A 288358-nucleotide genomic window follows, 5' to 3' on the forward strand; every position below is an offset into this window, starting at 1 on the left:
GTCAGAGACATGTTAACTGATCATAAGGCAGCATTGAGTGCCTGGTATTGATGTAGTGCCTGGTATTGGTTCAAAAAGGAGGAATCTGTTTCCAAGGCAAGGTAGCACGGGACACCAGGTCAAAGTGAATTTCTCAATGTGATTTTATCACAGAACGTTTTTTTTTTTTTTTTTTCTTGGAACAGTAAAAAAATTCCAAATTAAAAGAGTGATAATACATAAGGTTCAGACATTGGGTGATGAAATCTAAGAAACGAGTGTTAAGATAAAAGGTCATATGAAAAGCACATGGAAATGTTACCAGTGTTCACCTCTAGGTGGTAAGAGTATTTCTTCTTTATAAATGTATTTTTCCAGTCATAAGAGGAAGCAATAAATGATTGGAAGGGAAGGGAGTGGGAAGGAGCACGGTAGCGCAGACCCCTCCACGAAGATGTCTGCTCCAGCCCCAGCACAGGAATGCCGGCAGGCAGAGCCAAGGCAAGCCTTTCCCTTGGGAGTCAGTGAATTCCCTCAACATTCGTCAGCGTCAAAGATATGAGTCAAATTCTTAGGATCCCAATGAACCACTCTGGAAAACAAAACCTGTTTGTCTATGTAATGTAAAAATATCTTTTATATTCATTGTCGGAAGCTTTCTCCTTTTAGAGCTTCTCAACCTTCCTATGACTACGGGAGATACTAGCTCACATTCAGCATTTTTTTTTTAAAATGAAAGAATGCTGTGAATTTCTATTGCCAGGATATGCAAATAACACACACACACACACCACTCAGTGGTTGAGAGGAGAGTGGACAGCTTGGAAGATCAGAACAGCTTGTATGGGGGTGGCCTTATATTTCAAGTCAAGGCTGCTCAAGTGGTGAAGATGACAAATGGAGAAAACAGATTGGGAAATGTAAGCTCAAGGGGGAAGAATTTTTCACAAAGGGAATATAATCGGCTACCTAGCTTACAGTTTCCAGCTTGGAAAGAACATTAAAGACGAACTGTTCCAATATTTCCATTTTAAAAATTAGAATAAAAGATTAGATTAAATGACCAAGATCTCACGGAAGAGAAAAGGAGAAAGCTCAGATCTAGCACTGAGGATCTTTTCTCTACCAAGTCATTACATCCTACCAAGTTTAAATATAAAGCAAACACTAGCTCTGTTGGAAAGTGATATTTATTCAGTTTAGTGGGTGGGGTTAGGAGGAAGAAGGATTTTTCCATTTAGCAGTAAAAGACCCAATGTTTAAATGCCCAGATTATTGCCAGAAATGATACAATTTGAAACAATGATATCTGTTTTTATTTGTACTTTGCCTATCCTAATGCCAACCAAGCATGGTGTACTATTGCTTTCTTATAAAGTAAGCATTTTAATATCAAGTATATGTTGTCTTAGAGGCATCATAGAGATTTTGGAACAGAACTTAGGAATCTTCTGGGTGAGCAAAGATAAAATCACTCTCAGTGGCATAGCTACTCTAGTGCTCTGCCTTACCAGCTACTGTGGCTTCTAGTTGATACCTCACTGGGAATTGCTCACTGTTGCACGGAATTACCTCTCAGGGCTGGCTGATATGGGGATATAAAGGCCCAACCATAAGATCTTGAAAGACCACCCAGCTCCATAAGTTGCTCCAGGATCAACTGAGACTTAATTTGCCACTGCATTGCAAAGCAGCTTCTTTCCTTGCCCATTTTGATTTTCCCTATTTCCTGACATGTATATCTCTTGAGAGCACTGCCCAATAAAATATCTGAATTCAACAACCTTCTCAGCGTCTGTTTCCTGTGAAGCCCTTCTAAGGCAGTAGATACTAGAAATGTTTCTGAGCAGCAGACCATAAATCTGGATTTGGTTGCTGGAACAGTCACTACTTAACCAGCAATGAGTAAACCATCTCTAATAATAGATGGACTCTAAATGTTGTTCCGATGCAATTGCTAAGTAGTTAAAACTTTCACCAGTAGAGATGGGATGCTGGTGGAGTGAGGGGAATACATTAGCTGGTATGAAATCTCTGGTCCTGGAGAGCTGGGAGGAAAAAGAATATGAAATAAGGTAGATGTTGCTGCATGTCTTTGATTCCTTGACAAGAGATGTGATATGCAGGATTTTATCTCTAGTCCTAATTCTGAGAACCCATGAATATAAAGGGATATCACCCCCTGGTTAAGTTGCTATATGGCACTGCTGTCATATAGGGTGATTATCTGGATGGTCCTGACCTAATCAGGTGAGCCCTTAAAAGCCCTTAAAAGCAGCTGATGACAGAAAAAGAAGTCAGGGAGATTTAAAATTTGGGAAGAACTTGTTATTCCCTTGCTGGATTTGAAGGTAGAGAGGGCCATGTGAGAAGCAACGCAGATGGCCTTATGAAGCTAAAATATGCCAGTAAGGAAAGAAGGACCCCAGTCCTACCATAGCGCAGAGCTGAATTTGAATGAGCTTGGAAGAGATTTATTCCCCTGGAGCCTCCAGATAAGAGCCAAGTTGACACAGCAGTTCTAGCATCGTGAGACCCTATGCAGAGAACCCAGTTGAGCCCACCCAGACATATGTCCTGCAGAGCTGTGATAAATAGATATGGTTAGATATGGTTTTAAGATGCTAAATTTGTGATAGTTTGTTACAGCAGTGATAAAACACTAATAGATAACAACAGGCTTGGGGGTTTAATCACCAGTTTAGGCTAATGTTTCAGCTTTTTCTATAGTTTTGATAATCAGTAATTCAGACACACAAACTCACAGAATGTTTTGTGTCTATTACTCACACACGATTTTTTTCTGATGAAATTATCAAAATTATTTTTAAAGGAAATTTCCATGCATTTTAAATCTTCTGTTGCTCTTCTTCCCCGTACGCTTTTTCCAGCTAGAGCAGACCAATAAAGATACTATAAATTGGACCTAGATCAAATCCGCTCGTCTTGAATCAATATTTTAGATGTTTAGATCAACCCCCTTTCGTCCATCTCTCTTTTTTTTCTGGAATGTGCTATGTGCTTCTTGGTAGCTATGACGATGCAAAATTGAAACGTTGCTTCCTAGAGATGCCGGATGTATGTTCAACTGCTTCCATAAACTTGACACAACTGAGCTCATTCCTACAATAATACAATTCCACTTTTAAATTATTATTCAGGCAAATGGTGAGCATCAGGAATGTATTCTAATGAGAGGTATCCAAGGTCTGTTTGGAGCAGCTAGCTCCTTAAGTGTTCCAGAGACAGATGTCTGAAGATCATTTCCAAACCCTGTAACATAGCCTGCATCTTAATGACACATTTGAATGAAGAAACATGTAAATTCTGCATCAGTTAAAGGAATATGACTCAAAATGAAAGTGAATAAATGGCTTAACGCAGCAAAAAGGATTCAGCTCTCATGATGAACTCTGCTAAACATTATATATGGGAGAAAGTCTGTTTTGCTTTTTGTGGAAGATGTTTTTGGTACTCAAGAACTCAGACTATTTTTAAGTACTTTTACATTAATTTTACCAATAAAAAATTTCTAGTACTTCTGTGATTTTTTCTTTTGCTGATTTGTTCCATACATTTTAAAAAATGTTTTGTGAACTGTGTTTTAGGATTTTTAATTCCTCCTCTTCAGGTCAGTTGATTTCCTTTACTGTGATAGCATTGTTCCTGCTCCTAAGTAGTGTGCAAGGCCCAGCTTTGTAAGAGCAGTGTTTGACAAGTTAAAAGTAAGTGTTCAGAATGAAATGCAAAAATGTTGCTTCTAATCAAATGCAAATTGCTATTGGAATTCCAGAGGTGACTTTCTAGCAGTATCAGGGAATTCCACCTAAGGTTATTAAAAGAAAATCTACCATGATATTTTTTAACTGTTTGATTTATAATAAAGAAAAAAACTACATAGATTAATTGGCACATTTTCAACTCTTAGGATGTAAATACTGCTTTTTGAGTAAATGTAAAGTTTTATTTCCCTTACCAAATTCTTGTGGGCATAAAACTTAACTGTTCTGCCTCAATAGAACATATGTTTTTTAATCAGTATCTTTGTAACATATGTTATTATAAACAGTTGGTCAATAAACATTTTGTTTTTTTGAACTTCTACATTTATTTCAACAGTGAGTTTTCAAAAATAAAATTTAACAAGGTTCAGTTTGTAATGAAAGAGTTAAGTTTAAAAATATCTATCTTTTTAATATTTTAATATTTTCCGCCACGTGGATTAACTCTGAACTTATTTCTGATAAAAGAAAATATCATATTTAATCATTGTAGGTTTTTTTCACATCGAAATTTATGCCACTGTGACAATTTTACTTTAAGCACAAATACTGTTACTAATTATTATTTAAAATGTTTAATCAACAATAGAAATGCCAGTTATACAGAAAGCATCAAGTAAAAATCAACTAACTTTTATTTTACTTTCTCTACATAAGCTTATACAAAAATAAATGTATCATTTTGAAAAATTTTACTCAGATAATTTTCTTATTTTTCTATCGTTTAAAAATGATGAAGTATAATTGCCCAATATGTCGTTCCTGCCCACTGCACAGACCAAATCAATTCACTGAGACCGTGGCATTGTAGTAAAGAAAGAATTTAATTGACATGAGACTGACCATGTGGAAGATGAAGTTACTACTCAAATCAGTCTCCCTGAAGGCTCAGAGGTTAGGATTTTTCAAGCATAATTTGGTTGGCGGGAGACTGGGGAATAGATGCTGCTGATTGGTCAGGGATGCCGTCACAGGTCTTTGGAAAACAGTCCTTCTTCACTGAGTCGGCCTCTGGGTAGGCGCCATTGGACATATTGAGACCTGTGTCAAGAGACCAGGTGAAGTCAGCTGGTCATCAGAAACGTGAAAGTGTGAAAAGACCTCTGAAAAGGCCAGTCTTAGGTTCTATAATAATGATGTTATCTACAGGAGTAATTGGGGAAGTTACAACTCTTGTGACCTCTTAAACAATGGCTGGTTATCATTTAACTTTGCTCACATTTCAGCAGAATTTAGGACACTCTGATAGTCCTAACCTTGTGGATTTTCATTACTCTTATAAAGGCAGTTTAGTTTTGGAAAGGGCTATTATCATCCTTGCTTTAAAGTTAAACTATAAACTAAATTTCTCCCAAAGTTAGCTTGGCCTATGCCCGGGAATGATGAGACATTTTGGAAGTTAGAAGCAAAATGGAATCAACTCTGTCAGACTTCTTTTAATATCATAATTTTGCAAAGGTGGTTCTAAAAAGGCAATAGATTACTATATAAATACATTTTCTCATTTTTTTGGTAACCTCAACTTAAATCAATGAATGTACAGAATCAATCATTTTCATTCATATTTACTCTAGTGATCTGTTAATTTTCACAGAAGACCCTCTGTGATAGGTAGGATTATAAGAGGCTCCCGCAGGTTCCCACTCCTTGGAATACCTACATGGCCTGCATGAAACCCTCCTCTCTAGTTGAGTGGAACAGGTAGTATAAAGATGATGGAAATCATTATCATTTGGATAACATAATATGGTAAAGGTGAAGGCATTTTTGAAGATGTAATTAAGGTCACTAATCTGATTTTGAGTGAATCAGAGAGAAGGTTATTCTGGGTCTAGGTATCTGAGATGCCCATCTTCTGCTGGCCTTGAAGGAGCCATTCACCATGAGTGCCATAACTGCAAGGGAGTGAATTCTGCTAATAATCACATGAGCTTGGGAGAGAATCCTGGGCTTCAGATGAGATCACAGCCTCAGACTACATCTTGATTGCAGTCATGTGAGACTCTGTACAGGGGACACAGCTAAACTGCACCTGAACACCTGACACAAAAATAGTGAAATAATAAGTTGGTATTGTTTTAACCTGGTAAAACTCTTGGTAAGTTTTTATGCAGCACAGAAAATGAATACATTCTGTACTCATCATCTTCTTTTGGGTAACAGTATCCCACTTTCCAATATGGAAAGCATTTTAAATAATTCAGTTGGAGCTGACCTTAAGTTGACCCTTATTCATATACCCCATTATTCTGAATACAGTGATAAGTTCAGAGATAGACAAATGAAGCAAGATTGATCAGTAACCTTTTAGACTTTTTCTATCTGTGCTGGTAAGGAAGAGTTTCTCTTCCCATCTAATCTGGTATGATGTGATTGTTGGCTGTCAATGAAAAACTTGTCTACGTATTTGTAGAGCCTTTGCTATATACTGTTAGTTGTCTAATTGCACACCCATTTCCAAGCCCCCTCTTTCCTTAAAGAGGCTGAAGAGTCAAACACTTGCTTGCATGTTTCTTATCATTATGTAAAGCTATCTGACATGCTTCTAGACAACTACATGTTAATATAATTGCTAGGGGGTTCTGAGAAAGCTTTTGCATTCTTGTTGAACAGAACTCATGTCACTGAGCATTTCTGTCCTCGCATTCTGTTTTCCTCATACATAGGTGTAACAACTGGAGCTTGGCTCCCACCTTGATGTTATGTGGGAAGGACCAAAAGCATAAAAATACTAGTGGCCCTGACATTTTTTGGCTCTTGAATTAATGTCATTGGCCTCTTACTTTTAACCATCATGTTGTCACATGAGATGTAATTTGTTGTCTTTAGTGTGTCTTTAAACTACCATACAGTAAATACATTTATACTTGCAGCTGAAAGTCTTTATCCATGATTGAAGGACTATGTGAAATATATAGAGAGAAAGAGTTCTATTGATATCACCAAAGTTCTGGTATCCAACTACACATAAAGTCAGTTTTACCTCTGCCCTTTTCAGTTTCATGAGTCTCCCTCCCCCAGTTTCTATTTTGCTTAACTTATTCTGAATTAGGCTGTATCCATTCAATTGTGAGTAAAATCTCCCAGTGAACATAGAAGTTGACAGGTTGACAGTATTTTTTTTATATAGGATGGGAGGTAGTTGGACAATGGAAGGGGCATGCATTAACAATGACAACTAAAATGTATGGAATATTTCTGAGTTAAGAATTAATGTAGAGCATGAATAAATATCCAATTCCCCCCTATGAAACTGATTTAAATAAATCACAATTCAGACCATATTAAGGTTAGACCTTTAAAATACAACATTTTTAAAAAGTTAAGATTTTGTAATTTTTACCTACCTCCTTCTGTTAATTAGTTCCTGCATTAGAAGAACATGCTTCAATTTAGGGAGCTAACTCCTGAAATAAATGGACATAATTCAAGGAGGTCACCAAAGTAAACCATTCAAACATGGCTATTTGATGCTTAAGATTCAGGAACACTAAGAGTTTTTTTGTTTGTTTTTTTACAATTATTTCAGTTTTAGAACGACAAGCAAGTAAACTGGTGATATTAACACCATTAAAAAAATACGTACGTCTCAGAATTTGGGAAACAATGTAAATATAAGGATACCTTTGTACCCTAATAGCCCAATGTTTTATATAAGTTGATATTAACCTAAAATAATAATTGATTTATATATTGATGCTTGCTTATAACGTATTGATAAAATGTTTTCAAAAGCACATTTAATAACTATGAAAAGGAGCTTTAATAAATATAAAAAGTAGAAATGATTAAACTCATTAGGATAGAGAAATTTTATCAGCTTTTGTTTGAGTGCCAAAAAATCAAAAAACAATGATTTCAGTACAAATGAAGCAAAGGAAACAAACAAAGAAATGTGTTCACTTCTCTAATAGCTGAACAGACAGACCAACACCATATTGCCTGGATTTCACCGGCCCCCCATTCTTAAAAAGCCAAACTCATCATTCAGGAGTCATGTTTTCCTAGGTCTGACAGCCTCATAACAAGCCCATATGAAAGCCAAGACGACCGTTTTGCCTCCCACCCACATTCCAGGAAACCTGAGATGGAGAGAGTGGTGCACTCAGCAGGATGGGAGAAGTCATATTCTCTACCCTTTACTAAAGACTGAGAATGGGGCTAAATCCAACTGGCCACCTATTTTTGGAGTAAAGTTATATTGTTTTAGTGGAACACATCCACACCCATTCTTTACACATTGTCTGTGGCTGCTTTGGTGCTTTCATGCTAGAACTGAGTTGTGAAAGAGACCATATGGCCCTCAGAGCCTAAAATATTTACTCTCCAGGCCAGGTGCGGTGGCTCACGCCTGTAATCCCAGCACTTTGGGAGGCTGAGGTGGGTGGATCACGAGGTCAGGAGATCAAGACCATCCTGGCTAACACGGTGAAACCCCGTCTCTACTAAAATACAAAAAAATGATCCAGGCATGGTGGCGGGCGCCTCTAGTCCCAGCTACTCCGGAGGCTGAGGCAGGAGAATGGCGTGAACTCGGGAGGCAGAGCTTGCAGTGAGCTGAGATCGTGCCACTGCACTCCAGCCTGGGCGACAGAGCGAGACTCCGTCTCCAAACAAACAAACAAAAATATTTACTCTCTGGCCCTTTAAAAATCATCTGCCAACAACTAAATTGCACTCCTTTCCAAAACAGAGCAAAGTGCCCACCTTGTTAGGGATCAAGAGCCTGAAATCAGGAGCAGAGTACTCTGCCCCATTACCAGGGCTCCTCAGAAACAGAATCCAAGAAGTAAGCAGATATGCTCAGCATTAGGAGGAAGGATGCAGTGAAGAGAAAAAAACTTAAGGCTGGAGTCCAAATTCAGGAAGTATGAATTGTAAATTATCTTTTAATCTTCCTTAGTAAAACATGAAGTCTGAAGTATGTAAAGTGATTCTCAACCCATTCAGACTTTTATTGCCAAAGGAGGAAAAACCCACAAATATGAAAAAAAAAAAAAAGTAGCTAGTGATAGTTCAACCCCCAGTGCAATTCTTACTCCTTCAAGTGACCTCAAAGTTAGTGGGTTGTTTTATTGGAACATAGCCCAAGAAGAAAATCCTTCCCCAAGTCATGTTAAAATGTGAAAATGGAGGTCAATAAAAAAATGGAATTTCTCCCTCAAGTTTTTCACCTTCCTCCCCCAAATCTTGCCTGTGGCAGTGAGGTGGGCTCTTATTCCACTGATAAAAATGTACAGACCAGTGGACACCAAGAAAATTTTCCCTTTCTGGTTTTGTATAAATGCGTTTTCAAGTTATTCTATTTGTTATTACTATTTAATTTCAAAAAATTAGGAGTGTTCCTGATTTGGGAACATAAGCAGCCATGCTTTACTACATTTTTCAAACCTATTTAAAAGCTATTTGTCTATAACTAGGGAGGATGTCTGTTAACTAGATTTTTGTTTAGGAGATATGCTTACATAAACTATTGTGATCTGTTATGCATCTTTTCAGCTAATATTTACTGTGTACCTGTTGTGTGCCAGGCTTTGTCCTAGGTGCTTGAGGTATCAGTGAACAAAATAAAAATCTTTCTGAACAGAGCTAACTTATATTCTATTTGTATAGACCATAGACAACAAACATAATAAATAAGTAAAACATATGCTATGTTAGAAATTGAAAACTATTGAAAAGAAATTGGAAAGATCAAAAACATAATAAGGGAGATTAGAACGTCCAATGTGGAGTGCACTTTTGCGTTGCATGGTTGTTATAGAACCCATTGCGCCGTTATCTACTTGAGCAAATACTTGAAGGACTTAGCTATGAAAGCAGGAATGTGTAACTCATTGCCACTGCTGTAGCCACTTCTTAGTGAAAATCCTACTGATGGTATTGCAGCATTTCAGTTTTTAATCTGAGGAGCTTCATAGTACCCTTTCTCTTTAGGTTGTCTGAAGTGTTGCTATTGTATTTCTAATGGCGTTTTAAAGTAACAGACTGAGAATAAAGTGAAACACAAAAAGGGAAGAAGTCAAAATTAGTGCCTCCACAGTTTTTTGGAGGGAAGATTGCATAAGATGTTATGTTGAAAATTAGAGAAACAGTTTTACACTGTTGATATAAAGTATATTAGAAGGTTTTCCATTATTGGTAAAAATATATATTTTGTTACTCCAAAGTGTAACCATAATGTAGAAAACTGATCTTAAGAACTGCCCCACACTATCCTCATTAATACAGAGAGATTAGAATCCACGAGTCCAGTTTTTCTTCCACTTTTAAAAGTTAATGCTATATAAGTATGTACTTATATACCAAACTTGAATAAATTCAACAACTCACTACAGTTGATTTTAAGCTTTTAATTATGTAATGGGGTTATCATGACTAGGACCCTTATCCTAATATTCTGGCCCTAAGGGAGTGATACTTCTTATCTGATAATTGATGTATTTAACAAAAAATATCTGTTTGACGCTATGGTTACTCAATGTTGATATGCAATTTTTTTCATAATTCTGAAGCCATATTTTAGTTGTTGACTGATCACATCACACGCTGAGGTCATTGACATGGTATTCCTCCTATAACATTCTGTAAGACCATGTTGATAAGAGCACTGCCCCGGGCATCCAATATCCAGGAAAAGAGAGAACAGTGTGAATCATATTTTCCAGCTCTTAAGATAAAGTTACACATATTCATCCTTTAGATCTATTTATTGCCACCGTCTATGCTAGGAATCTTTAAGTAAAATAATTAGACTTTGGTTTTTAGTAATTAAATCTTAATCAAGGAATAGAATCGTTCCCTTTAAATTTATTTTTAATGACTCAAATCACCTGCTTTTAATGAAAAAGTTGAAAGCTGCTATTTCGGAAAAAAAGGTTATGTTGAGTTTTATAGTTATTATTTGATATGAAATTTATTAAATTTATAAATTCAAAGACAATTTTTTCTTAAAAATTGAATATTAAGTTTACACATTTTATTCTGTTTATAGACAGGTGATATTCTAAGTCACTGTGATAATAAGTGTTATGGTATGCAGCAATGTATGTGTAGTGCAACACAATACACAGAATCGTAAGCCGATATACCTAACAAAAGTTTGGATATTTCATCCCATTGAAATGTTTCATGCTTTTAGATAATAAGTTTAATCATTTCTTTGATATTTATTTAAATACCACCTGCTCATTAAGCCAGACATATTGAACCTACATGGTTCCATCCCTTTATTAAAACAATATTTATTGGGTGCCTACTATATTCCATGCACTCTACGTGTTGAAGATATCGTTAAAAGGAATTGCCTGCCCAGAGTTTTTACCACCTGGTAACTGATCTAATACAATTAGTGTATTTTTGATAATATTAATAATTATTCAATCATTATAGGTAGGCTTATAGCCCTAATCTATGGCTAAAATAATGAGACCCAGGAAACATGTTTTTCTCATCATTAAATTGATAAAAATCCTATTTACAGAAAACAAAAATAAAAGGATAGATGTAATAATAGTAAGTTTGTTGAATAAAAAAATGGCCATTATTTTGGGGAACAAAAATATGACTGCTATTGTTCAGATTTGCCAGACAGAAAATTCTGGAAAATTTTGTAAAATTTTGTTTCTTTTACTTCCCAGCTGCTGTGCAAGCCAGCTAATTCTGTCCATTTGCATACCTCCTCCCACATTAGTACTTCTATCTATGGGAAGAAACACATAGTGCTGTTCCTACAACTAATTCCTTCCCTTAGGAATTATTTTACATATTTAGAATACATTTTTCTGGTAACTTGGATCCTAAGGATATCAATAAAGTCAGTCCACCCAAAATCTTTTTTATTGTCTATAATTACACTGCCATGAATTTCCTCTGCCATATGGTTTCAGGAGTGCTAGATAGGGCCCCAAGCCTAAGAACACATTTTCTCACCTGCTAGATCACACATAAAATTATTGAAATAGAAATCCAAAGAGTCTGTTTTGCAAGTAGAAATTAAGCTGAAAGTGCAGAGACAGTTGTTGATATTTTCAAACAAACAACTTTTTGGTTTTGTTTATTTTCTCTGTTGTTTATAATTTTCTGTTTCATTTATTTCCTCTCTGGTCTATATTAATTATTTTCTTTGGCTTCCTTTGAGTTAAATTTCCTCTCTTTTTCTAATTTCATGGGGTCAAAAATTGGGTTTGGATTAGAGATCTTTTTATTTAATGTAGGCATTTACAGCTATACATTTTTCTTTAAGCACTACTTTAAGCACTATAAATTTTGTCATGTTGTATTACATTTTCATTCATCTCAAGTATTTTTAAATTTCTCTGGGAGTTTATATTTTGACTTATTAGTTATTTAGAGTGTGTTGATTAATTTCTCCATAATTTTTATTTTCCTAAATTTCTTTTGTTATTAATTTCAAATATAATTTTATTGTGATTGAACAAGATACTTTGTATTATTTCAATGTTTTAAAATTCATTGAGTATTGCATTATGGTATGACATATGTTCTTTTTAAAAAAAATTTACTGTAAATTCTGGGATACAAGTGCAGAGTGTGTGGGTTTTTTACATAGGTAAATGTGTGCTACGGTGGTTTGCTACACCAATCAACCCATCACCGAGGTATTAACTTTCACATGTGTTAGCTATTTTTCCTGATGCTCTCCTTTCCCTTGACCCCCGGACAGGCCCTGGTGTATGTTGTTCCCCTCTCTGTGTCCATATGTTCTCAGTATTCAGCTCCAACATATGTGTGAGAACATGTGGTGTTTGGTTTTTGGTTCCTGTATTAGTTTGCTGAGGATAATGGCTTCCAGTTTCATCCACATCTTTGCAAAGGACATGATCTCAATCCTTTTTAGGGCTGCATAGTACTCCATAGTATATGTGTACTACATTTTCTTTATCCCATCTATCATTGATGGGCATTTGGGTTGGTTCCATGTCTTTGCTATTGTGAATAGTGCTGCAATAAACAATCATGTGCATGTGTCTTTACAGTAGAATGATTTATAATCCTTTGGGTATATACCCAGTAATGAGATTGCTGGGTCAAATGGTATTTCTGGTTCTAGCTCACAAGTGGAATCTTCCAATTCATGAGTTGCACGGTTCTGAGAAAGAAACATGGTTTTCCAGGCTGGGTGGCATGCTCACTCATTGCTTCCTTTGGCTCAGGGTCAAGGCGTCCCTGCCCCATGTGGCTCTCAGCTGGATCACTGCACCACCTTGCTCTTCCATCCTCTCCATAAATCATGCCAGCTGCCTAGTCAGTCCTGATGACAGGACCTGGACACCTCGGTTGCCTATTCAAGATTTGCACACTTGTTTGGTTCTTTTCTGTGGTAGCCTCCAATCACCACTGCTTCTAGTCAGCCATTTTGGTCCCACTCTACATATGTTCTATTCTGGAGTATGTTTCAGAATGGGTGTCATCTTGAGTTCTTCATTTATTTTGACTGTGGATGCACAGAGTGGATGCATTGTTTTTAAGAAAAACATGTCATGTAGGTTGTCTAAAAATAAAATGCATTTAAACTCAAAAAAAAAAAAAAAAAGAATGTGGGCTGGGCATGGTGGCTCATGCCTACAATCCCAGCATTTTGAGAGGCTGAGGTGGGCATATCACTTGAGGTCAGGAGTTTGAGACCAGCCTGGCCATGTCTCTACTAAAAATACACAATATTGCTCAGGCATGGTGGTGCATGCCTTTAGTCCCAGCTACTTGGGAGGCTGAGGCATGAGAACCTCTAAAACCCAGGAGGCAGGGTTTGAGGTTGCAGTTAGCCAAGATGATGCCACTGCACTCCAGTCAGGGCAATAGAGTGAGACTCTGTCTCAGAAAAAAAAAAAAAAAAGAATGTATATGTATTAGTGCATTTTCACATTGCTGATAAAGACATACCCAAGACTGGGAAGAAAAAGAAGTTTAATTGAACTTACAGTTCCACATGGCTGGTGAAGTCTCAGAATCATGGCAGGGGGTGAAAAGTACCTCTTACATGGCAGCGGAAAGAGAAAAATGAGGAAGAAGCAAAGGCAGAAACCCCTGATAAACCCAGTAGATCTCATGAGACTTAATGAACTGTCATGAGAATAGCACAGAAAAGACTGGACCCCATGATTTAATTATCTCCCCCAGGTCCCTCCCACAACACGTGGGAATTCTGTGAGATACAATTCAAGAGCTTTGGGTGGGGACACAGCCAAACCATAACAGTATATTCTATTGTTGGCTGAAATGTTCCATAGGTGTCTATTAGGTCTCTATATTACAGGTTATAGTGTTGTTCAAGTCTTTTATTCCCTTTTGCATTTTCTGCCTCATTTATCTATTTATTATTGAAAGTGGAGTATTTAAATTTCCAAATATCATTGTTGAATTACCCATTTGTTTCTTCAGTTTCTCAGATTTTGCTTTATATATTATGTGGATCAGTTTGTAGGTTCATACATATTATAATTGTTATGCCTTTCTGATGGATTGACTCTTTTATCATTTTAAAATGTTCTTCTTTGTCTCTAGTAATAATTTCTGTATGAAAGTTTATTTTGTCTATTATTAGTATGGCTATTCTTTTGATTATAATTTACATGGAATATCATTTTTTATTCATTCACTTCAACCTATTTGTATCTTTCGATCTAAAGTGTATCTCCAAGAGATAGCATATAGTTGAATTGTTTTTTTTTTTTTGTTTTTTTTTTTTTTTTGAGACAGAGTCTCGCTCTGTCACCCAAGCTGGAGTGCAATGGTGTCATCTCGGCTCACTGCCACCTCCACCTCCTGGGTTCAAGCAATTCTCCTGCCTTAGCCTCCCGAGTAGCTGGGATTCCAAGCACCTGCCACCATGCCCAGCTGACTTTTGTATTTTTAGTAGAGACAGGGTTTCACCATGTTGGTCAGGCTGGTCTCGAATCCCTGACCTTAGGTGATCCACCCACCTTGGTCTCCAAAAATGCTGAGATTACAGGCATGAGCCACCGTGCCTGGCCAAAAGTGTTTTTTTTTTTTTTTTTAATCCATTCTGTTGATTCCTGCATTTTGATTTAAATGTTAAGTCTATTTACAATTAATGTAATTATTGATAAGTTAGGATAATGTATTAGTCTGTTTTCATACTGCTAATAAAGACATACCAGAGACTGAGTAATTTATAAAGAAAAGAGGTTTAATGGACTCACAGTTCAACCTGGTTGGGAGGCCTCACAATCAACCTGGTTGGGAGGCAAAGGAGAAGCAAAGTCACATCTTACATGGTGGCAGGCAGGAGAGCTTGTGCAAGGGAACTCCCATTTATAAAATGATTAGATCTCATGAGACTTACTCACTATCATGAGAACAGTATGGGGAAAACTGCCCCCATGATTCAATTATGTCTACCTGGCCCTGCCCTTTACATATGAGGATTATTAAAATTCAAGGTTAGATTTGGGTGGGATCACAGAGCCAAACACTATTATTCTGCCTTTGCTACCTCACAAATCTTATGTCCTCACATTTAAAAACACAATCATGCCCTTCCGACAGTCCCCCAAAGTCTTAATTCATTCCAGCATTAACCCAAAAGTCCAAGTCCAAAGTCTCATCTGAGACAAGACAAGTTTCTTTTGCCTATGAGCCTGTAAAATCACAAGCAAGTTAGTTACTTCCAAGTACAGTATTGGATAAATACACCTATTCCAAATTGGAGAAATTTGCCAAATAAAAGGGACTACAGGTCCCACGCAAGTCTGAAATCCAATGGGGCAGTCATTAAAACCTTAAAATTATTTGACTTCATGTCTCACATCCAGGTCATCCTGATGTAAGAGATGGGCTCCCATGGACTTCAGCAGCTCTGCCCTTGTGGCTTTTCAGGGTACAGCTCCCCTCCTGGCTTTTTTCACAGGCTGGTGATGAGTGTCTGTGGCTTTTCCAGTGCATAGTGCAGACTATCAGTAGATCTACCATTCTGAGGTCTGGAGGACAGTGGCCTTCCTCTCACAGCTCCAGTAGGCAATGCCCCTTTGGGGACTCTCTATGGGGGCTTCAACCCTACATTTACTTTCTACACTGCCCTAGCAGAGATCTTCCATGAGGGCTCGGACTTGCAGCAAACCTCTGCCTGGATATACGGGCATTTCCACACATTCTGTGTACTCTAGATGGAAGTTGTCAAACCTTAATTATTGACTTCTCTTCACCCACAGATCCAACACCACATGTAAGCCACCAAGGCTCGGGGTTTACACCCTCTGAAGCAATGGTCTGAGCTGTACATTGGCTCCTTTTAGTCACAACTGAAGCTGAAGCAGCTGGGATGTGGGGCACCATATCCTGAGGCTGCATAGAGCAGGGAAGCCATGGACCCAGCCCATGAAACCATGTTTCCTTCCTAGGCCTCCAGGCCTGTGATGAGAAGGGGTGCAGTGAAGGTCTTTGACATGTCCTGGAGACATGTTCCCCATTGTCGTGGTGATTAACATTTGGCTCCTTGTTACTTATGCAAGTTTTTGCAGCCAGCTTGAATTTCTCCCCGCAAAATGGATTTTTCTTTTCTATCACATCATGAGGCTGCAAAATGTTCACAATTTTATGCTCTGCTTCCTCTTGAATGACTTGCCATTTAAAAATTTCTTCTCCAGATACCCTAAATCATTTCTCTGAAGTTCAAAGTTCCAAAAATCTCTAGGGCAGGGGCAAAATGCCACCAGTCTCTTTACATAGTAAGAATGACCTTTACTCCTGTTCCTAGCAAGTTCCTCATCTCCATCTGAGAGCACCTCAGCCTGGACTTTATTGTCCATATCACTAACACCATTTTGGCCAAAGCCGTTCAACAAGTCTCTGAGAAGTGCCAAACTTTCCCATATTTTCCTACCTCCTTCTGAGTCCTCCAAACTCTTCCAGCCTCTTCCTGTTATGCAGTTCCAAAGTTGCTTCCACATTTTTGGATATCTTTATAGCAGCACCTCACTCCCAGTACCAATTTGCTGTATTATTCTGTTTTTATGCTGCTAATAAAAATGTGCCTGAGACTGGGTAATTTATAAAGGAAAGAGATTTTGTTGACTCACAGCTCCACATGGCTGGGGAGGCCTCACAACCATGGCGGAAGACAAAGGAAGAGGAAAGGGACATCTTACAAGGCAGGCAAGGGAGCGTGTGCAAGGGAACTACTCTTTATAAAACCATCACATCTCATGAGACTTATTCACTGTCACAAGAACAGCATGAGAAAGACCCACCCCATGTTTCAATTACCTCCTACTGGGTCCCTCCCATACTATGTTAGAATTATGAGAGCTACAATTCAAGATGAAATTTGAGTGGGGACACAGTCAAACCATATCAGACACACGTCTTCTATTTTGTTATTCATTTTCCATATGTCTTGCTTTGTTTTTGTTCTCCTATTTCTCCACTAATGCCGTATTTGTGTTAAATATTATTTTCTAGTATGCTATTTTAATTCCCTTGTTGTTTTTATAATAATTTTTGAGGTATTTTCTTAGTGGGTGTCCCGAGGATTATAATTAACGTCTTAGCTGAAAACTTCAAATCTATTTCAGATTAATGCAAACTGGTTTGCAATAATATACAATTTTTCTGCCCTAAAATAACTTAGATCACTCCCCTCTCCTTAGTGCTAAAATTGCCACACAACTCATGTCTTTATATATTATAGGTCCATCAATACAGTTTAATAATTACTACCTTATTGGATTATCTTTTAAATTAGATAGAAAAAGAGTTACAAATTTAGAAAACTTTTATACTGGCTTGTATATTCACCTGTATAGGTAACTTTACCAATGTTCTTTGTGTGGAATCAAGTTACTTTCAGATGTCTTTTTTTCAGTTGAATGCATCCTTTATTCATTTTTGTAGAATAGGTCTATGAGAAATAAATTATTTATGCTTTTGTTTTCCTTGGAATGTCCTAATTACCTTTTAATTTATCAAGATAGATTTGCAGTTTTTAGATTCTTGTTTAACAAACTTTTTCTTTTAGCTCTTCAGATGTGTTGTCTCACTGTCTTCTGGATTCCATAGTTGCTGATAAAAATCAACTGTTAGTGTTAATGAGGACTCTGAGTGAATGATAAGTTTCTTTTCTCTTGCTGCTTTGAGCCTTTGTCTTTGGTTTCCAACAGTTTGACTATGATGTGTTTAGGTTTGAATTTCTGAGTTTCTTCTACCTGATGCTCATTAAGCTTCTAAGATGCTGAGATTAATGTAGTTCATCGAGTTGGAGAAGTTTTCACCATTAGTGTTTCAAGTATTCTTTTTGTCAACTTTATTTTGTTTTATCCATATTGAGAATCCCATTATGCATACATTCATATGCATAATGTTTTTCATAGGTCTCTGAGGTTCTATCCGTTTTTCTTCATTCGATTTTTCTGTTTCTTATATTGAATAATCTCACTTGATCTATCTCTAAGTTTGCTAATTCTACTGCCACTTTGAATGAGTTGTTAAACACACTTCGGTTTTTGTTATTTTCAGATTTTTTATTTGAGCTTTTGTATGTTTTAGCCCCAGAATATTTATTTATTGGTTGTTTGTTTGTTTTCTTTTGTTTTTGTATTTTTTTCTTTTTTTATTATACTTTACATTCTAGGGTACATGTATGCAACGTGCAGGTTTGTTACATATGTATACATGTGCCATGTTGGTGTGCTGAACCCATTAACTCGTCGTTTACATTAGGTGTATCTCCTAATGCTATCCCTCCCCCCGCCCCCGCCCACAACAGGCCCTGGTGTGTGATGTTCCTCTTCCTGTGTCCAAGTGATCTCATTGTTCAATTCCCACCTATGAGTGAGATCATGCAGTGTTTGGTTTTCTGTTCTTGTGATAGTTTGCTGAGAATGATGGTTTCCAGCTGCATCCATGTCCCTACGAAGGACACGAACTCATCCTTTTTTGTGACTGCATAGTATTCTGTGGTGTATATGTGCCACATTTTCTTAATCCAGTCTGTCATTGATGGACATTTGGGTTGATTCCAAGTCTTTGCTATTGTGAATAGTGCCATAATAAACATACATGTGCATGTGTCTTTATAGCAGCATGATTTATAATCCTTTGGATATATACCCAGTAATGAGATGGCTGGGTCAAATGGTATTTCTTCTAGATCCTTGAGGAATCGCCACACTGTTTTCCACAATGGTTGAACTAGTTTACAGTCCCACCAATAGTGTAAAAGTGTTCCTATTTCTCCACATCCTCTCCAGCACCTGTTGTTTCCTGACTTTTTAATGATTGCCATTCTAACTGGTGTGAGATGATATCTCATTGTGGTTTTGATTTGCGTTTCTCTGATGGCGAGTGATGATGAGCATTTTTTCTTGTATCTGTTGGCTGCATAAATGTCTTCTTTTGAGAAGTGTCTGTTCATATCCTTTGCCCACTTTTTGATGGGGTTGTTTGTTTTTTTCTTGTAGATTTGTTTGAGTTCTTTGTAGGTTCTGGAAATTAGCCCTTTGTCAGATTAGTAGATTGCAAAAATTTTCTCCCATTCTGTAGGTTGCCTGTTCACTGTGATGGTAGTTTCTTTTGCTGTGCAGAAGCTCTTTAGTTTAATTAGATCCCATTTGTCAATTTCGCCTTTTGTTGCCATTGCTTTTGGTGTTTTAGACATGAAATCCTTGCCCATGCCTATGTCCTGAATGGTATTGCCTAGGTTTTCTTCTAGGGTTTTTATGGTTTTAGGTCTAACATTTAAGTCTCTAATCCATCTTGAATTAATTTTTGTATAAGGAGTAAGGAAGGGATCCAGTTTCAGCTTTCTACTTATGGTTAACCCTTTGCCTGAGACAAGGGAGAGCTTCTTCCAGTAAACAACAATCAGGTATGTACTCACATTGACTGCAGGCAACTTTTACCCATAAGCACTACCTACCGGCTTGTAGGTTGAACTGCACAGCCCAATATAAAACATGTTATCAGAATTGCATACAGCTATAGAAGCAAAGCCAAAAGACCCTACCCAATATTCTCTACAGTCACACTTCCTAGGGAGTAGGGACAAAGAAAAGGGAAACTTAAATAAAACCAATAATATTATAGGGAAGGAAAGAAAAAGGAGATTATCCTACCAACATGAAGATAATTATGAAAGTTAGAAGTGCCAGTGTCTCCAGTTAAGAAGAAACTAGTGCAAAAATTCTGGCACCATGAAAAATCTGAATGTAGTGACACTAGTCAGGATAGCAACAGCTCTCTGTCAATGGTCCCTAACCAAAATGGAAACTCAGAAATGACATTTAAAAAATTCAAAGCATGGGTTGCAAGGAAGATCAACAAGGCCCCGAACAAGCTTGAAATCAACACTAAGAAACTTCTAAAACAATCCAGGAAATTAATAAAGAGACAAGGATCTTAAGAAATCAATCAGAGTTTCTGGAATTGAAAAATTCAAGAAATTTCAAAATACAATTGAAAGCTTTATCAAGGGGGCGGAGCAAGATGGCCGAATAGGAACAGGTCCAGTCTCCAACTCCCAGCGCGAGCGACACAGAAGACCGGTGATTTCTGCATTTTCAACTGAGGTACTGGGTTCATCTCACTGGGGAGTGCCAGACAATCGGTGCTGGTCAGCTGCTGCAGCCCGACCAGCGAGAGCTGAAGCAGGGCGAGGCATTGCCTCACCTGGGAAGCGCAAGGGGGAAGGGAATCCCTTTTCGTAGCCAGGGGAACTGAGACATACAACACCTGGAAAATCGGGTAACTCCTACCCCAATACTGCGCTTTAAGCAAACAGGCACACCAGGAGATCATATCCCACACCTGGCCGGGAGGGTCCCACACCCACGGAGCCTCCCTCATTGCTAGCACAGCAGTCTGTGATCTACCGGCAAGGCAGCAGCGAGGCTGGGGGAGGGGCGCCCGCCATTGCTGAGGCTTAAGTAGGTAAACAAAGCTGCTGGGAAGCTCGAACTGGGTGGAGCTCACAGCAGCTCAAGGAAACCTGCCTGTCTCTGTAGACTCCACCTCTGGGGACAGGGCAATAACAAACGCAGCTGAAACCTCTGCAGACGCAAACGACTCTGTCTGACAGCTTTGAAGAGAGCAGTGGATCTCCCAACACGGAGGTTGAGATCTGAGAAGGGACAGACTCCCTGCTCAAGTGGGTCCCTGACCCCTGAGTAGCCTAACTGGGAGACATCCCCCACTAGGGGCAGTCTGACACCCCACACCTCACAGGGTGGAGTACACCCCTGAGAGGAAGCTTCCAAAGCAAGAATCAGACAGGTACACTCGCTGTTCAGAAATATTCTATCTTCTGCAGCCTCTGCTGCTGATACCCAGGCAAACAGGGTCTGGAGTGGACCTCAAGCAATGTCCAACAGACCTACAGCTGAGGGTCCTGACTGCTAGATGGAAAACTATCAAACAGGAAGGACACCTACACCAAAACCCCATCAGTACATCACCATCATCAAAGACCAGAGGCAGATAAAACCACAAAGGTGGGAAAAAGCAGGGCAGAAAAGCTGGAAATTCCAAAAATAAGAGTGCATCTCCCCCGGCAAAGGAGCGCAGCTCATCGCCAGCAACAGATCAAAGCTGGACGGATAATGACTTTGACGAGATGAGAGAAGAAGGCTTCAGTCCATCAAATTTCTCAGAGCTAAAGGAGTAATTACGTACCCAGCGCAAAGAAACTAAAAATCTTGAAAAAAAAGTGGAAGAATTGATGGCTAGAGTAATTAATGCAGAGAAGGTCATAAACGAAATGAAAGAGATGAAAACCATGACACGAGAAATACGTGACAAATGCACAAGCTTCAGGAATCGACTTGATCAACTGGAAGAAAGAGTATCTGCGATTGAGGATCAAATGAATGAAATGAAGCAAGAAGAGAAACCAAAAGAAAAAAGAAGAAAAAGAAATGAACAAAGCCTGCAAGAAGTATGAGATTATGTAAAAAGACCAAATCTACGTCTGATTGGGGTGCCTGAAAGTGAGGGGGAAAATGGAACCAAGTTGGAAAACACTCTTCAGGATATCATCCAGGAGAACTTCCCCAACCTAGTAGGGCAGGCCAACATTCAAATCCAGGAAATACAGAGAACGCCACAAAGATACTCCTCGAGAAGAGCAACTCCAAGACACATAATTGCCAGATTCACCAAAGTTGAAATGAAGGAAAAAATCTTAAGGGCAGCCAGAGAGAAAGGTCGGGTTACCCACAAAGGGAAGCCCATCAGACTAACAGCAGATCTCTCGGCAGAAACTCTCCAAGCCAGAAGAGAATGGGGGCCAATATTCAACATTCTTAAAGAAAAGAATTTTAAACCCAGAATTTCATATCCAGCCAAACTAAGTTTCATAAGTGAAGGAGAAATAAAATCCTTTACAGATAAGCAAATACTTAGAGATTTTGTCACCACTAGGCCTGCCTTACAAGAGACCCTGAAGGAAGCACTAAACATGGAAAGGAACAACCGGTACCAGCCATTGCAAAAACATGCCAAAATGTAAAGACCATCGAGGCTAGGAAGAAACTGCATCAACTAACGAGCAAAATAACCAGTTAATATCATAATGGCAGGATCAAGTTCACACATAACAATCTTAACCTTAAATGTAAATGGACTAAATGCTCCAATTAAAAGACACAGACTGGCAATCTGGATAAAGAGTCAAGACCCATCAGTCTGCTGTATTCAGGAGACCCATCTCACACGCAGAGACATACATAGGCTCAAAATAAAGGGATGGAGGAAGATTTACCAAGCAAATGGAGAACAAAAAAAAGCGGGGGTTGCAATACTAGTCTCTGATAAAACAGACTTTAAACCATCAAAGATCAAAAGAGACAAAGAAGGCCATTACATAATGGTAAAGGGATCAATTCAACAGGAAGAGCTAACTATCCTAAATATATATGCACCCAATACAGGAGCACCCAGATTCATAAAGCAAGTCCTTAGAGACTTACAAAGAGACTTAGACTCCCATACAATAATAATGGGAGACTTCAACACTCCACTGTCAACATTAGACAGATCAACGAGACAGAAAGTTAACAAGGATATCCAGGAATTGAACTCATCTCTGCAGCAAGCAGACCTAATTGACATCTATAGAACTTTCCACCCCAAATCAACAGAATATACATTCTTCTCAGCACCACATCGTACTTACTCCAAAATCGACCACGTAATTGGAAGTAAAGCACGCCTCAGCAAATGTACAAGAACAGAAATTATAACAAACTGTCTCTCAGACCACAGTGCAATCAAACTAGAACTCAGGGCCAAGAAACTCAATCAAAACAGCTCAACTACATGGAAACTGAACAACCTGCTCCTGAATGACTACTGGGTACATAACGAAATGAAGGCAGAAATAAAGATGTTCTTTGAAACCAATGAGAACAAAGATACAACATACCAGAATCTCTGGGACACATTTAAAGCAGTGTGTAGAGGGAAATTTATAGCACTAAATGCCCACAAGAGAAAGCAGGAAAGATCTAAAATTGACACTCTAACATCGCAATTAAAAGAACTAGAGAAGCAAGAGCAAACACATTCGAAAGCTAGCAGAAGGCAAGAAATAACTAAGATCAGAGCAGAACTGAAGGAGATAGAGACACAAAAAACTCTCCAAAAAATCAATGAATCCAGGAGTTGGTTTTTTGAAAAGATCAACAAAATTGACAGACCACTAGCAAGACTACTAAAGAAGAAAAGAGAGAAGAATCAAATCGATGCAATTAAAAATGATAAAGGGGATATCACCACCGACCCCACAGAAATACAAACTACCATCAGAGAATACTATAAACACCTCTACGCAAATAAACTGGAAAATCTAGAAGAAATGGATAATTTCCTGGGCACTTACACTCTTCCAAGACTAAACCAGGAAGAAGTTGAATCCCTGAATAGACCAATAGCAGGCTCTGAAATTGAGGCAATAATTAATAGCCTACCAACCAAAAAAAGTCCAGGACCAGATGGATTCACAGCTGAATTCTACCAGAGGTACAAGGAGGAGTTGGTACCATTCCTTCTGAAACTATTCCAATCAATAGAAAAAGAGGGAATCCTCCCTAACTCATTTTATGAGGCCAACATCATCCTGATACCAAAGCCTGGCAGAGACACAACAAAAAAAGAGAATTTTAGAACAATATCCCTGATGAACATCGATGCAAAAATCCTCAATAAAATACTGGCAAACCGGATTCAGCAACACATCAAAAAGCTTATCCACCATGATCAAGTGGGCTTCATCCCTGGGATGCAAGGCTGGTTCAACATTCGCAAATCAATAAACATAATCCAGCATATAAACAGAACCAAAGACAAGAACCACATGATTATCTCAATAGATGCAGAAAAGGCTTTTGACATTCAACAGCCCTTCATGCTAAAAACGCTCAATAAATTCGGTATTGATGGAACGTACCTCAAAATAATAAGAGCTATTTATGACAAACCCACAGCCAATATCATACTGAATGGGCAAAAACTGGAAAAATTCCCTTTGAAAACTGGCACAAGACAGGGATGCCCTCTCTCACCACTCCTATTCAACATAGTGTTGGAAGTTCTGGCTAGGGCAATTAGGCAAGAGAAAGAAATCAAGGGTATTCAGTTAGGAAAAGAAGAAGTCAAATTGTCCCTGTTTGCAGATGACATGATTGTATATTTAGAAAACCCCATTGTCTCAGCCCAAAATCTCCTTAAGCTGATAAGCAACTTCAGCAAAGTCTCAGGATACAAAATTAATGTGCAAAAATCACAAGCATTCTTATACACCAGTAACAGACAAACAGAGAGCCAAATCAGGAATGAACTTCCATTCACAATTGCTTCAAAGAGAATAAAATACCTAGGAATCCAACTAACAAGGGATGTAAAGGACCTCTTCAAGGAGAACTACAAACCACTGCTCAGTGAAATCAAAGAGGACACAAACAAATGGAAGAACAAACCATGCTCATGGATAGGAAGAATCAATATCGTGAAAATGGCCATACTGCCCAAGGTTATTTATAGATTCAATGCCATCCCCATCAAGCTACCAATGACTTTCTTCACAGAATTGGACAAAACTGCTTTAAAGTTCATATGGAACCAAAAAAGAGCCCGCATCTCCAAGACAATCCTAAGTCAAAAGAACAAAGCTGGAGGCATCACGCTACCTGACTTCAAACTATACTACAAGGCTACAGTAACCAAAACAGCATGGTACTGGTACAAAAACAGAGATATAGACCAATGGAACAGAACAGAGTCCTCAGAAATAATACCACACATCTACAGCCATCTGATCTTTGACCAACCTGAGAGAAACAAGAAATGGGGAAAGGATTCCCTATTTAATAAATGGTGCTGGGAAAATTGGCTAGCCATAAGTAGAAAGCTGAAACTGGATCCTTTCCTTACTCCTTATACGAAAATTAATTCAAGATGGATTAGAGACTTATATGTTAGACCTAATACCATAAAAATCCTAGAGGAAAACCTAGGTAGTCCCATTCAGGACATAGGCATGGGCAAAGACTTCATGTCTAAAACACCAAAAGCAACGGCAGCAAAAGCCAAAATTGACAAATGGGATCTCATTAAACTAAAGAGCTTCTGCACAGCAAAAGAAACTACCATCACAGTGAACAGGCAACCTACAGAATGGGAGAAAATTTTTGCAATCTACTCATCTGACAAAGGGCTAATATCCAGAACCTACAAAGAACTCAAACAAATTTACAAGAAAAAAACAAACAACCCCATCAAAAAGTGGGCAAAGGATATGAACAGACATTTCTCAAAAGAAGACATTCATACAGCCAACAGACACATGAAAAAATGCTCATCATCACTGGCCATCAGAGAAATGCAAATCAAAACCACAATGAGATACCATCTCACACCAGTTAGAATGGCGATCATTAAAAAGTCAGGAAACAACAGGTGCTGGAGAGGATGTGGAGAAATAGGAACACTTTTACACTGTTGGTGGGATTGTAAACTAGTTCAACCATTATGGAAAACAGTATGGCGATTCCTCAAGGATCTAGAACTAGATGTACCATATGACCCAGCCATCCCATTACTGGGTATATACCCAAAGGATTATAAATTATGCTGCTATAAAGACACATGCACACGTATGTTTATTGCAGCACTATTCACAATAGCAAAGACTTGGAATCAACCCAAATGTCCATCAGTGACAGATTGGATTAAGAAAATGTGGCACATATACACCATGGAATACTATGCAGCCATCAAAAAGGATGAGTTTGTGTCCTTTGTAGGGACATGGATGCAGCTGGAAACCATCATTCTTAGCAAACTATCCCAAGAACAGAAAACCAAACACCACTTGTTTTCACTCATAGGTGGGAACTGAACAATGGGATCACTTGGACTCAGGAAGCGGAATATCACACACCGGGGCCTATCATGGGGAGGGGGGAGAGGGGAGGGATTGCATTGGGAGTTATACCTGATGTAAATGACGAGTTGATGGGTGCAGCACAGCAACATGGCACAAGTATACATATGTAACAAACCTGCACGTTATGCACATGTACCCTACAACTTAAAGTATAATAATAATAATAAATAAATAAATAAATAAATAAAAAGAAAGCTTTATCAATAGACTAGAACAAGCAGAAAACCTGTCTTTGAACTAACTTAGTCAGATAAAAATTTTAAAAAAGAATTTAAAAATTGAAAAATGTCTTTAAGAAATGTGGGATTATGTAATTCAAAATGATGAATTATTGGGATTCCTGAGAGAGAAGGAGAAAGTAAATAACTACAACCACAAACATTATTTTTGACAAAAACCCTGGCAAACAACGTATTACTAAGTCAAATACAATTTCAAGAAAAACAAAAATGGACAATTGAGATCTAATTAAACTAAAGAAATTCTATGTTGCAAACAAACAAACAAACAGAAAACCTATTAAGAGAGTCAAGAGAGTAAACAAAAATCCTACGGAATGGTAGAAAATATTCACAAACTCTACATCTGATAAAGGTCTAATATACAGAATCTATGAGGAACTTAGAGAAATAAGCAGAAAGCAAGTAACCCCATTAAAAAGTGGGGAAAAGACATGAACAGACACTTCTCAAAATAAGACACACAAGCAGCCACAAACATAAAAAAATCTCCACATAGCTTATCACAAAAGAGATACATCAAAACCACAATGAGATACCATCTCACACCAGTCAAAATGACTATAATTAATAAATCAAAGAACAACAGATGTTGGTGAGACTATAGAGAAAAGGAAATGTTTATACATTGTTGGTGGGAATGTAAATTAGTTCAGATATTGTGGAAAGCAGTTTGGAGATTTCTCAAAGAACTCAGAACTACCATTCAACCCAACAATCCTATTACTGCATACTTATCAAAAGAAAAAAGTACACAGGAGACATTTTAAAATAATGTGATTTTATAGGTTAAAATTAAAATGATTGGCAGATACATACTAGGTAAATAGAAACAAACATTAGATCTCAAAATCTGAATATTCAACTCAGTGTAATTCAAGCCTTTGAAACATTAAATGAGACAAAGAAGAAAAAAATAATAAAGTTATTTTGATATTGTTGGATGAATAGTTAAAAAAAAAAAGAAAACAAAATTTTCTGCCAAAAAGACACAAGAACTTGTATTTTCATTGTAGCACTATGCGTAACAGCAAAGAAATGAAATCAACCTAGGTTCCCATCAATGGTGGATTGGATAAAGAAAATGTGGCACATAGACACTATGGAATACTACACAGCCATAAAGGAGAATGAAATTATGTCCTTTGCAGCAACATGGATGCAGCTGAAGGTCATTACTCCAAGTGAACTAATGCATAAACATAAACACTGAATACATCATGTTGTTACTTATAAGTGAGAGCTATACATTGGGTACTCATGGACATAAAGATGGAAACAGTATACCCTGGGAACCACTAGAGGGGAAGGAAGGGAGAGGGGCAAGGTCTAAAAATCTAAATAGGCTCTGGAGTCTACTAGCTGGGGAAGGCAGGGATGAGGTCAAGGGTTGAAAATCTAAATGTTGGGTACTGTGCTCAGTACTTGAGTGATGGAATTATTTGTATCCCAAACTTCAGCATTACGCAGTATACCCAGGTAACAAATATTCATGTGTATTTCCAGAATCTAAGATAGAAGTTGAGGAGGCAAAAAAAAAAAAACAAAAAAACAAAAAATGAGTTTCTGTAACTCATTGAGCAGTTGAACCTTCATTCTTTCATTCTTAAGACTCCTTTGTATACATGTTAAATAAATGTCTATGTCTTTTCTCCAAAAAAGAGAAAATAACTTTACAAATAGGATATTACTGGTACGTTTCTGCATTATATCCTCTATAATTCATTGTTAGATATGAATTACATATATGTGTATTGATATAAAATATTTAAACCGTAATAGTGTTTTAGGAATATGCTAAATACTTGCAATTTTTTTTCATAGGTTATTGGGGTACAGGTAGTGTTTGGTTACATAAGTAAGTTCTTTAGTGGTGATTTGTGAGATTTTGGTGCACCCATCACCAGAGCAGTATACAATTTGTATACTATTGGTAGCCTTTTATCCCTCATCCCCTCCCATTCTTACCCCCATGTCCCCAAAGTCCATTGTATCATTCTTTTGCCTTTGTGTCCTCACAACTTAGCTCCCACATATCAGTGAGAATATAAAATGTTTGGTTATTCATTCCTGAGTTACTTCACTTAGAATAATAGTCTCTAATCTTATCCAGGTCACTGCAAATGGCTTTAATTCATTCCTTTTTAGAGCTAAGTAGTATTCCATCGTATATCTATACACCACAGTTTCTTTATCTTCTCATTGACTGATGGGCATTTAGGTTGGTTACATGATTTTATTCTTGTAAATATTTGAGTGCTTTTTCCCTCCTCCAAATGCTTCTTGGGTAGAAAAACCATTTTCCTCCCATAGGTGTGAATCAAAATTTATTTTCTCTCTATGTATTTATTTAGATGTGTAGATTGTCTGAGTTTACATTACTCAATTGATAAAAGTATCAATTTGCATAACAATAAAAGAAAGGTTATTAATATGAAAACAAAGAGAAATGGTATTTGTAATTGTCATTGTCTGAAGCTCAAGTGTCTGAAATTTCCATAGACTTTTATACCTTTTATCTTTCATTGCTATAGATACAGTTGACATCCATAACATATAAATGTCAAGACTGCCATGTTACACAACTCGATGGTGGTGGGAGACACCATTTAAACTACAGGAAATGTGAATGCCATCATAGAATTGTGCAGTGAGCAACCTATGGAATGATATGGTGTGGTATGATATGATGCATTTCCAACTTATTACATTTGTATCCATAATGTCCTTAAGTTGGTTCAAATTTTGCTTTTAATTTTAGTTGTCCTGGGTTATGAGTTGAATAAAAATTATGGAATAATTTCCATTTTGATTTCTGGCTGTAGTTGAGTCATTTTCTTTTATTATGAAAAAGACTTTGAGCTTGTTATAATTTATATGCCTTCTACTTCTTTTAAAAAGTGTTGGTAAGAATTTGAAACATGACTTAGAAGAAAATTAGAATGCCTTGGTTGCAAATAATAAAAACGCATAGCTTTGCTGTTTTATTATTTGCTTCCTATCTGCAAGGACCCAAATTTGAAAGTAAATGAATGATAAGTGAATTCAAAAGGAAAAAAAAAGTTAAAACAATTATATATGTGTGTGAATGTTGTTTTGAAGGAAAACGTAACAGCATATATTACTTCAAATTTAAATTGGTCCTTAGCAACACATGGAAAAATTTATGGTACTCTCATATCAGAAGTACTTAAAATAATAATTTGTGCCTTAGAGACAGAAATGGTTTTTTACCATTCTCCACCCCCTGCTACATAGAACATCCATTTGTGCACATCCTGAAAAGACATGTGACAGATGGGGAGGTAAAAATTGATTAATGGTGGTAATAAAATAAATGGAAAGCAATACTCCCTTGGGTTACCCTGTCATCCTTTATGACCCCAGGATGTGAAAGTCATACTCACTGTCTCTGTTGGCGTTCATAATCTCCTAGATATAATATTGTAAGTCTCCCTTGCTATGGTGTCAATTTGTGTAATAAGTGTGTGTGTGTTTGTGGTACAGAGAGAAGTAGATAGAGAAACTGAGAGGCAGAAATAGGATAATATTCTATAATATATAAATAAATAGCACTCTATTATAGATAATATATTTTTATACAATTATTTTTCTTGTGAGAAAAGTCTTTTACCTAAATCTTTTAGTTTGCCTTGAGATTTCACTCATAAAATCTAATTATTACTTTTTGAATAATTCTTTCCAAGTATATAAAGCACATTGACCATACTATCACATTTATACAGCCAGATGGCTCATAAATAAATCATTGTAGGATTCCAGATCCTGGGTTCTTAAGTATTAGGTTATTTCATTCATCCTGCATTTTAACTGCTTGGATTAGAATGAGACAATGGGCCATGTTATCAATGACTCTGACAAGATAAACTCATGTAATATTAATAAGCATTTAAAATTAAAAATATTCTTTAAAAGTAACATGATTTACTGGATACATTATTATGCACATTTCTCTTTAAAAGATATGCATTATATAAAAGCAAAGACATTAAAATAACTTCAATATATTTCAGGAAATATGTGGATAATTTTCTTATATGAATCTATTTATAATCTTTCTCTCCATTTCATTTTTATTACCTCCTATCTCTATGACCTTCATAACTGAAGACTCTTATACAAGGTGAAATGTAGAAAGACCCTTTAAATAATCGATTTTTTTTCATCATTTTCCCATTATAATGTATATTTTTCCAAGCAATACAATATAGTCAATTTCTATGGACCCCATTAGAAAACAATTTGCTTACACAAAGTGTCTTGTATACAGCAGATAGAATAATGTATGTTCAATAAAAATTGTATGTTCTGCCAAACTTGTTTATAACTGCTTAAATTCACATGGTGATTTTTTTCTGAACTTGGAGAGACTTTTCTGAACTTGGAGGGACATTGGTGGAGCAGATATAAACTTTAAGAATAAACAAGTTTGGGTTCAAATTCTGTCTCTACTATTATTTTTGGTCTGTGACTTTCAGCAAATTAATATTCTTTTTAACTTGTTCTTTTTTATATGTAAAATGGCATAATATAATCTACATTCTTGTATTGAGTGTTAAAAAACATATATAAAGCTAACGTTGTACCTGTTGCATAGTAATAAATATTAAAACACTCCCTACTTTATCTACAAAGTAGTAGGTTAGAACTTCACTTACAGACTTGTGTCTAATAAATATGATTATGTGTTTAAAGCAATTAAAACTCTGACTGTGCTAAATAAATGACACTTTATTCTGCTCTTCCCTTTCTATTTTCTAGGTAAATCCTTGTCATCCTTAAAAACTCAGTTGTTTCCTTTTTAAAACTCTTCCTGGGCTAACACCCAGGGTTAAAGTAGAATTACATACTTCTTTTGCACTCTTACGGGAGTTCACATCATTTTCCACTAGAATATTAAGTATATTACATTTATCCATTCAGATACATATGTAGATTTCCATAATAAGATTTTACATAATATTTAATTTTACCTTTATTAAATTTTATCAGGGGTAGTATTAATTCTTGAATAGTTTAAAGCCCACTCTTCTTTTCTCTTTCAAAGATGGATATTATAACAGATTTTTTTTCTCCTAAGAAAGTACTATGAACTGGACATGGTGGCTCACACCTGTATTCCCAACACTTTGGGAAGCTGAGGCAGGTGGATCACCTGAGGTCAGGAATTCGAGACCAGTCTGGTCAACATGGTAAAACCCCGTCTCTACTAAAAATACAAAAATTAGCCTGGCATGGTGGCAGGCGCCTGTAATCCTAGCTACTTGGGAGGCTGAGGCAGGAGAATCGCTTGAACCTGGGGGCGGAGGTTACAGTGAACCGAGATCACGCCACTGCACTCCAGTCTGGGTGACAAGAGCAAGATTTTGTCCCACCCCCCACAAAAAAAAAAAGCAAGAAAAAGAAAAAGAAGTACTATAAAATCTGTAACTTTTTCGTATACAATAGCATCTTTTTTCTATACAATATATCAAATTATACAACAATGTAAACTCTCTTCATTAGAATTATAGGGAGACTTCCAGATTCTGAAATGTAGACATGATGGAACTTGTATTCTAGTATGTAAGAATGTATATTAATCAAACACACACATGTGTGAAAGGTAAGTACCACAGAGTAAAGGTATTTGTTATGATAGCTTTCTAAGTGGGTCACAGCGTTTCACAGCTTTTGGAAGAAGTGAGGAATGAACTAAGTTTGAGACATGCGTAGTACTTTATGAGAAGAAATAGAAGAAATGTGATTTTCCAGGAAGACATAATGGTACGAAAGTCTGCAGTGGGGAAACATAACTAATACAGGTTGTTACTAATATCTGCTACTCCAGTGAGTGGGATGTTACTGACTTTATTTACTCTCTTTCTCAGCGTGTGGGGCTTTAATTTAGCTTTTTTTCTAATAAGCAACTCTGACCCTACTGGCCATGAACCAGTATCGGAATTCTGCCAACTCCCCAGTAAATCCATTCCAACAATCCATTAGCAGTGAGAGAAGTGACCACTGACTTTACCCCTCAGCCCAGTAAACCACACTGAGCTGGATTTGCATTAAGACTTTATTAAGTGCTTGTTCACTCTAACGGGGAGTTCACGGTGACACTTTAGATCCAAGAGAATCTATAGCAACTCAAGATCATATCCAATAGTCCTTAAAGTATCTGAATATATTCTTTCCCTTTCTGTACTATTATCCAACTACATGACCATAGGTACCTCTGGGAAAAGACTGAGGCATTATTAGCATATGTTCTTCTTCTGGTGTTGCAGGATCTTTCTGCCTGGGCACACAGCGTCTCCCCTCACAATAATGGATTTTAGGTTTAAAAATTGCTTCAGATTCAAAAATTGGGCAAGTGTTTGTAACTTTTTTTTTTTTTTTTTTTTTTTTTTTTTTTTTTTTTTACAGAAACAACTGCCATTAGCTTCCTAGTTATCTTTTATCTTCCTGGTTGCTATGGTTGGAGTACTTATTTGTCTACGTTCTCTCTCCTGGTCACACCTGTCCTCTAGGTGACATCCATCACTAAGTTTCCCAGTGGTACTGGTGCCAATTCACTAGTGAATTCCTTATTGCTTTGGTAAATAAAATAACCTGTGGCCCATCCCAGTGACTATAGTCACCTGATAGATTTCCTGGGCTTATATAGAATAAAGTCTCTATAATTTTCACTTCCCTAGATCTTTTGATCCCCATCTTCTACTGTCTACCATAACAACTCAGACACTTCTTCTTCATTTGTGTGTCTCATCATTTTTCCAAGCTTCTTTGATCTATTCTAATAGCATATTTACTTCATTTCTCAAAGTGCTTGTCAGGAGATTTTATATCCCTGGATAAACTCTCCCTTGAACAATTTTCAGCACCTTCCTGATTAGCAACCTCTTGATCCAACCCCCCATACATTGCCATTCTCCTGCTAGCACATATTGTTTTGATCCTGCAGCTCCTTCTGAGTAAAGTTGCTTTTCTCTACAGGTAGGTCCAGTGCTTCCCAATCCTTGGTATGTCATGACCACAAGGAGAAATGTGTGAGCAGATACTGAGGAGACTCTTGTTTTATTGCAAGACGAGGTCCTCTGCATTATCCTCAGAGAAGAGGGGCACCCATAATCTTTCAACAGGGTGAAATTATGGGATGAGAGATTTTCAAGTACATTAATCCATATGTCATCGTCCTTTGTTTCAGGATACAATCTTTTCTGTCACAGCTTTCTAACCTCAGCATAGTTGACTTGCCTAATTTGAGAATGTCTGCTTATTGCAGCTCTTAGATTAAGCGCTGTATTTTATATTTAGTTTTCTTTATCTTCCAGCTTCAGAGGATAAAAGTCTCTTTACAGGCTAAAAAGGAGGCCCTCTGTCTCACACTTTTTTTTTTTTTTTTTTGAGACGGAGTCTCGCTCTGTCACCCAGGCTGGAGTGCAGTGGCCGGATCTCGGCTCACTGCAAGCTCTGCCTCCCGGGTTTACGCCATTCTCCTGCCTCAGCCTCCCGAGTAGCTGGGACCACAGGCGCCCGCCACCTCGCCCGGCTAGTTTTTTTTTTTTTTTTGTATTTTTTAGTAGAGACGGGGTTTCACCGTGTTAGCCAGGATGGTCTCGATCTCCTGACCTCGTGATTCGCCCGTCTCGGCCTCCCAAAGTGCTGGGATTACAGGCTTGAGCCACCGCGCCCGGCCATCACACTTATTTTTGTGAAGTCATAATTAACCACCCTAAATAAGAACCACCCAATTCCAATGTATTTTCATTGCTCTTTCCATTGTATCCCTCATTACATTCACTGGTACCTTTCATTCCACAGGTACACTAGCCCAGTTCATGTATTAATCAAAGTTTAACAATTGCAGTTCAGTGTGCCAGAGACTTCCATGCTTTACATACCACTAGTGACGATGTCCTCATCACTCACTGAGCAGTGGGTAATCCAGCTCCAGTGTCTCATTGTAACATCTGCTTTCTTGCCCCCATCCTGATGTAAATCCTGGTAGCTCAGGTCCCCTTGAGATGTACCTTAGTGTGCAGAAGACTTACTAAGCAGTATTCTCAGTGCCAACACTGCTTGAGGGAAGGGAAGAAAGTAGAGTGTGGCAGAAGGGGAATCTGGACTTCAATGTCATCACAAAAAAGCTCTAGATCACCCACGGGGAGCTCTGAAAGTAGAATCCATCCCTCTTCAGAGTTCTCTGGAGTGTGGGTGAGGATAGCAGGGTCCTATACCCTCACATTAGCCAGTCATTATATGTGGGTTGCCTCCTGGAGGGGCACATGAACTCGGACATGAGAGCCTTCTTCAATAGAGGACAGGTCCCAGAGAAGATGACAGCTGAGGACGATCTGCTGCAGCATTCCCTGGATGTGGGGAATAAGTCATTTAGTCCTGGTGGAGGGCTGGGGATCTGCATGATGTAGCCAAGAGTCTGAGACAATCTATCAGCTGAGGACACACCATAAGAGAATAATGGAACCAAAAGATGAATTTAAGCTGTACCCATGCAGAATCAATTACGTTAATTATATTTGGATCATTGTTTTCTGATAGGTAAAAATGTAAAGAGTAGCTGGATATACCCGTTTCTCTCATATATAGATCTCATAGCAGCATTCTCAAAAGACCGTTTTATTGATTTCACAGTGAACCAAATTATAATGTGCTCAAAGTATTATATATGTAATATACATAATGTATGTAATTTATACAATATGATACAAAACATTACATAATACAAAACAGTGTGTGCATGTGTGTTTGTGTAAGTGATTATACCTAGTACATTATTGATTTTGCTCCTAAAATTAGGCAGAATGGATAAGCAATAAATTGAGGAGTTTGTGTCTTATTATTATTTCATAATACTCCATATTAAAGGAAAGACAAAATGAAATAATTACAGGTAAAGGGAAGCAAACTCTTTCAAAATAGCTTGTCAAAATCAAAGGGAAGCTGAGCAACACTATTTAAAATTTTGCCTTTCAATAGGGGTAAACAAAGCCTTTTGCACTCTATCAGATATTGCTGTCTCATAATCTATTTAAAGTATTCTGGTACATAAAGACAAAAAAATTTTAGTTAAGATGTTAAACTGAATTTATTGCTTTGGATCACAAGAGACTGGAAGAAGAACTTAAACCTTAATACTCTATCATATTTTTATCTGACCTTCATGAAGGAAATGAAGGTGAAATGCAGTTCATATTTTTTCATCAAAATTGAAAAGGAAAATATCCTTTGCTCTCCAGCCTAGCATGAAAATCTATAAAATAGATACAAGAAGTCAAGCAGAACTGGAACCTAGTATTTCATTACACTAACCAACGCAAAGTCAAATTTTACTTAAGGATCAAAGGTAGAAGAAGACATGCATGGTTGCTGTCTGTGGATGATTAGTTGCTGAGGGCATTGAGGGTTTATTTAAGTTTGCTATGTGCACATGGCCATGAAATGTTAGGAAAGTACATTTTAACCGTGATAGGATATACAATGGCTATTTTTTTCCCAGAAATATAAAAAGCATTCTTTGTATTTTTATCTTTATATAATACTTCATATATATATAATGAATTATATATATACAAACGTACACAATATATACATATGTATATGACCACACACATACAAATATTTTTTATATATATATATAACTTATATATATATATATATAATTCATTACATTTTACAATGCTGAAGCTTCAGGTTATTCTATGAAAGAAAATATATATCACTAAAATAGATTCTGCTAACTAAACTACTGAATACATAGGCAGCCTTGGTAGAAACAGACATGACAAAGAGCTGGAGTGGGAGAATGGTGACCATTTGAAGCCTGAGTGTAGAAATAAGCTCAAATGGAATTTCCTGTTGAATTTAGCAGTGGTTCATTGCTTCTGCTTGTGTATTGTTTATGTGAAACTGGAGCTAAATAAACCAATCCATGACCTGCGTTATCTGCCAAATGGATTGAACATTTACTCTCTTTGCCTCAAAGGTTTGTCATTTCAGTTTAGCCTTGCAGATGGCACATCCATTTCCCTGAAACAGAGCCACGATGTACGGGCTTGCCAACATTTCCTGCTAGTTAAAGTTCACCCTCAAAGTACACATAACCATGTTTCACTTTCTCAGCCAATATTCCACAGCATCAATTTGACATCTCTCTGTTTGTTTGGTCACTCTGGAAAAATCTTTGTTATCAACCATTTCTCTTAATTGTACTACTGAGGAAATTATAGTGTCAAGAAACCTACCTCTATCTCTGAGAAATTGACTTTATCCAAAAACCTAAAGAATCATTGTGAATTTGTTTGGCAGTAAGTATGAGAGGAGAGTCTATTAGCATTTTTCTGAAATAGTTTATATGTTCAAATGCCACATGACAAAAGCAGCTTCTGCTCCATTTAAATGCTTTTAGCTGGAATACTTCTATTATCTAACATAATTATATGACTTAAGACAGGCAAGTAAGTCATATTTCCATTAATGTCTTGAAACACTTGAAAGAACATTTGGGTCTTGGTGATATTTTATTTGTCATATGAGAAGATACTTGTAAAAGAGAGAACAAGATTGCTTTTGTAAGTAGAGGAATACATGTATGTGATATAAGGTAACAAATTCATTACATCTATGTGGTTCTTATTTTCAAAACTTCCAATTGCTAATATTTTAAAAGTGAATTTATTTGTATATTAAATTAGTATAGTACAATTTCATGCTTACAGCTTAATAATCAAATACTTATTACTACAATTAAGAAATGAAGTATCTTTTTCAACCTGTTTTATTGAGAGTCACTTGATATTAATAAAGACTATGAAAGGTATTTAAATGTGAAATGGTTTAACATCGGGGTGCTAGATTGGGCCAGGGATGAGAGGTGATAGAGGGGAGGAAATCAAGTATTAAAAGGAGAGTTTGAGGCAACACAATGAAACCTTATAATTCAGCCTAGATCATCTCTATTCTTAGGCGTAAGACCTACAAAGTGCCTATTTTTGCTACCTCACCACCTCTGTTTACTCTGACAAAGATTGGTTCTAAAGTCTATGAACCCGGATTTGTTTCAAATTTTGGTTATAAGGAAGATATAAGCAATGTCTGTGGATGTCATTTAAGGGAAAAAAGAAAAAGCAATTAAAATAGAAGAGGAAGTGAGAAAAATCTTGCAAAGACACGTAGCTGATGACAGTATTAGAGTGCTGCCTTCAATTTGCTCAAGTGTAAGATGCAGTGCAGTATTTTGTATATCCCAATAAGCTCATTGACCCAGTATTCAAATGCCTTATGTTTGCCCTAGGTTATAGCTCAGATTTTGTTGGTGCTTTGCTTGTTTAACTTATATAACAAAAGATAAAATTTTAACATTCTCTGGTAATTTATTTTATCCCCCAGTAATAAAATTAATTTGTGCCTTTACATAACTTTTCCTGAAATGAATTTCATTTTTGGAATATTTAAATGTTTTTAATAGTGAAAAAAGTGTGCTTTTTGATGCTCCCAAGTGACTATTAATATTCAAGTCCTCATTTTCATTAAAAAATTATTAAATTTGATTACTTTTTTTGGAGGCAACCAGTACATATTAACTTTAAATAATTATTTTTGTATTTCCATTTCTCACTGTCTTAATCTAATTTTTAAGTTGATATTGGAAAATAGGAGATAGACTAAAACTTATTTTGAGAGAAAATTAATGCCCCTGCAGGCAGTCTGTGATACATCTGCTGATTTTTTTACACAAATATATCAATACATCCGAAGATGACATACAGATACAAGTTACACTGTTAGCCACAAGGTTAAGGTGATTCTAAACAGTTAGGCAGAGAATCATAATCTATTTATTTACTTGCTTGACTTCAGCATTGTTCTTAACATCTATAAATAATGGCAAAGGTATTTTTGTGAAATGTCTAATTATTTCACGTCTTTTCTGTTACTGTGAAGAAGTGAAATCCATATTGAGTATTCTTCTGTAGGACTCATTGCCAGAGGCTCTTCTGTGAGTCCAGTGCTTTCATGACGCTAAAGGCTATTGAAGTCACTGGCTGTGTGGCTCCTGAGAGCTCAGCTCTCCAGCCTACACACCCTGGAGGCTGCTCACACAGCCCAGAGATCACTTGGTTTTGTCAGTTACAGAAAAGGAATATTAGGAATTCAGTCTCAGTGGTAGAAATGTTACCTACTAGCTTGTATTGTTTAATTTATTTCATATTTAGTTTTATCTTTGATAAAAAATTCCAACTTAATGAGAGGCAGTGCAATAGAATACAAAGTAATAAATTCACTGTTTGCAGTTCATAAGTGAAGGACACTTCCATATTAAAGGCAGCCACTTGATCACAGCCATCATTCAGGGTTTCTTCTGAGAGCACACGTCATCTACTTTCTTTCCTCCCAAGTTTGGTGTACTTGGATTTACAGTGTAGAAGGCATAATAAAATATTCTAATTTTTTATTCATTTCCATTCAAACCCACAATCTATCATGGCTATTCTCTTTGGCTGAAGAGTATTTCAGAGATTATTCATGGAGGTATCATTAAAAAATACATCGCAATACATCCTACGAGCAATGCCTCTTTTAAATGAAGAACACTTTCATTCAAACAAAGAGAAAATTGCAGATAAACTGCTAAAATCATAATTTGCCTTTGATCCATCAAATAATTTATGTTAAAAATCAACCAAGTAAACAGAATTTCGAATAGTGGCAAGCCTCTCTTAGGTGAAACGGGATACATTTAGCAGAGTACAAGAAAAAGAGGTGGCCTCCACTGAAGCATGTGAAAAGAAATCAGCTTAAATAATTGTGAATTCCTAAAGGCCAAGTGTGGGCAAGTGTACGAGTTTCCTAAGGCTGTTGTAATAATGTACTACACAATGAGTGGCTTAAAACTTAAAACATTTTTCTTTTAGAGTTCTGGAGATCTGAGGTGTGAAATCAAGGCGTCAGCAGGGTTGGTTTCATGAGGCTCTGAGGAGGAATGTTCTATGTCTCTCTTCTAACTTCTGGTAGGTTCCAGGCATTTCTTGTATGTAACTGCACTATTCCAAGCTTTGTCTCTGTCTTCAGTTGCTTTCTCTGTGTGTTCATGTCTTCTTTTCTTTTGTCCATCCTAAATTCTTTCGGCATTTCTCTTACAAGGACACCTGTCTTAAAGACCCATTCAGAAAATCTAAGATGATCTTCATCTAAATACTCCTAACTTATTTATATCTGCAAAACCCCTTTTTCTAAATCTTGTAACATTCACAGGTCCTGGAAATTAGGATTTGGATGTTTTCAGCCACCACCATTCAACCCACTACAGCAAATATTAATATATCTGTTTAGAGTAACTGAACGCCCAGATACAAGAAGATATTGCAATTGCTTGAAAGTTTTTTTAAAACAAATCTCAGTGGGATGCTCGTAAGAGAGACTGGGAGCAAGGTGAGTAACTGTAGGCAGATCTCTTCATCCGTAGGTGAATGAGGCCAACGGATGGTCATTGGCTGCCACTGCAGAAGAGTCAGGAAACTCTGATTCCCCTGGCCGAGATCTTTCACATGAAACAAAACCCTTAAGCCACTGGGAAAGGAGCATCAAACATTTTCATACACACACTGGTAAGAGATCCATTAACTTGGAAAAATAAGTTGAAGCAAAATTTATCTCATACTTGAGCTCATGATTCTGCATCAATATAAAAAACTAGGTAGTGGCAGTTTACAGTAGAAGAGTTTGAAACTTACAGTTTACTGAAAGTAATGAGAGCAAAAACAAAACCAAATCTAGCTCCACTATTGAATAGATTGAATCAATCTCCCAATGATATCAGCCTGGCAGAAGGGTAGTATCCCTTTCTAAATGTAAGCAGAGAGAAATGACACATTGTATTAAAAATATGAAATATATTCTACATCAGCTTTCTCATCAGAAACTGTACCAGCCAAGGAAATGAACTGTGATTTCTTCAAAGTAGTGAAAAAAAATTGTCAACCTAGAATACTGTGATTTTTTTTTTCAAATATAGGTCCAAATACAGACTTGTTAAAAAAGAAAAAGAAATACTGAAATAATTTATTTACGGCTGCCTGCCCAAAAAGAAATTTTAAGAGAAGTGCTGCAAGTAAGTTTACTTTTTTTTTTTTTTTTTTTTTTTTTTTTTTTTTGAGACGGAGTCTCACTCTGTCGCCCAGGCTGGAGTGCAGTGGCCGGATCTCAGCTCACTGCAAGCTCCGCCTCCCGGGTTCTCGCCATTCTCCTGCCTTAGCCTCCCGAGTAACTGGGACTACAGGCGCCCGCCACCTCGCCCGGCTCGTTTTTTGTTTTTTGTTTTTTTTTTTGTATTTTTTTTAGTAGAGATGCAGTTTCACAGTGTTAGCCAGGATGGTCTCGATCTCCTGACCTCGTGATTCGCCCGTCTTGGCCTCCCAAAGTGCTGGGATTATAGGCTTGAGCCACCATGCCCGGCCAAGATTGTCTTTTTTTATTTCTTCTACAAAAAAAATGGGATACATGTGCAGAACATGCAGGTTTGTTACATAGGTATACACGTGCCATGGTGGTTTACTGCACTTATTGACCCATCCTCTAAATTCCCTCTTCTCACCCCCCATCCCGCAACAGGCCCTGGTGTGTGTTGTTTCCCTCTGTGTGTCCATGTGTTCTCATTGTTCACCTTGCACTTGCAACTGAGAACATGTGGTATTTGGTTTTCTGTTCCCGTGTTGGTTTGCTGAGGATGATGGCTTCCAGCTTTATCTGTGTCCCTGCAAAGGATATGATCTCATTCCTTTTTATGGCTGCCTAGCATTCCATGGTGTATATATACCACATTTTCTTTATCCAGTCTATGATTGATGGACATTTGGGTTGGTTTCATGTCTTTGCTATTGTAAGTAGTGCTGCAATAAATATATGTGAGCATGTGTCTTTGCAGTAGAATAATTTATATTCCTTTGGGTATATACCCAGTAATGGGATTTCTGGGTCAAATGGTATTTCTGGTTCCAGATCGTTAAGGAATCGCCATACTGTCTTCCACAATAGTTGAACTAATTTACATTCCCACCAACATAGTGAAAGTGTTCCTATTTCTCCACAGCCTTACTAGTATCTTTTGTTTCTTGACTTTTCAATAATCACCATTCTAACTGGCATGACATGGTATCTCATTGTGGTTTGGATTTGCATTTCTCTGATAATCATTCATGTTGAGTTTTTTCTCATATGTTTGTTGGCCGCAGAAATGACTTCTTTTGTATGTTATAGGTATATGTTAGTTTATAGGAAATGTACCAAAGTATTTACTTGAGAGTTCTAGAATTAGAATAAGCTTGCATGATTGGAGGGGACAATTGGAAAATTTTAAAAAATAAAGTTTATTCCTATAGGTTAACAATCAATGATAGCAAATTGATATTTTAAAAGAATGCCATCAATAATGACATCAATAAATATGTAATACTTAGAGAAAAATCTAACATATCGTATGCAGAATGTGTATGTTGAAAATGAGAAAATACTGATGAGACAAAGTGAAGCAGACCTATATATGTAGAGGTAGATACTGCGTTTATGGATTAGAAGACTCAATTTCATTTAAGAGGCCAACTTCCTATATTTATATAGAGATTCAATACCTTCCAAACCCCAAATCAGCAGACTCTTTTTGTTTGTGTAGAAATTCAGAAATTAATTTTAAATGTATATGAAAAGCAAAGGATCTGTATGGACAAAAAAGTTTGAAAATGAACATATTTGGAAGATTCATACTTTTTTAAATTCAGAGTTTGAAAAGCCTCAATAATCAAAAGGTGTGGTATTGACTAATGATAGATTTAGATTCATGCAGTAGCATCTAGATTCCAGAAATATACCCACAGATATTTGTCAATTGTTTTTTGACAAGTTGCCAATGTAGTTCAAGAAGGAAGTATAATATTTTCAATAAATAATGTGTGAAAACTAGATATATATTTGCAAAAAAAGAACATTGATTCATAGTCATGTGTTATATAAAAAATTAACTGAAAATATATTAGAGATCTAAGCAAAGTATATTATGGAATCTAAAGCTATAAAACTTATGTAAAGAAATAAATAAGAAAATCTTTGTAACCCTTGATTAGCCAAAGATTTCTCAGATAGGTCACTAAAATGAAACATAAAGGAAATCATAATGCCAGTTTGTACTTCAACAAAATTCTGACATTCCATGCTTTCAAAAGGAATGTTAAGAAAATGAATATAGCAGTAAAATACTCAGGGAAATATTTTAAAACAAGTATTTAATATCAGAGACTTGTATTCATAATATAAATAAAATGATCACAACTAAGTAATAATTAGAGAAATACCCCATTTTTAAAAATGAGCAGAGGACTTGAACACACACATTTTGTAAGATGAGAGACAGATGGAAAACTAACATTTAAAAAAAGTATTCTACATCATTTGTTACTAGAAAAATGTAAACAAAATTATATGCCATGCACATATACTAGAATGACTTAAATTAAGAGTTCAGACAAAAAGGGCTGGTGAGAATTCAAAGCAATGGAAACTTTTGTCCACTGCTTTTGAAAATGAAAAATATTTTGGAAGATAGTTTGTGTATTTTTAATCAATCTAAACATATCTAGTGATTTTGTTTATTTTTTATTAATATTATTTTTGATGGACAAATTATAATTATTTACATTTATGTGATAAAATGTGATGTTTTGATATATGTATACAAGGAGGAATGATTAGATCAAGGTAATTAAAATATTCATTTGCCTATCCTTTTATGGTAAACCATTTAAAATTTACTCTTTTAGTATTTTGAAATATAAAATCCATTGTTACTGACAATAGTCACCTCACTGTGCAATAGATCTCAAATTGTATTCCTTCTATCTATCTGAAACTTTGTACCTTTTGATCAACAACTCCCCATTTCCTCCTTCTCCACTCTCCAGCTTCTAGTAGCCATAATCCTACTTTCTACTTCCATGAGTGTAACTTTTTTAGATTCCATTCAAAATGAGATCATGTGGTATTTGCCTTTCTGTGCCTGGCATATTTCACTAGTTCTTATTTACATAATGTCTTCTAGTTCCATCTATATTGTTGCAAATGATAGGATTTCTTATTTTTTGAGATTGAATAGTATTCCTTTACGCATATATATATATACCAGTTTTTAAATCTATTCAGTCGTTGATAGATACAGGTTGAATCCAACCTGACTTCTGTGCTCCCAAAAAATGGGAGCACAAATAGCACTTTGATGTATTGATTTCAATTCCTTTGGATATATATACAAAAGTGGGATTCCTAGATCACACTGTAGTTCTTTTTTTTAGCTTTCTGAGGGTCCTCCATATAATTTTCTATATGGCAGTACTCCCATTTACATCCCCACCAATGACGTACAAGTGTTCCCCTTTTCCTCAACAACACTTGCTCTTTTATTTTATGGTAAAAGACATTGCAACAGGTATAAAATAATATCTCATTGTGGATTTAATTTGCATTTCCCTGATAATTAGTGATACTGAGCTTTTTTTTTTTTTTTTTTTTTTTTTAATGTATCTGTTGGTCATTTGTGTATCTTCTTTTGAAAAATGTCTGTTCAGGTACTTTGCCCTTGTCTTCATCTGACAAATTTGTTTGTTTTGCTCAAAATAGAGTTGATTATTGACTTTTTGTGTGTCTGTGTGTGGTTTTATAATAAATTTAAGGATTTTTTTTTGTTTCTCTGATAAATAACATTAGAATTTTGATAGAGGTTGCATTGAATCTGTAGATCACTTTGAGTGGTAGAGAAATTTTCACAATATTAATTCTTCTAAACCATGAGCATAAAATATCTTTCAACTTATTTGCATGTTTTTTCCTAATTTTTTTCATTAACATTTTATGGTTTTAAATATATAAATTATTTACCTCCTTGGTTAAATTTATTTCCACATATTACATTGTTGATGTTGCTTTGGTAAATGGGATTTAATTTCTTTTTTAGATAATTTGTTATTAATATATAGAACTACTGATTTATGTATGTTGATTTTATATCCTACAACTTAACTGAATTTATCAGTTCTGTTTTTTGTTAAAGTGTTTATAGGTTTCTATATGTAAAATCATGTTAGTAGCAAATAGAGATGAATTCATTCCTCCTTTTCCTAATAGAATGGCTTTCATTTCTTTTTCTTGCCTAATTGCTCTGTCTAGGACTTCCAGTACTATGTTAAAAAGACATGGTGAGAATAGGTGTCCTCACCTTGTCCTTTATTTTAGGAGAAAAGCTTTCAACTTTTTATTGTTGAGAATGATGTTAATTATGTGTTTGTCATTGGGAGATTCTGTTGTATTAAGGCACATTTCCTCTATACCTAATCTGTTTAGAGTAGTTGTATTTATTATGTGGTCTATCACATTTATTGATTTGCATATGTTGAATCATCCGTATGTCCCAAGGACAAATCCACTTGATCGTGATGAATGATTTTTTACTGCATTGTTGAATTTGGTTACTAATATTTTGTTGAGGATTTTGGTATCTGTGTTCATCAGCGATGTTGCCTTGTGATTTTCTTGTGTTCTTGTCTAGCTCTGATATGAGGGTAATGCTGGCCTCATAAAACGTGTTTGGAAGTGTTCTCTTCACTTTAACTTTTTGGAACTATTGAGAAAAAATGGTATTAGTACTTCTTTAAATGTTTGGTAGAATTCAGCAGTGAAGTCTTCAGCTACTGGGCTTTTTTTTTTTTTTTTTTCCCGAAGGAGACTTCTTATTACTGATTCAATTTCCTTAATCATACTCAGTTCAGATTTTCTGTTTTTTTCATGATTCAGTCTTGGTAGGTTGTATATGCCTAGAAATTTATTCATATATTCTACATTATCCAATTTGTTGACATATAATTGTTCAAAGTAGTTTCTCATAATTCTTTGTATTTCTGTGATATCAATAGTAACATCTTCTTTTTCCTTTCTAATTACGTTATTTTGAGCTTTCTCTCTTTTTTTCCCCTAGTCTGGCTAAAAGTTTGTCAATTTTGCTTGTCTTTAAAAAACAAACAAACAAACAAACAGCTCTTAATTTTATTGATTGTTGTTTCTTTTTCTAGTCTCTATTTCATTTGCTTATGCTCTGATCTTCATTATTTTCTTTCTTCGGCTAACTTTGGGCTTAGCTTGTTATTGTTTGTCTAGTTCCTTGAGCTATAACATCAGATTGAGATTTTTCTCTTTTTAAAGAAAATATAGCATTTATCACTATACATTTTCCTCTTAGGACTGCCTCTATTGCATCTCACAAGTTTTGGTAGATGTGTTTCCATTTTCCTTTGTCTCAAGGCATTTTAATTTTTTAAAAAATTTCTTCAGAGCCCATTTTCTAGAACTGTGTTGTTTAATTTCTATATATTTGTGTATTTTCCAAGATTTCTCTAGTTATTGATTTTTAGTTTCATGCCATTGTGAGTCAAAATCTTACTTGATGTAACTTCACTCCTTTTAAATTTGTTAAGGTTTGTTGTGTAGCCTAACATATGATCTATTCTGGATAATGTTCTGTTCACACTTGAGAAGAATGTGCTGCTGTTGGATGGAATGTTTTGTAAATGTCTGTTGGGTTAATTTGGCCTAGAATGTAATTCAGGTCCAATGTTTCTCTATTAATTTTCTATCTAGATGGTCTGTCTATTGTTCAAAATGAAGTGCTGAGGTCCTTTACTATTGGAGTGTTACAGTCTATACATCTTCTCAGATTAATAATTGCTTTATATATATAGGTATTTTAATTGTGTTGTACATATATATTTATAATTATGTCCTCTTGAGAACTAATCCCTTTATCAGTATGTAATAAACTTCTTTACCTCTTTTATATAATTTTTGACTTAAAATCCATTTTGTCTGCTATAAGTATAGCTACTCCTGCTCTATTTTTGTGTCCATTTGTGTGAAATACCTTTTCAGACCTTTCACATTCAGTCTTCAGGAAGCATATCGTTGAATCATATTCTTTTGTTGTAGTTACTGTTATTGTTTGGCATCCATTCAGCCAGTCTATGTCTTTTTATTGAGTCATTTAATCCATTTACAGTAAAGTATTATTAATAAAGATTTGCTACTGCCATTTTGTGATCTGTGTTCTGATTGCTTTGTAAGTCTTGTTTTTTTTCTTCCTCTCTTGCTGTCTTCCTTTTTTTTTTTTTTTTTTGTCGGAGTTTCACTCTTGTTGCCCAGGCTGGAGTGCAATGGCACCATCTTGGCTCACTGCAACCTCTGTCCTCAGGGTTCAAGCGATTCTCCTGCCTCAGTCTCTCAAGTAGCTGGGATTACAGGCACCTGTCAAAATGACCGGCTAATTTTTTTGTATTTTTAGTAGAGATGGGATTTCACCATGTTGGCCAGGTTGGTCTCGAACTCCAGACCTCAGGTGATCCACCCTCTTCGGCCTCCCAAAGTGCTGGGATTACATGCGTGAGCCACTGCACCTGGCCTTCTCTTGCTGTCTTCCTTTATGATGTGATGGTTTTCTGGGGTGATAAGCTTTTAATCCTTTCTTTTTACACTTTGCGGTAACTACTATTGGTTTTTAATATTTGGTTATCATGAGGCTTCCATAAAACATCTTATTCTTATAACAGGCTATTTAAGTTGATAACAACTTAATTTTCATCACATATAAAACCTACACTTTCACTTTCTCCCATCTTTTAAAATTTTGGTGTCAACGTTTACATTTTTATAACTTATGTCCCTTAACAGTTTATTGTAGATACAGTTGTTTTGGCTTTAATAGTTTTGATTTTTAGCCCTCTGTCTTAGTCCATTTTGTGTTGCTATAAAGGAATACCTGAGACTAGGAAATTTCTAAAGAAAAAGGATTTATTTGTACCATGGGTTTGCAGGCTGTACAAGAGCATAACACCAGAATCTGCTTTTGAGGAGGGCTTCACAAAGCCTCCGCTTGTGGCAGAAGGCAAGAGGGAGTAAGCAATATATGGAGAGAAGAAGGAGGAAACAAAGAGAGGGGAGGAAGGTGCCAGGCTCTTTTCAAAAATCAGATCTCTTGGGAACTAATAGAGTGAGATCTCATTTATTACCACAAGGACAGCACCAACCCTTTAATGAGAAATCCACTTCCCATGACCCAAATACCTCTGACCCAGCCCAACCTCCAACACTGGGGATCAAATTTCAACATGAAATCTGGAGAGAACGAATACCCAAATAATATAACCCTTATAGTGGGGATAATATTGCTTTACACACTACATTTACAGTCTGAGAGAATTCTGAAGATGACTGAACATTACTTATACCATTGAGTTTTTTCCTTCTTTTCAGAATTAGTTACAGGCTTTTGTTTCAGCTTAAATAATTTCCGTTAGCAATTTCTATAAAGTAACTCTAGGGATAATTATCCTTAGTTTTTGTTTTTTTTTTTGTTGGGGGGGAAGTATGTATTTATACCTCATTTCTGAATCATAGCTTTGCTGGTAAAATAGTCTTCGTTGAGTCTTTCCTTCAGCATTTTGAGTATATCATCCCATGTCTCCTGGACTGCAGAGTTTCTGCTAAGAAATTCACTGAATGTCATACTGGGTCTTCTTTGAATGGAATATATTTATTTTCTGTTGCTGCTTTTGTATTCTTTCTTTGTCTTTGATTTTTCATAATATGATTGTGTGTCTTGGTGAACTCCTTTTTGGGTTGAATTTATCTGACATCCTTTGAACTTCCTTGACCTGAATGTTGTATTATCTCCAATCTGCAAAATTTTCAGTCATTATTTTATTAAATGTATTTTCTGGGCCTTTTAATTTATCTTTTCTTTTGAAACTCCTATTATGGCAAGGTTGTTTTGTTTGATGGTGTCCCATAATTTGCATAGGCCTTTATTTTTTTCCTTATTGTTTTTGGTTCCTCTAATAGAATAATTTCTCATGTAATATGTTTGAATTTATTTATTTTCTTTTGCTTGATCAACTCTGCCTTTGAAGTTTGCTATTGAATTTTCTAGTTCAGTTACTGTATTCTTTATCTCTAGGATCTCTAATTGTGTTTTTTAATTGTTTTTATTTCTTTGCAAAACTTATTTTAGTCCTAAATTGTAATCAAAATTTTACTTAATTTTTGTATCTGTATTTTTATTTGAGTTCTCTGAACTTCTTTGAGTATTATTCTGAATTATTTGTCCATCATTTCATAGAACTCCATTTCTTCTGTGTCTATTGTTAGAGCTTTATTAGTATCTTTTGGTGTGTCATATTTTCATAATTCTTCTTAAGCCTGGTGTCTTTGCATGGATGCCTTCACATTTGAGGAAATGGCCATTACTTCTGGTCTTTGCAGGTATTCTTTGGTGGTGATATATCTGTACTCTTCAGTCTATCCTGATGTTATGAATGAGCCTACTGGAAGCAACTGTACACAGGTAGACCTTGGTGTCAGGTTGTCTAGTTGGGACTGGTTGCTTCCTGTCTGATGCTAAGTGATACTACATCCTGTATTCCTTTGTTCCATGAGACCACTCACTGGACTCCGTCATCAGATGATGCTGTTGGCTGCACTGTGTAACTTATTTTAATTGGACAGGATTGTAGGTTATCTTTTCTGGCAGGACAGTACTGTTGCTTGGCATCTGTAGCTGGGCAGGGCCATTTGCTGGGCTCCCAGGCTTGGTGAGGTTTCTGGAATTGCTATGTGACATCATGGAGTGAGCAGGACCAGAGGCTTTACTCCAGATATGTGTGGACTTGGGCTTGAGTCCCAGCCTAGGGTAGGCTTAAGCAGAGCACCAAGACTTGGTGAACTTGCCACTGGGGGTGGGCGGAACCATATGCTCCCTCTGAAGGGAATCATTGACCTGCAGTTGCCACTAAGATGGGGGAAGACCTTCAAGCATGGCTTTTCTCATTTATATGGTCGAAAAGGGGGTCTCAGCCTCACTCTCAAGTTCTGGGATATTCACAAAGGTATTCTTGCTTATAGATAATTTCTAGATGGGTTTTGGTGGGAAGGAGTAGAGCTAGAAAACTTCTATTTTGACATTCTTGCTGACATCACCCCTCGACCTATTTATGTAAATATGTTGTGCTTTGCCATCTTCTATTCTAAATAATGTGTGTGCGCTGTAAATGTATAGCTTATATTTGTGAAATTATAATAAAGCATAAAGTTTAAAACAACCTAAAGGCACACCATATAAAGAAGTGGTTCTAATTCCCAAAGACCAATTATCAATTTTTTTATAAATAGGGAACTATCACTCAAATTTTTATCAAAGTTTTTAAGAAAATTACACTATTAGTGTATTTATGTCATTTAATATTGCAACAGTCATGCAGAACTATTGGACCAAAGTCATCAACAACTACAGGCTATCCATTATGCTCTCTCTGAGACATGGCTCTAAATCATGCCTTCAATAACTCTTGGTAATGAAGCATGCATCTTCTAATAGCTAAATATAAGGCTTTAGTCATTTTTGTGTTATTTTTCTCACCTCACCTAATTGCATGAGCAAACACATTTATCCTTTTCTGCTTTGATTTTGCTTTCTTTGTTTTGCTCAATATTATTTTCTTCTTTCTATCTGTACATTTAATGCTACATTTGTAGGATTCCTCATATAAGCTAGGATTACTGAAATAATGTCCAACTGTTGACTTCATATCTGTCAATACTTCAGCTACTTTTCTTTCATGTATTACAGTGTTGCCAGATCAATAAGCACAATGCTAATCATTTTCATTGCCTAATCCATTAGTTATATATTTCACAATCTTAATTTTTCAAAATTTTAAATGAACCGGCACAATACACCTTTCCCACATAGCTGGCTACATGTTTTTAAATTTTTTATTTTAAAAAAAATTTCCTACTTTTAAGTTCAAGGGTACGTGTGCAAAATGTGCAGGTTTGTTACATAGGTAGATTTGTGCCATGGTGGTTTGCTGCACAAATCATCCCATCACCTAGGTTTCAAGCCCAACATCCATTAACTATTCTTCCTGATGCTCTTCCTCCTTTCATCCCCCACCCTCCGACAGGCCCAGGTGTGTGTTTTTCCCCCATGTGTGTTGTTACCCCCATGTGGCCATGTGTTCTCATTATTCAGCTCTTTCAAAACATTTATGTAATATACAAATTGAAGTCAATGTATTTCACTAATGGTTTTGTTTGTTCGTTTTTTTTTTTTTTTGCTTGTTTCTTTTTGTTGAGATGGAGTCTCACTCTGTTGCTCAGGCTGGAGTGCAGTGGCATGATCTCAGCTCACAGCAACTCTGCCTCCCGGGTTCAAGAGATTCTCCTGCTTCAGCCTCCCAAGTAGCTGGGACTACAGGCACGCACCACCACACCCAGCTAATTTTTGTGTTTTTAATAGAGACAGGGTTTCACCATGTTGGTCAGGCTAGTCTTGAACACCTGACCTCATGATCTGCCTGCCTTGGCCTCCCAAAATGCTGGAATTACAGACCTGAGCCACTGCTCCTGGCCATATTCCCCTTAAGCTTTTAATAGCAAGTTGGTTATGCTTATGTTTATCTTTCAGAGGAACTAGCACACAGCTAAGGACCTTAAACTTTCCAAACAATAATTTGTTTGAATGTAATTTACATAACATATAATTTTAAACTCAAAACTTGTCATGCTTTCAAAGAAAAGGCTTTGAAAAATAGAAAATGTGCATTACATTTATTTTGTAACACTATCTTTTGCCTATTTGAGCACAGAAATACATTACTAGAAGCATAACAAAATACAACATGAAATTAATTATGGAATAGTCTTAACTTCTAAAAGTAGCTGCTAGGGAAAAAAAAACCAAAACCTTCTGCAGGAAATGGTCATAATTTGGAACCCTAAAATTCTATCCACTGAATGGAAGAAACATTATCTTATATCATTCTGAACATATTATTGCCAATTTCCTTGCATGTTTTTAAATGTAACCATTAGAAGAGTTAGAATACACCTGTAATTTATGATAGGATAATGTTTATGCTAGCCTCTGTTTCCATAGTAGTATTGCTATATTCTTAAGATAAAGAGAAACCTTATGTTTATAAGGTTACAGACATTTAGTCTGTTATCTTAAATTATTATACATATTTTCCTCATTTATGTGTATATATATGTTTCAATTGCATTAAAATGTTTAGATATTATATTATTTATACACATACATGGCCCTAATAAATGCTGGGATGTCTCTAATTAAGATTAGACCATAAAAAATGTAGACTATTGTTGGTAACAAAGTCATGGAGTGAAGGAACTATGGCTAGCAACAAATATCTGAGTGTGATAGGTGGTAGTTTATTATATTTTCATTGTTGTTTTAGTCATGTGAACACATTTGGAAAACAGCACATCTCCGTTATCTATAAATATTCCTTTCCAACATTCATATGTTCTATTTTGTCTATTTGAATATTTTTTGCTACATACGAATATTGAGAGCATTCTTCATTCTATACAATATTTTTCTGCCTTCCATTAACTTAATTTATATATACTCAACATATATTTATTTATATATATACACACACATATTTTTTCTTCAGAACTTCCCACACAATCTTACTATTGGCCAAGAAACTCACTTTCAAACAAAATAATAAGCAAACGTCTGATACCCATGCAACTCTTAATTGATCTTATAATGTAATTCATTAAATGAAAGTAGTTCATGATGTATAGAAAAGTGGGATGGCCCAAGAAGATTCAGGTGCAGAGCTATGTGGACAATTCAACTATATGAAACTGGGAGGGTATTCTATGTAGTGCTGTGTATGCTTAAAGTCAATGAACAATATTTATCTTTTATTATATATACTTTCCCACTTTAAAAAGATGTCTTAATCTCCTGGAATCTTAATTAGAGATTCCATGTCCATAGGAAAAAATATTTCTACCTGATGAAAAATAGTGCTTTTATTTAAGTAAGAGTTAATATTGCAACCAGAACAATTTAAGCTTCTGATTCACCTAAATAACATATTTTTAAAGTGGCCTATGATGAATATTTGGGTAAACAATTCTGCTTATCAGAGGAAAATAGGGTTGCTACTGCAAAATGGAGTTTGTGCAAACATGCTGGCAAGTCTTATGAATAATTAGAATCCTCAGAAATAAGTGGGAATCAAAACAAATTTCACAAACCACAGAAAGCAGCAAAAGGCAAGAGCTCTGTTTTTTTACAAGAGGCAAAAGACTCATGGGATGAATCATGTAGGAACAAAGGCTTAGATACTGTTGATAGTCTGGGACTAGTTGAACATTTCATGTACATGTAAATAATCTTATGATTTAGTTCAGAGATAATATAGCATAGAGATGGAATTTGATGAGTTCTAGGGAAAAAATGAGTAAATCAAGATTTTAGATTTGGAAGTATAAAGAGTAATCGATGATAATTGAGTTGTATTTTTCAAGTGAAGCTGTGTGCTTTTGGTTACATAATGGATAGTCATGCTATGATAGAAAAAATATTTCTTTGAGATGGAGAAATATGAAAAGGGGTATATGCATGAAGGAGAGTCAAAAGCTATCCTTCAACTTGATCTTTGAGGAAATTTTAATCAGAATATATCCTGTGCCCAATTTCTGTACTTGAATATCATAGCATTGTTTGAATTTTCAACAGCATAGGGCATTGTTTCTTCTACAAGTGGTCAATTACTTTTTATAGAAAAACAAAAATTTACAATTTATGTCATAGGCAGAATATCATGAATTTAACAAGTTAGTAATACAGACTTTCAAATACCTTTATAAATTAGTCCAAAGTAGAAAATTATTTTTTGTCTGCTCTTGGACTCAGACACATTCAGAAAAAATATACATTTATAAAAATAAAATGGCAAGGCTAATCCCACCAATTAATTGATAGTGTTATTATCTCATACCGGTTTATTTGAACACTTAATGCATAAGAATAGCTGGATGAATTTTTTCCTGTCCTACCTCCGTGTTTATGTGAAGCAATTATAAAACTATCTGTTACTTTTTGCAAAACCAAAATAAAAAAGGCCCCAAAGCAAAACACAAAAAAATCACTAACAAAATCCACAAAACAAAAACAATACAGCTAATTTAACTACTCATATAGGCCCTTCCTTCAATTCCTTGACATTTGGCATGTTAATACTATTTCTAAACCAGATACCAGGAAGCAACTATGTATGAGGAAGAAAATGAATATTCTAGGTATAATACATATTAAACTTGTTTCAGATAATAGTAGCTAGAAAATTGATATTGAAAAGTGGGGCATTGCTATAAAGATATCTGAAAATGTGGAAGCAGCTATGGAAATGGGTAGAGGTCGGAAGAGTTTAGCGGGCTCTGAAGAAGAAGACAGATGAGGAAAAGTTTGGAAGTTCTTAGAGACGGTTAAATGATTGTGGTCAAAATGCTGAAAGAAATATGGGCAGTGAACTCCAGTGTGATGAAGTCTCAGATGGAAATGAAAAAGTAACTGAGAACTAGATTAAAGGTCAGCCTTTTTACACCTTAGCAAAAACCTGGCTGCACTGTGTTCATGCCCTAGTGATTTGCAGACGGTTGAACTTAAGAGTAATACCCTCAGGCATCTGGCAGAATAAATTTCTAAGCAGCAAAGCATTCAAGATGTGGTGTTGCTGTTTCTAACAACCTATGATCGAATGTGGGAGCAAAGGAATGACTTACAGTTGGAACTTACAATTAAAGGGAAGCAAAGCACAAAAATTTGGAACATTTACCACTTAGCCATGTGGTATAGAAGTAAAAAGCATTTTCAGGAGATGAATTCAAGCAGGCTGTAGAGCAAACACTTGCTAGGGAAATTAGCATGAATAAAAGGAATCCAAGAAATAATAGCCAAGACAATCAGAAAAAGGTCTCAAAGGCATTTTGGAGTCTTTGAGGCAGCCCCTTCCATCACAGGCCCAGAGGCTCAGGAGGAAATAATGTTTTTCAGGGACCAGGCCCAGGGCCCTGTTGTCTTTACAGCATTGAGACACTGCTCCCCATATCTCTGCATCTCTGGCTCCAGCCATGGCTCAAAGCTACCCAACTGTAGTTTGGGATGATGCTACAGAGGGCACAAACCATAAACTTTTGTGGCTTCTACAAGGTGTAGTGTTAAGTCTGCAGGTATGCAAAATGCAAGAGTGATGGAGGCTCCGCCACCTACTCCTTGATTTCAGATGTATGGGAAAGTCTAGATGCCCAGGCAAAAGCCTGTCACAGGTGCAGAGCCCCTACAGAGAGACTCTATGAGGGCAGTGCCAATGAGAAAGAGGGGATCGGAGCACCCACAAAGAGTTTCCACCAGGGCACTAAGTAGTGGAGTTGTAGGAATCATGCTGCCACCCTCCTCCAGACCTAAGAATGGTAGAGCCACCAGCTGCTTGCACCCTGAACCTAGAAAAGCCACAGGCACTCAACTCTAAGCTGTGACAGCAGCCACAGAGGCTACACCCTGCAAAGCCACAGGGACAGTGGTGCAGAAGGCCTTGGGAGCCCACACCTTGCACCAATGTGCCCTGCATGTTGGACATGGAATGAAGGATTATTTTGGAGCTTGAAGGTTTAATGTCTGTTATGCAGTGTTCTGGACTTATGTAAGACCTATTCCCCCTTTTAATTGGCTGATTTCTCCCTTTTGAAATGGGAATGTTGATCCAATGTCTGTACCACCATTGTATCTTAAGAAATAAATAACTAAAAAAAAAAACCTTACAGGTTCAGAGGTGGCAGGAACTTGTCCTGAGTCTCAGATGAGACTTTGAAATTTGGTCTTTTGAGTTAATGCTGGGAATAGGTAAGACTTTGGGGAACCATGGATAAGTAATTATTGTATTCTGAAAGGAAAACGAATCTTAATGTCCCCAGATGACTAAAAGGGAAAAGTCAAGCTGGGAACTGCTTAGGCCCAAACTGCCTCCCCTTCTATTCAGTCACCCCTCTGCTCACTGAGATCAATGCATATCTGATTGTCTCCCTTGGATAGGCTAATCAGAAACTTAAAAGAATGCAACCATTTGTCTCTTTTCTACCTGTGACCTGGAAGCCCCCTCCCCACTTTGAGTCTTCCCACCTTTGCTTTGAGTGTCCTGCTTTTCCAGACCAAACCAAAATTCATCTTGCATGTGGCAATTGATGTCTCATGTCTCCCTAGAATGTCTAAAATCAAACTCTGCTCTGACCACCTTGAGCATGTGTCATCACAATCTCCTGAGGCTGTGTCATGGGCATGAGTTCTCAACCTTGGCAAAATAAACTTTGTAAGTTAACTGAGACCTGTCTCCGATTTTTGGGGTTCACATTTTGGTAACTATGAAGGGATTCTGAGTGGAGAAGCCCCTGACCTTTGACAAATCTCCTATCAGTGCTTGGTACCAGCATGAGCTAACCATATTGCTCAAACCCGTAGGACAATTTGCTAAGGTCTGAGAGCACCCACTCCAGAGAATCCAAGAAATCCCAAAATTTGGTCAAGACCTAATGTTTACTTTGCTGTGCAACTCCTCTTTTTTGGAGTTGTACTTGTTTCCAAAAGGAAGGCAAGATTTCCTGATTCCATGAAGAAAGAAGTCAGGTAACTCCATTATGGAGTTTGAGCTCACTTCCAACAGGGAAGAAGAGCTGGTTTCTTTCCCCCCTGCTTCGAGGATGGTGGAGAGCTGTCTACAGCCTGAGTCCCATCCCTAGGTAAGAAACTGAATTAGGCTTTGTCTTGGCTAAAGTTAAGATTAACAACCAGCTGATCCTAATTTCCTCTTACCGTTGGAGTGTTCAGTGATCATGTAAATTGTGCCATTATTTGTTTTGCTTAACTGCTTTTTCTGTTGTTGTTTGTTTTTGTTTTGTTTCTGTTTTTGTTGTTGTTTTAGTCTCTTTCCCATTGGGTTTGATTAACTCTATTCAGCTTGATCAAATCCAAATAAAGGAAAAGAAAGTTTCAAATTATGAGGAACAAGGCCTCTGAAGTAGCTAAATTGTCCTCTCTCTCTCTCTCACACACACACACACACACACACACAAACACACACACAATAAAGGATGGTAGATGGTGTGCTGGGCGAAAAAGAAAAGAGGACTTTTTAAAATTTTGGCTCCTAAAGGGGTTTTATTTACATAACAAGGCCACGTTTTTGCTAGCCAGACCAAACTGAAAGCAAGGGCTGTCACCCCACCCTGCAGTTCCATAGCTAAGGTTCTGCCTTCCCTTTGTTCCACCAAAACAGCCTGGCTTTGATTCCTAAATCAAGCCTTTTCGGTTTGATACTTGGTACTTCTGAAATAGCAGCAATTTGTCCTAGCAGAAATATAGTAATGAGATTTTAAAAGACTTTTTTTAAAACCGGAGCTCAATGGTTAAAAGTCAGCTTAATTAAAAGCTAACATCCAAGAGATATGTGTATGTGTCTGTGTATGTGTGTATCTGTGTGTGTTTGTATTTAAAAGACCTTCATGTTTCTTTGTTTTTTTTCTCTCCTAGGACCTTGTCTTTCTTTTGAGCAAAAGTTTATTTTCTTCTCCGTTGACTGAATTCTGTTTTATTCATTAATAACTATTGCAACAGAGGCTACTTTAGGGTTTTTAAAGAAGAGTGTAGTTTAGACACTTAGAAATGCCTTTGTCAGAAAAAAAACCAAAATTAAGTGCACTGTAAAAGCATCATGTGGTCTAACCTCAAAATAATTCTCCGTTTTTGGAGACCCAGAATTCAGTCTGGGTTCTGCCCAGAGCTCAGAGATCCAGAAAAAAGATAGGCAGTCCTTATGTAAATAAAATTGATCTCCTTACACACTCCTATGATAAATTTCTATAATTTTATGTTTGATTTTGTATCCATCTTTAATCTCCCTCTAGTACCACCGGACTTCTTTTTTTCTCTGTACGTTATGACGTAAATTTTGCTATTTGATTTTCACCTGAGTTGTTTATTTCAATATGCAAATTTAAGACTATTTAGCTGACAACTGCCTAGGGTTGTGAAACAGGTTTTCAAGAATCTGAAACTCTAAGATGCAAAAAGAAAAGGTCGTTATGAATCTATAAGATGTACTTCTATCAGCATACCTAAAACATCTACATATTTATGTGTTATATACAAACTGTTTCACTACTAAAAATATATATGAGCATTAATTAATTGGCTTAAAGAAAAATAAAAGTGCTTAAATCAAATATTTATCAGAAAAAAGGAAAGACTAGTTAAATACTTTTTCAAGTTTATGTTACTTAAGTAAAATCTTTAATACATAAGCAAGCTTTAAAATTATTGGTAAAATAATATTAGAATTATCAGCATACATTTTTGCTCATATTTATTAATCAAGTAATTTAATACTTATCCCTGCCAAATACTATAAATTGTCAAAATCTGGCACAGGGGTTACAAAACTATAAACCCAGCCCAAGACAGAATGATCTTTGCTTGTGTAATCTTTAATAAATAAGACGTTGATATTGGTTTAATGAAAATAGTTACACACTGAATAATTTAGTAAAATTAGCATAACTTTTAATCTTGTGGGTTTAGGCAGTCTAGTCTTCAGGCAGTAAAGAGGTTTGTTTTGGGAAAGAACTGTTATCATATTTGTTTCAAAGCTAAACTATAAACTAAGTTCCTTCCAAAGTACAGGAATGAACAAGGACAGTTTGGAGGTTAGAAGCAAGATGGAGTCATTTAGGTCGTATCTTTTTTACTGTCTCAGAATTTTGCAATGGCGAGTTTCATAACTTTAAATTAGCTATAAATCTCTAACAGATGCTCTTGAATGCAGGCTTCTGATATCGTTGGAAATTGAGATGAGAGAGCTGGTTGGTTACAAGAGCCTGGGACCTCCTTCCTTTCTCTCTTACTCCCTCTCTCACCATGTGACATATCCCTTCACCTTCCACCATGATTGGAAGCTTCCTGAAGTCTCATCAGAAGCCAGTGCTGGTGCTATGCTTCTTGTATAGCCTGCAGAGCTATGAGCCAAATAAACCTCCTTTTAAATAAAGTACCCACCTTCAAGTATTCCTTTATAGCACTGTAAGACATACTAATGTACTGCTTGAAAGAACTAAGACACTATTGCAACAGCATCCTGTACTTCCAGCAGCAGTTCCAGCAATGATGAGTGCCACTACAATTAGGCCAGTCTTTTGACTACAGTTCCAGACATTGATGTACTGTGGATACCTGTCCTGTTATCAATCTGTCTCTTCTGGCGCCCACACAGCAATTTTCAAAGACACTCCTTTTACACTTTATTATGCTTTCAGATACATATATACATACATATACATATACATACACACAAGTATGCACTGAAATGTATGTACATACAAGTATATTATATATAGAAACCCACTCTTCCAGAATCTAAACTTACGTTTTAAAAATGTAATAGAAAATGTCAAAAACTGTTAAATTAGCACAAGTTACACCAGGTAATTTGAAACACATTCACTCATCACACTATTAAAATTGGGCAATTAACTCCTCTGTGTTTTTGTCTGAAAACATGATATGTTCTACTATGAGGTCTTTGGAACTCCTCTTCTATTCACTGCACTGTTTAATAAAAAGAAATTTGAGTTTAAAGTAGTTTTCCACTAATTTTGATCCTTAAGTGAAATGGTATATGTAATTAGAAACTCTTGATAAAAGATCGTATTAGATTTACAATTATTACAAATTTCTGATTTAAGTGATTACTTTCTATCTGAGTAGTTTATTTTTTATTAACTGAGTATTGGATTGATGGCAGTTAATCACATTCATTTAAGGGGAAGGACTCTTTACTGGCAATGTTGAGAAACTAACTTTATTAACATACATTTTGAAAATTTTCCACACTTTAGAATGCATTATTCATCTAAGACTCTAAAAGATGTGTTTTATTCATGCTGCTATTGCTGTGAAGTCAAAACCCAATTAATATGCATCATCTGCTGTATTACAAAAGGCAAGCAACATATATATCATTTAAATTCATGTGTAACTTAAGTCAAGATGTTAAAGAGTACTATGTTCTATCGCGGAGAAACAGTGGCATGAAATGAGGAAAATATATGTGGGTGCTATCCATTTATGTTGTTTAAAGATAAACTATACTTTGGTAGATAGGTCTGAAAGAGTGTGTTTTCTAAGTAGAGTGACTAGATAAGGAATTAGGTTTATAATTTCCATTTCAAAAGCAGGCTGCCTTGAACTAGGCTGAATGATTGATTTGAAAGCAAAATAGAAAAGCCAAATATGACTTGTCTTTTGGCATCAGAAAAGACCAACATATCAGGGATAAGTATTTGTTTAAATAAACTTTCTTGAGTTGTCTTTATATTCACTAAAATACTAGAGGCTGAGGCCTTCACTTTGGTGTGCCTAGAGGTGTAATTAAATTTTGCAGCTGGGTCATAGGTTGTTTTAAATACTGTAAGAGTCTGTAGGTTGAGTAATTATTAATAATTTAAGCACTTTGATCCTCAGTTTCTTCCTCTGTAAAAGAAGAAAATTTAGAAAACATTGTTTACATTATTTTTGGTTTTGATATGAGGCAATGGATCAAGACTGCACACATTTGTAAAAGACTTATTTTTATCTAAATTTCTTTCTTTAATGCCGTGATACCTTTGCTTTGTCCTATTTTTTCATTTATTTATTTAATTTGCTTTTTTATTATACTTTACATTCTGGGATACATGTGCAGAATGTGCAGGTTTGTTACATAGGTATACACGTGTCATGGTGGTTTGCTGCACCCATCAATCCATCACCTCATTAGGGATTTCTCCTAATGCTATCCCTCCCCCAGCCCCACCAACCCCCAAGAGGCACAGTGTGTGATGTTCCCCTCCCTGTGTCCATGTGTCTTCATTGTTCAACTCCCACTTATGAGTGAGAACATGCAGTGTTTGGTGTTTCTGTTCTTATGTTAGTTTACTGATAATGGTGGTTTCCAGGTTCGTCTGTGTCCCTGCAAAGGACATTAACTCATCCTTTCTTATGACTGCATAGTATTCCATGGTGTACATGTGCCACATTTTCTTTATCCAGTCTATCATTGATGGGCATTTGGGTGGGTTCCAAGTCTTTCCTATTTTGAACAGTGCTGCAATATACATATGTGCATGTGTCTTTATAGTAGAAAGATTTATAATCTTTTGGGTATATACCCAGTAATGGGATTGCTGGGTCAAATGGTATTTCTGGTTCTCAATCCTTGCAGAATTGCTGTACTGTCTTCCACAATGGTTGAACTAATTTATACTCCCACCAACAGTGTAAAAGCATTCCTATTTCTCCGTATCCTCTCCAGCATCTGCTGTTTCCTGACTTTTTAATGATCAACATTCTAACTGGTGTGAGATGGTTTCTCATTGTGATTTTGATTTGCACTTCTCTAATAAACACTGATGATGAGCTTTTTCTCATATATATATTTGTTGGCCACATAAATGTCCTCTTTTGAGAATTGTCTGTTCACATCCTTCATCCTCTTTTTGATGGGGTTGTTTGTTTTTTTTCTTGTAAATTTAAGTTCTTTGTGGATTCTGGATATTAGCCCTTTGTCAGATGGATAGATTGCAAAAATTTTCTCCCATTCTGTAGGTTGTATTTTCACTCTGATGATAGTTTCTTTTGCTGTGCAGAAGCTCTTTAGTTTAAATAGATCCCATTTGTCAATTTTGGCTTTTGTTACCATTGCTTTTGGTGTTTTAATGATGAAGTCTTTTCCCTTGCCTATGTCCTAAATGGAATATTGCCTAGGTTTTCTTCTAGGGTTTTTATGGTGTTAGATCTTACATTTAAGTCTTTAATCCATCTTGAGTTAATTTTTGTATAAGCTATACAAAATAATAAGGGGTCCAGTTTCAGTTTTTTGCATATAGCAAGCCAGTTTTCCCAACACCATTTATTAAATATGGAATCCTTTCCCCATTGCTTGTTATTGTTGGGTTTGTCAAAGATCAGATGGTTGTAGATGTATAGTATTATTTCTGAGGGCTCTGTTCTGTTTCATTGGTCTATATATCTGTTTTAGTACTAATACCATGCTGTTTTGGTTACTGTAGCCTTGTAATATAGTTCAAAGTCAGGTAGCTTTGAATAATCCAGCATTGTTCTTTTTGCTTAGGATTATCTTGTCTTTTTTGGTTCCCTATGAAATTCAAAGTGTTTTTTTTTTCTAATTCTGTGAAGAAAATCCGTGGTAGCTTGATGGGGATAACATTGAATCTATAAATTACTTTGGGCAGTATTGCCATTTTTAGGATATTTTCATCTAAATTTCAATACTTAGATTATTTTATTCAACTGCAAATTCAAAATACAAAGATATTAAGATACAGAAGCACTCAGGAAGTACATTATCCAGGCATCAACTTTTCTAAAAATCTAATTAAGGAAATGATTTCATACACATTATGAAAATGCAAAAGTGAACCACAAACACAAAGAAATTTGATAAACTGAGATGTCTTTAAATGATGGTGAGTCTAAGTCAAGCTCCATAATTTGTGGAGATTTATAAATTTTATATGCAGTTATTTAAAAACAGGAAACATGATGTATTTTAAGGAAAGTAACATTATGGAATTAAAATCCAATATAATTTTATCAGAACTTTGGAGAATTTAAGATTAGGAAATAATTATCTTAATCTATGTTTTCATGTTCCTTTGTCTTGTTTTCTTCAGAAACTTTTACTATCAATTTTTATTCCCAACACCTACATAGCCATATTTTATACTATATTTAGAGCTTTCATTGGCCCTTGGTTATCCTAAAATTTATGTTAAAAACAAAAATAAAGCCGAATGAAAAAAATATTTATTTCAATTACACATACTTTTTAGCTACTTTTTAAAAATTTCATTCTTTTTCACAAACTTTCTAGAGAGATAACTCTATTCAGTCTCTCTAAGATACTGTAGAAAACTGGAAATTATGTTAACAGATAATCTACAAGAGAAAAGAACAAATATAAATAGCTAATATAAATACAAAATATTTCAAATCTCATTAGATCTCAGGAAAAGTACATCAAGAATATATACATATCTTTTTTATAAGTAATATTTTACATCAATTTTTGTTTTTTATTTTTATTTACTTTTTATTTTTGAGATGGAGTTTCACTCTTGTCGCCCAGGCTGGAGTGCAATGGTATGATCTCGGCTCACTGCAACCTCTGTCTCCCAGGTTCAAGCCATTATCCTGCCTCTGCTACCTGAGTAACTGGGATTACAGGTACCTGTCACCACACTCATCTAATTTTTGTATTTTTAGTAGAAACAAGGCCTCGCCATGTTGGCCAGACTGGTCTCGAACTCCTGACCTCGTGATTTGCCCACCTCGTCCTCCCAAAGTGCTGGGATTACAGGTGTGAGCACTGCACCTGGCTGTAAATCAATTTTTTTGAATTATGGTCTTGATCAGGCTGGATGAGAGACCATCTAGCTGCTCTTTTCTATCTGGTCAGCTGTTTCTAATCTTTTTGGGATGGACAAGTTCTGGCTTATATGTGTTTCACTTTAATAGCGCCTTACCTAAGAAGCAGTCAGTACATAGTTGACATATTTTTAATGGGCTACCTAAAACAATATATTTTTTTTGTGCGAATCTGTATCTAGGGTACTAAGGACTAATATGTTATAATTTAAGTAATTTCATTGCTTTTGCCTAGCCAAAATAGCTGTTTACTAACTAAGAATATATGGATCCTCATAATGTAACTAACATTATTGCTTTTTCCTACCCAAAATAGTTCTTTACCAACCCAGAATGCGTTGATCCTTGGAGACTTATTGTCTTATCTCTATTGTCATGTTCTAGAGTATATCATCTACAGTATGTCAAGTTCTATCGATAGTTTCTGAATCAGTCAGAGCTCTTGATTTTTACATATATACAACTCAATCAAGTTCTATCGATAGTTTCTGAATCAGTCAGAGCTCTTGATTTTTACATATATACAACTCAAACCGAGCACAAAAGAAAATTAACTTGGAAGATTGTAGTGCTATTTGCTGAAAGTAATAACTACAGCACTCAACTGTAATAAAGATGAGGAAAAACAGCAGCTCTAGAAACAACTGCAGACACTGTAAACAATCCTTGGCCAGGACCCTCCATCACTCAGCTTTGCCTCTGTTTGATATTGGTCTTATTTTCTGTAATAGAAAGTTGTTTTGCAAGCGATGTTATCAGTGCCACGTAAATATTAGAACAGGCAATTCATGGTTTCCCTAGCCTCAAAGACATAGGTACAGATTAGAAGATTTATACAGTGCTCTTGGTACTTTTGAACCCTGCAGAAACACTGACTACATGACTTGGGTGACATTGAAGGAGGTTTGATTAAGCTGGTAAGGTCACTGAACTCAAAAAACTCTGGTCAGTCCAGAAAATCTGAGAAGTAACTTAACAGCTTCCTTTTCTATAACTGGTCCTTGTTCATACTCAGTTTTACAGGGTGCATTCTATTAATACATGACAAAATTAACATTCACAAATATTAATACATACAATGTGTGCTGTCCTGGGAGGGTCAGAATCAAGTTATCCTATTTACGGGATATCTTCCTATACCGACTACTACAGTATCAAATCTACTTTCTGCAATGTACCAGAACAGTAGCTGACAGGAGATAGGAGTTTGCTTATTTCCAACTTTGCCTTCTGGCAAGCAGTCTTCTCTCATGTGAAAAATTCCAGAAAAAGATGCTGAAGGACTGACTTGGTTTGCATCCCTACTCCTAGACAAATCACTCTTTCCAGATTTCTCCTCTTTCCTGTGGGAAACAGTCATGTATGACGATATAATAACAACTCCCTATAAGACCATAGGTAAAATGGGTAATGGGGAAGGGATAATTTTCTGAAGTAAAAGAACAGATTTTCCAAGAGAAAGAATGGAGTCTAGGCAGAAAAAAGAAAACACACACACACACACACACCCAAAGAAACACAGCTACTGGAGATAGACTGAAAATACACAAAAAAGCTCAAAACGCATAGAAAAGCATAACAACATAATTGCTATGGATAGAAATTTCACTTGCACTGGATAAAAAAGAATTCGAGTTATAGAATTACAACATATTTATTTAGGGTCACTTAAATTCATATACATTTTTCTATGGCTATCTTTTGTAACGAACTGATTTCATTATTTCTTCTCCTTAAGTAATTGTATTCAAACACACCATTCAGAAAGCTATTATTTATTAACTAAGGAGAATTTAACATATCCTATTGCTTTAGTCCACCTTCATAGGTGAGTATTCATGAAGTGCGCTTATATTCATTTCTCTGTGCATCACAGGTAAAAAGAGTTTTTTGACTGATCAGTTAAGCCTCAGTTTGTTCTCTCAATGCTTTTTGTATATATACATGAATATTTGCATTTAAGAGAAAAAATGACCTCTAAAACTTTGATTATACTATTTGCATTGAATGTTACACTCACTTAAAAATCAAGAATCATGATAATTTTATTTAGAAAACATTCTTGGACACTTTCACAAAAACTTACATTATACCCTTTAATCTTCATAATCATCAGGCATTATTTTAGAAAAAAACACATATGAACTAACAGAACCAAATTACTAGAAATGAAAGAAAACATTTTTAAAGATGTTTGAAGCAGTTTTGAAATACAAATGGCATATAGAGAGCTGCTATCTTTGAAATTTGTAGCTACTTAATTTTTTTTTTTTCTCAAACAAGTTGTAAAGGCCTCTTGCATAAGCTGAAGCTAGCAGAGATAATAAAATTCATTAAAGTACCATTTTCTCTTTTTGGAAACCGTTAGTTTCTGAAGCACTAATGACAAGTTGGCATTGCTTGTAGATTTGAAGTTTACAGTCACTCAATTCCTACTAAGCTGATAAAGGTTAGGAGAAAATACATAAAAATAAATGCATGTAAGTATGAATAATTTTATTTTGGTTATTTAAAAATGTTCATGTTAAATATGCTTATCTGTTGACCTAAATTTTTAACCTATTTCTTTTGGTATCTGTGAACGAATAAGTGGGAAACCATTTAGAGGCAACTAAAGTCATTTGAACCTATAGTCTTCACTTGATATATCAGGAGCGGACAAGGCCAGTGCTTTTCATCTCTATTTTATTTTCCCTCCCTCTCTTCAGAAGAAGGGTTGAAGGGAGATGATAAGAATGGCCAAAAATAGGCTGGGCACAGTGGCTCATGCCTGTAATCCCAGCACTTTGGGAGGCCGAGGTGGGTGGATCACCTGAGGTCGGAAGTTCAAAACCACCCTGACCAACATAGAGAAATGTTATCTCTACTAAAAATACAGAATTAACCGGGCATGGTGGCGCATGCCTGTAATCCCAGCTACTTAGGAGGCTGAGGCAGGAGAATTGCTTGAACCCAAGAGGCAGAGGTTGTGGTGAGCCGAGATCGTACCATTGCACTCCAGCCTAGGCAACAAGAGCGAAACTCCATCAAAAAAAGAAAAGAAAAGAAAAGGAAAGAAAGAAAGAAAGAAGGAAAGAAAGAGAAAGAAAGAAAGAAAGAAAGAAAGAAAGAAAGAAAGAAAGAAAGAAAGAAAGAAAGAAAGAAAGAAAGAGGTCAATAATAAAAGCTGGTTCTTGATTTTCTGGAGGCAGAGCTATAAACCAAAATTAATTGGAATTTATCAGGAAATCCTTTCAAGACAAATATGTGATGAATCCATTTTGATTTATAGTTTGGCCAAATATCCTAAGTCATGATTTCAAGTAATGAAAAAGTTCCTGCCAGTGTTGATTACATAAAAATGGACAAGGAATAAAGAAACCTTTGTGTTTGTGTGGGTGAGGAAACAAACAGTTCAGGAATAAAAATCAGAGATGGATGTAAATGTTTCTGAAAAGGAAGTAAACTTATAGGGTGTTCAGATGCTATAATATTGCTAGAACTTGGGTCAACTGTAGGAACAGTTTAGCAGGTTTCCAGCAAGTTGGGTTTGATCTTCTTTAGCGTGATGTGTTGGTTCTGGAAGCAACTTTCCTTCTTGTCTTGGGTAGTGAGACAATATCTGGAATAGTTCTGAATCATAATATTTATTCCTCTAAATTGAAATCATAAATTTATTTATTTTTCTTTTCACTATACTGTGAGCTGCTTAAATCCAGAAAGTATATAATATCTTTTAATTTCTTTCTTTCAAAGGTATGGTAGATACCCCTGTACCTCTTTTGTTTCTTTGGTCCAGGGGAAGAGTAAGGCTGGTGGATCGTTGTGAGAATTAATAAGTTGAGGCCTATAAAGAGTATAGGAGAGAGCCTATCTCATTGACTCAGTAAATGTGAGCAATTATTACCACCTAGCAAATAATTGCTCATTCCACAGCATATACTTTTTGCCTTTGTAATAGACAAATGATCACAAAAATAGATTTTTTTTTTTGCTCCAAAATTAGTTGTGGGCAGTGATAGTTCACTTATGAAACTGTGAAACTGTGTTATTTATGTCAAATAAACAGAATTAGAAAATTGTTTGTTGCCCACTTTTAATTAATACCAACTTTTTATTTTATGCCTGTGAGAAAATGATACTTACACAGACATTTAAAAGTCTCATAAATATTTACCTATACAATCATATACTGTACATAATTGGTTAATCATGTTTCAAATGTTACAATAACTTTCTTGTGATTTGAAATCTCTTTTTTTTTTTTTTTTTTTTTTTTTTGAGACAGAATCTTGCTCTGTTGCCCAGGCTGGAGTGCAGTGGCGCCATCTCGGCTCACTACAAGTTCCACCTCCCGGGTTCATGCCATTTTCCCGCCTCAGCCTCCCGAGTAGCTGGGACTATAGGCGCCCGCCACCACACCTGACTAATTTTTTGTGTTTTTAGTAGAGACAGGGTTTCACCATGTTAGCCAGGATGGTCTCGATCTCCTGACCTTGTGATCTGCCCTCCTCAGCTTCCCAAAATGCTGGGATTACAGGCATAAGTCACCACGCCCAGCCGTGATTAGAAATCTTACTTGCAAGATTAGCATATCTTCTCTTGCTTATGTACTCAGTAATCTTCTAATATTATCTCCTGACTGTTTAGGGACCACAGAATCATTTCTGTTTTTCAAAGTTATTAATCTGCCTTATCACAATGATTTCTGTATATGTAATGTAATCCATACTCAGATAGAAAAAAGTATGTAATTACAACATTTTCTGTTATCTCCATGTATTTGGTGTTAATAATACCAATGCCCAATACACCGGTAAAAGAAATTGTTTCCCTAAATCATTTCAAGAAATTCATGAATACTTTAACTTATTCATTTTTCCACATTTTTTTATTGTTAAGCATCAATTATTTACTAAATAATCTAAATGAATTCCTATGATGTGAAATCCACCTAGTTTAGTAACTTCATATAAATGTACATATAATGCACAATCATGAACTAATTAATTATAAGGACTTTACACTAAAGGAGGGAGGAAATGAGAGTGCAGGCAAATGAAGCACGAATGTATAAAATGTTAACATGAAAAGTCACCAAGCCAAAAATTAAATAAGTAAATAATTCAATAATGAAATGACACAGGACAAAAACGGAGTGTTGTAGGCTCAATGTAACATCAATTCCTAAAGACTGGGCTTTCTGAGTCTGTTATACTGGGAGAGAAAGGAGTTCGAGTAATGTAAGTTCATAAGGAATTACAAAAATTACCATTTGGAAGGTATCCTAGGCATTTTTTACCTGATAATTTGCCAAAAACTTTTTACGGTAACTTATTTAATAGCTATGGATTTGTTGCAAGAACTTTCTCCACGTAAGTGAAGTTCAAGATATGTGACTTATTGAAGATCACATGTCTTTAAAGGTTGTAGAGGTGACATACAAATAGAGGCTCCTAAAATTCCAGAATCTTTGTCCAGCTTTTACTACCCTACTGAATGTGTGAAGAAATACCAAAATTTGCCAAGGTAGATTAAAGAAAACAGAATAGTCCAAGAAAACCAAATTAAGAGCTTGAACAAAGTACAGAATCAGAAAACACACACACACACACACACACACACACACACACACACACAAATAAGCACACACAATACACATTATACTACGACCTGGATTTCAAAGAGTGAGCCCAAAATTCAGGGCATCATTGAGGAGAATTACTTAACTAAAATTGTAAAAGTCAAGTCATACAAGTCAAAAGACCTAGAGACCACATTTAGAAACCACAGTCACATGTGGAGAAGAAGATTCTATGAGTCTACATGATCAATCAATAAAAAAGTAAAATCTGAATTAGACCAGGGTGACCTGAATCACCAGGGAGAGGCTAGGAATCTTAAAGTCAGGTTAATTACATGGCGGCAATAGAAGATTGGAAGGCAAGTCTAGTTCTGGCCAAGAGTTCAGGATTAGGACAAGTGACTGAGTAATAGTTTTAAAGCACTGGTATCAAGAATATAGCTACTTATCTAGTCATTTTATGGATAACGTCCATTCCTCTAGTCTCCTGGCATATGAAGGACATCTACGGTAAAAGCACCCCTGGTGCCTCCCCACACCACTCACTCTTCCATTGGGAATGAGGAAAACTTTTTTTTTTTTTTAATGAGATGGAGTCTCGCTCTGTTGCCCAGGCTGGAGTGCAGTGGCATGATCTCGGCTCACTGCTAGCTCCGCCCCCCAGGTTCACGCCATTCTTCTGTCTCAGCCTCCCGAGTAGCTGGGAATACAGGTGCCTGCCACCAGGCCTGGTTAATTTTTTTTTTTTTTCGTATTTTTAGTAGACATGGGGTTTCACTGTGTTAACCAGGATGGTCTTGATCTCCTGACCTCGTGATCCACCTGCCTCAGCCTCCCAAAGTGCTGGGATTACAGTGTGAGCCACCGCGCCCTACTGGAAAACTCTTACCTTCTCAGTGACTTAATTTAATTGGGAAGAAATACCTGAGCATGTTCTGCCCCATTCTTACTATTTAAGATAAGTGAAAATTCCAGAAGAAATACTTATTTTCTGCACCTAATGACCTACTATTCATTGGCCCTCAGAGGTGAAGTCTTAGTGAGCCCGTTCCTCTTATAGGTCTACATTTTCCTAAGTTTTGTGTGATTAACAGGGCTGTCATTTTGATCTACATCAAACTGACTTCTCTCTCTCAAAGATTTTAAACTTTGAGGAAGAGGGGTGCAATTTATCGACTCTACATATAATTCCAGTCAACCAAAGAATTCATATGGCAAAGAGTGTGTGCCGGAGCCAATACACTGATATGCAGTGTTAGAACTGACAATTGGCTGGATAATGCTGATATTTTACATGGATTTGTCCTTTACAAAAATCTACACCTAAATCTTTATCTCACATAGTTTACATTGATTTCAAAACCATCATAAAAGGCAGGCTGTGTAGGGGCAGAACATCTCTGAGTAAGATAACATTTTTGCCAACTATTTAAAAAACATATTTTAAAAACTATATTTGCTGTTTAGGCAATGTATTAAATGCATGATTATTTCTACTCTACTGTGGTGCTAGGTGAGAAACAAAAGAGCAGAGGCATATGGAGATAGCAAAGAGAACAAGATTCTGGATCTATATGCATGAAATAGGGGTTGCTAGTGATTTGCTTCTGAATTAAACAGACGTATCTACCCAATTATTAGCAAACTGGTGACCTTGGGGTTATTTTTGGGAGATGGAGTCTCACCACATCTAAGAGGATGCATATTCGCTGCAGGTAGATCAATTTGGAAAGGTAGAATCCAGAAGAAACATGCATCCAGAGAAAACATGGGTTTTCTCCCCAAACTTTATCTCCATATGGAAGAGAGAATTTGTGGCTGAGCAAAGCTGGGACAGTTCTTTCCATAGATTTTTGTTGTTGTTGTTGTTCCTGTAAACCAGAGTGGACATTCTCTATGATCTACAGACCCATAAAGGAAAGTAACATGCTTCTTCCAACAGTCAATAAATCAACAGGACACTCCAAGTGAGCACATTTTATCCACCTAATTTTTGTTAAATTCTGTACCTTTCACACATAAGAAATGTAACGTTTCCATTATCAATTAGATTTAACAAGTTCTTTACCCTGTAGTCATACTTAGGTTCTTGTCTAGTAATTTTACTATTTTTGACCTGGTCGTGTTTACAACTCCACAGTCATTTAAAAACATTCCTTAGTAGCATGTGGTTTAGACTGCAGGCCAATTCTTAAGTCTAACAGTTTAGTTGAGAAGAAAAAGAGTAGATACATTTTTAACATTTGAAGGTGACCAAAGCCTCCATCCTATTGTGGATGAACTCAATTTGCAACTTAAACCGTTAAGTTTTCTTTTTTGAATTATAGGAGTAGATGAAAGAGGAGAAGAGCTTGTTGCCTTTAAAATCACAGTGATAATGATGTATTGTATTGCATCTATGTGCTGAAAATGGGTGCAAATCATGGATTCAGAATTAACTTTTAAATAATTTTTGGCTTCATGTTTCAAATTCTACAGGGTGGTTTGAAAATGTGACAAGTAAATATATTGAGCTCAAAACAAAAGTTACGGCTAGTAACGTGTTGAAAAAGATTATGGTTAGTAACAGGTGTGACAACTTTCCAATTTACAATGTCAAGATATTTTATGCCATTTCTGTCCCTGACATGAGAGGCTTAGATGCATTCTTCAGTAAAAAGAAAAGCTGAAATAGTTGTAACTATGCAGTTTGCTACATCTTTAATGTTGAAGGAAATACCTTATTTGACGATGTTACACCAGATGGAATGCATATTTTTTGAAAAAAAATTAAAATGCAAATCCATGAAGCTTTGAAACACAGACTTATATTTTGGCTTGGAAGTAATGTATAAAGAGATTGCCAAAAGAAATAATTGAGCCTTTATCATTCTGCACATCCATGGTTTCCTATACATCCATTTTCAACTCATATTTCAATTTTGCCAATCAAATAATCGACTAGATTGAGGAAACTCTACATTAATTTAACATTATTAAATACAATATCAGATTTTAAACCACAGTTTCTGATTTCAATTCCATTTGTTCTTTCCAGAATTCTGATCAGTAATTAAAAGCAGATACTGATTCTGCAAACATAATACATTAACTATGGATGAAATAGAAATGTGTACTTTAGAAAATATGCCAATGTCAGAATATTTTTAGGTCATCTTCCTGGGGCAAAAAAAAAAAATCTGCTTCATGGATAGAAGTGGGTTGTAATTCTTCAAGGAACTGGTCAGATGTGTTTTTAGTCCTCCTGGGAAAGCTTCATTCTGGAGTAAGAAATGGAAAATAATAAGGTAGATATGCATGGGGATGGAAAAATAATTATTCATTTCCCTAAGATACCCCTGTATATTAGTTCATTCTCATGCTGCTATCAAGAACTGTCCAAGACTGGGTAATTTATAAAGAAAAGAGATTTAATTGATTCACAGTTCCACAGGGCTGGGTAGGCCTCAGGAAACTCACAGTCATGGCGAAAGGGGAAGCAAACATGTTCTTCTTCACATGATGTCAGGAAGGAGAAATGCCAGGTAAAGAGGGACAGGCTCCTTATAAAACCATCAGATCTCATGACAGCTCAGTCACTATCATGAGAACAGAGGCATGGGAGTAACTGTCCCCATGATTCAATTACCTCCACTGGGTCTCCCACAACCTGTAGGGATAATGGGAACTACAATTCAAGATGAGATTTGGGTGGGGACACAGCCAAAACATATAACCCTGTGAGTCTCCCTTCCCAACCTATAGTGTCTTGTTGACTAGGAGGAAAGAAAATGTGATGCAAAACTCACAAACCCTGGACTACCTCTGCTGTACGTAATGGTGCCAGCAGAAAATATGATAGGCAGAGAACATGAACCTGATTCACAGAGCACACAGGATCTGTAAACACTATGAATTGATTACGCAAATTCTTTTAAATAAGATCTCCTACAGTATTCTGCTTAAACAACTCCAAGACACTTACCTGGGTCTTCCATCATGACTGATCAATAAAGGAATATATATATATACACACACACACACATATATACACACACACATACTTGTATATACACTTGTGTGTAAATATATATAAATACATATACTTGTATCCACATTTATAAATATATACATAAATTAAAAATTGAAATACATCGAATGATAAAGAAAATTGGGTGAAATATTAACAATATGTCATTCTGTGTTGTTCTTAATGCTATAAATGTAATGTCCTTGCAATTTTTCTCTGTATGAAAACATTTCTAAATAAAATATTTTTAAAAATAAGAAAAGAGATAAATCTATTCAGATTCAGCCTGTTAAAAATAATTATTTGCTTCATTTCTGTATTTTTTCTGTGCATGAGGCCTTGTTGAAGTTTTATTTTATAATTGAAACAACTAGATTTAGTGACTACCATTTCGGTTAGATCCTCTAACCTCCAACTGTGTACTCACTTTAATTTTGCTTTTGGAAAAACAACTAAAAATTTTAAAGTTATTTTCTCTTTCAATGTCTGACTGAATGGCATATGGTACATGTTCCTCTGAATTCACTGACTTTATATATCTTAATTCTTTCTTTAAACATAAAATACACAACTATGTTTCTCTTATACAAGAGTTTATTTCTCTTTTATTATTAAAATCTTCTCCCTTCCAAATATCCCCTTTTCTGGATCCCAGAATATTTAAAGTGGACTATATCTAAAGTATGAAGAAACTTAAATCAATTTTAGTCAAGATGAGGAAACTTAGTCACTGCTACTCAGGAGTTTGAGGTGTGTGTTAGTCTGTCCTCATGCTGCTAATAAAGACATACCCAAGACTGGGTAATTTATTAAAAAAAAAAAAAAAAAAAGAGGTTTAATGGACTCACAGCTCCACATGACTGGGGAGGTGTCACAATCATGGTGGAAGGTGGAGGAGGAGGAAAGTCATGTCTTACATGGCAGTAGGCAAGACAGCATATGCATGGGAATTCCCCATTATAAAACCATCGCATCTCATAAGATTTATTCACTATCAGGAGAGCAGCACAGGAAAGATCAACCACCATGATTCAATTACCTCCCACTGGGCACCTCCCATGACACATGGAAATTATGGGAGCTACAGTTCAAGATGAGATTTGGGTGGGAACACAGCGAAACCAAATCAAGGTGGAAGGATTGCTTGAGGCCAAGAGTTTGAGGCTTCAGTGAGCTATGGTGCTGTGATCACAACTGTGAATAGCCACTGCACTCCAGCCTTGACAACATAGTGAGATATTTTCTCCAAAAAAAAAAAGAAAAGAAAAGGATGAGGAAGTTGTCCATGGATATGAGCCTACAGACAAAATTGAGGCACAGAGTTAGCCTCATAAATAATTCTTAGTGCAGAGTTAGCTAGAGAAGCAGTATGTAAACTATCCATGATATTTTGGTGAAACATTATTAAAGATATTACTTGGTTTCAGTTATATTATGGACAGTTTTTAAAAGGAAGGACAACTGCTTGGAGATAACTGATGATAGAGAAAACCATACATTTTCCCCTATGTCATGTACCTTTATGGGACAAGAGGTGACACTAGAAGTTGAAAGCTGAGAAAAGCTGTGTCCAGCAAAACAGGTGTCTTGGGAATAGTAGCAGCACCATGGATATTTTGGCAAGGTATATATAAGAAAGCTAGAACAGAATAAACTGTTATAATTGTGTCAACATACTTGTGAAACAGCCTCCTAAGAAATGCTTAAGAATTTCTGGGGAATAATTTTATAAAGGAGACTGCTAATTTATAGAAACTGGAGTGATAGGTCCTCACAATCATTTTGACACAAAGAGGAAGTGAGAATATATTTTTTGTCAGAAGCTGATGAGATCTAGTACTTGGAGTTGGCATCTGTTTTGATTTGGGGAACAATGTACTTAGCATTAACTTGTGGGGGAGAATAGTCAGGAAAGGCATAGAAGTATCGGGGGCTGGAATTTGAAGAACTTTGAAAGTCAGAAAGTGAGATTGTCTGACATCATGAAGGTTACATGGAAAATGAAAAGTTTTTGACAGAGGAGTGAAGTTCTAGGATCTATCTAAGCACTTATGTAGAAACTGGAGAGATAAATGGAAATGACAAGTAGAAAGATAGAGCAAACACTGGCACCTCCAAGATGCTGACATTATAGTTTGATCTATAAAATATGTGCTACATGTCCATTAGCTCTTTACTTAATCTTAAATACTAATTATGAATTATCTGAATGCCAGATGATCAGGAAAAATGCAAAATAAACAATCACTTACTTAACACAATGAATAACTGATTTTAGAAGGCAGTCATGTGGCTAGGTGCCACTGTTTTGATGTAAGCATTTATTCTTTCACTATTTATTCAAGAAATATTTACTAAATGTCTACTACTAGCCAGGCATTGTGTTAGCTAATGGTGATAGATGGGAAATGGGACAAATGACTTAAATAATAAATTTATACAAATAGAGGCAAAATGTATCCAAATATTTCCTGAAATTTCATTGTGATGTTTTCAGTAACATACCAGACTGAAGAATTATTTGCAAATTCTCATATTAAAATACAATGATATGCTGAACAAAGCATACTAATTTAAAATACATAGACAATTCAACCCTGTAAAGATGTATAATGTCACCTGATACTTCTGTTTCAGAATGAGAGCTAAAGATTTCTATATCTGAGAAAACAGAGTAGACATACTTTTCCCTATTCCTCCCACTAGGTACAACTAAAAGCTATATATATATGACTAAAAACCACATGGAGATTTTAGTTGTATATATATGGTTTTTAGTTGTACCTAGTGGGAGGAATAGGGGAAAGTATATATATTTGATACACCCACACACACACACTGAAGAAGATTCTAAAAGATAGAGGGAAGAAAGCAGGCTAACTTGGGACCTCAATTATGAGGAACAACATGGTGGTGAATTGCACAGCACTTCGTTTATCTCATATATCCTAAAGAAGCCAGCAATCCAAAAACATCAATAGTCACAGGCAAGAAAATCCTCAGCAAAATCCTACTCTCCTCCTTAGCAATGGATCATGAAAGGGGATATGGTTTGACTCTGTGTCCCCACCCAAATCTCACTTTGAATTGTAATAATCTCCACATGTCATGGGAGGGATTTGGTGGGAGGTAATTGAATCATAGGGGTAAGTTTTTCCTATGCTGTTTCATGGTAGTGAATAAGTCTCATGAGATCTGATAGTTTTAAGGGAAGTTCCCCTGCACATGTCCTCTGGCCTGCTGACATGTAAGATGTCCCTTTGCTCTTCCTTCATCTTCTGTCATGATTGTGAGGCCTCTCCAGCCATGTGGAACTGTGAGTCCATTAAACCTCTTTCCTATAAATTACTCAGTCTCAGGTATGTCTTTATTAGCAGCGTGAGAATGGACTACTACAAAAGCATAGCCTAAAAAGAGAACTTTTAGGCACTAACAAATCTAGCCAGGCCAATCACCACAGAAATAAACCCTGTTTCACTCCCATCGCAACCAGCCAGATAAAGCCAAGTAGAGAGCGAGATTTCCAACCTTGCCAGACTGTAATGAGAAATCCCTTTCATTCCCAAGGCACACATCCCCCCTGTTTTTTCTTACCATTATTTTTTCTTACAGGTGGTGAATTACTTTATTTTAGAAAAGCAAAAGTTTACAATTTGTGCCATAGGCAGAATATCACGAATTCAACAAGTTATTAATACAGACTTTCAAAAACTTACAAACTAGTGCAAAGTAGAAAATTATTTTTTCCCACTCTTGGACTCGAGCACATTCAGAAAAAATGCACATTTATAAAAATAAAATGGCAAGCCTAATCCCACCAATTAATTGATAGTGTTAACATCCCACACTTGTCCATTTGAACAGTTGATGCATAATAAGAAGAGCTGAATTACTTTTTCAAGTCGTACCTCCATGTTATATGAAACATTGATGAAACTATTTGTTACTTTTTATAAAACCAAAGTAAAAAATGCCTCCAAACAAAACATGAAATAATCACTAACAAAATCTACTAAACAAAAGCATTACAGCTAATGTAACTACTTATACAGAACCTTTCTTCACCCGCTTGTGGTTTGGAATCTTAATGTTATTTCTAAACCAGATATCAGAAAACAACTATGTGTGAAAAAGAAAATGAGAACTCCGTGTAATTCACATTAAACAAGTTTCAGATAATAGTAGCTAGGAAAAATATTTAAGCACACAATGAAACAAACAAAAAGAATTGCCAGCTGTAATGGGGTGCATATGGTAATTGATAAAACATATAATTTGTCTCATTAAAATATCTTTAAATACTGTCTGATCATCCAATTCAGCAAAAGTAAGGATCTAGAATTTTGAATTTTAGATAAGTAGAAATCCGGGACTTTTTTTTTTTTTTTTTTTTGTTTTGGCACCGTGATAGACACATAGAACAATAGAATAGAATCAAATCCAGAAATAGACCCACAGAATTATGCCCAATTAAATAGACCCACAGAATTATGCCCAATTCATATTTTACAAAGATGCAAAAGCAATTAAATAGAGGGAAGATAGCATTTCCAACAAATGATACTGAAGAATTGAACACCCACATGCAAAAAAATGAACATTTACCTAAGTCTCCAACTTTAATAAATGAACTCAAAACAAATCGCATCCAAAACTGTAAAATTTCAACCCTAGAATATGTGGAAAAATACAGGAGATTACCTTCAGGATCTGGGGCTAAGAAAAGTGTTTTTAGACTTTCTACAAAAAGAATAATCCATCAAAGAGAACAACTGACAAATTGACTGTTAGAAAAAAATACACCAAAAAAAAATAAATAAATAAAAAGGAAAAAGAAAGAAATATCTATGACAGGCTATCATGTATGTGTACAGAAATAAATTTTTCACCTAAAGGAATGCCAAGCTGAGATGTTGACAAACAAATAAAAAATACAACAGGTTGAAGTTGTATTAAATTACTGGAGCACAAGAAATTTACCAGATTAAACAAGAAGCAGCAATACAGCACCATAGCTAGGAGAAAATACGTAATAGAAACAGATGCAGAAATGACAAAGATGGCAGTAGTAGACAAAATGTAAATTTGGCTTTATAAACATGTTCAAGAGTTAAAATAAAATCATGAAAACATAAAAAGAAATGAAAACTCAAAATAAAAATTTTAAATTTAAAATCTCAAAATTAAATTATTTAAGATCAAATGTTCACTGGTCTTAAAAGCAGATTAGACACTGTCAGAGAAAAGATCAGTGAACTAGGTGACATCATAAACTTCACAAACTGAATCGCTCAGGAATCTGTGGGCAAAAATCAAGCCATTTGATGTACATTAAAATGAAGTAACAAGTTAGATACACATATGTATAGATGGATGAGATGTGATGCACCCATAATGGATATGTGTGCATAATGGAATATTATTCAGCACTAAACACGAACTATCAAGTCATAAAAGAATATGGAGGAAACTTAAATGCATATTGCTAAGTGAGCAAAGCCAATCTGAAAGGGCTACATACTGTGTTATTCTCACTCTATGATATTCTGAAAACAAAAAAGTAGAAAGAGTAAAAATTTCAGTAATTGCCATGGGTTCAGTAGAGGGAGTGACAGATGAATAGTTGGAGCCCAGGGGATTTTTAGGGCCTTGACACTATTTTATATGATGCTCTAATGGATGATACATGTCATTATGCATTTGTCAAAACACATAGAATGTACAATACAGAGTAAGCTATAATGTAAACTATGGACTTTAGTTAAGAGTGATGACTCAATATTGACTCATCAATTATATTAAATGTTCCAAATTAAAGCAAGTTACGTAATAGGGGAAACTTGTGTGTAAGAAGGTTGAGGGGTATATGAAAACTCTGTGTACTTCTTCTCAATTTTCTGTAGATTGAAAACAGCTAAAAAATCTATTAATTTAAAAAATCATTAACATCAACAAAGGATAGTTCTTCAAATTCTGATTATCATTTTATTTAGTTTATAGTTTTCCTAGTTATTTTACACCCTCAAACTATTAACATACAGTAATTAGATTAAACGTCACTTTCAAAAAATATGATAAAGGATTTTTTAAGGAATACTGTTTTAATAATTTATACTGAATTACTTAAAATTATACAACTTCACTTAAAAAGTTGTCAAATATCATGTTTTTTACTACTACAAATTGACCTCCATCGTTCACATGAGTGAGAGCAAATGTCTGTTGTGAGACAGAGGCAACTGAGTGAATTTAAATTATGTGATGTATTTGTAAAAGAATTTTAATATAAAGTTTTTCAACACTCCAAAATTGTAAAACATTGTATATTTTGAAGACTTGTTAGTAAACAGAAGTTCAAATTCCCCTATACATATATATCATATAAATGTCTATTTTCCAATATGATAAAGTTTTGTTAAAAAAAGCACATCCTCTGATAGATGCCAAAGATACTTTCCTTTCATTCATTTCTAAACATACATATTTATATATTTTGTATCTAACTCATTTATAATTATGCAACTGATACAAATATTTATCCAATCAAACCAAAAAAGAAGTGATAAAAAAGGACAGACAAACAAATAAAAATTATAGTTGAAGACTAAAAGAAACCTCTTTTTTAGTTGGAGATAAAGATTTTCTTACTTTGATATTCAATGTTTTCATAAGCAATTCAAGGTGATGCATAATACAATTCTTGCAGGAGTATAGACAAGCAAATGGATCTGAACCATAGATAATAGCTGATGAAAGTTGATAACTAAGAATATATACCTATTGGGACAGGGGCTTCCATTTGTCTGAAATAAGGGAAGATACTCCAGAATTTGGAAAATAAGACAGGAGAAAAGTAAACAGTTGCAGGAGTCCCTAATTAAACAGATTCATACTCAAATAGGATTCTTCATTCTTTACCTAGTCCCTACAGGAGCATAAAGTAGCCCCCTCTTATCCACAGTTATGCTTTTCATAATTTCTACTACTCACTATACAGTAGAATAAGATGTTTTAAGAGAGAGAGAGAGGAGAGAGAGAGATCACATTCACATAACTTTTATTACAGTATATTGTTATAATTGTTCCTTATTTGATATGATTTGGCTGTGTCTCCACCCAAATTTCACCTTGAATTATAGCTCCCATAATCCCCGTGTGTCATGGGAGGGACCTATTGGGAGGTGATTGAATCATGGGGATCGGTTTGCCATGCTGTTCTCATTTTAGTAAGTGAGTTGTCATGAGATCTGATGGTTTAATAAAGGGCAGTTCCTCTGTACACACTCTTTTACCTGCTGCCATGTGAAGAGGGACATTACCCCAGTCTTGGGTAATCTATTAGCAGTGTGAGAATGGACTAATACAGTAAATTGTTACCAGGTAGAGGGAAGTTGCTAAAGCATACCCAAAAATGTGGAAGCAACTTTGTAACTGGGTAATGGGCAGAGGTTGGAACAGTTTAGAGGACTCAGAAGAAGAAAGAAAAATGTGGAAAAGTTTGGAACTTCATAGAGACTTGTTGAATGGTATTGACCAAAATGCTGATAGTGATATGGGACCAGGCCCAGGAAACTATTTTCCCCTTTTAGGCCTTGGATTTTGAGTTAAGCAGAAATGAGTCAAGACTTTGGGGGACTCTTGGGAAGGCATGACTGGTTTTGAAATGTGAGAATATAAGATTTGGGAGGAGCCAGGGGCAGAATGATACGGTTTGGCTATGTCCCCAACCAAATCTTGCCTTGAATTATAGCTCCCATAGTCACCACGTATTGTGGGACAGACCCTGTGAGAGGTAACAAACACGTGCCTGTGTCTTTATGATAAAATGATTTATTTTCTTTTAGGTATATACCCAATAATGGAATTATTAGGTCAAATAGTACTTGTGTTTTAAATTATTTGAAAAATCACCAGACTTCTTTCCACAGTGGTTGAACTAATTTGCATTCCCCCCAGCAGTGTATAAGTGTTCCCTTTTCTCCACAACGTCATCAGCATCCGTTGTTTTTTGATGTTTTAATAATAGTCATTCTGACTGTTGTGAGATTGTATGTCATGTGGCTTTGATTTCCATTTCTATAATGATTAGTGATGTTGAGCATTTTTTATAGGCTTGTTTGGCCATGTGTACGTCTTCTTTTGCAAAGACCCTGTTCATATCTTTGCCTACTTTTTAGTGGGATTGTTTGCTTTTTGCTTGTTAATTTAAGTTCCTTATAGATTTTGAGTATTAGACCTTCTTCAGATGTATAGTTTGCAAATATTTTCTTCTAATCTATATGTTATCTATCCTATTGATAGTTTCTTTTGCTATGCAGAAACACTTTAATTAGGTTCCTTTTGTCTATTTTTGTCTTTGTTGCAATTCCTTTTGATATCTTTGTCATGAAGTCAGGTTCAATGTTCCAAATGATATTTCCTAGGTTATCTTACAGTGTTTTTATAGTTTTAGGCTTTACTTTTAAGTCTTTAAACCATCATGAGTTGACTTCTGTATGTGGTGTAAGTATTTTTTATACCCATTCTCCATGACATACTTATTTCACATTGCATGCCTGTATCAAAACTTCTCATGTACCTCATAAACATATATGCCTACTATGTTCCCACAAAAAATGAAAATTTAAAGAAAAATTAAATAAGATATATTGTGTAAGGAAGGGGTCCAGCTTCAATAAACTCCGTGATTTAAAAAGAAAACTTAAAAATTTTAGAATAGTTTTAGGTTTATAGAGAAAATGAAAAAAAAGTACAGAGTTCCCATATATTACATATGTTTCATCTATTATTAACATTGTACTGTAGTGTGCTACATTTGTCAAAATTAATGAACCAATATGGATAGATTATTATTGACTAATCACCATTGATTATTCTGTTTGTCTTAGTTTCTGTCTAATGTCCTTTATCTGTCGTGGGATCATATCCAGGGTATCATATCAAGTTTATCATGTTTTCTTAGGTTCTACTTGACTATGACAGAATTTTTCAGATATTTCTGCTTTTTGATGACCTTGATTGCATTTACGAATACTGGCTACATAGTTTGTAGAATACCTCTCAATTAAGATTTGTATGATGTTTTTCTCATGATTAGACTAAGGTTATGTGTTTTTGGGAACAAGACCACAAAAATAAAGTGTCATTATTATCAAAATGCTTCAAGAACAAGTACTTTCAATAATAGTTATCACTGTTGATGTTAACCTTGATCACAGGCTGAAGTAGTGTGTTTAAGATTTATCCATTGTAAACCTATGCTTCTTACCCATGTTTTTATAGTATAATCTTTAGAAGAAAGTAACCATGTTCAGCCCACACCTTATGAGTAGGGCATATTCTCCACCTCCCTGAGGTAGGAATACCCACAATAATTTTTCAGAACTTTTCTGCATGGGATATTTGTCTGTCTAGACTATGTATTCATGCATTTTATCTTTACTTACATTGGTATGGATTCATGGATATGTATTTTATACACTGGGTGATAACGCAATACTACTTTATTTTGTTGTTCGAATTGTTTCAACTTCGGTTATTGGGAAATATTACAATCAGTGTCTGTGTCCTTTGACATAACCCCTATCATAGTTTTTCAATTTATTTGTTAGTTTAGAGTATACAAGGTGTAGGTTTTCTGGTAATACAAGGTGCCCCAGGTTCATCTTGTATAGTTTCTTTCTTAGTCATAGAATCAGCCATGTCTCAAGGAGACCTGGTCTCTTTTAATGGAAATTGCTATTAGGAACCATGATCTGTGTACCAGGTGTGCTCATTGGGAATATCATTCTTGATATGAGTCAGCTGACAGAGCAAGGCAATATATGTGTGTATACCAACCAGTGTGTATACATATCTCCATAAATACTTCTATATGTAACCATCTGTATTTATATGAACATGAGTTCATACTGATGTACCCAATTTAAATCTGTCATTCTAGTATTTAGCCATTGTTTATCTGTAACCTCCAACTCCAACAGTAAGAAATCTGTTTTCCATTCTCTGACATTGTTTAACTTAACTATTCAATTCTGGTATACATATATAGCGGTTTCAGAATTTTTAGCCCATACTCTTTGCTTTTTTTAAAATTAATTGGCTGATTATCAAGGGACATATCTGAGAAAAATCTGCAGATTTTCAATCCACACATCACTGAATTGAAAGTTTTTTATGTGGACCCCAAATGTTGGAGTTATTTATATGCATTGGTGCATCAATAAATATTTTTTTTCTTTAAATAAAAATAAGGGTAAAAATATCCTAAGTGAATCCTTCTAAAAATGAAAAAATATAAAACATTAAAACATCTAATATCCTTGGTTCAATAAAGTATAGTTTTTAAAATTATATTCTACAGAGTTCTTTTGTTAAAAGGAAAAATGGCCAATTCAAATTTGCTTGGTTACAAAATAAATCTTCTTCTCTTAAGCAACTGCAGGGAAGAAATATGTCAAATCTATTTTCATAACAGAAGCTATAGCTGCCTGTAAGCTAAGGTTCACATGCTTGGAAATTTTCACCAGAAAAGAGAAAAAAGTAACACTTATTGTAATTCAGATTGAAATATTATTGGGAAGGTCTTCGGTGTTTCTGATTTAGGGTTTGTGTTAACCCTTTTAATCTAACATTGTAGCCATGAATGAAAAGTATTATGACTGAGAAAACAAGAGTAGAAAAGCATCGCACTGCATTAATTCCAATACAGAAGAGCAAAATTTTGTATAACTTCAATAGGAAAAACTATTATTTTCTTTGCAAAATGTATAACTCAGCATTTTTTTTTGCTAAAATAGCATTAATCAAGAGCTAATATATCTAAAATATTGAACTGAATGTATTCTTTTTTTTTTTTTTTTTTTGAGGAGGAGTCTTGCTCTATTGCCCAGGCTGGAGTGCAGTGGCACGATCTCAGCTCACTGCAAGCTCTGCCTCCCAGGTTCACACCATTCTCCTGCTCAGCCTCCTGAGTAGCTGGGACTATAGGCACCTGCCACCATGCCCGGCTAATTTTTTTGTATGTTTAGTAGAGACGGGGTTTCACCATGTTAGCCAGGATCGTCTCAATCTCCTGACCTCATGATCTGCCCACCTCGGCCTTCCGAAGTGCTGGGATTACAGGCGTGAGCCACCGTGCCCAGCCAAAAGTATTCTTTAATATGCAAATAGTAATTAGAAATTTTAAAGACTAAAAATTATGGAAATTTATAAATGTGAAAAGAAATAGATTTATCAGAAGGAACATGACTATTATAAAAGGAAGACAAAATAGATTGAACTTAAAAATGATCTCCTTAATCCATCCCTTGAGTATGTTGATGATGCTCTTGCTCAGCTTGAAAAATAATTTAGGACCTAGAAAATAGAGTTGAAAAGTGCATAACATTATGTGAAAATAATTACATCTGTTAGAATCTGTAAAGATCATGCCCATGTGCTTTAAAGTTTCAACAGGAAGTGATTCTCATGTCTGTCACAGACTTTAGAGATGCTTCTCATAATCATGTAATACATAGAGCAAAAGAAAAACCCCAAAACCATACCTGATACACACAGTATATATACACACAGCCCTTCTGTTACGATTATTCCTATGTGGTAATAATTAATCCTTACTCTCAACATCCTGTGAAATAATCATAAAATACAAACCAGAGTCAAAGGTATCATCAGTGAAAAATAGCAAGGAAAGGAAAGGGACAGGCAGTAGGAGGTTGCCTCCTTGATAATTATAAGACTAGGAAGGAATAAAAAGCAAGAAGCAATGAACAGCATGAGTTATATTATTTTATGATCTTCACTGGAGACTTCTGGCAAGGGATAGAGTAACTGGCCTCAGCTAATCATGCAAAAAGTACTATGATCACCAGGCAGCAAGTAAGAACATAGGAAAATCTTTCCTCTGTGCAAGAGTGCCATATGAAGGAGACGGGGGCTCGAAATTGAGCTTATTTACCCTATTTATTCAAAAATAAATAGGATTGGAAAGGTTCTAGACTCTACTGTCATTTAATACTGCATTTAACATGCCAAGACAAAGAATGCACTCAAATTGCAGCAATGAAGAATGAATTTCAGAGGGAAAACGATTATCAAAATCAGAGGAAAATTTTGGAAAGTACTGCATTCAATTTTCAATTAAATGCAAAAGAGAGTGTGTGATAAACCAGGTATAAGATAAAATAATTAAATAACAGATTTTATATAAAGAAATCAGCAGAGAGGCGGGCGGATCACAAGGTCAGGAGATCGAGACCACGGTGAAACCCCGTCTCTACTAAAAATACAAAAAATTAGCCGGGCGCGGTTGTGGGCGCCTGTAGTCCCAGCTACTCGGGAGGCTGAGGCAGGAGAATGGCGTGGACCCGGGAGGCGGAGCTTGCAGTGAGCCGAGATCGCGCCACTGCACTCCAGCCTGGGCGACAGAGCCAGACTCCGTCTCAAAAAAAAAAAAAAAAAAAAAAAAAAAAAAAAAAAGAAATCAGCAGAAATTTAAACATATAAGGAAATAAGACAAACGTGGAAATATTTTAAGGAGAATAAATTTCAATTACTAAACTAAATAATATTCATACACAGAGAGTTTAGAATTTATTCCATAGACAGCAAAATCAGTGACATGGTAAACAAATTGGGAAATGACGCTGTTTAAAAGGAGAAGAAATGATTAGAAGAAAATGAAAGAAATAAAGGAGAGAGGAAGTAAGGAGGAGAGGAAAGAAGGAAGGAGAGAATTCTGGAAATAAGAAGAAATAAAGGAAGAGAGAGAGGGGGATGGTTATAAACAGCTGTATTCTCAACTATGTATAATTGAGATTTTGAAGATAATGTCAAAAGAAATATAGTGGACATCTTATGCCTTCTTCTTTCTTGGCTGTAGAATTATCAGGGTTATTATTATAGTTGATACTTACTGAACACTCTTCACATGCCAAGAACCATACTAAGCACTTTAAAGATCTGAACTTTCAGTAGCATTCAACACATATAACTACTCCCCTTCTTCTAACACCATATCTCTTTTTTTTTTCCATCTTTTCTGTTGTTTCACGGTCTCAAGTGATCTGAAATTTATATCTCCAACACGGAATGCCAACCATATTTCCAGAATGATATATCTTAATGTCTGCTTGAAATTTCCCTGTGAATATTTCACAGACACATTAAACATTTTCAAAACTAAACTCATTTTCTCTCCCTAAACATGCTCATTCTTCACCATTTACTATCCCAGAAACTGATCACTACAGTGATGTATGTGGGCTACTAATAGAAATAAATGATAAGAAAAAATACAGGAAACACACAAAAAATGCCTATGCCATTGAATATAAGCAGAAATATATTTTATGCCTCACAGGAAATAGTATACCAACTATCTGCTTTCCTTTGTTTCTCTTACTTTCAACAGAAAAAAATATGCAAAAATATAGCCAGATTGCTTACGGCATTAGTGTTTACTGTACCTAGAGAGGCATAAATATGACAGTTGGCCAGACGCGGTGACTCATGCCTGTAATCCCAGCACTTTGGGAGGCCGAGTAACCGGATCACGAGGTCAGGAGATCAAGACCATCCTGGCTAACATGGTGAAACCCCGTCTCTACTAAAAATACAAAAAATTAGCTGGGCGTGGTGGTGGGCACCTGTAGTCCCAGCTACTTCGGAGGCTGAGGCAGGAGAATGGCATGAATCCGGGAGGCGGAGCTTGCAGTGAGCGGAGATGGCGCCCCTGCACTCCAGCCTGGGCGAGAGAGCAAGACTCCGTCTCAAAAATAAATAAATAAGTAAGTAAATATGACAACTATGAGATAAGTAAACTCACAGCCTAGTGTACTGACCAAACCCCGAGAAGGTTTGAAATTAATTCCAATCAAGATCTTCCAATATGATCAGGTTTAGATAATAATTTTAAAGTTTTGGGGATTTAAGTAATTAGAAAAATATCACATTTTATCATGAAATAATATTTATTTAGAAGTGCCTTTTAACCAATCATGTATAAAATAGTGTTCCTATGATGTTAGTCTGTTTTAGTTTTATGTTATTGATTTTAATACATAACATTTTTATAGTGAAATGTGTTTGAAACAAAGTGAGGTAATTTAGTTCTTTTAAACAGTTCAGCTTTAAAAGCATTCATTGAGCAATGATTTTTACTTAAATATTACATCTCATGTGAAGTAGCAGAGATAAGAAAAAATCAAGTACTAAATGGTCCTGAGGGGCAGAGCTACTGAGGATCTCCTCCTAAATTAAAGAAACATAGTACAACACTGTGAAGCTCACACAGTTCAGCTCTCTTTTATTTTACATCCTATCCTGGGTATAATTCTTATCTCAGCTTTTTAAAAATTAATCATCTTTTAAATTATATCCTACATTTAAAAGTATCTTGATTTTAGGAATCCCACAATTTCCATTTTAACTGCATGCTTATAATGCTACAACATGCTTTGTAATAAAGTAATATGCTCATAAAAAGAAATATCTATTGGGCACCTACCATGTTCCATACCCCATATTAAGCATAGCACTAGACAACAAAATGGTCATCACTTCTCTATTGTTCAAATAGTCTAGAAGAAGATTTAAATATTGCCTGACTTGATGTCATTTAACAGATAATTATTGAGCATCTACTGTTTTCCAGGAACTGTTTCTTAATCTAGTACTAAAGTATGGAGAAAAAATTCCCATTGTCTTAGTCCATTCTGTGTTGCTATAAAATAATACTTGAGTCTGGATAATTTATAAGGAAAAAATGGTTTACTGGACTCACAATTCTGATAGGTAGAAAAGTTCAAGATTAGGCATTAGCCTCCCGTGTAGCTGGGATTACAGGAGCACACCACCATGGCTGGCTATTTTTTTGTATTTTTAGTAGAGGCATGGTTTTACCATGCTGGCCAGGCTGGTCTCAAATTCCTGACCTTGTGATCTGCCCGCCTCAGCCTTCTAATGTTTGTTCTTTTAAGTTATCTGCCCTATTTCAAGTGAGACACATGAATGTGTGAGATGTGAATAAGAGTAACACATTGTATTATTTGCTTCTTATCAGTTAATAAATGCATAGAATATGGAGGAAGATTCAAATGACTTCTAGACTTTAGGGTAAAACGATATTATTTAATCCAATCTCACCTTGGGAATCCTATTTACTCAGCTTCTGATCTTTTTTCTTACCAAAAAGACATATACAAAATGGTAATAGTGTCTATAAAGACAACAGATATGTTACATGAAAGTGATGATAAGATAGAAATAAATAAATACATATTTTAGGATATAAACATGATATGATCAAAGATATAAAAGCCCTGAATTTTTAAATAACCTAAATAAATTGATATGAGAATTTTTAAATAACCTAAATAAATAAATAAAAGATAAAACCTCATTAACAACATGTATTACTAAGCAATTGCCTGTTCTTTGCATTGCAAACACTAATATTTTGAGGGACAACTAAATTTTTCCCCTAAAAAGTTCCCTCTTTTCATATATGTAGCTTTAGTCAAAAGGAAGATTTGATGAAAGTTTGGATAATTCTAATAAAAGGGACAAACAGATTAGTATTTGAGATGTGAACAAAAAATAATCTTGCAAGACATCAAAGAGGCTAATAGCTCTATAAGATTCTCCTACAATTATCAAACTTTAGTCTTCATAGAAATCAGAATAAATAAAAACTGCATTCTTTGCTAGAAAATACATCTTTAAGAACTTACTCATTGGAAAATGGAAAGAAAATATAGGAGAGACAGGGGAAAAATGCCTCGGACTTGAGAACAGAACTCTCTAGCATTTCTTGACTAAAGATGTCATTCTAGGGAACCCTGTGCTTTTCTGAATATGAAACTCACCAGAGGAGAGCTTCTTCACTTGTATCTCAATTAATTTGCTTGCTCAGTGTGGAAAAATTTCCTCCTTCAAAATTCAAGACATCCTTTTTCTTCTTATTTATTTAAGCTCTGCCCATTGTATCTATATTATTTGTTAAAAGCTTCTTGTCCTGTAGTCCTTGCTTATGAGCTAAAATTTGCTACTGTTCACTTCTCCCCATGGTGATGAGAAAAATATGTTCTAGAATGCCAGCATCTCTTGGTAAAATTAATCTGCAAACCATTGCAACTGAAATGGTTTCACTCATAATAATTTCCTTATCATAACATTTTAACAAGGGTTAATAAAATAACATGTTCAGGCAAATGTTTCCTGTCAGAGTCATCAGGAACTATTTTGAAAATAAGTTTTAGTTTTTGAACAATGAAAGACAGACATTTAATTCCAGGTTTTAGGAGATATGATTACCTTAAGATTTTGATAAAATTTATGCAGTGGGTCCACATTTGCTTCAAAAGAACACCTTTTCAATTTTTGGCTTTGAGTGTTTCAAATTCTCACAAAATATGTTTATAAACAAAAGTTGATCAGATGTAATCAGGATTAAGTGAAAAAAAATTCCTGTCTTTAACATTCCATATGACGGATGCATATGTTAAAATACTGTAGGAATTCACAGGAGATAATAATTCTGACTAATGTGTATGACCTATCTGAAAATATTAAAGAAGTACATTTTCTACTGTCCCTTAGAGGTGCAATATGTATTTCTCTATACTGACACAAACATTTTCAAGATTACCAAAACTGCTTTTATAAAATATTCTTCCTTTGTCTGTATATCTTAATCAAACACTCAAGGAAATTCCCAGAGTTTCAGCAAGGATTTGCAGATGGTTATGCAGAACTCTGTATCCCACTCATGGAGTCATAAAAGCAAGTTATAAAGGAATGGATCATAGATCTAGATAAGAAGTGATGATTATCCAAGCAGTCCACATTTTATACATGAGGACACTGAAAGTAAATGGCTTTCCAAAATCAGAGTCAGCCTGAGGTTATAAAGCCTCTCTAGGGTGGCCTAATTCTCAGGGTTCATTTACTGGAACACAGAACGATATAAAGTCAAATATCCTCTAGCTATGAGATTATAATTCTTAAATTTCCTTAACCACTATCTGAGTTGTGTTGAAATCAATCACATGAGTAGAACTGTGCAGCTTTTGCCAGACAGTTCCCAATCTCTTGAATAAAACAAAAAATATTTGTATTATGCTCATTTTCCCATGACAGCAAATTCGGAAGAACAACAACAAAATATTGCCAGGAACACTGAAAATATCTAATAATGTATAAAGATCAGATATAGCAACCTTTCTCATGTTTTACATTTTGTAAACCTGCTATCCTATGTACTTTGGAATAAATGAACATAATCTTTGGCAGAAAATAATTTTATCAAAGAATGTTTGTACTATTGATGCAGACAGTCTGTATCCTTCAGTTACTGCAATTGTTAATCATCATAACAACAGTGATTAAAGATCATCCTTCAATAGTATTTTAAATGTCAATGAGAAGAGTCAAACTCTATAAAATATTTGAAGAGATGTATTTGGAGCCAAATATATATAAGTGACCATGGCCCGTGACACAGCCTTCAGGAGGTTCTGAGAACATGTGCCCAAGGTGGTTGGGGCACAGCGTGGTTGTACACATTTTAGGGAGGCATGAGACATCAATCAAATACATCTAAGAAGTACATTGGCTTGGTTCAGAAAGGTGGGACAACTCAAAGCTGGGAGGGGGGAATGCTTCCAGGCTATAGGTCAATTTAAATATTTTCTGGTTGACAATTGGTTGAGTTGTCTAAAGACCAAGGATGGATAGTAAGGAAACATTCAGGTTAAGATAAAAGATTGTGGGGACCAAGGTTCTTTTGAAGTCTTATAGTGGCCGCCCTTAGAGACAGTAGATGACAAATGTTTTGTATTCAGATCTTTAAGGTGCTAGACTTTTAGTTGATCTCTTTAGGATTGAGAGGGCCCGAAGGAAAAAGATCTAGCTATGCAAATTTTCCCCTACAAAGTACAGCTTTGCAGGGCCATTTCAAGATATGGCAAAGATACATGTTTTGGGGTAAAATATTTTTATTTTTATTTTCTTCCGTGTCTTGCAATGTTATGTCAGAGTCACGTTGGAAAGTAAGTCACGGTACATAGGGTTACATAAAACCAACCTAATGAGAATTTATGATTTGTAGGACATGACTCTCCAGACCCCTTAGGTAGGAATTCGGGCAAGATACAAATCAGAGCTTAGTCCTCATAAACTATACTACCCAAAATATTTTTCAATATAATTTCCTAATGAAGACCCACTGCAATTTAAAACCTTTACTAACCTACAGCAATATAAAAAAATATGTTGAAAACAATGATATATGCAATCAGAAGACCTAAAAAGGATACATTTAGAAAGAAATCAAGAAAGCAGTCCAAAGGAAGCATTAAAATAAATTGTTTTCACCAATCAGATTCTTCAAAAAGGAAAATCACTGAAATTGTAGAAAAGCAATAAGAAATAAAAATTTCAATTACATGTTTAGTGATAACAAAGCACTAAAAACTGCGCTGGACATCGAATCATATTTAAACACCTTCAAAATGACCATAGGAAGCCGTTCTCATTATCCTGATTTTATGAATGAGCAAAATTAGGACCCCAGCTGTGTATTACTCATATATTCATTTATTCAAAAATAGCTTTTGGATATATGATAATCTCACTCCAACTTTAACTCTCTCACTGATTATTTGATAATAATAACAGGTCAGATATCCTGTAAAAAAACATGTAACTATTGGATGTCTGCTCTGCTATGTTGACTATTTTGTTTGGTGAACGAAGACATGGATAAGCCCCAAGGTCATGGAGTTTATAATCTACCAGAGGATATAAGTAGTTAAAATAAATACATTTTCTTGGTCTTGGTAAAGATTAACAGGTAAATTTAGATAGAGTAAGGAATAGTGGGTAATAATATAAAATTTGGTGTTGCTATTTTAAACATGTGATCAGGCTGACAGTTCTAACAAGCTAATATTTTAGTAGCAAACTATATCAAGTGAGGTAGAGAACCATGGCGATGACTGAGTGAGTGAATTTCAGAAAGAGGAAATACTGAGGGCTAAGATCTGATAGGCAGATTACCCAAAGTGACTCAGCTGGAAAATGGTTTGAGTCCTCTTCATGATGACTTCAGAGCCCGTCTTCTTACCCATTGCAGAATGCCAGAACGTGTCCGGTTTCCCATGACCTCACCAATATTGCACTATTTAAGATATTTTCAGTTTTAGCAATTAACTAGCAAAAATAATGGTTTATGTTATTTTCTATTTGCAACTTATTACTAGTAAAGTTAAACATGTTTTATGAATATTTCTGTTATTCGCATTTATTTTTCTGTGAATTACCTATTCAGAGTTACATTAGTCTGCTTTCATACTGCTATAAAGCACTGCCCAAGACTGGGCAATCTATAAAGGAAAGAGGTTAAATTGATTCACAGTTCAGCTTGACTGGGGAGGCCTCAGAAAACTTAGGATCATGGCAGAAGAACATGGGGAAGCAAGGCACCTTCTCCAAAAGGTGAGAGGAAGGAGAATGAATACAGGAGGAACTACCGAGCACTTACAGAATCATCCGATCTCGTGAGAACTTATTCACTATCACGAGAACAGCGTGCGGGAAACTGCCCCCATGATTCAGTTACCTCCACACAGTTTCTAAATGTGGGGATTTGGGGGATTACAATTTAAGATTAGATTTTTATGTGTGGACACAGTCAAACCATATCAAGAATCTTTGTTGATTTTCCTACTGGATTGTTCACTTTAAACTTTCCACATATTAGCTTTGCGTAAAAGCAATAGTGGTTTTTGCTATCACTGCCAATCGCAAAACCCACAACTTTTATGTTTTGCATCAACATAATACATGTGCACACATACTTAAATATACACACATGTCTATCTATATAAGATATCAACACTTCAGCTAATTACTTGTATTAAAGTATTTTATCAAAATTTTATTTATCACTTAGCTTTTTAATTGCTATAACATAGTTGTAAATACTTTAGGATACATGTGATATTTTTATACATGTATACAATGTGTAGTGATCAAATCAGGATAATGGGGACATCCATAACCTCAAACATTTATTTTTTCTTTGTGTTGAGAACATTACCATTCTTCTCGTCTATTTAAAAATATACAATAAATTGTGGTTAACTACAATTTTCCTACTACATTATCAAATACTAAAAACTCTTCCTTCTATCTAGCTGTATTTTTGTACCCATTAAACAAATTTTCTTCATCCCCCTCCTCCTCTCTTTTATTCCCAGCCTGTGGTAACCACCATTCTACTCTCTACCGATTGAACTACACTTTTTAGCTCCCACAAATGAGTGAGAAGATGAAATACTTATTTTTCTATGCCTGGCTTATTTCACTTATTATAATGAACTCCAGTTCCATCCATGTTGCTGCAAATGAGAGAATTCCATTCTTTTTTATGGATGAATAACACTTAGCTTTTTTATGGGGTCTTATATAGATGTTCTAAATTTATAAGTGAATACATATTTCAATTTTTTTCAAGGTTTAATTTGAACAACTAAAAATTCTGACATAAAATATGGATTCCCCACACCATTTCAAAATGAAATTTTCCCTTGTCGTCTGTTATCTTCTGTTCCTTCCAGCCATGATAATGACGTTTAAGATCTTCATTCTCAATTGGACTGTTGTGGAAGACCCCAACTATAATTGCAATGTCATCTCTTCTAAACTCATCAGCATAATGATAAAGGTGCTCTGCATTTGATGTCAAAATACCTCTTCACTGAAACTACCCTCTGTGTTGCCAGTGTATTAATATACTAATCACAAAACACCTGCCATTCACTGCTTTGCATACTTATTTATATTGTACTGCTTTACCTCCTACTCCCTGTTTCTTCATTACTCCTTGTTGGATAGACCTGATCTTCATTAGAGGTCCAACCTAAACAACAATCCCTATACAAATATTTTCTGATGCCTTTCTTGAAAGGAATGCATCAACATGTGTGGCATTTTAGAATACCTGGGCATTTTATCATATGTTGTGACTAAGTTGTTAGTAAAAGAAATTCACCTACTAGCTAATTTTAGGAAGCATCTACATGATGGTACCTATCCCAGCATGTGGGAGATGTTCAAGTGGAGTTTTGAACTAACACACTGCAGTGTAAGAAAGGTAGATGATCAAACTGACTGGACTTCTTTCTCTGTGTATTGACACTTTCTCTCAGTTATTTACTCTTGTTCTAATTAAATCTTTGGATGTGAGAAGTACTTATTAGTCCTGGTTATTGAGTGACAGACAGGAGATAGATAAGAATATTTCTGCCCAGAGGAGAAAGGTAGTCAATAAATTAATCAATTTAAGTCATGATAAAATGAGCCACAAACTATCCATTCATTTATGTGTTCTAAAAATCGATGATTTTAACGGCACCAGTGAAATGAATCAGATGGTCTTTACTAAGATAAATTTGTTACTACATTTTGGATACCATCATGGGTTAAACAGAGTATCTTCGGAGACCTCTTTTAATATAAAATCATAGATTTAACAATAAATTTCTTAGGTAAAAATGCACTTATTTCTAATACTAGATCATTCTTACATGTTGTCCCTTCTACTCACTTTCCCTCTCTCTTTAGCCCACTAACATATATATTTTTTTCCATTCTGGCAGAAAAACCTAAGCACAGGATGACAATAAAATGTTATGAAACCTGTACAATTTCTTAAAAATTGTATTACTTAAAGAAAATATAAATCAATAAAAGTTATGTTTACATTGAAAAAAAATAAAGGATGGGAAAAGGTAGTATCTAAGTTTCCTACTTATTGGCAATTCTATAAGTTATACTTTTCAAAATATTTAAAAGAAAGCAATATAATTGGCAGCAATTCATGTAACAATTAAGAACATAGAAAATAAAATTAGACATCAAATGTTAAATTACAACTTTACCTCATATGCTGAGTGGTAATGAATATGTGCATTTTTTATTGTCAAAAGTTGCTCATTGTAAACAATAATTCATTTAATGTCTTTAGTCATATCCCCTCTATTATTTCTGAATCAGTTATTTATATTCTCTTTTATTCTTTATTGATATACAAAGATGTATCAATTTTCTTATTCAATTCAAAGCATCAATTTTTATTTTATTGACATTTCTATATTTTTCTTTTTCATCGACTTTAATTTTATTATTATATTTTCTTTTCATCTAGTTACATTAGACATACTTTGGTCTTGTATTTCGGGTTTCTGAGAAGAGCAACTTAAATTATAATATTAGACCTTTATTTTTTCCAGTATAAGAATTCAAAGCTAAAATTTTATTGCAAACCACGATGCTCCAGAATTATTAATAAGTTGCCTTTTAATTTTATTTACTTCAAAATATTTTAAAATTTCCCATGCTATTTATTTTATTTTCTATTTTATTTGGAAGTATGTTAACATCCCAATACTAGGGATTTTCCAAATATCTTTATGAAATGAATTTCATTATTATAAGAGAACACGCTGTATGCAATATCAAACTTTTATATTGAAACTCATCTGATTACGAATTATTATCTCTCTTGGTGAATGTACAATGTGCACTTGAAAATAATATTCTGCAGTTGTTGAGTGTTCTATAAATGTCAATTAAAGCAAGTTAACTGATTATGTTAAGTTTCCTATATCATTATTGTCTATAGACTATGAATGACTGAGGGGTGTTTAAAATCCCCACCTAAAATTGTCAATTTGTCTGTTGTATTTTCAATTCTGTCATTTTTTAACTTATATATTTAGAAACTCCGTTATAAATGTTATAAACATTTAGGATTATTATATCTTCTTGATTAATACTTAACCTATTATTATGAAATTTCCTTCACAATCTGTGATATTATGTTTAGAGTCTCTTTTTCCAGATATTAATATAGCTATCCAGTTTATTATGAATAATTTTGTACTATTATATCATCTTTCTTTTTATTTTAGCCTATCTTACTCTCTAAATTAAAATGAGATTCTTTTAGGCAGCACAAAGTTAAATTTTCTTTTTAAAATCCACTTCTAAAAGCTCTTCTAATTAGAGTATTTGTTTCATTTACACTTAATGTACCATGATTGGATTTTAAAGAATCATCTGGTTGTTTTCTGTCTGCTGATTTTCCTTTTCTCCCTATTTTTTGTCTTCTTTAGACAAAAATATTGAGTATATTGTTTTATCTCCAATTGCCTGTTAACCTCCTACTACGTTTTAAATTTTAGTGGCTACTCTTGGGTTAATAATGTCCATCTTATCTCATTATAATCTGACTTCAAATAGTAACATAGCTCTTCACATACAATATAAGAACTTATACTTTCATTTATCCTCTTTTATTCTTATATAAATTGTATTTTATATTTTAGTTCTACATGTTATAATCCAACAATACATTATTATTTTTCCTTCAGTTTTTCCTTTAAATAAAATTTTTAAAAATGTCCTTCATTCTTACCTTCAAATATCCCATATTTGGAGCTATTTTTTTCCAAGATTCCATCTGGCATTATTTTTCTTCTGCTGGAAGAACTTCCTTTAACATTTGCATAGTGCAGATTTATTGGCACTAAGTTTTCTTATAGTTTCACCAGTCATATTTGAATTCACTAAGGTTTTTCTTCAGTAGTTTTCCCCAAAGAAGTTTGCACGCTCCAAACTATCCAACTAAAACATTTGTTTCTGAGGACTGTTAGGTTTGTGCTTGGCTTACACTTCCTTTTTTTAAGGATCATGTAACTATCACTCCATTGTTATCTGTTCTTGAATATTATAGAGTTGCCAGAGCCTGATGCAATTTTCCCTTTAAAAGTGACCATAGGGTTTTTTTTTGTTTTTTTTGGTTTTTTTAAGTCCTGCAACTTAAGTAATGTATATTCCAGTGTTGACAAGTGTGGGCAAATATTTCCTGGTATAGTGGATGCTCTTTGGAGGAGTTTTGTGGCATCTTTAATTTTAGAAAATGTTCCTAAATTATAATTAATTATTATAATAGTTGAATTTCACTTCAGAAACTCCAGCTATACATATATTGAATCAAATTTGTGCTTTATGTTTTTTCTAATTTTTTTAAAAAAGTATTTATTTCTAACACATTTCGTTTACTTGTCTCATTTCTAGCTTCTGAATCACTTATTGTCATTTCTTAATATTTTTTCAATGATTTTTCTTCAATTTTACTTTCTGTGTCAATTATATATTTTCTTCTTTTTTTTTTTTTTTGAGAATGGAGTTCTGTGAGCTCAATTTCAGCTATCTGCTGTCTTCAAACTCATATAAGTTCTTAGATTTCTGCTTTGGGTTCTTACTTTTTATAATTAATTGCTTTATATTTCACTAAAAAAACCCAAAACCTGTGATTTCAATTGTCCTTTCCTAAACGACAACATTTATGTGGTGAGCAGTTTCTTGTCTGTTACTAATCATGTTCTTCTGCTTTCTTTATTCACACGACACTCTTATATTGATATTTAATTGACTGCTCTCAGTTATTCATTATTGAAAGGACTGGATTTCCTAGAGCAGCTATTTCTGGCAGGGTCTTGTGATAGAGTAAGAGGCAAGGAAGTATTTTAGGCAAATTGGTGTTCATAAGCAAAGGACCTCTTCTTTCCAGCTGCTGAACAGATAGGTTGCAGTCTAAAAATATGGCTTGCTTATGTCATTCTTTGTATAGTGTGAGCCTCTATGCATTTGTGGATTATAACAGCTCTAGGGATCCATTTTCTATATCCGTTTTGTAGACACAACACATAGCTTTTACACTGCACTGCTTCACCTTCAGAGAATATAGTCTTGTTAATTCATAAGAGACCTGTTAGCACTGATCTTTCTCCTCAGCTGCTCTCCGCTTCCTGCCATACATCTCCTGTAGAAACTCGACTTGGAATCTATCTCTCGTTTTGCCAACCTTTGAGTTTGCATATTTTTTTTCTAAATTACTAGGAGAATAAGGAGGAAAGGCTGATTTTAATCAGTCATATATAGATTAGAATTATCCCTTTTAAAATTTTTGTTACCCTGGGATCTTATTATATTACAAAATAAATAATTAATAACAATTTAAAATCTGAAAAAGTGCTGAAATGCCGCAGTGTATTTTTGTTGATTCTTTCATCTTTTGACCTTTCATCATATGCTTGTTTAAAAAAATATCTGAATTATGTCACCAAATGTAGTGGTATTAAAGCACCAGCAGCTCACAGAACTGAGTGAATTACGAAATCTTAAGACTGAAGTCAAAAGTTCTATACTATCATCAACATTGCAGGTTGTGTTCTTGTATTGGACTTTTTTTCAGGCACATTTCAGGATGGGATATTACTGCAAAGTTGTTAGTGAGCTTTTCCTTTTGGTTTTCAAAATCCCCATACCACATTTATATCCACTGAGTATTACAGAACGACTGCTGAATGCCAAATATTTCAGAAGCCTTATTTTTTAGTTTAGAAGTATTTGAAGATGGAGCTATGGGAGACTGATTTGGTTTGGTAGTGAGGGCTTTCTCCCAGGCTTGCAAAGAGAAGACCACCTTATTGCTGTGTCCTCATAGGACAAAGACAGAAGAAGAAAGCAAGCTGTGTGGTGTCTCTTCTTATAATGGCACTAATCCCAGCATGGGGACTCCAGCCTTATTGCCTCACCTAAACTTAATTACTTCCCAATGGCCCCAGCTCCAAATACAATCACAGTAGGAGTAAGGGCTTCAATATATAAATTTAGGGTGAAACACAATTCAGTCCATAGCACATAATGAGGTAGAGTCTGTGGACATCACTTCATAAAACAGGTTGGCTAAAAGAAATACATTTGAGAGTTGCTGGTTCAAAGCTCCTATGTGGGAATAATTTGTTAACTAATGTAAATTCTAATTGTTGTGAACAAAATCTGCATAATTTGAAGATATTTGAAAAAATATCTATATTAACATGCTTTAAGTCTTATAATAATCCTCTATCTTTTCTCCTCCTTTCCACATATGCATATTCATATATCCCCTCTGAAAACATATTTCCCATTGAAGGCATATTTCAAATTTAAGTGTATCTTTGTGCATTGGATTTAAAAGATACATCAGTGACTGGGTCATAGATTTTGAATGGCGATTGCATGCATCTCATTTCCACGGTGATTAAAGGTCCAGTTGCCAGCCCATTAAATATAACTTACATTCAGCTGCTGAATCCAGAGCTACTTTTCAGTTAACTGTAGTTCTGCCAGAAAGAACATAAATGTGGCAGTCCCTAGTAAGACTTGACTAGTTAAAACACTTGATAATACTACTTTTTCTTACTTTTCTCATATCTACCCTTCCATCTTCTCACTGTGCACATCAGCCTCTTCAGTTAAGATGCTATGCAGTGAGTCTCAAAGGTTGATAACCAAGATAAAACATGGCCATGGCCTTCATTTCCCTGCAAGTTCACTTAGTGTAGATTCTTCGTCCACCAGCTTTTCCCTGTTTAATTACTAAGTGACAAAACATTTAGGTGGTTTTGTTTCCCATTTGAAACTTATCGTGATTCGTAAGAAATGATGAAATACTCATTTGGGCCAGGATAAGGGGAACTCATAAGTTTTACATGGTCCATCCAAGTTTACCACAATGATAAGGAAATTATTTCTGGTTGCAATTGGTGATGCCAGAGGGGTAAATTTGAATTAGAAACCTAGTTTCCTTTGGAGAAAAAAAAAGATTGATTTTGAGTGGGAGAGGAAAAGGAGAATGCAGGAAGGTAATTAGAGGTTCTTAGCTGAGTGAAATGATACAGTACTGGAGAGGTTTGTTTATCTAACTAGATTCCAAAGGCTGAAACTCCACATACTTCTAAACTTTAAAGCTTCAACTTCAATATATTTTCAAAGCAGCCCAGAAGCATTAAAAAATATTTCAAATCTATCCAGTTTAACGATCTCAGTATATATTTAATGTTTTACAGGGAAATGTCATGTAACTTATTGTACAACAACAATAACTCTGTGAAGTTACTTGTTCCCATTTTATAACTAAGCTCAAAGATGTAAAGAGGGCAATTACAGATTTCTGTACATTAAACCCGGATCATGTGATCAACTCCAATTCCTGATAACTGTATCTTTCTCACTTACCTGATTTTCTGTTCACTCATTCTTGTTTTTACCATGATTCCCACTCAATTACTCCTGCTTAGCTCACATAGAGATGTTAGAAATCAAGTATTCCAAACCTCACTTATGTTATAAATGATGAAACTAAACTCCAATGTAATACTTAATGGCCTAAGGGTACACAGCCAGTTAGGCACAGATTTGAGAACAAAACACAGGAGTGATCTGATGTCTGATTCAGTAGTGTCTTCCACTGCGTGTTTGTCTCTCTTTCTCTCTGTGTGTGTGTGTGTGTGTGTGTGTGTGTGTGTGTGTGTTCTTCTTGGGCAATTGAGAAACAGTCCTGGGAAGATAACAAAGAATGAGCCACTTCATTATGCAGTTGCTCTGTAGAATAAGGAAAAATATTTCTTGAAATCTATAAACAAGAAATAATTTCTTCCCACTTCAATTATCTACTTTCTTCAGGTAAAATCTTGTTCGTGTGTTTTGGATTTTGAATACGAATCTTACTTGTTCTTATCAGGAGTGGTTCAATTTATGAGAAGTTTCTGTCTTTATGCAGGTTTCATTCTACTGAAAAGACAACAGGTCCTGATGGGGACAGTTTTGCAATATAAAGGGTACATTCTTCAGCCTCCGTATTTAAAAGATTCATCATTGATATGGTTTGAACCTGTGTTCCCACCCAAATCTCATGTTGAATTGTAATTCCAAGTGTTGGAGGTGGGGACTGGTGGGAGGTGATTGGATCATGGGACTGGTTTCTCATGAGTGGGGTAGCACCATCCCCTTGGTGTTGCTCTCATGAAAGTGAGTTCTCATGAGATCTGCTTGTTTAAAAGTGTGCAGCACTTCCCCGCTCTCTCTTGTTCCTTCTGCTATGAGAAGTATTGCTTTGCCTTCACTTTCTTCCATGATTGGAAACTTCCTGAGGACTCCCCAGAAACAGAAGCTGCCATATTTCCTGTAAAGCCTGCAGAACTGTGAGCCAATTAAACCTTTTTTTCTTATAAATTACCCAGTCTAAGGTATTTCTTTACAGTAGTGTAAGAACTGACAAATACACTCATGAACTACTCAAAATAGGAAACTGAATTTTTTAGAGCAGTGCTCAAAAGATAAGGGAAGATTTCTCCTTAGGATGTGTGTATTTTATATTTCTCTTAAGAATTCTTCCTGTTTCATTTTTGACTCAACAAAAGACTGCCTAATTTATATGGTGTGTCAGCATGGGCTGGTGGTGATGATCTTCCCTGTGTATAGATAAGAAGGCAATGCATTGTTTGTGGAGAATATAAACAATAATAAAATTGACTATAGTCAGTATGATTTGTATTAACACCACGAACTGGCAATTTGGAACAATTACAGTTTTAAAATACACCCCTGCACTAGACTGAGCAATTTCTGCTATTTGTGCTACCCTCAATACACCACTGCCTAAGAAATAATTCATCAGTTTTTATGTCTATGCACCTCGACCATTTTGATTACATGAAGCTTGTTTTTGTCTAGCAAATTCATCAGGAAGTCTCCTGGAAATAGTATTCTCTGAGTTCTTCCACTTTCAAACATGTTCGTTTTCATGGCCTTTGAATTAAAAGTAAATTTGGCTAGGTATAAAAATCTTTTGCTCATATTTTTTTCTCATATTTTTACTTTATGGAATAGAGTGTTTCTGTTAGAACCTTATGATAACCTGAACATCTTAGACATTTGTGCTTGGATACACAATGATTTTTATTTTTTCAATGTGGGTAATTTTTATTTTTATGTTTTTCAAGTAATACATTAGTTTTTGAGCACTTTTAGTCTCCCAGAAAAATTGAGAGGAAAGTACGGAGAACTCTCATCTACCCTTGCACAGACTCCTTCCCTATTTTCTCTTTTATTAACATCTTGCAGTGTTACAGTTATAATTGAACAAATATTGATAAATTATTTTCATTCTATCATACTAAAGACTGTAGCTCACATTTGACTTCACTCTTGATGTTATACATTCTATGGGTATGGACAAATGTATAAACGCATACATCAACCACTATAGCATCAAACAGAAGAGTGTCTCTGTCCTAGAAACCGTCTGTGCTCTATGTATTCATCCCTCTCTCTCCTCTAACTCCTGGAAAAATAGATTATGACAACCACTGATCTTTTTGCTGTGTCGTAGTTTTGCTTTTTTCAGAATGTCCTATAGTTGGAATCATTCAGTATGTAGCCTTTTCAGATTGACTTCTTTCATTTAGCATTACGCATTTAAGGTTTCTCTATGTCTTTCATGCTGTGGAGACTAAAGTAACCACATCTTGAATGCTAATCAGCTATGTTAACCTCCGATTAGCCCCAGTCCCATGAATGCCTCCTGATTCCTACTTTATTTACTGTGCCAGTGTAACAACAAAGTAACCTTGAATTTATTGCAAAATTATAGGCCATGACAAACATAGTGTTCTTGTCTGTTCTGGAGCGTGCCTTTAATTGTTGTGCTAGAGTACATATATCCTTTGCTTATGATATATAAGCCCTGGGTCTGGGAAGTAACAGTGCAGAGATCTACTTGTCTTGCAGCTGCTCAATACCATGCTTATGCCTGAAATTGCACTTAATAAATCAACCAATACCAAAAAACTGGATTCATCCGCCTTCCTCTTTGGTGTCTTGGCACCTTTGGCACTGAGGGGTCACTTTGCATATATGGTCCTTTCCTGTTACACATACCTTCATCTTTCATTTCTTTCTGTGATTGATATATTCCATTGTCTGGTTGTATTACAGATTATGTATCCATTCACTGACTGAAAGATATCTTGATTTTATCTAGGTTCAGGCAAATATGAATAAAGCTGCTGTAAACATTTGTGTGAAGGCTTTTGTGTGGACATAAGTTTTTAACTGATTTGCATAAATACAAAAAAGCCCACTTGCTAGATCAAATGATAAAATGTTTAGTTTTGTAAGAAATTGCCAAATTTCTTCTAAATTGGCTATACCATTTTGCATTCCCACCAGCAATGAAACAGAACTCCTCTCTTTCCACATCATTGTCAGCAGTTCGGGTTGTCGGTGTTTTGGATTCTGACCATTCCAATAGGTTCACTGTGGTATCTCATTGTTGCTTTGGTTTGCCATTCCCTAATGACACATGGCCTTGAGCATCTTCTCATATGCTTGCTAGAGATTTATATAATTTCTTTGACAAGGTTTTTGTTCAGATTTTTTTTTTTTTTTGACAGAGTCTCACTCTGTCACCAGGCTGGAGTGCAGTTGGCGAGATCTCGGCTCACTGCAATCTCTGCATCCCAGCCCTCAGTCTCCCAGGTAGCTGGGATTACAGGTGCGTGCCACCACACCCAGCTAATTTTTGAATTTTTAGTAGAGATGTGGTTTCACCATGTTGGCCAGGATGGTCTGAATCTCCTGACCTCATGATCTGCAACCCTCGACCTCCCAAAGTGCTGAGATTACAGAAGTGAGCCACCGCCCCCAGCCCAGATCTTTTGTCTATTTAAATTTTTTTTTCCTTATTGTTGAATTTTAAGATTTCTTTGCATATTTTGTATAACTGTCCTTTATCAGATATGTGTTTTGCAAAGATCTTCTCTGAGTCTGTGGCCTGTCTTTTTATTCTGTTAAGGTCATCTTTTTTGGAACAGAAGTTTTAATTTTAATGAAGTCCAACTGTCAATTTTTCATTCATGGTTTGAGCTTTTTACATTGTATCTGAAAATGCAGTAGCAAACCCAAGGTCACAGATTTTTTTCAACATTATCATCCAGAAGTTTTTTAGCTCTGCATTTTACATTTGAGTATATGATGAATTTTGACTTACTTTTTGTGAAAGGTATAACATCTGTGTTTGTATATTTTATTTTGCACATGGATATTCTGTTTTTCTAGCATCATTTGTTGAAAAAATCCTCTTCTTTCTTTTCTTCGTCAAATTGCCTGTGCTCTGTTGTCTACAATTAGTTGACTATATTTGTGTGATTTCATTTCTGGGTTCTTTGGTCTGTTCTATTGATCTGTTTGCCCGTTCTTTCACTAATATCATAATGTCTTGATTTTTGCAGCTTTATAGTAGGTATTAAAATTGAGTAATGTCCATACTTCCTTTTTGTTTTTCTTCAATATGGGGTAAGCTACTCTAGGTCTTTTATTTCCACATAAACTTTATTTATTTACTGAGACAGAGTCTCACTTTTTTGCCCAGGCTGGAGTGTGATGACTTGATCTTAGCTCACTGCAACCTCGACCTTCTGGGTTGAAGCAATTCTCCTGCCTCAACCTCCCAAGTGGCTGGGACTACAGGCATGTGCCATCATGCCCGGATAATTTTTGTATTTTTAGTAGAGATGGGATTTCTCCATGTTGGCCAGGCTAGTCTTGAACTCCTGACCTCAGGTGATTCCCCACCGCTTGGACCTCCCAAAGTGCTTAGATTACAAGCATGAACCACCGCGCTGTACTTCATATAAACTTTAGAATTAGCTTTTCTATAGTCACAAAATACCTTGCTTAAATTTTTATTGGGATTTCTTTGAGTCTGTAGATGAAATTGGGAAGAACTGATATTATGACAAAATTGAGTCTTCCTAGCCACGTACAGAAATATATCTCCCTATTTATTTTTATCTTCAATTAATTTTAAAAAAATGTCTAATTATTTTACTTTTAAAAGTTTCAGAATATTTTAGTTATACAGTCGGTACTTTAAATATTTAGATTAGTGCTTACTTTTGTTGTTTTAAGAATATTTCACTGAGAAATGGTTTTAGTATGAGTCTGTTCCAATGTTTTGGCTTAATCTTTTGGGGACTTTTGTTAAATATATATTAGATTATTTTGTCAATATTCCATAGTATCACTTTATCTTGAATACATTTTTATACCTCTCATTTATTTTTATTTATTCATTTGTTTTATTTATTTATTTATTTATTTAGAGACAGGGTTTCTTGCCTGTCACCCAGGTTGGAGTGCAGTGATGTGATCTCGGCTCACTGCAACCTCTGCCTCCTGGGTTTAAGTGATTCTCCCGCCTCAGCCTCCCCAGTAGCTAGAATTACTGGAGTGTGCCATTATGCCCAGCTAATTTTTGTGTTTGTAGTAGAGATGGGATTTCGCCGTGTTAGCCAGGCTGGTCTTGAACTCCTAGGTTAAAGCTATCCACGTACCTCAGCCTCCCAAAGTGCAGCGTGAGCCAACACACCTAGCCTCCTCTCATTTATTTTTAAACTTTAAAAATTATTCTTTCTATCTCAGGTAACTATTGAAACAGTATCCACTATGTTTATTTGCTCCTGTGTTATGTTTTTTCTAGCTTTATCTTGACTTCTTAAAATTTTGTTCTTTCCTGTTTTTCTTTATTTGCGTACCCCCTCTTTTCAAGTCATCATTTGAACCAATCATCTCATTTTTTTTTTTTTTTTTTTTTTTTTTTTTTTTTTTGAGACGGAGTCTCGCTCTGTGGCCCAGGCTGGAGTGCAGCGGGGCAACCTCGGCTCACTGCAAGCTCCACCTCTCGGGTTCATACCATTCTCCTGCCTCAGCCTCCCGAGTAGGTGGGGCTACAGGTGCTCACTGCCACACCTGGCTAATTTTTTATATTTTTGGTAGCGATGGGGTTGCACCATTCACACGATGGTCTCGATCTCCTGACCTTGTGATCTGCCCACCTCAGCCTCCCTAATTGCTGGGATTACAGGCATGAGCCACGACGCCTGGCCTCATCTCATTTTTAATTTGTAAAAATAATTCTGATGTATGTGATTTTCTCAAAGCTCTCATTATCTTCTTAATATCAATTGCTCATTTAAAATTTTAGGTTACCATTTTTAATTGTTATGTGAGTTTGTTTTGTAAAAGTGTTTTCATTTTGATGTGTTACACTTAGTGTTTGTATATAGATTCTGATTGTAATACCTGATTGTAATACTTTTCTTAAAAATTTTAAGTGAAATAAATTTTTCTGTACCTTTAGAAGCATGGGAAGGGACAAGACAATTTTTTCATCTCCATTGCCCTAAAACCCTCTTCTATAGTTTCCATTAAGTGATCAAAAAAAGAAAAAAAAATGCTCCCTGCTTCCTGAGATTTGCCTTCTCAGCATCCTTTCTCACTTTTGTCTTCTTCTTGTGTTTCTTTTATTCTAGATATTTCACATCATTCCCCCTTCAGCGTTGAGCACTATTCTGGAAGAATGCTTCAGACTGTGAGTTTCAAAAGTGCCCAGAGCACAGAGTGATTTCTAAATTTACTAGGATCCCCTTCTATTCCATTTGCCACCTGGATTCTCATGACCCCCAGCCACTATTGTGAGCCAGTTTTCAGAGATGTCTGTGCACACTTAGCAAAGAGGGCTTCTCTTCTCACACCTATCAGACACCTCAGATGTTCACAGAATGTAGGGCTTGTAACTGCCCTGCTCTGCCCCTGCCTACTCACATATTGTCATCAAGTTTTGTCATAGATACTGCCTTTTGAGTTTTTGGTTTTGCTATATTCCTTGCAATGCCTATTTTAATTTTAAGAAGTTTCAGAAACTATGTCACCCTTGCCACCATCTTCCCAGGATTTATCTATAGATTACAATATTTTCCAAATGCTAATGGCTTAAACTGGATTGCCCCTCTCACTAATTCGCACACTTTTCTCAGGATACAGCATTTGTTCCTTCACTAATTCAATGAATATTTCTTGAGTGCCAGGCCTTTTTAACCACAATAGATGTAGGAGAAAGCAAGATTTGTAAAGCTTACATTCTCATTGTCAGAGAAAGCTTACATTCTCATTGTCAAGAAAATAATTAAGCACTCACATAATATGTCAGATAGTGGTCAAAACTATGAAGAACACTATAAAACTGGGAATTCAGAATTAAGAATACAGGGAGAAAGGAAGCTTCTTATTTCAAATCAAATAGGCAAGATAGATGTCTTTAAAGTTTTACAGGTAAACAGGGACTTGAAAAAAATAACAGAATGAGTCCTGTAGCAACTTGGGTGCATAGTGAATATAAATTCCAGAATGAAAAAAAAAATCAATCCAAAAGTCCCCAAGGCTGTTGCATTCTTGAGGAGCAGTGAAACAGCAAAAACTCCAGTATGGATGAAGAGGAGCACATAAGAATCAGAAAAGTAGGAGAAAAGCCCATAGATGCCATCTGTAAACTAGGCACGGTCTCATGAGCCACTGCAAGGATTTGGGATCCTTTTCTGAAGAAGGTGGGAAGCTACTGTACAAATTTCATGGATTCCAAACAGGATTTGGTTTATGTATTAAAAAAGAATTGTCAGTTTTTGAAGAATACATTTTAAAAAGCAAGGGCAGAAGCCGACGTGGAACAGGGAGGCCACTTACAAATCTACAGCAATAATCTAGAGATGATAAAGCTTAGAGGAAGGTAGAAGGTGAATACAGAGGAGACAGCAAGTGGCAAGACAGAATATGTTTTTAAAGTAGCTAGTTAAGGTTTAAGATGATGATCTTTGATATTGTTTGGCTGTTTCCACACCTAAATCTCATCTTGCATTGTAGCTTCTACAATTTCCATGTGTCATGGGTGAAACGCAGTGGGAGATAATTGAATCATGGGGCAGGTCTTTCCCATGGTATTCTCATGAGAGTGAATAAGTCTGTTGAGATCTGATGGTTTATAAAGGGAAGTTTCCCTGCACAAGTTCTCTTGTGTGCCACCATAGGAGACATGGCTTTCACCTTCTGCCATGACTATGAGACCTCCCCAACCATGCGGAACTGTAAACCTATTAAACCTCTTTCTTTCATAAATTGCCCAGTCTTGGGTATGTCTTTACCAGCAGTGTGAAAAAAACTAATACAATAAATTGGTACCAGGGGTGGGGTGCTGCTGAAAAGATACCCAAAAATGTAGAAGCAACTTTGGAACTAGGTAACAGGCAGAGGTTGGAACAGTTTGGGTGACTCAGAAGAAGACAGGAAAATGTGGGAAAGTTTGGAACTTCCTAGAAACCTGTTGAATGCCTTTGCGCAAAGTGCTGATAGTGATATTGACTTAAAGTCCAGGCTGAAATGGTCTCAGATGGAAATGAGGAACTTGTTAAGAACTGGAGCAAAGATGACTCTTGTTATGTTTCAGCAAAGAGACTGGCAGCAGTTTACCCCACCCTGGAGATTTGTGGAACTTTGAACTTGAGAGAGATAATGTAGGGTATCTGGTAGAAGAAATTTTGAAGCAGCAAAGCATTCAAGATGTGACCTGGGTGCTGTTAAAGGCATTCAGATTTATAAGGGAAGCAAAGCATAAAAGTTCAAAAAATTTGAAGCCCTACAATCCAGTATAAAATAAAATCAATTTTTTTTTAAGAGAGATTCAAGCCTGCTGCAGAAATTTGCATAAGTAATGAGGAGCTGAATGTTAATCCCCAAGACAATGAGGAAAATATCTCCAGGGCATATCAGAGGTCTTCATGGCAGCCCCTCCCATCACAAGCCCAGAGGCCTAGGAGGAAAAAATGGTTTGATGGGCCTGGGCTCAGGGTCCCTTTGCTGTGTGTAGCTTAGAGACGTGGTGCCCTTCATCCCAGCCATCCCAGTCATGGCTGAAAGGAGCTAAAGTACAGCTGGGACCATGGCTTCAGAGAGTGCAAGCCCCAAGCCTTGGCGGCTTCCATGTGTGGACTTCTGCAGGTGGACAGAAGTCAAGAATTAAGGTTTGGAAACCTCTGCCTAGATTTCAGAGGATGTTTGGAAACACCTGGATATCCAGGCAGAAGTTTGCTGCAGGTTAGGGCACTCCTTGGGAACTTCTGCTAAGGCAGTGCAAAATGAAAATGAAGCCCCCACAGAGTCCTGACGGGGGAGCTGTCTAGTGGAACTGTGAGAAGAGGGCCAACATCCACCAGACATCAGAACAGTAGATGCACTTACAGCTTGCACTGTGTGCCTGGAAAAGCTGCTTACACTGAATGCCAGCCCATGAAAGCAGCCAGGAGGGAGATTGTACCCTGCCAAGTCACAGGGGTAAAGCTGCCCAAGACCATGGGAACCTGCCTCTTCCACCAGCGTGACTTGGATGTGACACATGGAGTCAAATGAGATCATTTTGGAGCTTTAAGATTTGACTGCCCCACTGGATTTTGGACTTGTATGAGGCCTTTAACCCCTTTGTTTTTGTTGATTTCCCTCATTTCAAATGGGCATATCTATCCAATGCCTGTACCTGCATTGTATCTAGGAAGTAGATAACTTACTTTTGATTTTACAGGCTCATAGGCAAAAGGGACTTGCCTTGTCTCAGATGACACTTTGGACAGTTGACTTTTGAGTTAATGCAGAAAGAGTTAAGACTTTGGGGAACTGTTAGGAAGACATCATTGGTTTTGAAATGTGAGGACATGAGATTTGGGAGGGGATAGATGATATGATTTGACTGTGTCCCCACCAAATCTCATCTTGCATTGTAGCTCCCACAATTCCCATGCAGCATGGGAGGGACCCAGTGGGAGATAATTGAATTATTGGGGCAGATCTTTCCTGTGCTATTCTCATGATACTGAATAAATCTGAGATCTGATGGTTTTATAAAGGGGAGTTTAACTGAGCAAGTTCTCTGATTTTGTCTGCCGCCATGAGAGATGTGCCTTTCACCTTCTGCCATGATTATGAGGCCTCCCCAGCCATGCGGAACTGTGAGTCTATTAAACCTCTTTTTCTGCAAATTGCCCAGTCTTGGGTATGTCTTTATCAGCAGCATGAAAACAGACTAATACAATCTTCATCTGAGAAAGTAGAGCTGACTGTTGCATATTCATACCCAAATTCCAAATAGAAGTCCTCCACGGTCCATGTAAGTGTCAGGCACATAATTTTCAGTCTCTGTTTTGATTCCCTTTGAAGAATTATCACTCAATTCCCCCAAAATAATAAAAAGTTCTGTTTAACTTGGATCATTGAATATAAATGTGGAAGATAAATGAATAAGTAGCCTAACAATTCTTACCATCTTACTTTGCTCAAATGTTTTCATATCAGTGATGTTCAGGAGCCTCTCATATTCTAACTCTCAAGAGTCTCTTTCTCCATTCCCTGATCAAGCACAGGTTCTCCTTTGACTTTTTCCTTCCACCTCTGTTTTTGTTATAAAATGGGGAAGAAGGGGACGGTTGTACACAGGAAAGTGGTGGAAGAAAGTGAACAGAATAGCTTTTCTTTATCCAGTGGCAAGGTGTAGAGTGGGTACATTTATTCCTCTCTTTTCTTTCTTCTCTCCCTTCCTCTTTCTCTCTGTCTCTCTGTCTCTCTCTTTCTCCTTCCTTCCTTCCTTCTCTCCTTCCTTCCTTCCTTCCCTCCCTCCCTCCTTTCTTTTTCTTTCTTTGTTTCTCTTTCTTTCTTTCTTTCTTTCTTTCTTTCTTTCTTTCTTTCTTTCTTTCTTTCTTTCTTTTCTTTTCTTTTCTTTTCTTTTCTTTCTTTCTTTTCTTTCTTTCCTTTCTTTCTTTTCTTTCTTTCTCTTTCTTTCTTTCCTTTCTTTCTTTCTTTTTCTCATTCTTTCTTCTTTTTTTCATGTCACGTTGTTTCTCAGTGGCATAATGAAATAATCTGTGGAAGTCTAACAACTTGAGAAATTAAAAAACATTTTTACTCCCTCAAAATCACTCCATATATGGACTTCTGGGAGAAAAAAAAAAGTGGGACTCTGAAATGCTAGGTCAATGACACTTCATGAAATGTGAATTTTTAAAAATGAGGGAACATATGTAACTCTAACGAACTGATGTCTCCGTCCTCCTTCTGTTCTCTTTCCACCAGCCATACAAATGTGTTATTATCAAGCTCCAAGGTGAGAGAACAGATAGTTTTAGAAGCATGAGTGGGAGCAGGGTAGCATCTTTGTCCTTCAGACCATCAAATCATAGAGAGGACAAAACATTAAGAAACAGAAAGGGGTCATTTCTGAAAGCGAAGGTCTCCACATAGAGAATATTACTTTTCTCCTGTGCAATTTTGAAAGCAGGAAACACCTTCAAGTATGATATGTCACAGCATGGAAAAAAATGGGGACGAGATTGCTCTATAAATTGTCTGCAGAATGGAATGAAGAATCAACTTCTCAGACCAGAGGCCTAGTAGAGGAGAAAAGTGAAATCATTATGGATGAAATGAAGCTGATACTGCTGGTTGATATCAATATGGGACCTTATCTGAAAGTAGTTGGACCAGGAATCACACAATTTACTTCTGTTCCTTTAGCCCAAATTTATTCAAACCCTTAGCTACATTTACAAACTCTCAGCTACAAAAACGTTTTGAAATGTAGTCTTTATAGTTGACAGGCCAAGGCTTACCTCCTGAGTCAAATTTCTTAAGTGATCAAAAGACAGTATATAATATCAGGACTTTCAGTCATGACCATCAAGTCACGGTCAAGGGGTCAAGTCTTGAGAATATGCACATAAAACTCATTCCTGTAGGTTAGTGGCAGAACAGTTCCTGGGGACAACTGGAAATCTCTTTCTCAAATGTAAATATCCACCAGTAGAAAATTTAAAAGACCAAAATGAATAACTGACTGCTCAGTAGAATAAGATAGTCTGTATCCATTTATAAAGGAATAATATCATGGGAAATGTTTCACATTTTCTTCTAAACGGGATAAAGGAAAGATATAAAACATTCTGCAAAATAAGAACACAATAGATATAGAGAGGTGTACATGTAATTGTAGGTTAAGTCAGAATAGTGAGGTTTCATATATAGACATAAATTCTTTCCATTTTGTAAGAATAAAAATGTGTCTCTTTTATACTGAGGATAGTCCATGAGTGTGTCTTTAATATTTCCACCTCTGCTTTTCCCCAAAATATCTGTTCAACAGATAATATTTTTACCATGAAAATGTAAGCTTATTTTAACATGTTTTCATCATCCTCTTTTTTTCATAAACAGTTCTAGGCAGAGAAAACCTGCTTTAGATGGAATACTCTTATTTATGTTACTTAACTCAGATCAAGTTATGGATTTAGAATCTTAAGTTATGTTTAGTTTAGAAATAAATGAAGTTACGTTAGTTATGTTCATACCCTGGCAATATGTGTGAGGTACAGTGTTAAACATAGGGATATCTTTACACTGATCCAAAGGTGTGACTTGTTTAAACAGCTGTGTCTCTCAAATTTCTCTTTTTGAGGGAGATGGGGAAGTAAAATTCTTGAATCCTTATAGAATACTAAGGTAGCCTAAGCAGATACCCAGGTATAATTCTTATTTATACTGAAGTCACAAAACACCAGTGGAAAGAACTTGAATGTGTCCAAAAATAGAGTGTAAAAATATAATGTTATCAATGGACTGGGGATGTGAACAGGTAAAATCAAGTGAAAAGTAGGGTCTTTTGTAGACAGTCTCCAGAAATACTCTGGTAGCTCAGTTAGACAAAGCTATACTTCCTGAATATTGAGAGGGATTGTTGCTTTGAATATAGAGGGAATCTGTATGCGAACTTGTTTGAAATCAAGTCTTTGAACAACTCATAAAAGATCTCTACCATCCATCATCTCAGGACACTTTGCTGAATTTTCACTGACCCTTCCCAGAAGTTGAGTGAAAAACTGTGTTGTACCGACAGCCTCTGCTGAGAAGGCTGGGTACCTACAGAGGAAGACCTATCCTTTCTCATCAGAAACAGAAGTGACTATAAGATGTGAAGAGGCACATGACATGAGGATCTCCTATGAGTGACAGAAGGAGGCAAGGGTGACTCATTGTTTTCATAGTAGAATTCCTGAAAGCAAGAAAAACTAACAGGAGCAGAGCTGCCTGTGGAAACAGAGATAGAGAGGAAGCTGTGCTCTCCTAACGGCCATCCACGTTGGATTGGATGGATACCTTGTAACTTGGTAGATGGAGTTCCTGTTAAAATTTGAGCTGGGACATTCTTAAGTTACATTTAGTTGTGAAATAAATGAAGTTCTGATATAATGACCCTGCCCCACACTTTTTCTAGGATTTCAAGCTCTGTTCAGACTCCCCCTTCAACCTCTCTAGGAGGTTGTGCTCACGTGCATGGTCAACTCCACACAACATCACAGGACTCAGGAAGGGGCCACGTCATGGGGATATGCAAATAAAACTCTAATTCCTATACGATAATTGGGGAACAGTTCCTGGGGACAACTAGAAATCTCTTTCTCAGATGTAAATATCCACCAGTAGAAAATTTAAAAGACCAAAATGAATAACTGCTCAGTAGAATAAAATAGTCTGTATCCATTCACAAAGGAATGATGTCATGGGAAATGTTTCACATTTTCTTCTAAATGGGATAAAGGAAAGATATAAAACATTCTGCAAAATAAAAACTCAATATATAAAGAGAAGTGTAAATGTAATTTTAAGTTAATTCAGAATAGTGAGGTTTCATATATAGACATAAATTCTTTCCATTTTGTAAGAATAAAATGTGTCTCTCTTATAGCAAGGATAGTCCATGAGTGTGTCTTTAATATTTCCACCTCGCTTTTCCCCCAAATTTCTGTTCAACAGACAATATTTTTACCATGAAAATGTAAGCTTATTTTAACACATTTTTATTCTATTTTTTTCATTCCTTGGCTTAGAGGAGGTAAAATGTGAATATTTCATGTTAATTTATTTGATAATTTTTGCATAAAGAATAGTTTCTTTGCCTGATTATTTGACATCTATAATTTTAGGCATTATAAACATTATAGAATACTTTTTTTCTTCTTAATCTCAATAGCATATACTATCCTTTGTGCCAGCCAAAAAAAAAAAAAAGAATAAAATGGAAAAAGAAGAGAAATATGGATATCTAAGTGAAATAAATATGCCTCAATTAAAAAGATCTTCATTCAATTTTCACTGCTTTAACTACACTGGCAGAAGCTAAAAGATTTCAGGATACATTGATATATTTGTAGAATTCAAAATGCTATTTGTTTTGAACTCACATGCATAGCGACTTTAAGTCATTTTTTTTTTCTATGATTGGGAAGGCCATGCTATCTCACTAATAGAAATGCGGTATGTGAGAGTCCCCTAAGTAATAGATAATTCCCATTCTGTTCAGATGCTTAAGTGAATTTGAGGTCTGTGTTCAGCTTGAAAGCCACTTGGATAGAGCACCCAACCACACACAATTGCCAGCACATTACACAAGGGAAAATGCAGAAAATGAAATTGCTGGTAAAGATAATTGCTGTGAATGCAGACTCTGATAGCAGGAGTCTATGGAATACCATACCATCTATTGTTAGCCAGTAAATAAAAGATGCTGTGCTTTGGCTTCAATTTGGGAAAAAGTGGCGGTAGGTTAAGATACCTTAGTGAGTTGGGTAATGAAAGTGTAAAGGTTGGTCCTATTAAGATCACCAATAAATTATAACCCAACAGAACTGGCTCAGTGGGCAGAATAGTTATATGTGGCCAGGGTGCTCATCCTGTTGTTTAGAATGACATCTTTTGGAGAAGTACAATTGCGCTTCCTCTAAAGACTCCTTTCTTTCATCTGAGAAAAAAAGCAGTGGGGAAGAAAGAATAGCAACATTAAAAATATCTAATACAGACAAAAAAGTGCAAAGAAGAATACACATTTGAAAAATGATACCATAATTGTCAACATGGTGGAAAATAAAGAGATAAAGCATTAAATTCAAGAAATAGAGGTAGTCATGGGTATTATATTCAGAGTATATTCACTCTGAGAATCCCAGCCAAAATGAGTTGGTGTGGAGGTAAAAATAATCTGGCAGACACATCTGAAAATAAGGTACAGAAACTTGACAAAAATCTATTGTAAATCTTGATTGATAAAAACAATTTAGATTTTCCCAAAAAGTAAATTAGAAATCTACGTTCAGTTCATATCAACTTTCTGAAGTAAATACTAGTAATTTGGTCAATAGTGAAATACAGAAGCCAACATCACAGCATCCAAAAAAGAGAGGATGGTTATGAATATAAATGTGTGTAATTGTTACAACCCCTAACTGGAGAAGCAGGTATCTTTTAAGGTATTAGATAGCCTGGTAGTTTAAGAAGTGTTTGGTAATTTTTATCCAAGAAAGTTTTCTCAAGTGGTGGTTTATATGTGGTCTCAAATATTATTAAGGCAGCTTTTGGGGGCAGTCTCAGGTTTGATGCCTGTTTCCCCTAGAGAAGCAACATTTTTCTCATTGATACAATGAGGCTCTTGGGAGTTTTTCTTTTCAAAAAAAGATGCATGTATCAAAGGTGAGAATTCAACATACTTTGGCATAACAAAGAATTCTACTTACTAGAAAGAAACTTGGACCGTTCCTTGGAATTCACTGGATCACAGTTTAGTCTATCTTGATTATAGGAGATAACAGTATTTATCAATCCATTGTTATATTGGATCTTATCTCCTGAAATACAACTGTATTGTAATTGAAGTCACAACCTAAAATTGGATGGTTTAAGAAATCAAGTAAAAGGGAAGCTCACACATCAGTTTTCATTTTTGTTTTGAAGTAAGAGTACATGCTATAATATTTGCTAGTGGCAATTGCTGTAAAATGTGAGGAGTTATTTTGTTAAGAAGATCGAGTTCTAGAGCAGAGCAGAATTCTTCAATCATTCATGGCAGAATGAAAAAGGTTGGTGTGGTTCTTGTCTAAATTACTCAGTTCTTAAAAATTTAAAATCATCATGAACCATTATCCTTTATGGAGTTATTTGAAGAAATTAAAGTTTAGAATTTTGTGTACAGGTAGAGTTTCCCCCCATTAATAGTGCCTTCTTAATATAAGTTGGTGTTCACTATTACAAAATACCAGTGGGGCCAAAGAATCCCAAGATCTTTGTAAAAAGGAAATCTTTTAGTGTCAGATTGTCCCTTCTAATACCTTTGGAGATGATGTATCTTTGATTTCTTCATAAAATATTTTAACTGTCAAGACTCTTGAAGATCATGGGTAAGCAAATGATTTTCTTTTTTAACATGGTTGGTTTAAGTAATATTTTGAAATTCACTTATTTTAAGATTACAGAGAATTATAGTCATGAAAACTTAATGTTTGTACCTTCCTGACTACATTCTCTTAAGAAAATATTTCATAGGCAGATAATGAAGACCATGCAGAAGTCTGAGCTGTAGGCATGCTTCTTATTTGTACTTATTCTGCCTTCATTTATGCTGTGGAAAATGAAATTCCAGCAACATTCTTCAATTCTGTTATTTCGATACTTCTAAAAATATATTTGTTTTTACTATATTGTGCTTTTCAAAGTCATAACTAAAGAACTTTGTTTTTACATATTGTTTGTTAATGCTTTATTTTAATAAACTTCAAAGTCTGCTTTAAAAAAAAAGGAGAGAGAGGAGCATTAAAGGGGAGCGTAGGAGTTACCACAATTCATAAAGAAATAAACTTAAAAATAAATACATTTAAAAAGATATAAGATATTAACTCACTCTATTTTGAAATGCTATAATTCACAATGAACAGTAAAATGAGGGTCTTTTTGGTCTCATAAGAGGTTTTCTTTGTAGAGAAAGTGGCAAATCTCATTATTCGACTTTTTTGGGTGATTGGAGATGCTGTGATGCAATATTATTATTTTTATTTTCCTTAAGGTCCTGTAATTTTGATCTGTGATGGTGTGCCCTAATATTTTTTATCCAAAAAAGACTATTTTTAAATATCTTGTTGATCTACCTCCTGTTTACTACAGTAAACTCTCATTACGACCATCTCCATTCAACATATGACCTAATTATATAGTCAAAAACCAAGAGCACATCATCATAATTCTCATATTCAATAATAGAATATTTTTTTTTCTATAACTACTATTTTGTTTGATTCCCATTAGAGTAGAGACAGTTGAGTATAAATTTTAGAGAAATACTTTGGATTTCAGGTTTAGAAAAGCTGATGAGTGCTTTTCTTCACTGCCAAAATCCAATTAAAATGAATGAAGTATAAAAGCAGGAGATAAGCTAGGCATGTCGGCCCAGGCCTGTAATCCCAGCACTTTGGGAGGCCAAGGTGGGTGGATCACTTGAGGTCAGGAGTTGAGACCAGTCTGGACAACATGGCAAAATCCCATCTCTATTAAAAAAAAATAATAAGTAAAATAAAAATACAAAAATTATCTCGGTGTGGCAGTGCGTGCCTGTAGTACCAGCTACTCAGAAGACTGGGTCAGGAGAATCTCTTGAACCTGGGAGATGGAAGGCTGCAGTGAGCCAAGAGCACACCTCTGCACTGAATCCCGGGCAAAAGAGTGAGACTCCATCTCAAGGGAAAAACAAAACAAAACAAGAGATCATCCATAGCCCCTAGGAAACCTTTATGGGTACCACTGGTGTACCTGAAACAGGAAGCTGTCCAAAAGATAGAAAGGAAACAGAATTAAGTTGCTGAAACTGCAACCTGCAGACAGATACGAGATATGTACATACATACAGGAGGACCCCCAAATCAGAGACAGCATGACCTAGGGGAAAGCATCCCATAGGCCAGAAAGAGATTTTGACAGAAGATTTCAGAATCGCTCTTTCAGTATTCAGTCTCAGCCAAGCATCAGTGTTTACCCTCAAGGTAAAGCTGCAACTACAGGTCTATAAAGGAAGTGGAGTAGCTTCTTTTTCCAACAAAAGAAATTGATCCTAGAAAGAGAAAAAGAGTAAGGTTCTCATTATTCTTCTGCCACAATAAACAAGGAGCACCTCCTCACCAAAAGCCAACCCTCAGACCAGAAACATGCCAGGCTACTCACTACAGCAGGCTCTGAAACCAGCAGCTGGGTTGACCATCAGGTAACACTGAGCGTTGCAGCAGCTGAGGAAACCTGTGCCATCTGCCAACACTGATTTGGACTTTCACATATGCTTATTAACAGGTCCTCAAAGGCCAAACACTATTTGAAGAAGAATAACTAAAACATAAAGGCAAAAAAAGACCTACTGGAAGAAGCAGTAACAAACTTAAAAAAAGTTCCTTAAGCCAGAAGAAGTTATAGGAGATATCATAGTTCTAAAATGAGAAAAGTTGCTAAAAATAACAAATAATTATAGAAATCAAATATTCTTTATACTTTAAGAACAACAACCATAATAACTAAGTGAAATGCTGAATATCAAAATTGATGTGGTAAAAGGATTAATTATTGATATGGTTTGCCTGTGTCCCCACTCAAATCCCATCTTGAATTGTAGTTCCCATAATCCCCGTGTGTCATAGAAGGGACCCAGTGGGAGGTAATTGAATCCTGGGGGCAGTTAGCCCCATGCAGTTTCATGATCTGAGTTCTCACAAGCTCTGATGGTTTTATAAGGGGCTTTTCCCCCTTCACTTGGCACTTCTCTCTCCTGCTGCATGTGAAGAAGGACGTGTTTGCTCACCTTCCACCATGATTGTAAGTTTCCTGAGGCCTCCATAGCCATGTGGAACTGTGAGTCAATGAGACCTCTTTCCTTTACAAATTACACAGTTTTGGGCAGTTCTTTATAGCAGTGTGAGAATGAATTAATACAATCATCATGAAGATGGATTGAGTAATTTGCCTAAAAGTCAGTAAAAAAGTAATTAAAACAAATAAACCCCAAAAGAAAAACACACATATAAAAAAGAAAGAGAAAAGCTAGATGAGGCATACAGAAGCTGCAATATTTGTTTAATATTAATTCTAGAAAGGAAGAACAAAGAGAGAGCAGAGAAAGCAAAAATCAACTAACTAAATGAAAATTCTCTGTGGTAAAAATGAGTCATTTTTCCCGATTACAAATGCTCACATAATCTCTTCCAAGAGGCTTTGCCTTTCCCAGACAGATTTTTGGTACCTGGAGAATTTGGGATACGTTATCTGGTTTTACCCTGAGGAATCTCCTCTTCCACATGTGTTGAAACAGACCAGAATGGGAGCAGAGGCTACAGAAACAACATTGTTACTCCCTGTATTAGTCCATTCTCACACTACTATAAAGAACTGCCTGAACTGGCTTATTTTTAAAGGAAAGAGGTTTAATTGACTCACAGTTCAGCGTGGCTGGGGAGTCCTCAGGAAACTTACAATCATGGCAGAAGGCTAAGGGAAAGCAAGGCACCTTCTTCACAAGGCAGCAAGAAGAAAAAGTTTCAATCAAAGGGGGAAAGTACCCTTATAAAACCATGAGATCTCATAAGAACTCACTCACTATCACGAGAATAGCCTGGAAAAACCAACCCCATGATTCAATTACCTCCACTTGATCTCTCCCTTGACACATGGGGATTTTGAGAATTACAATTCAGCATGAGACTTGGGTGGGGACACAAAACCTAATCATTCACTCCTGTATGCTGCTCACTTTCAGGCTGGAGGTACCTTGAGGCTTTTCCATCTCTGAGGAAAAGCTTTTCCTTCCTCTGCAGTCTTCTCTTGTATCTGCGCTCATCTGAACAGTGGTTGGTCACTCAGTGCTACCCTAACCATTTTCCCCTGCCTGCTGCTGTCTTCTCCCATTCTGAGTATGCTTATGCATTTATTCCTTCCTATCCTTCTACTATATTTATTCAGCTGCCTTTCTAGAAAGAGGAAAATGCCGAAGCGTGAAGCATCATCCTTATATGACTTGGTAATGCTTGATTGTGACTTTGTGACACAGCACAATTCAATTTTAGGAATGGAAGGCAAAGAATCAGGGGCCACTGTATCTGCTTTTTAATAATTCAGCAGTTATAAGATACATAATTTTGGAAAATAGAAATTTTGAGAAAAATTTCCTCAACCATATCTGAGAAAAATCGTGAAATAAAACATGAAAAATGGTAACTCTGACAATTGTTTTTTAAACAGTCCAATTACAGAAATGGAGAGAAATTATGCAGAAATTAAGGAGAAGTTTTACAGCATATTATGTTATAATGTACTATAGTCACAGGAAACATATTAAACGCTATGAATTTTGTTACTATTTGATTTTTGAGGATTTAACACAGTTTTATCTCTTTTTTCCAAAAGCATAAAATTAATTTAACATCAAAAATGCATATGTGATAACATATTAAATATGTTTGAACATTTACCTTGGTTTTATAAGACCTTGAATGCCCTAATGTAATTAATAAAATATTGAGCTATTGATAAAATAGTTGAATAAAACAGATGAAAAATTCTGCAAAAACTGAGTTATAATACTTGTAAACTGCCCACATCTAATTGTATAATTATCTAACTAGCATTTTAATCTTTTCCCAGTTAAATAATAAAATTTCTTTCTTTTTTTTTTTTTTTTGAGATGGAGTCTTGCTCTGCTGCTAGGCTGGAGTGCAGTGGTGTGATCTCAGCTCACTGCAACCTCTGCCTCCCAGGTTTGAGTGATTCTCCTGCTTCAGCCTCCGGAGTAGCTGGGATTACAGGCACATGCCACCACACCCAGCTAATTTTTGTATTTTTAGTAGAGATGGAGTTTCATCATGTTGGCCAGGATGGTCTTGATCTGTTGACCTCGTGATCCATCCGCCTCGGCCAAATGCTTCAATGAGCTTAATAAAGGAACCACAGTAAGGTGAAATGTGCATGAGATACAAAATTAGAGAAATTTGTGCTGAAATTCCATTACAGTATATACCGTCAATGCAACCTTCAGTGTAATATTTATCTTTTCCCAAACCTTACTTTTCCGGTCTATAAATGGGAATTGATTCTGAGCTGGGCCAATGACTTTCTTTAACCAATAGAAATAAGTAGAAAGGATGCCACACCAATTCAGGTTAAGTGTTCAGAGGTCCTAGCAGTTCCTATACACAATCATAGTGTCTGGTTTTCCACTTGTAACATTGTTTGTTTTTCTCTAGCCCGCAAGTCTCAGGTCTAAGACCTTTGATAAGATCAATAAACCTTCTTTTTATCAGTTATGTCCTGGTCTTTATGGGAAGCACTCTATGTCTTGTCAAGGAATTATCTCTCTGATGTCATAGTCTGGAATATAAAATCCTATTTCTTGATACATACAAATCATTATGTCTGAATCCCCCATATTTTGTTTCAGTTATCAGAAAACAAACAAAAAAAACTTTCAAGCCCTACCTGTGTCTCTGTCTTCCACTTTATGAGAATATTAATGCTAAAGAACATATATTCCTCCTTCCTCCCACAACCCCCTACTTAGGGTATTCAAACCACATATTAATTTGTATCTTTTCTGACTCATGTCACTATGATTCAGGGTGTCCCCAGCTGTGCTACCGAAAGCCTACTGTCTGCTCATGTAAGTCCATGCTCCTCAGATGGATACCATTAAACCCTACTCTCAAAAGCATAGGAATAGAAAGGTGACAAAAAGAGGAGGAATTGCTCTAGCTAAACACATTTTTCCAAAAGAGGTGGCTTTTCAAAACATTGAAAGTATTTTTTGAATGAAATTGTTGTTGAATGTGACAAAACATTTAAGGAAGCCCTTTGGCAGAAATGCCTCTACTTTAAGTGAATGAAACATTTCTAGTCAAACCCTGAGATGCATGGAAAAGGCAAATAAAGGTGACATGTTTTTCATTTGCATACTTCCCTACTGATGCATTTATGATGTGCAATGATGGAGCCTGCCTTTCCTTCTGCACAATTATATCTTACAAGAGTGCTCTCTCTCAATTATGTTTTCCCCTTTAAACTGTATCCCTAACTATGACTTACCCCTCTACAGAGGACACACTCTCTGGGAAAAATCTTGGTACAATTTGTACAGTTTCTCATATGTACAGATTCTGTTCTTTTGACTTTATTTCCATATTCTGTTTCCATCTCAAAACAACATCATTTTTACATGAATTTTGATTACCTCTACCTCCAAAGTATTTCTTCTTTTTTTTTTCCTCTCCCTTAATTAAGAACTGTACAGTTAGGGTGGAATCTAGAAACCATCCAAGCTTTCTTACTTTGAAAATATTGAAGGGTAGAAAGATTAAATGACTTCCCCAAAGTAACCCAGCTAATTAGTAGAAATTAGACTGGAGCCCAGTTCTGGTGTTGACAGCATCCTTTAACTATTAAGTAGTGCTTTATGAATTGTTTCTAATTCACTGAGGGTAAAGACGTGATCACAAACTTGTTTATCCTAAAGCAGCTTAAATTTGTGGCTAGTTTAGAAAGAAGATAAACATAAAAATATGCTGATATGGTTGGCTCTGTGTCCCCACCCAAATCTCATCTTGAATTGCACTCCCATAATTCCCATGTGTTGTGGGGGGGACCCAGTGGGAGATAATTTGAATCATGAGGGCGGTTTCCCCCATACTGCTCTTGTGGTAGTGAATAAGTCTCACAAGATCTGATGGTTTTATCAGGGGTTTCCACTTTTGCATCTTCCTCATTTTCTTTTGGTGGCGCCATGTAAGAAGTGCCTTTTGCCTCCCACCCATGATTCTGAGGCCTCCCCAGCCACATGGAACTATAAATCCAAATAAACCTCTTTTTCTTCCCAGTCTCGGTTATGTCTTTTTCAGCAGTGTGAAAATGGACTAATACGTATGGTAAGAACACAAGAACAATTTTCTCACACAACATACTTATTCAATCTAGTTAGCTGGGCATGGTGGAAGGTAACTGTAGTACCAGCAGCTTAGGAGGCTGGTTGAGGAGGGTCACTTGAGCCCAGGAATTCAAAGCAATAGTGAACTATGATGGTGCCACTGCACTCCACCTTAGGCAACAGAGTGAGACCTTGTCCCAAAAACAAACAAACAAACAGCTACACTAATTGTAGTCTTCTTGCTGAACTACCAAGTTAAAATACTACGTGTAACTGTACCTGCTAAACAGATCTCCTTGAGAACCGGGCAGAGACGATTCTTGGGATAGTAATTCTTTGTAAACCTCTTGCATTTATTGTCTCCTACTCTCTGGCAATCTCTACTTACTTTCTACGAGTGTCAGTAATTGACAACTATTAGTACATAGCTGGTAGCAAATCTAATCTCTATCAACAAACATCACAACTATCGAGTATAAAATGTCCAGGTACATTTTTTTTTAAAGATAGACTCTCACTTTGTCACCAGGCTGGAGTACGGTGGTGCAATCTTGGCTCACTGCAAACTCCACCTTCCAGGTTCAAGCGATTCTCCTGACTCAGCCTCCCGAGTAACTGGAATTGCAGGCACGTGCCACCACACCCAGCTAATTTTTGTATTTTTAGTAGAGACAGGGTTTCACCATGTTGGACAGGATGGTCTCGATCTCCTGACCTCGTGATCTGCCCGCCTCGGCCTTCCACAGATACACCACCCTTAATTCACTCTTCCCTCTTACAGTGGAAACTTGCGACTGGTCCTCTGGGAGAATTCCATTGTTTCTCAGTGGGGTGTCAGAACCCTTGCCTTCAAGACTCTTCTACTTGGCATGGATTAATTCCACTTTGGGAAATTGGCATGGTTTATCTGTAAGATAGAATCAATCATGAGGCAGTAGTTTTTAGAGATTTTCTTATTCTCAACATGAACATATTCATTCATTCAACATATAGTCATTGAGTACATATTGTTATAGCCCAGGAAAAATGCTGGGGGAAAATATTGAGCAAGAATGACAATGTTCCTGATTTCATGGAGCTTTTAATATCTCACAGAGATAAATGTTTTTAAGAGTGTAGTATGTACTATAATAGGGAAAGTGAAAAATATTAATAGAGAATAGAATAGTGGCAACTAAGCTAGTTTTAGAAAAGTCTACCTAGAAGGCGTAGCATCTATGCCAAGACTTGAGATGAGGAAGCTGGCCAGCAGGACTGGCTATATAATTTGTGGGGCCTGATGAAAAGTGAAAATGTGGAGTCCGTTGTTAAAAAATTCTTGTGGATTTGAAGAAAGTTGGAGCAGAACATTAAATCAAGTTTTGGGGTCCTTCTGTGCACGGGGCTACATGAGATTCACAGGTCTCAACTCATGAAACCGGTCCTGTTACCCAGAGATGAGAAGGACTAAGAACACAGTCACGACAGGTGGGAATAGTGTATGCGAAGCCCTGGTGGTCACAGTGGATACTGGATGTGCAGAGCTTCAAAAAGCCCTGTAGGATTGGTGACAAGAGTGCAATAGATAAGACAGTGTAAGTACCTTGATGTTTTCCCTCCATAAACCTCAGTAAAATTACAGATCATGTTCCAGGTACTTTTTCAGTGTTTTCCGTGAACATAATTATGTGATTCTCACTATGACCCTATAAGACATACTCTATCATTGCTCTCATTTTACAGATGAAAATCTTGAAGCAGGCAAGTTGAATCATGTTGCCAAATTCACATTAGAGACCATGTATTAGCGCTGGGCTTTGAGCCAAAGCAGTCTAGTTTCTGAGTCTAGATGTACTCAGTAAACTCTACTGCCTCTCTGCTATCATAATCCATATAAACTCTAGAAACCAATTTTAGTTCATACATCTACTGACTTTTCCTTATCTACATACACACTTCACAGATTCTTTGAATGCTCTTTTTTCTCCTATAGGCTCAAATTCTCTACTGAATTCTGAAACCTGTCTTGTAGGACTTCTCTTTCTTTTTACAATGAAACTCTGCCCTCCCCTGCCCTTTCTGAGGGTGGGTGCTCCACATGAAGACTCCCGCTGCACTGCTTAGGGATGCTCTATCTCTACCCTTTTTTGTAGCCCTTGGGTTTGGCCTACTTCTGCCAGGCCTCAGGGAAAACCTACGGGAAAGAGTTGGGGGGTAGGCACCTCACTTTGTGGCTGGGCTGCCTCAGAATTCTGATCTGTCACATCAGGCACTCATTGTTCTATAAACATTTGGCGAGATTCTCCTTATCCCTTTCTGGAACAGATTGCCCTTTTTCTGGAAGTTCTGCATCGGACAAGAGAACTGGCGTCAAGTGTCTCCTTAAAGTGTCCTTCATTTTTTGGAGTCTACTTCATGTAGGTTTCTTCGTATTTTCAGGTCTCTGTTGAGTTTAAGAAATGTTGTACAGCTTATCTGGATTGTTTCTGATGTTAGAGTAAAATTAATGGCCTCCAACTTTCTACATAGGAAGCACTAGAGGAAAGCTACATATTTATATCCTGAAGAAATGTTTATGCACACTCTATGTTAAAAAAAAAGTTTAATGAGCACACTTCCTTGTGCTCAGTAAAGTTCATAGAGGCAGCACACATCGAGAAAAAGAATCATTGAATTTGGAGTTTTAACCTAGATTCACATCTTACCTATGTTGTTTGCAAGCTACACAATCAATCTTGATAAATTTTATTTCCTTTATATGCAAAAAGTCTGTATGGACATTTATGTCATAGAGATGTTATAACAACGAACATAAAGAAAATTGGCTTAGCCCATATCAGCTGCTATGATGAAATAGCATAAACTGGGTAGTTTATAAACAATATAATTTATTTCTCACAATTGTGGAGGCTGGGAAGCCCATGATCAAGGCACCGGCAGATTTGTTGTCTCCTGAGGGCCCGCTGTGTGGTTTATAGATTGTGGCTTCTCACTGAATCCCCATGTGGTGGAAGGAGCTACTAGCTTTCTATGTTGTCTTTTATAAAAACACTAATGCCAATCATAAGAGCTCTACTCTTATGATCTAATCTCCTACCAAAGTTTCCACTTTCTAATAACATAACTTTGAGGTTAATATTTCAATATTTGGACTTTGTGGGGAGCTAAATCTTCAGTTCATTGCTGAAGTTATTTCACATGCAGCAGCCTTCAATTAACTTAAGTTCCCTTCTCTGGTCTCCTTTTCCTAACTGCTTTACTCATAGGAATTCTAGGCATTAAGGAAGCAAGTGAAGAGAGAACTTTCAATGAGTAGTTACGGCTGGAAGGTAGAGATGGTTTTAAGAACTCCATAGATATATTCGATAAGCATCTACTTTCTGGTTGATGGTAGAGCTTCCCAATCAATGTGCTCCGAATGGGTTATACCACTGGGTACATTGGCAATATTTGATACATTCTAGCTTTTAGATGGTTAGATGAGAGCAGGAGGAGCTTGAGTCCACAGGATTGGTCACCTTCAGCTATGGGGGCCCCATTCAGGGATTCTCAAAGGAGCATCTAAGTAGAAACCAACCTAATGGTACTTCCCGTACATGATACCAAAAACCTGCTGCTGTTTAGCCATACACAGAGCCTTGCCAAGTGGTGCACTGCCAGCTGGTCATCTCTACAGCCAGCCGCAGAATGTATGGTTGCCAATTAGGGGTAAGGAACTCATGGAGCTATTGGAAGATATTGTATTCCAGGTGTCCAGGGATCAAGGTACACACCTCAAAGTAGAGCTAGTCAGAGGGAAACTTGGGAAAATCTACTGGCCATTCTGGGATGTCTTAGTTTGTGTAGGGTGATATAACAGTGTGCCATAGACTAGGTGGATCATCAAAAACAGAATTTTATTTCTCACAGTTTTGGAGGCTGGAAAGTCCAAATCAATGCACTGGCAGATTCAGTGTCTGGTGAGGAGGACCTGTTTTCTGATTCATGGATGACCATCTTCACCCTGCGTCTTCACATAGTGAGAGCACGAGGCAACTCTCTGGGGTCTCTTTTATATAGACACTAATTGTTATAATGAAGGGTTCACTCTCATGACCTAATGACCTCCTAAAAACCCCACCTCCTAATATCATCACATTGGGGATTTGAGTTTTAGCATATGAATTTGGAGGGAATACAAACATCCAGTCTACAGCATGGAGGTACAGCTCCAAACAAAATCCTGGAATTGATGACAGACACTTCTCTCCCTTGAAGGCAGATGGGGCCTTTCAGTGAAATCTAGCAGACTGCAAGGTAGCTGTACTAATAGTGCTCACATAGCCCTATTAATGAGAGCTCAGTCATTATTTTAAGATAACCATGTCAATTTTTAAATTTAAAATTAATGAGTATTATAAAAATTTTCAATACTCTATGTGCCAATAAGAGAAAATGGGGAGATGCTGAGTTCATTAAATGTAATTTCAGCTATTGTTAATTTTGAAAGAGTAAAAGATAGATTTTTAAAATGTTATTACCTATTTATGCAGAATAATTTCATATTGATGCCATCCAGAAATTGAAGAAATCATTATTTCTAGTCAGTCTTGCCTAGGAATTGTACATACCTGCTGCAAATGTAAAGCTTTGAACAAAAGTTATGTTCATAGATTCAGGTTCCCATTTCTGTCAATATTTTGATGAGGCTTTATTTGGATGTTTTATACTAATAAAACATTAATATTTTTTCTAATCTTTTACATTTGATTTTTCCTTATAAAGAAAAAATAATTTTTAAACTAAGCTTCACATATATCCTTGTTTTACCTGAAGGATCATAGAAAATGTTTATTTTCTATGTGCATGATTTATTGAAAGACTTTGAAAACCACTAATCTCAGTATAAGATTTTACCTGTAGGCTTAAGTCTAAATGCCATATTACCCAAGAGAAAATAAAAATATTTAGATTTGGATTTATATGCAAATAGTGAGTTTGATATTATGTTTTAAAAGGGCACTTCTGTAAAACACAAGATTATGGAAACCTTTTTTAAGCCTTAGAAAATATCCAGCAATAAACATATGCCTACACCTTAAGGGTTCTCAATGCCAATTCAGGAAACTTTGATCATAATTACATTTTCTGTATCTTCTAATAAGATCAGTCTTGCTACCAAATCTATTCATCTTATCCATCTTGTACAAAACATCCATGAATCCTCTCCATATGACAGAACTTCAACTAGTTGATATCTATCAAGGTCTCCTGGTTCTTGTTTCCTCATAAGCAAGCAACCCTAGTTTCCTCAGTCATGCCTAATCTATTATTTCAAGTTCCTTCACCATTATTCATGAGCCCATTGGGCAATGACAGGAGTCACTGGGGACAGAGGCTGAATGGTGTCCATAAAATGAGTCATCCTATCCATTTGATTATTATTTGATTATTAAAATCCTCCTCTGCTTAGGTCATCCTTTGGTGAGCATTCATGTGAAACACAAATATCTTCACAGTTTTTGACCACTCATAGAGGTCCATCCACATACCTCTTCTCCAAATTTTCTTGTCACCAATTTTCCAGTCATGTTCCTACCAAGTCCTTGACCATTGTAAGGACTACCAAGATCCTACCAAGTCCTTTACCATACCAAACCATTGTACCATCCATGAAACAGTATATAATCGCACATCTGGCCATTTCTTTTTCCAAGCAAAATGCATAACCAGGTGCACTGCTCGAAGTTCTGCCCACTGGGAAGACTTCCCTTTGCCACTGTACTTCAGGGATGTCCTAGAAAGGGGGTATAGGGCTGCAACTGTGCCCTTTTGGGTGGTGCTTTCATATCATGCAGAACCATCTGTAAAACAGGCCCCAGTCTTCTCTTCCTCCATCAATGGATCACAAGGAACTATGTATGAGGTCACACGTGCAGGCTGGGAGAGAGAAGGCAGGGTGACAGGAGTGGGGACCATAGGCATTTGAGCCACTCTTCATGTAACTTATTTGTGCCTTCAGGACCTGCTTGATCCAATAATTTATGTACCACTTCCATTTGATGATAGAATGTTGTTGTATACACCCAACTTTATGGGTACATGAGTCAGAAAGCACCTAGCTCATGGTAGGTGTTTCAGGTCACTTGGTAACTTGGTGACTCATAGTTAAATGCTTAGTTTCTACCAAGACCCCGTAATGGGCCAAGAGCTGTCTCTCAGAAGGAGAGTAGTTATCTGCAGAAGATGATAGAGCCTTAGTCCAAAATCCTAGGAGTCTCCTCCATGATTCACCTAAAGAAGTGCGGTAGTGGGCTCATACTCATGGAATTCACTGGTCTTACCATGTTCCCCAACATCTTGTAACAGCTGGATTGATAGAATAGTGAAATGGCCTTTTGAAGTCACAATTACAATGCCAACAAGGAGACAATACTTTGCAAGGCTAGGGCAAAATTCTCTAGAAGGCTGTGTATGCTCTGAATTAGAGTTCACTATATGATACTGTTTCTTCCATAGCCAGGGTACACGGGTCCAATAATCAAGGGGTGGAAGTGGAAGTGGCACCAATCACCATCACCCCTAGTGCCCCCCTAGCAACATTTTTGCTTCCTGTTCCCACAACCTTATGTTCTGCTGGCCTAGAAGTCTTAGTGCCAGAGGGAGGAATGCTGCACCAGGAGACACAGCAATGATTTCATCAAACTGAAAGTTAAGATTGTCACCTGACCACTCTGAGCTCCTTCTGCCTCCGAGTCAACAGGCTAAGAAGGGAGTGACAGTGTTAGATGGGGTGATTGACTCGAACTATCAAGAATGAAATCAGACTACTACTCCATAATGAAGTAGTATGTATGGAATACACGCTAAGGAGGAGTATGTGTGGAATACAGGAGACCCCTTAGGCCTTAGGACATCTCTTAGTATGACCATGCCCTGTGACTAAGGCCAATGGAAACTACAACAACCCAAATCAGGCAGGACTACAAATGACCCAGACTCTTCAGGAGTGAAGGTTCAGGTCACTCCACCAGGTAAAAAAAATAAAATGTGCTGACGTGCTTGCTGAAGGCAATGGAAATACAGAATGGGTAGTAAAAGAAGGTAATCATCAATATCAGCTACAACCACATGACCAATTGCAGAAATGAGGACTGTAATTGTCATAAATATTTCCTCCTTATTTTGTTAAGAATACGTCTGTGCATGTATATACTTGTACTAAGAAAATATCTTCGTTTTATTTCTTTTCTTCTTCCTTTATCATGTGATATAAGATTTATTTTCATATTAGCATTTCAGTACTGTTAACTTTATGTAATAGCATTTAGGTTAAGAATTAGTGTGCCTCTGGTTGTACAAAGGATAGCTGTATTATGTTAGGCAAAATTATGACCTTATTATTGTCTTTATTTGGAGATTAAGTATAGTTTCAAGGGATGTGTGTGGGTTCAAATAGATGAGGAGTGGATTTGTGATGGCTAATATTAAGTGTCAACTTGATTGGATTGAAGGATGCCCAGATAGCTTGTATTGTTTCTGGTTGTGTCTGTGAGGGTATTGCCAGAGGAGACTAACATTTGAGTCAGTGGGCTGATGGAGGAAAACCCTCCCTCACTGTGGGTGAGCACCACCCAATCACCTGCCAGCTGGGCTACAACAAAGCTGGCAGAAGAAGGTGGGATAAACAGGCTTGCTGAATTTTCTGGCTTTCATCTTTCTCCCATGATGGATGCTTCCATCCATTACTCCTGCCTTCTGACATTAGACTCCAGATTCTTTGGCCTTTGGACTATTAGACTTATACCAGTGGTTTGTCAGGGCCCACAACCTGAAGGCTGCACTGTCAGCTTCCCTGCTTTTGAGGCTTTTGGACCCAGACTGAGGCACTACTAGCTTTCTTCCTCAGCTTGCAGACAGCCTATCATGGCACTTCGCCTTGCAATGGTGTGAGCCAATTCTTTTCAATAAACTCGCTTTCATATATACATACATCTTATTAGTTCTGTCCCTCTGGAGAACTCTAATACAATAATTTGATCATTGTTGATATTTACTTATTCATTCAGCATTAATTATATACATTATATCTTTTAAATTCAGTACCAGACAAACAGGATACAAATATGACTATAAAATTATTACTCCACTCAAGAAGTTCACTATCTAATGACAGACAAAAACTTCTCTTCTGTTCCAGTTAGTATCTAATGATGTATAACAAACCAGCTGCAATGTAGTACCTTAAAGTAAAAATAATAATTTTAATCTGTATTAGTTGTTAATGCTGCTGTAACAAATAACCACAAACCTAGAGGCTTAAATAATACAAATTTACAATCTGACTTACAGTTTTGTAGAAGTCTTCCATTTGTCTCATTGAGCTAATATTAAGACATTAGCAAGGCTGCATTCCTTTCTAGAGGCTCTGGACAGAATCCATTTCCTTGTCCTTTCCAGCTCCTAGAGGTCACTACATTCCTTGGTTAGTGGCCCCTTCTCCCATTTTCTAAGTAAGCAACACTGTATCTTTCTTGGGTGGTCACATCTTTATTTCCCTGCTTCCCTCTTCCACTTGTAAGGGCCTTTTTGACTACATTGGACTTACTCAGGTAATTCATATAATCTTCCTATATTAAGGGGAACTGGAATCTTAATTCTTTCTGCAGCCTTAATTTCCATTTGCTCTGTAACCTAACATAGCCATAGCTTCCAGGAATGAGGATGTAGATATCTTTGCAGGGGCCGTTATTCTGCTTACTCTATTAGCTCTCACAGTTTGCTTCTCTTCTATGAGTCGTGAATTTGGTAGTGGCTTGGCTGAGCAGATCTGGCTTAGTGCCTCTTGTGAAACTGCAGTCAGAAAATGGTTTAGCCTGGAATCATAAGATTTTCCATCACATATCTGGCCTGGGAGGACTTGAATAGCTGGGGGATGACCCAGATGAACCTCCCTGGACCTCCCTGAATCTTCCTGAATCTTCCTGGCTTTATCTCTATGGATGTATGGAGGCTCCCCAGGTGGTCTGTCCAGCATAAAGATTTCAAGGTAGTAGTTCTTCTTATGTGTCTGTTTAACATTCCCAAAGCACATATCCAGAGAGAAAGAGAGAAAGAAAAAAGAGAGAGAGATGGAAGACATATTATGGTGTATCCTCTGAAGTTATAAAGCATCACGTGCACTCTTGGTCAAGGTATTTACAAAGATTCGCTTAATTTCAGTGGGAGGCAACATAGATCCTATTGCTTGATGGGGGAGAGAACATTTCACATTGTAAAGAGGGCATGTGGGCTGGGATATATACGTGTAATACCACCTTCCGAAGTGTAACTGCAACATCTATGAAAGAAACATAATTGTGCTCTATGCGAAATTACTTGGCTGTCACATAATCTAGCTCACCTTTGCTCTTTTTGAAATATTCCATATACTGTAGCCTGAGCAGAATAGAAAACAACCATTAACTCTTAGATAGATTTTATTCATAATTTGATACAGAATGGCTTATCTTTTTCTTTTCTTTTCTTTTTTTTGAAACAGAGTCTTGCTCTGTCGCCCAGGTGGGAGTGTAGTGGCATGATCTCAGCTCACTACAACCTCCACCTCCCAGGTTCAAGTGACTCTCCTGCCTCAGCCTCCGGAGTATCTCGGACTACTGGCGCCCACTACCACACCTGGCTAATTTTTGTGTTTTTGGTAAAGATGGGGTTTCATCACATTGGCTTCTCTTTTTCTAGCCACCTCACCACTATGAGTTTAATATTTAAGGAAATGCAGAGGGCAGTTCATCATGTACTAGGCCAACCCATACTATCTCTAATCCTACACATAAGCAATTGATTTTTAGAATCAAGAGTATTACTTAAATCTTATTTTTGGCGAATTAAATTTTTATTCATTTATCCAGATCCCGAAGTTCTATTTATAATTTATTTTTATCTTTAAAAAAATCACCATATAACTTAAATGTGATAAATATTTTTATATCTTCTTTTATTAAAATATTGAGGAAGAAAAGTTCAAGGTTATAGCCTGAGACAAAACCCTAGAGGTAACACCTCTCCAGGTTATTTCACTGTTTTCATTGATCAAACTGTTAAACATTAAAGTAAGAATGACCAATCCACCCAATTCACCTTAAAAGCAACACATATTTCTCATTATTGGTTAGAATATAATGAAAGACCATTTAAAATATCTTTCTGTTGCCTCTGCATACTGTGCTTACAAAATGTTTCTTGTATTAGTAAAATAGAAATCATGTAAAATATGAAAACATTTGATTTTTTTAACTGAACTTTGGTGTGTCTAATGAAAACTACCTAGTTATGTTTTTCAGCAGAAAGCCAATATTCCATGTATACAATTGTTCTTCCTGATATTTTGGTTTGCTTTAACTTTATTATTTGTAGAATCTACTTCCTGTATGGGTGAGAAATAATGCTTTCCTAATACAGGCCTCCAGGACATTTCCCACCCTCAAACATTGGTCAAAAGAAGTCTGAAAATCCCCCTTTACTTCAGCATATAATATTGTAATTTATTTATAGAATTAAAATTAGATTACATGTTAATAGTCATAGTTTCTTTTACAAGTTCACCAGTTTTTCTTATATTTATTCTGTAAATATTTATGATTACTCCATTTTCCATTACTAATAAATGCTCTCTTGGGCATCTTATCAGCTATGCTTGAATGGGAAAGCTATTGGCTATAAAAAGGCCACATTTTTCACTCATTAGCAGCTTCTCTCTCTCTCTTTCATTCTTTCTGTCCTCTGTCTGTCTGCATGTGTGTGCACTTGTGTACATAGGTGTATGTCAGTGTTTAATGAACGAGTTTCTAACTTTAATTAAAAAAATTTTTTTTTAAGGACAAAGTCTCACTCTGTCACCCAGGCTGGCATGCAGTAGCATAGTCATAACTCACTGCAACTTTGAAATCCTAGACTTAAGCCCATCCTCCCACCTTGGCCTCCTGAGTTGCTGGGGCAACAGGCATGCCCCCTGATGCTCAGTTGATTTTTTTTTTTTTTCCCCCACAGAAATGGGGTCTTGCTATGTTGCCTAGGCTGGTCTCAAACACCTGGTTTCAAAAGATTTCCCTGCCGTGGCCACCTTAAGTGCTACGATTACAGACATGAGCCACCATGCCTGGCCCATTATTTCTTAATTACCTTTAGTGTGTGTGAGGAATGCTGCTAGATCCTGGGAACGTGGTCATGAGCAGACAGTATTTGTGCTCCAGAAAGGGCTTACTTTCTAAAAGGAAATGGGATAGAATAAAGATATAATAAACAAAACGTTCTTGAAAGAGAATATGTTCTTTAAGTAAAAGAGGTAGGTAAATGTGCAGAAGCATGATGGGAAGTGTGATGGGAACCGGGATGGGATGCATGTGCATGGTCAGGGAAGACCTCATTAAGGCTGTGGTGGGAGAACAGAACACACAAAAAAGTTGTCATCTGTGGTCTCTGACCCAGCTGCGCTGCTTTCTCTTCTTCTGTGCCCTGATTCTGTCTACCTGTGATGAGCTCCTGTGCTGCAGGAGTCCAGCTCACAACCAGGAGAGAAGTATTATTTAGTTTAAGCAAATCCTGGTAATGCCCATGCCAAAAGTCCTTGCCAGAGATGATTTAGATACTCTTACATATGCTTGCACAATGAGATATAAAGTGGTAACTCCTGAGGGCTTTATCAGAAATGTTTCTTCATTAATGAGAGAGGACACACGATCTGAAAGTCAGCTGCGCAGACAGGCTGAACGTGGAGAAACTACATCCGCCTGGGACCACAAGGAGAGTTGCTTACAAGTTGGATGGAACAGAGGCAGGTAGAAAGGACACCAGTCTTGACAACATCATTGAACACTGAATCAATCCACGAAGAGTGAATGTCTGGACTTTTCACTGTAGACAAAATAAACCTACCCTTGCTCAAATCTTTGTTATCTAGGACACCCTAACTGATACACAAGTGATCCAATGGCTGGTCTATTTCTTTCTGTGTTTGTGTTTGTGTCTGTGATTGCGATTTGTGTGTGTGTGTGGGGAGGTGCATTTTTATTACACATGGAAAGAGCATTCTCTCACGGGGACCATGCCTCTATTATCAATTGAGTATAAACATTTTTTTAAAAGATTATACGGTATGACAGAGATCTACAATTACAGAAATATTGAGAAATTCAGATATTTAGATAATGAGAAGTCAATGGAGCTGTATGATTAAGGAAAACAATAGTAAAGGAGGCCGGCTAAAATTATGTGTTCTGGTTTGTCATTTCTTATGCAAGAAATCATTATGAATCTGGAATATCTCCTTGGACCAAACAGGGATTTGTTCTTCAAGTCAGATATTTGTTCTGTGGTTATTTGCAGGCATTCAGCAACTAATGTCCATGATTTTAGTGGGACTATGTCATATTTTTAATTCTGTGTGTTTAAATTGTGTGTATTTAAGAATAATCAAATTTCTTATGCCATGTTGCTGTTATGTGTAGCATATGTGTATCTATGTGTGTGTTTATATATATAAATACACATACACACATATATGTATGTGTATATATGCATACATATATACACATATATATATGCATACATATATATCTACACACATATACATGTCCATAACTTCATAAGTAACCATTTTAACTTGGACAAAGAGAATGTAACACACGAGATAATTTAGGTGTATTCATACTTTTGCAAATGAGATAAGAATGACTTTCTGCTGTCTCTTAACTTTTAGTTCCACTGCTACAAAGAGAAATACATACATATATGTATGTATATATACTCACACACATATACCAGTAACTTTTAATTCCATTCCTATAGAAGCTCTGAAGTGTCCAATAACAAGTAGATCAACAGACATTTCTCTTTAGAAATGTTGAGGCCCAGTTCCAAATAAAGACCTATAGCGGTTTTTTCAGCAATGTCTGACAATGTACTCTCTCCCTCCTCCTGCTGTCTGGAGAGCTACAGCATCTTTCTCATGGATATGAATGCTAATTCACATGTGGGATATAGGGGTATTTATGCCATCTACTGGCTATTTTGGAAAAATGCATTTCAAATACCAGATGTCTGCTTGCAAAAATTTAGAATGTAGGCAATCTTGATTTGTATTCAGAGTATGGAAATATCTTTCATGTTCTTTGAAAACATGAGAAATGCCATGTTGCTATTAAATTTTAGATGTACAGCTCAGCTTTCTCTTTGTAGCAGTAGAACTAAAAGTTATGAGACAGCAGAAAGTCATTCTTATCCCATTTGCAAAAGTATGAATACACCTAAATTATCTAGTGTGTTATATTCTCTTTGTCCAAGTTAAAATGATTACTTATGAAGTCATGGACATCAACCTGGACTTGTGTCACTTTTGGATGCAAGTGGATCAAATGTTTTCTATGATTAAATAAAATATCACTTCCTCTACTTAAAAGTCCAACTCACCATAGACACGGTCTGTATGAACATTAGTTGTATCCTCCCAGCATTAGTTACGTCCTCCAGAAAAGCTAATGTATATGTTTTCAGTTATTTTTCTACGCAAAAAGCTTCTTTTCACCAACTCAAAAAAGTCAGTGGTATTTTTCTGGGTATTTTTTCTTTGAAAGTCAGTAACTAGGAACTTAGATGAGATATTTTAGACATTACTCACCTTTCTCTTAGATAAAAACAGCATAGATATGGATGTACATGAAAATTAATACCTTTGCTATATAAAAAACATTGTTAAGAGAATAAAAAACAAGCCATGGACAGATTTTCAAATTGCCTTTCTCACAAAGGACCTGTATCAGAAAAAAAGAACACCCAAAACATAACAATAATTTTAAAATCCCAATTAAAAAATGAACAAACTATCTAAACAGGCATTTCAGTAAATAAGATATACTGATGCCAAATATGCATATAAGAAATGCTCAAGGCCGAGTGCGGTGACTCATGCCTGTAATCCCAGCACTTTGGGAAGCCGAGGCGGGTGGATCACGAGGTCAAGAGATCGAGACCATCCTGGCCAACATGGTGAAACCCCATCTCTACTAAAAACACAAAAATTAGCTGGGCGTGGTGGCGCATGCCTGTAGTCCCAGCTACTCAGGAGGCTGAGGCAGGAGACTTGCTTGAACCCAGTAGGCGGAGGTTGCAGTGAGCCGAGATCCACCATTGCACTTCAGCCTGACGACCGAGTGAAACTCCGTCTCAAAAAAAAAAAAAAAAAAGAAATGCTCAAAATCATTTGGGTAAGTACAAATTAAAATCACAGTGATGGTCCAAGACTCAATAGAATAGAAGGTTTAATTAAAACATACTGACAGGTCAGGCTGGTGGCTCACATCTGTAATCCCAACCTTTTTGGAGGCCGAGGTGGGTGGATCATCTGAGGTCAGGAGTTCAAGACTAGCCTGGCCAACATGGCAAAACCCCATCTCTAATTTGTAAAAATACAAAAATTAGCTGGGTGTGGTGGCGGGCACCTATAATCCCAGGTACTCGGGAGACTGAAGCAGGAGAATCTCTTGAACCTGGGGGGGCAGAGGTTGCAGTGAGCTGAGATTGTGCAGCTGCAATCCAGTGTAGATGACAGAGCGAAACTCCATCTTGAAAAAGAAACAAACAAACAAACAAAAAAACATACTGACAATGGGAAGTGACGGTTAGGATGCAAAGCACCTCTCATATACTCTTGCTGGAAATGCATAATGACTCACCATTATGGAGAACAATATAGTAATTTATCATAAAGTTATAAATACCTTTGTCATGTGGCCTAGAAATCCCTCTTAATGTTTACCGAAGTAAAATAAAAACTTATATTCACACAAAAAGTCCTGCATACATGTTTATAGCAGCAATATTCATAGTCATCAAAAACTGTGTAAGACAAAGATGCCGAATGTTTGGTATATGGATAAATAAACTATAGATATTTATTGTATAAACACTGGATTGTATTTATACAATAAACATCTATACAATAAAATGTTATTCAGTTATGAAGAGAATTATTGACTCACCAGAAGATTAATCTTAAATTCATTTTGCTATATGAAAGAAGCAGATTCAAGAGCTACACAGTACTTGTTCAAATTATATATGTTTTGCCTACATTTGTGTGTGTGTATAATCTTACAGAAAAGGCAAAAATAGAAGTATAGAAAAACACTGGTTTCTCAGGGTGGAAGGAGAGCTTGAATAAAACTGAGCAGCAGAAGAAAATATTTGTGGTGATAGAATTTTTTTGTAGTACAACTCTGATGGCAGATGCAATTCTATACATTTGTCAAAAACAATACAACACCACCCAGAGTGAATTGTATACTGTAAGTAAATTTTAAATAATTAACCAGAATTTGGGAGAAATGCTAACTAGAATACAAATATATGACATATAAAGAAACATAAGCCAGGGGCAGTGGCTCATACTTATAACCTCAGCACTTTGGCAGGCCGAGGTGGGTGGATCATCTGAAGTCATGAGTTCGAGACCAGCCTAGCCATGGTGAAACCCTGTCTTTACTACAAATATAAAAAAATAGCAGGGTGTGGTGGTGGGCACCTGTAATCCCAGCTACTCAGGAGGCTGAGGCAGGAGAATCGCTTGAAGCTGGGAGGCGGAGGTTGCAGTGAGCCAAGATTGCACCATTTTACTCCAGCCTGGGCAACAAGAGTGAAACTCCATCTCAAAGAAAAAGAAAAAAAAAAAAAGAAATATAGACACATTGAGGGTGGGGAAGTGTATTAGTCCATTTTCACACTGCTGATAAAAGACACAACCAAGACTGGGAAATTTACAAAAGAAGGAGGTTTAATGGACTTACTGTCCCACGTGGCTGTGGAGGCCTCACAATCATGGTGGAAGGTGAAAGGCACATCTCACATGGTGGCAGGCAAGAGAAGACAGAACTTGTCCAGGGGAACTCCTCTTTTCAAAACCATCAGATCTCATGAGACTTACTCACTATCACAAGAACAGCATAGTAAAAACCTTCCCCCACGATGCAATTACCTCCCACAGGGTTTCTCCCACAACACGTGGGAATTCAAGAAAAGATTTGGGTGGGGACACAGCAAATCATATCAGGAAGAAAATAAATCAAGTAACTTTGGAAATCTCTATTTTGATGGAATAAGGCTGAAGGAAAAAAAATACTGACACAAAGTCTATACTCAAGTTAATAAATCTATTTTTTTTCCAGCAATATAAGTCAGCAATTCTGAAACTACTTTTTTTGTATAATAAGAATGGACAATTAAGTGAATATATTGTGTTCAATGAGAGCCATTTTCTCACTGTAAGAAGAGGCACAAATAAGAAAAGGAGAAAGGCTAGAATGAATGGATCTTGTCATTTAGGAATAGACACAGGTATTTCATTAAAAGAGGTATCATTATAAGCATCATGTTTTTTAAAGGTAGATGGATGGATAGATGGAAAGAGAGAGAGAGATAATAGTGAGAGGTGAGGCCACCTGAACTTCCTGGGTTGAGTAGGGACTTGGGAACTTTCCTGTCTTACAAGAAGGTTGTAAAACGCATCAATCAGTGCTCTGTAAAATGCACCAATCAGTAGGATTCTAAAAGTGGCCAATCGTGGGGAGGATTGAAAAAAGGGAACTCTGATAGGACAGAAATGGAACATGGGCGGGGACAATAAGGCAATAAAAGCCGGCCACCCCAGCCAGCAAGGGCAACTCGTCTTCTTCCAGGCTGCGGAAGGTTTGTCCTTTTGCTCTTCACAATAAACCTTGGTACGGCTCACTCTTTGGGTCTGTGCCATCTTTAAGAGCTGTAACCCTCACTGGGAAGGTCCGCGGCGTCATTCTTGAAGTCAGTGAGACCACGAACCCACCGGCAGAAACCACCTCCAGACACAATAGATCGATAGGCAGTTCTGTGTCTGCATTGGCTGATATGTATACATATGTCTCCTTTCTCTGTCTGCTGAGTTCTAGATACGATGACGCTCCACTAGAAATATGCATACCTAGAGCCCAGATCTTCGTTTCTAAGTATAATTCTTCAATGAAAACAACCAGAGTTGCTTGGAGGATTGGTTAACTCCAGGGCTGGGGTGGGTTAAATACAAGATGAATCTGGAATAAAATGTTATTCTGGAAAGTAAGGAAGGGGAATGTTGAAAGAGTCCAAGAGCCAACCTGAGAAAAACTCCTAATGGCCAAAGCTGGCACAATGTAAACAACAAAACCAATAATATCGGATAAAATCCACAGAATAAAATGAGCATTCACAAGTTCATACTAATCAAAGTAAATATTTAAATAAATAAATGAGGAAGAAAGGACAGCTCTTCCTTACAGAAAAACTTCCATTGATAAATATAGAAGTGTGGAAAATGGAAAATTGCCATTAACAAAAGATGAAATTATTGCAGGCAGGTTCTACTAAGGAATAGTAAAATGAATAAGCAAAATCACTAAAAAAAAACAGGATATTTACTAATTAGAGAGACAAAATTAGTAATTTCCAGTAGAGAAACCCAGCAGACACCTTCTTAACCAAGCGGTCAAGGTTAACACTGTCAATATCAGCATCACATATTCTCTGACAGATGCACTGAGAAGAGCAAATTATTTCTGTGACATTCTTGCCAAAAATGCTTAGCCTCAATTGAGGCTTGAAAAAACATGACTAACCCAAATTGAGAGACATTCTACAAAATAGCGTACTGGAACTTTTCAAAAGTGTCAAGGTCATGAAATAAAAGGACAGACAGAAGCACTGTCACAAATTGGAGAAGATTAAGAAAACATGACAACTAAATGCAATGTGTCTTTTTTTTTTTTGGATCCTCGAAGCAACAAAGTGGAAAAATTGGGGAAATCCAAACAAAGTATTTGATTTAGTTAATGTTGTTTTATCCGTGTTAATTATTTAGCTTTAATTATGTTATTATGTTAGGCAAGATGTTAACATTAGGGGAAGCCAGATGAAGGGCATATGGGAATTTTATGTATTGGTTTTGCAATTTTTCTGAAAGCTTAAATTATTTCAAAATGAAATTTAAAAATATAATTACCTCGTACTATTTTAAGGTCGCTATTTTATCACTGTTTTTTTTTAAAATCAGGGTTTGTGTGTGTATGTGTGTTTCTGTATGTGTGTATTGTCATTCCAAATTTAGAAGTTTGTATGTTCATTTTCAGTCATTTCATCTATATTTTCAAACATTTCTATATTGCATTATCTGGCTTTCTTTGTATTTAACATATTTTTATTTGTCATTATGTTTTTTTTTTACTTCAGATTTTTTTTTTTTTTTACTTCTCACAATTGTTCTTGATTGTATTCAAAAGTCTACCCCACATATTGGCTTTTTTGGACAAACTTTTCATTTTGTTAATGTATTTATTTTATTTTTCCATATTTTAAATATATTTTTACTTTCTTTTTTTTTTTTGAGATGGGGTCTCACTCCATCACTCAGGCTGGAGTACAGTGGTTTGATCTCGGCTCACTGCAACCTCTGCCTCCCGGGTTCAAGTGATTCTTCTGCCTCAGCCTCTCGAGTAGCTGGGAATACAGGTGCCCACCACCATCCCTGGCTAATTTTTTGAATTTTTAGTAGACACGAGGTTTCACCATATTGGCCAGGCTGGTCTCGAACTCCTGACCTCAAGTGATCCATCCACCTCAGCCTCCCAAAGTGCTGGGATTACAAGCATGAGCCACCATGGCTGGCCTACTTTTACATATTTATTAATTATGCTGCATTCATCACACTTTCGTTTTATCCATTTTATTAAATTAAAAGCTATAAATGTTCCTGATTTTTTTATCTAAAAATTTTGATAAATATAATAATTTCATATTATCTCTTCTAGATAACTTGTAAATTTCCATTTTTAGTGAATCTTTAAGTCAGGAGTGATTTAGAAGTGTATTTTTGAAATTCTGAACTATATGACTTTTTTGTTATTCTTTTTATTTTTTTGAAACGGAGTCTCACTCTGTCACCCAGGCTGGAGTGCGGTGGTGCGACCTCAGCTCACTGCAAGCCCCACCTCCCAGGTTCACGCCATTCTCCTGCCTCAGCCTCTTGAGTAGCTGGGACTACAGGTGCACAGCACCACGCCCAGCTTGTTGTTACTTTTCTAACTCCATTTCTAAATTCATGCCACTGTGGTCAGTGAACATAACTTAAATGTGTCATTTTGAGGGATATATTAAAATTTTCTTTTTGACCAATTAATCTTTCTATGAATATTTCTTTGTGATTTTTAATACATATATAATGCTTTTTAACTATATTTATTAAATTCTGCATAGTCTTGTACTTAATTTTCTTCTCCTAGAGCTATATGTAAAAATGTTCACAGTGATTGTTCATTTTTCAGTGTTTCATTCTAATTTTATGTCTTTCTGTTTTGCACGTTTTGATGTTATGTTATGTTTTGGATGTACAGGTTTATGATTTTTATGGCTTCTTTCTAGATAGCTTCTTTTTTGCCAGACTTGAATTGTCTAAAATTGACTAGGTATAAAATTCTGGATAAGATTTTTCAAAAACATGTTTTAACGTCAAGCCTTTGAAGATATTCCACTGTTGTCTTTTCTACACAGTATTACTGAAAAGGAGACCTTTGTCAGTCTAGCTTTTGCTTCATTGTGGGGACTTTTTTCCTCTCCTTGGAAGTTCCTAGGTTTCCTTTTCCTCCCCCTTATTCTTTATCCTTGAGTATTGTCAAGGCGCTAGTTGTTTTTATTTTCATATATTACCTGGCCCTCAGCAGATGTTTCAATCTAAATACTGAGGTATTAGTTCTTCATAATTCTTACTCATTATCATTATTATTATTTTTAATGCCAATTCATTGCTCTTTTTCTTCTTTAATTTTGCAAGGATAAAGTTGCCAGAACTGAGCATGTTTTATCTCACTCTTTTTTTTTTACTTTTTCTTCTCTATCAGTTTTGTATTATTGATAGTTTTGTATCCTGGGAAAACTATTCAGCATGATCTTCCAGGTGGTAATTTTTTCTTTATTTTTATCCACTTATTTGTACCATCTGTTAAGCTTCAAAAAGTTATCAGGAATGCATGTGTATATACAAATGTTGAAATAGAATACCTATATTATTTTTAGTTGGCAGCCTGATGTTGTTTCATAAATGTGACATCCTCACTTATCGTCCTAAACATATTAATTATTCTTAACTCAATGTCCTATTTTTTGGTTCTATTGAATTTTTTAGAGATATGGGTTCTTCTGCTCATTGAGCTTTTTGACCCTATTTACCATTTTGTCTTTGACTAAATATCTGTTGATTCTTGATCATACACCTGTATCTTTGTTGTCGAGACTGCTGGTGAAATTGTCTCAGTTATCTCTTGTGTCTCAGCCCACAGAAATGTAGGGAGTCCCTTTTACTCTCAGCATATTCACTGGAGACAGGTTAGTGTGAGAATATAACACAAATGAAATACCTTAGTAGCTATTTTTCTGGATGTGAGTGATCTTGATATTTCCATAGTTTATCACACATCAGGGACACACCGTCATGTATGTCCAACACAGGTTTCATTCTGGTGCAAGCAGATTCCTTGCTACTGCTGCCTGGACCAAGGGCTGAAGCTCTGAGTCATTTGTTGTCTGACCCGGGAGCCTGTCCTGTTTCCCCACATCTGTCTCCTCTCCATTGAGCTGCTGTGCTCACTCTTAGTGGCCATACCTGGCTCTTAATTCTGAGCTTTTGTTTCCTTATTCTGTATTTTCTATCACATGCACATTTCACTTCTTGTTTACTAGTTTGTTTCTCCATGAACCTATGGAGGAGTAACTGTATGTAGGTGGTTTTAGAATTCACTGTCCTTGCAACCGATTTTCTAGGAATGAAAACGTTGCACAATGTGTTCAGCTTGTATCACCTTGAAAGTCAAACCATAAGAAAGTCCCACTTCTGTAGGGTCCAAAACAGTTGACTGTTGGCAACTTTATATGGTTCTATGCAATCGTGTATTAATCACCCTCTTCCTTAAAGCACATATTTTGTGTATGGTTGTCATGTCCTACCTAAGTTATTAGGTAGTAAACGCAAGTGTTGCAGTTGTATATTACTCAGTGTTTTATATTCTGAAGTGGCTGTTAGGTCTTTTAGCAGAATAAGTTCTCAAAAACACACAACAAAGAAACACAATGTAAATTCCTTCTAGGTATCTTTATGGATATGGCCCTGTTAGAGCTCCATATTTTGGTTGTAGTTTTTCCAAACATAAAACAAGATGAGTAGATGTGGGTTTACTGTTTGCATCTGGATGGAATGGGGACAGGAATGTACCGATAACTGTCTGTGTATCTCGTATGCGATTTCAACCTGTGCCATCTTCAGGAATATATCTATAACTTCAGTTCACGTAAATTCCCTGGGTTGTAAATATTAGGGAATCCTATTTTCCATGGGATATTCTATGGTTGTCAAATTTATGCACTAGAAAACTTGCCATTATTTCAACTTGCAAAAATTCTAGATTGTCCCAACCGAAGGCAATTTTTCTTTCACAACGATCCTTTGAGCTTTTTGGTCTCTTCCTCCTGTAGCCTTGGGGTGGAGGCTCATATGGTTTCCAATTTGGGAAACTCTCCCTCAGGAAAATTTTCCAGCAAGTCTTGCATATTTCTCCTCCTGGAAGAGTCTCCCCTCTCACATACCTGGCACTCCCTACCCACACACAGGGGATTGGGGACAATGGTGTACATATTTTTCATCAGCTCTTGGCTTACTCCATCCTCCTTTCTGATAACTTTTTTTTGTTTTTTAGTTTCATTGGGTTTAAATAAAGATGCATATTACTGAAGCCAGGGAAAATCATGCCTAGAAGTGTGTGTTCTTCCTTCAACTCAGAAGATGCAGAGGCCCTGGCTTTAAGATGAGATTCTTAAGTAACTAAAAATAATTTAGTCACATTACTATTCAAGGCTACAACTTGTAGCCTTGAAGAATAAATTTCTGATCACATTTGCTTGGAGTTATCGGCGTCTTCCCTTTTTATCTCAGTTGGCATCACTTAAGCAGTCTAAATGAAATCATTCCAGAAACACAAAAATTACTTACCACAATAGCATTTTAATTTGGGATTTTTAATTTCCTTATGAAAGTCACTTCTTTTTAAGTAGGATGCTGTTTTAAAATCCAGAGCTCCAAATTTATAGTTCTCATTGTCAGAAATGAATTTTCCATTTATAAAATAACGATACCAACAACACTACAACTAACACACACGGGTAGATTCAGAATTTGTGGAACTTTACAAATTATCTTGTAAAATTATCTTCAAGGAAAAGAATACAAACAGGGGAGGAGTATTTATTCACAATGAGAAAAGGAATAAAAATTTGCAATTTGTGAAAAGCTGACAGACAAAAATATCACTAAATCTGGAAAAACATTCCAATATTTTTATTGATTACTGTTTGACCTTTGTTTTCTCCTAATACTTTGGCTCAATTCTTTAAAACCTTTTCCTATGATCAGGATTTATTTTTTATTATTGCTAGTTTGGAACATTTTCTTTCACTTTCACTCCTCTTTAATGGTAATGTCATTTTTAATTTTAGGATTGCCCATTTGAGAGAAAATCCAAATGGGTTTTTTCATCTGTGAGCTGTTTTCATGTGCTTTGCAGGTTTTGCAGTTCCTTACTGGAATTCCAATTAATTTTGTTTTGCAAGATTGCCATACAAATATTTTTTCAATGTCTGGAACATTCTTTATACACCTATTTCAAAATATATTTCTAAGAGGAGTGAGCTTCTGTTTGATTCGATTTTGTTGGGAAACAAATCCGCTATACATTTTTACACTGCTGAGGATGTTAAGAGTCTTCTTCAGGCTACCTTCTGGTTCTATTTATTCCAAGTCTTGCTGCTCACTTGCTGCTCCCACACCTTTGGTGCAAGCGGCTGCAGGGCATGTTTCAGTTCACAGTGCTTCCTCTGGGCCAAGACCTGCATGTCGCTATGCAAAGTGAGTTGGCGCAAGAAGTATAGACATGTTTTTGGAAGCCCTTGACTCACTGAGAAGGCTAGCAGTAAATTCATAATACTCAAACTGACTGTGAATCCTGTAAATATATTCCACTAAATTCAAACTAAGTGTGCCCCCATTCAACCTCTTCTTTATTGGATTTCAGTAATACGTATGGACGTGGCAACAGCAGCAGGCAAGAGGGGAAACATGTAAGCACACGGGGGTGGTCAGATGAGAGGAGACAGTAGAGGTAGCCAAGTGCAGTTAAAATACCGCACCCTGACGTATTTTATGGCCATATCACACTCTTCCAGTCTCTTCCTGGAATTTTCTTTTTTTCTTTTTTTCTTTTTTTTTTTTTTTTTGAGACAGAGTCTCACTCTGTAGCCCAGGCTGAAGTGCAGTGGTGTGATCTCGGCCTACCCACCGTCCACCTCCCGGGTTCAAGTGATTCTCCTGCCTCAGTCTCCCGAGTATCTGGGAGACCAGCTGGCATGCCACCACGCCCGACTGGTCTCGAACTCCTGACCTCAGGTGATTTGCTCTCCATGGCCTGCCATAGTTCTGGGATTACAGGCACGAGCCATTGCACCTGGCTTCTTCCTGAACTTTGAAAGAAGCCTCTGCAAATGAGGGACATAAACTTGGTTCAGTACCTTCATGGCAATGCACTTGAGTTAAAACAAAGTTGCTCATATTTAAAAGTAGTACTAAGATTATACTTTTTTCCCATTGTGCTCTGCCTCCCCATATTCAGTCTCCTTTATTTTGCCTCTAGAAAGACATGTTTCAGTAAGAGTCAAGCACATACACTCTAAGAATTTAACCAAAAGGAATGTATTGTGAACTATTTTTGTAGGTAGCAATTTCTAGACTTCAAATGACTCCGTTCAAATTCTGAAATTCTCATATTACATTGGCAGCTTCATATGTAGGGCTTTGTTACTATTGGCTCTAGCTATAGTACCTTTGAAATGCACCACCTTAAGGTAATGGCATTAGTAGATTGTGGATGGCTTGAAAGAACACCTGAGTATGTAGGAAAAAGCCACAGGGGCACCATTGTATCATCTCTTTGAATTAATACACTGCTATGAATTTTGTGGTTATTGTTGTGAAGATAAGCAAGGTCAATTTACTCTACTGATGTTTCCAGAATTGTAAATTTCCAGAATTGCAAATGTCCAGCATTATTGCAAATATGGGTCAGTTTTCAGTAGGTACAGTTCTCTTCCATTTGACTACAATGACCATGGAGATGCTGTATAACAATGGACACTTTCAGCGGCCTGCTCAAACTGTTGAATAACATCATGTTTATAAACACTGTGACATGAAATGATTTTCGATAGCTGTGGCAACTTGAAATGCTTAAAAAGAATGTGGAAAACATATATATCTAATTTCAAAATGAACTTTAATATCATTCTGGTGTTATAATAGTGTTTTGTTTTCTTCTAGATTGTATAATCTTACAGATCCATTAAGCCTTTGGAATCTGTCATTCTCTTTTAACAAAAACAACAACTTTGCAAAAGCTGCTTATTTGGGGCTACAGCTAAAGAAGTATTTTCTATGTGTAACACAATAGGAATTCAATTATACCTCCCAAATAATGAATGTCTATTTTATTCAAGGTTGTGTTCTATATTATGAGAAGTGCGATTATGATTTTTGATTCTCATTATCTTCTAACCAATGGAAGATAGATAATGGCACAAATGAGAACCTGCTTTCTCCAGAGGAGTTCATGCTGTTAAAAAAATAAAGAAAAAGAAAGTAAAAATGTTTTTGATAATATTCAATGTAAGTCTTCTTTCTTTCTCTACCTAATCTCTCATTCTCTCTCTCTCTCTCTCTCTCTCTCTCTCTCTCTCTCACACACACACACACACACACTTACATATAAAACTGCTATCAATAAAGCAATGCTTACTAGCTTTATTATTATTTATTATTAGCTTTATTATGTAATTTTTAGTGGAAGTAAAAGCCAATGCAAGGTGGCAAAAAAAAATCAGAAGTGTAGTATTAGAAAAACGAATCCAACTTATTGACTACATCTGCTTTTATTTTATACCTGTAAACTCCTAAAAAAAATGTACTATGGAGGAGAAGGTGACTGTGGTAGTCTGGATTCTCCAGAGGGAGAGAAGTCATAGGAAATATGTATATGTGAAAGGGAATTTATTAAGGAGAATTGACTCACATGATCACAAGGTGAAGTCTCTCAATAGGCCATCTGCAAGCGGAGGAGTAAGGAGCCAGTAGTTGCTCAGTCCAAGTCCCAAAACCTCAAAAGTAGGGAAGCCGACAGTGCAGCCTTCAGTCTATGTCTGAAGGCCCTAGAGCCCCTGGCAAATCACTGGTGTATGTCCAAGAGTCCAAAAGCAGAAGAACTTGGAGTCTGATGTTTGAAGGCAGGAGGCATCCAGCACAGTAGAACAACGAAGGCAGGAAGACTCAACAAGTCTGCTCATTTCACTTTCTTCTGCCTGCTTTTACTAGTCACACTGGTAGCTGATTGGATCATGCCCACCGAAATTGAGGGTGTTTGCTTCTCTCAGTCCACTGACTCAAATGTTAATCTTCTCTGGCAACAATCTCACAGATACACCCAGGAACAATACTTTGCATCCTACAATTCAATCAAGTTGACACTTAATATTAACTATCACAACTCCACCCCTTATCAACTTGAACCCATAAACATCTCCCAAAATCATACATGTTCTCCAAATGAAGACAATAACAAAGTCATAATTATGACTAATATAACACAGCTAGCTTTCCTACAACCAGAAGCTCACTAATCCCTAACCTAAATGTTATTACATAAAATTAACAACACTTAAGTGCTGATATGAAGTCAATAAATCTTATGTCAAATGATAAAGGAAAAAGAAAGGAAATAAAATAAAGCTATTGTCAGTGCAAGTGTATACATGCACAAACATATTTTTAACAAAGTAAGGAGGGAATACTCATGACTATTACAGTCTTCCTTTCTGCAGCTGGTCACATGGTCGTAGCTGGTACTGATGACTACCACCTTCTACCACCCATTCTGTATTCCCTTTGCTTTCAGAAAGCACCTCAGCAGGCAGCGTTTTTTCACCTGGTAGAGTGGTCCAATCCTTCATTCCTGAAGGGTCTGGTCCATTTGTCATCCTGCCTGGTTTGAGTTATTGTAGTTTCCCATTGATCTTAATCACAGGGCATGGTAATACTAAAAGATGCCCTAAGAGGTGTCCTGTGTTCCACACATACTCTTTCTTACCTCCATTGTGGAGTAGTAGACTGATTTCATCTTGATAGTCCTAATCAATCACCCCAGCCAACACTGTAACTCCCTTCTTAGCCTGTTGACTTAAAGGTGGAAGGAGCCCAAAGTGTCCAGGTGGCAATCTTAACTTCCAGTTTAATGGAATCATTGTTGTGTCTCCTGGTGGAGACAATAAATAAATTATTATTTATTATTAGCTTTATTATGTAATTTTTAGTGGAAGTAAAAGCCAATGCAAGGTGGCAAAAAAAAAATCAGAAGTGTAGTATTAGAAAAACTAATTCAACTTATTGACTGCATCTGCTTTTATTTTATACCTGTAAACTCCTAAAAAAAATGTACTATGGAGGAGAAGGTGACTGTGGTAGTCTGCATTTCTCCCTCTGCAACTAAGACTGCTAGGCCAGTGGAATGTAAGGTCACAGGAACAGGAAGCAAAAATTTCGCTAGTGTGTCACTAGCAGTGATTAGTGGTGCCACTTCCACTTCTGTCCTTTGATTCCTGGGCCCGTGAATCCTGGCTATGGGAGAAACGGTACCATATATTGAATGCTGATTCAGCACATACACAGACTTTTGGAGAACTTTGCCCATCCAAATACCAAATTTCTTTGTCACCATTTTTTTTCTTTTTCTTCTTTTCTTTTTTTTTTTTTCCTTTTCTTTTCTTTTTCTTTTTTTCTTTTTTTTTTTTTTTTTTTTTTTTTTGAGACGGAGTCTTGTTCTGTCACCAGGCTGGAGTGCAGTGGCACGATCTTGGCTCACTGCAATCTCTGCCTCCTGGGTTCAAGCGATACCCTGATTGCCCTGCCTCAGCCTTGTGAGTAGCTGGGACTACAGGCGTGCACTACCATACCTAGCTAATTTTTTGTATTTTAGTAGAGACAGGGTTTCACCATGTTGGCCATGATGCTTTTGATCTCCTGACCTCATGATCTGCCCGCCTCAGCCTCCCAAAGTTCTGGGATTACAAGCGTGATCCACCGCACCCGACCTATCACCAATTTTTAAATCATGCTTCTTCTAAGTCCCTGCTCACCCAGCCAAACCACTGGCTACAGCCCATGAATCAGTATATAATCACACATCTGGCCATTTCTCGTTGTAAGCAAAGTGTACAACCAGGTGCCCTGCTTGAAGTTCTGCCCATTGGAAAGATTTCCCTTCACTGCTGTCCTCCAGGGATGTCCTAGAAAGGGGCTGTAGTGCTGCAGCTATGCACTTTTGGGTGGTGCCTGATATTGTGCAGAACTCTCTGTAAACCAGGCCCTCCTCTTCTCTTCCTCTGTCAACTGATCACAGGGAACTCTCCATGAGGTCAGTGGTGCCGGCTGGGGGAGAGAAGGCAGGGTGGCTGGGGACCACAGGCATTTGGCCCTCTTCCTCATGTAACTTAATTGTGCCTTCAGGACCAGCTCAAGCCCAATCACATATATATATGGCTTCCATTAGATGATGCAACGCTGCTGTGAATGCCCAACTTTATGGCTTGGTTAGTAGAGAAAGAACCCAGTTCCTGACAGGCAGTTCAGGTTGCATGGTAGCTTGTTGACTCATAGTCAAATGTTCAGTTTCTAGCAAGGCCCAGTAATAGGCCAAGAGCTGTCTCTCAAAAGGAGAGTCGTTATCTGCAGAAGATGGCAGGACCTTACTGCATAATCCTAGAGGACTCCACTGTGATTCACCTATGGGGGCCTCCCAAAGACTCCAAACAGCATCCCTATCTCCCATTGACAACTCAAGTACCGTTGGATCTGCTGGGTCATATGACCCAAGTGGCAGAGCAGCTTGCACATAAAACCCACTCAAAACTGGCAGCCTTTCGGGTCACTAGATAAATGGCCCCGAGTAACATAGTAACTATCAGAGCTACGAAGTATGATTATGACCAATGAGAAAAACTAGCAAGATAGATATAAACAATAAAGATTAATTGTATTATTTCTAGGAATATTTAACCAGGGATATAATGGAAATAATAATTTTATATGCAATAAGGACAGAAATGTAATAAATAAAAAATAAGTCTAAGGAGATGTGGGTAAAACCTATAATGACACCTAAGATATATTTGAATAGTTAAGGAAATAAACAGAAAATAGCTTGTTTTTAGATAAGAAAATCCAAAATTATGTTATCAATTCTCCTCAATTGATCTCTATCTTCCAGGGCCCATTCATAAACATTAAATACTAAAATAATCACAAAATCATGAGAAAGAGTAGTAAAGTGTGAAATTAGTAGTTACAAAATTAGAACATGAATCTATAATGATTATAACTCTTTGATACTAAAAAAGAAATAAATTTACAGCTTAATAGATCCCCTAGAAGTTAACAATAGATCAATAGACAGGTAATTTAGTCTGTGAAACATTGTTATGTCATTACCAGTGGGAAATAGAGGTTAATATTTTTACCCATATCTTTTTTTTTTTTTTTTTTTTTTGAGACGGAGTCTCGCTCTGTCGCCCAGGCTGGAGTGCAGTGGCGCGGTCTCGGCTCACTGCAAGCTCCGCCTCCCGGGTTCACGCCATTCTCCTGCCTCAGCCTCCCGAGTAGCTGGGACTACAGGCGCCCACAACCGCGCCCGGCTAATTTTTTGTATTTTTAGTAGAGACGGGGTTTCACCGTGGTCTCGATCTCCTGACCTTGTGATCCGCCCGCCTCGGCCTCCCAAAGTGCTGGGATTACAGGCGTGAGCCACCGCGCCCGGCTTTTACCCATATCTTAATTCAAAATAAATATTTAAAAATGAAATCATAAAGATACTTGAAAAAAATGGAAGTCTGGAAAGCTTTTTTAGCAGAACCATCAGCCTAGAAATCACACACAAACAAGAAAAGTGTTAGCGATTTTGAAAACCTACATACTAGCATAAAGAAAAACATAACTCCAAGAAATGTTGAAGCTTATTGGAGCAAAGCTGCTATTTCAATAGTTTATCAATAAATTACTGCAATTATCATCACCTCATCTGCAACTGATGAATAAAAATAAATTATTTCAAAGTTTTAAACAGTGCAATAATTATTTGCAATACAGAGTAAACATACAATAAAGGTTTTTATTCCTGAGACTTAAGTTGGATAGGGCTAGATTTTCATCAAGGAAAACAAAAGTATGATGTCAAGTTAAAATTCTACTCACTGTACCTTGGCAGATTCCCTCCACAATTGGTGGAAAGTTTCATTTTCTAAAATCACACACACTACATATATTTATACAATGCCCATCTTGCTAAAGATGGCTTCCCTAAAATTCTAAATTTATTTTTTCCATTTTCAGATTGTTTAAAACATTGCAACAGAAATGACCAAAAAAAGGTAGTTGAGAGTAATTAGACAATGAAAGAGATGACCTGACCCTGTACAAGGTCAAATGACATTAGGGAGCAACAAGTTCTATAATCTCTCATAAATCACCAAGAAAATGGGCTATTGTGACAAGAGTTTTTGTCAGGAAACCCTTAATATCATACTGGGATCTTCACTGTGATCAATATATTCCTCCATCATGCCAAAGAACACCTATAATAGTTGAAGACATAATAACATTTTTCCAAAAAATGATTCTATTGTCCTAAATCATCTGGCCAAGGTATTTCATAACTACCTCTTCAACTGAGTTTCAATATTGGCAAAAATTCTTTTGGTTTTCTAATTTCTCTTTCTTTCCTCCATAAGACACGTAATTTATAATTAGACAAAATGTGTCTCTATTAAGTTGAAGTAATGCCTCCATTGCTTCATAACTCACAAAGGTAAATGAAACAATCAACTGCCTCCTCTATAAACCATCATTTATATTCCTAATTCTTCCTTCCTGTTGGGCTTGATATACTTTCAACATCTTTTAGGTAAGCCACACTGATAGATGGTCAGTCTAAATGAGTGAAAAATGTTCTGTAACAATCAGGAAGATAAATCAAACGTTGTAAATTTTCCCCACAAATTGGAGCAATATTATGACTTCAACAGTTTATCAAAATTAAGAGCAGTTATTCTTATTCCTAGCTGTCCCTTACAAACACTAGGTTTGGGGAGTGAGTAATTTACACATTGAACCTTAGGCTTTCTATTAGTCCATTCTCACACTGCCATAAAGAACTACCTGAGACTGGGTAATTTATAAGGAAAAGAGGTTTAATGGACTCACAGTTCCATAGGCTGTACAGGAGGCATGGCTGGGGAGACCTCAGCAAACTTACAGTCATGGCAGAAGGTGAAGGAGAAGCAGGCACAATCTTCACCTGGTGGAGCAGGAGGAAGAGAGAGCGAGCAAAAGGGGAAGTGCCACACACTTTAAAACAATAGATTTCCTGAGAATGCTGTCATTATCATGAGAACAGCAAGCGGGAAATCCATCCTCATGATCACATCACCTCCAACCAGGTTCCTCCCCCAACAATGGGAATTACAATTCAACATGAGATTTGGGTGGGGACACAGAGACAAACCATATCAGGCTTCAACTGAGAATAAATTAGTCAGAATCCCCAGTACTTGTGCTCAGGCTTGGGCTCAGGCTTGGGTGTTTTCTTAAAAAACCTTGGGTGTTTTCTTAAAAAAATCATTCCAGATGATTTTAATGTGTAACCATGGCTCAGAACCAGAGAATTAGATAATCATTTTTATAGTGTATTGCTCAATTAAGATAATTATGCCATAGAGCTTAAGCTATACCTGCTCCACACTTTCCATATCTGACTTTTATACCACCATTCTCTCTCTCTTCTTAATAAATGCATTGTCATTATAAGTCATCACTGCTTTGTCTGCATCTCCAACAATAGGGAAGTGTGTGAAGGAATTTGAAGACTTTAATCCATTTTTTACATCGTAGGGGCAATAAACTTATAGGCCTATAATTGTGAAACTCCCATTTGACACATCCCATCTGCAACCTATAAAAAACCTGCATCACTTGATATCACCTGTGCAGGTGGCAGTGGCTTCTTAAATTATCACCCTCAGCCCTCCCCAAGGTCCCTGGAAGACTAAGTGTAGTTGCCAAGGAAGCTGATATGACCTCTACAAAAGGAAACTCTGGCCTTTGTGGTATTTTGTCCTTATTTAATTTCAATTCCAAAATAATTTACATTTTGGGTACCCATTTACTAATTTAAATATGAATTACTTGCTTTTATTTTGTATCCTCTTATAAAATTGTTTCCTTATGAATACACATCACCAAATCTATATTTCGTGCAGCAGGTGAAAGTTCTCATCTGTCCAAGTGCAGGCTGCTTGAGGACAGCCTTAATTTTATCAGGTTGGGAGATTTACTTGGAATTGTGTTTACTTACCTAGCTCATGAAATACTTCTTCCTGCTTACATTGAAGGAAGGGAAGAAGATCTGTTGACATAAGTTGCCGTCTAAGGAGAAACTATAAGTTGATCTTGACACTCGGAGATGCTAATTCTTTTTTTTTCCTGTATTTTGTTTTAAAGACTTAAAATGACTGCTCTGCAGCCAGGAGTAACTGAAATATGTGGCTCCTGAAAAGTGACGACCTATTTAATGAACAGTTGATACAAATATAAGCCAGAAGGTTCTTATTAAAATATAAATGGAGGGGTCCATTTCTTAAATGTTTTTAAATATTTAAGGGTTTGCAAAGAGGGCATTTTTAGAACAGAATAGAGATTTCCCTAAAAGAAGTTTTATTTTTCTATTAAAATATGCATCAATATCATTATAAGTATGTTTTTTGATGTTGCCCTTTCCTGCTTTGAATGGTTATGGCAGACTTTTTCTGTTTATCACATCTTTTTTTTTTTTTTTTTGAGATGGAGTCTCGCTCTGTGGCCCAGGCTGGAGTGCAGTGGCCGGATCTCAGCTCACTGCAAGCTCCGCCTCCCGGGTTTACGCCAATCTCCTGCCTCAGCCTCCCGAGTAGCTGGGACTACAGGCGCCCGCCACCTCGCCCGGCTAGTTTTTTGTATTTTTTAGTAGAGACGGGGTTTCACCGGGTTAGCCAGGATGGTCTCGATCTGCTGACCTCGTGATCCGCCCATCTCGGCCTCCCAAGAGGAATGCCCACATGCCAGAAACAAGTACAACTGAATGTCCTTACATTGAAATTTCTAAAAAGCAACTAAAATGAAAGACAATTACAGAGATGAAACAAATTTTATAGAAACTTTTGAATTACATTTGTCCATATTGTTTTATTTTCCGATGTTTTATAGGGTGGACCTTAGACCAGATCTTTATTTTCATGTCTTGTTATGACCATATGACATAGTTTAAGATAGAAGCATATACTGTCTGTCTGAGAAAAACAACACAGAGCAATGAGTTCAATGAGTTAATTAATTGGCAGTTTGAGTTTCTCCTGATACTAGTAAATGGATGTTCATTCTATCATTCATAGAGAATCACAAGACAAGCTCTTCCAGGGGCAGCAGTTTTATTGTAGGAAAAAAAGTACTTCAGAAGTAGTTGAGTCCTAGTATAAAGAATTATTTATTTTTATTCATAGGAGACATTCATTTTAAACTATTAGGTGAAATGGTGAAGTAACAACTATAATGAAAAATTTTATTGTACTGAAATAACATTGATGTCTACTACACTGAAAGGATTTGAAGCTTTGAAGCATTTTTTTTAATCCAACAAACAGAAAGTGGAGACTGAGTGAAGATTGAGAATTCACTGAATAATCATTTTGATTCAAATGGTAATGTTACTGAGAAGAAACATTTATTTGAGAATCACAAGTGGTATTACCATTTGAATAAAATGATAATTTTATTTTGTTTGCAAGATAGAGTACACATAGTATTTATAATTATTTTGTTATTAAATTTTAACACTAATTTAATTTCTTGGCCTCTTTCTAAAGTGTGTAGATTAATACCTAATTAGAATTTTAAAAATGAATTATTGGATCTGGTGTTTAATGAGATTGTCTGTTGCCATAAGGAATTATATCTGTTTCACACATATTTTCTTTTCTTCTTGTTCAGCTTTTATTTTAGATTCAGGGGGTGCGTGTGCAGATTTGTTACCTGGGTATGCTGCCTGATACTGAAGTTTGGAGCGATCAAATGATCCCATCACCCAGGTAGTGAGCATAGTACTCAACACTTTTTCAACCTTTGCTTCCCTTACTCCCTTCCCTTTCTAGTATTTCCCATTTCTGTTGTTACCATCTTTATGTCCCTGAGTACCCAATGTTTAGCTCCCACTTAAAAGTGAGAACATGTGGTATTTGATTTTTGTTTTTTGTTTTTTTCCTGGGCTAATTCACTTAGAGTAATAGCTTCCAGCTGCATCTATGTTGCTGCAACAGACATGATTTCATTCTCTTACAATTGTGTGGTATTCCATGATGTATATGTACCACATTTTCTTTGTATAATTCACCATTTATAGACACCTAGGTTGATTTCATGCCTTTGCTGTTGTGGAATTGTGTTGCAATGAACATATGAGTGCATGTGTCTTTTTGGGAGAATGATTTGCTTTCTTTTGTATATAAACCCAGTAATGGGATTGCTAGGTCAAATGGTAGTTCTAGTTTAAGTTTTTTGAGAAATCTATAAACTGCTTCCCACAGTGGCTGAATTAATTTACATTCCCACCAACAATTTATACATGTTCTCCTTTCTCGGCAGCCTCGCCAGCACCTGTTGTGTTTGACATTTTAATTGTAGCCATTCTTACTGCTGTGACATGGTATCTCATTGTGGTTTTCATTTGCATTTCTCTGATGATTAGTGACATGAGCATTTTTTTCATGTTTGTAGGCCACTTTTGTGTCTTCTTTTGAGAAATGATTGTTCATGTCTTTTACCCATTTTTAAATGGGTTGTTTGTTTTTTGTTTGTTACATTCCTTACAGATTCTGGATATTAGACTTTTGTCAAATGAATGGTTTGGGAATATATTCTCCCATTCCACAGGTTGTCTTTTGACTCTGTTGACAGTTTCATTGGTTGTGCAAAAACTCTTTAGTTTCATTAGGTCCCACTTACCAATTTTTGTTTTTGTTGCAATTGCTTTTGAGGACTTGGTCATAAATTCTTTTCTGAGGTCGATGTTCAGAATGGTGTTTCCTAAGTTTTCTTCTAGGATTCTTATAGCTTGAGGTTTTACATTTAAATCTTTTAAATTTTGAGTTAATTTTTGCAAATAGTGAGAGGTAGGGGTCCAGTTTCATTCTTCGGCACATGGCTAGCCAACTATCCCAGCACCATTTTTTGAATAGGGAGTCTTTTTCCTATTACTTATTTTTGTCTACTTTGTTGAAGATCAGATGGTTGTAGGAAAAGTTCACATATTTTCAAGAAGAGACTATGTTTTAGAGTTGATGCTGTCAATAAAGCACAAACCAAATAAGTTAAAGTAGTATCTAGAGTTATGATAATATGTTTATTACATTTGACAGTAAGCAGATACAGTAATTTGTGGGACCAAATACTACATTTGGTTTGCAAGCATTGTTCATGGCATTGAAAGACCCTTGGTTTAACCAGAGAAAGAGCATGGACTTATTGAATTCTAGTTCTGCAACTAATTTTATGACATTGGACATATTTAACCTTCCAGCTTCATTTATGAAATAGAGGTGACAATGCATATTCCATAAGGTCTTTCTTAGGAATTAATCTGATAATGCCTAGAAATTCTCAGAACACTGCAAAACTCAGCAGCTTACCCACCACTAAAATCCTAATTTTATTATCCAGTAAAGCAAATTCTCATATTGGATAATGCTAGATACCAAGTCTTTTTTTCTTTGTTGGTAGCCTTTCTTATTGAGAATGTGGCATTGTATTTTTTTCTGCAAAAAGGTGGAAAAGCAAAAATCTGAGCTGATGTGTATATGGGCTTTTTCGTTTTCTTTTAAGCATGTAACCTTCCATGTACTCATGTATTTTCCCTTTAGTATAACTATTACTATTATATGATTTAAAAAAAAAACTACTAAATTGATAAATGACCCAGCACACACACACGCACGCACGTGCGCGCGCACACACACACACGAGACAGAGAGAGGAGAGAGGAGAGAGAGAGAGACAGAAAGAAAGAGACAGAGAGAGAGTTCCTAGCAATTTGGTCCAAAATACGAGCTAACTGCATCGTACAGAGCAAATGTTCAACAACTCTGTCTAGGTGGGTATCAAGTAGGTAGAGTGGAGGCTGCAATTCCACCTTTTTCTTACTAAACTCTAAAGTTTTGTTCACCTGAAAGTTTACTACAATATAAGGAGATAATATTCACTTTACCCTGAGTGCTTGGCTCTGAAGAATGGTGACCTAGATTCATGCAAAGCTCTTAATTTAACATAGTTCCCTACATGTGAATGAGTTAGATTGAATTCCTCTGAGGCATAAAAGAATATGTAAATATTCAACTAGAATATTAGCCACTGATCATCTGAAGGATAGAAACAGCCAAAGAATCAACAACAGAATGATATTCTTCTACCTGAGTCAGCTTTCAGCATTTGGAGTTGGAGTGGCCTCTGTTCCTGGCATTGGTGAGGTGTTTGTACTTTGCCATTCTTTCCTGGTATAAAGGACTCAATGCCTTCTATGATTCAGACGATTCCTGGACTCTGCAGTTTGTATGCAGGGGTCATCAAGGACTCTTAGTCTCCCTCACTGCCCTTCTACTTCTCCTTTAGGCCCTTGAATGAAAAGAGCTGGTCTTCTCTCCCGAAAAGTGGAGCTCCAACTTCCATTCACTTATGAACAGGATATCTTAATTTCTATATCCCCTTTCCTGTGGGTAACTGTAGTAAGTCCCAGTAGAATCACTCTCTTCTAAGAGAATTGCCTTTAGTATCTTAAAGGAGAACAAGCAAAACACTAATCATTTCCAACTGTAGCTGTAATTTCTGAATTACAGCTTTAATAAGTACTGCTCTTTTTATTAGGGAGACCACAAGGGCAATAAGCAATGTGTTTAGTTTTCTTCTCTAATATAACATTTCCTACTTTTTCCACTGACACTTCATTACTGACCCACCTTGCTAACTCTACTAAGCTTACTATATGCACATCCCCCACCTCTCTCTGTCTCTCTCTCTCTCTCTCTCCCCCTACTTCCCTCCCCTTGGAAAATATGGATAAATATAGATGATGACTATCCAGAATAGCTTCATGTACACTAGTATATAATTCTATGAGAATTTGTATCTGAGAAAGTTGCATATTCCTTGAAATTTATGCCAACAGTTAAAACTGTTTCTAAAAAACACTGGTCCAGTGTGGTGGCTCACACCTGTAATCCAAGCACTTTGGGGTGCCAAGGTGGGAGAATCACTTGAAGCCAGGAGTTCCACTCCAGCCTGGACAACATATTGAGACCCCATCTCCACAAAAATAAAAAAGAAAAATAAATTAGCTGAGTAGTGGTGTGTGTCCTTAGTTATAGTTACTTGGGAGGTTGGGGCAGGAGGATTGCTTGAGCCCAGGAGTTTGAGGCTACAGTGAGTAAGCTATGATTATGCCACTGCACTATAGCCTGGATGACAGAGTGAGACTGTCCCTAAATAGTAACAATAATAATAATAATAATTTCTGATGACATGATTAATAAACAATATTGATAATGCAGATACCAATGCATTTTGTATTGTTCATTTTTTAAAAAGCCAAAAAGAAAGTCAGTATATATTCTTTAAAATTATGGAGTTGCAAAAACATTATGAGTTAGAGAAAAAAAGTTAATATCCTGGGTCAAAATCAAGAAGATGGGTGAATTTGTTGCTGTACTATTGCCATTTTCAACCACTACTACCAAAAATTACCCATAAAATATTAAGTATTATGTTAATGCAGATAATGAATTTTGTATTTCAAGATATAAAAACATATGATGATTGCTTTTCAATGTAATTTGTTAAAATATCAAGGTTGAAAAATAGATGGGTTTGCAACTACAAAAGTGTTTTTAAAAGTCGACTTTGAATTGCATAGTTAGCAGACTTAACATTGCATAGTAAGTAGATCCTTCAGAGAACAAAGAGGATCCTATTACATCTGACACAATGGAATCAGAAGACTCATTTGAGGCAGAATCTCATTCTTGATGCATATATCCACATTACTGTCCCCACAAGTTAAGTTTCTGGCCATGCTTTGGTAGAACACACAAAATGTTAAATGTGCATTATGGTCATTTAGTTTTAGAATAGAGTTCATCCTTTGCAAATGAGGAATGGAGACTCAGAACATGCTTGCCACCTGGTGTGCATACAGTTGAATTACAACTGTATTCAAAAATGTAAAATTTGAAGGCATGGAGGTAATGTAAATAGAGGATTTACAAAATGCATAACAAGAATACATTTTTAAATTAGTTGGCAATAACCCAAAGTATACAAAGTATTTCTAAAATGGCTCTTACCTTAGGTATTTCTAATAGTTTGCTAGGATTGCCATAACAAAATACCACAGACCATACACATGACTTAAACATGACAAATTTATTTTCTCACAGTTCTGGAAGTTGGAGGTTCAAGATCAAGGTGCTGGCAGGGTTGGTTTCAAATGATGACTCTCCCACTTAGCTTGCAGATGGTCGTCTTCTTATCATGTCTTCACATGGTCGTTTCTCTGTCTGAGTGCGTCCCTGATATCCTCTCCTCTTCTTATAAAGACATCAGTCATACTGCATTACAGCCCACCCCAATGACCTCATTTTAACTTAATCACCCCTTCAAAGAACTAATCTATAGTTAGTAGAATATAGCTTAACTACATTTATATTCTGAGGGGCTATAAGAATTTTGTGATGGAATAGTTCAGCCTATGATAGTATTCAATTCTAGATTTGGGGTGGTACATAAAGATCAGTATATATCATTCTGGATGTTTTTCAAGACAATACAGCTTTTTCATCACCCATTTCTTGTTAGGGAATTCAGTCCAATGGAACTGCACTATGCTTTGTAAGTCTCCACTAACACACGGAATTCCAGGCACAAGGCAAAATCTAAATATAGTTTTGTGAATGAAAGAATGAAGAGCATGTGATAAGATTATTTAAATTGAGCTGGCTAATTTTTTTATTCTCACTGACATCTTCCTCTGCCACCGTCTCCTTCAGCTGCCATTCTCTTTCTATTTTCTGAATCTGATCAAAGAACCTTTTGAAAAGGACAGGGGCTTAAGGGACCAATGAAAGAGAATTAAATAGCAGATAAAAATATAGCCTTGCTTTACTTAATCAAGTAATATAAACACTGTGGAAAGTATAATCAGAATACATTTGAAAATAAAATTCACTTTCATGATTTTGAAGGCATGGGAGAAGAAGATACAGTAAAAAAGAGTGTGCTGTAGGCTGAGGCAGGCGGATCACGAGGTCAGGAGATCGAGACCATCCTGGCTAACACGGTGAAACCCCGTCTCTACTAAAAATACAAAAATTAGCCGGGTGTGGTGGCAGGTGCCTGTAGTCCCAGCGACTCGGGAGGCTGAGGCAGGAGAATGGTGTGAACCCGGGAGGCAGAGTTGCAATGAGTTGAGATCGCGCCACTGTGCTCCAGCCTGGGCGACAGAGAGAGACTCCGTCTCAAAACAAAACAAAACAAGGCAAAACAAAACAAAAACAGTGTGCTCTTTCATGGGTTGGGGATATTGTCCTCTTTTTTACCTTCGAATTGTATTTTATGTCAAGTTCTTACGTGGAAATTTTAATTGACATGTGACAAAAATCAGGGAAAAGTGAAATGAAACATATTTTGATTATCACATATGTTTAAAGTGAAGAATATGAGAAATCATATTGTCTATAAATGAGAGATGATTGTAGAGGTAAAGGAATCATTGAAAGTATTTTTATTAGGGAGAAAGAAACAGATGTAATTGGAATGGAATCATAGATACTTCAAAGTGTGTGGAGATATTCTTTTTCTTAGGATGAATGGTAGTCATATGGATGTTCTTTTTTACTTTTTGCAAGTTATATAAATATCATATATATTCACTTCTATGTGTCAAATCTTGTGTGTGTGTGTTTTACTGATTGAATATAGATTAAGTGACCCTAGTACTAGTTCTAGAACAGTCATGACATAGATGTGAAAACTTTGGCAGATCTTTCATTCTCCCACAAACTTTCTTAAATTAACTCGAGTTGCTGCCTGGGCCTGGGCCAATGTTTGTCTCTGGAGCACAGATTGATGCTCTGCACTGCCCATGATTTCTCTTGCGGTTACCAGATCACGGACACTCCCTCCGGTTGCAGCTGGCTCTCCAAGTTTGACCAGAGGAGGTACAGCTCACCCCTGACTGCTGAGGTCCAATGCAGAAACAATCCCTGCTCTTCTCCTCCTCCCGTTCCCTACAGCACAAATGAGTCTAGCTATACTGTTTCCAAAACTTTGTCAATTTTTGAGAAAGATAATTATAGCACAGAAACTTATGTCTGTCTCTAAGTCACTTCCGCTTTGCTGAGCCCTCAGACCTCAATACAGGAGACCTGCCCTTGCTATACATGCCCCCTTGCCAGATTACAAGGTCATAGTCCGTAGCAGAAAACAGTTTCAACCTGCCACTTAAGGAGGTATTTTACGTTCGTAGAGTCTTTGGAGTCCAGGTTCAAGAATGAAAGGAATAAAGAGGAAACACAATGACCTTTCCCCCCTCCATCCTCATGTCAGCTTAGGGCATTAGGGAAGAAATGTAGATTCTTCCCCGGGATCTGCATGTCTCCCTGATGTTTAAGAACTATCCTCTGGGTCAGAGTTCATGCTTTCTCTCAAAGCTGAATATCTACTCTGTGGCTCAGAAAGGGCAATCTATTCAGAACTGAAAGACATGCCATGATTCTAAGAAGAAACTTCTATTTTAAAAAATATATCTCTAAAACTCTGGACTGCTCAGCATTAAATGACATCACTGGAGTAAATCAATGGTCTAGTTTGAGCCACACTAGTTCTGTTGTTGTCACTCTTCCTCCACGGAGCTTATCCTGCCTTCACATAATTCTTATAGTCTATGTGGTTCCAGCTCGTGATCCTCTGAGCAGCTGTTCACAGCAGCAGAAATATCTCTCTATTAACAGCTGTTTGTAGGCACAGCACACTCTACATTATAACTTTCAAAATAAAAACAAGGCTGGGTGTGGCAGCTCACGCCTGTAATTCCAGTAATTTCAGCACTTTGGAGGTCAAGGCAGGCGGATCACTTGAGGTCAGGAGTTCGAGCCCAGCCTGGCCAACATGGCAAAATCCCGTCTCTACTAAAAATACAAAAAATTAATCAGGCATGGTGGCGTGTGCCTGTAATCTTAGCTACTCAGGAGGTTGAGGCAGGAGAATCCCTTGAACCCAGGAGGCAGAGGTTGCAGTGAGTGGAGATGGTGCCACTGCACTCCAGCCTGAGCGACAAGAGTGAAACACCGTCTCAAAAAATAAATAAACAAATAAAAACAAAATATGTCTCTAGAGTCATTATAAATTAGAAATGCTGCTTTGACTACCAGCATAGAACCTTTCTACATCATTGCATGGAAGCCTACACAGGCTTTCCAGCCTCTCTTTTATGGTCAATCTTCTGTCTGTTTTACTTTTGCAAACTTGACTGATATTTTACGGGGCTTTCCCCAGAAATGGGACCATTGCACTAAAGATGAATTTAAGTTGCTGGACCAATCCCTTTTAGCTTTGAAGTGTGGTAGACTTTTTCCAACTTCTTTCATGTACATTAAAGTTTCAAATATCACAGGGCAAATGTCAAGGCTTACTTTCAAGTGGCCCTACGCTCTGTCTTCACAGCCATCTTTCTGAGGAGTAACTTCACATGGCAATGAGGCCTAGGAGTAAGAGTAGAGCTTTGAGATGATGCCAGAAAGTTTTACATCTCCCTGTCCTCAACATGCTGCAAATATTCCTTTCCATTCCTTGTATTACTGGTGACTGAGCTTTTTACTGTGGTCACAGGCAATTTGAGTTTAGGCTTATCTACAACACTGCATTGCAAAGAAAAGCATAAAACAGCTGCAGGCATTTCATCTTATCTCCTTTTTCCTTTTTAATGTTTCTATAATGAGAGCAACAAGATACAACAAAATAGTAAAACAATTGCTGAAATACCGTCATATGCCTCCACTGCCTAGATTCAGCTCTCGGCTGGCTGAGTGTGGTGGTGTACTGACAGATTCCTGTCGTACTGGCTAATACAGGAAATGCTGTCATTTCTGCTCAGGCCCTTTATTATCCAGCTCTCTCATTCGACAGCCCTGCTCTGACAGTCATGAAATACAAGACACACCCGTCTCCTCACGGACGTTAGTGCCCTGTGGAGGATAGGCAACAGATAAGAGATGATTGTAGGCCAGATGCAGTGGCTCATGCCTGTAATCCCAGCAGTTTGGGAGGTCCAGGTGAGTGGATCACTTGAGGTCAGGAATTTGAGACCAATCTGGCCAACATGACGAAACCCCGTCTCTACTGAAAATACAAATATTAGGCGGGTGCAGGGGCAGGTGCCTGTAATTCCAGCTACTTGGGAGGCTGAGGCAGGAGAATCGCTTGAATCCAGGAGGCGGAGTTTGCAGTGAGCCAAGATTGCGCCACTGCTCTCCAGTCTGGGTGACAGAGTGAGGCTCCATCTCAAACGGAAAAGAAAAAAAGGAGGGAGAGAGATGACTGTAGTGCTGGCCAGTGTGTTATGCTAGGCATCTACGCAGTGCTGGAGTGGGAAATGTAGAGAATGATTAGTGTGCAGCAACAGAGAGGATCACTGGGCTGAGCCCTGGGATTGGCCTAAAGTTAGAAAGCCACAGGGGTGGGAATAAAGAATTTCAAGCTGAGTGAGCAAATTCACACTCAAAATGAAAAAAATTCACTACCCCTGTAGAGCGTGGGATGGAGAGGGAGATACATTTTGGAAACTGCTGACAAAGCAGCTGAACTGTAGAATGCAACTTGCTTGGGGATCAAAGAAGAGAAGAGTTGTAAGAGGTGATGAGTGCTTTTCGTGGATTGTGTCCTGCACACCTACCCCACCGCTGCACGATTCATAGGCTGAAGCTCCATCCTACAATGTGATGGATTTTTAGAAGTAATTGGATTTAGGTAAAGTCATGAGGGTAGAGCCCCAGTGACATCATTAGTGCCATTATAAGAAGAGATACCAGAGAGCTCTGTCTTTCTCTCCCCTATCCCCTGGTCCCCTGCCCCCCTTCCCCCACCGTTCCTCCCTTTCCCTCTTATAGGGAAATTGCAGTAAATCACTTGTCTATTAAATACATTACAGTGCTGAAAATCTTATTAGAGAGATTCTTTCCTTCTAAATATTTTAGATGTCGTAATCATCTTTTTTAAAAAAATGGCAAAATTGGCCGGGCACAGTGGCTTATGCCTGTAATCCCAGCACTTTGAGAAGTCGAGGTGGGTGGATCACCTGAGGTTGGGAGTTCAAGACCAACCTGGTCAACATGGCGAAACCCCTTCTCTACCAAAAATAAAAAAAAAAAACCCCAAAAAACAAAAAAGCTGGGCATGATGGCGGGCGCCTGTAATCCCAGCTACTTGAGAGGCTGAGGCAGGAAAATCGCTTGAACTAGGGAGGCAGAGGTTGCAGTGAGCTGAGATATCCCACTGCACTCCAGCCTGGGCAAGAGAGCAAGACTGTCTCAAAAAAAAAAAAAAAAAAAAAAACCAGCAAAGTTGGGGGTAGATAAAAGGTTGCCAGAGTCAACAATAAATGGAAAGGAATAACCAACAAAGCAGTAGGGAGATAAACAGTAGAAAGCAATGCTCTGTGATGGTAGTAACATGACAATAAAGATAATATTGGAATATATTATGGTGTAATGTAATAACACAGTACAATGTAACTTCATATAATGTAATATAATATAAAATCAATTAGCTTGACCTTCAATAAAAATTCCTGTTATATGTAAAATTTTGGACAAAGAAAAATCAAACTTGAAAATTTATTATCAGACTTATTGTAACTATTGTGCACATTTTATTTTAAATATTTAAAAAAGGAAGCAAATTCATGACTTACTGTAATACAATAGTGTGCATACTTTATTTAAAAATTTCCATTTGTGTCCCAGGGCCAGTATATATTTAAATTAAATTCAGACATTTTTAATAGTTTTATTCAGTAACCTATAAATAATTTCAATAAATGCAAATGGAAATCATATATCCAACATTAATGTTTCTTTGCTGTTTGAGATTCTGATTATAAAGTTAGGAAAATGGACTGTACATTTAGAGAGATTTTGAATCATAGGGATTGAAATCAAAATGTCTCTGAAATCAAAGCATCTCAGTTATAAGAATGAGTGAATTCTATTCAGATGGGCGGATGTTTGGATTTTCACTGCTGAAATGTAAAGACGAAGAAGCATGCACAATTTCACAGAATCAAGCTAATTAGAATCAGTAATGTCTAATATTTTCAAGTATTTCCTCTCAAAGTAAATTGTTTCAAGTCTTTGGTTAAAATATATTAGAATATCTTTGTAGTAAAAATTATCTTCTGATAAATTTGGGTTTAAAAATTTTTAATGCAATCTACTTTATATTCACAAAATTGTTCAGAAATAATAACAGCATTGACATTAATCTGATACATTGTGATACTTTTTAAACTGATTCAGATAAGTTCATATATAAATTTCAAAGTGATTGAAAGCATCCATATGGAATGATGATATCATTTGCATGTGCTGATGTAGAAATTACCACACTTCATTTACAGTTCCCTGTGTAAAATGTTTGTACCTGTGGGTGTAAATGAATGATTTGTCTGCATAACTTATCTACTCAACTTTTACTTTGATGTTTCTCATTTATTTAAGGAATGGAAACTCTTTAGGCCTCTTTGAAAAATTAACTTTTAGGGGACTAGGTTCCTGAAATTATAAATAAACTATTTTCACTTCAAAATGTACAATGGTCCTTATTCATCCATGCCTCTCAGGTTTTACTGATGAGATTATTTATTTTGCTATTATTTCGTTTGATCACATGAAATTAAGGTATATATAAAAGCAATATTTGTACAACTAAGTCATTTTATTTCATTTCTATTGTCTTTTATGTGATGCTGCCATCTTGTGGCCATTTGGTCAATATTAAAAAATTATATTTCTGGCTAGTTTATTAGAATGCCCCCCAAAGCATTCTAGAATGTATCATCAACATCCTGGACGATATTTGCTCTGATAAGTACTATCCTGCTAATTATCTCTCAGTATATAAGCCATACAGTTATTTGTGGCATCTGAAAGTTTTAGGTAAATTACACGAGAAAATGTTATTTCAATGTTCAATTTTACATAAATTGACATTAACATTTGTCTTAGAAAAACAAGGAACCAATTTTAAATACTGTTTTTACACAAATATATTTCATAGTATTTATCCTATCATGTGCCTGTGAACAATAAAGTTATTTTTATCAACAAGTTAAACAATTTCACATTTTTAGAAGGGACATAAGGTAAAGATAAATTGTATCAAGAACTGAAGATATGTTTTCTTGTCATTATTACATACTCTAGGTTACGGAGTGTTTAAAATATGTCATTACATTTTATAATTGTCTTAGAACCTATAGTTTGGAAATAGTTCGATTTTTTTGATTAAGCCTTATTATACTGGTTGAGATTTTCTCATTTTTCTTCTGTTAAAATCAAGATATTAAAGCAGAGCATTGTTAGTATACAAACCACATTTTCTGCATCGCAGATGGGAACCTTTCTTTTAGACTTTTATTTTAGCTTCAGGGGTACATTTGCAGGTTTGTTGTGTAGAGAAATTGTGTGTCACAGGTGTTTTGTGTACAGATTATTTCGTCACCTAGGTAATAAGCATAGTATCCAATAGGTAGGCTTATAGTCTATACCTATAAGTCTGTAAGTATAGACTTATTATAGATGATATTAGTAGAAGAATGCCATGAGACTATGAAGAGATGGTGCTGTTTAATTAAAATATTAATGTTTAGCTCCCACTTGTAAGTGAGAATGCATGGTATTTGCTTTTCTGTCCCTGCATTAATTCGCTTAGGATAATGGCCTCCAGCTCCATCCATGTTGTTTCAAAGGACATGATCTCATTCTTTTTGTCATGGCTACATAGTATTCCATTGTGTAATGGAAGGGAACATTAAGGATAGTGGATGAGAACTCTACTCTTGTGCCTGATCCTGCCACCACGTAAGATTTTGTCCAGTTAGCTTTGAATTTTGCCTGTCCATGACCAACTTTCAATCTGCATGGGCTTTCAGTCACTCGCATTCTGTTCCTGTCAATTGTTAGAGCTTCATGTCTTTCCACTGCGGTGAAGGCCAGACTTCTTAGCCTTCTGGTTCTTCCTAACGGATGGAATTTGTCAGAAGCAATGAGAATAGTTTTATCACATTGCTCAAAATATTTTCACAGTTTTCTGCTTTTCATTCAGTCAAATATGTGTTTTAAACCCAAAAATATGTATTTCTAAAAGCAACATATAGTAGAGTTAATTATCATCATGAACATACTTTTAATAGATGATCATACATCACCAGATAGGAATTGGTACAGTTTCCCATAGAAATTTGAGAGCAAATAAAAAGAAATTAGAAATTAATTGCTAAATATAGATTTAGTTCCAGATATACATATACACATATCATGACTCATTATGAAGCAACCTTTTTTTTCTGTAAAATAGGCAAGAACACACTTAAAAATACTGATTTGAGGTGGAATATAAACATATTAAGAAGAGTTTTAGTGGTCAGGCATGGTGGCTTGTGCCTGTAATCTCAGCACTTTGGGAGGCTGAAGCAGGCAGATCACCCGAGATAAGGAGTTTGAGACCAGCCTAGCCAACATGGTGAAACCCTGTCTCCACTAAAAAAATACAAAAATTAGCGAGGCATAGCGGTGCATGCCTGTAATCCCAGCTACTTGGAAGACTGAGGGAAGAGAATCAATTGAACTCGGGTGGTGGAGGTTTCAGTGAGCCAAGATCATGACACTGCATTCCAGCCAGGGTAACACAGGGAGACTCCATCTCAACAACAACAACAGCAGCGTTTTAGTGTAACTTTCAGGTAGGTAAAAAGATATACTGCATTTGAGCTTAAAAAGAAAAATATCACAGAAGAGAGTTAGGAAAATAAAAATTTTTTAAAAGATGGATTTAAAAACCAGAAACTCTATATACACAGATAAATTAATAGCACTGTATATAAACTTTTGTTCTTCTTTAATATAATTATGATAGTCCTGCATATTCACATTAAAATTATTCTGAAAGCAACATTTCTCCAATTTCTGCTATCCAAGTTCAACTTGAAGAAATGTTTAATTTATCCCTGATCAGAAAAGGGTGTGAGCAGACACCTGTCATGCTCACTCCCACGTTGTTATCCTCCTGCTCTTAGAAAGCAGCCAGGTCACCTTTCCCAATTGCCTTAAGATTTTACAGAACCAGGTAGCTAACAATGACTAGTGGGTTATGAATGGCCGGCGTCTCACATTTCTGGTCTGAACATTTAATTCTAGCATTGGGGCTGTCCAGTACTTATTTTCCCTGCTGCCATTGATCCAGGCAGCAACAAATGCCAGATGTTGCAACTATAGGAAGTTGGAGTCTCTCCTCATTTGAATCATTGCATTGAAGCTGGAAGGTCTGAATCTATCACTTATTGCCTGGGCTAAAGAAGACTTTGAATGTGCCCAAAACAAACCTTTGTTGGGTTAAGCCACTGAGATTTGGGGAGTATTTTCTTTTTATAACATAATGTGGCCTGTGCTGACTCATACAAGGGACTGAAAAGTTCAAATATTAATGCTTATAATGCTCATATTTTCTTAACTTTTCTTTATACAATTTGACACTACTTTACATTTAGATAAGGTGATTCTGTTCTCTTCTATCCACCCAGAATTTAGCACAAAATATGATGTATTAGGTTCTTCCTACTCAGTCGCCATGTGATTTGCTCATTAATCACAAGTGCCAGTTAGGAACATCAGAAAATAAGGAAAAACAAACTTTGAGAGAATCAAAAGACATACACAAAAGACCTAGACGGTAAGAATGACCATTTTTGAAAGGAAGCTGAAACCCAAAACTACCCCTCTTTTTCCTTAAATTGCTTTCCCAGAGGTCCTGGAGGGTATTTCCCATGCCCAGTGCCCACGATGAGAAGCTTTGGTCCTGTGATTACTCCCGATTACTGTTTTTCTCTTTCAGTATGTCCCAGTAACTTCTGAAAGAACTTTGCATAAACATCAAGAGTAGTAGGTTTATCTTGGTCTTGTATATGTTCCCAGGAGTTCTTGAGACCTAATCTGGCCTCACCGTGAACTTTTAACGTAAAAAAGTAATTATAAGCTCTTGTTTTTAATATACTATTAAATTTTAGAGGCTATACCTATAAGTCTGTAAGTATAGACTTATTATAGATGATATTAGTAGAAGAATGCCATGAGAGTATGAAGAGATGGTGCTGTTTAATTAAAATGTTAAATTGGGGCTGGGTGCGGTGGCTCATGCCTGTAATCCCAGCACTTTGAGAGGCCAAGGCGGATGAATCACCTGAGGTCAGGAGTTCGAGACCAGCTTGGCCAACATGATGAAACCCTGTCTGTACTAAAAATACAAAAATTAGCTGGGCGTGGTGGTGCGCACCTGTAATCCCAGCTACTCGGGAAGCTGAGGCAGGAGAATCTCTTGAACCCAGGAGGCAGAGGTTGCAGTGAGCTGAGATTGTACCATTGCACTCCAGCCTGGGGCAGAGAGAAAGACTCTCTCTCAAAAAAAAAAAAAAAAATTCCACTGGGCAAGTTACTTAGTCATGGTGATCATGTTTTGTCACAAGTAAACTTGTAGCATAATGTACATTGCTGGCATCATGCCATGACTCTTGTGTTGTACAATTCCAAGGGCTACCTATCACCCTGGGTTCTATGTTAGTGAACATTCACATTCTATTCACGTTCACATCTTGAATAGTAGGCTATGGAGTTGTGCCATATGGCTGTAAATGCTAGGCATGGAGAAGGTATTTGATTATGATACCTCTTTGTTTCTTCATGTTTTGGTAGGCTTTATTTGACGGGAGTAGCTATTATCCTTTTTGTCATTTGGTGGAAGTAGAATTCTAATAGGGTTACATTAAGGTTGTCTATGCAAATAAAAAAGTTGGCTCAAGTTTTCTGCCAACAAGTGTCAGCTGGGAATTTTTTTATTGTGTTCCAATTGTTTTCAAGTTAATCACGATAATAGCTAATACTTATACAACACTTAATGTGCACCAGGTGCTGTTTTAAGATATCGATGTGTAATAATTCAAGAGCTACATAGTGTTATTTCTACTTCTTAGACTGAGAGAAACACAAAGAAGTTAATTAACTTTTCCAGAATCACAGAGAACATGAGGGTTTGAGATGCCATTTAAACAGGTGATCCAGCCCCAACATGTTTCCCCCTAAGCATAGAAGTTTAGCAGTTACCCTGCTTCTGAAATATTTTTCTTGCTATCTCTATTCCCCTTTGCAAGCCTTTTGCTTTTATAAGGTAGTGTTAAAAATTTGACTGTAAGGACTCAAGTTAATTGATGAGTTTCTCTGAAATGATTAATAAGCTGGTTATTCTACCCACACCAACAGGTATCTATTAATATGATTAAGGAATATAATAATTAGTATATGATAAATAGTTTATGAGATTAAATTTAATCATTTAAAAGTTAAAACATAGAAAAAAGAACGTAACCTCAGGCTTTCACATTTATTTTTATGTTTCTGTAACTACCTGTTTTTATAAACAGAATGTATTGTTTATCTGTGCCTCTAAAATCTAGTCTAATTGTATGACAATCTTCTACCAATATGATGTCTGAACTCTTAATAGTGGCATATCTTTGCTTTTAGAGTTTGCTTTTATGACCTGTAGGAGAGCATTATGAAGAGAAGCAAATTTGGCGCAGAAGGAGTCACTTGCCCACTTGTAACCCAGAGAAAATAATCAGGAAAGGCTCACAGTAGGCCACTCTCCATACCCTGAAGAAGAGTCAGACCCCACTCCCACCTCTCAGACTTGGCATTCTTGAGGTGTGCTCTGTTTTGGAGAAAGGAGGTTTGAGGAGAAGAGTGAGACAGGAACCTGACTTCTGTGCAGTATTCAATTTCTTGAGCTCTAGTGGAGCCTTTTAAAAGAAAAGTGTCAAAGTCAGAAAGGAAAGAAACACTGCATAAGAAATCTTCAAGAACTTGAGCATAAACAGATTGCCTTTGTGTCCAGGTTAAAACAGCTACATTAAGTCAGGACCCAAACCACTGAGTTTGCAAGCAGGAAAAAAAAAAAAAAAATGATGTACCAGCTAAGGCAGTCAGGCAGGAAGAATTTCCTCTTACTTAGCTTTTTTGTTCCCTTTACATCTTCAGTTTGATTGGGTGAGGCCCACCCACGTGAGGGAGGGCAATCTGCTTTACTCATTGTACTGATTCAAATGTTCTTCTCATACAGAAACATTCTCACAGGCACCCAGGACACTGTTTGACCAAATATCTGGGAACTCCTTCCCGATGAAGCCTAAAATTAAGATCTGCTCTGGAACTTTGAAGATGGGGGCTTTGGGAATATCTGTTTAGAACAGTCTTAAGCTAGACACTGAGGCTCATATTCTGATGGCACATTGTAGTGGAAATGATGGTGCCCAGGACTGACTTCCAGGACATCAGATTTTGACAAGGAGCAATTCAAAACAGGAGAGGGAAGGCATCATGGATGATAGTGGAATGTTTTCGGAAAGCAAGTGAAGCACGTGTTTGGCAGATTCACAGGCATAGTTGAGGACTGGTAAGTCACAGACTACTATTAAGTCTTGTTTTCTTCTCTAATAGCAGAACTTTGATTTGTGGAGTCATGCTGCTATCCAGAATAAAAGATTATATTCCTTATCCTCCTTGAAGCTAAGTGTGGCCACATCACTAAATTTTGGAAAGTAAAATCTAGAGAGAGAAGATTTATGAGACATCTGGAAATGCTATAAAAGGAATTCATTCATTTAATAACAGGTTTGTGAAATTTGTTCTTTTGGACTGAGAAATAAACATCAGGACAGGAGCTTCAGCAGCCATGTTGAAACATGGGATGACTTTCAGAATGGAAGTCAAATACTGACTCTGAGCAGGAACTCAGGTTCTCAAGTCTCCTATTAATGTAATGCATTTGACCTGTATTTCTTGAACTACCTATCCCTGGGGTACAGAATACATGAGGAATAAGGATTCTTTTACACAAGTGAGTAGATATAATCTTTACTGATGCTTTGCTATAAGGGGGATGCTGGAATTCCTAATGCAACAGTTGGAGAAGAAAGAAAGAATCAATCAGATGAATAAAAAATGTTTTGTATCCACAGCCTGAGGAAGCACTCCAGTTTTTTAACTGTGAGTTTTATAAACAATAATTAGGGTACAAATCACAAAACCAGCTTGAAGGCAAGAGTTATTCAATAATCATGCAAACAGTAATAACCGAGAATATTCTATAAGCAATGTTTGTGTAAACATGGCAGGTTTATTCAAGGAATAGGTAAAACTTAGTGGTTGCTCCCAGAAATATACTTTTGTGCAGAAGAAGGTTATGAATATTAAGAAAAATTTAAGTGATTTTAAACAATTATTTTTTTGAGACAGAGTCTCACTCTGTTGCCCAGGCTGGAGTGCTGTAGTGCGATCTCAGCTCACTGCAACTTCCACTTTCCAGGTTCAAGCAATTCTCCTTCCTCAGCTTCCCAGGTAGCTGGGATTACAGGCACATGCCACTACACCTAGCTAATTTTTGTATCCTTAGTAGAGACGGGGTTTTGCTATATTGGCCAGGCTGGTCTTGAACTCCTGACCTCAGGTTATCCACCCGCCTTGGTCTCCCAAAGTGCTGGGATTACAGGCGTGAGCCACCGTGCCCAGCCTAAAACAATTTTTAAGTGCCATCAGTATACAGAGAAAGAATTTAGCATTATAATAATTGAATATTTCAAGTTTTGAGACATATGCTGAAAATCTCCTTTATATAAATGCAGAGCGTGTGATGTACACTTGGCTTGTCTTCCTGATTCTATTAGTCAGTCATTGACACACACACACACACACATATATATATATTATATAAATTAATGTGTGTGTGTGTGTGTGTGTGTGTATATGTGTGTAAAGAGTTGGCTCATGAGATGATGGAGGCAAGCTGGAGACCCAGGAGAGCCTCTGATGTAGTTCCAGCCTGAAAACTGGCAGTTTCAAGACACAAGAAGAGGCTATGTTTCAGTTTGAGTTTGAAGGCAGGAAAAAAAATGATGTACCAGCTAAGGCAGTCAGGCAGGAAGAATTTCCTCTTACTTAACTTTCTTGTTCTCTTTACATCTTCAGTTCGGTTGGGTGAGGCCCGCCCACATGAGGGAGGACAATCTGCTTTACTCATTGTACTGATTCAAATGTTCTTCTCATACAGAAGATCCTCACAGGCACCCAGGACAATGTTTGGCCAAATATCTGGGCACCCCATGGCCTGGTTAAGTTAACACATGAAATTAACCAACCGTCTGACGTTGTCCAGTCTGTGCAGACCCCTGGTTGTACAATAAACCAGGATCCGTTAAGAATTCATGAAACAGGCTGTGATACATGCCTTGGCCCGCTCTGAGGTATGATTGGTATTAGATAGTCAGTTGATGTAGTATCTTTGCATTTACTCTGCAGATTTGCATGATCCATGCTCTTTAGAGTACATAATTCAACACTGCTCCTGCCTTCCCATGCCTGCACTTCACACACATATTTTTTTTGTCAGTCTCCTTCTCAGCACTTCCACTTGCACAGATCAGTAAGCAGAAAAAGAAGGCAGGGAAATGAACCAAATCGGGGGACAAGTCAGGCTATAAGGTCAAGAATGATGTTAGAAACTGACATGGGTAGTTTATCACCAGATCACCAGATCCTCAAAAACACCTACAAAGGAAAACTCTAAAGCTATTGATTCAGAGCCAAGATAAATAATGTGACATATATAGATAAATTATTTATAGGGCTGGGTGTGGTGGCTCATGACTCTAAACCCAGCACTTTGGGAGGTTGAGGTGGGCAGATCACTTGAGGTCAAGAGTTCCAGAACAGCTTGGCCAACACGGCAAAACTCTGTTTTTACTAAAAAGTACAAAAATTATCCTGATGTGGTGGTGTGTGCCTATAATCCCAGCTACTCGGGAGGCTGAGACATGAAAATCACCTGAACTTGGGAGGCAGAGGCTGCAGTGAGCTGAGATCATGCCACTGCACTCCAACCTAAGCAACAGAGCAAGACTCTGACCCAAATAATAATGATAATGATAAATAAATGATTTATAATTATTATAGGAAAAATATAGGAGAAATGGGATTTAATGACTACATACTACCAAGCAAGATATGGAGTAAAATATATACTTAATAAGATTCACTTCACCAATAGATTATAATGAACAGAGTAGGATTTTCCTTGTTTTTATCCTCTTTTACTTTTTTTTTTTTTTTTTGAGATGGAGTCTCGCTGTGTCGCCCAGGCTGGAGTGCAGTGGCGCGATCTCGGCTCACTGCAAGCTCCACCTCCCGGGTTCACGCCATTCTCCCGCCTCAGCCTCCGAGTAGCTGGGACTACAGGCGCCAGCCACCACGCCCGGCTAGTTTTTTTTTTTGTATTTTTAGTAGAGACGGGGTTTCACCATGTTAGCGAGGATGGTCTCCATCTCCTGACCTCGTGATCCACCCGCCTCGGCCTCCCAAAGTGCTGGGATTACAGGCTTGAGCCACCACGCCCGGCCACTTTTTTTTTTTTTAATTACAACCCACTTCCCCTTTAAGAATATTATATTATTGACTGAGGAGGGTGTATGAAGGAATACTGGACTAGGAATCAGAAGACATAGGTTCCATTTCTGCCACTGAATTCCTGTAGGTACTCGGTCTTGCCAGTTTAGCATTTTTCCATTTATATATTCTCATTTGCAAAGTGAAATAATTAGACTACAACAAGGTTTCTCAGATCTGGTCTGCATCAGAATCAGAAAAGAAGCTTTTTTTCCCCAGTAGTACAGATCTTGGAAATTAGCCAAAGACATTTTAACTTCATAAATATTAAATGGAATCCATGGATTTTTTTTTTTATATTGATGATGGGAAATCCAATTTCTTAATCAGGTTTGACAGTCCTAGAAGGAATGATTTATACAATATGCTAACTTCCTCACCTTCTATGAAATAGAATTTACTATAAAATACTTGGAAAAAAGGAACTGGTTTGATTCCTAAATACTAGTATCCATTCTAGAATTGATTAGGGCCAGAATAGGGAAGTCCTAACTTGATCAGACTTGTACCTTTGAACTTGCTGAAGAAGAATCTGTAGGAAAGTCATCAACTCATGTTGCTCAATGATTAGTCTATACATTTTTAAAAGTCATAGGAAATGAAGAGAGGCACTTGTAACATGTATATACAAATGAGAACCATAGGTCTTAAGAGTAGAATTGTTGAGAAATGATAATCTCCAGAATGATTTGAGAATTTTGAGTAATTCTGCCAATCCTGTTTTCTCCATTTTTATTTTTTTTTATTTATTTATTTTTTTGAGACAGAGTCTCACTCTGTTGCCCAGGCTGGAGTGCAGTGGTGCAATCTCAGCTCATTGCAAGCTCCGCCCCCCAGGTTCATGCCATTCTCCTGTCTCAACCTCCCGAGTAGCTGGGACTACAGGCGCCCGCCTCCACGCCCGGCTAATTTTTTGTATTTTTAATAGAGATGGGGTTTCACCGTGTTTGCCAGGATGGTCTCGATCTCCTGACCTCGTGATCCACCTGCCTCGACCTCCCAAAGTGCTGGGATTACAGGTGTGAGCCACCGCGCCCGGCCTGTTTTCTCCATTTTTTAAAGAAAGTTCTAGGCCTCAATAAATGTCTATTACATGAGTTACCACATTAACTGAAAAAAGGAACAAGAAAATATTGCATCTTCTATTTGTGGACAATAATGTTTAAGGGATGGTCAATGTTGGAATTTTTCAAATTGTATTTATCATCGCATTTGACATGGTAAAACAAATACTGATTCAGAAAATTAAAACCCAAAATAGTTCCATACCTACTGTGTGCCGGGGAATGTCCAAGGCACTGAGGATTGTGAATTAGTATGACTTCATCCCTATACTCAAAGAATTAGCATTTGAATGGAGAGGTGATAGTAGTAATATTCACATAAGTGTAAAGTAGTAATATACACATAAAGTGTAAAGTGTAGTGATATTCACATATTCACCCAACTCTATGCATTTACAGACACTCTCCAGGAATGCATGAAGTTTCTGGGGAGGAGACACCTGAACTGAATCTCAGAGGGTGAATAAGAGTTAGGTGAATAAAAATTAAGTCAAAGGCTTAGGGAAAATAGTGTCAGGAAAGGCAGCCCTGGAAAGGCGGGAAAATGAGACTTGGTGTATACAGGAAACCATACACAGTGTGTGGGGTTTGCTTTAGTATGAAAGCTTAAAATTAAGAATTATTTCTCTACATTGTAGTAGTCTAGGAGATCTATATAGAATGATAAGCAAATGTGTGCATGTCCATGCAGCCACACACAGTGTTGGGAGCATGTTGTCTGCCACTTCTCATGCTTGGGTTAAATAAACTATCTTTGTAATCTGCTCAGTGTTGTTCTTGGTCCAATATTAGGAGGGGAAGTGACTCAGCTAAAGATTTTTAAAATAAATGAGTGCATAGTTTCCCTGAAATTTCTCTTTCCTTAAGTAATTTTTAAAAATATTTTATCTCCTACCTCCACTTGTAACAATAATCAATATTGCAGTAGGCCTCTGTCATTTGACAATTTTCACTCTTGCTTTGGGAAAAGTATTTTGAAACATAGCTCTTCTGATTTTGCAGACTCTAAATCTTCAGTAAACTTGCAAGTAACTACTAGAGTACCAGGTAAGAAAGGCCGTAGTTGGCTGTGTTCCGAGGTTCTGATATCAGGGCTATCATCACTCATGGTCGCTCTAGGCAAGAAGAGTAGTGTAAGGAAGGACCATGAAAATCCAAGTCTGTGGTAACCTGGAGCTCACTTCTGCCTTCACACAAGTGGCTTTGTTCTCACATACACACAAAAATCTTTATAGAGGTAATACACTTTCTCTTGTTCTTTTCCTTTTGACTTTGATTTTGTGCTTGGCAAGCCCAGATAAGGAACCCAGCATGTATGATCTAGACAAAATACTATTGAAGGCTTAGTATTGCATTTAATTCCTTGGTAGCCAGCCTATAATTAAGAACGCATACTTTACAATTTAAATATCAGAAAAACTCCCCAAACTGATGGAGGAGATGAATTTTTTTTTTTTCATGTCCATGTGATATAACAGAGGCTTAAAGAAGTAAAGGGTCATTCTTCACTCTCTGCTTCTGGTTCACTACTGATATGGTTTGGATCTGTGTCCCCACACAAATCTCACCTTGAATGGTAATAATCCCTACTTGTCAAAGGCAGGACTTGGTGGAGATAATTGAATCCTGGGGGCAGTTTCCGCCATGCTGTTCTCGTGATAGTGAGTGAGTTCTCATGGGATCTGATGGTTTTATAAGGGGCTCCCTCTTTGCTCAGCACTCATTTCTCTCTCCTGCCATGATATGAGAAGGACATGTTTACTTCCCTTTCTCTCGTAAGTTCCCTGAGGCCTCCCCAGTCCTACAAAACTGTGAGTCAATTAAATCTGTTTCCTTTATAAATTACCCAGTGTATCAGTTAGTTTTCACACTGCTGATCAAGACATACCAGAGGCTGGGTAATTTATAGAGAAAACACGGTTTACTGGACTCGCAGTTCCATGTGGCTGGGGAGGCCTCACAATCATGGCAGAAGGTGAAAGGCACGTCTTACATGGTGTAAGCAAGAGAGAATGAGAATCAAGTGGAAGGGCCAACCCCTTATAAAATCATCAGACCTTGTGAGACTTATTCACTACCACAAAAACAGTATGGAAGAAACCACCCCCATGATTCAATTATCTCCCACTGCGTCTCTCCCACACATGTGGGAATTATGGGAGTACAAGTCAAGATTATATTTGGGTGGGGACACAGCCAAACCATATCACCCAGTGTCATGCAGTTCTTCACAGCAGCATGAGAAAAGACTAATACAATCACTGCAGGTTTCCAGGGAGAGATTGCCCAGAGGCAAGCTTGCAAGATGCATACTTGTTATTCCTGGATTTCTACCTTTTTTCTTACCCAGATACAAAATAGGAGATAAGTTTGAAGGAAGTCTGAAGATTCTGTTCATTTCTTTCCTTGGGTTTTCTTATATTTCTGCTTTGGGTAACACTCTTAGCCCTTTGATGTCACTAAAGCCAAAGGTTAGTTCTAGGCAAGAGCTGCCCCTGGTCAAAATAACGTAAAATCAAAGATGAAAATAAAACTTAGGTACTGTAAAATCTCAAATGCCACAATCTCTAGCAAAAGAAGTATCTTCTAACTTAAGATTCCCAGTCCTGTGACTCAATGTTGTGGTGAAGGTAAAATAGATGATGTAGGTTTATTCACAGTTCCATGGGGGATATTTTGATCTACCCTTCAAACAACATTCTTCTAGTGTGTATAGACAGAGCTATTGGCAGTTTCATGAGTACTCTTTTGTCCTCCTTATTGTCTGATCTTAAAAGCGCCAAAGAACTGACAGATGACAGATGAGGCAGGTTTGACTATATCGCACCTAAGGTCACTTGATGTTAAGAAACTAAATGAACTCCAGAGATAGGTCATTGAATTTGGCAGTCTGAGATATTGGGTTGTTGAGAAATTAGGCCCTGTGCTCAATCACACCTATGGGGCTTTTTCAAATTTCAGAGATTCCTTTCTCCTCCACTTCCCCATGTTTTTTTTCCCTAGGAGGGTTGCTGACCACCTTTGAATCCTTCTAGGGCTGTGATACATTTATGAAATATATACAAACCCTCGGGGACATTAGAATGAGAAGACTGAGCCTCTGAGCTCTATTGCCAAGTTCAGAGTCCTGTCTAGTCATCTAGTTCTCTGATCACTAAGCTACTATCAGTATTATTTGATTTGTAAAAGTTGGAAGACATGTCAGAAAGTTGTAAAAAGGGTTTCATCATTTTGGATGAAAATTTCTAAGCAAATTCATAAATAAGTTATTTCTAAGTATTGCAATACTTAACAAGAGAAAAATGATCGCTGGGAGCTAACATGAGTTCACTAAGCATAAGACCAGCCAAATTCAAGTTATTACCAGAGTTATGTAACCAAGCAGGGGGATGAAGTAAATGTTAAGAATATACATGCATGTCACATTTTCAAAATGTATAAAGTAGGAAACATTGGAAAAATTTAAGCTGAATGATGATACCAGTCTGAAAGATTTACATCTCAAGGAAAGCCTTTTTTTTTTTTTTTAAATTTCTAAAAACATCGTTTCTTTTTGTCTAAGTTATTGATTATCAGTTAGGTATATGGATGGTCGATGGATAAATAAATTGTGAAATATAGGAAAAGATGTTATAGGAGTACAAACAGAAGCATTTTACCCAAAGTGAGAATGGAAATAATGAACACTTATAAGAGTAGCTTCATCAGCTGATTACTGAGCTATCAAAACAACAATACCTAGAGAATGGAACATTTTCCAAATATTGCTGTGTCATTAAATCTGACCAGAGGACTTAGAAAACAGTGATGCCTAGACATAAGAATTGCTTTATTCAGCTTTTGTCCCTAACCTCCATGATATTGAATTGCAAGAGCCACAGTTAGTAACGGATACTGCCGACTTCCGGATCACAACATCGGTTCTGTTTTTATTCTGTGTCTAGACACTTGCAATGGAGTTATATTTTAAATAAACAAGCACATTTTTAAAAAAATTATTTTTTAATTCACACATAAAAATTGTATATATTAATAGTGTGCATGTTTTGAAATATGTATACATTGTGGAATGGTAAAATCTAACATAAACATTACCTCACATATTTATTACTTTTTGTGGTGAGAACAGTCAAGACCTACACTCCTAGCAAATTTCAGTACAATCCGCCATTGTTAACTATAATCACCATGTTGTTCATTGCATCTCTTGAACTTATTCCTCCTAACTGAAATTTTTTATCCTTTGACCAATACCACCTTCCACCCCATGACCCCAGCCCTGGCAACAACTTTTCTACTTTCTGCTGCTATGGGTGCAACTTTTTTAGATTCCTTCAAGTCAGATACATTGAGAGAGAGTAAATTACCAGGGGCAGCAATGGGAAGGAGAAAGGAAGTAGATCAAAGGGTACATGAGGGCTATGGTTAACAATATTATATTGTATTTTGAAAATTTGCAAAAAGAATAGATGCTAAGTGCTCTTACTACACACAGACACACACACACACACAAAGGTAAATATAAAAGGTGATGGATAGGGTAATTTGCTTGACTGAAGTAATTATTTTTTCTTCATATGTATATGAGAACATCATGTTGTACAACTTAAATATACACAGTAAAAAAGAAATGCACTTTTGTCTGATATATGGGAACAAGAGCATGCATTTATTAAGTACATTATAAGGATGAAGATATTTAAAACTATCTCAAAAGCTATTCTTAGCTGAAATCTATTAGTCTTTCCACAATTTCCATGAGGATATGTTTATGATAGCTTTTCACTATGTCAAGCTTACTTTATATAATTCTGACTGTGGTATTTCTTCTCCAGTGGCATATTTATTTATCCTATTGTTAAAATAACAAAGTATTAAAATTGGTTCTTTGTTATAGTTTTATCTCCTCATTTTGTCACTATATTTAAACTAAACTTTTTGTGTAGTTCATAATAAAAGTTTTCTTTTTTTCTTTTCTCTTGGGGCCTAAATTATTTTCTTTATTTCTTGCTTCATTTGCAACTTTTGCTTTCCCATTCCCTGAAAATACAAAACAAAGTTTTAAAAGTTATTTGTGTAAAAATGCATTTTTGTCTTATGCGTGTGGGTCAAATTGCATGGTTTTCTTGTCCAAATCATTCTGTTATCTGTTCTACTGAGTATAATGTTCTACATGGCAACCTTCAGTAGAATAATTTTTTTTTGGTATATACTCATTGGTTTATCCAACAGCATTTTGTATGCTCTTTATTATTTCTTATGCTTATGATTTATTAAATAAATTAGATAGTAATCACATTTAGAGAAATAAGACTTTTAAAAATTACTTTATGCAGTTCTTTGCACATTATTTGTACAAAGAAGGGGATTAATTTAACTCTATAATAATCATATTATAGTATAAGTAACATTTAATACCAAAGTATCTCTTAAAAGTCAAGATTTATATGGAATTTAATAAATTCTATTAATGATGGGAATAAAACTGGTTGTGACAGAGAACTGTAACAGACCAAAAATGAAAAATGAGAAAAAGGTACTAAAATAAGTTCTTCCTCAAGAATCAGCATATGTAATTCAGAGAAATGAAAAATTGGTTTCCCATTATATAACATGATTGGTAGATTTTATATATATGTTTCTCCTTTTAAAAATATTTTTTCTCCCTTAGAGTATTATTCAAATTTGATTTTATCTTGAAAATAGTTGTGTGGAGGAGGAGAGGTGTTAATCCAATTAAGGAGACTTCTTTATGTAATTATATATTCTAGTGGAAAAGTTGATCTAGAGTTTATACTTTATTTAAATCCCAGCTTAAGTAAAAGGGTCATCTCTATAGCTCCTGAGAATATATTTAATAAACATTTAGTAAAGACAAAAAAATCCTGCTTAAATATTTTCTCCATCTTATGTTTTCTTCTCTTTTCTGTCTAAATTAATGTTTACCAAGATAAACCTTGTGTTTCCTGTAGAAGGACAGATAACCTGCCACCCATCTGGACATGAAGTTCTATCAGACAATTGGATATGGTACCTTCTGCATCCCTGCCTGGCCCTCCCAGGGCCTGTTCACATTGACATCTTGGGACACGTTCACTACTCAGTTGACTCCAGAAATAACACACATTGCCTGTGCATGAGGTGCATGGCTTTGCTTTTTCCAAGAGTTCCGCATTTCCATGGAAACCAGACAGACAGAAAAGAAAGGATCAGTACAAGATATCTCTGAGCTCTTAGAAACAAAGCTGAATCCAGACCAACTGCCTCATCTGAATTCAGCCTGTGAAAACCATTAAACCACTCTGACCCCTTACTGCTGAAGGAAGACATGCTCCCTGCTGGCGTGCGTCCATGAGAAACACATCTCTTTCTCACATTGGACGTATTTTAAAGGCAAGAAAGGCAGGATTTGAGATCCAAAAGCCTAGATTTTTTTTATTTTCTGCCACTCTTTGGTGATGCGAAGTTCCCATTTCTATTCTATAAAATGCAAAATTACAAAAGGTTTTAGAATTGCTTCTCATTTGAAAGGAACGTTGAAGGTTATTTAAATATTAAAGCTTAATGAACAGTGGTTTGAAATCCTTAGGAAATACTATAGTAAACAAAATATCCTTGCTCATGGTAACTTAATCAAATGGCAGATATTTGTCAAATGTAAGACGTGCTATAGGTAGGCAGGAATATCTTCTAATAAGAAGCTCTATTCTATTCTATCTTCTATAACTGTAGCTCCAGGGGAAAAAAATCTGTGCATGTCTCAGTAATCAGAACTTCCAAGAGGAGAATGCAATTTTAAATTAATTGATGTGAAAATCACTATTAAAACTATGTGCATAATCCACTGTGAAATGTAAGTTGATTCTATTTATTAAAAGAAAAAAAACACACAACCAGTTCTTATTAAGTTCTTATATAAATCTTATTTATATTACAATATAAAAATCTAAGTTTGTGCTAAGTAGCTATAACTGTGCTCCTCCTCTCATCTGAACCCTGAATCCTACGCTCTAACATTTTCATCACTTTCCCTTGTTGTTAAAAGGAGTACTGCTTGGATAATCTGTGTACTCTGGCATCTAAAAAAGCACACACAGATGTAGACAGTTTAGATTTGTTTCTTTAGCCATATCTGATGATAGAGCTGAAAGATTAATTGATACTCTATCAAGTGTATAAAACTGTGTGTATGCAAGAATGAACTATTCTTTTTGGGGGGTGGAACAAGAAATGAGTGTATCAGAGCTAGTTTGCCACCGCAGAATTTGGATATTATAGCCATTGAGTAACGATGTCTAGTATATGGCATAAAGAAACTCAACCAAACAAAAGAGAAAGTCAAAGAATACATGTACCCCAAATAATAATAGAAAAGTTAAGTAGATCATGGTATGTTCCACTCAACTTGAACTTTCCCGAGTTCTCCTCAACTCATAGACGATTCTACCATATTGTATGCTGTAATAAAGAATGACAAATATAAGAAATGGCATCAAATAATAAAACTTAAGAAATGAAGGGTGAGTCCTGAGAAGAGGTGCCATAAGTTGTAGGGGAAAGTATTTTCTCTAAACCACCATGATGACTATTGTAGTATGTTAAAGAGCAGAACCAAAGACAAGCTTCATAAAGGACATTTCAGAGATCATCACTGTGATAAAGAAAATGCAAGTTCTTTTTAAATTATATTTTACTTTTATTTTAAGTTCCAGGATACAGGTGCAGGATGTGCAGGTTTGTTACATAGGTAAACGTGTGCCGTGGTGCTTTGCTGCACCTATCAAACCATCACCTGGGTATTAAGCCCAACATGTATTTGCCATTTTTCCTAATGCTCTCCCTCCCTGCCCCTGCCAACTCCACAGGCCCCAGTGTGAGTTGTTTCCTTTTCTGTGTCCATATGTTCACACTGTTCAACTCCCACTTGTAGGTGAGAACACACAGTGTTTTATTTTCTTCTGTTCCCATGCTCGTTTGCTGAGGATAATAACTTCCAGGTCCATTCCTGTCCGTGCAAAAGACAGGATCTCGTTTTTATAAAGACTGCATAGTATTTCATGGTGTACATATACCACATTTTATTTATCCAGTCTATCGTTGATGGGCATTTAGGTTGATTCCATTTCTTTGCTATTCTAAATAGTGCTGCAGTGAACAACCATGTACATGTATCTTTAAAATAGAGTGATTTATATTCCCGTGGGTATGTACTCAGTAATAAGATTGCTGGGTCAAATGGTATTTCAGTTCTAAATCTCTAAGGAATCGCCACAGTGTCTTCCACAATCGTTTTTACACTAACAGTGTAAAAGCATTCCTATTTCTCTGCAACCTCACCAGCATCTGTTGTTTCTTGACTTTTTAATAATTGCTATTCTGACAGGTGCGAGATGGTATCTCACTGTGGTTTTGATTTGCATTCCTCTAATGATCAGTGATGTTGAGCTTTTTTAAATATGTTTGTTGGCTGCATGAATGTCTTCTTTTGAGAAGTGTTTGTTCATGTTCTTTGCCCACTTTTTAATGGGGTTGTGTTTTTTTCCTTGTAAATTTGTTTAAGTTCCTGTGTATTCTGAATATTAGACCTTGTCAGATGAATAGATTGCAAAAATTTTCTCTCACTCTATAGGTTGTCTGTTATCTCTGATAATAATTTCTTTTGCTGTGCAGAAGCTGTTTAGTTTAATTAGATCCCATTTGTCAAGTTTTGCTTTTGTTGCAATTGCTTTTGGTGATTTCATCATGAAATCATTGCCTTTGGCTATTTCCTGAATGGTATTACCTAGATTTTCTTTTAGGGTTTTTACAGTCTTGGCTTTTACATTTAAGTCTTTAATCCATCTTGAGTTAATTTTTGTATAAGGTGTAGTAAGGAAGGGGTCCAGTTTCAACATTCTGCATATAGCTAGCCAGTACTCCCGGCACCATTTATTAAATAGGGAATCCTTTCCCCATTGCTTGTTTTTGTCAGGTTTGTCAAAGATCAGATAGTGTTAGATGTGGGTCTTATTTCTGAATTCTCTATTCCGTTCCATTGTTCTATGTGTCTGTTTTTGTACCAGTACCAAGCTGTTTTCATTACTGTGGCTTTGTAGTATAGTTTGTAGCATAATACCTCCAGCTTTATTCTTTTGGTTAGGATTGTCTTGGCTATAGGAGCTCTTTTTTGGTTCCATATGAATTTTGAAATATTGTGTTCTAATTCTGTGAAGAATGTCCATGACAGTTTAATAGGAATAGCATTGAATCTATAAATTAGTTTGGGCAATATGGCTATTTTCAATATATTGATTTTTCCTACACATGAGCTTGGAATGTTTTTTTCATTTATTTGTGTCCTCTCTGGTTTCCTTAACCAGTGGTTTGTAACTCTTCTTGAAGAGGTCCTCCACTTCCCTTGTTAGCTGTATTCCTACGTATTTCACTCTCTTTGTAGCAATTGTGAATGGGATTCATGATTTAGCTCTCTACTTGTCTGCTGTTAATGTATAGGAATGCTTGTGATTTTTGCACATTGATTTTTGTATCCTGAGACTTTGCTGAAGTTGCTTATCAGTTTAAGAAGCTTTTGGGCTGAGACAATGAGGTTTTGTAGATACAGGATCATGTAATCTGCAAACAAAGACAATTTGACTTCTCTTTCCATTTGGATGCCCTTTATTTCTCTCTTTTGCCTGATTGCTCTGGCCAGAACCTCCAATACTATGTTGAATTGGAGTGGTGAGAGAGGGCATCCTTGTCTTGTGCCGTTTCATGGGCACAAGCTTTGGCCCATTCAGTATGATATTGGCTGTAGGTTTATCATAAATGGCTCTTATTATTTTGAGGTGTGTTCCTTCAACACCTACTTTATCGAGAGTTTTTAACATAAAGGGATGTTGCATTTTATCAAAGGTGGGTACTGTTTCTTCTGGAACCACCCCAAACATTTGAAAAGGAGGGACTCCTCCCTAATTCATTTTATAAGGTCAGCATCATTCTGATACCCAAAACTGGCAGAGATACAACAAAAAAGAAAACTTCAGGCCAATATTCCTGATGAACAACAACGCAAAAATCCTCAGTCCCTTCTAGAAACAGTCTCACAGACACAACCAGAAATAATGTTTTACCAGTTATCTGAGCTTCCCTTAGGCCAGCCAGGTTGACACATAAAATTAACCATCATAAATGAATATTCCAGTATTCCCAGTTTGCATTCTGCTAACAAGGTTAGCAGAAAGTTAACGTCCTGCAGAAAATACACAACTCCATTTTGGAATCCCATCACCATATCATTTCTGTTTGATAATGTGACAATCCATTTTTGTCAATTTTAGTGCATTGAGAGGTACACATTTATTAACTTACCATTTATTTAGTCTCTCAGTCTCTTATTCATGCATGTTTTAGAAATTAGGTTTACAATTACATATGTTTTAATGAGTTACTTTTTATTCTTGGCATAAATGGAGACAAGCAAGATTCTCATAAAACACAGCAAGGACCACTAAATTAAGATATTTCTTGAACAAGTGGAGTAAGCAGATACTTTCACATTTATGACATTTAAGTTAAAAGTTTAAAATCAGAGAAATTTGTTTTGTTAAACTAGGTTTAAAAAATGTAAAATAAAGTTAGCAAGAAGTAAGCATGCAATGATATGCCTTGAAAGAATGTTACTTAATCTTTGATGACTTAGAAGAGATATTTTGTAATCTTCTCTTTCTAACTTCCATTGCATTTTCTCTTGAGTTCAGTGTATTTGTAATGATTCCTCACAGCAGTAGTCATCAGTTTTCATATATCGTTATTACCATCATTACCATCATCATCAACATCATCATAAACATTTATTTTGCATCCAGTCTGCTCCTGAAAACACACAGGGAACTTGAGAAGGGAATTTAGGCCTAGAGGAAGAGTAATCCTCACAAATAAACTTTATTGGAGACATTGCTTAGAAACTTGTTTGCTGATGAAAAGAAAAGAAGACATTTAATTTTAACTAATATATAATGAAATAGTAAAGGATTTGATCCTCTAGGCAGTAACAAAACTGAAAATTAATTTTAATAAATGGTATCAGAAGTTTTAAAAGTATGCTCCAATTCTATCAATACAAATCCAACTGTAGCAGCTTCTCAGATCATTACAGCATCTACATTTATGTCTTTTGAGTGGTTAAGAACTGTATGTCAAGGTCAATTCTCTTTCTACTTACCTTAACAAATTTTTAAAAATCCTTCTGTGTCATTAAGACTGTGATACTATTGATATAAAGTTTTTCTTACAACCATCTGTTCTTTATTAACAGTAGTGTTAAAAACATCATAACCAGAATTTGGCTGGATATCTACATCATTGTTTTCATAGTTTAAAATTATATACAAAAACTAAAATGTACCAACAGAATGTTCTAAAATGGCTTTAAATATTTGACATCATATTACATAAAGAAAAATATCAAATAAACATAAAGAAAACTTTTAAATAACTTGACAATTCTATTTTCCAAGGAAAGACTGTAGATGACTGCCTCAAGGTCACGATATACTATTTTAAGTGGTGAATTCTAATGACCCTGTTTTTGACACATGCCAAGTGTTGTAATAAGTGAAGTCAGCCTTTAAATAACACACTTTTCCCCCTAAATGGGAGCTGTGTATTATTAAGGTCATTGGGGTTAATGTTCAATGTCCAAGTTTTATGACCTTGTTCTGCCTTTGTAATATGAGACCAGCAACTTCAGCTTACTGTCATCTTGGCTTCATTGCCTGCTAAACTAAAATACATTTGACTCCTGAGAGAATATACATCTATATTATAATATATTAATAATAATGTGGTAATAATATATGATGTAATATTTATATATTTAGATAATTTAATTAATATTTTTAAAGGTTTTAATATTTTAATATATATTTAATGAATTATTTAATATACATTTACATATTTAATGAATATTTTAAAGGGTTTAATATTTAATGTATATTTTTATATATTTAGAGAATTATTTAATGAATATTTTTAAAGATTTTAATTCATCTATGTATTTTGATAGCAATAAAAATATTTAATATTTTTCTACTGATCATTGACCAATACCATATATTTTATTTGGCATTAATTCAAATAAAATGTATTCTTTCTTAACAGTTTTTAACTTCTTTTTAAATGTCTCCAAATAATTTTTTAAAATTTCTTTATAAACTTTTATTTAAACTTTGCTGCTCTCCGTTTTTCCCAACAGAATTTTTCTAACACTGCTTGCTCTCATAAATATGATTTATGTCTTACTCATTTTCTTTTTTTTTTTTTTTGAGACAGAGTCTTGCTCTGTCACCCAGGCTGGAGAGCAGTGGTGTGATCTCGGCTCACTGCAAGCTCCGCCTCCCGGGTTTACGCCATTCTCCTGCCTCAGCCTTCCGAGTAGCTGGGGCTACACGCGCCCGCCACCACGCCTGGCTAATTTTTTTGTTGTTGTTGTTAGTAGAGACGTAGAGACGGGGTTTCACCGTGTTAGCCAGGATGGTCTCGATTTGCTGACCTCGTAATCCACCTGCCTTGGCCTCCCAAAGTGCTGGGATTACAGGCGTGAGCCAACGCTCCCACTCTCATTTTCTAAACTTTTTGGCGTATTCTATATATCCATTGCTCATTTTCAGCATCTTGTGGCATATAAAACCCTTTTTAAAAAATACTTAAAACTATATTCCTTTAGACTAAACTTATAGAATTGGAAGAAATAATGAGTACAAAAGAGTGGCAGCATGCTTTGGCAATAATTTATATATCATGATATGTCAACATAGTCTTCTTGTTAAACTAGTTGTACTGTTACATTTAACTAAGAAATACTTGATTGTCTAATTTCAAAGCTAATGCGTTAATTCTGTATGGAAATTCAGAAAAATTCATTTTTGTTCTCTTGTACCAAAAGAAATACTTTCTCCTTTTATATTTATTACTGAAGGAAGAATTTGGTTGTTCAGTAGATGTCACTATAAGGCTGTTGTACTGTCATTTGATTTTTTTTTATTTCTGCTAACAAAGCTAAAACATATTTTCATCTCTTTAATGTTAAAAATGTTAAATATATTTTAATGCTCAACTTTAATTAAAGATATAGAATATATCTTTATTTTAATACATAGATATATATTAAAGATACAGAAAATATTAAGTTAATAATTATGTATATATCTCTATATATTTAATATCTATATTTTATATATATCTATATATCTATACATCTATGTTTATTTTAAATTATGTCAAGCATCACTATATATTCTGGGTTATATTTTAACAAATATTAGAAAGCATTCTTAACACTGCTTTCAGTGTTCACTATTAATCTGGGTAGGTTAACTGCTATGATATCTTCATCACACAACACAATATATATTAAACTTTCCACTTTGCTTGCACCAAGCCCAAGGCATATATTTCTTGTCTGCTCTCTCTTCCGGTAGTTATGTCCTAAAATTTAAGGCTCCTTTTATCCTAACACAGCCACTCTGAACATCTGGCTCTCAAAGTCTCCAGTGGTAAGGAAGAAGGAATGGACGAAAGGTGGGCCAGGTATTGAACCACCTTGACCATCTTACTCTCTATGGTCCCTGGTAGTTCCATGTCCAGAAAATATTGAATGTCTCCAAGTGAGGCAAGAGGGCTGGCAAACATGATAAAAATTATATTTTTACTCTCTATGATTTATACTAGATTATAAAACCATATAAATAAAAACAATACTCAGCCTTCCTTCCATAAGTGAAGAAATATCCATTGAGCTATTAAAATTGTGTGCAAAACCAGAGATTTTAATTTAAAAAAATTTTTTTGAATGACACTTCTGGAGGCGGAAATCACAATTTTAATAAATGTTTTCTATAGCTTTTACGATCATCTATAAAATTTTGATATTTCGATGATAATAGCTAAAAGGAATAATAGAAAATAATCAGAATTATCAACATATAATGTTCCCCCAAATTTAGTGTCACTACATTACTATAAATGGTTCCTATCTGTACATTTCTTCTCTAAAACACATGCTGAATTTACAGTGAAGTAAATTCCTCTGGTGAACTGAAAAATAAGTTTTTGGTTGGGAATAGAATAATATGGTAGCAATTATGCGGTCTATTATAATAATTATGCTGATCTCACTGAGTGCACAATTTCATCAGCAATTACTCCTTCTAATGCAATACTTTCATAAGTCATTCAACTTTCTCTTGATCATAGAGAGGACAATTTTACTTTGCTTTTACCTATCATGGAACCTTATACTCCTTCAGCTTTGTATTAGATTATTAGAATATATACCAGAATTGGGCTGTAATATTATATTTTATCAAAAAGTGGTGAAATTTCTAATATTTACTAAAATAGAACTCAAAATATATAGTGATGCTTGACATAATTTAAAATAAAATATTAAGTTGATAGTTATGCTACTTCAAAAATTGTGTAATTTTGAAATTCTATTGTATGTCACTTCATGGAAATTATTTTTGCTCCAAATAGATTTTGAAATATGCAGTCTTATATATGCATTATCTACTTGAAATGAGTTTCACCCCGCATGTATTTATTTGTGTGCATGTGTATAAATAACTAACCAAAGTTAGTTTCCCAGATAATGAAGCAACAGCATCCATTATTGTTTTGTTTTTATCTTGCATTGTCTAAGTGTCAAAGAAAGGTCAAAGAAAATCAGGGATCGAGTTAGGACATAATGCATTCTATGTACTGTAAGAGAAGTTGGTAAAAAGCTCTTATATTTTTCCCCTAGTTCAGAAACATAAAACAATTTACAAACTATTATCTTTCTGACGAGAAGTGAAATGAAGTATTTCTCTAGCTTTTAGCTGGTTTTCACTTACGTGTATGTTATTATATTGCTGATGTTGAAGAGAAAACATTTTCTGTATCTTCTCTAACCTGGATACTCTCCAAAAATGGCAGGCAAACACTTTACAAGTTTATTTCAGGAGGCAAAAGACAAATGAAAGAGAAAATAAATGGGCATGCATGAATTTCTCTCTTGTGGGAGACTCCTCTGTCTCCTTGAAACTGTCCTGCCCCGGTCCTGGCAATGAGGTAGTGGTCACCAAGCTTAACTGAGGTCTTCTTGCTATGCAGCTGTTAACACAGTGCTAACTCGTGCTTTAACTTCAGAAGAGACAGACCTTTCCTCTGAGCATGAGAAATGGAAGGGGGCCAGCCCCTCCACACCCGTGAGTATTTCTCATTAGGTGGGACGAGAGACTGAGGAAAGAAATAAGACACAGAGACAAAGTATAGAGAAAGAAGCGTGGGCCCAGGGGACCAGCGCTCAGCATACGGAGGACCCACACTGGCACTGGTCTGAGTTCCCTCAGTATTTATTAAATACCATTTTCACTTTTGCAGCAAGAGGAATGCAGTGGGAGAGCAGGGTGATAGTGGGGAGAAGGTCAGCAAGAAAACATGTGAGCAAAGGAATCTGTGTTACAAATAAGTTTAAGGGAAGGTACTATGCCTGGATGTGCACGTAGGCCAGATTTATGCTTCTCTCCACCCAAACAGCTCGGTGGAGTAAAGTATAACAGAGCAGCATTGCTGCCAACATGTCTCACCTCCCACCACAGGGCTGTTTTTCTCCTATCTCAGAATCGAACAAATGTGCAATTGGGTTTTACACCGAGACATTCAGTTCCCAGAGGCAGGCAGGAGAAAGAGGCCTTCCTCTTTTACTAATCCTCCTCAGCACAGACCGTTCACGGGTGTCGAGCTGGGGGACAGTCAGGTGTTTCCCATCCCACGAGGCCATATTTCAGACTATCACATGGGGAGAAACCTTGGACGATACCCGGCTTTCCAGAACAGAGGTCCCTGTGGCTCTCCGCAGTGCATTATGCCTCTGGTTTATCGAGAAGGGAGAATGGCGATGACTTTTACCAAGCATGCTGCCTGTAAACATTTTGTTAACAAGGCACATCCTGCACAGCCCTAGATCCCTTAAACCTTGATTTCATACAACACATGTTTCTGTGAGTTCAAGATTGGGGAAAAGTTACAGATTAACAGCATCTCAGGACAAAGCAATTGTTCAGGGTACAGGTCAAAATGGAGTTTTTATATCTTCCTTTTCCGCATAGACACAGTAACAGTCTGATCTCTCTTTCTTTTCCCTACAAGAAATAGGTATTTCTTCTTCTGGAGCAGAATAGCCAGAGTGCAGAAAATGCACTCTTTCTACGTCATTCACAAAATTTGAGTACGAGAACTGCATAAGGGATAGTTTGGGAGCATCCCTCTACATTGTGTCCGTACAGGTACAGATTTGCATAGATATATAGTACAGATACATATCTGATGGTAAAAGGAATTGTTTAAAAATCGACACACATCTTTACACGTTTTCAGATTCATTACCACATAATGTTAAAATAGGCAACTTAATTATGCCTACTTAACTGATAAGAAAACTAAATATCAGATACCTAAGATTATAGAATTTATATGTGGCAAAAGTGGGATTTGGGGGGACTCATGTAAACCACTTCTTCTATACGCACTGTATTATACACTGATCTATTTTACGACCCTATGATATATACTGATTATATCCTATGATCTTTATAAACACTGTATCATACTTTCTGGCTGAATGGGATGTTTCATTAATGCCACTTTCTAAGTCCTGAGCAGATTTGAAATCCCTGGGGAGGGTCCACATGCACTTAGGAGAAATGTTGTGTTTCTGGAGTCATGCCCATTAGTGATAGTCACTTGTGGAAGGATAATGGTAGTACTTGATGGTGGCACTCATTCTTATATCTTTTTCTCTAAAACAGAACATCCAAATAAATCTTTTAAAAGTTGTAGGATTCCAGTCATTTCTGAAATTACCAGGGCTATACATCCATGAAGTACCACAATATTATGACAGTGTTGCCTGCGGAAATTGTTTCAGATTTTTGTTGTTGTTGTTGTTTTTTGAGACACGGTCTTGCTCTGTCACACAGGCTGGAGTGCAGAGTGTCGTGGCGTGAGCAAGGCTCACTGCAGCCTCTACCTTCCTTGAAGTGACCCTCCCACTTCAGCCTCCTGAGTACCTGGGACCACAGGCATGCACCACAACACCCAGCTCATTTTTGTATTTTTTGTAGAATCAGGGTTTTACCATGTTGTCCAGGCTTCAGGTTCTTGAAGCTAACAAAAACATTTGAATTTGTACATCTAACTCACTTGTATATTTGAAATAACCACGTCCAAAGTTTGGGTTTTAATTTTTTAAGAATCAGCGTAATAAATTCAATTTGCATATTAAATATATTCCTGCATATATATTTATTAAATTGAATAAATACATATTTTCAGCAATTTTAATAGTATTTTAGAGACCAAGAGACAACATCCACCATCATCAGTGATACTTTTGTTTTCCAAAGTGTGTTTTCTTTCATTTTACTTTGTATATTCTTATGTTTTCAGTTGTGTTTCAATAAAGCAGAAATTTATATTATGTGCACTCTCCATATTGAATACTGTAAAAATAGAAATAAAAGAGGATGCACTCTTTATGGGGCTTTAGTTAATCTGGACACACCTGGAGACAACAGATTCAGCTTGCTAAAGAACCTTTGTTCGCGGGCTCATGTGTCCTGTTGGAGTCCCTGCCTCCTTGCAGAGCTTGCGCTAATGACTCTCCACCTCTGACATTTGTGGTGGCCTGAGTGCACTTCCAGAGATACACAGAAATTAATGTATAGCCAGGCGTGGTGGCTCACGCCTGTAATCCTAGCATTTTAGGAGGCCCAGGCAGGTGGATCATGAGGTCAAGAGATTGAAACCATTCTGGTCAACATGGTGAAACCCCGTCTCTACCAAAAGTACAAAAATTAGTCGGGCATGGTGGCGGGTGCCTGTAGTCCCAGCTACTCAGGAGGCTGAGGCAGGAGAATCGCTTGAACCCGGGAGGCGGAAGTTGCAGTGAGCCATGATTGTGCCACTGCACTCCAGCCTGGCGACAGAGCGAGACTCCGTCTCAAAAACAAACAAGCAAACAAAAAGAAATTAATGTATACTAATTAGTTGTGGGCAGCATCCGTTTGCTTAGAGTTCTCAGGTTCTTGGCGGAAGACAGAGACTTGGGAAATGACACTTGTGGTCGTCATATGTCCATAATCTTTTAAGTACAAAGGTGTTCATCCACTTTGAAGCACAGGGGCAGAAAACAGAAAGAGGAAGTTTATGTAGCATTTTCTTGCTTCTTCCTCTCAAGGAGTATGAGTTTATATACCATGTATTTATTTTCTTGTCCAGATAAATTGTAGCACCAGGGAATTTATGGTGTCAGTAGTGTTAAAAGGATATGGGGTCAGATTACCTGATTTTGATGTGTATCTCTGGAAGTGCACTCAGGCCACCACAGATGTCAGAGTTGGAGAGTCATTAGCGCTCTGCAAGGAGGCAGGGACTCCCACAGGAGACGTGAGCCCCTGAACAAAGGCTCTTTAGCAAGCTGAATCTGTTGTCTCTAGGTGTGTCCAGATTAACTAAAGCCCCATAAAGAGTGCATCCTCAGCCGGGCGCGGTGGCTCAAGCCTGTAATCCCAGCACTTTGGGACGCCGAGACGGGTGGATCACGAGGTCAGGAGATCCAGACCATCCTGGTTAACACGGTGAAACCCCGTCTCTACTAAAAAATACAGAAAACTAGCCGGACTTGGTGGCGGGCGCCTGTAGTCCCAGCTACTCGGGAGGCTGAGGCAGGAGAATGGCGTGAACCCGGGAGGCGGAGCTTGCAGTGAGCTGAGATCCGGCCACTGCACTCCAGCCTGGGCGACAGAGCGAGACTCCGTCTCAAAAAAAAAAAAAAAAAGTGCATCCTCTTTTATTTCTATTTTTACAGTATTCAAAGACATTAGCTACTGAAGTAACACCCTGGCTGCGTTATAAATTACTGAAAAACATATGTTCTTTACAATATTAGAACTTATATAATTAGTATCCTCTTGCAAGAAAAGTCTATCAATTTAGTCAACAATGACTATTTAACTTTTTAAATTTTTTTATAGTTAGTTTCGACAAATACATAAAAGAAATACTATACGTTTTGAGTGGTAGCGTTGCTTAAGGACTTCTGAGCAGAAAGATAGAAGTTTTTTTCATTAGGTGAATCTTGATTGAGGACTGTAAAATCAGAATAATGACGCCTAACCCAGTGGCTTCTTAAAATGATGTTAACTTCAATTGTGCAAAAGAACTCTATGGAATATTTGTTGAAATGGAGATAATTAGGCTCTGAGTCAATCTTATCGAATCTAACATTCGGTGAATGAAGATTTTGAAACCTAGTTTTAAAGAACATATACTGGCCAGGCGCGGTGGTTTATGCCTGCAATCCCAGCACTCTGGGAGGCCAAGGCAGGTGGATCACGAGGTCAGGGTATCGAGACCATCCTGGCTAACATGGTGAAACCCCTTCTCTACTAAAAATACAAAAAAAAAAAAAAAAAAAAAATCGCCCGGCATGATGGCAGACACCCGTAGTCCCATCTACTCGGGAGGCTGAGGCAGGAGAATGGCATGAACTCGGGAGGCAGAGTTTGCAGTGAGCCGAGATCATGCCACTGCACTCCAGCCTGGGTGACAGAGTGATTCTCTGTCTCAAAAAAAAAAAAAAAAAAAAAAAATATATATATATATATATATATATGTATATATACTGTGTAATTCTTATTAACATTAACATTTAAGAAACTGGTTTCTCTATCGAGTTACAAAATATTTCATAAGATATTGGGAAAATGTCATATGTCCAAATACATTATATTTATATTACATATATGTACAATTTTATTAAAGTTTATATCTACATAGATATAAACATAGAAAATGCTATCAAATTTTATCCATAGCCATAATATATATTAGAATTGATTGTCATACAATGAATTATTAGAGATGCAGAAATACTTATGTTTATTATAAAATTAATTCAAGCTAATGCTAAATTATAATTTGACAGGCAGTTGTTTCAAGATTTGAATCATTTGGAAAATTAGTATATATTTCAGGGACTAATTTAGTTCTTAAGAAATAGTACGTTTTAATGAATATTTGTTGAAGAAATGGATGGGAAGACTTGGGCATTATACTTTGCATGTTAAGCCTAAAATATTTTCATACATTTCTCATAAAATTTAATTATAGTCGCTTCATTCTTTTCTACAGAAAAATTATTTGCTATTCATCAAACTGCTTGAGTGTCTACCACTGGAGTTTTACTAGTGTGTACACCTTATACTGAATTAGTATATGTTGTATATTGAGACTGTGATAAAGAATATTATATTTCCTCTCTTTATTGAATTTTTTAATTGTTTTTTGTTATTGTTGTTGTTGTTAGAGACAGAGGCTCACTATGTTGCCCAGGCTGGGGTAGAGTAGTGCTGTGACAGCTCACTGCATTCTCGAATTCCTGGGCTCAAGCAATCCTTCAACCTCTGCCTCCTGAATAGCTGGGACTGAAGTCGTGCACCGCCACCATGAATGTCTAATTGTTTTGTTTTTGAGATAGGGTCTTGCTATCTTGCCCAGCCTGGTCTAGCCTCCTTATTGAATTTTTGGATTTACAGTGCTCATGTTTAACTGGGAAAGTATCTCTTAACTTCCAAATGTAGTGTTTCTATGTAGACTCTTAGGAATTGCCGGAAGGATGAGATATTGTTGCTGGTAAGATCTCATACTAAAGTGATGCTTATAAACCTCAAAGACAGAGTGTCCACTGATTGCAAATTGGGTCCATGTGCCTGCTGGCATGGCACAACACAGAAAATGCTATCAGATTTGAAAAGGGTCACACTGGAAAAGTTATGGTTGACTCTGGCAGCAGGAGAAAATGCTTTGAAGCTTTTCTAAAGGCGTGTGTGTTTAGCATTTATGGGCAAATTGTTTTTATAGACTGGCATTCTTATCTGTGGTGCAATTTAAATAGGAATAAGTATGCTTATCTACAGAGTTCCTCTGAGAAAAGTTAAAAGTTAGCAGCCTGTGACTCAAAGAGCTGACGTCGAAAGAAGAGGTGTGTAAGAAATTATGTTGCCGTGTTAAGTTCAACAAGAAAAACATATTTTGATTTCTTCTTGTACTAGCATAATTATTTCCAAACTATTTTTCTCTGACAGAACCATTTATCTACCTGAGAACCAGATTGCTCAAATAATTATAATTCATCATGTGGCCCCAGGGTCTTTTAATATTTTAATTGGCTACCCTAGAAATGATATGTACATCAAAGGGTAACCTTACAGGGAAAAATAATGCATCATAACATAGAGATTGTATCTTTAAAGATTGCTTTTTTTCCCCTCAGTGCTTTCTCATTTTGACATCTGAAATTGCTTTTCTCAAATCTGTCTACAAGTTTAGATACAACATAGTTAAGTGAGTTTCTCGGCATTTGAAGGAATGACGAAGTTTAGCTTGCCAAGAGTTGTAACTTTAAAGAAGAGAAATTAAACCAAGAGTTCCACATTCCACAGTTTTGCTCAAGAAATTTTTAATGATGGTCCCATTTAAGTGGAAATAGAATAAAACAGATTCTCTCTTTGCTTTTATTCTGTGAACATATGAAATCATAAAGAAAATTGGAAGTTTGGAGAGTTGCAGGAATAGTGCTTCACACTGCTTTCTTTAGCTTCTAACATATTTTTTTCCAGGAAAAGCACTTGGCACAGCTGAATAATCACATTACTCCCACTTGTCATGACCTTTCTGAGGAGTAAAGTGTGATGTTCTTCTAAAAAGGCACATTTCCTAACAATAGTTAATTCTGAAATTAATTTTGTTCTCTGAATGAATGACCAGCAGAATCACAAGATTTAAAAATCTTAACTTGTCAACCACAGTGTTCATTTAATTATTGAAAGAAATTCAGGTGTCTGAACTGAGTTCAACAAATACAAAAGGATCATATGATTGTCATGCTATACTTTTCCTTTGCAATGTCCTTACACAAGAAGACAGGTAAAGACTTGTGAACTCTAAGGAAGTGGCTATTTTATTTGCATTTCATAGAACTTATTCTTCCTTGGAAGAACTTATTCTTCCTTGAAAGAACTTATTCTTTCTTGAATTTCACCAGGTATTCTTAATTCATTATAATAGTAATTTCAATAAAAATATTTTTCTTAAAATATTCACATACCATTTGAGGTTATAGCTATTAACATGTTACATATAAATAATTTTTATTAATTTCGATGAAGACAGAAATTTTTGAAGAACTAAAACTTAAGATCCATGTAACAGAAACTCTCTCCCCAAACACACATACTTATTCCACTGAATTCATTAAACTTGGTATCCTCAGTTATGCAAATTTTCCTACAAGCAGAATCAGGAATTGAGATGAACCCTGGCAAGAAAGACATAATTGTATAGTCTGGATAGAACCTTTATTGTTGAATGCAAGTTTTGATCCTTAAAATTTAACTTACTGTAGTTATGATTTCATAAAATTCTACTTTTCTCTAACCCATGGTTACTCATTTTATTTATATGTTTTCTTATTAATATTTATGTTAGAAATTTAAAATTAGAATAGTAATACCAGAAACAAACATCCACATTTGGGTTCTCATTGAGGGTAAAGAATCAGAGTTTGTTTCTACTTTTTTTTTATTCTTCCCCCAGCATTTTGTTATATAAACATTTGAAATAATCTATTTGAAAATAATATTATGAGTTTTTTTTTAAAAAAACATATAACTCCATTTTCAAGTCACTGATTCTTCACTTCAAAGCATCAGCTTTGAGGCTTATCAAAGGATTATAGCCTTTGAGTTGTCTTTGAAGAAACGTAGTTGAATATACACTATAACAACGCTTCATCAGTATCAACACTAAAGCTTGAAAGTTGAGAAGTTAGAATGTAAAATACTTAATAGCTTGAAATTATGAACTCATAGTTTTAACTCACTGTGGGCAATTGAGAAGCCATAATCTGTCCTGCTCATTTTTCTCTCTCCTGGGCTAATCCAAATGTCTATTATGTAGTAGATTTTCAATCAAATGTTACTTGAATGAATGTTGCATAAGACAGACCAGGTGTTCCTTAACAAGCCATCACCACATGAGACTTTATATTTTTGACTTGTGTAAAATTGAAGGGGTACAAGCATAGTTTTGTTACATGGATATAATGTGTCATATGGTTAAGTCTAGACGTTTAGTGAAACCATCACCTGAATAATGAGTGTTGTATCCATTATGTAATTTCTCATCTCTCATTCCCCTCACACACTCCTACCCTTCTTAGTCTCCAATGTCTATCACTCAACACTTTATGTCCAATCACATGAGATTGTAATTGGTACACTACTGGCATGACATACAGAATTGGGCCAATTTGCTGCTAAACATGATGCCATTCTCAATTTGATAGTGGGCAATGTCACTGGTATCATTTTATACCAAATATTCATCACAGCTATTTTTCACTGTTTTTAATTAAAGCACATTTTTTAAAAAACACAAACAAAATATAAAATTATTTTAGAATACTGACTTTTCTTAAGTTTATTATACCAAAGATAAATGAATCAGAAATTATTTTCAATAAATAGAATGTTGCATATTTATTAACTTTTACAGTATTTTAATATTGAAATTTAATTCAGAAATATCTGAAATCAAGTTGCACCTCAGAAAGAGTTGAAAATTTGAAACCTTGAAATGTTTCGGCTTTAAACTTTACCATCCTAGAAATATTTTATTTTTCTGAAGTGCTGACAGAGTAAAGTATAGTCACTTCCTAATTTTTACATATGACCAGATTCAAAGCTTGTTGTTTTAATTTCTTAGGGACTGATTTTTAGTCAAGAAATGTGTGTTGGTATCCAAGTAATGCACATTGACATAGTTATTGAGTCCATGTGCGAAACCTAGTACAGAGGTCGCATATTCAAACGCCTCCCAATGCCAGGAAAAATAAATAGATGAGTCAATTCAAGCCAATGTTGAACTAATGGGCACGGACTTTGCCTACAGAGAAGACAGTCATTTTTTCCCCCAGATGGACCTGATTACTGCTGTTAGGAATGAGGGTCCAGTGTCACAAGAATTGCCTAAAAGAATGAAAGCTAGAAACCAAATTTCTGCATAAAGTTTCTTAACTTTAAAAAAAATGAAAATAAACTTTTAATTTGTAAATTGGCTTACGATCAAACCAAAACAATTTTAGTTGATTTTGTGTTGCTATAACAGAATACCACAGACGGGATGATTTATATGAATAGAAAATTTTTTTTTATTGTTCTGGAGGCTGGTAAGTCCAAGGTCGAGGTTCTGTATCTGGGTCTTCTTGCTACATTGTCCCATGGCAGAAGGCAAGAGAGTGAGAGAGTAGATGGGAGAGAAGGAGAGTAAGGGAACTGAAGTTAACCTTTCATTAGGAAGTCACTCTTGCAATAGTGAACCCACATGAGGGTGGAGCCCTCATGACCTAATCAGTTCTTAAACATCTCACCCATTAACCATGTTGTGTTGTGGCTTAAGTTTTCAACAAATAAACTTTGGGGGACACATTCAAGTCACAGCAAAAATCAAACAAACAAACAAAAAACAACTGTAAGCTAGGTGTATCACAAATGCATATAATTTTTAACCACTGCCACAGAGTTAAGTACAGTTTGAGCAGAAATAGAAGCTCCTGATAGCTTTGTTATTTGAGTAAGTTGATCCATATAATGTGGAGGTTTTAGGAAGAAATAAAATACATGTAAAATAAATGTATGTGAGTGTTTAACTTCGATCTCTTTCACGTGGTAATATGAATATGTAAATGTGTGCTTTTTAACCTCCTGTGCTATCCCAAAAACCGGGAGATCTCAATTTATAACTCTTTCCCACTACTTTTTTATTGAACTATAATTAGTATCAGTAAATGTAACCATATTGTATTCAAATCTATGAATATGAATATCCCTCCATTTATTGAGTTTTTATTTATTTTATTCACCAGTGTTTTATAATTTTCTGCATAGAGGGCACACTCATATTTTGTCAGATTATATTTAAGTAATTCTCCTTTTTGGTGCAATTATAAGTAATATTTTTATTGGTTTAAAATTTCTATTGCTTATTGCTAGTATGTACGAAAACCAACTTTAGTGTTGTTGGTTTTGTAAACTAAACTCATGTTTTAATTCTAGGAGGTTTTTTTTTTTAAAAAATAAATAATGATGTTGTCTGTGAAAAAAGACAAGTTTATTTCTTACCTTTTCAACTTTATGCTTTGTATTTATTCCCCTTGCCTTATTTTTACTAATTAGGACTTTCCCTGTATTGTTGAATACAGGTGGGGGAAGGGGAAATCCTTGTCTTGTTTTTTATGCTGAGGGTAAAGCATTTAGTCTCTCACCATTCAATATGTAATCTGTGGGTTTTCTGTATATTGCCTTTCCTCGGTGAAAGAAGTTACCTTGTTTCTTGTGTATTCCTAGGATAAACTCCATTTGTTCATTTTATATATATATATTTATATATATATATACACACACACACACACACATTATAACAAATGAACTCCATTTGTTCTTTTTGTATATATTATACTGCCAGATTTAATATGCTAAGATTTTGTTGAGGAGTTTTAAATCTATGTTCATAAAACACATTTGTTTATAGATTTCTTGGATGTTTGACTGGTTTTGGTATAAGAGTAATACTGGCCTCATAGAATGAGTTAGACACTGTTCCCTCTTTTTCCATTTTCCAGCAGATATTATATAGAATCTGTATGATTAATTCTTTAAGGATTGATAGAATTCGCCAGTGAAACTTAGTACTGGCATTTTACCTTACTGGAAAGTTTTTAACAGCTAATTCAACTTTAAAAATTAGTTATGTGGCTATTCAAGATGATCTGTTTCTCCTTGTGTAAATTTTGGTAGTTTACATCTTTCATAAACTTGCCCTATTTTATCTAAATTATCAAACTTACGAGGATAAAGTTGTTCAAAGTATTCCTTTATTAGCCTTTTAATGTCTATGGGTGGGTAGTCATGACCCCAGTTCAAGTTCTGATATTGGTAATTTGTTTTCTCAGTTCCTTGGTTATTTTGTCTACAGGCTGATCAATTTTATCAATATTTTCAAGGGATCCACATTTGGTTTTATTTCTATTATTCTACGTTTTGAATTTTATTAATTTCAGCTCTCACTTATAGCATTTCTCTCTTGTGCTTGGTTTGAATTTAAATTAAATTTCTTTTTTGTTATTGATTTTTTAAATTACTGATTTTAGATTTCTCATTTTCTAATACATAGATTTAATGTTTACCTTTGCCTCTAATTTGCATTTGTATCTCTTAGTTTTGATAAATTACATTCTCATTTTTGCTTACTTCAAAATAGTTTAAATTACTTTTGAGCCTTTTTGGACCTATATATTATTTAGAAGTGTGATATTTAATCTCCAAATATTTTAAGATTTTCTGATTCTGTTATTAATTTAACTAGTTATTTCACTGAATAGAGTATTTCATTGTTGTTTGAGAACATACTTTGCATAATTTCTATTCAGAAAGTTATATTTTGTAGTCCAGAATGTGCTCTGTCTTGGCAATTGTTTCATGAGAGTTTGAGAAAAATGTGAATTTTGCTGTTGGGGAAATATTCTATAATGTCAAGTAGGTCAAGTTGATTGATATTGCCGTTCAAGTTAACTATGCCCTTACTAATTTTTCTGTGGGCATATTTTATCAATTACTGAACAAGAGGTGTTAAAGTCTCCAGCTATAATAGTAGTTTTTTTGTTTGTTTGTTTGTTTGTTTATTTATTCTTTTGAGAGTGAGTCTCGCTCTGTCGCCCAGGCTGGAGTGCAGTGGCGCCATCTCTGCTCACTGCAAGCTCCGCCTTCCGGGTTCACGCCTTTCTTCTGTCTCAGCCTCCTGAGTAGCTGGGACTACAGGCGCCCGCCACCACAACCGGCTAATTTTTGTATTTTTAGTAGAGAGGGGGTTTCACTGCGTTAGCCAGGATGGTCTCCATCTCCTGATCTCGTGACCCGCCCGCCTCGGCCTCCCAAAGTGCTGGGATTACAGGCGTGAGCCACCGCGCCCGGCCACAGATTTATGCATTAATCTTTGAAGTTCCACCTGTTTTTACCTCAGGTATTTTGATGCTCGGTAGTTAGGCACACACACATTAAGAACTGTTCTATCTTTTTAGAGAACTGGCCTTTTTATCGTTATGTGATGCCCCCCTTTATCCCTGATAATTTTGCTTGTTCTGAAGATTGATATATCTGAATTAATTTAGCTATTCCAACTTTCTTTTGATTTGTGTTAGCATGGCATGTTTTTCTTTGTTCATTTGTTTTTACTCTACCTAAGGGTTTGTATTTTATGTTGGTTTCTTATAGACAAGTTATATATGAGCTTGGTTTTTTGATCCACTTTGAGTATGTCTTTCTTTTAATAGGTATATTTATACCATTCCTAGTAAAGAGATTATCAGTGTAGATGAATTAATATCATTCATATCTGTAACTGATAAATATTGGTTACATTTTTAATTTCCTTCCTTCCCCCATCTTCTGCCTTCTCTGATCTTAAAGGAGTATTTTACTTTATTCTATTTTGCTCCTGTTTGTTTAGTATAAAGTAATAGCATTTATTATGATAATGTCTTATTTAATATGACATTTATTTTCTGAACATTTCTAATGATTGGTTTGGGTTTATAATAAACAATAAAATAATACAAGTGTACCTTCAAATAATACTTTTTCAATCAACATGTAGAACAGGTACTTATAACAAAATATTTTCAATTTCTCCCTCCAGTCCCGTGTGACATTGTTGTCACCCATTTTACTTTTACATATTCTGTACCATGCACTATATTTTTATTATGGCTTTTCATAGACATTCATCTTTAGATAAATTGAAAATAAGAAAAATAAACATTTTATTTTACCCTCATTTACTCTTTTCTGACATTTCTTTAAAAGTAAAATTAAGTTTCTGACCAATACTAATCTTCTTCTGCCTTAAGAAGAAGTGGGAGAGTAGATGTGAAGTGTTCCTTACAAAACAAAAATGATGACTATGTGAGGTAATGCATTGTTAATTAGCCAGATTTAGTAAATTCACAATGTATATATACCTCAAAATATCATGCTATACACAGTAAATATACTTTTTTGTTGATGTATAAAAATTAAACAAGTATTTGATGCTTATGTAAAAAATAATAAATCAATAAAGCCAATACATCTTATGTTGTATCATGAGGAAATAGGAGAGAAAAGAAAACAAAACTATTTGCTTAATATATGTGTAAATATACACAAACATTTTCATAAGAACATATGGAGGAAATACTCATGACAATTACAGTACTAATTTCTGATATAACTGGTATTTTACTACCCATTCTGTATTTATTTTGACTTCACCAAGCATCTCAGCAGGTCATGGTTTCTTCACCTTGTGGGGTAACCTAAATCCTTACTCCTGAAATGTGTGGACTCTTAGTAAGGAGTTTCTGCCTTAATTGGTTGGTTGTGGTTGTCTATGGACCATAATCACAGGGCATGGTAATACTAAGACTCCTCAAAAAATCTCCTGTACTCCAGACATATTTATTTTTTACCTCGACTGTGAGTAATGGTTCAGTTTTCCTTTGATGGTCAAGATCAATCACTCCAGCCAAAACTATAAATCACTTCTGAAGTTAACACGGTGGCAGTCTTAACTTGCCATTCAGTGGAATCACTATTGTGTCTTTTGGTGGAAACACTCCTCCCTTTGGAGCTAACACCTTTGGGGCATCAGAACCTAACGTCATGGGAGGAGGAAGCAAAAGTTGTGATAGTGTCACTTGGGATAATAGTAACATCACTCCCATTTCCACGCCTTAATTCCTCGACCCATGAATTCTAGCTATTGGAGAGGCAGCATCATATATTGGACACTGATTCAGAGCACATACTATCTTCTAAAGAATCTTACCCCAGTCCTACAAGGGATTGTCACCTAGCTGACACTGTAACATTGCCTAGTCAAGCCAGCTGCTTTAGGATGTTGGGGAATGTGGTAAGACCACTGAATTCCATGAGCATAGGCCCATTGCTGCATTTTGTTAGTTATTCAGTGAGTTTTGTGATGAAAAGCAATTCTGTGGAGAATACCATGATGGTGGATAAGGCATCCTATAGGTAAACAAATGGTATTATTGGAAGAACTATTGCATGTATTGAGACAAATCAATATCCAAAGTAGTTGTCAGAATGCTGCCCCTTCCCTGATGAAAGCAGTCCAATCTAATCGATTTGACAGCAGGTAGCTGGTTGATTATCCCACAGAACGGTTTCATACTGGAGGCTCCGGGTTGATTTCCACTGCTGGCAGATTGAGCCACTCAGCAGTGGCCATAGCCTGGCCATTATTGATGAGTGGTATTCCACATTGTTAAACCCATGCCTAACCTCCATCCCCACCACCATGGCTACTTTGTTCGTTAACCCATTGGGTTATGACAGGGGTGGCTGGCGAAGGAGTGTATCTGATATCCACATAACATGTCATTCTATCTATGGGATTATTAAATCATCAACTTTTGAATATATTTTTCAATCATATTCCTACCAAGTCCCTGACCATCCAGCCAAATCATTGGTTAGTACCCATGAATTGGAATATAATCTCATGCTTAAACATTTCACCTTCAAAGCAAAAGGGCACAACCAGGTGTATGGCCTGAAGTTCTGCCCTCTGGAAAGATTTCCCTTCACCACTGTCCTTCAGGGATGTTCCAGAGAAGGGATTATGTCTGTCCACTTTCAGAGTGGTGCTCACATATCATGCAGAACCATCTTTGAACCAAGCCCAAGTCTTCTTTTTCTATGTCAATTGATCATATAGAACGCCCCATGAGGCTACAGGTGCAGGCTGGGAGAGTGCAGGCTGTGCAGCAGAATTGGGGACTATGGGCAAGTGGGCCACTTCTGCATGTAACTGACCTGTGCCTTTTGAGTCTATTCAGGCTCATTCATTTGAAATGAAGTATTGCTGTGGGTGCCCAACTATATGACTTTTTTTGATATAGGGTTTCACTCCATCACCCAAGCTGAGTGCAGTGGTGTAGTCATGGCTGACTGCAGTCTTGACCTCCTGGACTGAAGCGATCCATCCACTTCAGCCTCTCGAGTAGCAGTGGCCACAGGCACATACTGTCATGCCTGGCTAATTTTTGATTTTTTGTAGAGACAAGGTCTCACTATGTTGCTTAGGCTTGTCTCGAACTCCTGAACATAAGTGATCCTTTTGCCTAGACCTCCCAAACTGCTGGGATTACACGCATGAGCCACCATGCCTGGCTGATTTTAATTCTTTTTTTCATAGCTTTTTAATACCTGAATAGTAGCCCATTGTGTGTATATATATATAAATCAGCTTAAGCATTATTATGATTACAATATAGTATTTAACTTATGGTACATTAGAAGAAGATTAAACAACGGTCAGGGACTTTCCCTTTTAAGGAAGAGATCAGTATGTTGTAGGTTGTATGCAGGATAGTTGCATCATGCTAGGTGAAATCATGACCCTGATACTGTCTTTATTTGAAAATTAAGCATAGTTTAAAGGGACGCATATGGGTGCTAAGGTGACAAGAGGTGGACTTGTGATCATCCATTTTATGTGTCAACTTGACTGGCCTAAGGCGTACCCTGATAGCTGGTAAAACATTCAGGATATATTTGTGAAAGTGTTCCTGGGAGAAATTAACATTTGAATTGCTGAAGTAAGTAAACCACATTGCTCCCCACAATGCAAGTGCATATTATCCAGCCTGTTCAGACTCAGAATAAATTATATCCCAGCTTTCCTGCTTCTCCAGTTTTCGGAAAGAATATCCCAAGACCTGTCAACTTCCATAATCTAGTGAGCCAGTTCCCATAATGAGTTTCCTCTTATGCATGCACCTATACGCTGCTGTTTCTGTCTTCTTGGAGAAACCTGACTAATACAATCTATAATCTATATCAGTAGATGCTCCCCTAGACTAGCCTCCTTGTGTATTTTGCCCTCATCGCCTGTTTTGCTTTTTTTTTTTTTTTTTAATGTTTTTATTAACATTTGGAAGGAAAGTAGAACAGCATTAGTCCTGGTAGCTCAGACAAAGGAGTGCCATGTCCTTCCCGTTTATTCAAACCAAAACTTTAAGGGAACGAAAAGTCATGTGGAACCATGAGGAAAAAATACAGCCCCTAGGTGTCAGTTCTCTGGGTTAGAATCCTTGTAGAACTTGCCACGTGGGGTTTATGGGAGTATTAAACAATGTAGAGATATATTAAATACCTAGGAAATGGTAAGTGCCAATTAGAGTGATCAGTTATCCCTGTTTGCTTATGACTTTCCCAATGTTAACACTAGGAGTCCCGTGCCTAGGAAAGCCCTCAGTCATGAGCAAACTGAGGCAGCTGGCCACTCTAGAGATGGCTCATGTGTAATGTGCCAATACGCATTAGCCATTATTAAGCATCTAAAATTCAGAACTGAGACTAAAACTTTTGTGGCCTATAGCAATTACCATGAAGGTAGCTTTCATCATGTTTTAAAAGCTCATATGGTGGTACACGCAAGGATATCCTTAACAATACAAGCCTTCTCCCACTTTTCTGTTTTAATTTTCTATTCTTGAATTGGAAGCACGGCTTTTAAAATCCCAGGTTTCAAATTACGAACACTCTGAATGTTGATGACCCAGGGCAATGCCTTCTCCCTACCTTTTGAGGCTTCCCTCAACCATAATCATCAGCCCATTGAGAAAATATTTTGAATACAACTTTCTGCCACACTGAATATATTTCTCCTTCACAGAAATACTCTGAGGAAATATAAAACATATCATGCCAGAGTGTTGTGAAACCCCATATCCAGGGAGCAATTAATATGTTCAGAAAGTTATATATATTTACAATACTGAACGCAGTGAAAAGCCATTTCCCTCAGGGAAAATAAATCATGCTCTTTTTCCTAAAATTTGAATACTTGATATGGTTTTATTTTACATAAAAATTTATCCTATAATCACTCTTAGGGATTTTTTGTTGTTGTTGTTCATAGATTTATGCTTTTGGCAAAGTCTCTGCTCTACTTCTCTCCCACCAATTTTCTCGGGTTTCTCAGCAGCATTTACAACTATGGTTCCTCTTAAAATTTCAAAGTAGTTCTAAAGTGTTTGTGCTACCCTGTGGCATTATTTTTTATTGTTGTTGTGAGCTGTAACATAATCTTTTTCTTGGTGGGGAGGAGGGAAAGTGAAGTTTCAGATGGTTCACAAGATTACCATTCGTGATGGGATTTTCACTTCTCTTCATTACAGCAGAAAGCATCCTGAGGAGGGTGTTCCCAGAGCAGACAACCAAAGTGACACAGACTGACTTCCCTATCCTCTATTTTACCAACTGTACAGAGTATGATAACTGTATTAAGATTCTCCAGTGAAAAAGAACAAATGAAATAGATATAGATATGAATACAGACATAGATATAGATAATATAGCAAAACATTTATTATGAGGGATTAGCTCTTGCTATTATGACAGCTGTGAATTCCCACAGTCTGCTCTTTGCAAGTTGGAAGCTCAAGAAAATAGTGGTGTCGGTTTCAGTCCAAATAAGAAGGTCTGAGAACCAGAGGAGCCAATTGTGAAACTACCAGTTCATCCCTGAATGAGAACCAGGAACTCTGATGTCTGAGGGCAGGAGAAGATGGATATCCCAGCTCAAGAAGAGAGAGAGAATTCACCCTTCCTCCACCTTTTTATTCTATTCAGGCCATCAAAGGACTGGATAATTCCAGTCCATGTTAGGGAAGACTTTCTGTCTTACTCACGTCACCAATTCCAATGCTAACCCTTACAGACACACCTTGAGATAATGTTTTTTGCAACTATCTGGGCATTCCTTAGTCCAATCGAGTTGACACATAAAATTAACCATTACATAGATAAACTGCGTTTGTCACAGGTAGGGTTCCCTGAGAAGTGGAGTTGGAGATAAATATCAGTGTGCAGTGCTTTGTCTAAGAATGAATACCCATGAACAGAAAAATAAGAAAACAGGAGAGGGACCTAGGAGAGGCTGGGCTGCCATGTAGTGACAACAAAACCCCAGCTGACTTTACAGGCACTGTGAAGCTGAGATGGCCTTCGATAATGGCCTATGGTGGAACTAGGGATCTGGAAACTCGTTAACAAAGAAATTAAACTGATACTTGCATGGGATCAAGACACATAGCATATGACTAGTTAGTTGCTGGGCACAGGATGACAAAAGGGTTGGTAAAAGAGGGATAATAGGCCAGGAGCGGTAGTTTACATGTGTAATCCCAGAACTTTGGGAGATCGAGGTAGGCGGATCACTTAAGGTCAGGAGTTCAAGACCAGTCTGATCAACATGGTGAAACCCCATCTCTCCTAAAAATACAAAAGTTAGCTGGGCGTGGTGGCGCACGCCTGTAGTCCTAGCTACTGGGGAGGCTGAGGCAGGAGAATCTCTTGAACCTGGGAGGTGAAGGTTGCAGTGAGCCGAGATTGTGCCTTTGCACTCCCGCCTGGGCGACAAGAGTAAAACTCTATCTCAAAAATAAATAAATAAATAATAAATAAATAAATAAGAGGGATAACTGGGAGCAGTCTGATGTCAGCACTCCCAGCAGCTGGGGGAACTGGACATCATTTTGGCAGGGCAGCATATAATAGCTTCCATTCCCTGTTTGAAGAGGATCCAGCCTTGTTTCAGAGACTAATTTCTCTTAGAACCAACAACATTTCAAAGAGTGTTGGTAATGTAGTCCCATTGCTTAGGAAGTTTCTTGATTTTTAAAATACGTCAGTGAATGATGAATCCATAAATGATTTGGTTTCACATTTACATCTCTGCAATTTTGACTGATACACAAAAATCATGTCTCCTGTAGCATGTGTTCTCAGGCCAGAAATTCCATTAAAACATGAATAAAACGGGCATATACTGAGCACGGCTGTGGCATCACATGCTCTGTGGGCACTCCTCCCAGATCCTCATGCTTTAATATGCTGCTTTCATGATCAAAGTTTTCAAATTCCAGACATCTTCAAAGGCGCGGCCACAACTCTGACTTCAAGGAGGCTCTCTCCTCTCAGAAGCAGGGTCCTGTACAGCCGACATCATTCTCCTAATTCTGTCCCCAGATCCCATACTTTCAGCGCACTGTCTCTGCTGATGCTGTGGAGTGTCTGTGAGAGCAATTCCTAATCAAGACCAACACAGTGAAAACCTATACAATGGATTTTGGACACATGCAACCATCAGTCTAGCTTCATGAAAACAAAGGTTGCCCAAAGCAGGTAAAATATACACTGTTGCTGTGGACTGTGGCATGGGAACCTCCCTCAGCCTGCTTTACTAGATATTCACTATTTTGAAACATTCTTTCTTGTTATTTTTTACCAAAAGTTGTATAAGTAACCAGCAATGACATGTAAAATGAAGCAATATCCTTATATTATGACAAAAATTCAATACTTTACAAGATAGAATGAGAGAGATGTTTGCATGCATACAAGTACTGTAGTTCTATATACTTTATAATAATTTCTAGGTTTTATACTCAGGTGATATATCAAAATACCATGTTAAGTTCCATGAACTGTTCTGTATTTTAATGATAGTCTCTAAATGAAGGTGGAGACAGCGGCATTTCTTTTCTTTTCTTTTTTTTTTTTTTTGGCATGGGGTATTCACCTATTTCACCTTATCAAAATCAACATAATAAGTATATTATTTATTTTTATTCTCAATTTTTTATTTTTTCTCAAATTCTATTCTACTATTTTTTTTCCTCAAATTCTATTCTACTTCTCATCCCAGCACCTATGAGCTTTCTTTCTCTCATATTTATATTCTCTGGAAATGTAGCTCCCATTTAGGTTTTTCCTTTGAGTAGTCAACATTTAATAAGTGGTAAAATGTGGCTAAAAGCTACGCACTTGTTAATTAAAACTGCCAGCTTGAGTTTTTCCACCTATCTGGTTTACTTGTTTCAAGCAAATTTGTAAACATGGATTTACAAACCCTTAGTGAAACTCTTTAATTGCCACAGAAATTTTAGGATAAAACTGGTGTAATCAGTTGTAGACAAGCTTTGAAAAAAAAATATTTATCAGAGGCTTTTAGACAAATCTAAATTTATTTATTTCCTGAGTAATTTCCATGATAAATTTTTCCAGCAATCAGGCAAACGTTAAGATTTACTCTTAACATTTTTCTTGATGGAAATATCCCTCTTATTTACATAAATTGTACTGTTAAAAATGTATTTGTTTGTATATAAAAATTATTTTATAATGCTTTCCTTTCATTCAACTTTAAATCAATCCTTTTTGATTTTGAAAACTATGACTCTTGATAAAACTTCACTCTGGTAGATAGGAGTAAGCACCTGTAAAATTTTCCTCATTCTACATGAAAATAAGTGCTAGTTGGACACATGGTATGAGTTATAAATATTATATGTGTAATTAGTACTATATACAATATATTATGTATTATATTAATATGTACATATTATATAAAATGTACCAAGTTCATTTCACTTTGTTAGAGTGATAGCAGAGGTTGATAGATATTTTCATATTTTATTTAATATTGTTATAATGGTCTTTGTGTTTTGTTTTGTTTTAGGATGGACAGAATAGCAGAAATTGTACAGAATGGGAACTGTCATTAGTAATATTGTATTGTCTACTGAAAATTTGCTAAGAGTAGATTTCAGGTTCCCTTACCTACAAACCCCGACCCCCCACCACACACACACATACACACACACACACACACACACACACACACACACAAAGGGTAACTATAGAAGGCTATTAATATTTTAATTTGTTTGACTGTAGTAATCATTTCACTATGTATATCAAAAATCATGTTGTATACATTTAATTTATATAATAAAATATATTTAAATCTATATGTATAGTATTTAAAATTCTAACCCTATATCACTTTAATAAATTGATATACTATATTTTTATTCTGTTTACCTAGTTTCTACTTACCAAGAAATCCAAGGTTTATATTGCTAAGCTGGCGGGGGCAGGGGGTGTATTTTAAAATATTTCGTTCGTTGAAAGAGCTTGAATATTTTTAAAATACTGAATATTTAAAGAGCTTGAATATTTTTAAGATCACAAGTCATTTCACATATATTATTTTACTTACTGTTGGTTTTTCCTAATTGAATTTTTTGTATAATTTTCCCTACAGACGTCATTATAAGCTTTTTTTTTTTTTTTTTTTTTTTTTTTTTTTTTTTTGAGGTGGAGTCTCGCTCTGTCGCCCGGGCTGGAGTGCAGTGGCCGGATCTTGGCTCACCGCAAGCTCCCCGTCCCGGGTTCCCGCCATTCTCCTGCCTCAGCCTCCTGAGTAGCTGGGACTACAGGCGCCCGCCACCACGCCCAGCTAATTTTTTTGTATTTTTAGTAGAGACGGGGTTTCACCGTGTTAGTCAGGATGGTCTAAATCTTCTGACCTTGTAATCTACCCGTCTCGGCCTCCCAAAGTGCTGGGATTACAGGCGTGAGCCACTGCGCCCGGCCTATAAGCCTTCTTTATGTTGATGTTTTATTGAACAGAAACAAGTATATTCTTCTATTACTACATAAATTGCTCTCGAAAAGTGCATTTCCCCAAATCAATGATCTCACGTTTTGCTGGTTCTGTATATTCCTTATTATAATAGTAATCATTGAAACCAAATTAGTAGAGACAAATTTTTCTCTGACCGTTAAAAACCAACATTTAGTGGCTATTTGCATTTTTAAATATTTTGTTTTCTTGACTACCCGTCATCCTAACAATCAATGTTTTATTAGAATAAAAACACTAATTCTTCATCTTGTCTGCAGTTTTTCCCTGATAAAACTCTTTTCCTAATTGATTGACTATTGACAGTTTCAAAAAAAGTTACGTAGCCTTCTTTTTATTTATTTATTTTATTTTTTATTTTATTTTTTTTTTTTTTTGAGATCCAGTCTCGCTCTGTCGCCCGGGCTGGAGTGCAGTGGCAGGATCTCAGCTCACTGCAAGCTCCGCCTCCCGAGTTCACGCCATTCTCCTGCCTCAGCCTCCCCAGTAGCTGGGACTACAGGAGCCCGCTACCACACCCGGCTAATTTTTTGTATTTTTAGTAGATAAGGGGTTTCACTGTGTTAGCCGGGATGGTCTCCGTCTCCTGATCTCGTGATCCACCTGCCTTCGCCTCCCGAAGAGCTGGGGTTACAGGCCTGAGCCACCGCGCCCGGCGTAGCATTCCCTTTTTACCTTCTATTATTTAAAGGATAAATATGGATGAAGTGACTATTGAAAGTTGATGGGATTATAAATGGGAGACAGAGGCTGCCACCCCATGTGTTAGGGGACTGTTGTAATTGCCTTGTGCAGAACAGATGATAGTCTTAATACATTAATTATATTAGAAATATTTTTCCAGCAGACTTAAGGTTATTTAGCCCAGGTCCTCCTTCCATTCCCTAAGGGTCTTTCAGGGGGAATGTATTTTCATACAAACTACACATAAATTAATATCATGAGGCTTTGTAATTAAGCACCATTATTTCTAGAGTGGCTTTCAGGGCCTTGAAGTTCTAATAATTATGATTCCCAATGCTATACTAACATGTTATCAGTGTTTTAAAGATAGATAATCTGGGATAAAAAAGTTTTTACTTTGCCAGAATCTTATAGCTGGGAGACACATTAAATGATCTAGCTGTAAAAATAGAATAATCCTAGTGCATGAAAAGAAATCAATATACTGTGTACTTGGAACTAGTTTAAAATCATAATATGAAATCAGTATACTATGTACTTGGAACTAGTTTAAATCATAACATTAATCTTACAGGAAAAATATATGAGAAGGCTGTGAATGTCTCTCTCAAGTAGAATTCCTAAAAGGACTCTCTTTAAGCATATGTGTGTAAGATGTATTTCATGGCTTAAGTAACCACCTTCTGATTTCTCTTTCTGTATTTGCAGATGACCTGAGACATCTAATTGTCAACTTGATTTTTACATCCCCTAGAAATAATGGGAGCTTTACTGTCTGGATGCCTAATGATATTTTCCTGTTTTTTGTTTGTTTGTTTGTTTTTGTTTTTAAACCTAGTAGTTCTATAGGAACACATCTAAGCTTTCATTGTTATGGGATGATTTTCCTAAATACGTATTATTTCTTTTAAATATTTAGGTTCCAATAAACTTCTAATTGGAGAAAGTTGATTTTACTTCCAGGTTTCAGTGTTTGTTCTTTTCCATTGCTTCAGTTTTCTTCTGTGTTGATTCCATTGTTGAAATTCTTTGACCACCTCCTGCGGCTTTTGTTTTCTCTCAAATCTGTTTTATCTCTGTTCACTCTTGTGTTACTTTCAACTTAGTTTTCTTTCCTTCGATAATTTTTTAAATTTCTCTCTCTATTCTTTTTTAAACTGAATTCTAATTCTTTCCCTTTGGCAGTTTCCCTTTTTGCATTTTCATTTTTGTCTAATCGTTCATACCTGAGTTGCTGTGATTCTGATGGTGCTGTTCTTTTCCATCTCCGATTGTTTTCTTGATTTCTTTTAGCTCATTTTGTAATAGTAAACTTTTGGTTTACTTCTTTTCTGACCATGTCTTTCTAGTGTCTTCATGTCTGTTGGGATGTTAGTAAGTGAATTCTCCTTTTTACCTTTGGTTGTATCTGGATAAGCTTTCATTGCACTTAACTCATGCTTTGTGTTTGAACACAATGGCTGTTCTGCCCCTTTGAAGGGAAGCGTCTGTGTAGATGGTTGGTGGGTGCACCACTATACATTTTCTATCTTCGTGAATGTAAGGTTCTCTACTTTCTTGTTTCCAAAAAAGTGTTAAAAATATGGCTCCTCTTTATTCTGTGGGATCCTTCTTTCTATTCCTCTTTCCATCGTATATTTGGACCTCCTCTTTACTTTTGCTCGTGGTTTCCATGTACTTCACAATTTGATTTTCCTCCCAGTGATTTATCCTCCTTATGGATCTCTGCTCTGAAATGGAGCTTGGGCTGCAGAATTTCACGAGCTATTTCTTCCCAGGCTATGCCAGCATCATTGAAACTTTGTGCAACCCTGCAGCCCTCACCCCACCCCTCCGAATTTCAGCTTTTGTCTTCAAGTCATCCCACCAAGTTTCCATTCTGGATGAAAACTTCTCTTTTTGTTAGGAATTTCTGGGTTCTGTGCATTTCAGGCTGATCTGAGGTTTCACAGACCTCTGTTTCATCCCATAGAATTGCTCATTTTACATTGGGTAGTTGCTGAGAGTTGCTAGCCTTCCTGGATCTTGAGGTTTATGGGAATACTTGTCACTTTTCTTTTCTTTTTTAACGTTTCTAAGAAACTACTTTAGTTATTACTTTTCTCACTTTTATGTGTTTTTACCTCAATTAAATGGAAACCATCTGGAAGCAGTAGAAAAACTATAGATAGACAATCTCACCCTAAATCTGATCTTTACCCTAAGTCACATTATTATTTACTGAGCCTTTCTTGTCAACATCTTTTTGAATCCAATCCTTCACTGTTTGGGTTCAAAAAGCATTGAGTTTTTCCTGTCCTAAAAATCACTACGTTTCTGGGCACTTAATTTTCTTTCACGTACATGGGCGAATTAGGCAATTATTTCATGACATCTTCTGTTCTTTCAAATTTTTCTAGGCTACTGCAGGTAAAAGCTTTACTAAACATTTACTTGTGCATAAAATTATCACCTTTAGTCTTAACCCCCTGAAATCAATTTCTTTGTTGGTCCTCACATTTCAAAGTTTTGTTTTCATTTCTTTGCTTTTGGCAACTGTATTTTTTACAAGATGCATAATCCTGTAGGACGAAGGAAAGCGGGTTCTATAGAGATAGCAAGTCACACCTGGAATATCGATGGCCTAGTAAAGAAAAAAAAAAAAAAGGTATATGTCTCATTCACCTCTCTGCGTAAAGTAAGACAGCCAGATCTTCCTCACCACTCTTGTCCAGTCAGTGGCTCCAAGATCCAAATTTCTTTCTATATATATAAAGAAATATATAATTATATATTTACATATTAAAAAATAAGCCTATAGTTGCTTAAGTTGACAAGTACATTAGAGTGAGTGATATCTTTGAGAAATAATTTGATATATATAAAATATATATATTATATATATAAAATATATATATAAAAATATATATATGTATCTGTGACAGCTACAAGAAGTAACTTCCTTGGTTGCATGACAGGGAAAGAGAAGATTGCACTTTTTTAAGGACCAGGTTTGCAAGTGGCATGTCACATCTGACCACATTCCCTTGACAAAGCTCAGTCACAGACTTCAACTAATCGGTAAAGGAGACTTGGAAATGTAGTTTCCTTTATGGTCAGGAAGGTACTAGAATATAGTGAACATATAATATCGGTGTATGCGTGAGTAAGTACTTTTTGCCATGATGTAGGTCATTCAAAACAAATGAAATATTCTCTCTTACTCATCCTTTGTAATTTTAATAGTAAAATTTTCCCTCAGTAAGTTCAAATATTTTTTAATAAGATATTTTTTAAAGGGTTGGATGCTATGATGGGATCCAGGATACACAGAAATACTTAACTTGAGATCAGGAATAGTAAATGAAGAAAGAAAATTAAGTGTTTTATTTATTTACATATTTTTTGAGATGGAGTCTTGCTCTGTCACCCAGGCTGGGATTACAGGCATGAACCACCGCGCCCGGCTAAATTAAGTGCTTTAATAGTGTTTCCAGATAACTTGAATGAGAAGCCAATAACTAGGGCTCAGAATAAGATCTGAAATTCTGAATGTGGTGAGAACCATAAGTTAACTAAAAAGCTTAGTATCAAACCCATAATGGAATTTAAATTTTAATGAATATATGGCTAAGAAAAATAATTTTGAAAAAGTAAGTCTCAAAGCACAGAAAGAAAAATGACATATAATAGGAGGCAAGAAATACATGTCTGTATATGAAGTTTATCTTAAAATTTTGTCAGCTTTTAAAACTTATATTTCACAGTGAACCATATTTTAAAGAATAGAGAATAATATTGTTTCATTGATGGAATTATATATCTGGGAATACAGATGCAGAATTTATAATGAATTAACTTAAAAAATAAAATCAAGAGGAATAGCACTGCTAACATTTTGAGAACACAAAATTTAGTCAAAGACAGATGTTTTATAATAGCACATGCATATGCAGGTGAAACATTATTATACTTTATAAAAATTTTCATTTTATAAAAGTTCATTTTGTAAAATATGTCATAGTTAGAGAAGAATGTATAAAAATGTTTTTACATTTTTAAGAATAGCTGTAAAACAATGTTTTGTAACTTCCATTCATGTTAAACAACAGAATATTTTTAGTACCTTTAAAAAATAGACTTGGGCCGGGCACGGTGGCTCATGCCTGTAATCCAAGCACTTTGGGAGGCTGATGTAGACACATCACGAGATCAGGAGATCGAGACCATCCTGGCCAACATGGTAAAACCCTGTCTCTGCTAAAAATACAAAAATTAGCCAGGCGTAGTGGTGAACGCCTGTAGCCCCAGCTACTTGGGAGGCTGAGGCAGGAGAATCACTTGAACCCTGGAAGTGGAGGTTGCAGTGAGCCGAGATCATGCCACTGCACCCTAGCCTGGCGACAGAGTGAGACTCCGTCTACACAAACAAACAAACTAAAAAAGGCTTGGCCTGGCATGGTGGCTCACACCTGTAATCCCAGCACTTTGGGAGGTGAGCAGATCACTTGAGGTCAGGAGTTCTAAACCAGCCTGGCCAACATAGTGAAACCCTGTCTCTACTAAAAATACAAAAACTAGCCAGGTATGGTAGCACGCACCTGTAATCCAAGTTACTCAGGAGGCTGAGGCAGGAGAATCGCTTGAAGCAGGGAGGCTGAGGTTTCAGTGAGCTGAGATCACGCCATTGCACTCTAGCCTGGGTGACAAGAGCATAACTCTGTCTCAAAAAGAAAAACAACAACAACCACAAAAATAGGCTCATGTATACATTCTCAACCTCATCATCTTTTCTTTTCTTTTCTTTTTTTTGCTCTTTCCTATTTTGGAAAATTTTCTGACTCTTCTAATATAATTACCCTTGCTGATATTTTAATGAAAACAATACAAGTAATAGATATATGTGCAGGGTAAATATCTCCTGACCCTATTATGAGACTCTCATCCATTACCCCAAAGATAATCACTGTTTGTACTTTCTTGTAAGCTGTCGTTATACTACATTTTTGCACATTCACTAAAAAGGACATGGATGTATTTTTCTCAATGCAAAAATGATCATATTAAAATTAAGAACCCTGTACTGTTTCAGTTAATATATCTTATCTCATATGAGCTCTCTAGGTCAGCACTGGAGTTACATTTCATTCCCCCTAAATGCAGAATGCTTTTCAAGTAGACCCAAAATAATGTATTTGACTCTTGGTTGTTGTCAGGTTTTGTTTTAAATCGTTAAGAATTGTTAACAATTCATGCTGCAGTGAATGTACTAAGGCTTACATCGCTGGTGTTATTTTTGAGTGTATCTTTCAAATTATTTCTGGCAGTGAAATGTAATAAGAACAACTTTTTAAAAGTCATTGAGTTAGAATCTCTGGGGACTTACAATGCATATTTTTAAGCAAATACTATCCTCATGAGAATGCCCATTTTTAGTAATTGGAGAATTTACTAATGGGATTGTGCTAGGCACATGCCCAGCTGGAGATGGAATATAGCATAAAGCCTAAATAGAATTACAGTTGTTTAAGTTGACATGCACGTTAGAGTGAATGATATCTTCGAAAAATAATTTGAAAAATAAATAATGCCTCATTTCAATGTAATCTAAAATGCTGCATAATTGAAAATAAAATAATGAAGTTCCCTTAGGTCTTTAAAAATGTACATTTTCCTGAAACTTGGTGGTTTATTTACATATTACCCATTCTGTAACAAAGCATCAACATATAATAAAATAAGGCCAGTATACACAAAAATTTTGATTTCAATAAATCTTATTTACACGTAGACGTTTAGACAATTTACTTTCATATGCATCTACAGAGAGACCAGGATTTACACAAAACTTCTTTAAAAAAAAAAATCAGGTAGTAAAAAAATAAAACTCATCTTTGCTGATTTGTTTCTTAAGTAATATAATTTATTTGCAGATAGTGTTATCATTAAAAGGAAGAGTGAAAAAGTGATTAATCATGTAAAATTAAACTTTTCATTTTTCTCTGCTAAGTTAAAAAGCTTAATGTGAAAAAAAGTCTTTTAAACATTCTGATAGTATGGTTAAAATCTGCAAGTGATTCTAAATAAATTTCTCTCTTGTTGCTATTAATCGTTCTCTGATTCATAAAGTGTCTCTTCTGGCTATAGGCCCCAAGCAAGTTCCAAATCCAGCAATGCAGTCAAATCCTAAATCTCCTAAATGATCACCTTTGACTCCATGTTTCACATCCAGGTCACGCTGACGCAAGCGGTGGGTTTTCATGGTCTTGGGCAGCTCCACCCCTGTGGCTTTGCAGGGTACAGCCCCACTCCTGGTTGCTTTTATAGGCTGGCATTGAAACTTCGTCAACTGGAAATTAAAGAGGTTGCATTCATCAGCTCTCTACTAGATACTGGCACAATTTAGCAATGACATCAGAGTGTCCTCATTTACTATTTGTATGGCTCTGTTGATAAATACTTCTCTCTGTGCTGGAGATGTGTACATGGCCAGCTATCTCTTCCTTGTAAAATTTAATTCTGCATTAAAACGAAACAGAAGGAATAACAACACTGGTTACCAAAGCAATTTATATCACTTTCTGTATATGATTAAAAACATAAACCCATTTCTTGAGCTGCAGCAGTCTACAGTTTTGCTTCTTAATTGTTGAATACTTTAAGTTATAAAAGCTTTAAAAACTGATGAACATAAAACAGGAAACAATAAACCTCAAGGAAAATCATTAGCAATAATTTTAATATCAATGAAGTTAGTAAAAGTTACCTGCACTATATCAATTAAGGAGTTTCAAATTCTGATACCAACACGATGGCCTCCATGACTACCCTCATATATACATAGTTAAGAATCTGGCCAGGCGCGGTGACTCCCGCCTGTAATCCCGGCACTTTGGGAGGCCGAGGCAGGCGGATCACAAGGTCAGGAGATCGAGACCATCCTGGCGAACATGGTGAAACCCTGTCTCTACTAAAAATACAAAAAATTAGCCAGACGTGGTGGTGGGCTCCTGTAGTCCCAGCTACTCGGGAGGCTGAGGCAGGAGAATGGTGTGAACCCGGGAGGTGGAGCTTGCAGTGAGCAGAGATCCCACCACTGCACTCCAGCCTGGGCAACACAGCGAGACTCCATCTCAAAAAAAAAAAAAAGAAAAAAGAGCTAATCTAACCAGGCACTCATTTGACAGAAGACATGGGTCTATAGCTGTCCACTGACTTGTCATATTAAGCGGAACAAAGAAAACCAAGGCTAAGAAGATCAAATGAGTCCAAAACCGATTTGATGCACTGATTTTATTGCATTTGGGTATATACCCAGTAGTAGGATTGCTGGATCATATGGTAGTTCTACAACAACGTTATCAAGATTTGATGGGTTTAAAGTCATAATTTATTAGGACTCTTTACCCATTCAATAAATAAATATCTTTTTGATTTAAAGAAACATGTGAGATTTATTTATTTTAATATTGGGGCCATAATTGTCAACCTATGCTAAATAACGAGGAACATTTTTAGTTTTAGTATCTGGTAATATTTTAGTATCTGGTAATATATTTAGTATCTGGTAACATTTTAGTATCTGGTAATACATTTTATTTCACTGAATGAGCAATGATTGTTTAAATTTCCCCAAATATTGAAACATATATTTTCTTGGAACCAGGGTAAAAACCAAAACTGCTTATGTATATTCTCTTTGTCCATTTATGTCTTTTAGTCCTGTACATTCCCGTTAATATTTTACTGATTTGTTGGAGAGAACAGACCGTGGTCCTGAAGAATGTCTCAGTCTCACCCTTTTTATCTGGTTTCTCCCTTATGTTGTTATTGGATATTTTAATCCTATCTCCTGAATATTCTTTAAACAGGGTAATTTTAAAGCTTGTCTAGGTTCAAGCTAAATGTGTCTGACTAGAATACATTGCATGTGATGTTATGTATCACAAATTTTAGCATTTCAGGAGTAGATCTTCCAGATAAAATTCAGGACTTTCTAATATTGTGTAGAGCATAATTATACTAAAATTATGTTGTTGAGCTGAAATTCAAATTTAGTTGAGTGCTCCATGTTTCTACTTGCTAAATCTGACTACCTTATTCAGAAGACATATAAAAGCTTCTCAATTTAACTACTAATTTGATGGCAGACTTATCCCTGTATTGCATAGTTATGCTTTTCCCCCTTGTAGCCATGTGTGAGGTTATTTTGATACCACATGAAATTCCACTTCCCATCAGCCGTTTAACTTACTGAGCAAATGATTGTTCATATCTTTGTCTAGTCAATATATCATTAGACTTCACGAAATATTTCTTTTCTAACTCTACCTTTGCTTTTATGCTAACATTCTTCTGAAAAGGAGAACTTTCTTTTGTCAATTGGGGCTGTTAAGTAATGTGTTCAAACTGAAGTTCCTAATAGAAAGGCCGGATAAATATCTCAACAGCAATAACAACTATTTATTACATGCCTACAAAGCACTGAATAAATCAAAGATCATTGCCTATGTGAATTTTACATTGTAATAGACACAATTAACAACAATTAGCAGAATAAATCAGTAAATTAGGTTATAAGGCTATAGATGCTATGGAATAAAGAAAACAATGATGGGATATGGGAGTCAGGAATACAGGAAACGGGAAGAGACAGGTTGCAGTAAATAGGTTGGTCAGTATAGGTTTCATGACAGAGATGGAATTAGAGCAAAGATTATAAGGAAGTGAAGAGATCAGTCAAGTCAATTTCTGCGGAGGAGCAAGTAGAAGAGGTAACCAGGGCCAATGCCACTGACAAGGGTGAACCTAGGTGCTTTGTGAACAGCAGAGGGCCCAGTGTGGTTGGAGCAGGTGAACAAGGGAGTCAGATGAGGTCTGAAATAGAGATTGAGGGGAGATACAGTGCAGATGAGCTAGAGATAGATAGATAGAGATAGAGATGAGATAAGATGAGAGAGAGAGAGGTAGAGATAGAGATAGAAATAGAGGTAGATAGAAATAGATGGAGATTAGAGATAGAGATAGCGATAGAGAGAGAGATAGAGAGAGAGAGAGTGATAGAGATAGAGATAGAGATGATAGAGATAGAAGCTGGGTCATTGAAATTTTGCATAGACTTGTGAAAGGAAAATGAATTTTCCGGTCCCCCAAATCACTAAGCTAAAGGGCAAAGTCAAACTGGGAACTGCTTATGGCAAACCTACCTCCCATTCTATTCAAAGTCACCCCTCTGCTCACTGAGATAAATGCGTATCTGATGGCCTCCCTTGGAGAGGCTAATCAGAAACTAAAAAGAATGCAACCATTTGTCTCTTATCCGCCTATGACCTGGAAGCCCCCTCTCCAATTCAAGTTGTCCTGCCTTTTCTGAAGGAATCAATGTTCATCTTGAACATGTGGATTAATGTCTCACGTCTCCCTAAAATGTATGAAACCAAACTGTGCTCTGACAACCTTGGGCACACGTCTTCACAGTCCTTGAGTCCTTGGGTGGTGCCACAGGCATGCATCTTCAACCCTGGCAAAATAAACTGAGACCTGTCTCACATGTTCAGGGTTCAGAGACCATTGTAAGGAATGGAGATTTTATCTTGAGTTAAATGGGGAGTCATCGGATGCTTTGTAAAACTGATTGCCCTGGCTTAGGTAATAGCTCTCTGGTTGCTGTGTTGCAAATAGCCTTTAAATAGGCCAGGTGTGGGAGTCCATGGAGACCAGTTAGATGGCTGCAGAGGGATTGCAGACATGACTGTGGCTGTACATGGATGTGGTAATTTCTAGCCTGATTTGGATTTTGGATGTAGTTTGACTGTAGACTCCACAGGAATTCCAGGAAAATTGGAGGTGCAGTGAAAAGAAAGAAATAATCCAAGGATTTACTGAAGATTTAGCCCTTAGTTAATATATTTAGAGTCTTGGTTTATAGATGCCATATATAAAAATTGAATTTTGTTCTACTCCTTTAGTTTCTTCATTTCTTTCTTTTGTTCTTTCTTTTTTGAATATCATTACAGATTTATGGGTTTTCATTGATTCAACTTGTTTCTATGTAAAAATCATTATTTTTAAAAACGTCAAATTTGTACAACTGTAGGCAGAAGGGAGTCTACTCCAACTAGCTCCTTTCTATGCCCTGTTGACCAACCCACAATTTTTTAAATGTAGAGGATGGTCACCTTTTGAATAACCAAAATGAGTGCTCAACTTCTTAGCTATTTCTTGGATGATTTCACAAATTCCACTGTTAAGGGTTTAAAGCTTCAAACTTTTAGTTTGAGTAATACCAAGCAGAAAATGTCCCTGGAAAGTAAGGGGTATTGAGGCTATTATCTTTAGACACTAATGTGAATAAAGCAATGAAAGATATTTATCTTAATACTGAAGAAAAGAGAAGAACCAAAAGAAAGATACCATAATGAGTGGGGTGGGAATATGTGTGTGGATTAAAAGAGAAAGTTTATTTTAAAAAACTTGAATAGGTATCAAGGATGAAGAACCAGGATCTCAGTCAAAACACAGATGTCTACATTACAACGTGGCCTAAAGACTGTCTAGCAGAAACAACAGGCTGTGAGTTCTGTTTCTTTAAATTTCTCCTTGCCCTCTAGAGCTTCTTCCTCTGAATATTTTTTTCATATGTTTTAAAGGTGTTCTTGCTGGAAAGCACCATTGCCTATACAAGAAAAATTTCCTGACTGCAACTGGAATGGCACACTGTTGACTGAATGGAGTCAGGAAATGGGGCCTGGGAGGAATCCTGAGTGACTTCAGACAATCTTTAATAACCTGCTAACATTTCCAGATGTCTTGATGGCCACTCCAGGGGAGGGGAGGGCATTTAGAGAAGCTGGACATTTTATCTGGCTCTTGCAATGACGGATTTTACTGAAATGCATATGATTCTTAGAGGTTTAGACTAGAAGTGCCTCCAGTGTAAATATTATAACTTTAAAAGCCTGCCCCTTCATGTGAATTCAGTCTATTACTGTTTTTGTTTTGTTTTTGTTTTTTGTATCTCTAGAGATTACAGGGATAAGCAAAATTCTTAAAACAAAAGTAATACCCCAACCACACAGGGTTTCAAGATGCCTAAGGGAGGCAGAGGCAGGAGAATGGCATGAACCTGGGAGGCGGAGCTTGCAGTGAGCCCAGATCGCGCCACTGCACTCCAGCCTGGGCGACAGAGTGAGACTCCGTCTCAAAAAAAAAAAAAAAAAAAAAAAAAAAAAAAAAAAAAGATGCCTAAACTGATTGTATATACTTCCCAATGTGACTTGGAAAAGCCCCGCACATTTTAAGAGAATATTCCTAGATATGCACAATCATCTGTTTAAGTTATTTAGAGGTTGTCTCTCTTAGTAGCAACTACCTAGCACAGTCACCGCCTTTAGAATAATTTCTAGTATCACTGGACTTCAGATCTCTATTCAGTTATTGATTTGGTAATTGCAAGGAGGTGAGCATCAGGATACTGAGAAGGCATAAGTTCCGATGAAAGGGGATACAATTACTGATGAGCCGAAGAAAGAAATTGATAAATTCTGGATACAGTAATAACAACCGTCACTCAATTAGTTAATTAATTTTTCATTCATTTATTCGTTGCTCCAGCAATAATGTCTCTGTTCCTACTATATACCTGCCACTGTTCCCGGATCGGAGAGAGAGAGAGCAGTGACCAAAACAGGAAGGTGAGACACATGGGACTCCAAGCCAATGTGCCTCTTTGTGGAGCACACTAAAATACTAATCTTCTAAAGATGCATATATGAAAAGTCAAGTTCAAAGTTTTTTATATTATTCACTAGTCCAAACCTTTTTTTATGTATAAACCAACAACAGTCTTTAACCTACGTTAAAATTTCAGCAGTACCGGGCTTCAACTGAATTCTGAAAACTCATTTTCCTTTCCTTATGTCCATCCTTGCTAATCAAATCGATATACACAGACCACACAGGAGTCTGTTATAGAACACTCAGTACATATAAATATACAGGATGAATGAGATTATTTAATTATGAATTCAACAAATTTTGTTGTTTACTCACTATGCAATAGGCTAGAGATACAGAGCTTAAAACACCACCACCACTTTGGGAGGCTGAGGCGGGTGGATTACCTGAGGTCAAGAGTTCGGGACCAGCCTGGCCAACATAGTGAAACCCTCGTCTCTACTAAAAATACAAAAATTAGCAGAGCGCACGTGGCTGTAATCCCAGCTACTCGAGAGGCGGAGGCAAGAGAATCCCTTGAACCCGGAGGGCAGAGGTTGCAGTGAGCGGAGATCACGCCACTGCACTCCAGCCTGGGTGAGACAGCAAAACTTCGTCTCAAAAACAACAAAAACAACAACAAAGTCCTTGCTTTTATGTTGCTTACAACCTGGAGGGGCAAACAGACAACATGCTAATGAATAAGTGTATACCTGATGAAAAGTGCTATGAGGGGAAAGAAAGGAGGGCATGGGTACTGGAATTGCTTGAGGGAAGGAGATTGTTAATTTATCCAGTGTGATCAGAGGCGAGGTGCTCTCTGGTGGCTGACATTAGAGCAGAAATTTGAATACCATAGGAGTATGAGCTATGCTCAGATCTAGGCATAGAATATTCCGGGCTCAAGAAAACAGTAGGTACATAGGCCTTGAGGTAGAAGCTGACTGACAAATTTGATAAGTAGCAGAGAAATAGCAGAATGAGCAAGAAAATGAAGTAATGAGCTGTCTATAATTTTATATAAACATAAATATGGTATGAAGCAGAAGGCAGAATTTTCACAAAGATTTGAAGTAAAAGTGAGCATATAAAATATTGGCCACTTTTGGAGGTCCACAGTTTATGATGCCCCAAGACTGATTTTATGGCATTTCTGTGAAAAAGAAGCACAAATAACAGGTCAATGTTTTGCCTTTCAAACCATAATTAGAAATTTTGCTAATAGTTTTCACTGCAAGCTTCTGCTTTCGATGAGTTTTAAGCCAGCTTATTGTTTGGGGATACAATAACTCAGTACTTTTATTAATACAAATCAAAATGTCCACTTACACTTTAGATTCTGCATTTATGATATTTATAAATGGCTGGGCATGATGGCTTATACCTCCAATCCCAGAACTTTGGGAGGCCAAGGTGGCAAGATCATTTGAGGCTAGGAGTTAGAGATCAGCCTGGGCAGTATAGCAAGACTCCATCTCTACAAATAAAAAAGATAAGCAAATTGGCCATGCAGAGTTGCACATGCCTGAAATCCTAGCTACTTGGGAGGCAGAATCAGGAGGGCCACTTGAGCCCAGAAGTTCAAGGCTGCAGTGAACTATGATCATGCCCTTATTCTCCAGTCTGTGTGAGAGTGCGACTTCGTCACTTAAAAAAAACAAAAAAAAAACAACATTAAAAAAAAATACATATACACACATACACACACACACACACATGTGTGTGTGTGTGTGTGTGTGTGTATATATATATATATATATATATATATATACACACACACACACCCCCCCCAAATATGTGTTAGTTTTATATCTCATAACAATTTATTAATGTTTTTTGTTTGGATCATGCCTCCATCCTGCCTTCAACCTTGGCACATATTAAAGGCTCGAGAACAAGGTAACATATTTTACTGTGTCAGGCAAATACATTTAATATGGATTGAATGTAATTGTAGAATTTCAATGTTGTGCTTTGTCAACATGATAAAATTTGTGATAGCTTATGTAAATTGTGTAGCAGTTTACAGAACTTGGAAGGCAAGCCATCAACAGACATTTGAGCTGCTTCAGCCATTAATTTTCTGGAGTCCTTCAAGAGTTAAAATAGCTTTCTCAGTGCCAATTTTAAAGAAAAATTCTAAAATTATGATTCCCCATGACTCCCTTCCCTTGCATACCAGTCTTTCTTTTTGCAGTTAATTGAACATAGGTGTTTATACCTGAAATCTGGGAATATTTGTCTCGATTTTCCTCACTCTATGTAGCTTATCAAGTAGCAAGTTCTTACATTCTACTAAGTACATTCTTCTTAAAAAATACTCTCAGAAACATTCATTTATGGTAGCATCACTGAAATGTCATCTGTTCCCTAAGCCACTGCAATAAGCTACCAGTACAGTCTAAATAACTGGCATTTAACTTCTTGACAAGACTCCCAAAATATGCTGCATTCTTCACTCATGTTTACTCATTAATTCACTCTGCCTAAAAGTTGTCCTTAAAAGCATAAATTTTTGTTAAGCTAGTACCCTGCTTGAACTGTTTTATAAAATTCTTTAACATTTAGGAAAAGGTTCAGAAAACTTATTGTATCCTAAAAGCCCCTGCATGTGCTAATTTCTCTCAGTCTTCCATTGGCCTCTTCAATCCCTCTCACGTTGTTTTTCTCCAGTGCAGCCATCCTTCCTCAAGCCTTTCAGTGGAACAACTAAAAGGGAAGCCTTTTTTCTCTGCCTTACTCCCTCCCATCCCTTCATCTCAAGTTTTTTGTTTGTTTGTTTGTTTGATTTTGAGATGGAGTCTCACTCTATTGCCCAGGCTGGAGTGCAGTGGTGTGATCTCGGCTCACTGCAAGCTCCACCTTCCAGGTTCAGGCCATTCCCCTGCCTCAGCCTCCCGAGTAGGGGGGACTACAGGCGCCTGCCACCATGCCTGGATAATTTTTTGAATTTTTAGTAGAGACGGAGTTTCACCGTGTTAGCCAGGATGGTCTCAATCTCCTGACCTCGTGATCCGCCTGCCTCCGCCTCCCAAAGTGCTGGGATTACAGGCGTGAGCCACGGCGCCCAGCCTCTTCATCTCGTTTTAATTTGAATTCCTCTTCTTCAGTAAAATTTTTCCTAACTCCTTTTTCTTCTCTTCCCAGACCAGACTCATATTCTCCTCCATGACATTGTGTGGTTTCTTGCAACACTCACCTTTTCAGTGACTTCCCCACTCTTGTCTTCCTTGACTATTGTTGAAGAAAAAGTGAGCCATGACCCTTTTTTTTTTTTTTTTTGAGACAGAGTCTCACTCTGTCACCCAGGCTGGAGTGCAGTGGCAAGATCTCGGCTCACTGCAACCTCCACCTCCCGGGTTCAAGTGATTCTCCCACCTCAGCCTCCCGAGTAGTTGGGATTACAGGCATGTGCCACCACGCCTGGCTAATTGTTTGTATTTTAGTAGAAATGGGTTTTCATCATATTGGTCAGACTGGTCTGGAACTCCTGACCTCAGGTGGTCCGTCCATCTTGGCAGACTTTATTCAGGACCATCATAATAGATGTAAAGACCACTGCAATTGGGATCGAAAATTACTAAAAGGAAACATCAGAGCTTTAGAGAGAATATGGCTAATCCAACATAACAGGATCGTTTCTGAAGGGAGGCCACGGCAGGCAGACATCACCCAGGGGATGGTGGAAGCTGAGGACCTGATCAAATGTTGAGAATGATCAGATATTGAGGGTAGGGGATTACAGTAACACTGACACTGACTTAGCAGGATCCTTGCTAAAACTGGACAGTGATGAGACAAACACAGAAGCCCAAACATCAGCGTGTACTTGACAGTCAAGTTCAAAAGAGCCTGATTGGTACTTGGGCAAGAAGGGAAACATCATATGGTCTTTGGGAGCAGAATAAATTGTCTTATATTTGTTTATGTTGCATCACAATGATATGCTAATTGCCAAGCACATAGTAGTCTCTCAATGAAATTTCGTCAATGAATAAGAAAATTATTGATTAATAATTCAGACTGTGGAGGATGTCAATACAAAGCACATATATTCAAATATGTAAATATTTGAATGATGTTGTTATTCATTCGTTAAATTAATACAAATATGTTAAATGCCCAGTATATGCTAGAGGCACTAGAGATAAAAGTGTGAGAACAATATGAGACCGGGTTTGGATTCTTGGATCTGCGGCCCAAACATTAGCATTAGGGCTGAGTACTTCCACTCCTTCCATCTGCTCTTCTCTACGTTGGCTTCCTTCCCAGGCAGCCCTTCTGCTCCCATTGACCCTCTGGCTGCTCAAATGTAACTGTCATGGTTCTGAGTCCTAGACACTCTCCTATCATTTCTGGAAATCATTCTAATTGGACCAAATTGGGTCATGTTCCCACCCCTGCAACAATCTTTGCAGAGACTGCAGGGTGCAAGCATGCTGACTGCTCAGTTCAGGGACACGTGCTCTTCCCTGGAGTACAGTGCGGCTCCACTTAAACCACACAGAGTGAAGATAAGTAGAAAAGAGATTTCTGGCCGGGCGCGGTGGCTCAAGCCTGTAATCCCAGCACTTTGGGAGGCCGAGACGGGCGGATCACGAGGTCAGGAGATCGAGACCATCCTGGCTGACACCGTGAAACCCCGTTTCTACTTTAAAAATACAAAAAACTAGCCGGGCGAGGTGGCGGGCGCCTGTAGTCCCAGCTACTCGGGAGGCTGAGGCAGGAGAATGGCGTGAACCCGGGAGGCGGAGCTTGCAGTGAGCTGAGATCCGGCCACTGCACTCCAGCCTGGGCGGCAGAGCGAGACTCCGTCTCAAAAAAAAAAAAAAAGAAAAAAAAAAAAAAAAGAAAAGAGATTTCTGCCAGAATTCTGGAACAATGTTGTCCAAAGAGGTGGGAATAAATAAATGCAAAAAGCAGCAAATTGTCTGCTAAAATTTAACCAAGCAAAGAATGGCAGGGGAAGTTTCATGCAGAGGAAACAACAATCTGATTGTAACCTGAGCAAACATACAAAGTACGAAAGAACGAATGAAGGCATGAAGACTAGTAAAAATAAGAAATTGATGCAGATACACAGCACAGTACAGATACAAGGTAACAGGGATAGTTAACTAGGGGTCAACTTGTGGGAAGATTCGTTGTCCGTGTGAGGGAGTGTGAGGAAGTAATTGTATTTTCAGGAGTTTGCGTGACATGTTCATCATATGTCGGTGGTTTTTAAAATTAGTATATTTCATAAATCGGATTATGTGATTATATTTTTAAAATGTGTTAACTTTTAGAAATAAGTTTCATCTTTAGAAAACAACAGACCAAAAAGTATTTTTTCTATTAATAGTAGTTTGAAATTACCATGCAATCAATTTTAAATATAGTTATCAATGCAATGTCCTTGCTATATAATTGGGGATAATGGAATGTGATTACATGTTTATAATGTTGAAACTATTCATTTTCTTGCAGATTTCTAAGAAAAATATGTTAAAATGTATTCTTAGATGAAGACAAATAATATATGTTTTGCCAGATTATTGATCCTGTAGAAAAAAATTATACTGATACATCATGCCACTTCTAGAAACCGGTTTGGACCATATTAAGCATAAGCCATTCAGAAGGAAGTGAGCAATAACTTACATAAGACAAGCTGAAAAAATGCTGAGAATTAAAGGAAAAAATTCATAATACAATGAAGTTGCTTGATTTGTTTTCATGAGGAAATTTCAATGTAACAACAATAAATGCTTCAGCTGATTTATTTAACACATTGCAGGTGGAAACTTGCAACTTTATTTATTTAATCATTCAAAGGAAGATCCTATACAGTAGCTGCAATGTTCTCTTTAATGCAAGGTTTTTATTTCAGGGTAATCATTTGAGTCTTAATGTAGATAATAATATAATTTTCTAATTAAAATAATATTAACTTGTTTGGTTGAATTGTTTATCCTCCTAAATAATATCCTATAATAATATAGTTTATAATCTGTGTGAAAATTTGCAAGTGACCCAATGGGTACTTGGAACTTGTAAACAACAGATGTCTCACAGCATTCACCAACATCATTAGCAGAAATTACATGAATTAAAAGAAGAATCCCACCTTGTTGCTTACATTTTGTTGTAAATAAAGACTTTTATCTAATAATTCAAAATTAGGATGCTGATTTATCATATTAACTGTATAATCATACTTCACATAAATTATTTAATAAATATTTGTGACATAATATGAGTTTTGATGGTACATAAATAATTATGCTGACTGTATATGGCTTGAGATTCACAGATGCTCGTAAGTGGTTCATATGTAAAAGTCCTTGCTCATCAATTCTGTAATGTGTATAATTGTAGGATTTATTTGGCTTACACCCTGAGGTATTCATTAATGCTTTTCATCTAATATTCTGGTTGCCTCTTTTCTGGGCAAATGTGGCTGTGCTCTTTTCTGTTGGACTTTGGTGGGGCTATGAGACTAATTCAGGCCAATCTGTTGTGAGCTGACCAGAGTGTTTAATCACCCAGTGGTGAGAGCCCCTGCAGAGTCCCCTTGTTTCCCTGGCAACAAGGAGTAGTGTTCAAGATTGCACTGCTCTTTCAGGTTGAGTGCCTGAGTAACAAGAAGCAAAGTTTCCCCCCACCGCATCCTGTTAACTTATGATGGAGATATTGTGTGAAATTAGAACTGGAAGAAGAGCGAGGCCAGGAATACAAACCTAAGATATGCCATTGGTTTAGGGGTCAAATGTCAAACCCTGTGGGAAAGTTCTCAGAGGCTGGGGAGAAAGCAATTCACACTAGCTTGTAAGTAGAATAAAACATAATAGGGAAGTCCATGTAATTGAGGGATTTTAATGACTTGAAAAGGAAACAGTTTCTCAACTCTAACTAGCAAAAGAAAGACTTAAAATCATAAAACAGAAGATTTAAAACCAGCAAACTGAAGATTTAAAATAAATGTTGTGAGTAACAAAGGCCAATTAAAGTTTAGTCTTCTTGCAAGGAGGGTATATACTCTCCAATCATGTGTGGCTGAGGACAGTGATAATAAAGGAGAAGTTGTAACACCAAAAAGAACAACAGAATTTGGAAAGATTCGAGTACGGAGGCACTGCACCAGATGGGGTCAAGTATGTTTTTAAACATCTGAATTTCTTAAATGTTAGAAAAGCAATATAATGCATATAATTTACATTGCATAAAACCAGAATGAGAAAGACTGGCACATGACACTGCCATCAAGCGCATACATAATTCTGCACTGAGGTCCACACATATCTAGATCAGGCTTTCCTGCTAAAGAAATTTAGTTTGCAAATTTCTGAGGGTTTCAGGATTATCGATAAGAGATGATGTAGTATTCTCCCAAGCAAAGGTGTGGCTGAGGCACAGAAGTAGGAAGAGCTTGTGGTAAAGATAGAAAGCACATTTCAGGAATCACAAGCAGAACCAGGGACAAACCAAAGACTCAGTTTCTTCTCGCATAGTACATGCATGAACCCCGGACCCGCAAGACGGTGGTCTGAGGTGAAGATCGTAATTCCATGGTTCTCTGAGGAGGCTTGGCTCCCACGTGAGAAAAAGATGCATCACTTTTCTGTGACCTCAATTATCCTCTTAAGAAGTGCCATTGTGTCTTTTCAGCTCTGGTGATACTCTGGGCTGAGGCGTTCACAGTATCTGAGGGCAGGAGTGAGGTGATGAAAAATGAGGAAAGTTGGGAGTAGAGATTTACCCTGGAGCCCTAAATGAGATGGGTATTGACACTGGCCAGATGGGAACATCACTGCCCCCAGGAGCAGAACTTCTAACACACAAGGAAATTCTGCTTCTCAATGGAATAACAAGACTTTAAACTGAATCCCCAGGGTGCATTGAGCCAGGATTAGGTAGAATACCAATTTACCTGGGAAAAATTCCTTAACTGAAAAAAGAAAAACCAAGGCAAGAGAGAAATAGGAAGATTCAAGTTCAGGAGAAATTCTTGGGCAGACAGATGACAGAGCAGACAAATAACAACTTAGAACAATCAACCAACGAGCCCACTAAATCAAAAGCAAAATGAAGGAAATTTATTGAGAACAGAAGTGTACACTCTGCAACTAAATCGGTTTCTCATGTTATAATAAATCAGTAAATATGCTGAAAACATGATCACTGAATAATAAATATTGAAATGCCATACTGTTAATGACAGATATGTCAAATCATCAAATATAAAAGAAATAGAAAATGGAATTAATGAAGGGTAAATGGAGTTTTGTGAAGTAAAAAGAGAACAGATGGTATAGTGGCAATAATCAAATAGCCCATGGACTTCTCAAACTAGTAAATAAAAGTGGAACACACTTGGACATATCTTGAAAATGCCTTGGTATTATTTTTGGTCAAGATGAGGCCAGCAGTTATCAAACATTTTGGTTTTGGTAAACTGGTGGTTAAGGTTTCAAGAACTCTTAAGGCTCTAATGATCCAAAAGAGCTTTTATTTGTGTGCTTTATATCTATATGTACTGTATTATAAATTGAAGTGGATAATTTAAAATATAAGTTTATTAAAATAATATATTTGGTACACATTGACATTAAAATTATATTTTAGCCAAAAAATGAAAAAAATCTATATTTCCTCTTTCAAGTTAGGAAGAAAAGTGATATAATTTTATAATTTTGCAAAACTCATTGATGGCTGACATATCAGAAAATGATGCTGGATTTCATGTGTGCACCTGCATTTAATCTGTTATGAACCATTGTTTTGGATGAAGCATTTAAAATAATCTGACTTCATACACATACATATTTTTAAAAGGAGAGTGTTTTAAATTTCATTCAAATAACTGTTGATTTTCTTCTTCTTTTTTTTTTTGCCACTGTTCCAAAATTAGATAAGTGATAGTTTCTTGTAGGTTAGTTGCTATGTAGAGTCTAAACTTTATCAATAAACTTTTTGTACTTTTATATTGAAATCCATTGGTTTATCTTGCATTTTGAATAGATCATTTATTCACATATGGATACGTAATATGATTCATTGATCATTTGGAAAACATTGCTTAACTGTGGATCTTCCAAATAATTACACATTTCATTATACAATATCAAAATGCACACACATGCATGCAGATACACACGCATGCACACAACACACATACACACAAACTTTCATTCATTTCTGAAGAATCTTTGGGTATTGGGATGCTGTCAGCTCTCACTGAGGACATAAGTTTTCCAAAATTTGAATTTTCCATGAAAGTTCAGATTTTTATCATCCTCAGCAAGTACCGTCAGTTGTTTTCGTTTGGCCAAATATTCAAGTCTGAATAACAATCATTTGTCTTTCAGTCATTCTTTTAAGTAAAATTGTGCTTCATGAAACAAGCAGCTAGTTCAGCTTACAGCTGAATCGTACAAAGGGATTTATTGGAGACAACAATTACATCATGTATGTACAAAGTACATAAGTCTTATGCATAGTTCTGATGTCTCCACACTGAATATAAAGACAGACATATACACAAGTGTCAAAGGTTTATAACATTCATAATTATTACTGTTTCCTCAAGAACATTCTTAAATGAAACTGACCCTTTTGTGGGTGTGAAACATACAAGACAGTGAACAATAATTACCGTACAGTTTGGTGCCAGCACTGAAACTGTGGAAGCATCCTGAAAGTGCCTTCAGGACCCTCAGGTGTCCACAAACCACACTTGGAGAACCACCAGGAAGAATCTATACAACTCCCTTCTCTACTCCACAGCAAAGCAGAGAAGCGAAATAACACATTCATTCCTCTCTCACATGTCAGTATGGAATTCACAGGAATTCTGCTTCATGAGATAAATCAGAAAGCTGGGTTTTGCTATATTGTGGTTAACATCATCCTCAGTGATTCTGTCCCCATCGGGCTGGTTGCCACTCCGCTCTGGCTTGTGGTGAAAGGAAAGAAAAACAAAAAATCACAGTTGACCGTTGTTTTTGAAAGCATGTAAAACAGAGATTGTTCATCCCAACTTTTCATTCACATTCCATTGGCAGAAACTTGGTACATTTCTACTAGCCTCATTACTAGAAGAGCTAGGAAATTAGACTCTAGCTCAGCAGACATGTACCTGGGAAAAAAGAAAGGATGAATTTTGGGTGTGTTTGTGTTTACGTGTGTGTGTCTCGGTGGAGGAGAAGAATAGACTGGCTCTCTCCCATCAGTTTTGAATTTCAAGGATTTTTAAAATTAGAAGCTTCCAAATTTTCTTCTATTTCAAAGAAATATATTATTACAATTGGTAGTTTAAAAAGAACTATAGAATTTTATGGGCATATAAACTATCATTTACCTGTTAGGTTGAAAGTAAAACCGGGAATATCCAGTTTTAATTTCCTCATCTAAGGAAAATCTTCATAAAATGCCCTAACCAACAATAAATGACTCAAAATTGGCACTTGAATGGGGAGATAAAATGAAAGAAGAAAAATGAAGCGACAAATGAAACTTTATAGATGCTTAATATAATGATAGTGTGCTTGAAATTTTGTACTAACAGGCATAGCAAAACTTGTTGACAGGGCTATTTACATAGTGAGGACAAAAAAATAAATGATTATAAATAGTACATAATCATTTTAGAAACAAGATGTAATAGGTAAACTAGAGCAAAGAGAAATAAAAATGTTCTTTCAAGGTTAAAAGCTATTAAGTTAGGTAAAATATTATGTTGTGTTATGATGTAGGACAATTTGCTTGAAAGACATGTTCCTCATAAAACTGTAAGCAGCAAAACACTTAGCATTCTCCACATAAAGCCTTATCTATTAGAGATGCAGGGAGAGCTTAATAAAACAGAGTTATACTCAGGGAATGTAATATATCTTTTTCAAAATTAGAAAGGCCTACTAGAAATAAATAAATGAGAACATATAGGAACTGAATTCTGTAATAAACTACAGTCCGACATAAATATCTGATTTTGCATTCTATGAATATTGAATACATATAATTTATTGGTATCTGAGGAGTATTTACAAAATTGATCATGTACTTGGCAATAAGTAAAGCCTTAAAGTTTTTATAAAGTACATATTTCAAAGACTATAACCATTGCCATATATTCAATAAACTTAGAAATAAATTATGAAAATTCGAACTACTTCAAAATAAGAAACACTTTCATAATAATGTTTAGCTTCTGAATCAAAAAGGAAATACTTCTGAAATTACAATCTTTAGGAAAGTCAATGACAAGGAGTATACCTTAATAAAAAACTAATGAACCACTTACTTGAAAATGTTTTAAATACCTTTATATTCAAAATAGGCTGGGCGCTGTGGCTCATGCCTGTATTCCCAGCACTTTCAGAGGCCGAGGCGGGCAGATCACCTGAGGTCAGGAGTTTGAGATCAACCTGACCAACATGGTGAAACTCCGTCTCTAATAAAAACACAAAAATTAGCCGGGCATGGTGGTGGGTGCCTGTAATCCCAGCTACTTGAGAGGCTGAGACAGGAGAATCGCTTGAACCTGGGAGGCAGAGGTTGCAGTGAGCCGAGATTGCGCCACCACACTCCAGCCTAGGTGACAGAAGGAGACTCTGTCCAAAAAAATAATAAATAAATAAAAAATAAAAACTTTATATTCAAAATTGACTGAAAATAATAATTGGGGAAAATCTTCATTATCTTGTTTTAACCAGCCCTAAGAAATAAGCCTAAAATGATTGTGACTTACAATAGCCACGATTTACTTTCTTGCTTATGTCATATGAGGGCTGCACTGGCTGTGGCTCTTCTCCAGGCAAACGGGGCTGAGGTCTAAGACTCAGATTGAGACTTAGTCACTATCTGGAGAAGCCACGCAAAAAGCTACACAACTTCGTTAACAGCATTTTCTTACACATTTCCACTCAGATGTCATTGACCAACCAAATCACATAGCCAGGTCTGCCAATGTGGGCAGTGGCCACATTACTTATCAAGAGGCACTGAAAATCACAGGACAAGGGCAGGGATGCAGCTTATTACTTGCGTAAGAATAGAAAGGGGAAAAATGATTCTGAAAAACAAAATACAATAATGTGCCATTACATTGTTTCCACTCTTACATTAAAAAGCTCAATGTAAACCACAATTAACTGAAGGAAAGTTCATTAAAAATAAAAGCTAAAATTAATATAAAATCTATTATATTAGGAACCATAAATAATACTATAGCCACAGGTACAGAAATGACAGATCAAATTATATGAATCTAATTTACTGCATGTGAAATTCTGGAAACAAAGTTAAGACCTAGTAAACCTTACACTTGCCCAGCAGAAAATTAACAAGTTGTTGAAGAAAGAGTATAATGTGTTAATTCACTAACTTATAGGTAAGTAATGTTAAATTATAAATAATGATTTCACAGCTGAATTTTACCTAATCTTGGAAAAATAAATGTCACTTAACTATCCACAGAACATTCATTTTATACGGACTGAAAAACTTTATACTACATGTAGCTTATATCCCTAAAAATTGGAAATCATAAATCATTTTACTTATAGATATATATCAACATTTGAAATAAATTGTTACCAAATGATGTCAGTAGACTGTCAGAATAATTACAGTCTGAGTTTTTTGATGGAAGGTTAGAGTCATGTACAAAAATTAAAAGATGTTATATCATCAAATTAATGGTAAAAAAAAATCGTGATTCATCAATAGATGTTTAAAGGGAGCTTACCAAAGTCCAGGAGTCATTCTTAATAGAAATCTTCATTAAATAGATAAAAGAAACATATCACATATTATAAACATTTAAATTAAGCTCTTAATGCAACAATAATGCTTCATTAAAACCTGTTCCAAATATTAGTGGGTTTAAACAACCATGTTTATTTTGCTGTTGTGATGGTTAACTTTATTGTTAACATGCTTGACCATGGTTAATTTGGTCAACATGAGTTTAGGTTTGCTGTGAAGTTATTTGTTGATGTGATTAACATTTGCAATCATCAGTTGACTTTGTGTAAAGCAGGTTGTCCTCCATAATGTAGGTGGGCCTTATCCAATTATTGGAAGACTTCTTAAGAGCAAAGACTGAGATTTCCCAAAGAAGGAATATGCCTTACAGCTACAATAGAAGTCCCATCTGATTTTCCAGCCTGCTGGCCTGCACTACACATTTTGGACTTACCAGTCCTCACAATCTCATATGCCAATTCGTAAGTCTATTCCTTAAAATAAATCTATCTTTATATCTAGATACCTCTCTCTGTCTTTCTGATGTCTATGTCTCTATATGCCTATTTATCTAGTTCTAATATCTATTCTATCATTTCTAATACTGTATAATAAACCATGATGAAAATATGAGAAAAAATATAGAGAGAGATACGTAGATAGATACATACATACATACACAGAGATAGATAGATGACAGCTAGCTAGCTAGATAGATGAGAGAGATAGATGATAGGTAGATACATACATAGGTACATAGAAGTAGATGATAGATGATAGATAGATAGATAACAGATAGAGATAGATGATAGGTAGATACATACATAGGTACATAGAAGTAGATGATAGATGATAGATAGATAGATAACAGATAGAGATAGATGATAGGTAGATACATACATAGGTACATAGACGTAGATGATAGATGATAGATAGATAGATAACAGATAGAGATAGATGATAGGTAGATAGATACATAGATAAACATAGAGGGGTAGATGATAGATAAATAGATGATAGATAGATGATAGATACATAGATACACAGATACATAGAGATAGATGATAGAGATAGATAGATACATACATAGATACATAGATAGACAGATATACCATTGGTTCTGTTTTAGATACATAGATAGACAGACAGATATCCCATTGGTTCTGTTTCTCTCAAGAATCTTGACTTGTATACCCACTCACAGATATGAGGCCTAAATGCAGTTTAGTGCATCTTGTCTGGTGTCAGCCTGGTGGCTCTGCTTTAGACTATGGGTTGGTTTCATGTCTACAACACATGCATTCAGCCCAGTTAAAGGGGCAGTGCATTCTTGCCCACACATGCAAGAGGATGAGGCAGACTGCCACACAATCCAATTGAAAGACTCTGCTTGAATCGTTCCTAATCACATCTCATTGCCAAGACAATGTCAGAGGAACAGGAAAGTACATGCCATCCCGTGGAAAAGAAAGGAAATATTTGTTGAGGAAAACCCTATATATTGCAATACTAAAACTCAAATACTAATTTTTATGTAAATCAGGGAAAATCCAGAATTTTTTAAGTTATAATTTTTTATGATTGCTTTGGACATTTTTTTTTTGACTGAAATAAGATGATAAAATACTATAGGTGGTTTTTCACATTGCATGGCCTATCAAAACATCTCCTGTGCTCCACAAATATGTATACCTACTATGTGCCCACAGAAATTAAAAATAAAACACATTAAAAATAAGTGGTTTAAGAAACTTTCAAATATAAAAGATACAATCATTCATTGTTGATGATAAGTTAATATGCTTTTTGGAAAACCCATTTTCTGGTAAACGACTCTAAAAGACTATAATTATTATGTGTATTTTGTAGGATGACTGAAATATACAGTCAAATAATATATGTACATTACAATTTTTTGCATTGAAAATAGCAAGGTCATAGGAAATGGAAAAAGAATTACATTCCAAAATTACAAATAATTTCCAAAATATTTAGAGTTAAATAAAGTTATTAGACTTGATTTAATTTTAATTTTTAATTTGTATGGGCACATAATAGGTGTTTATATTTATGGGGTACATGAGATATTTTGATACAGTCACACGGTGTGTAATTATCACATCAGAGTCAATGGCATATTCATCACCTCAAGCATTTATCTTTTGTTTTTGTTACAAACATTCCAATTATACTTTTTTAGTTACTTTTAAATGTACAGTAAATTATTGATGACTGCTATCACCTTGTTGTGTTATCAAGTACTAGATCTTATTCATTTTAACTGTATTTTTGTACTGACTGACCATCCCCACTCCCCCTACCCACTATTCTCCCCAGTTTCTGCTAACTATCATTCTATTCTCTATCTCCATGAGTTCAATTTTTTTTTGCGGGGGGGCTTCCAAAAATGAGTGAGAACCCGCCAAATTTGTCTTTCTGTGCCGGGCCTATTTCACTTAGCATAATGTCCTCTAGTTTTATCTATGTAAGGTACTTCTAAAAAAGTATTGAATCTGATGGAAAGTCTTCACTGAAGGCCTGAACAAGTGAAAATCCATACCATATTTTTTGAAGGAAATGTTTAATGTATGTAAAATATTAAATAATTGGTGTGTTAGGCCATTCTTGCATTGCTATGAATACCTGAGACTGGGTAATTGATAAGAAAAGAGGTTTAATTGGCTCCTGGTTCTGCAGACTGTACAGGAAGCATGGCGCCAGTATCTGCTCCACTTCTAAGGAGGCCTCAGGGAGCTTACAATCATGGTGGAAGGCAATGCAAAAGCTGGAACATTTCATAGTGAAAGCAAGAGCAAGAGAGAGACAGAGAGTAGGGAGCTTTTAAATGACCAGATAATGCAAGAATTCACTCACTATTGCAAAGAAAGCACCAAACCATGAGGAATCTGCCCTCATGATCCAGTCACCTCCCACCAGGCCCCACCTCTAGCATCGGAATCACAATTCAACATGAGACTTGGGCAGGGACAAATATCCAAACTATATAAATCAGTAAACATAGTAGCATCAGTAAATCCATTTGCTCCTGTTCTACTTAGCACATCACATTGACATATATTGAAAGATTGTCAAAATAATATACAACAAAATATGATGAAAAATATTTGCCTTAGCAAATAATAAATCTAGAACACTGAGTTCTATTATATTACCATTAACCAAAAGATCACTGGTACAGAATAGACAGTAGAGATTAATGTGAACTATTTTGCTGGTGGTGTAAACCACATTATATTTATTAACTTTTTATTGCCCCTCCCTATTGCTTTGCAGCTTTAGAGACAGGGTAGAAAGTGGGATATCAGTAGTGTGGATTGATTCCTATTGGATCTATTATCAAGGAACAAGAAAAATGAGCACAAAAAAGAACTGGCCAGTTTGCAAGCCTGAGAAAGAATAGAATTTGCAAATGCAATGTATTTTTCAACAACAAAAGCAGTATAGGGATATGTGTCTAAAATATGAGTATTGTTATACTTTTTATAAATTAGAAAATGTTAAAGTCCATGTATTCAAAAATTATTTGTATCTGATAAGTATTAATAATGAGAAAAGATGTATGATATGGAAGATTTGGGTTTTTTGTTTGTTTGTTTTGTGAGACAGAGTTTCACTCGTTTCCCAGGCTGGAGTGCAATGGCACGATCTCGGCTCACAGCAACCTCCATCTCCCAGGTTCAAGCCATTCTCCTGCCTCAGCCTGCGGAGTAGCTGGGATTACAGGAATGTGCCACCATGCCCTGTTAATTTTGTATTTTTAGTAGAGATGGGATTTCTCCATGTTGGTCAGGCTGGTCTCGAAATCTGCACCTCAGGTGATCCACCTGCCTTGGCCTCCCAAAGTGCTGGGATTACAGGTGTGAGCCACCACACCTGACTGGATTTGGGTTGTTGTATTGGTTACTTTGATAGCGGAAGATAGGGAAGAGTTAAGTAACACCAAAAACAACAACGTCCATGAAGTTCTAAATAAATGAGATCATGGCATCACCTCCAGAACCCACTATTTGCGGGAGTGAAGGCAGGCTAAAGGTGAGGTCCACCTAAAAGGCAGAGAGGAGCATGCACTCTGGAGTGTGGAGTGCGTTCCAGTCTTCCTGTGCAGTGGTCAGGTCAAACAAAACTTCCAAGGGAAATCTGGTCTCATTTCTACACCCTTTCCAAACACATGATGACAATGATGTAAAATTTCTCTGCTCAGATTCCCCTTATCTAAGACTTTCTCCTTAGCCCTCTCAGCTGCTGCATCAAACAAATGTCATTCCATTCAAATCTGTTCCATTCATTTTGACAATGTGCACCGAGGGCTCACAAAACCCCAGTCCATGTGCTGGGCACAGGGATAGAATATTGCACAAAACACAGTTCTTGTCCTCCCAGCGCAATTCCTAGTATAGAATGTGAGCAATGAAACAATTCCAGTAGCCCATCAGGAAGGTTCCAGGGGTGCAAACACAGTGTTACAAAAGCATTCATTAGGGGCACACATCTCTTTTGAGTGGGTCATTTAGGTTTATCTGGAAAGATTGGGTCCAATCTGAAATCTAAATGATAAATAGATGTATTCTGCAGTCATTGCACTTGACTCCACAAATATGATTCATACACAAATACCACACTTGAAGTGTTTTTCTTTTATTCTGAAAAGAGAAACATATTGATTTCAGATCATAAAACAATACAGATAAAGTAGATTAAAGTGAAGCCAGGATTTTTACTGCAGAGAAAGGTCATTTAAAGGATGACAAATAGAACTTTGAAAGTCTTTACTTTTTTCCTATCAAAATCAAGTAAATGTGTATTGCAAAAACAAGAAAAAAATGGAAGTATGAATTCATTTACTGAGGTGAAAGATATACACATGGGAAGAATTTCTAACATAAAATAGAAATTTGAAAGTACCATTAATGATGAAAATTATAATAGCTACCAGTAAAATACTTTTAGATCTATTAATTATTTAACCATCCCCCAAAACCTATGAGATATATTATATATGTTAGTAAAAGCTAAATGCAACAGTAGATTTAAATCTGGGTCAAGAGTAGTAAGAATACAAGTTAATACTGAAGAAATGTAAGTTAGTGGCAGGCACTGAGTTCAAACTCTGAGGTTTCCTACTCTGTGCAGAACTATAGAAAAAATAGAAAATTAATAAGAATAAGTTCAGACATCTGTCCCTTAATGACAGGGATACATTCTGAGAAATACGTTGTTAGGCAATTTTGTTGTTGTGCAGACATCAGAATGTACTTGCACAAGCCTGACACCAGGGTTTTGGCTCTCCCTCCACAGCTCCAAAACTGGTGTGTTCCATCCCAGCAGCTAGAACATCATCTTTTCCACAGTCATCCCTATTCATACTGAGATCTTAACCTAGATCTAGCCTACTACACACCTAGGCTGTATGGTAGAATCTGTTGCCCCTAGGATATAAATATGGACAACGTGTTACTGTACTGAGCACTGTAGGCAATTGTAACAGAATGGTTAGTATTTGTTTATCTAAACATAGAAAGGGTATAGTAAAAATAAGACATAAGAGATTTTTTTTAAATGGACCTGAACAGGGCATTTGGGACAAATGGAGCTTGCAAGACTGGAAGTTGTCTCGGTGAGTCAGCAACGGAGTGATGAATGAAAGCGAAGGTCTAGATTACTCTACACTACCATAGACTTTATAAACACTGTACTTGGGCTATACTAAATTTTTTAAAAACTATTTTTGCTTCAATAATATGTTAGCCTTAGCTTAGTGTAACTTTTTAAATTTAAAAATTTTTATTTTTAAACACTTTTTAACTCTTTTTAGTAGTGACACAGCTTAAAACACCAACACATTGTACAGATGCACAATATTTTTTGTACTCTTATTCTATAAGCTTCTTTCTATTTGATTTCTTTTTGCTTATTAACTTTTCTGTTAAAAACTAAGACATGAATATGCACATTAGCCTAGACTAGGATGATCAATATCACCATCCTTCATCACCACATCTTGTCCCACTAGAAGTCGTCAGGGGCAATAGCACGGATGGAGCTGTCATCTCTTACGAAAACAAAGTCTTCTTCTGGATACCTCCTGAAGGACATGGCTTAGGTTGTTCTATCGTTAATATTTTTTATGTAAGGAGAAGGAGTACACTCTAAAATAAAAATTAGAAAGTATAGCATAGTAAATGCACAGACCAGTACCATAGTCATTTACTATCATGGTCAAGTATCACATACTGTATGTAACTGCATGTGCTATACTTTTGCAGAACTGGCAGTGAAGTAGGTGTGTGATATGGTTTGGGTGTGTCCCCACTCAAACCTCAGCTTGAATTGTTCCCATAATCCCCATGTGCCTTGGGAGGGACCCTGTGGGAGGTAATTCAACCATGGGGGCAGGTTTTCTCCTGCTGTCATCATGATAGTGAATAAGTCTCATGAAATTTGATGAGTTTATAAAGGGCCATTCCCCTATACATGCTCCCTTGCCTGCTGCCATGTAAGATGTGCCTTTGCTCCTCCTTCACCTTCCAACATGATTGTGAGGTCTCCCAAGCCATGTGAAACTGTGAGTCGATTAAACCTCTTCTTGTTTATCAATTACCCAGTCTCAGGAATTTCTTCATAGCAGTATGAAAATGGACTCATACATTTTGTTTACACCGGCATCACCACAAACATGTGAAGAAAGCATTGCACTACTACTACATTATGATGACTAGCATGTTACTAAGCCAAAGGAACTTTTAGCTTCACTATAATCTTATGGGACCATGGTTGTACATGAAGTCTGTCATTGACCAAACTGTCATTACATGGTGCATGATGGTAACTATAAGTGTATAAAGTGGACCAAGAGATTTCACAAGAAAGGGACAGACAAACTGGGACTGGAACAAAACACAAATTTTATAACAGAAAATTTAGACACCTGAATTTGGAGAGGAAAATATTTGTTAATGTAGGAGAAAATATCCTAAAGCGATATAATAAATATTGTGAATTTTGAAAATTCAAGGAAAAAAAGAGAATCCTACAAGCATGTAAGTAAAAACAACACACATACACACACACACACACAAGTACATTTACATATTAGCAACATGGGAATAGTAATGATAATGCCTCAACCTCTCAGGTCTGAGTAGCACACAAAGTCTGGGACCAGTTTGTTTCACACTGAATTTATTTAAGTCTACTGTCAACAGGATTACAAGCAGCAGCACTATCCTCAGTTATCCATACCTCTTCTCCTGCCCACTCATTCCCATCAGCTATTATAAGCTCCACAGGTAACAGTAGGCCCTACTCCAGATCATCAAGATATAGACTGAGATCAGTCTACTCATTATGACCCAAGGGAGAGAGTTTAGAGTAATCTGCTGATCTTGATATATTTGCCAACAATATCAATAATTACAGTGGACAAAAGATGAGCCAACAAGCAACTCCCATCCCCAGTGAACACTGCCCTTGCCCCCCTCGCTCTATATACAAATCTATAACCCAAAAAGGCATGGGTCACTCCAGTTTGAGACTTGCTGTTAAACTCTATTTGAACCCCTGTTGCATTGGTTTGGTCAAGTCACATGGGCAGTGTCATGAATTAGCCTTGAATGCCATACATGGCACAATTCAAGGGCAAGTGAGCTGTAGGAGAAGCATATGCCTTTGCATCAGTGAAACAGATGCAAACAAATTTGGGTCAGTCCATGTGTTTGAAAACATATGAGGGAGTCCACAACCAGGAGCTGCCTCTGAGAAGGCATCAGGCACGACAGGGTACTGATAGCCTGTCCAAAAGTCCTTTTGTGTTTTCCTATCACATGGATGGCAATGACAAGTCTGATAGGAGGTAAGGTTGACAGCTGCAGCTGCTGCCTGGCTAAGGTGGGCCACAGGTTTGTTTTGTCATGGCGTGGTGCTGATACGGTGCTGTATCTAGCTAGCAAGGAGAACACGAATTGCATCCTGTTTTTTGCACATTTTGGGGACTAATATGTTTCTTCTCCTGACACCGGGGTTTTGGCTGTCCCTCCATAGCTCCAAAAATGGTGTATTCCATTCCAGCAGTTATAACATCATCTTTTCTACCGTCATCCCTATTCGCATTGAGATCTTAAGAATCAGATATAATGGGATAAGATATTTAAAAAAAATTTACAGACACCCATGTAATCCCCTACCTTGACTTACAAGGGACATTATAGGGGGCTACAGAGATTAGTGAGTCACTCAGGTGGTCATTGTTTATTTGATCTAGTTCCAGTTATCCTGACATTTCAGAATTTAGTTTCAATCCTCCAAGACCCCTTTTATCTGAGCTGTCACCTGGAGGGTGCACCTACCAAGTTTGCCTGAGGTTGAGGTTAGGGGAAAGCCAAAAGTATTATGCCCAGGAATGGTAGGACAAAATACTGAATCTTCAAAATGTTCTAGATAATCCTTTACTGGAATTATAACCCAGAAAGCAACCAAGAGAAGTTCTCCTTTTTGTAAGAACAGTCACATTCAGTGACCAACTGCTTTATTATAAAATGTGCGGCCCAGGAGAGTGTGAGAAAGGGAAAACAGAACTATTTTGAGTCAATTTCGGAGGCATTTCTTTCATTGCTCAGCAAGATCAAATGCCTGTGGACAGGAGGGCATATGACATGTCCACCAAATACCTTGATTATTGTTCCACTGTTGAGTAGACTATTTGACAAATTGTGCACCATTTTCAGATGGTTTATGATCTGGAAAGCAGAAAACATGAAAGAGTTTAGTTAAGGGCTACAGTATTGCTGCAAGAGTTGAATGATAGGATTAGAACAGACAATCATTAGCTGGAAAGTATGGACAATGATAAGACCCAAAAGGTGTCAAAGATCTGATGTAGTCAGATCTGACGTCCTCAGCAGCCATGGGTGAACACAATGGCCATGCGATATGGCCTCTCTTACCGTAAGACAAACGGGCTAACTTTTTGCAGGAACTGCACGTTGGCCAGACACTGGTGGCTTTTGCTTCAGAAACATAAAAGACCTTTCCTTTGTGCCCAGTCTGTGAGGAGGAGGTGCTGGTGCATCCAATTTGATGACGGATGTGGGAAGCAATTGTAGCAAAATGGATAGCATAAGCTTGATCACATTGGCTGCAGCTGGTGTCGTTAGAGAATGGTTTTATCTGGCCTCACTGTGAGCACCTGGGTGAGAGACCCAGGCTGCTCGGTCCTCACCATGGTTCATGAACTCAAAGACGGGGATCTTTAAGCTGGTAGTCTGTGGGCTTCCAAGTGGTAGACCGGATGGCTGTGTCATTGAACACAGCTCCATGTGTTAGTAATCTAACCTTCCAGGTCCTCAGGAGCCTTGCCTAAGGCAAGGACTTCTACTCACCCCACTGTGCCCACTGGCTTTCAGCACAGGCAGCCTTCCAGAGTTATTACTGGATCTGGATTGCTGCTGCTGCCCACATGACACCAGCAGCTGTTGGCATAACAAGAATGGGTCTTCTTGGTGGGCATATTGAAAGTACTTTTGTATGTGTCATTGCTGGGGCTGTCATTGTTATGTTGTTTACATTGTTGCGTTTCCCATCCATTAGGGACAATAAATTCTCCCAATTCAGGGAATGCCACATCTAGGTATGTAAAGAGACAATCTCTGTCCCCTCCAGGGAACTGATTCTGCTTGAATCAGTTCCCAGGCCCAGTCATCTAAAAGAAGCTGTAGAGGGAGGGCCCCATGGAGCTAAAGGTTTTGCTCCAGAAAGTGGAGTGAGGGGTCAAGTTTCCCCAAAGATGTTAACTGACATTTTTTATGTAAAACTGAGATGACGCTAGGACCAGGTCAACTGTGCTCTTGAATACAGCATTTCCATTTTCCAGAGAGGATCATGGGGCCCTGTCTTTGTTAGTTGTTGAATAGGAATTGACTCCTGACTAACTGGGCTCTATGAGTCAGGAGTTCAGTGTTAGGAAAGCCGGTGACCAGCGGCCCTTTTTTGTCTAACATTGTGCACTTGGGGGCCGAGTCCGGCAGGTGGCGCTACTCAGCTGGGAAATGGTTTCTCTGAGTTTGGGCAACAGTTAACACTTCTTAACTAGAGCTGAGGCTCTTTCTTCTACGTGGATTCTACGTTGTTTCTGCTGGACCAGTCCGGAGGGAACAGAGATGGTTTCTCTACATGCCTAGATGTGGCATTCCTTGAACTGGGAGAATTTATTGTCTCTTTTTTTTTTTTTTTTTTTGAGACGGAGTCTTGCTGTGTCGCCGGGGCTGGAGTGCAGTGGCCGGATCTTAGCTCTCTGCAAGCTCCGCCTCCCGGGTTCACGCCATTCTCCTGCCTCAGCCTCCCGTGTAGCTGGGACTACAGGCGCCCGCCACCTCGCCCGGCTAGTTTGTTACATTTTTTAATAGAGACGGGGTTTCACCGTGTTAGCCAGGATGGTCTCGATCTCCTGACCTCGTGATCCGCCCGTCTCGGCCTCCCAAAGTGCTGGGATTACAGGCTTGAGCCACCGCGCCCGGCCATTGTGGGTGGGAAATGCAACGATGTAAAAATGTAACACTGTAACAATGACACCCCCAGCAATGACATACACTAAAATACTAATGTTCCCCGGTCCCCATCAAGAAGACCATTTCATTTTGACTTCTCTTCACTAGTAAACATTATATTAATTGAATTTTGGAACTTTTGCCTGAGAAATTTGAACACTGACCAAATTGTTAAACACGTGCATGAGTTGACTCTGCAGCAACGTATTATCCCCTGGCCAGGATGCTGAGCAGTGCAGGAAGAAGGATGTCAAAGGCCTGAGAGAAAGAATGGGAAGGAAACAGATTTTTTCCCCTTTGGCCTTTTATCTCTGCTTTCACAGACTACCACAGTGTTGTCCTGCAGTCCTCAATGCTTTTGCTAGCTCTGTTCCTAACATCTCTCTTTTCTCCTGAGACCTGGTAGGAAGGTGAATACATAACCTGAATCCAAGAGACACATAAAAGTTGGAATCCCTGCCTTTTCAAAGTTCCCATACATATAACCAGAGGGTGCATATGGCTCTCAGTGTTCTTTAGGGACAGGGAGATCTTGGCTACTGATTGTTGAAAGGAAAGCGTAAAATAAATTAAATTTAATGGAGTTTGATTGAGCAAAGTACGATTCACAAATACAGTAGCCAGAATAGGCTCAGCATGACTCTGGGGCTGTCAAGTGGTCAGATAATATTTATGGACAGAAAAAGAAAAGTGACATACAGAAAATGGAAGAGAGGGGCAGAAAACAGCTGGATTGGTTACAGCTCTGAATTTGCCTTATTTGAATACAGTTTAAACAGTTAGCCAGTCTGTGATTGTCTGAAACTGATTGGCACAAGAGTAGATTACAGTCTGCTTACACATCTTATTAGGTTATAGTTTTCTGTGTAGGAAGAAACCTTTAGTCTGAACTTAAAGTATGTAAGGAGGCAGCTTCAGGCTAACCTTAACATGCCTCATCTCCTTTCTTTTTAAAGCAGCAGAGATCCATGCAGAGGAGAGGGATCAGAGGGCACCGAGGGACAGAGTGACTTCATGCTAGAGCAAGCTGGCTTTGCGTTTACTCTCTTTAAGAATAGCTGCCCACATAATTTCCGCCAGAGGAGCTTCTAATATTGTTTGCTCAATCAAAGGTCTATGTTGAATAGCAAATAGCATGTTTCTCATTTTTGATACGGTTTATTCACTTTTGGAGACTTCTTGGCTTCGAAGCTGCATCTGTCTTGCCTTTCGGCCGGGGCTGCTGGGCTTCCTGCCCCTTGTCATATTAGCATCCCTTTCTTTTCCTTCCCCCAAGGAGAGTGAGTCACAAGGTGGGCTTGTTGAAATTCTGCCTCTAGCGATTCACGTTCATTAACAGGAAAGTGCATGGAAGCGCACTGATGTGTTGTGAAATGCTACGAAGAAAAATGGAACAGAACTTCCTGGGTGTCAGTGGATGGAATTGTATCCTAAATAGGTGGTAGAATGAACGTCGTAGAAAAGGTGATATTTAAACCTGAAAGATGTTAGAGAGCAAGCCACATAAATATCTTGGGAAAGAACCTTCCAGGAAGAGGGAATAGCAAGTGCACACTCTCTGAGGGAAAAGCACACCATGTTTGCCAGGACCGCAGATCGATCATTATTGTGGATTACATTAGCCAAAAGGTAGGTTTTGAGATCAGAGAAGTAGTGGTGGACCAGATTCCGGAGGGTCCTGTGGCTCACGCTAAGCACTTTACTTCGGTCTAAGTGAAATGGGGAGATAATGGAAGTTTCTGAAATGATGCAATTTGATTTATGTTTTTTTTAAAAAAATGGGTGACTGCGTTGAGAGTAGTATATGAACAAGTAAGGGAAGGAATAGAGAGCTCATCTGAGGAGCACTGCAGCAGTCCTGTTGAGACAGGGCAATGGCTTACAGTAAAGTTGTGATAAGGGAAGACCTAAGAAATCACTAGATTCCACATCTGTTTTGAAAATGAAGGTAGCAATATTTGTTGCTCACTTAAGATAGGTCAAAGTCAAGAATGAATATATTTTGCTACAATCTTTAAGAATGGCAAGGTCTAGTTGTAACATAATATCTATTTGAATGTTCTTTTTATTCTTTCTCCTGATAGCCTTTTTGTTCTTTTAATCCAAATAGCTGTATGCAAGCACTTCCTAATTTATACACTTTTATCGGTCTATCAAAATCAGGCCTGAGTAAGTTATCTCACCAAACATATTTTCAATATTTAACAACGGAGCCAGCCATTATTAATGTACTATGGATTTCTCAAATAATAACCTGCTTCAGCATTTAGTTAATTTTTGTTTGTTTACACAGTCATTCCCAAGCATTAATTTCTTGTGAATCATAACAAATAACATATAAAATCAATTGTATAATTTGACAGTCTATTTCCTTTACCTTTAATAAAAAAATACATTCATTTATGGTTTTATTAATACTGAAAATACATAGATAAATAGTCAACTTTTCTTTTAGTTAATTTCAACTTTTATATAAGTAGAGTGAAGAAATTCCCAACTAAAATTTCTAAAATAGTAATTTTTTGAGGGGGCTTTAAATTTATTGTCAGCTATTTTTACTGATATATTTCATTTTCTCTTAATCAATTTTAAATTATATTTAAAATTTTATAACATTAGATAAGTGAGGTTTCACTTTCAAAGGAAGTAACTTAAAAATGGCATTTTTTGTGAACATGTAACAGGTTATATTGTGATAGGAAAATATAAACAATGATTTTTTTGTTTGTTTTGAAACTTCAGACTGGATTGTATTTTGTATAATATGGAATACTTGATTAAGCCATACCCTTGGTGAAATTTACACCTGATGTGGCTGCTCTAGTTTGAAAGGAAACAGTTGTTTTTCTAATGTTCCTGTGGTTTTATGAACACGATGTTTCCTTTATGAGACAAAGTGGATTCAAATTAGCTCTCAACTCCCACCAGGAGCAAGTTTCTCAAATGTTTTGTAACTTACTATTGCTTGATAAATGTTAGATTGCAGATTATCCTAGGTGCAGTGCCTAGGGCTCCTTAAGTGCTGTCATTTACTTGTTTATTTTCTTCTCAGGCTAGGGAATTGCTTTATGAACTCAGAGTCATAAAAGAGAGCAATGGAGTGGGAAGAGAGACATTTGGTATAATGCTTCATAGACTGAAAAGGAAATTGGATTTTACCTATTGCAAAGGAGGTCACAAATTTTATTGCTAAATGGGCTAAAGTGTACTTATTTAATAAGATGTGGGCCTAAAATGGAAGACTTCTGTAATCTCAGGCCTCCAGCAAATGCACAATAATTTATATTTTTTCACAGAATTTTCACATTTGGTAACCTTAAACTTTTATGGTAACTTTGATTGATTGTTTTCCATGACTGTTTTTGACCTTGCTATAATGGATAAAGCATATTTGTTTAAACACAAAAATCCTTACGTGGGAAGTAGAGTTATGTATATTTGACATAAGTTTCTGGAAGTGATTTATAAGGCAGCCGAAATGTATTAAGCTAATGTTGAAAGAAGAAAGTAGTTAAATATATGTGCACAGTGCCTATGCTGGCAAGAATTCCAATCTAGTCTTGGCCTGAATTGCTTTAAGAATCATTGTTTATATTTTAGAGGAACTACATGCAAAATAGAGAAAATGAAACAAACAAATGTAGAATTTTATAATATACTAGGCTGTAGGCATTCTAAATCCACATCCCCAAATAAAATGAAATAATGTTAAATGAATATCATACCTGTTGCTTTTAATAGGTATAGATGTCTTATTGCATATGAATTGTCTATGTATTATAGTATGCATAGATCATCATCATTTTTATTATTTACTCTAAGTTTTCTGAGACTACGTTGAAAGATATAGGAGGAAAAAAGATGTACTGGGAAAATGTGAATAATGGAAATTTCAGTCAACTAATGAGATGAATGTCTACACAAAAAAAATGGAAAAACATGGTACACTTTGAATGACTAACAATGCCTAGTTCTTTGTAATGTCTTAATAAAGCACAATAAATATTAGTTTTATTCTCTCTTTCAAGAAAATGAGAGGAAGAAGTATGAGTGAAGAAATAAACAAATGCTTTGAAGCTGTAAACTTCTAAACCAAAAACATGGTGAGTGATGTTTTTGATAGTGGGCTTACATGCTTAATCATATACTGTTATTTGTCCCATGAGGTCTGTGTAATTGAAGGTTGCCTAGATTGCATTTTGCACGTTATGTTTTTAACCTGTGAGTTTCAAATTACGTGGGTCTTCCTTTATTTCAATGATCACATTATGATTTCCAGGACCTCCCATGCCTGGGAAGTCAGATGAACACATTCCCTGTTCCTGATGTTCTTTGCATCCTATTTCAGCTTGTACATTTTCCAGGCAATCTGGAAACTCTTGGAAGACAATTTACCTAACAGCTGCTTCTGTCAGAACCCATCCTGCAGCCTGTTTGCCTACTGTCTTGTGGATTCTAATTGTTCTCTGCTGCTGCAGCTGCTGTCCCAATCCCCTGGTAAAGCCACTGTCTCTTTACCTCCCATACCTAAAACAGCATATCCATAACACACAGCTGTTGAGTATGACAGGTTTTAGTGAAGGTTCGTAATTACACAGACATAGTTCTGCACAGAGTAGCAAAGGACATGACTCCAAATTGGAAGTCCTATCTTAGAATTCTCTCTGGTGCTCCTTGACACGGGGGTTTCTCATGGGGGACATGGTGTTTATTTCCTGCCATAACCTTGCTGGGTTCTCTCTCTGCCCCAAACTCAGTTCTCTAAATTCCCTCGGGTTCAGTGCCCTGAAACTCTATTCTTTGATGCCCACTTTTGGGAAACTCTAATTTCCTATAAATTTATTTGTTTAAAGCTTTCCTACTTATACAATTTTTGCCTATTTTTTTTTATCGAAAAGCACTTGTCTTACTAAGAGTAATGTTGTCTTCCTACACATATCAAGTGAGTTAATATATTTTTCTGTTCTATATATTTATGGATTCATAATTTAATATATTTTAAAAAATCAAATTATAGAGCTGACAAGCCTAAGATACTTGGGTACAAATAAGAGAAACTATAAAATATGCAAAAATATCTTTAGGCAAACATTTGTAAAAACATCTATCGCAACACCTGTTAGTTGACATTCAGAAGTATAGGTAAAATAAAATATTTTCTGTATCTACTTAGCTAGTTACACTTTTTGTTTCTATCAGCCATAGTATTCTTTAAAGTAAACAGAATGGTCAGGTTTATAGTTACAGTAATCTTTTGATGTTATACTTTTCATGAGTCTAGATATCAACATCAATTGTTACTTTTCTTTTTAAATCAGACAAGCTGTATTTAATTCACAAAATGACACTAAGAAATGCATAGCAATGTTTTTTTAGGGGGACGAGACTTTTAATTTTCCCCTCTTGCCTCCAGGCCAAATATTCTTGGAAGGCATATTCCCACCTACAAATTTATTTAAGTTCTCTCCATATCCTGTATAACAACCACTTCCATATAGGTCAAGTACAGTATGCCTCTGCATGGTGTAAGAGGGCTTATAATGGAGAAAGACCACGATGGCTAAAACCCAATGTGTATTACATATTTTTAAATGACTTTATTGGTTGACTTGGGGATACAACCACCACCAATGGTATTTTTTAATAGACTGTTTTAGATTTACAGAAAATTGAGGAGACAGCACGGAAATTTCCCACATACCTCATATCTAGTTTATCCTATTACTACCATTCCCATGAGTATGGTAAATATGTTAAAGTTAACAAATATTGATACATTCACGTTAACTACAGTCCATTCTTTATTCAGATTTCTACTTCCCATAGTATTTTTTCTCCCTATATAAAATACATCTGGTTTTCCAAGAAGTGAAACAGATTTAGATGATAATAATGACAGTAATTTCTAAATATGAAGTTGCCAATTGCTATTACTTGGATATTTGTCCCCTAAATCTCAGGTTGAAATGTAATCCCTGATGTTGGAGGTGGGGCCTGGTGGGATGTGTTTGGGTCATGGGAGTGGGTCTCTCGTGGCTTGGTGCTGTCCTTGTGATAGTGAGTTCTGGTCATTTGAAACTGTGTGGCACCTCCTGCTCACTCTCTCTCTTGCGCTCACTCTTGCCTTGTGAGGTCTGGGCTCTCCCTTTACCTTCTGCTCTGATTGTATGCTTCCTGTGTCCTCGCCGGAAGCTGAGCAGATGCTAGTGCCATGTTTCCTGTACAGCCTGCAGAACCATGAGCCCATTAAACCTATTTTCTTTATAAATTATCCAGCTTTGGGTTTTTCTTTATAGCGAGGCAAGAATGGCCTAACATACAAACATTTTGTTGTTTTTGTTTTTCCTGTGAAGTCAAAATATTTTGCCCTTAAGGATTGTTCTCAGAAGTATTGAGCTATTAGGAAACATAATGTAAAATCAATGTTTTATCTTTAAATGTCATTTTAAAATTGCAGTCGCTCATGCCGGAGATTGGTTCTGGGAATGTCCACAGATACAAAAATCTGCACATACTCAGGTTCCACAGGACTCACTGTGGGGCATCCTGTAGAGATAAAAAGTCAGTTCTTTGTGTATGTGGGCTTTCTATCCTACCAAGATTGTATTTTCAATTTTCAGTTTGATTGAAAACAATCTTCTTATAAGTGGACTTAAGTATTTCAAATCTGTGTTGTTCAAGGGTCAACTGTACAAAAACCAAAAACAAAGAAACAAACAAACAACTACAACAACAAAAAACCCTTTTAGAACCTGAAAGAAAGATAAAAATACAAAGGGTTTCTTGAGATCTGCTATTAAATTTATTTTTAATTTTGTCAAAAATTATTTTAAAGTAATTCTACCCATCAAAAAGTGACCACTCCAGAAAAAATGTTGCATTGCAGAAGGATGCTGTTTTCTTCCTCTTAAAACTATCAGATGAAACATTGAGTCCAATTTAAGTAAAAATATTTAATTGTGAAAAATACCTGTAATAGCTAATTTTTAACAGTATGTTTTGAATTCCGTACGTTTTCATATCTTTTCTGAAACCACAACAGAGGTTATTATGTGCTATGTGCTGAATGAGTGTGTCCTCCAAAACTTCATTTATTGAAGCCTTAATTTTAAATGTGTTGGTATTTCAAAATGTGGCCTTCAGTAGGTAATAAGTTTCTGAGGCTGGATCCCTCGTGAAGGGGAATAATGCCCTCATAAAAAGAAGAGGTGAGAGAGAATCTCTTTCTTTGCCATGTGAGGGTACAAGAAGGCATCTGTCTGCAAACCAGGACAAGAGCCAGGAAGCAAATCGTCTGGCATCTTGATCTTCACATTTTCCAGAACTGTGAAAAATAGTCTTGTTTTAAGTCATCCAGTCTGTAGTATTTGGTATAGCAGCCATAACTAAGACATGGTGGGAAAAAAAGTACAGTGTGAGACACTGTGTAAAAAAAAAAAAAAAGGTGTAAAACACTGTGAAAAAAAAAGTTTTTCTTTTTCTTTCTTTCTTTCTTTCTTTTTTTTTTTTTTTTTAAATACTTTCAACTTTAAGTTCTGGGAGTACACGTCCAGGTTTGTGACATGGATATATTGCGAGATGCTGAGGTTTGGGGTATGACTGATCCCACCCTCGGGTACTGAGCATAGTATTCATTAGTTAGTTTTTCTTTTTCTTTTTCTTTTTTTTTTTTTTTTGAGACAGAGTCTGGCTCTGCCGCCCAGGCTGGAGTGCAGTGGCCGGATCTCAGCTCACTGCAAGCTCCGCCTCCCGGGTTCACGCCATTCTCCTGCCTCAGCCTCCCGAGTAGTTGGGACTACAGGGCCCGCCACCGCGCCCGGCTAGTTTTTTGTATTTTTTTTTAGCAGAGACGGGGTTTCACCGTGTTAGCCAGGATGGTCTCGATCTCCTGACCTCGTGATCCGCCCGTCTCGGCCTCCCAAAGTGCTGGGATTACAGGCTTGAGCCACCGCGCCCGGCCTCATTAGTTAGTTTTTCTATCCGTACACCCCTCCTCTGCCCTCTAGTCATCTCCGGTGTTTATTGTTGCCATCTCCGTGTTCATGAGTACATATTGTTTAGCTCCCACTTGTAAGTGCGAATATGCAGCATTTGGTTTTCTGTTCCTGTGTTAATTTGCTTAGGCTAATGGCCTCCAGCTGCATCCATGTGTTGGTTCACAGGGCATAATTTCATTCTTTTTATGGCTGCATAGTATTTCATGGTGTGTGTGCGTGTGTGTGTGTGTGTGTGTGTACACATTTTCTTTATTCAATCCACCATTGATGGAAACCTAAGTTGATTCCATGTCTTTGCTATTGTGAATAGTGCTACAAAGAACATATGCATGCACGTGTCTTTTAGTAGAATGATTTCTGTTCCTTTGGGTACATGCCCAATAATGAGATTGCTAAGTCGAATGGTAGTTGTGTTTTAAGTTCTCTGAGAAATCTTCAGACTGCTTTCCGCAGTGACTGAACTAATTTACATTCCCACCAGCAGTGTCTCAAGTGTCCCTGTTCTCTGCAGCCTTGCCAGTGTGTGTTGTTTTTTGACTTTTTAGTTGTAGCCATTCTGACTGGTGCGAGGTGGTGTCTCATTGTAGTTTCTATTTTCATTTTTCTGATGATTAGTGATGTTGAGCATTTTTTTCTCAGAAAAATTTTTTTTTTCTGAAACAGTACTTTTTTTCGTCCATTAGAAATGTGACAAAATGTGAGACATTTTTTTTTTTTTGGTCACCAGATTTTTTTTTTTACACTCAAGGGGGAAAGGTTGTAGCCTCAAATGAGTGTTTTTGAAAGTAAAATAGACACAATGCTGTGAAGTGTTGGGCCATCTGTTTTTTCCAATGTAATTCGAATTTGACCTTTTAAAGCTTGTTGGGAAAGTGAGTGAATATGATCAACTTCATATTGTTAAACAGCCATAAGCCTACTGATTAAGGAAGATACATGTCCTATAGTTGAATATATTATTTTACAAAATTAATGATATGCTTGGACTTACAAATTTCACTCTGCATTTATAATTTCAGTCTGTTAAAATGATAAAAAGGAATAAAGGCACATGTCGGGGAATAAAAGGAGACAAGTTCCTGGATTAAGAATAATGTCATATCCCTTTCTTGTAAGTGAGGTAGTTTTCTCACTGTTGATAGCTACTAGTACCATTTAACATTATGAGCTTGCTTGCTACTATTATTATTTGAGGCACAAAATGATACTTTAAAAACTGGAAATGTAGAAGATATATTTATGTAGTGTTTGTTATCATTTACTATTCCCTTAAACAACATACACTGGGACCTGTTGGAGGGTGGAGAGTGAGAGGAGCGAGAGGATCAGGAAATATAACTAAAGGGTATCAGGCTTAATACTGGGGTGATGAAATAATCTGTACAATAAACCCCTGTGACACAAGTTTACTTATATAACAAACCTGTACATGCATCCCCGAACTTAAAATAAAAGTTAAAAATAAAATAAAATAGTTCCCTTAGAAGGAGCATGAAGTTGTGATACTTTCAAGGTGCTTTGAAGGAAGTGCAACAAACCTGTTAACAGTGTTAATCTCCAAGAAATACTGTTGGGGAAGAAAGTAGGGAACAAACATCCTGGAAGGCTTTTGGCTCTTACAATTTTCCTTTTTAAGAAGGAATTTTGCTTACTGTGTTATCTTGTGAGAACATACTTACAGAAAGTGCAAAAACATGTATGTTTAGGATAAAAATGACTCTAAACCACAATGTGTTATAGCATCACCCATCAAGAGATAGAATGTGGCCAGTTCCCCGGGAGGGTCTGTGAACTCACCTCCAATCTTGTTTTTACACTCTTCTTTTCAGAAGTAGCTATAACTCTGGCTTTTGTGATACTCATTTCTTTGCTATTCTGTATAGTTCTGTTTCCTTCATTTTGAAACTTTCTTACTTCATTTGTTCAAATTTAGAGACTTAGCTATGTGGTTGTATGCAAAGGCTTTTTATTTCCAATGGCTGGCTGCTTTTATAATGTATTGAAATACCAGAGTTTAGCTACACATTCTGCTGTTGATGGCTATAGATATAGATAGACATATAGATGTGTCTTTTCTGTTTTAGGTGTGCAATTGGTTGGAAAGAAGTGAATTTGCACTGTGATTCCTTTCTCACTAAAAAACAAAGAAAGCAGATGACATAGTCTTATCTTCATGTATGTTAATAATAGAAGTTCTGATACACAAACTAAGGGCTCAGAAATGAATCATTATGCAAGGGGTGCTTTTGGTCATGTGTCCCTAGTTTAGAATTGCATATGGTAAATGAACCTGGTACCTATAAATTAAGGTTGGTGCAAAAGTAATTGCGGGTTTCGCCATTGAAAGTAACAGCAGAACCTCAATTACTTTTGTGTCAACTAATATAAGGCATGATTCCTGGCAAAATTTTACATGAACTGTGTAAATATATAGATATAAAATAAACATGTTTCATAACCTAAAGTTCTTCTTCTCATTAGATTTTTGTAATACTCATTTAGGGACTGTGTCTTGCATTTTCAGCAATTGACGTGTATCTGATGCGGAAAATATCTGGAGAGTTGTGTGGATTCTTCTGGATTACTGTCTTCTTCTCTTGGGCCTCTTGTTTGCTTGCACCCTATAAATTATTAAATATGTTTGTTATTTCTTAAGACCTCTGATTGTATGTAATTGTTGCAATCCTATCCTTTTTATTAATTCAAGATACACATTGATATTGACTGGACTTGCACATGCATATTCCTGGACTGTGAATTAGCTGACCATGGTTCACAGTTTCACTCTGCTCTACTGAATTACCCTTGTCTGATGGGAACCACTTTGCTCGAGATACCTGGATGAAATTGCATTCTATAGCCACCTTAAAGCTTGTAACTTACCATATTTTTTTGAAAATCTACTTTATTCTCAGCCTTAGAATTTATCCTCTATTCAAAGCTATCTACAGATTCAATGCAATCCCTATCAAAATCCCAATGGAACTGTTTTTTACAAAACTAGAAATAATTTTGTAATTCATATCAAAGCACAAAAGATCCCAAATGGTAACATGCATCTATGGCCAAGTGTTCTTCAACAAGGTTGCCAAGAAGACAAAATGGAGAAAGAATAGTTTCTTTAAAAAATGATGCTGGGAAAAATGTTATACCACACACAAAAATCAACTAAAAATGGACTAAAGACTCAAATGTAAAGCTTGAAATTGAAAAACTCCTGAAACAAAACATGAGAAGAAAACTCTTTGACATTGGTCTTGGCCATGATATTTTGTATGTGACATCAAAAGCAGAAGCAACAAAAGCAAAATTAGATAAGTGAAACTACATCAAAGTGAAAAGCTTCTGTACCCAAAGGAAACAATATACAGAGTGTAAAGGCCACCTAGAGAATGGAAGAAAATATTTGCAAGTCATATATCTAATAAGACTTTAATATCCAAAAATATAAGGAACTTCTACAACTCAATAGCCAAAAAGAAAAATAACCCAATTAAAAATGGCCAAAGGACTTGAGTAGACATTTCTCGAAAGAAGACATAGAAATTGCCAGTAGGCATATGAAAAGATGCTCAATATTACCAGTCATGAAAGAAAAGCAAATCAAATCCACAAGGATATGTTGCATTATAGTGAATATAATAAAAAATAAAACAAAAAAAGTGTTGTCAAGGATGAGATGAAATTTGAGGCATTGTACACTGTTGGTGGAAATTTAAAATGGAATAGCCACTATGGAAAACAGAATTGAGGTTCCTCAAAAGAAAAAAAAAAATGGAACTACTGTGTGATCCAGCAATGCCATTTCTGGGTATATGTCCAAAAGAATGGAAATGAGAATCTCAAAGAGATACCTGCACTCACATGTTGATTGCAGCATTATTCACAATAGCCAAGATATGGAAAAAAACAAATATCCATCATGGATGAATTTAAGAGAAAAATGTTATATATACATACAATAAAATATTTCCATTCTTTAGAAAGAAGGAAATTCTGCCATATGTGACAAGATGATTAAACCTAAGACATTATCCTAATGAAATAATCTGGTCACTTGAGACAAATAGCAGATTATTTTACTGATGTGAGGTATCTGAAATAGTCAAACTCATAGAAACAAAGAGTAGAATGGTGGTTGCTAGGGGATTGGCGCTATGGGTAGTTGGGAATTCCGGTTCAATAGATATGTAGTTTTAGTTATGCAAGATGAATGAATTCTAGAGGTCTGCTCTACAGTGTCATTCTCATAGTTAACAATACTGTATTGTGCAGATAAAAATTGTGAAAGGGGTATGTCTCATGTTGTGTTTTTACCATAATAATAATAATACAAAAAAGACTGTGCTTAAAGATGAACAAAACAAAAACAAAAATTGTACTAGACCATGGAACTGGCCAGACATTATTTTTAGCAATATGGTAATGGCACCAATATTTATCATTGATCATATTTATCATATGATACCATAAAAGTGGTACCATATTTATCATAATGGTAACAAATGTGCACTCATAGAAAAGCATTCAATAAGATTTAAGTACATTCAATAAGATTTAAGTACATTAACAAGTTGTGTTTTATAATACTGAAGGAATATATCCAAATGTGCAATGTATTTTGCCTACCTGGTTACAATCACTATTTATTTATTTATTTGTTCATGTATTTATTTAGGTTTGCAGATGAGAGCATAAAGTGCATTAAATACACTCTCATAGTCTGAATGTTTTTGTCTACCCCCATCTGCCAATTTATACCTCCAAACTTAATTCTATGTGATTTGGAGTTGAAGGTTTCAGGAGGTGATTAGATCATAAGGGTGAATGTAACCTCATGAGTGAGATTAGTGATTTTTTAATAAGAAATAGGGGAGCATTCTCTTGCTCCTTCCACCATATGAGGACTCATTGAGAAGACCATCAACTATGAACCAAGAAACACAACCTCACCAGAAACCTTATCTTCCCTCACTTCCCAGCCTCCAAAACTGTGAAAAATAAACTTCTATTTTTTATGTAACCCAGTGCATTAGTCTCTCCTCATGCTGCTGTGAAGAAATACCTGGGACTGGGTAACTTACAAAGGAAAGAAGTATAATTGACTCACAGTTCTGCAGGGATGGGGAGGCCTCAGGAAACTTACAATCATGATGGAAGGCGAAGCAATCACATCATTCTTCGCATGGTGGCAGGAAGAAGTGCCAAGCGAAGCGGGGCAAAGCCCCCTATAAAACCACTAGATCTTGTGAGAACTCACTCACTATCATGAGAACAGTATGGAGAAACCACTCCCATGATCTAATTACCTTCCGTAGGGTCCTGCCCTCAGAATGTGTGGATTATAATTCTGACTACAATTCAAGATGAGATTGTGGGTGGGGACACAGCCAAACTGTATCACCCAGTCTATAGCGTTTTGTAACAAGAGCTCAGATAAAGACACTCACTAACAATTCCTACTAGACTACAATGAGTTTTGAAATAGCACAAGGAAAGAAGGTTTTTATGTAATTATTTCTCTATTGATATGATATTAATTTTTCCTCAACATTATTTACAATGTTAAGAGAAAATAGGATACTCGTTTAGCGAGATGAGAATTACATTTTTGGATAATTTACATATGTGGATTTATTTCCGTAAGCAGAGAAAATCAATGTTACTAATCTTAAATTAGAGACAGAAAAATTCCTTTCTTAGTAGGTCTTTGTACTTCACCTCAGTGTTATTGCTATAAAACCTTTATGAAGCTTAATAGTGCATTTGTACTCACTGCTTCAATTGTTCTTTATTAGATGACAATGTTTTACAAATGCTGTAGGTTAACTGTGGCAATGTTTCAACTTAAAAACTATAATTAACGTGACCCATTGAATTCTCTGAGGGAAACAGTGGTCCTGGATGCATAAAGGAAATACTGTGACTAGTTTTATAATTAAGACAGGAATTTCACAACAATGAAATGCTCAGCAACTCTGAATATAACAGCAATGACTTTGATACAAAATATGATTTTAATATAGCCAATGTCTTTGTGTTGCTATAAAGGAATACTTGAGACTGGGAAATCTACTTTTAAAAGATGTTTATTGACCTGTGGTTCTGCAGGCTATACGAGAAGCATGTTGCCAAGGGCCTCAGGCTGCTTCCACACATGGAAGAAAGAGGAGAGCCAGTGTCAGCTGAGATCACATGGAGAGAGAATGCAAGAGAGAGAGGGAGGGAGTGCCAGACCCTTTTTAGCCACCAGCTCTCTGGGGAACCATTGGAGGAACTAATAGGGCAGAGAACTCATTATTATGATGACATGCAAAACCATTCATGAAACATGAGCCCCCCAACCCAAACAACTCCCATTAGGCCCCATCTCCAATGCTGGGGATCAAGTTTTAACATGAGGTTTGACGGGTAAAATATTCAAACAATAGCAGTAAGAGAGAGGGTGAGAATAGTATTGGAGAGATTATTGAATCTAATATATGAGACAGATTGCATTTGAATTGAATTTAGGTGAATACAAGAATTTTTTTTTTTAAATTTAAAAAATTTTACTTCACAGAATATGGAGAATATAATGAAAGAAATCTCAGTTGAATGATATAGCGTGCCAAATGTTCTGAAAAGTAAAACAGAAGATGTTTCATTTCTGCACAACACTTTTTAACTTGAGTGTGAGTAGTTCCTGGTTGCTGCTCCATAGAGCAACAGATATATCTTTAAACACCAGATGAAATTTCAGCATTTCCATTCATATGCCTCAAAAATTCAGAAAACCATGGACTTTTTGAAAAATAAATTTAATTTCAATAAATACAGGAAAGAAGGACATCAAAAATAGACGATGGGCCAGGCGTAGTGGCTCACAACTGTAATCCCAACAGTTTGGGAGGCCGAAGCAGGCGGATCACCTGAGGTAGGAGTTCAAGACCAGCCTGGTCAACATGGCAAAACCTCGTCTCTACTAAAAAAAATACAAAAAATTAGCCGAGCATGGTGGTGGGCGCCTGTAATCCCAGCTACTCAGGAGGTTGAAGCAGGAGAATTGCTTGAATCCAGGAGGCGGAGGCTGCAGTGAGCCAAGATTGTGCCATTGTACTCCAGCCTGGGGCCACAAGAGCGAAACTCTGTCTCCAAAAAAAAAAAAAAAAAAGAAAAAAGAAAAATAGACAATGATAATAATGCCTCTGCTTAAAATTATTTCTATCAAAAAGAGCTAAAAACTACTTTTGAAGAATTTCTTTGCTTTTCTGTTGTTGGTAGTGATGAGCTGGAGTCATTTCTTCTAAATTTCTTCTTCATCTATGTTTAACTTAGAGTTTCCACCAAATTTTAAAAAATGAGGACAACAAAACAAAGGCTTAATAACAGTGATCAAATATGCTACCACTTTGCAACACTACTTTAGAAACTTCACCATACCAGAAGTTTGCTGATCTGCTACTGAATCTCTATAGACCAAAGATTGTTTATTAGTATCATTTTATTTTTATTTTTTAGCTGACAGAGAGCTGATTGACTCTCTGGAAATAATATATTTCCTCCATGTGGACCTTCCGCCAGTACAGTGGACCTTACTTACCCATGGTTTCGGTATTGATAGATTGAATCAACCATGGGTCAAATATACTCAGAAAAATATCCACAAAATTCCAAAAAGGAAAACTTGAATTTGCTGCATGCAGAATACTACCTTGAATTTACATGAATGAAATGATGTGTATGTAGGCATTATATTAAGAATTATAAGTAATCTCTAGATTGCTTAAAGTATACAGAAGGATGGGATATGCATGGTGTAGACAAATACTATGCTATTTTATATTACAGATTTGAGTATACATGGATTTTAGTATCCATGGGGAGTCCTGGTACCAAGACCCCACATTTGGAAACTGGAAGGGAAGATATTCTTTTTCTGTAAAATCCTGCTGAGATACATATTATGTATATTTATCTCATATATATTATATATATATAAATGAGATATATATGTGTGTGTGTGTGTGTGTGTGTGTGTATATATATATATGATACAGGATCTTGTTCTATGACTTAGGCTGGAGAGCAGTGATGTGATCACGATTCACTGAAACCTTGATCTCCCAGGCTCAAGCATCCTCTCATTTCCCGAGTAGCTGGGACTACAGGCATGTGCCACCACCCTCATCTAATTTATTTATTTATTTTTTATTTTTCTGTTTTAGTAGAGATGAGGTTTCATTATGTTGCTCTGGCTAGTCTTGAGCTCCTGAGCTCAAGTGATGCTCCCACCATGGCCTTCCAAAGTACTTGGATTACAGGTGTCAGCCACAACGCCCAGCCATAATCTTGCAGATAATTAAAGAATTCGAGGTTTCTGTACATTAGCTGAGATCTGTAGAAGTATGACCTAGCTCTCAGAATCCTTCTTCAATTTGGTGCCATGTTTCTGTATTTGGAAACTACATTTCATAGAGTATGGCCTGTATTCTGCAAAGTTTTTGTGTTGGAAACTTAACTTCCAATGAAATAGTGTTGAGAGGTGCAAGTTTTTTCTCTGTCTTTTTCTTTTTTCTTTCTTTCTTTTTTTTTTTTTGTGGGGAATGAGATCTAGCTCTGTCACTCAGGCTGGAGTGCATGATCATAGCTCACTGTAGTCTCAAACTTCTGGGCTCAAGCGATTCTCCTGCTTCAGCATCCAGAGTAACTGAGATTACAGATATGATCCACCATGCCACTATTTTAGGGTATTTTCAGAGGCAAGTGAATTTTCCTAATGGGAGAGGGAGCTAACTATGTTAGTAAGAGCATTCTTAGGAAAACAACAAAGTTCAATGTACCATTTGCTGTAATGTATACTCCTAGCCTGTTTCTCGGGGTACTTTTTAGGAAATAGCTGAAATTAATAAAAGAAAAACAATCTCTGTACAAACTAAGCCAGAATGAGAATGAAAGTAACATGAGACTTCTATAGAAAAGGCCAACATTTAATAAAATATATTTAATTGGAATGAAGAAACAAACTCAAAATGTAGAAAGTAATAATACACACTTGACAAAGTACTTCAGCATTGACTAGAAGGCATACAGCCAGAGAACAAGTGTTTCCAAGAATCAAATAATGTTGAAGGTACTAAATATCCCTCTCTACTGCTTCCTAAATTATCATTCTCTCTCTCTCTCTCGCTCTCTCTCTCTCTCTCTCTCTCTCTCTCTGTGTGTGTGTGTGTGTGTGTGTATCTCCCATGGATGGAGGGGTTGCTCTTACATTTTTTTTTCTCCTTTTACCTATGCTGTGGTTTAAATGTATCCTCCAAAGTTCGTGTGTTGGAAACCTAATTTCCAAGGAAATAGTGTTGACAGGTGACAGCTTTAAGAGGTGATAGATCATGAAGGCTCTGCCCTCATGAATGAACTAATGCTGTTTTTGTAGAAGTGGGTTTATCATAAAGGAATGAGTTTGGGCCCCTTCTTCTCACTCTCTCATGCTGCCTTTTTCTTACATCTTCCACCATGGGATAATGCAACAAGAAAGCCCTTACCAGATGCCAGCACCTTGATATTGAACTTCCCAGCCTGCAGAACTATGAGAAATAAATATCTTTTCTTTGTAAATTACCTAGTTTGTGGCATTCTGTTATATCAATACAAAATTGACTATTTCCTCAGTCAGTTTGGTCAGTTTTGAAAGTATGGATTTGATACACAATATAATTACTAAGTTCTGATTTGAAAATTTTAGCTATCTCTGCACTGTAAAATATAACTCAACAGGCCCCTGATATTCAGCTACTCCGAGTTACAAATGCTAAGGATATTTATAAAAAATATGCTGCAAGTATCCCTATATGGGCCTATTTATCTGAAGGCATCCTGAAAAATCTTAATAATGAAATATGACTGTTTCATCCGAATCAAGTCTGCATAGTTTACTAGACATTGCAGAATATTTTATTGCAAAATGAAGTGTGATTGTCACTAATGTTATAACTGAGAGTGCTCTGGTTTAAAGTGTCTGATTCCCTTATCCCAGGATTGGGATTTGTTTTGTAATCTTTATGAAAAGAATAGAATAGCACTTTCATAAAATAAATTTAACTAGATTTTCTTGCATTTGAGACAACAATTAGAGTACCATTTTTGATCCTTATAACATGAATGTGCAGAAAACACAATTGATAATTCTTTATTTGATGTGGAGTGTGCTTTTCCTACACAAAACGTAATGTTTAGACATGCTCAAAGACCTTCTTGAAAAGTAGGAATAAATTTATTAATGCTTTCTTTTTTTAAAAAAGAGCTTCCTCTAATAAAAAATTTTTCTTCAGATGTTATAAACTTGCATTTGACAAAGAAAATCTGAGCTAAGTTCAAAAGCTATTACACATTTCTATTAAAATATAATGATCAAAGGAATGTGCATATATATGTTACAAAATTGATATTGTAATGATGATAAGGAGAAAGATTCTAAGACAAAAAACAACACTATTTAAGATTAAAATACACCTGTCAGAATTCCTATTCTGGCCCACGTGAATAAATAATGAGTATCCTCAGACACACAGGTTCACATAATTTCACTCTCAGCTTAGGATATTTAATCTATTAACAAAGAATACTTGTTAGAATGTGTAAGTCCTTACAGCAAAAATTATATAGCATACATTTTTGCGTTGTTTTAATTAATTTTCACTGAAGAGATGGAGCAGCAGTACCTTGCCTGATTTAAAGATGAAACTTCTATTCTCTTGTATAAACGATAAATGTCACTTTGGATACTTTATTATATTTCTGGAATGGTGTTACTTAAGCCGGCAAAGAGGATACAGTTTTAATGTTCTCATCCCTGTTTGTATCCATGCACTGACAACCTTTGCCTACCCAGAGGTTTAATGATGTTTAAGAGAGTTGTATCCACAAGATACACACACAGGATATGCAAACAACTCTTGGGAAAATAAAGAGTATTTCCATCAGGGAAAGGACAATTTAAACTCTTTGAAGGTAGTAAGTTAAATTATAATTAATTTACTACAAATTATATTTCTCTTTCTCTTCACTGCTCTCTGTTTGCTCATGAATTGTTTGTATGTTTTTGCATAACCATTTCAAACAATATGAGTGCAAAACATGGAAAACCAAAGTCCACTTCTTTAATACCTCAGACCCACCTTTTCACTCATGATTCAATAAATGAACATTTCTTTTTCTTTCTTTTCTTTCTTTCTTTCTTTTTCTTTCTTTCTTTCTTTCTTTCTTTCTTTCTTTCTTTCTTTCTTTCTTTTTCTTTCTCTTTCTTTCTTTCTTTCTTTCTTTCTTTCTTTCTTTCTTTCTTTCTTTCTTTCTTTCTTTCTTTCTTTCTTTCTTTCTTTCTTTCCTTTCTTTCTTTTTCTTTCTTTCTTTCTTTCTTTCTTTCTTTCTTTCTTTCTTTCTTTCTTTCTTTCTTTCTTTCTTTCTTTCTTTCTTTCTTTCTCTTCTTCTTCTTCTTCTTCTTCTTCTTCTTCTTCTTCTTCTTCTTCTTCTTCTTCTTCTTCTTCTTCTTCTTCTTCTTCTTCTTCTTCTTCTTCTTCTTCTCCTTCTTCTTCTTTCTTCTTCCTTCCTCTTCCTCTTCTTCCTCTTGTTCTTTTTTGTTTGTGCTGTTTTGAGACACAGTTTCACTCCTGTTGCCCAGGCTGGAGTGCAATGGCATGATCTCAGCTCACTGCAACCTCCAGCTCCTAGATTCAAGTGATTCTCCTGCCTCAGCCTCCCAAGTAGCTGGGATTACAGGTGCATGCCACGACGCCCATGTAATTTTTTATGTTTTTAGTAGAAACAGGGTTTTGCCATGTTGGCCAGCCTGGTCTCGAAATCCAGACCTTGTGATCCACCCGCCTCAGCCTCCCAAAGTGTTGGGATTACAGGGGTGAGCCACCGCGCCCAGCCCTCTTTTTCTTATTATCAACTTTAAGCACTTTTTTTTTTTTTTTTTTTTTTTGACAGAGTCTCGTTTGTGTCACCTAGGCTGGAGTGCAGTGGCGAGATTTTGTCTCATTGCAGCCGCAAATCTCTGGGCTCAGGTGATTCTCCCACCTCAGCCTCCTGAGTATCTCAGATTACAGATGCACACCGCCACGACAGGCTTTTTTTTTTTTTTTTGTAGTAGAGACGGGATTTCATTGTGTTGCCTAGGCTGGTCTTGAACTCCTGGACTCAAGCAATCCACCTACCTTGGCCTCCCGGAGTGCTAGAATTACAGGTGAGAGTCAACACACCCAGTCAGCAGTGTCTCTTAATGCCCTTTTGTGAAAGACACAAAATTTACCTCAAAGTAGAATTCCTCAGAAACATACAAAGCTTCATTGCCAACGACTGTAAGTGACATTATTATTTTCAGCTGTTTTATTAGTAATCTCGATGACCTTAAATATCATGTGTAACATTGTTTCTACTAACTCATTAAATTTAAGTAATATATGGTTTGTTTCTGGACTGAAAAATGAAGAAATGTATCTGTTTATTGTTCTCTTCTACTCCACTTTACAACATTATCCCCCAGTCTCCATATACACATCTTTTTATTTTAAATTATTTAGAATTACAGTGCTTCCATTATCTTCCAAGATGATTTGAATAGTGGCTAACGCCATAATTAAAAGGCAATAACCATTACTTGTAATATTATATATTTATCGTTCAAGGCACAATAAATGTGAGTAGGTCTGGATATAAGAAAATATGCTTTTGTGTCACTGAATCTGCACCACTGGATGGAGAATATCAACCAAGAAAAGGTGTTTTAACTTGATGTGATTCCATTTCTTCCTTTTTGCTTTGGTTGCCTGTGCTTGCGGGGTATTACTCAAGAAATTGTTGCCGAGACCAATGTCCTGAAGAGTTTCCCAAATGTTTTCTTGTAGTAATTGTATAGTTTGAAGTCTTAGATTTAAGTTGTGAATCCATTTTTAAAAATTTTTGTTATATGGTGAAAGATAGGGGTCTAGGTGTCCTCTTCGGCATATAAGCATCCAGTTTTCCCAGCACCATTTAACCACATTTTAAAATTGGTATTCTTCTGTAAGGATAAACTGTTCCTTCTCTCCTATTTAATTACTTATGCAATCATTTATGTATATGCTTATAGACTTATGGCTATTTATTTAGGTTGTTATTCAATATTATTAATTTTCATTTTTATCTAAAATGTTTATCATTTTGACCATTGGGATCTCTTTGAGATTGGCTCCTGTGCCCTCTTAACAGCTTTCCTTTATTTAAATAACAAAAGGCACTTCCTTACTTCTTGAAACCACAAGAAAATATACTTTGTATTTTCCCTGACCATGTCTAGGATCAACCATTTCTCCAAGGACCCTTGGTCACTTTTAATGAAGAAAGTATTAAGAAATTAATATCTGAATTTGTTAGGTATTCTCTTTTCACCTGAGGTGTTACTTCTTTTTATATTTCCCAACAGACAGTGCTATGAAATGTAAATATGTAGACTAAGCTATTGATATGTATCTGTGTGCATGCATATACATATGTATACACACATATGTATACATACATATGCACATATATACACATATATGTGTGCATCCAGATAAATATAGTCTATATTCTATATATATAAATATAAACATGTACATATATTGGTTTTGTACATATGTGTGAATGTGTTTAAATGTTAGCTTATCTTCTATCTCTTACTCTAATCCAGAATACAGTGTTCACTTTGGGAAGTTTTTAATGACAAACACAATTTATGTATTAGCTATCATCTTTTAAAGATTTTCTATGTTTCTTGGTTGAGCTTTGGTAATTGTACTTCAAGGAATTTTCCCATTAATTGAAAGCTATCAAATTTAATTACATAATATTGTTCATAATATTCCTTTTATATTCTTTTAATACTGGAAGAGTCTGAAATTATATCCTCTCATTTCTAATGTTGGAATTTTGTATCTCCTTTCTTTCTCTGAGCAACATTGCTAGAAGTTTAAACCTTTTATTGCTATTTTAAAGAAATATCTTTGGTTTATTATTATCTCTTGTTTATTTGTTTTCTCTTTCATTTAATTGCTGCCTGCTTTGGGTTTAATTCACTTATTTTTAAACGACTGGTTGGAAGCATAGATCATCAATTTGAGGCTTTTTTTCTAGTACTAATATTTTGTGCAATAAAGCTCTGAAAATATTGCATGTGGTCAGTGATTACGACACACGAAAACTTTGGTCCTGGAAGGTGTAGTTTTTCTTAAAAGTGTACTCTAAAGCCAACTTGTTAAATCTGTTTTGCAAATCCTATCTTATTACTTTTTTAAAAAAATTGTTAAGTCCTCTGATGTATATGCTAAATTCATCTGCCATAGTACTGTATTTATTAATATCGTTTTATATTTATTCAAATTTGGTTTTGTATACCTTGAGCTTGTATTGTTAAGTAAATAAAAATTCATTCAACACTGAAACACTGTGTTAGCTGCATCCCACACATTTCAATATATAATGTTTTTATATTAGTTCACTTCAAAATGTTTTATAATTTCCCTTATGATATCCTCTCTTTTTCATGGATTACATGGAAATGTGTTGTTTTCTGCAGTTTTCAATATTTTACAATTATATTTGTGATAGCAACTTCTTGTTTAGTTTTGTTTTCATTTTAATTATTTTAAATATATTGGTTTTGATTTCTGCTTCATAATATTGTTTGTTTGGGTAAATGACTCATGTACATAAAAGGAATATATTTTCTATATTTTCATGTGTGGTGTTTCATATAAATAGTATTTAGATTAAGACAGTTGTAGCATTTTTTATATCTTTTATATGTTTCTAATTTCCATGAATTAATGAGTGGGAAATCTTGAAATATCCAAAAGTATTTTGTTTTCTTCTATTCTTTCTGGTTATATAAATTACACTTTATGTATTTTAAAGTTTTGTTTGTAGTTGCATATAGATTTAATATTATGAAATGTTCATTGGTCCCTTTGTCATTTATGGTAGGCAGAATAATGGGCCCTTCTGAAATGTCCTCTTCCTAGTTCTTGGGACCTATGAACATATTATACTGAAAAAAGCACTTTATAGACGTAGGATAAGCATATTGAGATGGAAACACTATCCTGGGTTATTTGGTGCGCCCGTTGTAATCACATATGGTATAAGGGAAAGTGGAAAACAGGGGAGTCAGAGAGAAAACTAAAATGACAGAAGCAGAGGTTAGCGTGGTGCCATTTCTGGCTATGAAGATGGAAAAAAGTCATGATCCAATGGAGGTCCACAGTTCCTAGAAGCTGGAAATGGGAAGGAGTGGGTCCTTTCCTAGAAGCTCCAGAAGAAAAGTACCTCGGTTTATAACCTCGATTTTTTCCCAGTGAGACTTTTAATCAGAAGCCTCATTCAGTACTCAGTTCACCAATGTAAGAGTTGTATTGTTGAAGCCAATTAGTGATGAAAATGTGTATAATTGTTAGAATGTCAATAATACTATAAAAGTAAGTAATGGTAAAAAGAAACATCAGACCAAAGTTATATGTCTTCATTTTGAGGATTGTGGTTTATCTATTTTATGGGTATTTAAAAAATATTTTAATTTTTTTCAGTTATATCAGTTTCTGAATTTATTTTTGTTAACTTCCTACTTTTGTTTTAAATTTACCTTGTTCCAATGTGTTGTTCTCTTAGTACTTTATGTGAAAGCTTAGATGATTTATTTTATAATTTTTAAAATATTGCATTTAATATAGACTTCCCTGGATGGGAGTTTAGCTAAATCTTACAGATTTTGATAAATAGTGATCTTTTTGTCATTTTTATTAAATAATTTTAATTTATCACTAGAACAATAGTTATTAGAAATGTACATTTTAAAATATCAAGTATAAATGTGTATACGTATACATGTATGCTATTTTTTTCATAGCTCTGAAAATATTGCATGTGGTCAGTGATTATGACACACGGAAACTTTGGTCCTGGAAGGTGTAGTTTTTCTTAAAATTGTACTCTAAAGCCAACTTGTTAAATCTGTTTTTCAAATCCTATCTTATTACTTTTTAAAAAAATTGTTAAGTCCTCTGATGTATATGCTAAATTCATCTGCCATAGTACTGTATTTATTAATATCATTTTGTATTTATTCAAATTTGGTTTTTAATACCTTGAGCTTGTATTGTTAAGTAAATAAAAATTCATAGCTTCTATATCCTATAGGTGAACTGTAAATTGTATCTATAGGATATATCACTCGTCTTTTTATACCAGTTGAATTGATATATTTTACTTGACATTCATATCAATACAGTGGTTTTTTTTTAAATGTTGTAGTCATTAAAAAAAAATCTCCAAGGGGTTTTATTTTAACTACTACATTTTTTATTAATTACTGTTTACTTTACTATATGACATCTGGAATCCAACAAATTGGTAAACCATCTCCATTTAGTATATTTGTGTTCCTGGGCAAGACAATGAGCCTTTCTGTAGGTTTACATCTCTTCATGTTAAAATCACATGTGAAACTATTTCCATGTTATGGGAATTGGATAATTTATATTTCTGATTTCTTTTTATCTTGAAGTTAAAATTAAATTTGTAACATAAAAATTTTAAAGTACTGTTTCCTTGTGGGGTTTTTTTGTGTCCTCCCCTTTGAAAGTGAGGCAACTTATAAATAAATATATATATTAAATATATATAAATATATAAAATATATTTATATATTTACCTTTGAGCTTCTTACTTACTTGGACAGAATCTTACTCTGGCATCCAGGCTGGAGTGCAATGGTACCATCACAGCTCACTGAAACCTCAAATATCTAGGCCCAACTTATCCTCCTGCTTCAGCCTCTTGAGTAGTTGAGAGTAGACGTGCAATTGTCTGGTAGTTTTTAAAAATTTTTTTGTGGAACCCGGTCTACCTATGTTGCTGAGGCAGGTCTGGAATTCCTGGCCTTAAGCAATCCTCTTGCCTTGTGAAGCTTTATATGTTCAGCATAAATATACGTTGTGAGAAGTTTTCAAATATTTACGCAAACTCTAAAGATAGTAGCATTATGAAGTGTGGAAAAGGAGTTACCATATACATTTTCCTATACTGAGAGTTTTATTTTTTGTTTCCTTGCATTGTTACAGATTCATTCTTTAAATAAAAGTCTGTCTTTTCTGTAATGCTTTGGGATTTGGACTTGAAGGTAATTTCGAAGGTAGCTTGATTCCCTGATAAGCAGGCATGGAGTCCATAATTTAACCAGTTTATGAGTACTTACTGTATATTGCCTTAGGTGGGATGGCACCTGTTAATCTGCCATCACTTTTTTTTTTGGCCAGGGCTTCACTCTATCACCCAGGTTTGAGAGTGCGGTGGCATGACCACTGCTCACTGCAACCTCTGCCTCCTTGGCTCAGGCAGTCCTCCCACCTCAGCCTCCTGATTGGCTGAGACTACAGGCCTGCACCACCATGCTGAATTAATTCTTGTAATTTTAGTAGAGTTGGGGGTCTCACCATGTTGCCTAACCTGGTCTCCAACACCTGAACTCAAGCAATCCTCCCACTTCTGCCTCCCAAAGTGCTAGAATTACAGGCATGAGCTACTACGTCCCTATACTCTGCCATCTTAATTCCATCTAAAACCTCCACATTCACAAAGTCGTTTACTCATCACCTCCAGTTATAACTCCATGAGGTAAACGTGTATGAGTTTAGTATGTATTTTTAAAGTTATGTTTCTATAAATATGCCTGCAAAAACACTTGTAGTGGGTTTTTAAAAGAAAACAATTAGAATATGTAGTGATATTGATCTAAAATGTTTTATTTTTTCTGAAAATATGTTGAAATTCTTCCAAGTCAATCTTGTCTCACTGAGAGTCTATCAGATTCTTTTAATGTTGGTTATAATCACTTAATATGCAATAACATTTTAAACTTATCCCTCCAGGATTTTACATTAGCTTCCATTTTTATAGTGATTACAATAGTATTTTAATTAATGCATAAATTACAATAGTATTTTAATTAATGCATAAATTTTTATTTCTGTAAGATAGAGTCTTTAAAGTATAATTAGAAGCTTAAAGGTAAATGTTTCTTGTCAGATTATTTTCCAAACATGTGATAGCAATTTATATCCCCCAAGAGAATAATAAAATTCCTCCTTCTGTAAACTCCCAAGCAGTGGAAGTAGGCTTCTTCTAAAGTTCAACGTCCTAGATAATGCTACTTAACAGAAATAGTTGATCATGTCATTTGAAGCTCATAAATCATTTTTCAATTAGATTTCCTTCATCAATCATCTCTGAAAACAGTATATCAAAATCACCCATTATGTTGTGGTTTTATGAGCTTATCTTTATAATTTGAGAATTTTGCTTTATGTATTTCACTACTATTATCTTGACGTCATTAAGATTACTGATTGATCGATGTTCCTCAAGGTTTGGAGACTTGATAAATAAAAACTCTCTTGGTATTTTCTATAAAGGCTACTCTCTTTTCACTTTGCTTTATTGGATACTTCTTTTGCTAATGTCACAAATTTATTTGCATTTATCTAAGGTATACTTGAATACCACAAGCCTTTTCCACCTTGTTTTACCTTTATGTTTATGTGTTCTTGTTACAAAATGTATAACTGAATTCTTTAATCCAATTAGGAGAGTTTGTCATTTGACAGGCATGTCCAATCCAAATTTTATTAGAGCTTTATTCCTTTCTTCTTACGTTATTATGATTGATTAAGTTCCTCTTTTATCGCAGCTCCATTGTGTATGCTAGGGAAGCAGTCAATATCCTAAGCTACATTATCATTAAATGTGACATTTGTGATAACTGTTAAACTACTTTGCCCAGCTCCTTCTGAGTAATGATCAGAACTAACCACATAGCATAGACATACTCCAGTTACTTCCTGAAGATAAAACCTCCTATTCTTTATCATTTATTCCCTTTATTGCTATCGTTCATGGATTATGTATTTACTATGCCATCCTGTTTATACCTGTTTCTGTCAGAATCCATTGTATGATCCAAAAACTAACACCAGGAACCTCATTTTTTGAGCTTTTTCACCCTTTGTTCATATATTCCCGTGGCCATGCTTAGGCTGCATTTCACCTTCAGAAGACTTCAAGGATATGTCAGATAAGACATAATATACTTAAGACAGGTCTAAGGCAAAAGGGAATTATGGGATCTGTCACAAACAAAAGATAATAGTCAAAATAATTAAAATTCAAGTTTCTTGTAGATTTGCTCTACCAAAACAAATCAAAGCAACTCTAGGTTGGGCTCATCCATTTGATCGGCAGTTTGTATATTTTGACTTAGACGGATTACTTGCGAAAACATCTAATATCTTTACCATAATTAAAAAATATTAAATTGACAAAAAGACTGTATATATTCAATGTGCACAATGTGATTATTTGACATACATATACATTGTGTAATGATTATCACAATCAATTTAATTAACACATTAGATCCATCATCATCCATGCTGTACATAAAATTCCCAGAATTAAAACCGTCATTTGCAAAATTGTAACTAAGACAGTGAAAGGGATCTGGCTTAACCAACTCCATCTTGCTTCTAATCTCCAAGTTGTCCTTGTTCATTCCCGGGTGTAAGCTGAACTAACTTTGGAGGAACTCAGTTTATAGTTTAAAACAAGGATGATAACAGCCCTTTCCCAAAACAAACCCCCTTCTCGCCTGGGGACTAGAATGCCTTTGTAGGACTAAGAAGTTAGCCACGGATGAGAAATTATGGCTTAGAAGTCATGCAGCTGGAGGCTTCAAGATTGTGACTTTCCTAAACTGCTCCTAAGATCAGTGCTTGAGATATTTTGCAGACGCTGCACTTGATGGATCAACTGGCACCACCCAGATCAATAAACCGGCTCATCTGATCTTGTAGCCCCTACCCAGAAACTGACTCAGCACAAGAAGACAGCTTCCACTCCCAATGATTTCATCTCTGACCTGACCAGTCAGCACTCCCAGCTCACTAGCTTCCCCCACCCAGAGACTGATTTGAGTAATAATAAAAACCCTGGTCTCTGACACAGCTGGCTCTGAATTACAGCTGGCGTGAATTACTCTTTCTCTATTGCAATTCCCCTGTCTTGATGAATGGGCTCTGTTTAGGCAGCAGGCAAGGTGAACCCATTGGGCAGTTACAGAGCTTTGTAATCTTCTTAACGAAGCTTTGCACCCTTTGGTCAACATCTTTCTATTTTCCTCATCCCGGCCTCTGGCATTCCCTGTTCTACTCTCAGTTTCTATGTGTTTGGCTTTTTTAGATTGCATGTATAAGTGAGATCACCCAGTATTGTCTTTCTGTATTTGGGTTATTTCACTTAGCATAGTGTCCTCCAGGTTCATTTGTGTTGCCACAAATGACAGGATTTTCTTCTTTTTTATGGCTGTTATTGAACCAAACTGGGGTCTGCTTTCCCTGTGCAGAAGAGGCAAACACTGACATTAAGATGGCAGGGAGAGAAAGTGAGTCACTCGTTGCAAGGCACCAAGCAAGAAGAATGAAGCAGCTAATGCTTAAAACCCACACTGCCTGACGGCTTGCAGGTAACGGTTTCCAAGGGCAGAAAGGCAGAAGTTACAGGCAATGTCATAAATCAATACAGGGAGGCTATACGTTGATTAGACCTAAAAAGGTGGAACATCTCAAATGTCAAGGGGAGGGAGTAGAGGTCACAGATGGATTCAAAGATTGTCTTATTTGTGACTGGTTAAGGAAAGAAGCCGCGTCTAAAAACTTGGGATTAGCAGAAAACAATGTTAGCCCTGGGTCATGGGCGTGCCTTCTTCCAGGCCTCTCAGGAGAAAATTTAGAACAAAGAGCAACAGTTAGACTTTAGTTCTTTGTTCTCCCTTGTCTAAGGTCTATGTGCCAGTGGATGCATCCAGGTTTCCAAAAAAAAGATTTGAGAATATTTGTTAAGATGTTATCCTTAGTTATTAGAGGGAACCAAACATTCTCATGAACTTTAATTTCCTTGGCTATTGTTTTAAGCTACTATTATCTTCTTGCTAATCACTTTGATCATTTATTTCTCAAGGCTAGCTGGGTGCCTGAAATTTCTATGGAAGGAACTCAGTATCTTCCTTTATTTTCATTCTTGGGGTTGTCGGGGGAGCCACAACCTCATTAGTGGGGTCTTTCAAACAATTCCAGCTAAAGAAGAGTCTGTCTTCTATCCTAGGAGCTGTCTATCACATAATAATGTTCTATTTTTCTCCATGGCAATTTAAAAACTGAAATTATTTTTATTTTCAAAAATATTATCTGTATTACCTTTTTAAAATATGCTCTATTATGGCAGGGAATTGCCCTCTATATAACCGCAGAACCTTGAGTGAGTTAATAGAAAAATCAACTGTATGCATATTTTTTTTTTTGGCATCACAGTGTGCTATCAATTAACAGACAACCCTACAAAGAAAAATAATAAATAAATAAATAAATAAATAATAATCTGGCAATCAGACCACTTCTCTTTCGTTTGACAGATTAATTTAGAAGTTGACAAATAATTCAGGTCTAGTCAATAGAACAAAATGGAAAGTTTACCCTAGGAGATCTGGATAAATTTACCTCCTTCTCTGAAAGAGAATCGGGAGACACCTGGCTCTATGAGGCTGCAGTACACTTTTAAGCTGCCACACCCCTTCTGCAGACAGAAAAAGAAATTTACATGCAGATATTAACTGGGCACAGAGTGTAAGAACTAATCTCTAATAGTTGAGCCACTGATTTGTCAATTTACAGACACTTTCCTTCTGAGATTATTGTTTCATAGTAATGTCAACCTTAGTACTTAAGCTTTTTAAAGTTTTCTTAGTATTTAAGCTTCTTTTAGTTGGTCTTTCTGTTAATAGCAGCCCAAAGCATTATAACACATATAAACCTATATCTCTGCTCCGCTTTTCAGCAAAAAAGTTTAGATCTATTGCATTCCTGTGTTATTTCTACTTTTGTTTACTTATTTTTCACTTTTAGTTCACTTTTTAACATGATATAATCTGATTTGCATCTTTCTACTCCAAAAATCTACTTAGTAAATGGTCATCAATGACCACCATGTTACCAATTCTAATGAAAAATATTGTATATCAATTTGCATTTTAAATTTCAGAAGTTTTTTCTTTTCTTTTCTTTTTTTTTTTTTTGAGACGTAGTTTTGCTCTTGTCACCCAGGCTGGAGTGCAACGGTGTGATCTCTGCTTACTGCAACCTCCACCTCCTGGGTTCAAGTGATTCTCCTGCCTCACCCTCCTGAGTAGCAGAGGTTACAGACACCTGCCACCACACCCTGCTAATTTGTTGTATTTTTTGTAGATACAGGGTTTCACCATGTTGGCCAGGCTGGTCTTGAACTCCTGACCTCAGGTGATTCACCCGCTTTGGCCTCCAAAGTGCTGGGATTACAGGCATGAGCCACCATGCCTGGCCAGAAGTTTTAATCCCAGAAAACTTACTTGAATTTTTGGCTTTCTTGGGAATTCAATGAATATTTAACCTTTATCTCCTGTTCTATATGCTTCTTTTCTATAAGTTTCAAAATTTATAGGCATTTATAGAAATTTAGGCTTCCCTTGTGGCTTCCTTTTTCACTTCTTAAATTCTTGTGAACTTTTTGTATTTCTTTCTATGATTATGTATTATAATTTTATATGCTTGACACCAAATACATAGCTGAAATTCTTACTTGAATATCCATCTGCTTGGCAGGTTAATTTGGATGTTTAATAGAGTCATATACTTAATGATTCTAACACAACCTTTTGTTTCAACCTCCGATATCAAATCTGGTCTTGTGCCTGAGTTTCCAGCAAATGGGATTTCTATCTGTGGGGTAATTGGAAAGAAGGAAAACTGAGACTTGTCCTTGACACATCCTATATATAAATTTCCCATTTTAAGTCCAACAGCAAACTTTGCCAGTGTTACATCATTACTACTGTTGTCCTCTCCACTCTCCTCTGTCTCCAAAGTGAAAACCTTAGCTAAACCCACCATGCATACATAATCTCTTAAATGAGGAGTCAATCTCATGATGACTGTGAATAAAGCTGTTTAGACAAAACTTGAATTGTAATTGAAGAACAAACTGTGCATTAAAATAATATATATAGTGTAACAGAAAGCGAAGATTCAGTTGGGAGAATTACATTTTGGGGCTCATAAATGTAAACTGGGAAACACGAATAAAATGATGTTTTGCAATAGGATCTGAACAGAAGATAATGAATAGGAAAAAATAAAAACAACACCCCAAACCTACAAATGCTAAAGTTAATCCCATGGGTGACCAAGGTAAGATACATTTATAAGGAAACAGACATTATGAATAAACAGATGCTAAGTAGTGAGAAAGATATAGCCATCCCTCAGTACCCATGTGGGATTAGTTCCAGAACTCTTGTGGATACCAAAATTCACAGATGCTCAAGTCCTTTTCATAAAATGCTGTAGTATTTCCATATAAACTGCATAATCTTCCCATTTACTTTAAGTAATCTCTGGATTACTTATAATACCAAATGCAATGTAAATGCTATATACATAGTTGTGACATAGTATTGTTTTTATTAGTATTATGTTTATTGTAGTATTGTTCTTTTTCATTTTTATATTTTCTAATATTTTTTATTGTGTTTGGTTGGATTCTCAGATGAAGAAGCCATGAATATGAAGGGCTGACTGTATACATAACAGAATAAAAGACAATCTATTCAAAAGCAGAAGAGGAATAAAAATAGTCAGTGAAGAAAAAACCTGTGAAAAAGCAACATTGTTTATGAGAGACAGGAAGAGAGGATGCCTCATTTAATATAGCTTCAGTAAATCACCCTTTTTTAAAATAGCGATTTAATGAGTTAAATTGTTTGCGTATAGGCTAAAGATAATAATTATTGTCTCACTTGTTTTTTCCATGTAACTCTGGTTACATTGTTGAAGTAGTATGCTGAACAGATCAATAATTGTTACCGTTCTCTTCTCAAATGCTAATCCAATTTGCTATACTCCTTCCATGTTACCACTTAGAATGTGCTATTACCTAATCATTTAATTAGATACATTGAAGATGGCATTAATTTGCTGGATATTTCAAATTAATAGCATATAATTATATAGCAGCATTTAAAATTAAGTAATAGGCATGTAAATTAGTTTCAATTTATCATGTTAAAATTGCTTAGTATCTTTAAACTAACATCAAACTTTCATTAAAATAATCCATGTTTAAAATCCAACAAATTTTGAAAATCTCTTTGTGTGTGTGTGTGTCTGTGTGCTGATGTTCAAGCTCATGTACTTTAAAATCAGAACAACTGGCCAGGCACGGTCGCTCACGCCTGTAATCCCAGCACTTTGGGAGGCCAAGGCAGGAGGATCACGAGGTCAGGAGATCGAGACCATCTGGCTAACACAGTGAAACCCCGTCTCTACTAAAAATACAAAAAATTAGGCAGGCGTGGTGGCGGGCACCTATAGTCCCAGTTACTCAAGAGGCTGAGGCAGGAGAATTGTTTGAACCCAGGAGGTGGAGGTTGCAGTGAGCTGAGATAGCGCCATTGCACTCCAGTAGCCTGGGTGATGGAATGAGACTCCGTCTCAAAAAACAAAACAAAACAAAAATCAGAACAATTATACTCAGGTTAGGTACATGGGAGTTTGGGAATACTTGAATCAAAATTTTGAAGAGTTGATAGTTTTAAATCTTAAGGTTCATATTTTTAAAATATTTTCTTCTGGTTATACTTGTAACAGTAACCTTTTAAAGACATTGCAATAATTTTAAGAATATTGGTGTATTTTTTGCTGTGTTTTACTGAGAATTATTTTATGCATGTGCGATGGTTTGACTGTCTCCTTCAAAAGTCTCATTGAAGTGCATTGCCATTGTGACAGTATCGACAGGTAGGATCCTTAAAGAAGTGATTAAGCCATGAGGGCTCTACTCTCCTGGGTGGGATTTGTGCCCTCATAAAAGGGCCAGTTGAACCCTCTCTTGCTCTCCACTCTGTCTTGTGAGAGCAGCGTTCCTCTCTTCTGAAGGATGCAGTGTTCATTGCAGCATCTGAGAAGCAGAGACTGTTCAAAACAAAAAACAAAAACAAAAACAAAAAAAAACAGTGTAACAGCACCTTGATCTTGAACTTTCCAGTCTCCATAGCTGTAAGAAATAAGCTTTTCTTATTTATGAATTACCCAGTCTGAAGTATTTTGTTATCGCAGAACGAAACTGACTATGACAACATGCATTTTCTAAGAATGTGTGATAGAAAACATATATTTTAAAGATATGCTCAATGACTTCTATATTGTAAAGTCCTTCAAGAAATACATACACACTGTAGAGATTCATTAAGAAAAATTAGACTTCCAGTTTTTGGTTCAGCATGTAAAGAGTTTGGCATTCATTTCTCTGTCCTAAATAGTGAAAGCCTAAACAAATAAAAAAATCAACAACTTTTTAAAAACCTGTCAGTGAATCGAAGTCATAGGGCAAACTGCTGCCACAAATATTGGAAGGACAGACAAGCAGAAAAAGGGAATAGTAATTTCTGGAGCAAATCCTATAAGTAGAAACCTTCACAGGAGGTTGTGAGAGTAGGAAAACCTAAAGTATAATTGATAAATTTCTAGAAGTTCACTGTGGACAAGTCTGAGAGTCAAAATCTCCAGGGGGATCCATTCATGGAGGAGGACACTTTTGTAAGCTTTACCTCCAAGAGCCCTACCGTGTTCTCACAGTGAAGATCAGAGAAAAATCTCTTCATGCTTCCTGTGTGGGAGAGGAAAAGCAGACATTTCAAAATATGCCTGAAGTATCCTATTCTTAACATAGTCTACCCTCAAAAGAAACTATTTTACCAAATCCCAAGATACTGGGGTTTTATCAGAACTTGACCAACTTAGCAGAAGGGAAATACTCCATGCTAGCCTGCTCTAGCTTGCCATGTGGGAGACAGGAAATACCCAACTCCCATCCCTACCAGACATCCTTTTTCACCTAAGACTAGGGTTGGCCTGGGTGGAGGATTGAGTGGTGATTGTAAAGGTAACAGCTCAGGGACACAGACTGATTAAAAGCCTGAATCCCAATCATAGGACTATAGAATGCTTCCCCTGCCCTCACACTTTACCACCACATGACTAAAGGCCTATTCAGCAGAGTTTCTTTTACTTAGTATATCATTTTCAACCTTTAATGAAAAATTACAAGGCATAATAAAAGGTAAACACACACACACAAACACAAACACACACACAGTATGAAGAGAAAGAGCAAACATTAGAACCAGACACAGATATGACAGGGATGTTGGAATTATCAGACTGAGAATTTAAATAACTAGGATTAATGTGCTAAAGGATCTAACAGAAAAAGTAGACAGCATGTGAAAACATAGAGGTAGTGCAAGCAGAGAGATGGAAATTCTAAGGAAGAATTAAAGAGAAGTAAGAAGAATTAAAAAGAGTGTAACAAATGAAGAATGCCTTTGATGGGTTCGTTAGTAGACTAGACACTGCTGAGAGTGAAAACGTGAACTTGAGCATGTGTCAATGGAAACCTCCAAAACAGAGAAGGAAAAAATACTAAAAAATTCAGAATGGAATACCCAAGAATTGTGGGGTGACTATGAAAAATGTAAATATATATAATGGGAATACAGAAAAACAAAGAAGAAATGTTTGAAGCAACAATGTCTGAAAAATTCCAAAAATTAATGGAACCAATTAAAAGAGATTATAAGAGTGGCTCAAAAAGAAGATACTATGTTTTCTGCAAGAAATTCTCTTTAAACATAAAGATACACACACAAAGGTCTAATGTCCAGAATCTACAAAGAACATAAACAAATTTACAAGAAAAATACAACCCCATCAAAAAATGGGCAAAGGATATGAACAGACACTTCTCAAAAGAAGACATTTATCTGGCCAACAAACATATGAAAAAAAAAAAACTGAACATCACTGATCATCAGAGAAATGCACATCAAAACCACAATGAGATACCATTTCATGTCAGTCAGCATGGTGATTATTAAAAAGTCAAGAAACAACAGATGCTGGTGAGGCTGTGGGGAAAGAGAAACACTTTTACACTATTGGTGGGAATGTAAATTAGTTCAACCATTGTGGAACACAGTGTGATGATTCCTCTAAGATCTAGAACCAGAAACACCATTTACCCACCAATCCCATTACTGGCTATATATCTGAAGAAATAGAAATCATTCTCTTACATGGATACATGCACATGTATGTTAATTGCAGCTCTATTCACAATAGCAAAGACATGGAATCAACCCACATACTCACTAATGATAGACTGGATAAATGAAATGTGGTACATATACACCATGGAATACTATGCAGTCATAAAAAGGAATGAGCTCATGTATTTTGCAGGGACATAGATGAAGCTGGAAGCCATTATCCTCAGCAAACTAACACAGGAACAGAAAACCAAACACCGCATGTTCTCACTTAACAAGTGGGAGCTGAACAATGAGAACACATGGACACAAGAACAGAAACAACACACACACAGGGGCCAGTTGGTGGGGGTTAGGGGAAGGGAAAACATTAAGATAAATAGCTAATGCATGAAGGGTTTAATACCTAGGTGATGGGTTGATAGGCGCAGCAAACCACCATGACACATTTACCTACGTAAGAAAACTGCATGTCCTGCACATGTATCCTTTAACTTAAAATTAAAATAAAATTAAATTTAAAAAATACCAAACAATTGTGTGTTGACTATGAAAAGTGTAACATATGCATAACGGGAATAGAGAAAAACAAAGAAGAAATGTTGGAAGCAATAATGTCTAAAAGTTTCCCAATATTAATGGCACCAATTAAAAAACACATTATCAGGGTGGCTCAAAAAGAAGATGATATATTTTCTGCTAGAAATCTTTAAATATAAAGACACATACACATTATAAATTAAATATATAGAAAAAGATCCACCATGCTAATATTAATTTTAAAAAACTGAAGAAATTTTATTAATTTCAGACATTATATTTCAGAATAAGGAAAAGGGACATATCATAGTAAAAGGGTAAATTCTCCTAGAAGATAACAATCATTCATGTGCATGTGCCTAACAACAGAGAGTAAAAATGCAATAGGTGAAATCTGGTAGAGCTACAAGGAGAAATAGATGAATTCATTATTGGAGAATTCAATGCCCTTTTCTAAAAAATAGAAACAGCCATCAGCTAGAAAATCAGTACCTGATATAATTGAAATCTATAGATTACTTAATTGAATAACAGTGGAATACACATTCTTCTCTAACTTACATGAAACTTTCACCAAGATAGGCCACATTCTAGGCCATAAAGAAAACCGTAACAAATTTAAAAGAAAAAAATCATACAGTGTATGTTCTCAAATCACAATGGAATTAAACAATAACTCAGTAACAGAAAGATAACTGGAACATCCCCAAATACTTAGAAAGCACACAACACACTTCTAAATAGCACATAGATCAAAACAGAAACTCAAGAGAGACTTAAATATTTTGAACTAAATGAAAACGAAAATAAAAGTTTACGAGTTTTGTGTGATGTAGCAAAAGCAATGTTTAGAGGAAAATCTATAGCTTTGAATGCATATACTAAAGAAAAAATAAAATCAATAATGTATTCTTGCAGCATAGGAAACTAGAAAAAGATAGCAAATTTAATTCAAAGACAGTAAAATTAAATTGAAATCAAAAATTAAATTGAAATCAAAAATTAAAAGAGATTATAAGAGTGGCTCAAAAAGAAGATACTATATTTTCTGCAAGAAAACAAAAAGTTGGAAAATCAACAAAACAAAAAGGTGGTCTTTGCAAAGATCAATAAAGTCAATAAGCCTCCTGCCAGGCTAACTGTGAAAAAACAGAGAGAAGACACAAGAGACTAATATTAAACATGAAATAAGATACACCACTACAGATTCCATGGATATTGAAATTCCATGGATATTGAAAGAATAATAGAACGATATTATGAACAACTAGGTGCCCACAAATTTAAGAATCTAGACAAAATGCACCTATTCTTTAAAAAAACAATGTACAAAAACACACAAGAAGAAATAGAAAATTTACAAAAGTCTATAAGTATTAACTAAATTTAATCAACCATTAGCAATCTTCCAGAAGCACCATCCCAAGGGGTACACTAGTGAATTATAATCAACACTTAAGATGAAAATTATACAAATTCTTTACAATTTATTCCAGAAGAGAGAAGCCAAACGAATGCTTACTAATTCTATGAGGCCAGCATTTCCCTGATACCAAAATCAGACAAAGGCATTATAAGAAAACTACAGATCAATATATCTCATAAATATAGATGCAAAAGTTGTCCGACAAATTAGAAGATCAAATTCAACAATGTATAAAAGGAATTACATACCATGATGAAGTGAAATTTATTCCAGGCACACAGGTGGTTGAACATTCAAAAATCAGTTAATGTAACCTGTTACAGGACACACCAAAAAACAGAGGAAAAACTGATAATTCTTATCCATAGATGCAGAAAAACGTCTGACAGATTTCAACATTCATTAATAATAGGAACACCTAGCAAACTAGAAATAGATATAGACGAATGTTCTTCAACTTGTATTGGTCCATTCTCACATCACTATGAAGAACTACCCCAAATTGGGCAATTTATAAAGGAAAGAGTTTTAATTGACTCACAGTTCTAAAGGCTGTACAGGAAGTGTGGCCAAGGAAGCCTCAGGAAACTTACAATCGTATCAGAAGGTGAAGTGAAAAAAAGGCACATCTTACATGGCTGGAGAAGGAAGAAGCAAGTGAAGAGGGAAATGCTACACGCTTTTAAACCACCAGGTCTTGTGAGAACTCACTCACTATCATGACAGCCCAAGGGGGATACCTGCCCCCATGATCCAATCACCTCACACTGGGTGTCTCCCCCAACATTGAGGATTATAATTTGACATGAGATTTGGGTGGAGAAACACCATATCAAACATCTACAAAACACCTACAACTAATATTATACTTAGTAGTGAGAAACCCATAGCTTTCCTGCTAAGATCAGGAAAGAGGCAAAGATATCCCTTCTCACCATTTCTTTTCAAAATCTACTGGAAGTATTAGCTATCTAATAAGAAAAGGAAGAAAAAGAACAAAAGGTATACAGACTTGAAATAAACAAAACTGTCTTTGTTGGCAGGTGACATGACTACATAGAAAATCTGAAGACATCAATCAACAGCAAGGTTTTAGGATACAAGGCAAATATACAAAAGCCAATTACTTTCTACTATACTAAAAATGAACAAGTGGAATGTGAGGGTAAAATACCATTTACACGATGCTATTTACACACAAAAATGAAATACTCAGTTACAAATCAAACAATGTATATACAAGATACACATGAAGCAAACTACAAAACTGTGAGTAAACATATCAAAGAATAACTAAATAAATGGAGAGGTATTTTATGTTAATGTATTGGAAGACTCAATATTATCAAAATGACATTTATTTCTAACTTGATCTATAGTCAATGCGGTCCCAATCAAAATCATAGTAAGTTATTTTGTGGATACTGACAGGCTGACTCTGCATGCACCAACAAAACAACCAGAATAGAAAACATAGTAGTGAAGGAGAGAGATACATTTGAAAGACAGATACTATCCAACTTCAAGATGCACAATAAAGCTACAGTAAGCAAAAACAAATGCCGTGAGTAAAAGAGTAGACAAAGGCGCAATCCATGAAAGAAATATTAGATAAGCTAGACTTCATTAAAATTAAAACTCCTGCTCTGTGAAAGACACTCTCAAGAAAATGTGAAGACAAGCCACAGAGTGAAACAAAATATTTTGAAAATGCATGTCTGATAAAGGACTATTGTCTGAAAAAATCAAAGCACTATCAATAAGAAAATGAACAACCCAATTTAAAAATTGGCAAAAGACCTGGACACCTCACCAAAGAAGATATACAGATGACAAATAAGTATAGGAAAATTGCTCCATATTATATGTTATTTAATAATTGAAAATTAAAGGAAGGAGATACTACTATATAGCTATTAGAATGGCAAAAATTCAAAACACTGACAACTTCAAATGCTCGCAAGGATGTGGAGTAACAGAAACTCACAATAATTGCTGGTGGGAATACAAAATATTACAGCCACTTTTGAAGACATTTGGCAGTTTCTTACAAAAGTAAACATGTTCTTACTAATTATCCAGGAATCACACTCCTTGATATTTACCTAAATAGGTGGAACATTTATGTTTCCACAAAAACTTGAACACAGATGTTTATACAAGCTTTATTCATAATTGCCAAAACTTAAGAAGCAACCTAGATGTTGCTTTTATGTTATATTTGTAACAAGTGCATCACTCTGGTGTGAATGTTGATAGTGAGAAAGGCTGGAGGGGAAGGGAAAGGGGAAATTTGAGAAGTCTGTGTACTTTCTACTTCATATGGCAGTGAACCTACAACTGCTCTAAAAAGTGAAATCTATTTTTAAAAATATTTTCTATGTTGCTTCCTCAGATTTTACTTAGAAAGGAATAATATAATGGAATAGAATATTGTTAACCATATGTGACGGAGGAACTGTGAGATGATCAAGGTAATCTCAATTCTTTAAAAAGACTGTCCTTTCATCAGAATTTGTACATGTAAAGAGTCTTAGTTTTCTTCACCAAAGCAAAAATATTATTAGATGCTGCAGATTTTTTATATGGGTTTATTGTTTTCT

The 288358-nt window shown here is 36.3% G+C and overlaps 1 long non-coding RNA gene and 1 other non-coding gene across 2 annotated transcripts; both read left to right on the plus strand.

The window, feature by feature from the left end:
• The first annotated feature begins 39353 nt into the window (after positions 1-39353).
• Positions 39354-183082, plus strand: LOC135971094 (uncharacterized). The gene is made up of 4 exons (XR_010587173.2): positions 39354-39451; positions 105722-105780; positions 155261-155358; positions 182165-183082. It is a non-coding gene; the product is annotated as an uncharacterized lncRNA (long non-coding RNA).
• LOC123574263 (small nucleolar RNA SNORD81) lies at positions 91067-91143 on the plus strand. The gene has a single exon (XR_006699149.1). It is a non-coding gene; the product is annotated as a small nucleolar RNA SNORD81 (small nucleolar RNA).
• Positions 183083-288358: the final 105276 nt, after the last annotated feature.

This window comes from Macaca fascicularis, chromosome 6 (genome assembly GCF_037993035.2).
Source record: "Macaca fascicularis isolate 582-1 chromosome 6, T2T-MFA8v1.1".
In the NCBI taxonomy this organism is placed as follows: Eukaryota; Metazoa; Chordata; class Mammalia; order Primates; family Cercopithecidae; genus Macaca; species Macaca fascicularis.